Source organism: Cydia strobilella, chromosome 12, assembly GCF_947568885.1.
Source record: "Cydia strobilella chromosome 12, ilCydStro3.1, whole genome shotgun sequence".
NCBI classification, from domain to species: Eukaryota; Metazoa; Arthropoda; class Insecta; order Lepidoptera; family Tortricidae; genus Cydia; species Cydia strobilella.
The window spans coordinates 2,049,388-2,337,745 of record NC_086052.1 but is presented as its reverse complement, the minus strand read 5'-3'; the positions used below and the strand labels follow the sequence as shown (position 1 = coordinate 2,337,745).

Here is a 288,358-nt window from a genome sequence, read left to right as displayed (position 1 = left end):
TATATTAAAAAACGTCGTTCGATACACGTTCGGATATGTCATTCTTCACTCATCCCGAGTCTTATATCTCGGTACTCGTGAAGTAATGACATACTTTCCGCACTAGCATCGAAATGTACTATTTCCACAATACAATATTATTTGTTTGCACTTACAACGCAAAACCTAATAAACGATTGAAAATATGACTTTGAAAAAACATAATATTCAAATATACCATTATAGCTCCACTGAGAATGGATTTTTAAGGTTTCGTAACCAAAGGCTAAAAACGGGAACCTATTACTAAAACTCCGCTGTCTGTCTGTCTGTCACCGGCTGTATCTCATGAACCGTGATAGCTAGACAGTTGAAATTTTCACAGATGATGTATTTCTGTTGCCGCTATTAGCTATAACAACAAACACTAAAAACATAATAAAATTAATATTTAAGTGGGGATCACATACAACAAACGTGATTTTGCCGTTTTTGCGTAATGGTACGGAACCGTTCGTCCGCGAGTCCGACTCGCGCTTGGCCGGTTTTTTTGAAGTTCTACTCTCATGGTAAGTATTGTAAGTTTTTTAACTACTTTTGTGGATGGAGTCGCGTTTGGTGTAGTTGATTAATAAAATATTCTAACCTCGAGCTGACTAGTGATTATGACCTAATTCACCTATCAATGCCAAGTGCTTTGCGGACCTCTAAATTATTCACATGTCCATCATAGGGACAACATCATAGATTTATGTTTTTTGGCAGTTGAATTTGTAATGTAGTGAACGAGATATGGTTAACATTATATTGTTTTAAAATCGAACGTAACAAATGGAATGCAACTGTTCCAAACGTAAGGTTACCTACTTTTATTTCTTTTCTTCAATATTTTCACAAAACAGTGACTTAATCAAAGATATTTTTTACAATCTGCTCTCATTTATTTTCACTGGTCGTTTGTCGGGAGAGTGAGCGAATCGACGAACAGCATTGTTAGCGTAGTGTACGCAACCTGCTACTGTATGAGCAAGGCCTCCGCTGCAACTATTTAATTAGTGTTAGATTAAAAACTGTAATAGATGTCATAAGCTTTCGACGTAGCAGATCGAAATGTACTAGTCAGCAAACTTAGGTACTATGGGGTTGAAGGACCTGCGCTGTCACTTATGGCCGACTTACTGCGGAACAGGAGGCAGGTTGTGGTCGCCGACCACGATCGAATAAGATCTGACTCAGTGACCACTAACATGGGCGTAGCGCAAGGGTCCTCAGTCTCCAACATTCTCTTCTCCCTTCTACTGAACGACCTACCGGACGCCATTAGAACCGGTGAAACATTCATGTACGCCGATGATGTGGCCGTCGTTGTGAGCGCCCCGACGTACGACGATCTTGAGAGGAAGCTAAGTTTGACCGCGGCAACAGTATCCAACTGGTTCACAAATAATGGCCTGATCTTAAACATAAAGAAAACGCATCATATACATTTCGATCTCTCTGGGCGGCAGATTAGGAACTTGTTAGTGTCGATCAATGGCGACCTTATTAACCAAGTCACAAACGCAGCATTCTTAGGGTTTGAACTCGATAGAGGCCTGACTTGGAATCACCAAATCGACAAAGTATGCAACAAAGTAGCAACGGCATGCTTCCTATTAAAACGGCTGGCGCGAATTCTCCCAAGGGAAATCGTTCGATCATGCTACTTCGCGACCGTCCATGCGCACCTCCAATATGGAGTCGACTTGTGGGCAACGGCGGCCGGTTGGGAGAGGGTATTTCGACTCCAAAAACGCGCAATAAGAGCCATAGCGCGCGTACCCCAAACGGACTCGGCGAAACCCCACTTTAAATCATTAGGTATTTTAACATTGCCTTCACTTTTAATCCTGCAAATGGCAGTGACTACGCGAGAAGAGATAAATGCGACACCCGTGACCAATGATGTGGTTACGCGCAGGTACGCGACCCGCAGCGCTCGCTCTCGAAAGTTGCCCCTTATCTCACATAAACTCGCAAAATCGAGAAAACTTACGAACGTCATGGGTCGTAAGGTGCTCAACCACCTACCGGGTGACATTATTGCTGCACCAAGTGCGCCTATATTTAAGACTAAGCTCAAAAAATGGCTTCTCGAGCAGGCGTTTTACGACCATAGGGAGTTATTCTCTAATACATAGTGTAAGACGCTCTAATGATAATAATGCTATTTGTAATATATTTTATATTAAGGTTGACATGTAATTAAATATTACCAAATAAAATGAATATGAATATGAATAATATGAATATATTAAAGAAAAAGTGATGAAGCCCTCCAGTGGTGAAGGCCGGATTCGAACCGGCGTCTTTAGCTATCGCGGCTAACGGCGGCGGCGGCTAGTGTTAGATTATTTAATTTTAGTTTAGTTTAGAATAGTTAAATGTAATATAGATTAGCATGTATAAATTTAATGTAATGGGTTGATACCTAAATAAATAACATTTTATTTTATTTATTTATTTATTTATTATTACTTAGAAAATCACTGTCATCAAACAATCTTAGCTCACCACTTAATTTAATCAAATAAATTAAACCAACAACCCGCACTATAGGTGACCTCACACTAACTACCATTATTAACAGTTACATGATACAATATTTCACTAGACCCTCTCAAGGGTCCTCAGTGGGACTTGGACAAACTGGAGACTGTCAGAAAAGGGTTGAACTTAATTAAACAGTTACTTTGAAACTAGATTTAGGGTCAGATTCCGCTTTCACGTTTGCAATATTGAGCGCTTTGAATAATTGTTACGAATTCGTTTTAAATGCTTGGCATTCATCCTTTATTAAGTAATAAAGGATGAATGCCAAGCGTAATTTTTCTTCTAGTAATTTATGTCCTGAATTTTCGGAAGGTTGTACTCGTATTGGCATTTAAAGTATAAATTATATGTTATATACCTTTCAGATTCAGATTAATTATTTACAGTTACGTACACTGCTTTATCTACATCAATATTATAAGCTTCAATAAAACAAAGTAATTTTATACTTACAAACTCATTTAACGTCAAATGGCGGTAATGCAAGCTTTTTCGCGCGTGTCTCGCATCCGATGTTTTTTTTACTTCAGAGACAAACTAGAGTCGGGGGCCGACTGCCATATCGTTTGACATCAAGTAACATCCGAAACTTTACAAAATGGGGTAGGCAACTGTCAAAGGTTTGCAGAGATGGCGCCATATAGCTTGCCCCTTTTTCTACAAGATTTGGCATCCAGGGCATTCAAAATTTTTTACAAAATTCTAGGGATTGACAGGGCAAGCTTTGTTGGCGCCATCTGCTAAATATTTCGACCGGCCAACCCCATTGTTTGCAACTGACACTTCATTTAGAATAAACCGTCATCTCGACTGATATTAGAATAGAGGCCAAATCAAATTTCTTTGTTTCTTAGAGATGTTCTAAATTTGAATGTAATTAAGGTATCGGTTATCGATAACGTAAAGTTAAAATTACGATGCACCTACAGATACAGGTTTGTTAATATAGGCCGTTAGCTTATCGTTTCTGAATATACTTTAGGGAAGTTATGATATGAATGATGAAGATAAACAATATTAAGCTGCTGGCTTTTTAACTCCCACAGGTATCAAAGTCAAAGTCAATATAATCTTCATTCAAATAGGCCTAGCAACAAGCACTTTTAAATTGTCAAGTTTTAAATATTACCTTAATCTAAATATCAGAGCAATTTATTGATGCAATTATTATTATTCTTAAAAACATCCTTATGAAAACAAGCAACTAGTCCAACCTTAACTCTTTATAAATAATTTCCCATTTCCATATCGCCATCCAAGACCCCTCCTCATCAAAAGCCGACAGCGCATTCATTAGAAATTGCTCATAAAGTATGTTTTGTTACTTAAGAGGCACTCCGGGACTCACTGCAACGCCCGGGGCTTGCAAACTTGCTAGTTGAACGGAAAATTGATAAGAAGACAAGTCTACAATCTTAACGGAGTATTCATGAGGCAGCTATTGCTAGTGTTGTAGTTGAGTTGAGTTCTGTCGGAAACTCGAGACTGTTCTCTGAGATTTTTTGGACTAAGGCCGTATTCAGATTTGTTAATTATTTACATTATTATTCACAACGGCGGGACTTAATCGTGTAAAGCCTTATTAAATTTACTTGAAGCTTTGCATTGATATAAAATAAAATATTAAATATTATGTACTTTAGCGTGTAGTTGCGCTCTCTCGGAAGGGTTTCCACGGAAGACCAGCGTCGAGATCCGTAACTGGTATCTTGACATTAAGCTGAGTGGAGACCCTTTCAGTGACGCTTATTTATAATAAATTGTTCTGTTGTCTATGTAATACCTAAATTTAAGCGTTTTCTGAATAAATCTCTCCTATTCTATTTTAAACGTTCAAGTCAATAAACAAGACCAAGTGCGGGTAGTTCGAAAAACTCGCGCGCCTAGAAGACGCTGATGTTAACTTTAGCCAGTCTTCTCCGAGACTGCGAGGACAACGCCGTCCTCGAAACGTCGGAGGTAAATTTAAAACTTATTATACACGACACGACGAAGTCCCGCCGTTGTGATTAATAATGAGTTAAAATTGTGAAAGTTTAAATTTATTTACATTTATTTGGTTTAAATGTAAAAAAGTGGGTTATGTAAATACAAGCGTGATATTTTATAATTTTTATGATTCTAGCTGATTCAATTATTAATTTCTTTTAATTTTTTGATGTTGTATGAAAAATAACTATTTTAGTAATTTTATTACTATTGTAGTAGGTTGTTAGTAGTAGTAGCAGCAGGTAGAGCACGTTATAAAGGTGTCCACTGATTATCAGTCCGCCGGACGATATCGTCCTGTCAGTTAGAATAAACAAATTACAGCTGCAAACAACTGACAGGTCGATATCGTCCGGCGGACTGGTAATCAGTGGGCCCCTTAAGGCATATACGTACCGTTCGAATTCGTACACCATCATTATTGCTGCAGTAATGCGGTGCGACATTACTGCTGACTACATTGTTGGCGCAAATGTCAAAAATCCGGGCAACAACATCGATAAAAGTTTTGAATGATTCACGGTTAGTTTCACTAGACTTAGACAGGTAATCACGGTCTATATCCCGGTCAATATAAGTCTAACAACATCGATTCTGACGCAGAATGCAGCAGTAACGCTTGTGTAGTCTAAATCCGAACGATACCTTTAGTTTGACTATTTGTACGTTCCCGTAAGTACATAGTACATACATACTTTGTAAATTTTAAATAAAGCTCCGTAAAATCGAGACGAGTGTTTCATGTTCAGTCGTTAATCTAAAGATTCGAGTGTTCAACCCTAGCTGTTGCAGCAATATTTGCATTTTGGCTAGCTCCCTGGCATTATTTAAGATTGCGTAAAAATATTTCGTAAAGACAAAAGTTTTTTGAAATGTAAATCTGTCATGCTGATATTAGTTTTTTTGCGCGTGTAAATTGCGTGTTGTTTCTGTCTGCATTTATTTTGAGATGCAATTGTTTTTTTGTGCACTAGTGTACCTATACATTAATTTTTCAATCATTGATTGTAAAGGGGCCCCTGATTATCAGTCCGCCGGACGATATCGGCCTGTCAGTTAGAACAAAAATTTGACACTTCCGTACAACTGACAGGCCGATATCGTCCGGCGGACTGATAGTCAGTGGGCCCTCTAATAGTCAAAATATCTATCATGAGTGCACATCAAATAGACTCAAACCACATTTTCATTGAATTTCACAGACCATACGTAGATAGATACCTACCTAGCTCTCAGGTGTCTCAGGCATATTACGGTCCCGTGTCTGTCTCAGCCAAATTCATTACAGTTTCAAATCTCCTTACATTCTCAAGAGACACGACTAATTTCATTCGATATGTCTGCTCTCGTTTGCCGTGCGAGTAGCTTTAATTAAAACGAATTAGAGGACTCATTTAATAATAAAGCTTTGCTGAAACCACAAATTGGTAAAAAAACTTTTGTAACAATGGGCAGATTGTCTTAGTTGAAATTAGAGACGTAACTGATGCTTTGATAGCATGACTAAATTTTGTTTACTCCAACCGTAGCACTTTATTTTTAATAAATAACTTAAGTATACAAACAATAATTAAGTGTGATTTACAAAAAGCCATCAGTTTCCGCATCATCTATCATGTTATGTCTTGTTATATTAATATTGTCTTCGGTTACCGCGATAGTTACTCATGAAATAAAACTATGAAAACGGATTATATCGCGTATATTGAATTTATAATACATCCCGACGTTTCGAACCCTTTACAGCGTTCGTGGTCAACGGGTGACGTCGGGATGTATTATAAATTCAATATACGCGATATAATCCGTTTTCATAGTTTTATTTCTTGTTATATTGTTTTGTGATTTTTTGTACCTGTATTTTATTTACCTACATGTTAGAGTTTTGAATGATTCACGGTTAGTTTCACTCAACAAAAGGTAATGACGGTCTATATCCCGGTCAATATAAGTCTAGTACCTACTTGTTACTTGAATGTACAATATATTTTTCATTTCTCATGCTCTGAAAGTGGGTCGTTGTTGTTCTAAAAGGTGTGCAAACGCTATGTTTCTGTTCTAGAGCACTGCACTTTTTAAGTACGTTTTTTTCTTTTTACGATAAACAATGAAAATTATGGTTTTAAATAAATTTTTAACTTCATTTACTAACTGAATTATATTAACATAAGATTAAAATATACTACCTAAATACCTAATTAAATTAATATTAGTCATAAAAAAAAAAATTAACTAAATTCAAGCTAAATATAAAAAGAACAATAGATATAGAAAAATGTATACCGAAGTTATAAAAAGAACACCCAAAAACCTCCGCCTGCGGCATTGACCCCATAACGCTGGCCGCGTTACCTCTCTGTGTTGTCAGCGATATACGCTGGGAGAGGTAAGCGTCAGGTACTGTTTACAAACACCGACATTCACAAAGGGTGTAAAAGAAGCGGCATAGTTAAAATAATACCTAATAAGTAAAAAGGAGGCTTATAATATACAAATAAAACGCTTGCCGGGATGTCGCTGTCGACGGATACGTCTGGGAGGACATCATCATCATCATCATATTTTTCACTTGCGACTGCGAGTTACGCGCCATGGTTAAAGTCCAACGATTGCACAATTGTCACAAGTGCTTCAATTTTGGAGCACGTAGAACCTAACTATCTATAGCTTTAATATCATTGGTATGGAGCTCTATTGCTGACGAATCTCTAGTGCGAGTACTTACCTCTACTAGTATAAGGAAAGTTAGCTTTCCGTTCACCACAGTCCAGCACACACACACAGTGCACAATCGTGCAGTCCTTTTGGAATGTTTCCAATTAGCCACTCGGAACTAGAAGCTACGCCGAATGTTTTGAATGCACTTGAATGTTCACATTCAGGAGACTGAAGTTCTGTATAGTAATTAAATGTTGGTTGGTGAAATAAACCTGAGGTAAGTTTACTTTATTTATAATTAGACAAATGATATGTAAACGAAGTGGATATTAGACTTATATTGACCGGGATATGGACCGTGATTACCTTTTGTATTGTTTTTAAGCTCCTGATATTTCGACGCAGTTACATGCATCATGTTCACGGGTCACTGAAGATAGCGGGTGGGTGTCAAAGTTGTGTAGACCGCGCTCGGTCTACCCTCATTCTTGCGCGTCGGCTGTGTTCGCTTTCAACGTTACCACCAGTCGCATTTGCACTCGTTGTTCTGGTCGCATTTGCACTCGTTGGTCTGGTCGCGTTCACACTCGTTGGTCTGTCCAAGTACACTACACTCACAGTGTCATAGGATTTGACAGTTTAAATCCATCTTCACGATTGAAATTGAACAAGATGCATGTAACTGCGTCGACTATTAGTTGCGTGACTAGTGCAACCTAGCTGAAACGTCGGTAAAAAAGTAAAATTATATCGCGTTAAACCCGGTAATGACATTATGTGAGGTTTGATGTGTTGTGAGTACTAAGACAACGATATGTATGTCTATATTCTTATATCAATTTGATAATGAAAATGCATGAAAAAGTGCATTAAAGTTAGTTATTTTAAAACAAAACTGTATAAGGAAATCATAAAATCAAATATCAAATCATTTATTTGCTAGAATACAATACGTCTGAGCCCCTGCCTCGTCCATGTTCCGGAAACTTTCAGAACGCCCCTTAGGGTCGAATTCCCTTGGAATGGAAACAGTTTCCGGCCCCAAGGAATTACGGCGGGTCAAGGGAATGAATTTTGATTTTGGTTTTTCTATCTGTAGGCGGGTTATTGGCCCGGAGCAGTTTGCTTATGCAAACCTACCACGGATATACAGGTTAAAGTTTTAGACAGTGCATGTGAATATGTATTAACTGTTTATTGTACAGAACACACAAAGATAAATATGGCACAGAATAGGCAGTAAAGTCAACTAATCTCTATAAGGGATCTCTTCCAGTTAACCTTTTAGTAACTGAGAATTGATGAAGAACGGTAGACAAGGTAGCACTGAGTACAACCAACCAACCAAATTTTGTTCTGCATAATACCTACGTGCGATTTGAAAACTTACAAATCTTACAATAAAGATGTAATTACCTAAGGTAATCGATTTTTTTTGACTAATTTGAAATGAATTTTATAATCAATTCGAATTCGATTCGAAAAAAAAGAAACAATATCAGATTTTTTTTTAAGAATTCAAAATTTAATTTTTTAATTTATTTAATAACTTAGTTAAGAATTAGCTTTAAGTTTTTGGTTGGGGACTGAAAATCAGCGGTCTAGCTAAGTCTCAACCATTTTACTGCACAAATATTTGTAATTCTATCTGATTTTTGTTATTGTACTAGCAATTCATTGTTTTTTTTGTGTTGGTAAATAAATATCTTTTTATTTATTTATTTTATTTTATTGAGTCCAAAATCCTACGTTTCTTTTGCTTGTACCTAAAACAGAGCATCGACGCACGGACATTACAAATTGCGTTACATCACGCGACGTCTATTAAGATAAATTTCTATACAAGCTACCTCAGAGCGCTTGTATAAATTTGAATAGTGTAAGCAGGTACCGGTGTCGAAAATGTTCATGACATGGCAGATTTAGTGGAACGCGTTCCTGTGGTGCTATTCCAAGAGCAGAATGAGTCGGAAGACTCGGAAAGTACCGATCAAATGGTACACCAGCATTACTGCTGCAATATTGCAGCGCGACATCACTGCCGACTGTATTCCTGCCGCAAATATAAAAAATCCGGGCAGCATCATTAATTTTGACATTAGCGACAACTGCAATACTGCTACAATAATGTAGCTGACTACATTGCTGCAGGAAATGTCAAAAAGGTCGAAAGCATTTGCCGTAGATGTCAAATTTATTATAAATTTCTCGATAAAATTACCCTTTTGACGATTTCACCTAACCATATTTTAATTTGTGTTTTTTAAGTAGTCACACTACTATATAAATTATAAACTGAAAAAAGATATCATACACTAAAGAAAAAGTGACAAAGTCCACCGGTGGCCGAGGCGGGAATCGAACCCGCGTCTTCAGCTTAGGTATGTGGCTAACGTCCTGGGGCCCTATTCGAGATGCACAACTGTCAGTTTCGGCTTCAACATCAGTTCAACAGTGGAATGAATCATTTGTTCATCAACTGTGGAAAGTATCATTTGGTTGTACACCAAAACTCATTCATTGAAAAAATTATGCAACAAAAATCAACTTTGTTTCCTTACTACTATACGGTTTAAAATGGCTCTGAACTCTGCGTGGTTCGGTTTGGTTTCGTTGTCACCTAACTGTGGATTGCTAATGTCAAATTTACCTATTTGACAACACACGATTTCTTCCATTCAACTGAAGTTCAACACGAAACGTCACTTAACGCATGTCGAATACCGCTCCTGAACACTAGATCACTTGGCCACCCCGGCGCATATCTATTTCACAGTTTATAATTAGACCTGAATTAGATCTATGCTGTCATATCATCATTTTCGACACTGAGAAACATCCGTTGTCTGACAAAGGCTTCACCCAAGGAAACATTAATGACCAGCGGGTGCAGCATGGTTCCATTTTTATCGCCTGTCACTATGCCCGTCACTTTCGCAGTTACATACTTGCTAGAACGTGACAGGCATGGTGACAAAGCGATAAAAATGGGACCGTGCTAATCCCCCAGGCCTTGTGCTGTCTTCATTCAATGACATGCGCCACTTAATAACACACTTACACTTGTATGTAATGACATGATCTATTCTGTAATGCTTACGTATTTTTAATCAATAAATCAAATCAAAAATTGTTTCCAGTAATCTTGGTGGTGGCATTTTGATTTACTTGGCATGACTTTACAAAAATCTTTATTTTTCTTTTAGTAAATGTTGTTTGCTAATTCAACTCGTTCTGACCCTGTAAGATGGCAAATTACTTTGTTTTGTGTACTTACTTGCATAGGAAAATGAGTCAACCAACTTACTCCAGTAAAAGCCCCTTTTGCAATAGTTTATTTCGTTTTCGTCTTCCGGAAGACGAACTGCCGGTAGGCCTCCAATGAGATGGAGCGACGACCTGGTGAAGGTCGCGGGAATTCGGTAGTTGCGAGCGGCACAGGATCGGTCGGAGTGGCGAGCCTTGGGGGAGGCCTATGTCCAGCAGTAGACGTCTATCGGCTGACATGATGATGATGATGATGATGATTTAATAATCGATGTTAATATGTCGCTCTTATACTGGTTTATATATCGTTTCGACTCGCACGAGGGATGGTATTATGTACACGACCTGTTTCGCAGCCCCTGCGGATTACCGCTGGAAATCCTGACGACGTCTCGTGTTTGGGCTGCGGCAAATCTCTTCATATTGCCTATTTGGAAATACATGTTTTATACCAATTGAGTTTTTTGGGCTTTAATGCAGTACAATAATGTATGGATATGAAATATTTCTTCCACCGTAGCTATGTAACTAAGGAATATTAGATACGGACATGATGTGTAAAAGGCGACGAAAGTTCGACTAGAAGATTGTTAAACTAATTGGTTGTTCAAAAAACAATCTGTAAAATGTTGTCATTTGATAAGTTTTAAGCCATAATAAAATAAATATACCCAGCAAGAGATTCAGCAGTAGGTAAATGGGCGTTTTCTAAAAAAAACTGAAATCCTGATTCTTATAAATCTGGACTTTCTTGGGTTCATTCTACTCAGAATCATCAGCATTCTCCATGTTACCATGAAAAATGATGTCTCAAAATGTAAATTCCATTACGTCATGTTTTAGTGAGAAGAAATTTTTTTATGTGCGTGACGTAATGGAAACTAAAACTTCCATACAATTTTTGAGGATTTTTTTTGCATCAGGATACTAGTGGTTCTGAGTTGGAAAAACCAAAAAAGATCAGGGTCTGTGGGAATCAGGTTTTCAATATTTTTTACAATGCATGTGCTCGAAAAGTGCGTTTCCTACGGAGCCATATCATGCGGAAAGTACTACTTTTCCGCACTAGTGCTTTTTGTTTTCAATTTTTTTTTACAGTACATATGGTGCTACTTTCTCGCACTAGTGCGGAAAAGAGCACTTTTCCGCACTTGTGCTTTTTAATTTTTTTAATAATTAAACTTATTTGCCATGATATGTTTTTTTATTTACTCGCACAATGCATAGTAAAACATTGTATGATACACGTGCGTAAAGATGATTTCCGCACTTGTTGCATAAATAGCTATTTTTGGAAACGCTCAAATGGCAGTGATGTTAGCCTATTCTGTCTTAGAAAAGCGGACAGGCTATACGGTGGGGTCAAACTCTTTTTCATGATGCAACTTTCCTGTGGACAGCATAAAAACGCACTTTAAAGCTTAATTTTCGTACTTTATCCTTGAAGGCATGTTAAAACCTACTTTTTAAAAGTTGTAAATATGATGAGTCTTAGGAAAATGTACCCAGATCGTTAACTTCTGTAATGTCCAGAGAAAAGAATGTTTTTGATGCAAATTGCATCAGTACTCGTACCATGAGTCACTGACAGTGTCAGAACTGACATATATGCTAACGTCTACGAAAATTTACTTTCTTTAAATCTCGCTCGCACTTAGTAATATGCGAGTACGAGCGAGATGCATAAAAAGTAAGTTACATTCTCGATAGCATTTATGTCAGTGCCAAACTGGTGGTAGCCACATAGGTAATAAAGAAAGCTTCATGGGCCGACAACCTTTCTTTGAAATTTTAAAAATGGCAAAAAATACCGAATTCTTTTCTCACTGTATAAAATCAAAGTAACTTTGTACTTTACGAACGCCGTAAAATAATGTTGTTGTCGACAAATGTAGCAGGGTGCTATCAGTGCCGCCTGTAGGGTTGTCGTGAACCAACAATGAAGCCGTTTTATTTTTCATTGCGACCCGCGCAGCTGCTAAAATAACAGTAAGGGAACTTGTAGTCAGTCTCACCCGTTCGCTTCATGTTGGCCGTTATCTCCCTGCCCGCTTCCCCGCATCACCCCCTCGGACGCCTTATCCAATCGGCTACCACAGCTTTTATTATTTACATTTAATACAGCCACAAAAAGTATGTCGACTACTAGTAATTGGACCTGTGACGTTATCATGTACAAATGTAGTGCATAATTGTTTTCCTTCGTATTTTCTCGGAAACGTTCGTATTTGTCATGCTGCTACATTCACCGTCAGTACTTTTTGTACCGAGACTGACTGAAATAGCAAGACACATTCGTACGTTTTCGTGAAAATAATGGTCGCCGACGGCTAATTTCCTACATAAAATCGAGCAATTAAAAAAAAGGCCCGTAGATTGACAAACGTTGGCTCAACGTATAGGTACTAATTTATTGTGGAGTTTTGCATGCGGGATAGATTCGCGAAATCGTCTCTCGTTATTGTTTCTGTTTTACACGAAATCACCGGAGTACCCCAGGGAGCGTTATTGGTTACTGTATTTTACATCGCTGTGGTTTATTGTCGACCGCAGTAAATTTGCTTGTAAAAATTCCAACTCGTCTTGTTTATTGTTTCCGTTTTAATTATAAGCTCTCCGAATATTCACCTCCATAAAGCACCTGCAAAACACAGCACGGAGCCATTGTTATAAAAAACATATTTTTTTATAAACGACAGCGATTTGTGTAATTAAAAAGTTAAAAAAGTAATGTTTAAGGGTGATATTCTCAATTACGAAATATTTTTCTTACACACAGATTATCTTTATTTCAAAACCTTTAAATACACGATGGCTATAAATTGCACTAATTTTAATAAAGTAATAAATAAAGTAGTTAAAATTTGCATTGTAACGTAAATGTGGCAAAAATTCGTGCCTGCTAAAGTCCTGGAACTACGAGGAATCAGAAGCAGTTCTGAAACCTTCCCAAGAGATTTCTAACACTAACGTATTCATAGGATTAATTCTTCATTCTATGAAAATATTTTAATTTGTGTTTTTCAAAGTCCAAATATTCTTTATTCAAATAGGCCTAGTAACAAGCACTTTTAAATTTAAAGTAGACACACTACTATATTTAACCCTTAAATGCATAATGATGTATATATGCATCGTATATTTGATGGTCCGTGGCTCAATATGCAGCTATCCAAAATATTATTCCCTCAATCTATACAACATGACACATCTATTTCAATTTATTAAAAAGTTATACAAAAAATCATGCATTTAAGGGTTAAATAGACACACGACATACAGATAAGTAGAAATTTGAGGAACGAGAGAATAACGTTGAGGAAAATCGACGTCTTTTCTGTAGATATTACCTATACAAAAGTTTTAGAGATGTTTGTCTAAGAGTCTTTTCCTCATAAAAGTTTAAAGATGTAGGAGATTTTAAAATGACGATTAAGAAAAGGTCGAAAAGTAGGGTTTTATGTCCGTTTTTTTTTGATGTCCACGGGAAAGTCGCATAACCTTGGCTCATACTAAAAAAATATACTTAAAACATAAGATACAATACGACTAAAGTGATCAATTGCCTGTAATAAAATTTGCTAAAGCCGTCATATAAAACCTACCATGAATACCAAGTGGAAACAAAATATGTGGTAAAAACCAAAGAAACCTTAACGAAAAAAGTCGTTAAATTACAATAAAACCGGACAAGTGCGAGTCGGACTCGCCCACAGAGGGTTCCATAATTTTTAGTATTTGTTATTATAGCGGCAACAGAAATACATCATCTGTGAAAATTTCAACTGTCTAGCTATCACGGTTCATGAAATACAGTCTGGTAACAGACAGACAGACGGACAGTGGAGTCTTAGTAATAGGGTCCCGTTCTTACCCTTTGGGTACGGAACCCTAAAAAGGGGAGCTTCCTCGTAAAGCGCGTGAAGATAAAAACAATAATATCATGATGAAATAAAAAATGTTTACGATCCGGGGCCATAAATGCGATGAAGCAATTTTTCTTTAACCATGAGCTCGTGGCGAAAACGCATCGCTATTTTGTTACCGAATTCACGACGATTTGAAGACATCGTGACATTGTGAAAGTAGGATCACTATTCTTACTATTCTTACAGTTTGTTTTGAGAGTAGCAGGCCAATTCGAACGTGGGCGTTTTCTAAAATAAATATTGAAAACCTGATTCTTTCAAATCTGGAGTATCTGGACATTCTTGGGCTCATTCTGCTCAGAATCGACAGCATTCTTCATCCTGCCATTAAAAAAAGATGTCCCAAAATGGCCATTCCATTACGTCACGTTTTAGTGTGAAATTTTTTTTCACTTGTATGTGCCAGACGTAGTGGAAGCGGACTCACCTCTCGACAACCTCACAGCCGCGAAGTGTTTCCTCAATGTTGCACTGTGCGTGCGGCCGTTGCGGGTCCCACTAAATGAGTAGGCGAGTCACCTGTCTTACACAATTTTGAGACTGATTGTCACGGCAGGTGTCCGTTAGTCTCCTCCCTTAACCCATAATCTAGTCCATCCAACTTGCATATCAAAAACCTTTGACCTTAGATCCTATCGCAGCACAAAAGTGCTGCACTGCAATAGTCTTTGCACCATCTCCGGATGTATCATATTGTGCGCTCGGGGATGGTATCCGCCACGACGTGTATCCCGTATTTTTAGATTAATTTGTCTTAAAGGGCCTCTGTGCTATTGGCTTCGGCCCATCGCATGGCTCCCAAAGGTCCGGAACACCATTGTTCCGTGATGGGAAAGACATATAAATAGTAATTATTTGTTCATTAAAATTATAAATTAAATCTATAATAATTTTACTATGTTTGGCATTTCGAATATTTCATTAATGTCGTTAAAGGCGTTGTCAATTAGCCATTTTTTATTAAATATATTATCATTGTAATTGTAATTGTATTGTACAATACGGGACCTGTCCTGAAATAAATACTATTCATTCATTCATTCATTCATATAGTGGCTATTTATTAAGGAATAGCATTATAGATTTTTGGGCCTATAGCATAGGTCGTTTTGGTAGATTTGGTTAGTTAATCTGGATGTTTCGATTATACCTCTGTACCTGTTTCTACCTACGTAGTTAATCACTTGGTCTACAGCAAAGGCTAATAATGCTCGCATTGATTGCGAGAGCACCTCAAAGAACGGAATTTATGTCATACGCACTGTACTTCAATCATTACTCGATACTGACAATGAGGCCGATTCTAACTACAAAATCTTGTTAAAAGCGCTTCAGTCACCAGCTATCAACAGTGACATTAAAATTTGTGTTTAAAGAATATAAAGAAAAAAAAATGCTAAACAGGTTTAACTTAAGTTTAAAAAGTTCAAATCGCCCTTTGTGTTCAGTAGTGATGTGACAGTTGCCTAAGCAAGGAATTTTTTATTTGCTAAAATTGTAAATATATTATAAAGCAACTGTAAAAATGTATTTAGGTATTTATAGAAAATAAAAGTTATATCCTTTAGAAGTAGTATTAACAATTAAGGAAAGGAAAGCAGCATATTTTGGACATATATATAGAAACAATAAATACAATTTACTGAAATTAATAATTGAAGGAAAAATTGAAGGGAAGCGTGGTAGCGGTAAAAGGCGCACATCATGGACTGGAAATATAAGAGACTGGTTAAAAGTGAAGAGCATAAGATAGACTAATTCGCATGACTGAACATAGAGAGACATATAGACATATGATCGCCGACCTCCTGGACGGAGATGGCACGTGAAGAAGAAGAAGATACAGTAAAAACTTTTCTAAACTAGCAAGGACAATCAGACACTTTTTAATATAAGATACTCTTAAATTAAACTTTAACCTTCACGTACTTTACTCATAACATAAAAAGGTACAAATTTATTATTTTTACGTACTTTGAAAAATGTTTTTATATCACTTGTCACTTTTTTGCCGTCCCGCAAAACTCCGATTTATTACAATTGTATAAAGTGGCCCCGAGCGCAGTCTGACGAGGGGCAGCACAAAAACTGAACTCGTTTGTATTTCGCCATTCAAGAATAACCGCCAAAATGTTTTTTTTATGTTTCCGACGGCAGTTATATCACGCTCAAGTGTGGGGGTTCATGTTTTTATTACGCACCATATAAAAATCGGAATCGAAACTCGCAAGTCCGACCCCTTTGAGAGCTTTAATAGCAACAGTCGTTCAACAATCTATATTTGAATCAGTTCAGTTTTTAAAATGAAATGGCTTCGTTGGCTCGTTGGGTGGATGACGTTAGAAAAATCGCGGGGCACTTTTGGATGAGACTAGCCCAGGACCGGGATAAGTGGCGTACACGAAGAGAGGCCTATGCTCATCAGTGGGCGATTGAAGGCTAGAATGATGATGATGATGAAATGACTTCAGTCCATTGGGACAATTTAACCAGTGTCAAGGTATAAGGAGCTAATATAGACGAATATTGTACGGTTAGTACAAGACAGTGTACGGTTATTAGCTCTTGTAAAGCTATAGCAGGACTATACAAGTGCCACGTGGAGCTACTTGGCGTTGACGCCAGAACGGTAGATAAACTCGTATCTAGATTAATTCATCATTATCCGCACACTTCCACATTAGTTTACTGCATAGGCTATCAGTATTTGACTTTAAACAACGTTAATGAGCAAAAACAAAAATTTAATCACGACTAGATATCACCAAGTACAAGAGGTGGGAAGACGAACTCAAACTGACAGCAGCTGGTCCAAACTGGAGAAGAGTAGCGAATGATAGAAAGCAATGGAAGGAGTTAGAGGAGGCCTTTGCCAGGACACACTGAACTTAGAGACATATTATGACAAAAATAGAAAAAATGTAACAAAAATATATATGAAATATATTAATAACGGGTCACTCACGTGTATTAAGTCGAAAACGCTCGACATGTTTCACTCCGTACCGAGGAACGTCATCAGGAGCTAGCGTCGACGGTGACGGACCGGCGCAGACATCACCGCAGACATCAGTCTGCGCCGGTCCGTCACCGTCAACGCAAGCTCCTGATGACGCTCCTCGGTACGGAGTGAAACATGTCGAGCGTTTTCGACTTAAAACACGTGAGTGACCCGTTATTAATATATTTAATATGTCTGTGTCTCACGGAAGTTTTGTTATTAAAAATATATATGATAAGGAAAAGCAAAGCAAAAACTACTAAAGAAAGGAAGAAAAATTTGAGTTCAGGATAAAGGGCTTATATAGATAGATATGACCAAGATGGCGGTCGACAAGCAACTCTGTATATTTCTGTCGCTCAACTTCAAAGTCGCGTAAATCCATCCGATCCTCTCAGCAAATATATACCCTATTACCTTTTCTTAATACCATAATGGCATAATCTGACAGATGGATTTACCCGAGTCTGAAGTTAAGCGACTCATTTCTGGGTGAGAATTAATTGAAAATCCCTCGCAAATCAAAACTTTAATTAAACAACAAACAATACTAATATCAAAAAGTTTGTGGGCTCGTAACTTGAGGGCGATTAGCAGAACTAATAAATGGTTTTAGGAAGGTTTTTTGAAGGGTATCTTGTTTTCTACGAAACAATATCGGTTAGGCAAGTTCAGGTAAGGTCAATTAAAAGTAAATTCAATTAGAAACATAGTTTATTTTGCTCGGGACAACAGAAACAGTGTAAGGATTCCCTACAAGTGTTTCTATTGCCCCAGTGTTCCTCTTATCCCATCTAAGCTAACTTAAATTTCGAGTGACACCAACAATTTTGAGATTGGTCATGGATGTATAAACACACTAGCTTTTGCCCGCGACTTCGTCTGCATGGAATCAGTAACAGCAGCTAGAGTAAGTTTAGCGCCTGGAGAAAGTCTAATATAGTAAGTAATTAGCGCAACTTCATTCTGTGTAATTATTTTTAGATTTAGTTTTATGTTATGTTGTGCTAATAAATGCTTTTTCTTTCTTCTTTTTTCTTTTTAATCATTCAATTTGAGCATAATATGCACACAAATTATTTATTTATTTTAAACTTTATTGCACATAAAAAGTGTACAACAGGCGGACTTAATTATCAGGCAATTCATTAATTATCTCAATTCCACCCCGCTTTTCACCCTCTTAAGGGATGATATTTGGGATAAAAACACTCCTACGTCCTTCCCCGGAACTCAAACTATCTCTATGCCAAATTTCAACTAAATCGTTTAAGCGTGAAGAGGTAACACACAGACAGACACACAGGCAGATTTTGCATTTATAATATTAGAAACATCCCGACGTCTCGAAATCTTAACACCCGTTGACTACGAACACTGCAAAGCTTCGAAAGGTCGGGATGTATTTTAAATGTATCTCATTTCATTTCATTCAATGTAAGAATTGTAAGATGAGACTTACTTTAGTTTAGTTTAAACTTTTAGAGGATACCCCTAAATTTGTTATGTAGTAAATCTGTAGAGCGGTCACCACGATACAGGCCTAGCCTAGTGTGGGACCACTGAGCCTGTTGTGTAATTTTAAATTATTTCTTTTAATAAACAACTTTATTTTTTTATTCATTGTACCCTACATAACACGTTTCCATACTTTTTATTTTTATTTAATTTCAAAAATTTTGCTAAGTCTTGTCAACAAAGTAAAAAAAGCCTTCTTCCCATGCCGATAATAAGTTAGGTCTGTAGTAAATTTCACCGAGCTTCGAGCCGGAAGTAGGCACGTGACCGGAAATGAATTTCCCGGCCGCCAGCATCGATACTTTCCTTCATCAAAGAAATTTAATACCCAGCTATCATAATCGTAATGCCTGGCTTCGAACTTTTTACATTAACCTCGTTAGATAATTCTTTTGATGACCTGCCTAAAAATTGTAACCTAATACAGGTTTCTCATTTTAAGATCGAATATTAAGAGATTTTGAACAATTAATTAGTGGCTGATTTATCCTATTAATAATAATAATAAATAGCAGGGCAGCTTGTGGCGAGCTGTTGGGGAGTGACGACCCCACGGACCCGAGTGCTCCAGAGAGTGCGCGTGTCCTCGTCGGTCGGAGTGGACCCCAAGGGGACCCGCAGGACTCTCAGCTCTGGCTTGCCTTCATTGGCCGTCCAGAGGGGAGTCGTAAGAGCTATATGCTCCAGGGGTGGAAGTGAAAGATGCATAAGACGCGAGTTGGCACAGCCACTGGGTAGAAAGCGGTGCACACACCACTCGACACCCCTGAGCCGCTCACACCGGTGTTGCTCCTGGTCGTCTTCACGACGGCAGTTTCAGGGGCCCATCTAGTCAGCGGCAAGTCACCACCTGCCTCGATAACGTGTTTTAACATTGTTAAGGCAGGTGTCCGGAGTTCTTTACAATAGCCCAGTCTCATTGTCCACCCAAACTTCAATCCATAGACCGGTATACTGTTCACTTTTTCTGCAATAATCATCCCAATGCCTGCTGCCACCGGTTCATGGGTGTCTATTGTTGCGCCGGTGAACGGGTTCCAGCAGGCGTTCTACATGACATTAAAGCTCTCCAAGGGGCCTCTACGTGTTGGATCTATATCCCCACGCAAGCCTATCAAAAGACCGGGATTTATAGGCCCGTGATATCCAAGGAGATACAAATAATAATAATAATCATAAAAATCTTTATTTAAGACCATCGGGGATCATTGGGTTAGTAATTTTAATCTTTAATCTTATCTAAGTAATTATTAAATTTAAAATTAAATTTAATTAAGTAATTATTAAATTTAATAATAATTAAATTTAATCTTATCTAAGTGTTAGAACTATACCTATAGTACATACATAACTATCCTTAATAACTATAACTATACATTTATTTATTACTGCGTGCGTGTATCAAGCAGCAGTTATTCAGATACAGGCAATCTATTCTGTCTGCTAGCATTCTCAGAATGCTGTTGGAGCTGGCCCTCACTCTGCGCACAAGGGATGTAGCTCGCTTGCGCATGGTAATTCCTTAACCTTGGGTTTTGAGTTGGTTTTGTAAATAGCTTTAAATTTTACAACATAAATACACATTTCCAATGGTGCTGTTGCGTGCATTGTTCAGCAATATAATTCAATTTCAACAACAAAGTAATGCCGGTAATGAGTTCAGAGTGAAGAATTACAAACCAAGGCACAATAAAAGCTGAGTAAACATTGTAATTTATCGTGCTGTTATCACGAAGTTTCATTTCTCGTGAAATATCGGGTAATAAACCCCACTGTGATATGAATTTCCTGCGCAATTAATTTTAAACATGGAAAATGAAAAAAGTTATTTTATTGTGTGTGAGCAAAATTGGAGTTCTAAGCTTTGTGTACATTTTTCATAGTAAATTAATGGTGGATGATTTTTGTAGCTTGGTGCACTTACTTATTATTTATTTATTCTAAGCATATTTCTGTATTAATAAAGTACCTACGGCTTTTAGAAACCTGTTTGAAATGTAAGTCCGACTCACACTAGATAGGTTTTATTGTATTTATTAGCAACTGCCCGCGACTTCGTCTATGTGGGATGATGATGATAATGATTGGTGTCGTGACTTTTTTTACAAGCTTTTTATTACCTTGCAACGTACCTATGTATGTATGAGCGGGTCAAATGTTGTAAGTTAAATTTGACCGACTTCCCTACTTCCATTGAAGCTGAAAATTTGCATATGTAAGTCGGGTGACAATGCAATATTATGATACCATCGAGCTGATCTGATGATAGAGACAGGAGGTGGTCTATGGCTCGATGAGTCTTCACTGATGTGAGTATCACTGATCTCATAGAGACAATTCTAAAAACCCCAAACACAATTAGGTTTAGTTGTTTTATCACAGAGTTCCTATGGCCACCTCCTGTCTCCATCATCAGATCAGCTATGGTATCATTATATTGCATCGTCACTAGACTTACATAATATATGTATGCAAATTTTCACCTGTGGAATAAAAGTACAGTCAAAAGCTTCTAGCAAAAATGAGATTTTAGTCAAAAACTTATTTATGATATAGGACTATAGGAGGCAAACGAGCAGACGAATCTAGTTGCCCTCTGTAGTAGAGTTAGGTACTTCAGGGAAACTAAATGAGGGTAAAAACAGCCCTAGTGCAGCAGTAAGGTGCTCACTTTCACTGACAATCAACGAGTAACCGGGTTCCGCTAACGAACTGCCTAACTAGATAGTAACGATGTTAGAGTAGGTAACATGGGCAGAGGCGGAACTTCTTCAGACCAGAGGGCCTACCGCGAACCACGTTCGACGTGTTGCCTCTCTGTCGCACTTGTAAATCGTACGTAAGTGGGAGGGAGGCAACACGTTAAACGTGGTTCGCGGTAGGCCCCTCAGACTTGATATTTCGTGATGATCAAACCCTTATTGTTGCAATTCTTTGAAAATAAGGCATGGCAAAACTATTTACTGTAAGGAAACCTAACTTCACACCGTTGGTGCCCAAGTTCGCCCAAGTAAAATATTTAAATAATAGTTATACATACCTACTAAGAAATAGATATCCATTAAATTGACAAAAAATAGTTTATAAAATCTAGAATAACCTAACTTTGCCACTCGTACCCAACTTCCCCTAATATTTTTTTATTAAGTATCAAAAATATAATAAAATGTTTTCCTTTAGGGTACCTTAAAAGGACAACATTTATAACCTACCTATCAAAATTAACAATGTCGATCAAGTATCTATAATACATATAATTATACATATAAATATACACATAATTATACATTATATAATTATACAAGTATTTGTTTAAAATCGAACTTAAATAGCTATCAATTAGAGTTGTAAACTATAACTGCCATATAGGGCTGCGCATGCGGTAAGGGGTTAAGTAGATAAGTTTAAGTTTAAGATAAGTTTAAGTTACATATGAACTACCTGCCTAGCTTACACAAACGTAAAGGTGACTCGTCTGCCTACGCAAGATCTGTGAACAAACATTAATTTATTTGTTTCGTTTTACATATTTATACATTAAATTTGTTACAGGTGACTGACTCCTCTATACCTTTTAATCTCACGGCAGCGACGTCCCACCTTCCTAATTAGGCCACCAACGATTGTAAACGAACTTTTACACGCCCCGTGCAGTTTTATTGCAGCGTTTTCGGTAACGTTGTTGCTGAATAAGTTTTTAACTTCATTAGGCCGGAGTTTTAAGCTTCATTTTGGAATTTAACGGAGTGTGGCCAGTTACCTGCCTGGGAAGTGTATTGCGCTATGCTATTACTGTGTCTCATCATAGTTTTTACGAAAGCGACTGCCATTTGACCTGCCGACCCAGAAACTGGGGTCCCTTAGTTTGACATAATTATTGAAAGCCATAATGTAATGATTGTCATATTATCATTAGTCATAATTCTGAAACCGTTAACTTTCCAGGATTTTCCTCAGGTTATCCTATTGATAGGTTAGGTTAGGTTAGGTTTGTTTTATAGTAATCCTGAAAAATTACGCGTTTCTGAGAAAAACCAAATTATGACTAACGAAAATGTGGACAAACAATACATTATGACTTAAAACTATATGGGAAACAATAGAGACCCGGGGAAACTAGGCCTTGGGGGGCCATGCTAGTAACTGTGTCTATCTGTTTTTAACCCCCGAAGCAAAAAGAGGGGTGTTATATCTTTGATGCCAATGTCTGTCTATCTGTCACATAGTAGCTCTCCAACGGAGGGACCAATTTCGATGCGGTTTTTTTCGTGAAAGCGAGTTTTCTTGCAGTGGTTATTAGCTATGTTTGATAGAAATTGATCCAGCAGTTTGAAGAGTATCAGCTCTTTTCCAAAATTATGTAATTCTTTATTGGCATAAACTGGATTTTTTTGGAATATAGCGTATAATATAGCCAAAGAAACCTATACATATTATGTATAGGTTTCTTTGGTTATTTGGGCTTCAAAAAGTATAGTTTTGCAAGTTTTTTTTTTATACCACGTAGGTGGCTAACAAGCATACGTCCCGCCTGATGGTAAGCAGTGACCGTAGCCTATGGACGCCTGTAACACCAGAGATATTACACGCGCGTTGCCGACCCTTTAAAAACCTGTACACTCCTTTTTTTAAGAACCCCATACTGTAGCCCCTCGGGAAAATCTCGGCAGGGAGTAAAGGTACACGTCTTATACTATGCTCGAGATGCTACTACTTTGTATGTAACACTTCTACTCGCGCTAATTTCTTTGTAGGTATTACAATTTCTAGTAGGTAACGAAGTGTAATACCAGACAAAGATATGTGGCCGCCCTAGACCCGGGGCCTTGTAGTAACTACTAGCCGCCCCTTTCTGGGTCCTCTTAACACAAGGGTGCCAATCAGCACACCAAATAACTTACAAAACAATTGTTAATTCAATCGTCGTTTGTCTTTATACCGAGAGCCAATTACCGAGTTTTTCTCAACGGTTGCCGTTCGAGAACTGAATCGATGAATAATTTTACGTTGAAATGAGCCCAGATACAGCTTTTGTTAGGCACGGAATGTCTCCAATAGATTCTGCATTTCATCATCATTATAAAATTACAAGCTGTGCGCTCTTGTCGGTGATGCATTCTCCATGTATTTATTTCCTTAGCTTTTTCCTTGACAGCCTGATACGACACGGCGTTCACTTTCTCCTTCACTTGATATGTCCTTTTTGGCTTCCGTCTCTTCCTGTTTCCTTCGACTTTCCCTTCTATGATGGCGTTGATCAATTCACCATGTCGTAACAGGTGTCCCAACATTGGGATGCGGTGGCCTCCTTCTGTGATATAGTAATGTCGAGGAAGGAGGCAGCGGAGAGGGAGCGCGAGGAAAGTGCTGATGCACCCCCGAACCGGCGCAGACGGAGAGGAAGAAGACGCGTACAATTTGCAAATGCAAATGGCGTTCTCCCTCAGTAGGGCCAGCGGGTTGGGGACCCGCAGAATTTAAAAGGCTCTACGGGATATGGGGAAAGTCAAGCGTTTCTGACTCTCCCCTCCTTGGAGTGGGTGTCCTGGCATAAGTAGCCAGGACCGCTGGGGAGGCGTCGTGGTTAGAATGCTAGCGATCACATGGCGCCTCCCGTCAACGGCAGGTGACGGAAACGCCGCAGGGGATTTTATTTATTTCTCCTCTCTCTCTGACTAACAGAGGGAGCCTTGGGAGGAGCGAGCCCCACATACCACCCCCCAATGGGCTTCCCCATTGCCCGGGGGGCGAGATGCGTAAATGTAATCAGTAATCAGTAATCAGTGTGTTTATTGCTGTCATAGGTATACAAGTTGATACATTTATTGGTTCAGCTATGAAGCCCTGTAGGGCAATGCAATATAACTTAAATCTAACTTAATTACTATGGCTTAAAGCTATCCCTAATACATTGCTTATAATGACCATGCATAATATTATATTATATTATATACATTTTTCAAACGGTTACAAATATTTTTAACTTGCGATATCAAAACTACTATACTATACATGTTTTGTTACAAAGAAATGCAAATATTTAAAATGTCATATGTATTGCATGCTCAAATTACTTATACCTACTCTATTACAAATGTATATCATTGAGATATTCTTGAATAGTATAATATGCCTTAGAGGCTAAAAAGGCATACAATGCAGTTTTAAATTCTTTAATGTTTTCTAGTTTTAGGATGTTTAATGGTAACTTATTAAATATTCGGGGCGTCATACCAATTATGCTTTTAGACACATGCAAATGCATTTACCCCTGCGTCAAAAAAAAAAAAGGTGTCCCAACATGTTCGCTCTTTTATTTTTGATGGTTCTTAATAGGCACCACGTTTCTTGAACTCTATTTAAAACCTCTTAGGTTGCTTTTTCTGTCCAGCTTATTTTTCCAAATGCCGCTATTCTGAATTTATTTGAACAATAAAATGAAAAAATCCTCTTATTGCTCGTTTATTCTTGACTAACGGTTGTTACCACATAAGTTCACCAGGCTCTTCAATCCGCGTTAATTTTCTAACATCCGGGTAGACTTCTGGTGGTTATTTTTCATAACTTATTTTATTTAACATATTTCTATCCGTGGAAATATTGACCCACTAAAGCCTACGCTAGCGTTGTCAATGTTGTCATTGGAAGCACAGAAGAATGTTTTTGTACACATTACCTAATACAAAACTTGGAAAACATAATATGGGTTACAAAAAAAACCGTTGTTCTAAAATAGCACAAGAGTTACCTACCTATTTGGAAAGAAGGATTACTCATAATAATATGCTGCATTATTGAAACTTGTTTGTATTATTGTTAAGTAATTGATCAAGCGTTAGCGAGTATGTCCGCATATTTACAGGTCGCAATTCTCAACCGATCCTCGTGAAATTTTAAGAGCATATTTCGATGATTATACTTCTTATCAGTTTTAACTGTTTTAAATTATGCTCGCGAGGTCTACACCTCACAGAACCACTAATTTTAAAACTTAATTACCTATATTATGCGATGAAGTCCCGTATTTGTAAATAATCTTCTTTCTTCTTCTTCATTTCCTGTTACCCCCTGCTGGGGTGTACGGTCTTGGGCAGCTTGGGTAACCTCCTCCCACCCCATCCCCAATACACCCAGCTCTTGGTCCACAGAACGACGCCAAGTGGATTTAGGGCGACCATGTTTCCGCTTGCCGGGCATCTTCCAGGTCAGGGCCACTTTGGATAGGTGGGTGTCAGGTTTCCTGAGGATATGTCCAATCCAATGCCATTTCCGCGTCTGTATCTCCTTGTGTACGGGTGTTTGTCCGGTTATTCTCCATAAGTGAGCGTTTGTGATCCATTTGTAAATAATAATATGTAAAAATCGTGAAAGTTTTACTTGGTGTATTATCCTCCATCTAGAGGGTAACACTGATCGTATTGTTAGCCTAATTGAAACGTTGTATTGAAATGTTTATGACGCCGCCTTCATTGGAACCCTTACTCATCCGTCTTTGTTGGCCCAGATTTAGGAAATTAGGGAAAACATTTTTCATGGCCTACTTAGTGATGGGCCATGGAAATACCAAGTTAATGTTAAAATACATATAGTTATGCATATATAAGTAGGTAACTAATAATAGTAACAGACTTAGTTCACGAAATGTTGAAAAATCTGTAAAATTGGCAGTTTATCTTTGTTGAATTGCCTTAGATACATAGATATGCTAACTATTTATGAATCGGACCTGAAATTATATTTTTACCTGGAACAGTGACCTAACTTTTTATTGCAGGGCTTGCTTGACTGTTAAACACCAAGCTCGTTTCCTCACAGCAAAATACAAATAATAGGCGTTTTAGAAAAATCTACTACCCAGAACACCTTGCTTTTACTTACCGATACTGATTACTTGGGGTACCTCCAGCAAATTCTGTATATAAATTCTGGTCTCGAAAATTTTAGGCGTTCCCATCACTACCGCGGACGCACCTATTCAGAACGTTTTTCTTACGACAAAGGCGTTACGGTATCCCGAGAGAAATTAATGGGCGAGGCACATTAAGGTTAAGTGCTATTTTAGCTTATGTGACTTGACGGAAAGTTAAAAACTTACTGCCAACTTTTTTATTATTATAGCTGTCGGCAGGACCCCTGACAACCCAATTATTTTCTGTATTATATTATGTTGTGAAAGTTTGTTGGTCAGTTTCAAGGGGATAATTTATGGAGAAGTTTTCTTGAACTACTTATTTCCAGTATAATTATCGTTCTTTAAATACTACTATATAATTGTTCTTTAAACGTTGTTGTTGTGTTCTTTAAACGATAGTTTGATAACTTGATTTAAGTTTCAGGAGTAAATGAGGATAGTAAATGTATTCTGAGGAGGGTCTGAGGAAGCCTATGTCCAGCCGCGGGCCTAAGGCGGCGATGAGAGAAGATATGTTCTTCCTTTCTTTTCTTTACAATCAATGCTAATGGTAGATTCCCGCAGTTTTCTCATCTGCGCTCCGTGAAAATGCAGCCTGAGATGGTCTATCATCGTTAAAGACAGTTTTTTACAAACACTTAAGTGTGATGATGATGCATGATTTTAAAATCGATGTGCAACAATTATTTTTGTAGTCACCTACAGCAGAAATAATAGATTGGCTGACAAAACAAAGTATGTAAAAACAAGCAAAACCAAGAATGGCCAAAAATTATGTACAGTCAGCTGCAGAGAAAAGGTACCCCACGTCCATACTAATTTACAGAACTTTGTATGCAGGGGGGGGGTCTTTTCTCAGCAGCTGACTGTACATATGACATATGACGGATATTATTATAAATACCTATTCACACTCAAGTTCGCCTAATCGGCGTCCTAAAACAAAAGAGTCAAGTCAAGTGACAAAAGGACAGATTAGTCTTGCTTGCGCTTGAAAATTGCACAGCCCAAAACTTAAACATAAACCTCCTTTGATCCTCACACAATTTAATCCCACACACTCTTAACAAACTGGCTTGGTTAAGCACCGCCGTAACGAGCGTAACTTTTAATTACCAAACTTAAAACTCGACGGAGACACTCAGGAAACACCATTGCGAAATATTGCGCGCGAGAATTCCACTGTTCGCGTTTTTACCAAGAAAATAAAAGTGTTTTGAAGAATCGCAGGCAGAGATGGAGCAGAATAGATAATTGATAACTGGAATTTAAGTGACAATTGAAATTGATCTACTATAGGTAGGTACCTATTTTCTTGAACGTTTTAAACTCAGCGTATACTCATATCCAAAATTAGGAAATGTAAAATTACAGCAGTTTAAAAAAATTTTTGGCATATTCATGTAAAAAAGTGATTGAAGAAAGTGAGATTCTATAAAACACACGCCTGTGTCGAAACGTCGGTAAATAAAGGTAACAAAATAAATTCGCGATAGACCCGATTGTAAATGTGATTTAATATGTGTTCAAAACGCGAAAGTTTTAAATGCTATATAACGAAAATAAATCCGAATACTTATTATCAAATGAGTAATGGGTACTAGAAACATTAAACGTTACTCCAAAATCGGAAATCAGATAGGGATCTAAGTGGCATGAAGAGTGGTACAAACGTTTATGGGCATTTCAACCCCAACCGGACTCTTGATTTCTAAATATCGAATAAATAGGTCCATTCAGAAGTTTGAATGGATCTATTTATCCGCTAACCTTTTACACAACCCTACTCAAGATAATGAGTTTCATGTCAATGTGTTTTACCTACTGCTTTTAATGTCATCCGTATACTGTGGTTTCAAGCTTAAACTTCCCCTGAGTCTTGTGAAGCAGAAATTTTATTTACGCCTCAAACTTATTTTTAATTGGCTAGTTTTTATAAAACCTGGAGAAAGTGTATTTGGTTAAGATGTTTTGTGATGTCTTTTAAGAAAATACGTAATTAATATTTTAAAAGCGAAAGTAACTATGTCTGTTGGTCACGCTTAAACCGCTGAACCGATTCAGATGAAATAGTTTGAGGCCCGAGAAAAGACCTCCACCAAAATGAAGAAGCAGGAGCGACTCCTAGTTACGGGCGGTGGACTTAGGTGGAGAAATAACGCAGGAGTTTCCAAATTTTAACTTTTAATGAGTAGAAACTACATGGTAGATAAATATTATATGTACGTATGCGTTGCTGGTTGCTGGCTAGATGAAGAGTGAGGCGCGGGCCGCGCCCGCGCATCTGTTGCTGTCGCTGTGTGAGTATGTGTGTCTCATTCATGGCACACATACTCGAGGCGTTAACATATTGCCCCCCCAGGAACGAAGCTGTTATCCTTCTATTGACAGTGAGCATAGAAGATGAAGACGTGCCGTACAGTTCCAGTCATGGTGAGTACAGTAAATAGGCCATTCGGGAGACTCCATCAGTGCCGGGATTATGCAGTGCCCTATTATGTTTTATCAATGATCAATCATTCCACGCAGACGATGTTGCGGGCAGAAGCTGGTTAATACTTTATTAATACTTTGACTAGATAGACATTAAGTGGCTTTTAGATACGTTATACGTTTTATAATCATTCTTACGTCACAGGCCGCACGCCTTTGTATGGGCCGTTTTTACTAGCAGTGCGTCCTCCACAATTATTTTCGCATTTTCGAAGTTTCTAGGGCACAATAGATAGTAGTATTATTAAGCGGCGTATCCACTAGAGGCAGCCTCGGGTCGTTACATAATTACATTCATCAATTATATAATTTAATTTATTTATAATTTTTGCTGAGTGGGGATCCTGTTTAGCATATATAGTTTGTGTTGTATGTGTTTTTCAATGTATTTAATTGTCCAATGTTTATGTTATGATGCTAAATAAAAGTATTTTCTTTCTTTTCTTTCTTTCTTTCTTTCTTTCTTTCTTTCTTTCTTTCAATTTGGTTCTTTGTGCTTTCAATGTGTAATTTTATAAACTGGAGCTATACAAACTAATTACAGACCTAGACCTAGAGAGACCTAATTATACACCATATGCAAAGTTTCGTTACAATCCAAAAAGTTTTAAAATGAGAACAAATCTCCGTTTGTATGGGCAGGTGAAATACGGCCAAGGCCAAAAAAACTTAGTCTTAATTTTTACCCGTGTCTTATATCCCCACCTGACCCTACTGTAAGCATCCTGAATAAATGTATTTTCTTTATTTTCTTTCTTTCATTAGTTGTAATTCACTCTTTTCTCAACTACGCTGGATTAATTACAACCACTGCAGTGCTATTGGTTGATTCCCGCACTTCTCCTCCTATCTGCGCTTATCTCCGCCTCAGTGGAAAGGCAGCCTTAAGATGAACTCATTTTTCCAATAACCTGTGTGATAACATCATTACTTAAATTCACACAAGCTGTTAACTATTGTCCACAGGAGTGACAACTTTTGTATTAGAATCTATGTATATATGACCCGCTTTTATTTTATTACAAGTAACTAATACTATGGCCGCATGATAACTATTTTATTGCAGATAGATATTTCAAATAATGGGTACGACTAACCTAACCCAACAACCGCAATTCAGACCTAAAAATATTTTACCCGCAACCGTGTCGGATCAAATTGCATTAAAATGGCTACTTTTGGTAAAAGCTTTCACGGGTTGCATTAGTGTTGGACACAATTTGCCCCAACACAAAGCATTGCTCCAAATGTGTGTTCCAATACGCAGGAATTTGCTCCAACGTTGGTTCAAAACCGTTGTTCAAGAGGAAAATTCGGCTTGAACTGACAGTTGTGACACAGAACATAGAATCACTTTTGTGATAAATTAGAAAAACCTGCCAAGTGCGAGTCGCACTCGTGCACCGAGCCGGGCCACCGCGCTGAGTTTTGGATGAGCATAAAGAGCACATTTGCGCCTTATGTTTTACATGCCTTTGGGCCAGGTTGGTCACTTTCTTAGAAAGCCACTTTCGAGTTAGATCGCGTTCTGAGAACGTCACTTTTATTTATTATTTATTTATTTTAAACTTTATTGCACAAGAACAAGTACAAAAGGCGTACTTAATGCCTTGAGGCATTCTCTACCACTGGGCCAAACAGAAATTGTTAAGGTGGGTGCAGTGCGATGCGAAAAAAAATATATTCTAAATATAAATTCTAATACTAACGCCAATATACAAACTAGTAATATTTATATACTATAATACCTTTATAAACTACAGACTACTTTTGAGGTAGGTCACTTTATAAGGACGTCACTTTCTGAGTATCTATGTCAGTTTCGCTGTAGGTCACTTTGTGAGGACGTCACTTATTTAACATTGTACGATTTAAGACACTTTCTGAGGATGTCATTTTTGTAGCATTGTACAATTTAACTGTAGGTATTTATACATGTACAAGAACGATTACCAGATTTCAATAATTATGAGTGATGAAGTTTTGAATTCAAAGATGTTAATTTCGCACAGCTACACAGTTAAATCGTACAATATGCAAAAAAAGTGATATCCTCAGAACGTGACGCTCGTAGATTGACGCCCTTTCCTCGGAAAGTGACGTTCAAAGAAAATGCATCAGTGCCGCCGCTGTATCCATCAATTTCTTTGATTGAATCAGTGACGTTCCAGGACGCATTATTTCCGTGATTATGTTTATTTCGTTACTCATTTTATCAAGGAAATTGACAGATAAATACCTAACAACGACAGCGCAACAGTAATGCAGCTACACAACTGTATGTCAACACATACGAATGTCACCTTTAGACTTTAGGTACATATCTTATACAATCAATGAATCTTTGGTCTGATGCTTGTAAGTTGTAATAATTTTGGGTTATAAACAAGACTTGCTATACAACTAGTTGTCTTACAAAAATGCCGAATAGCACCACTGAAGTATGTGTCTCGAAGTTGGCATTCGCCGGCCGCGCAATAACAGTAAAATTTGCAACTTTATTCGCCGGAAAGGTACAAAGAATGGCGGCACGAATGTATTGTATGCGGACACTTTTACCCTGTGACCTAATTAATGTTGCCCTTTATTTATATCATATCGGTGGCAAGCAAGCATACGGCCCACCTGTTGGTAAGCAGTCACCGTAGCCTACTCCGTTTACTCCAGAGGTGTTACATCGCGTTACCGACCTTTTAAAAACTTGTAGACTCCTTTTTTGAAGAACCCCATACTGTAGACCCTCGGGAAAAACTCGGAAGGGAGTTCATTCCACAGCCGGAGCGTCCGCGGAAGGATATTCCTACTTTTATTTAAGGTAAACTTTGCAGAACGTACTGGAGTTCGTACCAGGGCTAGGACCTCCAGTTTTGTAGGCAGCGGCGGTAGCACAGTCGCATTTTTATTGCCTGTCACCTTGTGTGGCGTAAATCCAGTGGACTGTAATTGGTGGGTTGCTATATTAATCCATAATTAATCCAGAGGAATCTAGCTTGGCTTACCGGTATGGTTTTGAGTCTGCTGCTGGCAGAGGCCTTTGCTGGTGATGGCACTGATGGCTGCTTTCTGGCGGAACACTTTAATTAGGGTTTTTTTCACTGAATTTTATTTTGTATTCGTGCTGTTTATTCACGTTTTTAATGACACTGAAGTTGTCAGTAATTTGTTTCTGTAAACCTCTTTTGTGTCACCGGCCAGTAGCCGCGCTACTTCTAATTAGTTAATATAGCATTTAGGTGGAATACCTACCACGCCTACACATACATACATACACACACACATGCCTATCACGTTCTAACAAGTATTTAAGTGCGAAAGTGACGGGCATAGTGACAGGCGATAAAAATGGAACCATGCTGCCCGTGGTCACTACCAACTAGGCGGGAATGTAGGGAATGCAATCTCGATCTCACACTTTCGAGATCTCGCGAGATCTCGCACGTATTTTCGAGATTCAATCTCGTTGATAGGAAATCTCGATTTTTGCATTCTCAGTCGAGATCTTTCTTTCTTTCATTTATTTTTCAAAGACACATATACATAATCAATTTCAAAATTACTCGCCAAACTGCGTATGCAGTTTGTTGGTGAGAAAGCGCTCTTTTTTACAATTTTATGCACCTACTTAAGTTGCTATCTTACTATGCTTACCCTAAGTTTGATATTAAAGTTAGTCTTAGAAAAAATATACCTATATAATAAAGTATCCTTTTACAAATATCTCGATTAATAATATATTTCTGAGATCTCGAACGGGATTGAAAGATTGATCCCTGTGGATGACTTCTTTTTGACTGAAACAGATGTCATATATTAAAGAAAAAGTGACGAAGCCCTCCAGAAGTGAAGGCCAGATTCGAACCGGCGTCTTTAGCAATCCGGGCTAGTGCCTTGAACCCCTAGGCCACCTCGCCACGGCGGAACCGGTCCCAATTTCTTTGACCAACTCTAAAGGCGAGCAGTACGCGCTTGCACCTCCTATACGAATTCCTTACGGAATTACGATATAGCGAGAGAGTTTGGTGCTCCCATCTATACACAACTTTAAATTAATTATTTTTATTTTTATTTAATAAAATAATTTGATTTGTTCCCAAAGTTGTGTACTTTATTTTGAGTTCAGATTCATCTTTTTGACCTCAGATTCATGTTATTCAGACAGTGCTATTGTGTGCTGGCAGATATGTAGGAGATAGGTAACATTTGCGGCAGCAGTGTCAGCAGTAATGACGCACTGCAAAACTGCTGCTGTATGGCGTCCTTCGATTGTATGGCGGCGGCTAAGTTCGTGCGACTCATAAACGACTGTCAAGGAAATTAATTTCAGTACCATTTCGTACCTTGTCACAGTGAGGTCCCTAGCGACTTTCATATTGATTGTCAATGTGACAAGGTACACAATGGTAATTCTTTGACAGCACTATTTGAGATTATTCGCGTTTTGCACGAGTATACAGGTACTCAAAGAGATTTGCATCCAGCAGCGAAAGGGTTTGATTTTATTCATAAGAATGTAAATAACGGTCAGCCGGTCGCTGCCCTCGACTTATTTATTAATGCAATCTGAAATCCTTTTTACCCCATAAAATCCTGAGCGTGGATGAGGAGAGGAAAAGTGTAGTTTATTTATTCATTAATAATACATATAGAAACCGGATTTCAGATCCATGTGATGTGTTTAGTACGTTATATTTAGCTGGTTGTCCTGCAGGTATGAAATCAGATAATTAAAATAACTAGGTAACTTATAAATTATGTTTTTATTTGTGAAAATCATATTTGTATTAATTAAAGATTAATTTAAATTAACAAAATAATTTAAATAATTTAAAAAATAAAAATTGTAACTTTGTAACAAAAATGGTATTTGAAAGACTTTAAAACAATTTAACTAGGTATTCGTAATTTTTCTCAACGTTGATTGTTTTTGTATTGGTTTATCCAAGAATGATAGAAATTAACTCAAATACATACCTCTGATAATATATTTTCTTTATGTTCTTATAAAATGATTGTACTAATTTAAAACACATTAAAATACAAATATTTATTTAAATCCCTCATTTTTGTTGAAAAAGGGCTAACGAAAAGTAGAATGACCTATAATAATTAAGTGCCTATAGGTATTATTATATATAACATATTCTTTAGTTTTTCAAAACTACGATGAAATGTAGTAGTAGTAGTGAAAACCACGTGAAAACTTTATTAGACAAAACAAGTAGTTTGTTCGGAAAGATAAGTCGTATAATGTATTGGGCCCAAGCGGAACTCCTTTTCTAATAAGTGAAATTAGAAAAGGAGTTCCGCTTGTAATATTAATTTTCGTTTATTATGCAACACGGCCATGGTAGTCAAACTAAGATAATGAATGTACATGACAGCAAAAGACTTTAAAGATGTAGCTAACCGTAGCCCTAGAAACATAACTTAATACAAAACTAAAATAAAATAAACGTCCAAAACTTTCCAATTCCGCTTCGTTAAAATTTAACAACTTATTGTGTACCTACTTAGAACGTCAATGTGCTACTTACAAAGAATTCGTATTGAAGTTAACGTACAAATTAAAGAACTTTTTAGAATGTAAATGTCAGGGATTGACACAATGATTGTTGTATTTTAGCAGGAATACTGAACTAACTTTGTAAATATAAATATAACTTTGAAGAGAAATAAGTACCTATATGTAACATTAAGGGAGACAGTTCTATGTTGCTGGCGGAGCCACTAATCTTGCTTATGAAATGAGTGGCCACCATCTAGCAGAAAGTGAAAGTGGTGAGATAATTTAGAAAAATCTGCGAAACATTCCAAGAGCCAATTACCCTAAATACCCCATAATATTTTAAGCAAAATAAACTAAAATTCCCGTACACTTACAAAATTCCGGTAATATTTCCACGAGAATGTTTAGCGACGTAATTACTAAACAAATCCGAAGGTCTTAAACCGAAATCCTTCACGTTGCCTTAATTGGGGCTTAAAGAAATAATAACAAAATATAGAAATAAAATGGATTGGAAGCTAACAAGCGCTCCTATTCTTCTTGGTTTCGCGAGCTTGATCTCTGTTGCTTAACTGAACTAATGTATATTAAGACCTAAAGGTCCGTGACAACTATCTACCTGTAAACGCTCTAATAGGTATAATAGGGTTTTGACATCATCCGCCAGTCGGTAGTTGTGGGAGTAAATAACTATTTAGCAGATATAGCAGTTAAACTGCGCTATAGCAGTTAAACCAAGAAAGTGTATACTGGGATTTTTTTCAAGTCGTTGCTACACAAATATAAATTTGACAAGTTTTCATCTACTGCCAGCGCTGTGACCCTTCAAAATAGGCGCAACCAGTTTCTACAAAATATCACAGTGCCTTTTCCTACGAAGCTGGAAGTCCTGGTTTCAAATTGCGGTAAGGGCATTTTTCATGTGTATTTATCGTTTGGTATTTGTGACGTATTATGCTCTTCTATTATAAAAAGGTTTATATACGGTTTATATTCTTATTCTATGTATTATTTTGTTTAGAATCTTTTTACTGTAAGAAGATGAATACATAACCATAGTGATAGCAGTCTTCAAAACATCATCATCATACCAAGACCTATTATTGTTAATTTTCCCTGTAAATATACATGTGCTTCGTTTGAACAAGTGTTTCTGTGAATAGCGCAACCATAACATCTGGCGACCGTGACAGGACCGTATTGTTCATATATCTTATCACGGATATTTTTTCTTATGTAAACTATATCGGTGGACAACAAGATACAATCCGCTTAATGACTCAAGGGAACGTTGCCGACCATTTAAAAATGTGTAGGTACATTCATTTTTGAAGAACCCCGTACTAGTCCTCAAGAAATCTTCGACAGAAGTTCATCACAGCCGGAATATTCCATGCGCCAGTGACAACCGTCTGAGTTTTAAATAGGTTCTCCGAAATGTGACGCGGTTGATTGAGTATAAAACAGCCTTCCTGTCATCCTTTCACAGTACCTCCTTCCAGTCAAACTCACGTAAAAACTAAGTAGTTCTTCTCTTCTTCCTCGTTTCCTCATGAGTGAGAGCCACGACCACATGAGGTCGTTATTTTGTGCACCAAGGCTCTCCATTTTTCCTAATAATAGGTCCCTGGCAGACATTCAGGTCGGTGGATGTCCACTACCTCTAAACTAAAAGATTGGGTATACTTACTTTTGCACAATTTCCTGTCCTTAACGCAAAAGTTTGGGTTTAATTGTCATGCCAGCGTTTGACAAGCAACTAGAATATCTACCGTGAACAATGTCGAGAGACCATCTTTTGTGATTGACTCAAGAGTCGATATCGGGATCGCAGATTTATTTGAGCTCGGGACTAGACTATTAAATTTAATCTGTAATCATGTTAGACCTTTTGTACTTCCTTTACGTTTGTCATGTTAAATATGTGTAATGATTTTCAGCATTATTTCCCTGAATTTGCATTATTGAATGTCAATATCCAGAGAAAAACGGGGAAGTACTACGTTTGTATGGAGCATCAGTCGTCCCTTTTCGTCTCCGTCGTCGTTATTTTATGTTTATGTTACCGTAAACCCCCGTTTTCAGTGAAAACGCGTTATCCCTAGTTGTCCGTATCGCCTTGATGAAAACCCGTTTTTACTACTAGTTTTAGCTAGGATTATTCAGTCAAAACGAGTTTTCGCAAAGTGCCTACTTAAAACGAAATACATGTTATCTACAAAGGAAAAAATGACCAAGGCATCCAGTGCCCAGGGCTGGAATCAACCAGCGTCCTCCATTTACGCGAAAGATGCCTGAATCGCTCGGCCACCCGGGCTCGGTGGCATGGGTCGAAATTTCTAAGTATACCTATGCCATATGAGTAGTGTGACTACTGGTAAAAAAACAAATTAAAATATTTTTATAGGAAGTAATTTAATTTATTCTTAGAGTAAGTGCCTACTAGCTCTTCAGTACGGTAACATTTACGTTAAATTAATTTTAACCGCCTAAGAGCACCGTTCCGGTTGAAGATGTCGGATCCTAATTTACGCCATGTCACGACATTGCCGTTGTCTCAAACCTGACAACACAAGATACGTGTAATCGGCTACGTGGCCACGGCGAATATATTGCAGTATTTTACATTTGCGTTGTGGAGAAAATAAAAGCAACTACAACGCACGGCGTGGAGAATTGTTAACTATCATTTAATTATTGTGACACTATTTGAGAGCAGTCAAGTGTTTTAATAACTCACATATCATTTAATGTGAATAGTCCTCCATGTCATATCCGACAACGGCGACCTTTACAATTTTATTTTGCAAAGTAGTAAGTGAGTGAATAGTTGCGCTTCTGCAAACCCCTCTCGTTCCTAACTCCCTGGAAAGGCTGGCACCAGTGGACCGTGTGATCGATACGACTAATGGGAGTAAGGAATGCAGTAACTGATCAACGGCTTTTATTTAGATCTGTCAAAGTAGTCCCTTAGTCGGCTTTTACGACACCCAAGGAAGAGATAGGTTAGATTGGCGCTATTCTTCTCTTCCTCATGACGGTTGACACATTGATTGCCGGGAACGTGCTCGACGGGTTCTCTGTTCGTAGGCGCTTTCCTCTACAAAGCGGGATAACATAGGCAGTGAATGTTTCAAAATTCGAAGGTGCGGTTTTCGCGGTGGTACGCCACGGCCCACGGCCATGCACAGAGCGAAAATTAAAATCGAAGATTTTAGAATTAAACCCCATTTATGGATTTAAAGCAACTGAGCTACTACAACTTGTTTAATTAGGGAATTTAGGACCTAGGACTAAGTAATTAATGGTCTTTTACAACTAACTTTACGTTCCCAAATATCAACGCACTGTCTAATTTCATCACCGTGAACCCGTGAACCAATTCACGTAATTACCAAACGTGCCCCACTCCGAGGTGTTTACAAAGGGCTGTGCACGCGGGGGCACACATGACTTGGCGCGCATTGACGCGTGCCTAACAGAGTTCACAAACAACGTCCAAATCTGAAATGACGTAACCGACACACACGCACTACGTTTTACGCTATTATGTTTTCAAGGCAGTTAGGCCTGTGTGTTTCCATGGCATAATAATTATAGCAGGGAAGGCGACGATGCCAAATGTGTAGTAACTTACTACATCCAGCCTGCATCCAAAAATAGTCCAGAAACTGGTCCACAAGCTCAAAACATAAACAGAGGGCGGACACGCTATACATCAAAAATCACTTGATTTTCTATGTGTGAACGGCACGTCTGTACACGCGTCATGCGTCATAGTGTAAGTTGCTTAAAAATAGTACTGATCGGTCGGCAAACGGCCGTCAATCTGCTGTCGTGGGGCGAGGCAATTCGAGTCGGGGCGGGGCGGTACGTGGCATTTCTGTATGATAATACTATTACTTATTCTGTGACATAATCAAAGTATCAATACTCACTACTTACTACTAGTTACTCGAGCGTCGTAGAGGGACCTATTGCCCCTATTGGAATCGAGAGATTAGACCATAGGAAAAAAAATGTTATATAATATTTTCTTTTTTTAGCAAGCACGAAAGCGTACAGATTTTTTTTTATGTAAAAAAACCACTATGTGAAGTTACTCGTATTTATTAGGTACTCTATATTATACATTCCAGTAACGATTTCTCCCTTTTCTTTTCAATCGGCTGAACATGTGATGAACTAAGCCTGATAGATATACCTAGTTTTTGAGTTGTTTGTGTTTACACGTTGTATAAAAACCAGCGATTCTTGCAAAGAGCGTACACAGAGTTCCTTCGGGGTGTTCATCAATCATAATTTATTACCCACTGTTATCGCGCCCTGAATAATCGCTCATATCCGAAACACCTTTCTCGAGATCCGTCCACACTGGGGGAACGGAAATATTCTGTTAATTTTCTGGGACACGATGTATATACAGTCTGGCAAAAAAGAGTTGAAATTAAAAAGTGGCAACACTGTAGTGTCGTCCCGTTTTTCTTAGATCGATTTGAAAGGGACGACACTACAGTGTTGCCACTTTTTAATTTCAACTCTTTTTTGCCAGACTGTAGCTACGCATGTTAAGGTTGTCCTTAGTCGCTTGCAGTTAAATTAAAAACGTTCAGGATAACCCGCGTCTTTTCTGTAGACATTATTAAAAGTAACTAAGTTAAAGAAGTAAAAGTGTTCAATATGCCGATAAGAATAGAGTGTGAAATTTTAGCTTTAAACTTCGTTTATTTTATGATGCTCACAGGAAACCTTGACTCATAGTAAAAAAGTTTTTGAACAAGCTGTGAAAACTAAGTAAGATGATTTTTTAGGCAACATGTGGGCTAAAAAGGGGTTATGAGCACATATTAAATCACATTTACAATCGGGTCTATCGCGAATTTATTTTGTCACCTTTATTTACTGACGAACTTACTACTAAAAAGAATGTTTCCTTTAAGCAAAACTAAAACTAACTTGAGGTTTTAAGGCACTTTTTCTTCAGGGCCCATTCATTATTTTCACACTATATAACAAGCGATGGTCATCAAAACTTCCCAGTATAGACGCGGCCGGCCGTCCCCTCCGTAATGCAAGCAAAGGAAATTGGATTTTTCTTTATCCTCGCGTAACTTGATATTGTGTGAATTATGGAAATTGCCACGCTAAATTGTTGATTTATTACCGTCTCATATGATTTAGACGCCGAATTGTTCTATCTAAGAAATTGCTTGTTATTGTAGTTGTTATTGTAATAATAAATTAAGAGGCGTTTCAGTGTGGCGGGGGTGCTATATTACTTATGTATGATAGGTTCTTATAATAACGTTCAATTATTCATGTGTGAGGGAAGTCTATAAGTATGAATATAGATTTTATCTGGCCCCTGATAGTCATCGCAATCTGTCCTCCTTAGGGCCACTTGCACCATCCCACTAACCCGGGGTTAATCCGTTCAACCGTTAACCCAGTGTCAAATTCTACTAGTACGTTGGTAACTCCAGGTTTGACCAGTTAACCCCGGGTTAGTTGGATGGTGCAAGTGGCGCTTAGACTAACGGTCTTTACCAACAGGACACAAATCGACACGTACACTACCGCTCATAACTATTTAGGCACTCGTAATTTTTTTCATACAATTGTATACAAAATCGACTTTCAGAATTATACCACTAAGTCGCAGTCGGGTAAAGGATGACTCACGTTAGACCGGGCCGTGTCCGGGCCGGAGCTTCCGGCGCTTACTTTTCTATGACATGACAGGTGATCACGTGATGCTTTCCATAGAAAACGAAGCGCCGGAAGCTCCGGCCCGGACACGGCCCGGTCTAACGTGAGTCATCCTTAACAGTTTTTTGTGCAGTTTACTTTTTTAATTTAACAGACATATCGAGCTTCAAAATGATTGTGCAGAAATATTCGTGTACATTGCCTATTTACCAAATGGCAAGCGTAAAAAATCCTTAAATCGTTCGTGTAGGTACAAAATAGTTTTATTTTGTATGAACTGGTACATAAGGGTTTTTTAAATCGTTGCATAAAGTAAACTCGGAATTTTAAAGGATGTCTTTGGCAATAATTTGAGGCTTAATATATTTACCTACCTAAATAAAAATTCAATCCAACATGCAAGACCTCCCCCAACCGGCTTTCTCAGCGCGCGCGCAGCGAGCGACGCGGCGCGCGGCAGCGGCAGTACGCAATACACGGTCGTCGTGAACGCTGCTCGCACTATTAGTGCTAGAGAAAGGAGACCTAGGCTCTCCGAAACATGTCGCGCGATTGACTAAAACAAGTGAGTCTAAACCGTAAAATGATTTAATGTAGAGTAGAGTCCTTTGCCTGCGATCGAACATTATGATTTTGAAAATAATTTTTGTATACAATTGTACTGTGAAAATTGCGGGTGCCTAAATACTTTTGAGCGGTAGTGTACCTAAACCATTTATATATCCAGTTTGTAATTAGTTTTATATAATTATGCGAAGTTCTAGCACTAAGCTACAATTGTAGCTTAGTGCTAGAACTTCGCATGTTCTTTTGTTAGTCGAAAACTTGAAGTTTAATACCAAACTCGTCTTAACTAAACTTTAGTATCGAGCTCGGCAACCACTTTGGTGAATGTATTATTCTCGAACTAATTTCGCGTCCGATGAACTCAAATAAATACCTACTTCAAGAATTTTTATACCATTCGGTGTACAGCATATTATTCGTTCTTACAACTTCGTACTTACGTCCAACATATGATGGACGTTCTTGTCTACGTGACAGCGCGATAAAACGGTGTCCGTCACTCTCAATCCCGCGGTGTTAAAAAGTGACGGTTATTTTATCACGTTGATAAAGCCATCCATAATACGAATGCTGTTTTGATTCGGCCTTTTTATGTGTTGTTTCAAAAAATGAATGATGATGTGATTCTTAATGAAGCAAATTTTTTATGAGTTTAGCAAAGGGTTGAAATAAAAATTGGATTTAGGCTAGTCATTAAAAGACACATAACAATATATAAGAGTGGGAATTTATTATCGCAATATTGTAAGGCTACGAAGAGACTAAAGTAGAATGCATTATGAAGCAGTCCCTAAGATTACGAACTATGGGCTGTTGTTACTAGCAGGATGTATTATGTACGCGGCACCGCGATATAATACATTCGGTAGACACACTGAAAGAAAACGAACTAAACGCAAAACTTAAAGATGTCCTTCTGTTCTGCAGCAAAACAAGAAGATTTAAGGAGAATAGTCTGGGAATGCCGCGGGGACAGTAACCTGCTGCTCCAACTTCAGGGAACTGGGCTGAATGAAAGCGACACGTGACAGACCGCCTGATTCCGGCCGGGCGTCCCTACACTACATCTACATAGGCTGTTGTTTTTAGGGTTCCGTACCCAAAGGAAAAACGGGACCCTATTACTAAGACTCCGCTGTCCGTGTGTCGGTCTGTCTGTCACCAGGCTGTATCTCATGAACCGTGACAGCTAGACAGTTGAAATTTTCACAGATGATGTATTTCTATTGCCGCTACAACAACAAATACTAAAAAGTACGGAACCCTCGGTGGGCGAGTCCGACTCGCACTTATCCGGTTTTTTATTCATTGTTTACTTTGTGTGAAAGAGAAGGTATTCCACCACTAAACCCACCAAACTGTGGAATGAACTGTCGCCTGCGGTATTTCCGGACCGATACGACCTTCAAACCCTCAATAAAAGAGCCTACTCCCATCTTAAAGGCAGGCAACGCAACCCCTCTGGTGTTGCGAGTGTTCATGGGCGGCGGTAATCGCTTACCATCAGGTGATCCGTCTGCTCGTTTGCCAAAAAAATACCAATATACTTGTTAAAGTAAGATAAGACTATCATCATCATCATAATTTAAGAGCATGGCTCTTGTCGGTGGAGTATGCGCCAGTTTTCTCGGTCCTCGGCCAGGTTCTTTAGGTCCCTGTAAGACAAGAAGATAAGACGATATATTATATGAAGGGTACACGGAAAGAACATGTCTAGTCACTCTGACAACATTTTGAATTATCGCGGTTTGAAAGGAACGATGTGGGTAATTAACCATATTATTTTCGTGTATAGGTGTTTTTAAAGTGAGACAAAAAGGAGTTATATTTATAATTGCAGCAGTAACAGAAGTTGTAACTAATAGTTCATTAAGGACTACATTTTGAGATTTAAATCTTATTTTCCAAAAAAAGTGACTACATGTTCTTTCCGTGTACCCTTCATACACTGTCATATTTGTATTATTATTTATACACTAGAATCTCACAATAAAAACGAAAATGCTAATTTACCAAGCGTGTGTCCTAAGCACACTTCTGTACGGAGCGGAATCCTGGACTACTTACGCAAAACAAGAACGCCGGCTGAACACCTTTCACAGGCGCTGTCTGCGGAGCATACTTGGCATCACATGGAAGGATCGCGTGACAAACGAGTCTGTTCTAAGCGAGGCACAGCTCCCTAGTATCACAGCCATACTAAAGAAGAGACGACTGAGGTGGCTTGGGCATGTGCATCGTATGGAACGGACTCGTTTACCACGTCAAATCCTGCTAGAAGAGATTGCAGACGCAAAAGACCGGTCGGACGGCCAATGCTGCGCTTTAAAGATTGTGTCAAGCGTGATATGGTTGCCTTTAATATCCCATGCAACCAATGGCAGAAACTGGCCGAAGACCGACCCATGTGGCGTCGTGTTGTCCATGATGGCCAATCCAAGCACGACGATGCCTGGTTTACCTATTTGAAAGAAAAACGCTTGGGGCGCCACGAGCAGGCCTCCAACCCCACCTGGGGGAGCATACACCTGCCGCGTGTGTGGACGAGGGATCCTCTCCCGCATAGGGCTACACAGCCACGAACGCAAGTGTCGTTACCGGGATGCTGCTTAAAACATCTGGCACAGATGAAAAGGCCTATTATTATTATAGAATAGGAAACCAAACCGATTTAAAATATAATCAGACGTTCCTTATCTCAGGCTTTCTCCCTATTGCTGTATCTCTATGATCAATTTATGAACCTTGTTACAAAGGAAAGCGTTGGCGCGTACTTTATTATCAGATAGCAAACCGTGAACTATCATATTTCATAACGGCTCGACTGCTAAACATTTTCAAAGACACATACGCCCTTCTGGTTTACACAAGTATATCGCCACGGTCTTGTAGTGGGCGTACATATGGACGTGTCACGATATAATAAGGTGTAACTAGTAACTACTACCTAGTATTTTGTCGCTATAATAGCGGTTTTATATCGACTTGTCATTCAATTCATCTTCAATATCTGTGGACTGTTAAGGAGTGAATTATGCTGTTAGAATATACCTACGCAATTTTGTAGAATACAGAAGCGTCAACACCTTGTAGTTGCTTCTCAAAGACACCAATAAATATTATACCTGGTAGTAAGACGATGAACAGTTTTATCGTAAGTAAGTAGGTACTAACTCGGTCGGACTTTTAATCCAACTTTACTCGGTTATTTATTATGTGATACTATAAATAAAAAAAGAAGAAAAAACAATCTTAACTTAAATAATAATTTCATAGCTTTCGAATTTCGATATTGTAGGGTAACGTTTTTAAAATAAATAAAAATCAACAAAATTCGATCAAAATTGACACTTGGCGCGCATGATCTTTCCCGTTCTTTCTTGCGAAATGTGACAGAGACAGCGGCAAACCGATGGAACGGCCTTAATTTAATTTAAAGCCAGGTTTTTTTTTTTTAATCGTAATAAAACAAACGAAGGGGCATAATGGTCATCTCTATATCAAATTACATAAAAATATTTTCTGTACTGTTAATAATCAGAAATGAAAATAAGGTTTGGAAAAGTGGTCATGTGACTCCGTCTCCTTTCCTCTTAAAAGTGTTCCTAATCGTACGCAGAAACCACCTTGCTTATCCTGCGAACTCCGCGAACACAAACAGGAGCATATTAGACCTAATCTCATTGCAGTAAGGTTCACAATCAGTTGTGGACTGTAACCGAGTATATTTATTACAAAACACCTGACACGGGCACTAGACACCGCATTCCCGAGGGACCACTCGCTCCCGTTAATTATTAACTTGCCACTTTATGTTTAAACTTGCTCCGAAAGCGTGGGCGAGACGGAAACCTATGCTTTAATTTAATCAATATTATTAGTATTTCTATCCAAACCAAGCCAAGCCAAGCCAAACCAAGCCAAGTGGCGGGAAAGAGGGGAGGCGTTTGCCCAGCAGTCAAGTGGGACACACTAACAGGCTAATAAAAAACTGAACTGAATTCCATATACTATCCCTGCCTTGCTTATATCTGTACCAAGTGGCCGTGTTAGAATTTGGTGCAAAATAGTACAAATATTAAATTCTACACAAATTTTATATGATTTTAGGGATGAAGCCTCTTGGTACAACCTGTCTGGCCTAGTCCTAGCCTATGGTCCCGGGTTCAAATCCTGTTAAGGGCTTCGTGTGATGACCACGGATATTTAATTTTTTTCCTGAGGCATGGGTGTTTTCTAACTATGTATTTACGACGCTAAACGGCATAGACTAAACAATATAGGTATGATCAATCTGCCTGTCTCGTTCTTAGATCAAACTCACATCTTGAAGGCCTACGTTGCACCAGAAGTTGAAAACTCCCTGATATTAGGAATAGACTTCTGGAGAATTTTTGAATTGTTTCCTAAAAAACTAGATGCAGTAATTTTGCCTAGGGATGTCGACCAGTTAAACTCTCTGTCATTAGACCCTCAACCTACACACTTATGTGACTATGACCAGCTTTCGACTGATTAAAAGATTACAGCTGATCATATTACAGCTCAGTTTCGCAACATTTCATATGAAGAGCGTGGTCTAGGGCGCACTTCTCTAATTGCTGGGCGACTAGGTAGTATTTATAAATATTTATTTATTTCTTAGTACCCACAACACAAGCCTTAGGAATTGAGCTTACTGTGGGATTTAGTCAATTTATGTAATAATGTCCTATAATATTTATTTATTATTTATTTTTCTACTCTTCCTTAGGCAACTTAAAGGTACGGTTTTCTTTCATACTACACCAGCATTACTGCTGCAGTATTGCGGCAGCAGTAAAAATGCTGCGTAGGTATCTTTCGGCAATATAAGGATCTTTAATAACAAAACTTCCGTGAGACACACTGCCGTGTCAGACGTATCTCTGCTATCTTTAGATAGCAGAGATACGCCTAACCAGTGCAAAATGAAACTAGACACTATCCTTTATATAATACTTAAACAAAATTTCAAAAAATGTCTTTAGTTACTGAGACATTTCATGTTTTAAGATAGACGTTTTCGAATTTTTGGACATTGAGTTATGCGTATCTCTTCTAACTCAAGTTAGAATAATTATGCGTAACTCTTCGCAGTTTTTTTACGGCAAACTGGATATCTACTATTTCGAGTTATCATAGTTTCGCGTAACCACACGCAGGTAGTACGGCGATAGGCGGCTCGCGGTGAGGCGGGGGGCGGGGCGCGGAGGAAGCGGCTCGTCGCTCCTTGCCACGTGTATTTGTTTATTTGTGTCGTTTTCAAACAAAAGGTACCACATTGTCGCTTATCATAAGGACATTCTGACAGGTTTTTCGTATAAAGATACAAGCAATTTTCGTCCTTATGGTAAGCGACAATGTGGTACCTTTTGATTGAAAACGTCACATTTACATTTCATTACGTACGTAATATTGACCCGGTTAAGTTAGCGTTCCGGTGTTTTTTTATGTTGTTTGTTCAAAATATGATAAATTAGTCTTTGAAATGAGTTTTTTACGAAGTAAAGCCTTGTTACGAATGTGTAGTGATAGAAATGTGGTAGAAAACAAAGGTTGTGCGACTAATTATCTTAGCTAATTTCACTTTGTAATCATTGCTGAAAACCCTGTGAAAAACTAATCTATTTCGTTTTTTTTTAAATATTAAGATAACCTACATAGGTACTGAACTGTTTATCGTCGTCCGCTGTCTGTCATGAACTAGTCGTCAACTGGTCTTGTGATTGTCATGTCTAATTTTGAATTTAAATGTCGGTGGTTCCAAATGTTCCAATATTCCAAATATGTATGTCAGTCAGCCAGTCAGTCAGTCGGTCTATGTCAGGTCGCCACGGAGGTTAGAAGCCCCGACAGGTACCTACTTACCAAAATCTTAACGTAAATAAAAAATGACAAACAAAATTAATTGAAATAACTGACAATATAATATAAGTAATGCACGAGTACTATCTTGTTACATACTTATGTAGTAGTTTCTTTCTTCTGTAGAAGATAACTAATAAATGCATAAAAAGTAAGTAAAGTTATGAACATAATTTATAAAACATATTTTTTTACTCTTCTTTTCATTTTTATTACTAAAAGCAAGAAAAAGTTTCAAACAGTGTCAGTAGAGGCAAAATATTAGTTTAAACAAATATTTGGATCGCTGGAGTGTCTTATTTTGAAATACATAGAAACGTATAGTTAATGATTCTGATTCTGAATAATTTTTTTGGAGTAACTGACCTTAATATTTTTACTATATATCTTCTAATACCCACAATAAATTTACACCAAACCTGAACCAAAACCTGAGTTCCACTAGGTACAGCCGGGGTTCATCATCAGCTCTATCTTGGGTACTGCTCTCCCAAGTGCTCATCAAGGCGTGTCGGATGACCAAAACAGCGTTTGCCTACGTTGCACCAAACCTGAGTTCCACTAGGTACTACCAGGGTTCAGTATCAGCTTTATCTTGGGTACTGCTCTCCCAAGTGCTTATTAAGACGTGTTGGATGACCAAAACAGCGTGTGCCTATGTTACACCAAACCTGAGTTCCACTAGGTACAGCCGGGGTTCAGCATCAGCTCTATCTTGGGTACTGCTCTCCCAAGTGCTCATCAAGGCGTGTCGGATGACCAAAACAGCGTTTGCCTACGTTGCACCAAACCTAAGTTCCACTATTAGGTACAGCTCTCCCAAGTGCTCATCAAGGCTTGTCGGATGACCAAAAACGGCGTTTGCCTATGTTACACCAAACCTGAGTTCCAATAGGTTCAGCCGGGTTTCAGCATCAGCTCTATCTTGGGTACTGCTCTCCCAAGTGCTCATCAAGGCGTGTCGGATGACCAAAACAGCGTTTGCCTACGTTGCACCAAACCTGAGTTCCACTAGGTACAGCCAGGGTTCAGCATCAGCTCTATCTTAGGTACTGCTCTCCCAGTTGCTCATTAAGACGTGTTAGATGACCAAAATAGCGTGTGCCTATGTTACACCAAACCTGAGTTCCACTAGGTACAGCCGGGGTTCAGCATCAGCTCTATCTTGGGTACTGCTTTCCCAAGTGCTCATCAAGGCGTGTCGGATGACCAAAACAGCGTTTGTCTACGTTGCACTAAACCTGAGTTCCACTAGTTACAGCCAGGGTTCAGCATCAGCTTTATCTTGGGTACTGCTCCCCCAACTACTCATTAAGACGTGTTGGATGACCAAAACAGCGTGTGCCTATGTTTCACCAAACCTGAGTTCCACTAGGTACAGCCAGGGTTCAGCATCAGCTCAGATCTATGTATACTAAAACCTTCTCCAAAATGTAACAAACATTTTTCTGAATACCGCATCAAACTCGGTTCAGCCAAACGCGAGATAATCTCGGACAAACATACGGGTCAAACTGAGAACCTTTTTTTTAAGGCGGTTAAAAATTTTGGAGTAACTGACCTGCCGTTAATTCCGCCTTTTACACTTACTGGGATTAAATATTAAATAAAGTACATACAAACAAACACACACACACACACACACACACACACACACACACACACACACACACACACACACACACACACACACACACACACACACATACATACAGACAGACATACATACATACATACATACATACATACATACATACATACATGCATGCATGCATGCATACATACATACATACATACATACATACATACATACATACATACATACATACATACATACATACATACATACACACATACATACATACATACATACATACATACATACATACATACATACATACATACATGCAATGTATACAAACGCTATTAAACATAAGGCTCTTTCCACCATACGATTGATCTACTTTATAACCAATGATGTAAGGACTGATGGAAATCGGGCTCCTTGTATGTAATGTGAGTTAGCACAATATAAAATGGATTATCTTGTGTAGTCTGGTTACGCGTTTTACTAGGAGCACTAATACAACGAACTCTTACAACTTAAGATAAAAGAACTACGCGTGACCACCTCAATATTCCCCATGCCCTGGTTACACGTTTTACTAGAAGTTGATACAATGTAGTCTTCTAACTTTAGATAAACGAAAACCGCAATAAGCCCGCGAGCCGTGGCCACGCGAAATAGTATGAGCGCTCATACAACGAACTCGTCTAACTTTAAGTTAACATAGTTACGCGCAACCATGACCATATGACCCATGCTCCATTGTCATACGACAAGCTCCTCGAACGTTACAAACTCAAAACTCTGACTAGCAGACGTAACGCCCAGGACGCTGTTGCCTTGTTCAACTTATGTAGGGGTCATTATAACTGTCCAGAACTGCTAGATTGTATTGGTTTCCGTGCTCCTACCTATAGAACACGAACGAAAGCCCTGTTCGCGTTGCCTGCTGCATCGAACAACGCTGGAGTCCGTGCTCCGCTTCGCAGAATATGTCAAATGTACAATAACGACCTGGTCTCGGTTGACATTTTTAACGAAAATCGTGCAAATTTCAAACGTAAAGTAAACTTACTGTTATGAAGCATTATGTACCTACTTCCTTAAACTTTGTTTCATCATATTAACGAAATAATTTTGGCCCAATACAAACTTAGCCTTACATTCATCATAATAAATGTGTAGTTCTCAAATGTTATGTGATTGAATCTTGTCAGCACTGTAATTACTACTATAATCGTCAGTGTATCATTATTAGTTTAGTACCTATCTACTATACCTACCACACATGTTATAAGTACCTCAATCCGATGACAATGCCACTTATACACTCTTGATTTATAAATCTTAGTGGGAATTGTCTCAGGATGTAGGTTGCACCTATTAATGTAAAAACCATTCTCTTCGTTTTATATTATCTTCCTATGTCTGTTTTTTCCCCAATAAAGAAAAATAAAAGAAAAATAAAAATAAAAATAAAACCACCAAATGTATGAAACAGTGGTTACGCCAAACTATGTTTATGCGTTTATTTCAAAAACTATGTACTTTTACAAAAAAAAAGTAAAGAAATATTATTCTTCACGTCTATTGAAACACAAAACACATATTAAAAATGACTTAACTCAATAAACTCACGAAATATATGAGTTTATTAGTTTTCACGCTCACCAAAAACTTTAAAGTCGATTTACTCAAAACTATGTTTTTTGAGATAGCAGAGATACGTCTGACACGGCAGCACAGACATATTAAATATATTAATAACGGGTCACTCACGTGTTTTCTCACTCACGGTCCGTCACCGTCAACGCAAGCTCCTGATGACGCTCCTCGGTACGGAGTGAAACATGTCGAGCGTTTTCGACTTAAAACACGTGAGTGACCCGTTATTAATATATTTTTAATATAAGGATCAATAACTGTTTCTTCTTCAAAATATGTTTCATTTAAACTGTCCCTAGGATCTTACTAAATGTATCTTAATTGTTTATTTCAGATAAACAAATATAGGCACGAGTATTTCATCTCAGTCAACAACTCACAACAGGCACCTGAATGATATATGTAGTGTAAAAGTTAAGGGTAGAAGTGGAACGGACGGTTCCAGCAACAACATTAGTTAACTGTCATGGAACCCTTCTCGTATAGAGGGAACTACAACAGATAAGTAGATGTTTTGTGAATCACTACATAGTATAAAACAAAGTCGCTTCCTGTCTGTCTGTCCCTATGTATGCTTAAATCTTTAAAACTACGCGACGGATTTTGATGCGGTTATTTCTAATAGATTGACATCAGCATTGCACCCGTGCGAAGCCGGGGCGGGTCGCTAGTTTAAAATTTAAAACACTTAAAGTGGCAGTTAAGGAGACAGTTAAGGAGACAGTTAGCAACCTGAAGACATTGCTAGGCTTCGTAAAGGAGTAGGGGTGGTTAGAGTACTTTTTCACGCAAAATAGGTACAATGGTTGCCGAGTTGCCGAAAATGTCCAGCAAAAGTAAGTAACTAAATCACTAAAAACCCAGGAATACCTGACTTTACGAATCTATGAATAAGAAACTTGTGATGAAATGGGATCGATTTCTATAATCTCCCTTACGGTACGATGTATTTTGCGGCTTTTTTTTTCTACTTTGCAAAACAAAGATAAGTAAACACTGAAAAGGGAATATAAAGATACAAGCACCTACTGGATTTATCTCTAGGAAGCAATCTCTTCCGAATAGTCATAACAATGTGTAACAAAATAAAGACAAACAACAAAAAAATTCTAACCAACGTCTGAATTTGCCAACCTCCGTACAACCTGCAGCGTTTTACGTGGCGATGCTGACTGTTCAGATCTAGCAGCTCGAATTATTAAGATCGCTATCCCATTTGTGCCCAAAATTTTGGGCACAAATTCTCGAACTCATAATCTCTTGGCAGTCCCAACCACACGCACTGTAGCGCACAGAAATTATCCGGCCGTGCGAGCCCTATATAAAACTCTTGAACTCGCTTCTGTCATGGGCACCAAAAAGTGATATTTTTGCAACTCCCTGGGCAAATATATGTCTGACATGTCTGGCGTACTGTGAAACTCTGGATGTAGCTTGAAATTGTTTTTTTGTTTGTCATTTCTACATATATTTTATCTTTTATCATTCATTTGTATAGTGCATTAGTTTTTACTGTAAGGCTCTACAAATTTTGTATGTAACAATAAAAAAAAAACGTAATAAATTGTACATAATTACTCGCAGTGGTAAATTTTGTAACCTTGCAGTTCGTAAATTAACTTGTAAAGTTCAAGTTGAAAGTTTATCATCCGAACTATATTTGCCAAAAGATTGTTTCACATTTTCTATTTCAAAAAATTGGTAAAGAACTGTCGGGTCTACACTTTCTCATTTCACCGTCCACTTCACGGTCTTTGCCTTATCTCGCTCAAAATATGACTTTTGGAGCACAAACGGATGGTCCTGGGGGTGAAATCGTCTTTAAAAATACAAGTAGCTGAGTTATCAGCCTTTTGAAGTTGACACAGTGCCGCGAGAGGGGAAAATGTTATCCACTTTTCATAATAAGTACGGTGGATGTTCGAGCGTGTCCCTTTAAGGCCATTTAGGGACCGTCCCTATGCACGTATTTAATGAGTAAAACGACACTGCAATTAAAATTTAATAATGCTAACAGACTCGATGTTAATCGGTAGAAAATAGGAAACTGGGCTTTTACTGAGGGGTTGTTTAGTCAAGGACGACCAGGGCAATTGCAGCTACCAGTTAGGTACTCTAAAAATACAAGAAGTGAGTTCAGAGTTAGAGCCGCTTCATCACATATTTTCGCCAATCATCATCATCATCATCATGATGTTGTCCTGGCCGGTTTCGACAACGGCGACTGTTGTACTGATTAATGAGAGCGACGTTCGTGAGCTCTCAGGTGGCTGACATAACCGATTTTAGCAGCAAATGTACGGCCGCATTCACTGCAAGTCAGCACCCCTCCAACAAAATTGTATTTATTAAACATATTAATAACGGGTCACTCACGTATTTTAAGTCGAAAACGCTGTATGTTTAATATGTCTTGTCTCACGGAAGTTTTGTTATTAAAATTGTATTTAATGACCGCAGGTGGTTAGGCCTTTAACTCGTCGCTTCGCATCGAATTCCACTCGCCTCTGTTCTTCGAAGGCTTGCTCTTTTGTCCTCGCTGTATGTCTCCACTTCGACCGATCTTGTGCCGAAGACTTCCAGTGCGATGGCTCAATGTCACATCTCCGCATGTGGCGCTTAACATCACACACACACACACACACACACATAATACACCCATGCTGCACATCAGCATGCTGTAGCACATCTTTATAGCTCAAAGCGCAAATCATAAATCGCCAGTCATAAAAGGTAGTTTAACCATGGTATTTGCCCCATAGTTACAACACTTGCAACTGCCCCGGGTGGCCTTATTTAGTAGGCAAGTAGAAAGGAATTTCTGCACTAGCTTCAAATATAAATCTAATTTTGGTGGCATAATTCTAAAGTAATTCTGATAAGCCGGCTCACATTTCTACGCTATTTACAGAAATAATGTTTGCCTGAATATTTCTATCCAATTAAGATTTATGTGTCAGTGAGATTATCATGTCTTTGCCGTCTGCAAACTTTGCAGACATCGGTGTAGAAAACACAGCATTTAATGTGCGTGATCACGCACAGCTTAGTAAGGTTCATAACTTGGACTTTAATTTGAAAATCTAAATAACATTGTATTTTCTACTGCGGGCAAAATATATCTTTTCAAATAGGTTTATATAATGTACCTCTACTTAACTATAATTGCAAGCACTAGGGAGTACCTTCGCAAATCGCAGCGCATTGTAAGTACGTCTTTGAAGAAAAGACTTTTTGCAATAACTCAAAAACTGCTTTATTAATCATTTTCCCTATGGTTTTCGTTGAAAGTACTCTTTAAGCTTTTATTTTACGATTTTCTTCATATTTTTTTGGAGCCAAGGTTCAAAAGTTAGAGCGGGGACACATATTTGTTTTCTTTCGCAGGGACATATTCCGAAAATATTTACTTTATAAAAAAATGGTTTTAAAACACCTATCCAACGATACGGCACACCATTGGGTTAAAACGAAAAAACATTTTGTATGGGGGGGGGTACCCTAAAAAAAATTTTTTTTTTCTAGTTTTTGTTTTACCGTTCTGTCGCCATGCGATTTATTTACCCATGCTAAATTTCAGCTCTCTAGCCTTAGCGATCACAGAGCAAAGCGGCGGACGGACGGACAGACGGACATGACGGAACTACAGGGATTCCTAGTTGACTACGGAACCCTAAAAAACGTTCTTGGAAAAAATGCAAAAACATAACTCATAAAATTCGGTCAGGATCCTTATCATACACAGAAAAAGGGTCGTGATTGTCGATTTTTATACACGATGAATGTTCAGTAGTTAATAAATGATTTTTTTTAATCACTCTGCTAATCGGGCAGCATTATAATCTCGGTCACCCCAGCAACAATATTATTGTAAACTATTTCACGCACAGTACGACACGACAAGTGACGGACGCCTGCCACATAATCGTAAACAAAATCTCCCATATATCCCCCAAATATCCGCCTACAGCGAACAAGCGTCTTTTCCGACTGAATTATCGCCGAGCTGCCAATAAACGGTGCTAGTAACAGCTCGCTCGAACGCACTGGGAGTGCGGTGCGTAAGGAAGACTTATGACTATGACAACCCTCGTCAAGGCGCCCAAGGGCCTTATTTCCACCCGAAATTATACTTAACGCCTCATGTAAACCAGTATAACTGACCTGTCGGCCTAGCCAAGGTGACAATCGCTATCGCCACGATAACGAAACGCTTTGTCTCTCTATCGCTCGTCCATATTAGTGCGACAGTGACAGTTGCGTTTCGATCGCTACGGAGCGTAAGCGATTGGCGTGTTGGCTACGCGGTCTGGAGGCTAATTCGAACTTAAATTTGGCATCAAAATTATAATACTGCATTTCGTTTATACTTGTTCGTACATATGTATATTGGCTCGAGCGAGACGGAGACCCACGGGCACATGATAACATGACATCAAAATGTAAGTTGGAATTGGCACCATGTCCTGTAAGACCAAAGAAACCAGACGCAATGTAACCAATCTGACCATTACTTTACTGAGTTAATTGGGATAGCCACGATTATTTTGTCTGTCTAGATGAATTGGCTGCGATAATATGAGTTGGCCGACGAAAGCTGTTGATGCGTGATGTGCTAACTAGTACAAAGGATATCAACATTGGGACCGCCAAGTCTGGGCACGGAAGGGTCCTGGATTAACCTTAGGATATCTTCCCCCCATACAGCCGGAAGTATAGAGCCCAAGATCAAAAGAAATTGGACCGCCATTTTGTGAACAAGTTCATTCCTTTTTGACAGTTTAGTGACAGTGACGATTAATAATCTCCAAATTAAAAAGTTTAGAATCCCAAATAGGATTTCCGGTTCTTCAAAATGGCGAAGTCGTCTCGTAGGCCACCAAACGCAGGAAATACAGGGGAAATAATTCGTGTGTAAGCAAATTTTGGCATAGTTGTAGGGAATGGTATATTAAACAAGATACTAAAAGTACCCGGGGGTGGGGATGAAGCTAACGGGAAGGGGGGTGGAGGTGAAGCTAACAGGAAAGGGCGGGGGGGGGGGGGGGGTAAACGTCCCTTTTTATAGTTTTTCGTAAATAATTCTTAAAAGGTGGCACGTAGCAAAAAAACGTTCTATTACATAAGTAATCAACATAAAATTTTCTACAACAAAGGTACGTATTTACGTACTAGATTCGTTTGGTGGCCTATCAAGAATATTTGTTTTGTTTTTGTTCATTAACGTTGTTTAAAGTGTAGGTACTTATTATGCAGTGAACTAACGTGGAAGTGGGCTGCTTATGAAGAAATAGACTTAAAAATTGTTTAACTAACAACACCCGGCAATCCATCATGGCATTTTGTAGTCCAGCTACCACTTCACTAAAGGCAACTACCGAACAACGCAACTCAGTGAGCTTTACGGTAACACTTGACAATTGGCGAAAGCATCATTAATTTGAAGGAACCATTTTTTTAAATATTAGAATTCCAGATTTGTGGATATTCCTCATATCGTTACTGTATGCACTCCTAGTATGTATGTACCTTCAAAAAGGGCGCTCTTTACAAGTGAAGGATTGACTATGAAATTAAACAGCCAGTCACAAATAAAGCCAATACAAATCTCATTAGCGCGATGTAGAAATCGCCGCTCCCGGTACAGCGCCATCTAGCGTGATATTAAGTAAACATGTTTCTATGAAAGTACTACAAGGAAGTACGGACGCAAACAGTTACTTTGGCTGTATTTAGTTACAGGTCAACGTATAAAGGTTTGCCCGAGTAGATTTGCTAGGAGTGAAGGAAATAAGCTCCTGTCACTCGCGACCGGGTACACGGAAAACGTTTTACTACAAGCAGCATTTTATTGGTTTCAATTTCACCGTTGCCTTGCCACGGATAATACGGAAACATTTTTGGCTCCCGCATTCGATTAGTATATAGTTTGTTGAGGATTGTCGCATGATGACTCATCTCTTTCTATGATTGTTTTCGAGACCTTGGGTTTCTTCTCGTTCTTTATTTTTATTGCACTCTTCTTTTGATGTTACCTTTGATTGTAATATTTTTTCGGTTGTATAAAAGTGGTAACAGTCTGTGAAATTATCTTTAATATAACTTTATCGATAGATAAGAATAAAACATAAACCATGTGATAAATGTGGACTTAAATGGAGACACGAAAGCTCGTTCCTAAAATAATGGGTTCAGAAGTGATGACACGCGATGAATATTAAAATTAAACTTTTCAGTCAGGTCAAATACTTGCACTTATCATCACTACATAGTATAAAACAAAGTCGCTCTCCGCTGTCTGTATGTCTGGATTTTGATGTGGTTTTTTTAATAGATAGAGTGATTCCAGAGGAAGCATATGTATAATTTGTGAAGGCTTTATGTAAATTTGTTGAACTACCCGTGCAAAGCCCGGGGTCACTAGTTCATAATATTTTACAAACCTGAATTAGTCAATATGTTTTATTCCTTTCTTACAAATGCATAAGTCGAAATGACAGATTAAGACAAACGATTAACAGCTAAATGAGGCTACTAGCCTTTAGCGCTTTAGCGCGTTTAAATGAACAATGCTTAGTCTACTTACATATTCTGCTTCAGTATTTTTTTAACGAGTTGCCATCGTTGGATAAATAAAGTGTTTTAATCAGCGAATACTAGAATAAAATGTCCTACAATTTTGTTCTTAAAATTCAAGCGTCTTATAAACTGTTCGTGCAATATCCGTTATCAAAAGTGTAAAATGAAGCTATGGGCAGTAAAGTAACCGGCTAAGCCGCAGAATGGCCGGCCATTGAGCGGGAACTGGCAAAGTTCAGGCTCTTATCGATGCGACGGCTTCGGAGACTGATCATCCCACTTATACCTACTACGGAATGGTGGGCTTCTCTCATAGTGCCATAGATGAGTACTCTCATTTTAAAGTTCCTAACATCCGGCAGTGTAAAACTTGTGTTTATATACCAAATATTAAAATTACTGTTCGAGTACCCAATTTGTCATTACGGAAATATAATTCATTACAAAATTGGTACAAATGCAAGATATTAATGTCCAATAAAAGTGACATCTTAATTGGACGAGTACAAAAGCGAAGCTCCGTTTCAGCGTGGGCAGAAAAAATGTTCGGATGCTATCACCCACGCCACAGGTCGCATTTTCCAACCGATTCTCATGAAATTTTGTGAGCAGGTACGAGCGAGATGCATAGAAAGTAAGTTACGTTCTCAATACCGTTTATGTCAGTGCTAAACTGGTGGTAGCCACACTGTACCTACAGAATATCATGAAACTCACACTGCCGGTGAATCTAGCGTAGCGTAGGCAATTTATGAAATCTCATTTCATGCCGTGAGTGGGTTTTAAAGTTGCTCGCTCTGCGAGTACGGGAGCAAATGAAATGCTCATGTCGTCAGTCGTTTTTAGGGTTCCGTACACAAAGGGTACAATCGGGACCCTATTACTAAGACTCCACTGTCCGTCTGTCTGTCTGTCTATCCGTTTGTCTGTCACCGGGCTGAACCTCAAGAACCGTTACAGCTAGACAATGGAAATTTTCACAGATTATGTGTTTCTGTTGCCGCTACTTACATATGACAACAAATACAAAAAACGGAACCCTCGGTGGGCGAGTCCGACTCGCACTTGTCCGGTTTTATGTATTTTCTTATGGAGTACCTAAACACATACCATACCAACATTACAGTGGAAACGACCTGAGTATATCAAAAATACAATGTTGGTGTGTCTGTTATTAGATCTAGAGAGAGAAAGTTATTTATTTTTTTCTTCGTGTTTTTAACTCAAGCTACAATTCTTATTTTTTGGCTTCAGATACATTCTGCGCAGTTTTTATAAGTTAGAAAAAGTTGGTTAGCTGGTTAAAAACCTTTTAAGTTTTCTTCGAGTATAAAAGTTTTTAAAAGGTTCTTTATTTTCTGTTATATAAATGCTTGCCCGAAACTTTATTATTTTTACTCTTTTATTTTTACTTTGATGGTGTCGTTTTATGGCATATTAATGAATAAATATAGGTATATCGCTACTCGCCACCTTTATCCTACATTTTAATCCGAGTACCTATGTTGTATAACCTGGCCCGGTAGCATTTAAAGATTAGTTTTAATTTAAACTACTTATGTCAGGATTGCAGCAAGTGGAAATCCGTGGTCCCTGCCTACCCCTCCGGGAAATAGGCGTGATTATATGTATGTACTTATGTAATACAAATTAATCGCTACTTTTAGATCCTCCATAAATTAAGTAAATTTTTCATAAAATAAAAAAAAAGATCAGATAACGCCAAAAATAGATACGTGTCCACAAAATAGTTGTATAGTTTGAATTATCTCTGATTTTTTCGGGCTCGGGCCCTAATCTTGGTATTGATATTGTAAAAGGTATTGTGTCCTTTATGCAGTGGTTACACTGCTTACTGCTAATAGCCCCGATATGAGTAACGGGAACAAGCAATTTTAAAAAGGAAATTTACCATTTTATTTATATGGTTCAAATTCATAAAACAGCCCATTCGGAGATAATACGTTATGCTAAATCCAAAGGAAATACCACCCTGATTGTTCTCTGAATGAGTTGTCACATGAATTTTAACCTTAATACTATCACGATAGTTGCTTATTAAACGTCATGGTTGTTTTGGCACTTGCTGAAGACCGCTCTTAATAGTAACAAAGGCTTTTGTTTAACAGATTATGGCCCTAACCCGAAATAATTCATAATAATTCATTCAGTAATTCATTCATCTGAGATAATTCATACTACTTACTGAACTATAGGTGGTGTTACCTTAAATAGATCTAACAAATAGAGAGAGAATTATACTGAATAGCAGCTAGTCGCCAATCGTCTCACTTTGGTGAACTTTCTCGTCGGGCAAAGCAATTGTCTTGTCTCTCATTTCCATTTTGTGCTTGGAATAGCGCCGGTTATGCTGTAAAACGTCTGAATGGTAGCCATTGTTTTTATTTCCACGTCGAGTGCTCTTTATTTATTTTTATTCTAATTATTTCCAAACGTAGTAAAGTTACATCAAGTTCATTTGCGTGAGTTTGGAATAAGAAATATTCGCGTTTAATCTAAATTGGCAGTGGAAATGCTTAGGTTGTGGTAGCGATAAATAAATAAAACTAAATGCAGTTTAAATTTAAACTCGCTAAGCTCTTTGGAGAATATTTAATTGTGATTAATAAATTAATTACCACCTATTTTAGGTGCAACAAATTCATTGTCGTGCCATATTCTAATAATAATAGATCCAATAGTAATCTTATTGATTTAAACTAACGTGAATATCACTTATGACTCCGACACAAGAACGCATACAATACTTACATATAGGTATATAGTACGACATCAAATAGTAGAAATTAAATAAAATGTAACTAAAAAAATTACATACTGAATTGTTGCAATATTTAAGCACTTTACGTCAAAAATGTGACAGTTACGTAGGTAGTGGCGCCCTTAATAACTACAATTTCTTGCCGGATTATACTTTACGGTAGTGTTCAGTGGAACTATGTTGTAATATGCAATATTGTACCTGCTATTGTAACCTAATTTTTTTTTTTTTGCTAGCCTAATTTAGTGTCCCACTGCTGGGCAAAGGCCTCCCCTCGTTTCCTCCACTCGACCCTGTCGTTTGTAGTGTCCCGCCAATCCGGATAAAATGCGTCCAAGTCGTCCGGCCATCTCCTTTTCGGCCTGCCTGCACCCCGGCCAGCACCATCTATGGTGTTCCTAAATATTACTAGCAAAAAAAAACAAATACAAAATACAAATACAAATTATGGGTAATATCTTAGTTTGATGAAGTCAAGGTCAGATCAGTTATTTTAAATAAGGCAGCTAACCAACTAAAATTGATATTGATAATTAATAATTTTTTGACGACCGGTCTGGCCTAGTGGGTAGTGACCCTGCCTGCGAAGCCGATGGTCCTGGGTTCGAATCCCGGTAAGGTCATTTATTTGTGTAAGGAGCACAGATATTTGTTCCTGAGTCATGGGTGTTTTCTATGTATTTAAGTATTTATATATTATATATATCGTTGTCTGAGTACCCATAACACAAGCTTCCTTTAAAATCCTCCTCCTTCCAATTAAAATTAATAACACTTCTAATCCTTCAACTCAACTACGATGAAAATGGTGTAAATTCATCATTTAGAATCATGAACTTAACAACTGCGCTAAGTTGGAACTAAAGTGAACTAAGTTAGTGTGTACACGACCTTATAAGTCGGGGAAAGCTAGCAAATGAAGCCAAACTTCAGATCGTAACGAGCAGACTGTTTTACATAACAACTTCTTCATATGAATTTTAGTTGATATACTACTTGCTTATTAGTTTGTGTCAGTTCGTGTGTGAAAATTGGCTATGAAAAGTGTTGATACTTTAACAGACGATACTTTAAAGGTTCCGTATCTCAAACGGAAAAACCGGAATCCTTATAGGATCACTCGGGCGTCTGTCTGTCCGTCAGTCAGTGCTCTGAAACTACTGGACCAATTAAGTTGAAATTTGGTACACCGATATTTTTAAGTCTGTGACCTTAAGACGGACGTGTAATGTGTAAATCGGGCCTAACGCACGTAGGCGAACAACACGCGAACGCGAAGCGAAGCGATTGGTGCGGGGTGAATCAATCCTTTTATACCTATAGAAGTGTCCTACGTGGGCGATCTCGCTGCGTACGCGAACGCCGTGGACCCGCCGCGCCGCTTCGCTTCACGTTCGCGTGTTGTTCGCTTGTTATGTACTTAAACCTTTTGTTTTTAAACGAAGGAAAGCTGCCGTTTCTGGATGTCTTGGTTATGCGTAAACCTTGTGGGCGGATACAAACCACAGTGTATCGTAAACCAACACATACAGATCGATATCTGAGGGCAGATTCGCACCATCATCCGTGCCACTTATCTTCTGTGCCCAGAACACTGTTTAATCGGGCCTTGAACCTCTGTGATCCACAGTACTTGGACCATGAGCTGGGTCACGTGAGGCGGGTATTGGAATGCAATGGCTATAACTGGAGGCAGAGTTATCGTGTTGCGAACGCATCAGCGCGTCCCCGTTTAACTACGGCAGAGAGATTGCCCCTATACCTACCTTACATTAAGGGCGTGACGGATAAAATCGGACACTTATTACGCCGGAGATACTGCATTAAGACGATTTTCCGTCCTCATATGAAGCTAGGACAGGTGCTGCGTTCGCCAAAGGATAGGGAGCCTTTGAACAGTCCGGGTGTATACATGATTCCTTGCTCCTGTGGGAAAAACTACATAGGAGAGACGGGCCGAAACATTTCCACCAGATTGTCCGAGCACATACGTAGTATGAAGAACAGGGATAGCCGGGGTTCTGCGGTGACGGAACACGTGTTGGATTCGGATTCGACTCACTATATACGTTTCGATAAGGTAACTGTGCTGGCGAAAGAAAAGTTTGTGATTCAGCGAAAAGTACGGGAGGCTATCGAAATTGGTCGTCATCCGAATTTTAACCGTGATTGTGGTTGGTCAGTGCCTCCGAGCTGGAAAACTGTTTTGGGTACTACGTCGGTGGACAGTGTGGACGAACCATTAGCGAATGACGTAGTGAGTGTTGTGTGCAACCCATCATTTGACAATAATGCCGTAAACGAGGGTAGTTTCTCGCCCCCCCTGCCGCCACCGGCGCCCGCGCCGAGTCATCGGGCGCGGAGGGCTGCGGCCCGCAGTCTGCGCCGGTCCGTCACCGTCGACGCAAGCTCCTGATGACGCTCCTCGGTACGGAGTGAAACATGTCGAGCGTTTTCGACTTAAAACACGTGAGTGACCCGTCATTAATATATTTAAACCTTTTGTTTATAAATTACTAGTTAAAATATTTTAATTATTATTTTTTCAATGAAAACTACTATCGTATTTTTTTTAAGTTATAGGTACGTCAAATGCTAACAAAATCTGTTATATTTACCGACTTTTGTAGTGTGTCTATTTGAAATAAAACAAATTAAAATATTATCATAGAAAATAGTTTAATTTGTTCTTAGAGTGTCTGTCTTTTGTTTACATTTATTATCTTTTCTATTGAACTTTACTTATTTTTGAAGCAAAACTTCTTTAGGCGCGACTAGAGGGTAACTCGGTTTTTTTCTGACGGAAGTAACGCTCAGTAGTGACACACGCACAATAGGACACACGTCAAAGTGCCAAAATAGCGATAAAGGTTATCGTCAAAGAAGTTTTACTTCAATCGCGCGTAAAGATTACACGCACACACTTTTTTTTCTTCTACATATATCATTTTTAAGAACGAATTACTACCACGCTCGCGTGGTCGCGAGATCCAAAATATTAACATTAGATTAATAACAGAGTAAGCTCTTGAATGTTAAATTATTATTTACACAAACATGGGAATTGGAGCAAGAAAAATATACAGAGTAACACGTGCTTATTTCCGAAAGTATACAGGATTTCGAATCGACTTCATTGATTACTATTTGCTCGAATAAATGAGACGACAGAGTATCAGACATCAAAGCAAATACATATTATTGATAAAGTCTGAGGAGAATTTAGTATTGGCCCAAAAAACGGCTGAACCGGTATTTCAGTTAGGTATACTGAAGATAAACAAATCTCGATAATACGTAAATTTTATTTACTTATTATCTAAAATATTTTTTTTTATAGTCATAATTGGCACATTACGCGACTATGTCGAAAATTTAAAAGTCCATATGTACTGTAAAACGTTGTACTTCTAAACTCCCTTCGGTCGTGTTATAATTTATCGCCACGCGTTGCGAATTTCCTATTTTTCGCACTTGTAAGATACAAGTGCGAAAATTAGGAACGGCACTTTCTCTTCAGGGCCCATTATTTTTATCTACCCTGTATAATGTATGGTCAAAATCAAAATGTATCTAGAACCTCACACACCGTACAGTCCGTCTAAGCTAACTTTGCACTGACTTGACTATAACAAAGTGGAAGTGTCATTACAAACGGCATCTTTTTCATACAAATTTGACATTAATGTTCAGTAAGCTTCTCCAGTAGCATTGATACGTCATAATGACGTCAGCGACGTCATTATGACGTAATAATGCCGTCATTATGACGACGCTGACGTCATTTTGCTACCTGGGTTGGTCTTATTCTACCTAGTATACTCGTACCAATTTCAAGTTTAGCGCTATTGTTATACTTGTATTGTTAATGAACTAAGTTAGCCGTCTGAGCTGGTTATTTGATACAACTAGCAAACTGTCGTTAGCTCGGGGTGCACGTTGACACCAACTTTGTACAAGTAAACACTAGAATTAAACCTATCTAAGAGTTTTGAATGATTCACGGTTAGTTTCACTAGAATTATCGGGAGCTAAAAAACAATACAAAAGGTAATCACGGTCCATATCCCGGTCAATATGTCTAGTAAACTTACCTATTATATCTGATAAGTAGGTATACTGACAAGAGTAGCTATATGGTAAGTAGATTTTATATTTTAACCAATTAAATTTCTCAATTTCCATCAATGAGAGAAACGCTAGCGTTGTCCCGTTTGAAGCGCTTAATAAGAATGATTGGTGTTAAAAAAACCGGCCAAATACTAGTCGGACTCGCGCACTAAGGGTTTCGTACCATTACGCAAAAAACGGCAAAAAAATTACGTTTGTATGGGAGCCCCACTTAAATATTTATTCTATTTTATTTTTAGTATTTCTTGTTATAGCGGCGACAGAAATACATCATCTGTGAAAATTTCAACTGTCTAGCTATCACGGTTCATGAGATACAGCCTGGTGACAGACAAACAGACAGACAGATAGACAGACAGATAGATAGACAGACAGACAGACAGCGAAGTCTCAGTAATATATTCCCGTTTTTACCTTTTTGGTACGGAACCCTAAAAAAAAGAAAAGTGAAAAGTTCTACATTTAGTATGAAAAAGGTTTTCACCCGATTGTGGCTTCTCTAGAGCCTTACACTAGGATCGATTGGCAATAAGTAATAATTTATAAACTTTCTTTTACAGATTATTTGTGCATTTCTCTAAATCCGAAATAATCGTTAAATAAAAAGTTTGGAAAGGTCTTCTGAAGCCATTTTTACGTAGCATCATGCTATCAGGTGCCACATTAAAAATTTCCATCCTGTATTTATTTAATTTAAAGCCTGACCCGGAATATATGATCATTGTCAAGAGGGCGCTGTTAATTTCATGTATAGGGTGACAGTTCAGTATAGTATGAAAATATTAGTTCCAGTGAAATTCCGCAACATGGCGCGTGATCATATATTCCTGGTCAGGCTTTAGACAAAATTTTCCCAGAACATTTTTTTTCGTCTCAATTCCATCTAAACATTTCTTCCGCAGCCAAAAATAACCAGAACAGTTTCCAAAATAACACCTCTCAAAATTCACAGGGTGTTCTCTTTGTCGCGTCACGTAGCAACAATATGTACAGGGTGATATCACGGCTCGGCGAGCGCGGCTTACAATGAAAGGGGACGAATGTCCATACAAACCTAGTCCTCATTTTTCTCTCTAGATAAAGAAATAAAAAGAAAAAGATAGAGATTAAAGAAAATATTTCACGCTAGTTTTTTAATTATTATTTGAGCAAGCTTTTAAAAATTTGTATAGAATTTGTTTTTCGCACCTAACTTTTATAATAATATTTTTTTTAAAAAAACGTCAGTTTTGGTCAATATGCAATAAATTGTCTAGAAATGTGAAGTTTTCAACCAAAAGGTACCACATAGGCTATGGAGACTGCTTAACATCAGGCGGACCGTATGCTTGTTTGCCACCGACGTAGTATTATAAAAAAAAAAAAAAACATTGTCGCCTGTCGATAAGGTTGATTTCAAATTGAAGCTATATGGAAATAGCGCCTTTCTGACGACCGACAATAAGTACCCTTTTGGTCGAGAATGGCACAAATATTTTGCATAAAGTCAATATCCAGGAAGGAAAACGGGGACTGCGTTTGTATGAAGGGGCGGTCGTCCACTTTCCTCTTAAGGCTTGACTTTTGAATTGGGTTAAGAGGGAAAGGGTTAAGGTTTGAGCCCGGTGAATGCAACGCTCTGCTGGTGATGCATTGCAGATTGGTTACACCAATCAATGAGTACCCTTTACCCACAACTTTGGGAAGAAATCAAATTATTTTTATCAAATATTTTTTAAGTAGTCAAAGTGCTATATATAAGGTGGCTAAAAAATAAGTGCATTCCCATTGCCACGGAGGTTTTGGGATAATACTGAGCAACTTTTACTATGGGACCAACCACGAAATCGCGAAAAAAAAATTTACCCTCCCATAGACAATGAAAGGTATGACACAAACAATTTTTTTTCGCGATTTCGGGGTTGTCCCCATAGTAAAAGTAAAGTTGCTCAGTATAATCGCAAAACCTCCCTGGCAACGGGAATGCACCTATTTTTTTGCCACCCTGTATATACTAGTAGCAGTTTGACTACTCTTAAAAAACACGAATTAAAATATTTGGTAAAAATAATTTGATTTGTTCGAAAATTTGTCTGTGTCATACATTTTGGCTGGTTCATTTTCTATGGGAGGGTAATTTTTTTTTGCGATTTCGGGGTTGGCCCCATAGTAAAAGTTGCTCAGTATAATCCCAAAACCTCCCTGGCAACGGGAATGCACTTATTTTTTAGTCACCGTGTATATAGATTATAAATTCTCAATGTGATTATCAATTGGCCAGGCCCTCAGGAACCAAATATCTCTGTGACATCAGTTCGTAGTTTCTGCATATATATTTAGTGCACTTTAGCTAGTCCTACTAACCCCGTGTGCACTCCAGCCATTATTCCACGCGTTACCTCACTAGCCTTTCTTGGTATTCATGTCGCATACGTTTAAATCTGGCTATCGCCCGGTAATACCTACAGGTATTCGCAATTGTAACGTATTACTTTGTCGGAGGTCCAGTATGAGTTAGACCCCATATTAAACTAGTGACTGTGAGCTGTAAACCTCGCCGCTCGCGAACCCCCATGGTTCAGCCATTATGAAAAAAAAAACGAAAAACTATTGATGATGCTATTGATGTATTTTAGTTATTCGTAGACGTTAATATTGTAGTTTTCCGTTTTAAATATTATTGTACGTTCTGTAAGTTTGTCTATCTAATTCGAATTTTCCACTCATTTACTCTAAGGTTAGCTGGAAGAAATCCCTTATAGGGATAAGCTCGCCTTTGTACATAAATTTATATGAATTTCATGTTAACAATTTTTGTTTTGTACAATAAAGTGATTTACTACTACTACTACTAAAAACTGAATCGTTAAAAAAGTTTCTATATATAGTTATTGGCCCCTCAATAGTAATTGGTCTCTGATAACGATAATACTTCTATTGCGTTGTTTCTTTCTACCTTCTATGGAGGGGCCAATATTATATAGTCACCGTAAGTTCTATAGAAAAGACAGACAGACAGACAGACATAGTTATAAAAGTTCGCTTGGTCTATTGGATCTTGATAGAATAATCATGTCATAGTGCCTCACAGTCAAGCCCAAACGTTTTGAACATATGCTAGGATAAATTTGGCAGTGCCCGTATGATGTCTTCACATTCACCGTAACGTTAAGCCCTACGTGACCAGCCGGGCTAGCACATGATTGGCGCGAGAGTATCTCGCCGCGACATAGACTACCCGTCCCCCTTTAATTCATACAGTATCTAAAAGACGGGTATTCTATCTAGCGGCGAGATACTAACTAGTCCGGTAGGAATCCTACACTGTGCTGCTTTTCCCACGTCCGCTGTAGTCACAGTAACATAATGCAGTATGTGACTATTTCAAAGGCGCTTATCGCATTATGTATGGCATGGAGGTTTGAGTCCGCTCCACTCGGTTTGGGCAAACAGAAAGATAACTTGGTTGTGGTTAACTTCGCCCACTTTGATTCATACATTATTATTATATGGTGGGAATCGCATTTAATCTATATAGAAGCTTTATTATAACACATGTTAAAACTAAAACTTCTAAAGAAAGAGGAAAAAATATACAATTCTCCCCTAAAAGTTAGGTTCCAATTCCGATTTTAAGCTATATAAGTAATATAATATTACCGCGCTGTAACGCAACTAATTATTTGGCGAAATAATACGTCTCGCCGTAAATACTTCCAATAAAATAATGTCATTTTTCTTTCCTGAAAAACTAAAAATCCGGAAAAATTGATAGATATTGACATACATTCATACATACATATAATCACGCCTATTTCCCTGAGGGGTAGGCAGAGACAACGGATTTCCACATATATATGATATTGACATCCGATCATAATAAACGATTAGGTACTTACCGTAAAGCAAACAGATCCAAAAACTTTTGAATGTGGTCCAAAATTAACTATTATATATAAAATATTGTTCATGCATGAAGCTCATTATGAAAGATTTAATATACACCGCGCTTTTGCTTAAATATATCCACAATACCGATATACTTCTATTGCATCGGCTTACAGAGCGCAGACAGCTTTAAGCCGGCAATCAGCACTAATGGTCTTAATCCCTAGTAAATCTATCAGAGTGGAGCAAAAAGTTCACTGAGTGTTGGTGGAACTGCTTTATAGGGTTACCTTTTCCGATTTCTTGGTTACTCTTATAACTTTACTATAGGTATCTGGATCTTTTGTAGAGAGATCTGTTAAGCAAATGTGTCTGAGGAACAAATCGGTCAATTCATGATGGGTACGGGTTTTTATTGTATTTTTTTTAATCCGATAACCCGCAAGGCCGCAAATTCTTGGATTTCTTCCTTGGGTACGGGGTATGGGCACAGGGTTGGCAACTATCAAAGATTTTAATAGATGGCGCCAGCATAGGTTGTTCCTGTCTAGTTTTGTTCTAAGAGATTTGGCTTGGGCTAGCATCCACGTTATAAATTTCCAAAAAAAAAACAAGGTAAGGTACCAGAGTACCTACATAAAGGAAAGAATAAGTTTTCTGCCACCAAACTGCTACGCAGTTTGGCAGATAAGTAGCAACAATTAGTGTCCTTCTCTTTTTAATAATAAATAAATTGAAAAAAAAAAAACAATAGTTCTGCAGTGCTTCTTAAACGCAAAATCGATGTTGCTGCCCCGATTTTTGATATATTTGTAGCAGCAATGGAGTCGGCAGTAATGCTGGTGAATTCGAACGATACCATTATTGTTTATATTCCATCTTACAATAAGAAAGAGAAAGCGTACATTATAATAATTAAGTCACAACAACAGTAAAGCTTTACATGCAAGTCGTGCAAGTAATGTTACTTTAATCACTTTGACATTGGACTATTTTGGTCCTTCGCTCAAAGTCACTTTAGGGCGGGTTTACATGAACTATTGTATAATTTATTCAATGGGGTTGGCAACTGTCAAAGGTTTGCAGAGATGGTGCTATCACAGCTTGCCCCTTTTTCTATGAGATTTGGCTTATTCCATTAAAAAAACAAAAATTTGACACAATTCTAGGGATTGACGGGGCAAGCTATGCTGGCGCCATCTGCTAAATACTTCGACCGGCCAACCCCATTGTTTCACTTCTAGATGAGACTGGCTCAGGACCGGGATAAGTGGCGTACTCGAAGAGAGGCCTATGCTCAGCAGTGGGCGATAAAAGGCTGATATGATGATAATTATTAAGATATTTCTACAATGTTTAGAAAGGCAAAATATCTCTTTATTAACAACGAGTCACTCACGTATTTTAAGTCGAAAAACGCTCGACGTGTTTCACTCCGTACCGAGGTCGAATGTCATCAGGAGCTTGCGTTGATGGTGACGGACCGGCGCAGACTGCGGGCCGCAGCCCTCCGCGCCGGATGACCCGGCGCCCGCGCCGGTGGAGGCAGGGGGGGGGGGAGAAACTACCCACGTACGGTCTCGGTACGGAGTGAAACATGTCGAGCGTTTTTCGCCTTAAAATACGTGAGTGACCCGTTATTGATATACTCGTATTTAATGCAAAATATATTCATGAAAAACAAAAACAACATCGGTAGGTATTCAAACTTAATTACGTATTGTGGTGCATAGTTGCAGTATAAGTCTATACTTGTATTGTTTTACAGTAATTAAAGCAAATTATATACTAAAATCTTATTTTTTCATTCAGTCTAAACCCACCTTTAAGTACCGACTCTCAAACATTATATTTATCACATGTGAAACGAAAATTGCTCAATTATTATTCCAATTTGTAAAACTCGCATTCGTATTTCGTATCCATATCGTGTAATTTTCATTTAGATATTCACGCAAATTCAATTGTGGCATTTTATCATTCGCAACGTACCGCGAAAAATGTGTTCGGATTCATTTTAGAATGCGATACCTATGTCAAGATTTGCATTTCAAAGTGATAAATTTTCAGCGGACAATGACATTTTTTGGTCCATTGCTAACATGCTTAGTAACGAAATGGAAAGGTTGAAATGCCTACATGAATAAAATGTCCAAATAACGGGAACCCACCATTGCTCTTTTTACAATTCTGTAATTTGGTTTTAGTTTAAATACAAGAACTGTTGTCGATGAACCACATATTTAAATATAGTCGTTCGATTTTTAGCTGACCCCGAACGGCTAATCCTTTGTCTATTGTCTAAAAGCTGTCCTTTAGACAACACATTAAAACACTGTCTAGCAGGGTTAGAAAAGTCATTTACGTTATGAAGCTTATAAGGGGTGGGGCATCCCGAGATATTTTAAAGTTAGTATATTTTGCACTCTGCCAATCTATTATTCAGTATTGTATTGCGGCCTGGGGTGGCGCTGCCAAAACTGCAATGATAGAGGTTGAACGGGCGCAGCGAGCTGTACTGAAGGTAATGCTGAGGAAACCTTTCCGTTATCCCACCGACGAGTTGTACGGAGAATCATCAGTTCTCAGAGTTCGTCAACTTTTCGTAGTAAAAGCTGTTACTGAATCTCATCGAACTGCTGTAGCTTCAGTAGACCACGTAAGACGACGACAAAAACGTCTTAATCACCTGACTGTCTGTTGTCCTCGAGTTAATACTGCTTTCGCTAAACGCTTTCCATTCTTCCTACACCCTACAGTCTACAATAGGGTTTCTAAATTATGTAACTTTGATGACTTCTCTTGCTCTATCTTAAAATCGAAAACTAAGAAATGGCTTCTTTCTCAGTCTTACAATCAGACAGAAGAAATTATTCATACTTAGGTAGCGTATACACACACACACACACACACACACACACACACACACACACACACACACACACACACACACACACACACACACACACACACACACACACACACACACACACACACACACACACACACACACACACACACACACACACACACCACACACACACACACACCACGCCTAAAAAAAAAATATATATATCCCCTCACGCATGTCTCTCCTAAATGCTTTATTTTGATTGTATTTTTTTTTGTTTGCATAAATTTTCCTGCATGCACTTTTTTGTAGTTCAATTAATTTATAGTTCATATTTGATATCTCTCGTTCAATCAACGGCCATCATACTCAGTATTGTTAAAATTTCTCAGTAAATTGTATTTACCCGGTTCCCGAGATACAGGCTGCGCCTAGTTTGGGGCCGATGGATATTAGCTTAATTGTAAAATCTAATTTATTATTTTTTGTTCAACCTGTGATGTCAACTTGTAAAATATTTGGTAAATAAACGATTTGATTTGATTTGATTGTAAAACAAAAATGCACGTGCCACTACCTGGAAAAAAGGGTCGTTATAATTCTAATTGGCACCTGAACGCGGGCTAGTCCAGGTTCAGATTCTTTATTTTTATAAAATTAAAGTAAAATGTACACGTCCAAAGCTTAAAAAACCAGTGTAGCTGCGCTTTCCGATAACGCGCCTTTCTTACGCATCTCGATGACACATTTTTGACTGATTTATAGTTAAATATGCAGCTATTATAAAACAAGTAGCTAGAAAGGATGTAAAACTGATAATAAGACTTCCCTTCCCTTAAGCTTATTTAGTTTGTTCCCTTATCCCGGCTCTGAATGCATCCTATTGGGCCGTCGTGGAATTACTTAGACTTTATGGGACATAATTATGGGGGTCGGAAGGTTCGGAAATGTATAAATCACATCACCCCAGAACTAGGATAAAACAGCATTATGTTTATGTGAATTCACATGAAAACTTTATGGTTAGTTGGTTACAGCTTTCACACTATAAAAATAAGTGTTTTTAGACAAGTTACACTATATTCGGACATGTTTTAATTCATACTCGAAATTAAAAATCTCGATGTACATATTATGTTTATTTATTATATTATATAATAAAATGATTACTACTACCTACTAGTAGTAGGTACTACTACTACTATATTTGTATTTGATCGTCAAGGTCATATCAAAACCAGTTCAACACCTAAATAATTTGTTTAATTGGAATCGACCATCAGTTGCCTGAGCCTTCAAAAAGCTACAAGACTTTACAAGATTTAATAATATACGTACCTAAACACTCAAGTTCCTTTATACAAGTTAACAATTCAATCAACTTAACTAAGCATTATTAAAATATGGATAAGGCCAGTGTCGTCCGCGATTACGTGCCGGATGTTGTTTCCGAGCTGACGTCAATTTCCGGACGGAGCGCTCCGGAACTCCGGACGCGGGAAAAATCCACGCGATCCTGTAATGGAACTAGAGGCTGATTATGTTTTAACAATTTGATATGGTTTCCATCTTGTTTTGATACGACTTGATACCTTAATCTGATTGTGAAGCTGGCTGGTATAAACGCATTTTATTTCGTGTATTGGAACTTTATTGTCGGCATTAAAAGCCAATGGTTATTTCTTTGGGTATATTTGTGACCAATTTCTACGTTTCGTGCCTGCAATACGGTCACTTGAGCACCAAAATGTTTAATGGAAACTTAACTTTATTATTTTTAATTAAGATTGAATCTCTAATAATCATAAATTTTGAGATATGGCACAAAAACCTTTGGAGAACGACTAATTTCACTGGGCATTTCCATAACAACGCCGCATGGGCGTGTCAAGCAAAATCCAATTTCCTACTCAAATAAGGGTTGTATTCCATCACACATGCCTGGAGCACAATAAAGTCTTTTACGTCGAATATGTAGTAGGTACTCTGTGGCATTTCTTCATGTCAGTCACAGAATAAATTATAACCTTTTCATTGAAATTTCTTGACCTTGAAATTAAATAAGTGACAGCTGGAAAAGTTATTATTATTTATGATTACTGTTATTTTATATAAAATTATGCCGACTAGGAATTATGAATACTTTATTTACCTAAATATAAACCCATTTTTTTTAATATGAAACGTCCTTTTAAACGCCTTCGAAGGTAGGTAAGTATAATTGTATACAATAAAGTAAAAAGTCCAAGAAAATTAATAAAAACTCAACCTTCAGCCAAAGTTTCGCAAGCCTTATTAGAGTAAATGTTATCATTTAAAATAATTTGCTTAGCATTTCTAGAATAGGTATTAACTTTAATTGTGAAGCCAGGTGTTGTTTAGTGGTAAATCGTGACCTAAAGAGTAAGAGAGTACTAGAAAGTTGTATATTTGTAGCACGATATGCCAACCCACAACATTAACCTGATTTTTTTACAAATTATTATTATTTTATTTATTTGGGGCATCAACAGCGATGCAAGGTATACAAGAAACATATGTGGCTTTAGTCCAGGACATGTACCACAGGTCTGGTGTAGCGCGTACGTAAACAGTCTGGCCGGAGCAAGACGTTTGAAGTAAATGTTGGCGTACACCAAGGTTCAACGTTAAGCCCATGACTGTTCAACTTAGTAATGGACTATCTCACCAATGATATCCAAAATCCCTTGTCATGGTGTATTTTATACGCGGACGACATCGTACTCATTGAAAAAAGTGTACAATAACTGCAAACGACCCTAGAAGAGTGGAGACAGGCCCTGGAATGAAATGGATTTCGCATCAGCAGAAGTAAGACCGAGCATTTAGAATGCAAGTTTAATAGTGATACCACCAACTTCAACAGGATCTATATCGAAGCAGATCAACTTGAGATGAGTAGGAAACAGTTCAATAAAGTAACTTATAGTGTTTGTCAAGAAAATAAACCTACTGAATTTATATTTACCACTAAAAGTAAAGTAGGTACCTAACGTTTTTGCAAGTAGGTATTACTAATAAAATAAGATTTTATAACACACTTGTCTCGAGTGTTAGGTACACAATTTTTCAAAACATGTGTTTATGACAGGTATTTGTAACAATATTACACCTATCCTATCACTTCGAGAAAGAGGTCACTCGTCGAATCCGACTCGGTTGGGCAGCGTTCGGGCAGCTCCACAGTATCTTTTCGTCCAAATTGCCGCAGTGTCTTAAGTCAAAAGTCTTTGACCAGTGTGTGTTGCCAGTGATGACATACGGATCTGAGACGTGGGCGCTAACAATGGGCCTCATAAGATGGCTCAAGGTCACGCAAAGGGCAATGGAGAGAGCTATGCTCGGGGTTTCCCTGCGTGATAGTCAGAAATGATGATATCCGCAGTAGAACTAGGGTCACCGACATAGCTCGCAGAATTGCAAACCTTAAGTGGCAGTGGGCGGGGCACATTGCTCGCAGAACTGATGACCGGTGGGGCCGGAAGGTTCTGGAGTGGCGTCCGCGTACCGGAAGACGAACTGCCGGTAGGCCTCCAACAAGATGGAGCGACGACCTGGTGAAGGTCGCGGGAATTCGGTGGTTGCGAGCAGCACAGGATCGGTCGGAGTGGCGAGCCTTGGGGGAGGCCTATGTCCAGCAGTGGACGTCTATCGGCTGACATGATGATGATGATGATTACACCTATCCTATACCAATGTTTTTAAAACACCACGACAATATACACCGATAGCTATGTATTCAAACTCACAATTACGTCTATCGTTCACATACCTTTTTATGTAGAATCAGAGACCAATGAATAATAAAGTCTATCATAGTACATGCATCCATACAAGACAAGGTTCTTTTTTCAGTGACATTTGGAAGTTACTGTCAATTTGATAAAATGAGCTGCACACCTATTTCACCAACTTGAACATTTTCTGTACATTTCTAGGTTACCTTTATAATTTTGTACGCGAAACTTTTTATCAAGCACCTACCTCCTACCTACCTAAAGCCTGACCAGTAATATATGATCATTGTCAAGGGGGCGCTGTTTATTCTTATGTATAGGGTGACAGTTCAGTATAGTATGAAAAAATTAGTTCCAATAAAATTCCGCAACATGGCGCGTGATCATATATTCCTGGCGGTCTAGCATAAGTTGCGTTCTCGCGCGCGAGTCCATACTTGATGGCGGGCTAGATGTATGGAGTCGCGCGCGAGAACGCAACTTATGCTAGACCGCCTGGTCAGGCTTTACCTAACTATCAGCCACGGACGTCCACTGCTGCTGGACATAGGCCTCACCGGCCTCACCCATATACCGCCACAAGGAGCATCCCCTACGTGATCATCCGTCCATCTAGTTTGTGGGTGTCCGAGACTGCGCTTACCCATCCGTGGCCGCCACGCCAGGACTTTTCTGCCCCAGCGGCCATCGACTCTTCGGGCTATGTGGCCTGCCCATTGCCACTTCAACTGTGCAATAGGGGATATTTCTGCAATATTCTGCCACCAGAGTGCAGGACTAGCCTTTTTAGTAAACCATAGAGTAACTTATACATACTGTACCTTTAACAGGTTTTTGACAAGTTTTCAGAGATAATAAAATATGACATTGATGTATCAAGGCGGTTTGCTTACAGACTGAAGACCTACCGAGAAACGCGAATCCGAAAATTCGCTATCTGCCTCTTTATCGCTCGAATATGCAAGTGACAGAGAATATGTTAGATAAAGAATTTTTCTTGTTTCACGATAGACCCTCAGATTGTGGTAGAGGCGCCCTGGCGCCCTTTACGCAGTTTCGCGTAATATTCTACGCACTTTTATCTTCAACTGTGCACTTTTATCAAGTCTGTCTTTATTTCATACTCGTCTCTTAGTATCTCTTATCAATCCAAAAGCCATATAATTCTATTCTGAAGCTAATTAAAAACAATAGAAACCCGATACTACCACACGTGCGAGTTACGCTAGTAGGACCACGATAGTAGGTCGGATACGTGACTTATCTCTTAACGCAAGCATCGCTCAGCTATTGCGTATTCTAACTTACACAAACTCGTATCTACACCGCTACTTTCATGTTAAATACAGCTTTATATTGTAAAGGATAGGGTTTAAAGTTCAATAGCAGTGGAAGATAAATGTGAGCGTTGGAAAAGGAAATATTTTCCACTTCGATACATAAAGCATGATCGGCGAAATGCCGCGAACTTCGAGCGTAACTAAGCGGGATAAATAAGTCTGATACTAAAGCGAGACAGCTATATGTGTGCATAACGATGTCTCGCTCACTCACTGCATCAGTGTGATAATCGTAACATACGAAATACGAACCCCCCCTATTTAGATTACAAGTGTAATGGAGCGTGTGATTGTGCAATCGAAGTTGTGAAATCGGGTCACTATGGATTTATATCAAGTATAAAGCTACCCTTTTTTATTGTGTTTGAGTGTGGTACGTTTGATTAAATCTTCTCTTGTTCCCTACAGGGTAAGTTACCTTAAATGGCTCTATATTACGAAATCTGTACCGAATCCTGAAACTGGGGCGAAAAAAATCCCCAACATACATTTACTCTTTATTGCGAATCCAATAAAAGAAAACTACTGTATAAGTCACAAATTACAAATTTTGAACGCAGAGTTAAATTGTGTCGTCTTCAAGCAAAAGGTACCATTTTTGTCGCTTGCCATAACAGACTTGCCTTGACAGGTTATTCGTATAAAGATACTAGCAAATTTCGTCCTTATGGTAAGCGACAATGTGGTACCTTTTAAATGGTACTAAATTTTTCCTTTTTTTTATTGTGGGACGTACCACATTATTACAATCTATAAATTGTATATACAGATCACACCCCCGAACGCCGACGTTGAGGACGCCGTCCTCGAAACGTCGGAGGTGGGTTTAATACTTATTTTACGCGATTAAGTCCCGTCGTTGTAAATAATAATGTATATACAGATGTCAATCACAATCACAATGAAAAAATCAACGATGATCAAACTCTGGTCAACGTGGGACTCGAACCCACATCCTTGGATTGCCGGTCCAATGCGTTACCAATTGCGATCCAAGATGAAAGATATGCAAGATGATGGAAGAGGATGTGGGTTCGAGTCCCACGTTGACCAGAGTTTGATCATCGTTGATTTTTTCATTGTGATTGTGATTGACATCTGTATATACAATTTATAGATGGTACCTTTTACTTGAAAACGTCACAATTAATCGATTATAATTATTAATCATCTGGAGATCTAATTTAGTTGTTTACATTTACACATGCATGTATATTGTCAGAGAGCAAAACTTTTTTGTGTAAATTACCAAGCATTTTCATAAATAAACAATTATATTATATATATCATCATTATTAAGAATCATTGAGGTCATGGAGACTATATAAAGGAGCCAAATCTCTATGTATGAAAAGTGTCCATCAAAAAACAGTAATTAGGCGGCGCCACCATACACCGAAATACTACCAAAAACAACCTACGTAATTTGGTCGGGTTATTTGTTGCCTTATATGGTTCATGTTATACTCATGTCCCAGAGCCTAACTAGCGCCACCGGAGAGATTAGGAACTATTATTTAAGCTGAAAGCGGTCACTTTTGCAACAATTCTGCCATAAGAGATTGGCATCCTTTCTATACCATCCATAATTGAGGTGTTACAATGTTGTTTTAAAAAAACATCCTATGCGACTTAACGTCATACATCTGTCATCGGCACCAAAGTTTTGCTCTCTGTATATTGTACGCTTTTCCCCTAAAAATGACATCAAAGCCTGTCAGAATATGCATACCCAAACTGCAAAGTAATCAATTCCAGCAAGCCTGACGGTAGAGATTAGCCTAGTTCGCAAATAAAACGTCGTTCCGATCGTCCCCTTTTCCCCTGATCCCCTAAATATGCAGCGGGTCTATATTTCAAGGTGGTTTGATCATTCACAAAGGATCCTTAACGTACTTCTCAAGCGAAACCAACGTAGCTTTGTCCAGCGATGCAAAACATACTACTCGGTTTGATTTTGTCGGCGTCTATGTCGTGGCACAACAAGGTAACTAAGATTAGGAATGGGCATGCGGGTATCGTTGGAAACGAAAAGGCCGACGAACTCGCGCGAGCAGGGGCTAAGGGGAAGAACTACAGTCCTGAGCCGTTTTGTACGATTCCCAGAAGCCTAACGCGGCTCACCCTAAAGACCTACTGTCACTACAAAACCATTCAACTCTGTAGGGAAAAACCAGGTTTGAACCATTCCAAAGCGCTTATCAAGGCCTTCAGCAAAAAGGCGTCTTCGAGCGCCTTGGCGCTGCCTATGAACCAACTGCGCAACTTGGTCAGGGTGCTTACCGGGCACTGCGGCCTAAATAAGCACATGCACACTATGGGGAAACGTGACATGGGGCGGTGCAGACTCTGTATGGAGGCAGACGCCCCTGCCTAATGCGCACTCGTGACTTGATCCTGGGTGGACATATATTGCGCCCGGAGGAGTTAATGTCTCTCGAAACCAAAAAGATCCTGCAGCTGTTTGAAGTTGCAGGTTTGGATCGAGAGTTGTAGTAGGTGGCGATCACAATAGATCAGAGATGGTCGCAGTGATACATAGGCTCTGGAGCCTTACATAGCCCCTAGAAAAAGAAGAAGAAGAAGAAGATTAGGAATTAAATGTAGAATTGTTTTTATTTACTTGTATCCTCCGAGAGCAAATCAATTAATATCAAAAATTTGCTTAGTTTTTGTTAATGAACATTGTTAATCTACGGATGAGAACCGTCATATATGCCGCTATTCAGTTCGTTGATTATCCGTGGAGCAACCCGCCTATGCATCAAAATCCTTATGTACATACATACATATAATCACGCCTATTTCCCGGAGGGGTAGGCAGTATCCTGACATACCTCTTTCGCTTCCTTCCTCATACACGCTCGCCGGTTTAGGGTGCTCTTGACCTGGTCTTTCTTCAGGATTTCCCCGATCTGATAAGAGAAAGTCCGCCGAGATCTGCCCCTTCCAACTCCCGTTTCTACCTCTCCCTTATACACTCTCTTAGCTTATTTCACTCATTCTTTCCACGTGTCCAAACCATCTCAACATACCTTTCTCAATTTTTGTCACTACATCTTCGTTCAGTCCACACTTTTCCCTTATCCTTAAGTAATTCGCTTATTAATTTTGCTTTAAGTACACCAAACTCCTTCATCGTATACGTCATACTGCCTGTCTTGAAAACGAAAAATTCACTTACAAAAATTACATCAGTTCTAACAAACGCGTACAAATGTTTAGCGAACAGATCGACTGCAACGCCCCGATAAGAGCACATCCATCACACTTTGCGTTATAAACAACCTTCCATCTAAAAAAACCTTATGAGCCGAAACATTCGTTGATACTTAAGCCTTTTTGTAACTGAGCTTTAGAAGGGATCTGAGGGGTAATATTTCACGGTGTTCATAATTATTATTCAGTCGTTTGAGTCCTGTTCGATTTGATGTGTACCTAAGCGATAAAGAAAATAGAGCCATTTATTATTGTTGTGTCAAACATTTATTTTCTCTATTCGTCACTACCGAGGTTTGAATCCACGATTCATTGATTAGAGTTTAGTTCATATAAATTTGCCACTAACGCAAGTAGCAAGCAGCAAATGTATGAACTCGCAATAAAAACTAAGGGGGGTAAATTATTTTATTCGCTGTACAGTTAAAAAACAAGTTTTTGGAACGATAATCGTTTTTAATTGTTTAATTTTCTTTCCTAATCAGTTTTGGTTTATAAAATTAGTAATATTTCTTTTGTCAAAAATATTTTGATAAAATATTAATAATACTTAATTCGATTTGCCCATTTCATTTTCAAAAATGTGACGTCACTAGAGGGGGGGGTTGCCAAATGTGACCAAGTGTGACAGGGGGGGGGGGTAAAAAACCTCGAAATTCGTGTGACGTAATTAATGGATGAACCCTAATCAATGTGTAAACGGGCTCCAATGTGAAGGCCAACCTTAACCCTCATCCACACTTTCCCGTATTGGTCTTAACTGCTACTTTAGTTTGATTTCATTTGTCAAACGGTCACTTCAATGATTTTCACTACAAAACGGACATCTGTACATTACTGAGTAACATTAATTCAATCGGAAATCGTGTCAATTTAACACTTACTAAACTGAACACGGGCCTTTCCGAACCTCAACCAACATAATTATACACACAATGACATACTTATTCCGTTGACAAAGAGTTAAAAATCGCATGAATGATGTGTCACTAAAGTTGGTTGGTTTGTAAAAACCAACATTATAATACACACTATGACCTGCTTATTCCGTAAATATAAAGTTTAAAATCGCATGGATGGATTATTAAACAAGTTGGTTTGTAAAGTTAAGTAGTAGTTTATCATTCTTGGTGACAAATAGGGCGGATTTACATGGTTAGTTTCGGCGTACCTCAGGTGTTTAGGCACTCATAGGCAGGTGAAAGTGAATAAGTTCTCAATGAGTAGTGGCTTATTTAAAGTTGTACGATTTTGAGCTAACGTAGTTTAAATTACCAAAGATAGATATAACCGTAATAGATGGATACAGTCTAAGGAAAAAACGTGCCTCGAAAATCACGAAAATTTGATTCTCGATCAGATGGCGCCACTAGTTTTGGCCTACACTCGTATAGAGGGCGTTGACTGTTTCGTTTGTTATTTATAATTTTAACGCATACCAGTGAAAGAACATGGGTCAAAATCATATAAAAATAATTAATGCAATTAAAAAAATCATTTATCCATATTTAAATACATTTTATCGTATTTTTATAAATATTTATTTTTAGTTTTAAAGTGTGTCGACAGATGGCAGTGAATTTACTGGGGTTACAAAATTTACTATGACAGTACCGCTCTAGTATAAGTTACTCTATGAAATTACGTATATCAACAATAGGCTAGATGACATTCATGGGACCCATTTCATTACGGCAATAAGTCAGAAATGATAGTCAAAGTCCGACAGTCTTAAGTACTTCACTCGCGAAACGCTTCTAACAAAACGATAAGTGAACGACGTCAAGTTCACTGAGAGCCCATTTTGAATGTATGGACAAATTGAGGAAATTGCGTTATTGTCGGTGAAATATTGCGTTTATGTATGTAGTTGCAGTACAATATTTTTTTGGATAAAATGTAAGGAATCGAAAGATACCCTTACTTTTTTCCTTTTTGGAAGTTGAAAAATTACTTAATTTTTGGAACTTTCCTGTATTTTTGTATTATTTCCATATATTATTTTAATATCTACATTATTGTGGTAAATTGCTCATTTGCTATCTATGTTACTAGATTTTGTTATAAAATTCAACATGTGTTGAATTAGTTACTAATTACGTAGGTAGGGTCAAGGCGGGAACAGTGGCTCAACGCAAACAGTGACGCAAATATCGCTATACACTGTAACACCCTTACGTGTTAGAATAACCATTGGTCGTCCTTTTGAATTTGTTCGATTACTGAATTAAATATAACAGTATATCCCTATTGAGACATTTATTTTCGTATACTTCTGTTTCTCGGGATTCTCGGGATATACTGGCCCGTGAGAATATCTAATGAACGCCTATTAGATACCTGCCGCGAAACCTCGATCGGCCACCAGATCGCGTGCCGCAAATGGACCTGGATTGGTCACACTTTTAGAAGGGATCCTGACCACATACCTAGCAGGCCGTCCCAAACAATCCTGGCGGCGCTCAGTGGCATCTGATTTGACAGCAATCGGGCTGTCATAAATTCATAACCCGAGGCGAAGCACGTAGCCCAAAACAGAACGAAATGGCGGAAGAGGGAACATGAATTTAAGACAAGTCAGAACCACGCACAAAATATCATATGAGAGCTTGTGACAAATGTTTTGATATACATACGTATAATAGGTAAGTAACTAGTAGTTACCTACATATTTACTAATTACGTAGGTAGGGTCAAGGCGGGAACAGTGGCTCAACGCAAACAGTGATGCAAATATCGCTATACACTGTAACACCCTTACGTGTTAGAATAACCAATGCTCGTCCATTTGAATTTGTTCGATTACTGAATGTCTCTGCTGTATTAGCAGGGAAGCAAATAGCCTCTCTCATGTTGGAATTAGGTTGAGTGAGCCACTGTACCCGGCTATTTTTTACCGAATCACTGGTCCCTCTTTGACCCTACTGCATTTTGTATGTAGGTGCGTATTGATAGTTAAACCTACATCAAAACCTAGAATTTTTCCTGGTAAAAACTAGTGATTGACAAAATTAATCATCGATAAATGTCTTATTGTCATCAAATCTCATTACTATATACCTACCTACATCAAATCCATTTATTTATTGCGTCTCGCGCCGCTAATTACACCGGTACCCGAGAATTCCCATAACGCTATAAAATAGTTCTAGACTTAATCCTGTCTAGTCTAGTACACTCAAGAATCTCCAATTTGTCGTACACTCCATTACGAAGGATACATCAAAAGTTCAGGTACAAAGGCGCATTCCTGCTACATATTGCCACTAGACTTACTAGACTAGGGTTACCATGAGGATATTTGGAAATATGATACATTTGCAGAATGATAAATTTTATTAACCAAAAAAACAGGCATGCCATCAGATCCACAGCGCAGGCTTCGTCACATTACAAAAAGCTCATCCGCCTCAGAATAGCAGAATTGTAGACGAAATATACGTGTTTCATTTTCAATAGTCAAAATTATAGACAAACTAGCGACCCGCCCCAGATTCGCACGGGTTACACGAAACCTTAACAAATTACACAGCTAAATCTTTCTCAAGAATCACTGTTGACAGTGAAAACCGCATGAAAATCCGTTAAGTAGTTTTTGAGTTTATCGCGAACATACATACATACAGATAGACGGACAGAAGCGGCGGGAGACTTTGTTTTATAATATGTAATGATGTAGTGATAGTGATACACATCAAAATACCTTAAAGTACAAATTTGTGATTTCTTGGCTTTGACCTTGTAGTGTGTGTACTATGTCTCACCCCCACACGTAAGTAGCTGTAGTATATAATAGCATGTACGCGTTATTTTAACAGAATATATTCGTATTTAGACACCAACAGTTGTATCACTGACGCCACACCTTACATGGCGATCCTGCCAGTGCGGCCTTGCGCTGCACTGGCGGCGCTCCGCGTCTGCCAGAAACGTACAAGAACACATTTCGAGGCAATTAAGAGCAGTGCAAGTGAATAATAATTCGGCAGGACGATAAACAGTGAATTCAGAGAACTTATGATGAAATGACGGAACCTTGTGGCAAAAGGTGAAAACGGACACTTCCAATAATAAATATGTAATAAAAAAACAATGAAAAATATAATTAAGGGCCTATGAATACTCCTCGGACAGAGAAGTAAATAAAATAAAAGTGACTGTAAACGCGACACAAATAAGAATGACCTTATTAAAAATAAAAATTAGGATTTGTAATTTTCGTGACGATGGTTGCTGCTGGGCGTTGTTCGTGTCGGTGGATAAGGGCGTGTGGTCTGCAGCTACGGGTTCTCTAACTATAAATAACTCTGTACTCATTTGTCACCATGCCTGTCACGTTCTAACAATTATGTAAGTGCGATAGTGACGCATGACATGACAGGTGATAAAAATGCGACCATGATAGCGCTACTGATTAAAAATTCACAGGGCGATTTAAAAAAATAGAAGAATAATATCTGTGGAAAATAGTGTCTCTGGTAGACAATAAACTCAACAATTCCTGGAAACAGTGGAATGATTACTGCTCTGTAATATTTCATTTGTTTTTAAATGTTGCATGGAGCACCGTAAAATGGGGTGAGTTGGAGCAAAACTGACATTCAAACCTCGATAACTATTTATTTTTACATATGCAAACTGAATGGTGTATATAATAAGTGTTCCGGACGTTTGTATTTTAGCTCTTATTTTATTTTGGGTAGTTCCATTTCATAACTTTGACGATAAACAGGAAAAACCACCTCACCCCGTAGTCCCTCGTAATTGGGGTGAGATGGGTTTTCATACAATGGTGATTTTGGAAGATTGTTGGATTGTTTTTTTTATTATGAGTATTACTATAGCCCCATTTTAAATTGGAATACATTATTTTGGTAGCAGTAGCCCTAAATACCCACCTCACCCCCCTTTCAAACCTTCTCTCCCCATTCATAACCCAACTCTCCCCGCGAAACCTACTCACCCCATTTTACGGTATGATAAATGTCTTAACGAGACAAGAATAGGTAATCAAGAGCCTGTAGATACCTAACAAAAAAAACTGGCAACATAATAGAAGCACCGTTTACTTTCTAGCAAAAGGTACATCTTCTTCTTCTTGCTGTGCCATATCCTCAGCGGATGTCGGCGACCATCTTACGGAACTTGGTTCTATCCTGTGCTAGTCTAGACAAACTGGCAGTGTCATTAATATTGGGCCAGCTTTTAATGTTGTCTATCCAGGTTAGCTTTCTCCTTCCTCTGCTCCTTTTGCCGTCGTCGAAAAGGTACATACATACATTAGAAATGAGATGAAAAAATATATAAGCATCTTTGAAACATCAGTTTAATGCATGAATCATAACGAACAAAAATCGTGAAATTTGAAATCAATATATTATTAAATATCACGAAAATCCAGACGCCTGGTATCCCTACCTGAAGACAAGCAGGTTGAGAATCTCGAAAGCTTATGTGGCAAAAGGACATGTTATATAAGGAGATACCAGTAACATCCTACGTTTTGTATAGACGTACCCTTTTGAGCTTCGCAATATCTCGACAGACCTAATTTAATATTCCTAGATGAAAGTAGAATACTGATTTGGAATTATCGTTGTTATTAAGAGGATTCCTTTTTTACGTAACAAATAATCGCAATAAAATACAATATCAATCCACATAAGTTGCTAGTCATAGTGTCTACACACAAAAATAGTATCCAAAAAAACCCTCAAATAAGTCTTACCCATTCTAACAATTAAGCACCGAATTGTTGTTCCCTGCCTGACCCAAACGTTCCATTTTAAATATGTTAGCTGCGTTGCCACGCTGAATAGGTAAATATATTTGTTGGACCAGATAAGAGCCTGGCTTTTTTATAAGTAGGTATGTAATTTATTGAAAGTTTTTAGGGTTCCGTACCCAAAGGGTAAAAACGGGACCCTATTACTAAGACTCCGCTGTCCGTCTGTCTGTCACCAGGCTGTATCTCATCAACCGTGATAGCTAGACATAACATTTTCACGGATGATGTATTTCTGTTGCTGCTATAACAACAAATACTAAAAAGTACGGAACCCTCGGTGGGCGAGTCCGACTCGCACTTGGCCGGTTTTTTTTTCAATGTTATTGAGTATAGTTGTCTTATTTATTCTGGAAAAAATATAATTAATAAGTTCCTAATAGTCTTAAAATTTGCTAAGTATTTTTAAGAAAAGACTTTAAAGAGACTTGACAAAAGCCAACTCCCACATCACACCTGTTTATTTAGTAATACTGGGCCGATTTTAATGTCGTTTACGTGTAGCTGTACTCTCAAGGGTGACGTTTGTTTACAATTTATGTATTCCATTCCGTGTATGTACACCGTTATCCGTCGCAAGCAAGGTGCGATCTATAATGTAAAATTTATATGTAAGTAGAGAAAAGAGAGTTCGCCGCACATGCATATATTATGTTGTAATCCCTTTACCAACTTTAACCTCCCGGCCGAACTTCATAACAATCATAACTGTATTCGATCTTCAAAATTGTATTTATCTGAACGTTACTGATTTTTACGAATATTCGATACCTACTTAAGATTAGAATTGTGCCGCTCTCCGTTTAAATTTTGGTCCTCTAACATTTTGGTTTGGTCAGGCATCTGTCGCGTAAACGGGGGACGCTGGTTCGATTCCAGCCCCGGGCACTGGAGGTCTTGGTAATTTTTTCCTTTGTATTTATGATATTATATGTTCGGTTACTATTTATAAACCCTTAATAGTTAGTAGCGGGGTCTTCTGTCACAAGTATTTACAATACTTACAAGGAGATTCCAAGCATAACTAAATTGTAAATTGTGAAATGTTGTAATCAAAAATAAACAATTTTTTCATTTTTCATTTTCATTTCATTTTCATTTATTTCGTTTATATAACACAACACTTATCTGAAATCCGCATCAAAATCGGTTCAACCAAACGCGAGACAATCGCGAACAAACATACAGACGGGTCAAACTGAGAACCTCCTTTTTTTAAGGCGGTTAATGAAGCGATTAAAAAAAGGAACTGGAACTCTGCAACATAGGCACACGACGACGAGTCGTTTACTCTAAACAGTAGATGCCTATGGTTTACAAACCTGAGTTCCACTAGGTACAGTCAGTGTTCAGCATCAGCTCTATCTTGGGTACTGCTCTCCCAAGTGCTCATTAAGGCGTGTCGGATGACCAAAACAGCGTGTGTCTATGTTGCACCAAACCTGAGTTCCACTAGGTACAGCCAGAGTTCAGCATCAGCTCTATCTTGGGTACTGCTCTCCCAAGTGCTCATCAAGGCGTGTCGGACGACCCAAACAGCGTGTGTCTATGTTGCACCAAACCTGAATTCCACTAGGTACAGCCAGGGTTCAGCATCAGTTCTATCTTGGGTACTGCTCTCCCAAGTGCTCATCAAGACGTGTTGGATGACCAAAATAGCGTGTGCCTATGTTGCACCAAACCTGAGTTCCACTAGGTACAAGAGGAAACAACAAAAGATATTCTCCTAGACTGTAAACAGGTAGAAGTATACAAAAGAAAATACCTAGGGAGTCCGTGCACACTGAAGGAGGCAATTAGCAACCTGAAGACTTTGCTAGGTTTCGCGGAGGAGCTGGTTAGAGTAGCGCTACCTCGTCTCACGCAAAATAGGCACAGTGGATGTCGATTAGCGTAAAATGCCCAGCAAAACTAACTAACTACTAACTAGCATGGGAAAGATTCTCGAACGAGAACATTTCCCATACAAAACGTAGAACGTTTTCAAGAACGGCACAACTACTCAAGATATTGCCTAACAAACATGGAACATAAACATTATGTTACTTCTATTCAAAAACATCGCTTCGTTTTGGACGGTAGTCCGTTGCTTTTAATTTCTTCTTCCCAAGCTACGCTTTTAACATACCAAAATAGGTATAAAATAATGATAAAGTGTTGAAATTGTGAAAATAGCGCAATAAATTTTATAACGACAGGCTCGCATTCTCTTCATTTTGCTTAAGGCGCTCCGTAACGCCGATGACCTTCGATCTGAATCCCCTAGTTTTCTAAAGTTTTTTGAAGCTTATCATATTAACAGCAACGGCTTTAAGCATTATAGTACCACTTATTTACTTAAAAGTTCATTGTCTTCGATATATTTGGCATCAAAGTTGAACAATTTTAGGCCATTGGTTTTCTTTTAAACCTCTGATACGTTTTTCGAGACGTCAAAGACGAACCCAAATATGTAGACTTCGTATATGTAAGAATCCTTCACAGCAATCTAGTTACGAAAAAAGTGTTTATTTTTAGACAATGTAAAAAAAATCATAAAAATATAAGTATTTATTTCTTTCAAAATCCGGTAGACAAGAATGGAGATATTTAAAAGATTGAAGAACCGATAGCCGTTTGGCTTATAAATATTTCTATCTGTAGTGCAAATGTAGGAGATACGATTCAAAACTTGTCAAAAATGGATGAAAACCGCGGGTAGCCCCTTAATGAAGCATTCGTGATATTGGAAAAGGAATGTGAAAGGAATGCCTTCGCTCCTTGCGAAGATCCTAGCCAGAGCATTAAGACCTATCTTTACCTTTAGACATACTTTTTTTTTCAATCTAGTTTTTAATTCACTAACTGGTCGCCCAAGATACAGGCTATGCCTAGTTTGGGGACCCCTGTTCATACTGTTATAAATGTACCGCTGTATGCGCGAAACCTGGACCTCATGTATGTATGTATGTATGTAAACACTTTATTGTACATAAGACAGATTACAAACACAATAAAAGAACAAAAATATATACAATGTACAAAGGCGGACTTATCACTATAAGGGATCTCTTCCAGTCAACCTTTGAGCAATTGAGAATGAAACAATAAACATCATCATCATCATGTATACTCCATCTGCAAATTCCCATCTTTGTGTGTGCAAAATAAATATTTTTTTCATTTTTTTCACAGGTCAGACTGTCTGTTAGGGTCATAGACGTTTATGACCCTAAAAATAATTATCGAACCTGCTCACAAAATATCTCTTTGATTGGATAATTTGGCTAAGGAAACCCTCGACCCTGAACCGATGTCAAACTTCGGTCTTGTAGGAAGTTTCCTTTCTGTACGGTAGTACTATTATTTATTCTGTGGTCGTGGCAGGTGCATTTTTCGCCTAGTGACTAGTTTATCCCTGGCTTTATACCCGCTTTCTCGCCCCCGGTCAGTCCGCCACCAAGCAATGGAAATTCACACCTTTTCTTTTTCTTCCATCGCCAGAATAACAAAAAATTTAACATGGTGGAAAAACCAATAATACCGTATTCTTCTGGACTTCTGATTCCAGTGATTTAATTACACGTCAGTTCACGGCAATGGACGGAACGGGATTTATCTGAAAACTAATGAATAAGGATTTTTCTAATGAAATTCTGATCAGCAATTCATTCGATTGTGGTGAAGTTTTTCAGTTGAATTTGCTCGTGTTTATTCTAAGTTAAAATAAAGATAGGTAGTCGTAGGCAGAGTCGGACTAATCTAATTCTGCATGATGTTATGACAAAGTGTGGATATGTCAAAATAAATTTCTATGAAAGTATAGTATTTTAATGACACTCCCTCACTTTGTCCTGTTCAAGTCGGTGCAAAGAACTCTACTCACTTTTATGTAGAAAAGTCTCTACGTGGTTTTTGGTTATTGGCTAGCTCAATTTGGGAGTAAATCTAATTTAAGAGTCGCCGAGCTCGGCCAAATTTCACCTTCTCATACAAACGGAGTTTCGTTCTCACTTTAAAACTACGTGTTGGATTGTAATGAAACTTTACACATACAATGATATGAGGTATATCTAGGTCTGTAATTAGTTTTTATAGCTCCAACGTATAAAACAAACGAAATAGAGCAATAGCAAGTTGTGTATGAAAAACTTAAATTTCCTGTATTTTTTTAACTATGGTATCCCAATCCCATCAAAAACATTACATGTAAAAAGATGCCAGTCTCGCAACGCAATTCTTCTTCTACAAAAAAGTTTTGAGATGTAATGCGAAACCAAGTCGGTAATTTTAGTCAGTGCCAGGGGGTGTAAATACCGTATCAATATTAGATTAGATATCTTTATTGTTTAATACATTCGTGGGACCAGTTATACGCAGCAGGCATACAGCGCTCTGCGGGTACAGTACAACAACGCGTACAGGGTGGTATTCGGGCTGCCGCGACACTGTAGCGCATCGGGTATGTTCACGGAGGGACGGATCGATGGTTTCCACGCGATCATCAGGAAGCGGTGTAGCTCGCTGTTGAGGCGATGGCGCGCCAGCTCGAATACCATCCTCTGCACGTTGGCCGACCGGTGGGACTCACCGTGGCTGAAGCACTGGGTGCAGCTACATGCCCCATTATATAAAATTCTATTTTAATATTATGTTTGTACTAACCCTAGATTTAAGTATTAGTATGTATGTTACTAACACATTATGGACTTATGAAATAAAACTATGAAAACGGATTATATCGCGTATATTGAATTTATAATACATCCCGACGTTTCGAACTCTTTACAGCGTTCGTGGTCAACGGGTGACTGAGGAAAAATTACAAAATGCAAAAATACCCACATACTAAAATAATGAACAATCATAGACTACAAACTTTAAGGCTGGTTGTACATGCAAAATCGGTTCATAAGGCTAGTTATACACTATAATTATTTTTCAAGTAAAGATATATATATATACGCGATAAAAAACTATGCCGGCTCCAACCCTACACCTCCAATTCCTAATCCATACCATATTAATTCCAAATCCTACAATTTAGGAGGGAATTAAATCTTCTCGGGTCCGTGGTGTAGGGTTGGAGCCGGCATAGTTTTTTATCGCGTATATATATATATCTTTACTTGAAAAATAATTATAGTGTATAACTAGCCTTATGAACCGATTTTGCATGTACAACCAGCCTTAAAGTTTGTAGTCTATGATTGTTCATTATTTTAGTATGTGGGTATTTTTGCATTTTGTAATTTTTCCTCAGTCACCCGTTGACCACGAACGCTGTAAAGAGTTCGAAACGTCGGGATGTATTATAAATTCAATATACGCGATATAATCCGTTTTCATAGTTTTATTTCATGAGTAACTATCGCGGTAACCGAAGACAATATTACATTATGGACTTATTTGTTCGAAATAAATTATTATTGATTGATTGATTTGTTGTTATAGCGGCAACAGAAATACATCATCTGTGAAAATTTCAACTGTCTAGCTATCACGGTTCATGAGATACAGCCTGGTGACAGACAGACAGACAGACGGACAGACGGACAGCGGAGTCTTAGTAATAGGGTCCCGTTTTTACCCTTTGGGTACGGAACCCTAAAAAGCTCATATGTTGAAATTGCAACGTTATTTCCCTTTTCACTGGTAGAAAGAAAGATAAGAATCATCTTGCAGCAACACCTAATAATTCTATCAAATTACGCGTCAATCAGCACCAGACGGTCTTACCCTAATTGTAAGTATAATAAAAGTCATCAATATATAAAGCTTGTTTATTTAACGTCATGTTTTGCAAAATAGACAAATATACATTTGAAATCGTCATTTACTTAAAATTCCGCATCAACATTCAACAATAATACATTACATAGTACACCCTCGGTAATTAGACTAATTCGCCAAATTACACGTCATTAGGACTGTTATTCTCAAAGTTTGTTGAGCGCATCGCTTCAGGAAAACATGAGTATAATCTGTATAATATTTGATCTCTTGAGTTAGGCCGATCGCATGTCGGGCACTAATTTAATAAAAAGAAAGTAAATTATTATTGTTAGAAAAAGAACCAACCACAGGTCACTTTTCTTTATAAAATTTTTATATAGGTACGAATATATATGTTCTTACGACAGACATACTCTATTGCCTAGGTTGGTTGGACGATATCAGCCTGTCAGAACAAAAAATTGACAGTTCCGTACAGACAGGCCGATATCGTCCGGCGGACTGATAATCAGTGAGCCCCTTTAGAAAGAGACGACTATTGGTTACAATCCTTTAATAAAACGCAAAATAGGAACTAATATAAGTAATATAACTTATTCTTACTAGAAGACAACGCGACAGACATACTGTTGACAAAGTCACACTAACCTGGTTATTCAAATCCCTAACAGCATTTATACGTCATAATGACGTCAGCGACATCTTTATGACGTCATTATGACGTCGCTGACGTCTTTATGACGTCATTATGACGTCGCTGACGTCTTTATGACGTCATTATGACGTCGCTGACGTCACTGCTACCTGGGATGCGCTCAAAAAGCTACGAAAATAACATCCCTCCTCAAGTTCAAGTTACACTATTAGCCTAAAGGATAAAATAATCTCAATTTTACAAGATTAGGTTGATTTGGAAACAAAATACGAGAATACAGTGTACAGAATACAGTTCTACGAATCTAATTATTGTCGTGGGTTAATTTTGAAGGTTTGTTCCACAGGATGGGATTAGGCTGAGACGGGGACCTATTCAACAAGTTATAACGACATGTGGTGACATCTTTAATTTGTGTCGAAGTGCGGGCCTAGCCAAATAAGTCTAGATATCGGCGGCTCGTGGCATTTAGGTAGTACTAGTGATGAGACATCTCACATATTAACTGTGACATATTTTAACTTTTGAAAATTACATAATTGACAAGACATGTTTTTGATAGTGTTACCGAATAAATTACACTTAAATTTCATGTAACATCTCCGCTACTTCTGACCTCAAGTGGATTTTCACAGATAGAAGAAATAGAATAACTTGTAATAATTTAGAACAAATATTAATTGTATATCACAAATTCTGGATGAGATTGGCTTAGGACCGGGATAAGTGGCGTACTCGAGGAGAGGCCTATGCTCAGCAGTGGGCGATAGAACAATGATATGATGATGATGATGATGATATCACGACTGTCATATATTAAATGATGGAAAATATTTTTTCTAATTGGTTACCTTTGTTCGACTTGTAACTTACTCGAACTTACTTGTTACACGGTTACATCACTCAGAAACGTCAAACGCTGCCTAACGGCCCGGCCATGACATCGCGCGGCGGCGGCAGCGGCGAGCGGCGGCCATAGGTGAGAACGAAAAGTGCGATCGCTGTGTCTCGCTCCAACTTATGGCCGCCGCTCGCCGCTGCCGCCGCCGCGCGATGTCGTGGCCGGGCCGTTAATGCCACGAGCCACCGATGCCTACAAATAACACTCGCTCATAGAAAACGCCAATCGAAATGAAATAACGTATGGAGATGATCACGTGACTTTTCGTTCCAGCTGTCATCCAGATACTTTTTTTGGCGTTTGTCGATGTGCGATCATCTTGGCTAGGTCTCCTGCGGATAAACGGCTGTCTATCATTTGTCACCATACCTGTCACGCTCTAACAAGTACGTAAGTGCGAAAGTGACGCATGATATGTCAAGTGACAAAAACGCGACCATGACACCGGTACTGGTAATTTCAGTATTTTAACATTTTGAGCGCTATTTGTTATATGCAAAAATCTCGCGCTAATATCGTTGATACAGTTTAGTGAATAAAGTTACCGAGCTAAATTCTCATGCTAAGTGCTAAGTAAATTGTAAAAATTAAATAAAATAGAACTAAATGCAAAACATAGTGGCAACAGTTGACTTAATATTGATATAACAATCATATTTTTGTGAGATTTTTGTAAACCTGTTTTTTTCTAACGTTAAACGTGTTGGCCATAATTTCATGTTGGCGAATTGATGAATGATCTTCTAAAGTTACGGGTAATAACTTTATTATATGCAAAACTTGAGACGTCCTTGCGTCTAATGGTTCTTGGAAATTTTTCGATATCAGGACTTTTAAAAGTCGTAAAAAGTAAAAAAAAAATATGGCATTGTGAGACCGTCTAATATTATAATTTATATACTAACTATATTGTAAAAAGCTCTCAGAGCTGAGAGCGATACAAAATTCAGAAGCTATGCTATAGCCCCATAGACCCGTTCGTATAATTATATATGTGTTCAAAACGCGAAAGTTTAAAGAGCTATGCTATGTCATTAAATCAGTAATGTCACAAAACCGTTTCGGATAGGTCCCCCGCCGCCGTCGTGACGCTCATTTGTTTAGTAATTTGTAAAGTAATAGAGTCTCGTACAAACCCTTATCTTATCGCGCTCTAAATTGAATTTTAATTTCGTATTACGTATTCTTGTTCCGTCATTTTACAGTCTTATACCAAAAACAAGTAAAAAGTGCCCCTTGTGTAAGTTGAAGTAATTAAATGAAAATATTAACATTGAATGTCAACTTGTCTATACAAATAGACATCTAGTTTGGCAAGCCATTTCTGTCAGTAGAAGAAGGCGGCAAATTTAAAATAATGTAGGCATGTTTTTGCGTAGAAAATTTGAATTTCGTGTCTTTTTCTATTGACAATGTGTGCTTGCCAGAGTATATTATAATGCTCCTACATAGGTCAGACCTCCTAACATGACTAACGTTGTCGCGCGCGACTTCATACGTAAAGTCGCGCTCGACATTGTGCGACAACGCAAGTCATGAGGGGTCTGGGGCACTTTAGTTTTTGAGCTAGGTATATTTAAAAGTGAAGGTTCTTACATATATCGAAATGAGATATCATATAACATTTAAAACTATACTTAAAATAATATAAATAAATTAACTTAGTTTATAACATTAATAATTACACAATATATGACTAGCCCTCGTAAAGGAAAGGAAATGCACCATGATTGTTACTATTTTATATAAATATGGCACAATACATTTTTTGTCAAATTAAAAAAATGCAGAAGCGAGCGGTCTGTATGAGCTCTTTAACAATTGGAAACACTAATAAAAATTGAATATTTTGTCCGAGAATATTATTTTATATTTGGAAATTCGGAATACTGTGTGAGTGGCAATTGTGGAGGCAATGCCTTCCGTATTTTATGTAACCAAGAAATTATTATCAAAAAGTTTAAGGTGATATTAGTATGCCAAGGAAATATTTCCTTTACCTTAGTTGTTTTCTGATATTATACATTCGAAAAAACGACTATTTCGGACAAAATAACTTCGGAAAAAGTGCACTCCACAAACAAAATCAACTTACATAATAACCATTAACTTCTTGGTCTCGTCTATCATTAATGATATAAAAATATCCAATTCTCTTACTCTAACTATTAACAACCATAGCTACAACAAGCTGTTTTAACTAAACGGTAACTTTAAATGGACATTTTTCTGTTTGTACAATCCTAAATATACAATTTTTACAAGGAACGGGGCCACGAAACGGGCGCTCAGAGGATGCTTGACGCTGACGCCGACCGCCATACATTTGTCACGAGAAACCCCACACGTTTCTCGACGCAGCGACACCATTTTGCATAGCGCTGACTAAACGCCGACGCGCAAAAGACGCCAGTGTGGGGTCTCTGTGGGGCCACCCCACACAAGCGTCTCCCAAGCGTCTGCGTCTAATCAACTCTATGGATGTTGCTCGACGCAACGTTGGCACAACAGCGCAGCGACACCATTTTCCATAGCGCTGATTAATAGACGCTCAAAGGACGCCAGTGTGTCAACATATATACGAGTTCCGTGGAGTTAAAGTAAGGAACATGGTAGAACAGCAAAGTAACGTTCGAAAGGCGCTATCACAGAAAACTAAAGATCACGCGTCTTTCACTCTAAAAGCCCATTTATATTATCTGACACAAAAAGGTTTAAAAGGACTCTTTCCCCGATATCGTGTCAGTTGATGTAAAAGGGCTACACACATACAGGTGGTTTAGATCGCTTCTAATAGTTTGGACTCCAGCGTAATGACATAATATTGGTATTGCCGAGTGTTGTGACACACTTGACATAGATATCGATATACGCGTAATTGGATGTCAATGAGTTCACGATCGAACAAAGCTAGGTACCTACCCACTTATACCTGTGGTGTGATGTGTTCTGAATTCTGCTTGGATAATAATCTGGATTAGGAATCCCTCGCTGGAATTTCACTAGAAACCTCAATTCCATTTCCAGTGCTGTTAGCGAAAATTTTAAATTTATTTGTTCTTTGTGGAACTTGAACTAAACAGTTTTTTTCATCACTTTACTATTTAAATGCAGTAAGTAGGTAATTTTTCCATTACACATAAATTTAAGTTATACCTACCTATCACAACGGCGCAACATCAGTCATTCGTTCTGCGTAATATGTCAACCTCTGATAACCATATAAAATTAATGCAAAAATGTATGGGTAATCGAGAATGACCGTACTTAACTGACCATAATTATATAGACTTTAAAGAAATAAGGTTAACCTATAAAATTTCTGTTAACACTGACCGCCAAATACTTCAACTGACGCGCGCGGCTACAGCCTAATATCAACCTTCGTGCATTGCGACAAGGTTCAAGATGACGCGCCGCAAACGACAGGTGTAGCATTGGAAGGGTTAAAAGTATATTCGCCGGTAGATGCCACAAAATGATACTGAAAGCTCAAACCACTGAAGCGATCTTAAATAATAATACTGTTACTAATATCAGTCTCGAGCGTCTATAATGTGACAGCTCTTAAACGCGACCATTTTATACAACAAATCCATGCAGCAGCCAATTCATCGCAACCATTTTAATCGGTTGTCTTGTCAATTTATTTCAACCAGAAGGGCTAAGATGGCCAGGTCTTTATCATTTGTCACCACGCCGAGTGCGAATATGATGCATGACATGACCGGTGATAAAAACGCGACCATGATATCGCTGTTGATATCTAATGGATCTGTCATAAATGTCACCATTTCAAAACTATAGATTCGTGCCGGATTACTATAGATGGATGCGGCAAACTGGTAAACCATACATTTTGATACCAGTAGCAGAATCTGTCAGCCAGTTGGAGAACCAGTTGATACTATGTATTTGACAAAGACCGGTTACCAGGTTTAACGCGGGCATATGTATTTGGTAGCGATGCATCTCTCATACCGATAATTATGCATCATTGCGTTATACACTGCGCTAGCGACATCGCTAGCGTTTATTGGCTCGATAAATGACTTGGTAAGGTTTACCAATCCAGTTCTTAAACTAGTAAATACACTTTAAACGAAGTCTCTCCTACCGGAGCCGACGCTGCACTTTGCACTGACTACTGACACTTCTGAACCGTCCCTTCTTCGTCGGCAGAACTGGCAGAATTTTGATAGCTGTGGACAAAACAAAAGGGTCAACATTTTTTTAGTGTGAGTTAAGGTTATGTGACTTTAAGAACTATGGATAATAGAAGAGGAAAGATGCTTGGGCACCTGATACGACACGACGAATTTATCAAAAACATCATAGAAGGGAAAGTTGAAGCAAAGAGGAAGGAGGGAAGACCGAGGAGAAAGTACATGCATCAAATAAAGGAAAAACTCAACGTCGTGTCGTATCAGGTTGTCAAAGAGAAGGCAGAGGACCGCGAAACATGGAAATTGCTCCACCGACAAGAGACTTACTCTTAAATATATGATGATGATGATGACTTTCCTGGGGACCTCACAAAATAAATGACTTTTTTCCTAGTATAAAGTATAATTTCTGCACTTTATCCTTATCGGCACGGTTGTAAAATCTTCTACATCTTTAAATTTGTATGATGAAAGTTTTAGAAAAGTGTATCAAAATCGTTAACAATATAGCTCCTATATTACGTTTGTAGAATTATAATTCGTCTAGATGAATCTTCATTTAAAATATCATTCGAAATAAACCGAGCTATGCTGGCTTTATCTTTATCTTTATCTTAAGCTACGAGTATGCTGAGAATCGAATGCGTAATTATGTTAGAGCATAATAATACTAATTACCTAGTTGATAAGAGACAAGAGTAAGTTTTATTTCCATTTATTCAGTCCTATTATCATAAACTCTACTTATAAATGCACGCAATCATTTTATATTAACATATTATTACCAGTAATAAAAACCTAGAAATCAACTGAGCATCATAAAAATTTCCGAGAACTAAGAAACAATATGGATGAAGTAGGTATTAAATAAATAGTAAGGCCACGGACTTAATTGATAAACCACGTAAAGTTCAAGTTAATGTAGTTCTTCAATAATTACGCTATTCAGCAATTAAATTTCATGGCACTGCGAAGTCATTGCCATGATATTTTACAATCATTCGGCGTTATTGCAAATGAAAATTACCATATTTAAGAGCCAACAGGAGTGGTCATTTCTCCATACAAACGTACTCGACTGTTTCCTCCCTGGTTTTTGAAGCTAGAGGAATGATTTTTTCAACACAGATTAATATTGTCAATATCTGTGTCGGTGTGTTTTGCTTTTTTTGATATTTTTGTTTTTTAAGGCGCTAGAGCCCTTCAAACATGGCCAAAAATGGCCTCACTGACTATGCCGCAATGAGAGGCGTGGTATTCAAAACTGGTATCAATTAGCCAAAAAATCAAAACAGTCCGACACAGACAATTTCATAATCATTTAGATTTCCAAATTTGGTTACGATTGCTTAAGTTTTGGAGGAGGAAACAGTCGAGTACGATACCTCGATTTTTGAGATTTTTACGCAGGATTTTTCGCCTAAGCTGCAGTTGTCCTTATCGCACTAATTTTAGGGGCGGGGTCAAGTTTCTAAATACGTACACGGACAGAAAAGTGATGGGCAATAGTCGACATTGAAAGTCGATAATCTAGTGATGTGATAAGTTATCGATAAACCATAACAAAGTCGCGATTTGCCTCTTAGTAGGCGAAGTAAGTAAAGTGAGTATGCACTTTGGCCTCAGGGGATATCGTTTAACACTATTTATTATTCCTTGGTTCATACAAAGCTGAGCTGACGCACTAGCTACGAGATTAAGTCCTGACTACCCCCCAAAAAGGGAGGGGAAAAGTCGGCTTCTGCGGTCCAGTTTGCCTCTATTTCTACCTATCTCTTGATATGAGATCAAATTTGGTATAAATTTTGTGTAAATTAGGGACGAATAATTTATTTTAGAAATAATAGTTTCACATTTTCATACACAAATCTGAATATATACGAACGAAAAATTAAAACTATATATAATTTTTGGTCACAGATTTGCTCTTTAGAAGCAAATTGTGGTGATTTGCACTAAAAATTAATTACACAATTTAGTTTATTCATTCTTTATTTAGAAAAGTATCAGTTCTAAGTACGTATTATTATATTGCTTTATATTTTACAATTTTCACTATTATTCAAAAATTTATTTTAAACAAAGTATTAATTTTATTAAAACTTTTGTGACGTGATCTCATGAAAGCCACGAGGCGAAATACTTTTTACGCCAATTATTTTTTTTTTTTTTTAATTTACAACAAAGACGAAAGTTCGAAAAAAATGTGGTTACTTAATAATTGCCTAACTTGTTGAAAAAATTACTTTACATAATATCAATTTATAACCGTAGTATATTCCATGATATGTTTTAAATACACCATATTATTTCCTAATTTTTAAAAGAATATTTAATACCTTTAAAATAATATCTGTCTGTCTGTCTGTCAATCTGCCTGTCCGTCTGTCACCAGGCTGTATCTCGTGAACCGTGATAGCTAAAAAGTTGCAATATTTATTTACGGATGATGTATTTCTGTTGCCGCTATAACAACAAATACTAAAAACAGAATAAAATATTTTTTTAAGTGGGGCTCCCAAACAACAAACGGGATTTTTTGCCGTTTTTTGCGTAATGGTACGGAACCAACTCGCACTTGGCCGTTTTTTGTTAATAGCTTTGAACTTTTTTTATGTGGGAATAAACGCTTCGAATACATTTTTCTAGACATCATTCTGAATCCAATGAGGTATCATACGTATTTTTAGGAGTTAGTATCTCTATTAGTGGCAGCCGTACAAGCCCAATTTCAAAGAAAAACCGAAAATCGATGTACAGGTTAGCCGTTTGGCACACGCATACTAAGAGGTCAAAACAAAATTTTTGATCCGCAGTTTCTAAAAAAAATCCCTTAGGAGGGGTATGCTGAAACTTTTTTTTTGTATGAAAAAAAAAAAAACATATTTTTTTCCAAAAACCTATCGTGTGTGGTATCATACGAAAGGGCTTTTTGAGGCGATTCTAAAATTATACCACATTATTACATTTTAGCCATTTTTTTGTAAATTAAAACAAATAGAATTTTCAAAACACACCAAGTTTGGGGTCAAGTTAAAGGGTTAAGTAGAACTGTGTCACTTTGTATTGAAAAAAAAAAACTAAATAAATTTTTTATTGCTTTTTTGGGGTTACATATGAGGATATCACGTATCATTTGTACAAAAAAAATCTGCCATATCGTATCTGGAGGAGCCCAAACTTGGTATGTTTTGAAAATTCTTTTTCTTTCAATTTAAGAAAAAACCGGCCAAGTGCGAATCGGAATCGGGCGCCGAGGGTTCCGTACATTACACAATTTAAACAATGTATTTTTATGTGAAACGTGAGTGAAAGGTAAATAGCGGTTTACGATTTATAACGTATTAAAAAAAAACTACTAACTAGATCTCGTTCAAACCAGTTCTCGGTAAAAGTTGGCAAGGTAATGTACATCATATATTTTTTCAGTTTTATCATTCTCTTATTTTAGAAGTTAGAGGGGGGGGTTACACATTTTACCACTTTGGAAGTGTCTCTCGGTCTCGCGCAAACTATTCAGTTTAGAAAAAAAATATATGAGAAACCTCAATATCATTTTTGAAGACCTATCCATAGATACCACACACGTATGGGTTTGATGAAAAAAAAAATTTTTTTGGGTTTCAGTTCTAAGTATGGGGAACCCCTAAAATTTTTTTTTTCCTATTTTTGAGTGAAAATCTTAATGCGGTTCACAGAATACATCTACTTACCAAGTTTCAACAGTTCTTATAGTTTCGGAAAGAAGTGGCTGTGACATACGGACGGACGACAGACAGACAGACATGACGAATCCATAAGGGTTCCGTTTTTTGCCATTTGGCTACGGAACCCTAAAAATGGCTAAAATGCAATGATGTGGTATATTTTCAGAATCGCTTCAAAAAGCCCTTTCGTATGATAGATGAGAAGTATACGATAGGTTTAAAAAAAAGTTTTTTTTTATACAAAAAAAGGTTTCAGCACTCCCCTCCTAAGGGAATTTTTTTTAGGAACTGCGGGTCAAAATTTTTGTTTTGACTAGTATATACGTGTACCAAACGGCTAACCTGTACATCGATTTGCGGTTTTTTTATGCGAACAGCTTACACTATTTTTTCACCACCTTGAACCTTTTGTAGACTAGACTATTGTCCCAAAATATTGGGCGACGACCGGTCGTCTGGCCTAGGAGGTAGTGACCCTGCCTGTGAAGCCGATGGTCCTGGGTTCGATGATATGATATGATGAGCACAGATATTTGTTCCTGAGTCATGGGTGTTTTCTATTTGTATTTAAGTATTTATATATTATGTATATCGTTGTCTGAGTACCCATAACACAAGCCTCCTTGGGCTTACCGTGGGACTTAGTCAATCTGTGTAAGAATGTCCTATAATATTGATTTAATATTTATTATTATTTATTTATTTATTGGGTTTCATATTTATTCCGATCAGAATTAGGAGCTCTTCAATTTATACCTATTTTTATCAAAATCTGACACATAAATAAAAAAACGGACCATCAATAAAACTGTATAATTACATCAAAGTAAGAAATATCACATGTCACATGTTTCTTTATTATGATAATTTTATCTAACCTGAGGCTTTCTTTTTTTCTATTCAACGGAGCCGGAGAGCGGCAAATTTGTTATTCAAGACGCTTGCTCGAAAAGATCTTATTTCATGCAGGTGTACTGAAGGGAAAAGGCCTATATTGTTCCCGCGGGAGTTATAGCTTTCTTTTTTAATTAGGTATGTCACTAATTCATACGAACCAAGTAAGTTATAAGTAAAATACTTTGTTTAAAATCAAGGTATAAGGGAGTTTTACTTTTAAAATACTCACGACTATAATTTAATATTTTTGTTTATCATATTTAAAAATATTTAATTGGATTAATTTAACAGCCGTTATCTTGTATGTTTTTATACAACAATGTTTTCTTGTATGTCCATGTTATGTTATGTTTTTTTACTATTCTGTAACTCGAAATGTTAATTAGATTGCAGGTTGTAGAAGGATATTGAATTTAGTTACTAAAAACGCGAGCGGCGTGAGGCCGGCGAGGAGCGCAAATAACGTGCGCGTCGGTGTGCGTGCACCACACACACTGGGATAGTCCCTCGGTACGCGGTACCGCCCCCGTCAGCGCGACGACGATATTCTCTTTCAAATCTCAAAATTGAGTTTGGTCTCGGCTCCTGTTGGCTCTTAAGAGTACCCGGAAAGCTCGGCCGAATTTCACCTTCCCATACAAACGGAGTTTCGTTCTCATTTTAAAACTACGTGTTGGTGTAATGAAACTTTGCACATACAATGACATGAGGTATATCTAGGTCTGTAATATTTATTGGAACAAATTAAATAAAAATATAGTAACAAAACTTATAAACTAAACGTAACTAAAATATACTACCTATCCTAAACCTTAACTAAAATAAAAATTCACCCCTCGAATTGTAATTAGTTTATATATAACTTTATTATATAAAACAAACAAAATAGAGTAAAAACAAGTTTTGTATGAAAAACTTAAATTAAGCTTTGGCCCGCATTACACGGCGCGCCCTCGACCAGTGAAGACGTGTCGTTGATGCTCCGTGAAGACGGTCCTCGTAAATTGGACCGAAACATGTCGAGCTATTCGATTTAATAATACGTGAGTGACCCATTTTATAATAATTATTTTCTTTATTCTCGCCCTCTTTTATAAATTTATTGACTTTCCTCTAGTCTATTGTACGCAGTGCTATATCTGTCTACCGTTCTTCATCAATTCTCATCTACTCAAAGGTTAACTGGTAGAAATCCCTTAAAGGGATAAGTTCGCCTTTGTACTGCCTATTTCTGTGCCATATTTGTGTTCTATGTCTTTGTACAATAAAGAGTTTATACACACATACATACATAATTTAATATGTTTGAGTCTCACGGGAGTTTTATAGTTAAATCTTAAATTCGCTGTATATTTTTTACAATGGTATCTGAAGCTACATAAACTAATTACAGACAGATATACCGTATCCTATTGCAAGTACAAAGTTTCAGAGCAGTCTAGCTAGTTATTTAAAAATGAGAGCGTAACTACGTTTGCACGGAGAACCGAGCTTGCCGGGGACTTTTAATATGTTGATTATTGAGGTGTGATAATAATTACCATAAAGGTGACGTTCAGATGTCAACTGTATTTCTGCTGCGGAGTCGTTTTTGCCCCCGCTAAATGTTTTCCAAATACTTCCAATGATAAAATGAATGACGGAATGACCGACATAATATCGGCAGAAATGGGGCAACGGACAATATCAAGGAAATGTACAGTTATATTATGAGTCTTCTCAAATGATTTTTACGTCTAAGACTAATCTGTTAAACAAGAGCCGTTGTTTCTTTCGTGCGAGCGGTCGGCCATTGTGCGTTATTGTGTCTGACAATGGCACGCGCCGTAGCACGCGCTCAGACACAATGGCAGACAATGGCCGATCGCTCGCATAAAAGAAACAATATATCAAGGACAGCGGCGGCTGGTGATTCTATATTATGGGTGTTCACTATCACAGTAAAAAACTACACATTCAATTAACCGACACAAAATACGGTAATTGAACTCTCTTATAGAATTTCGCTATTACGAATATCTTGACGACCGATAAACGCTAACTGCAGTTCATTTTACAAATGGATTCTAGGTTGTGAATGTTGTTTTAAAATTTTATGGAAATATGTGCTAAATTGTTAACACATCGGTTTCGGTCCAAGCAAACTCACCGCACAGCCGTCGCCCGGCCCGCCCGCGCCCGCTCCAAACAAGACATATGTACTTAGGTAGGTAACACGATAAACTAAAACACCTAAGAAATAAAACTATGAAAACGGATTATATCGCGTATATTGAATTTATAATACATCCCGACGTTTCGAACTCTTTACAGCGTTCGTGGTCAACGGGTGACTGAGGAAAAATTACAAAATGCAAAAATACCCACATACTAAAATAATGAACAATCATAGACTACAAACTTTAAGGCTGGTTGTACATGCAAAATCGGTTCATAAGGCTTGTTATACACTATAATTATTTTTCAAGTAAAGATATATATATATACGCGATAAAAATAAACTATGCCGGCTCCAACCCTACACCACGGACCCGAGAAGATTTAATTCCCTCCTAAATTGTAGGAGGGTATCCCAATATGGGACCGGCAACAAACTCGGCGGGACACATCTTTTCAAAACATCAGAATGTCCAGCATCATCCAACACTACGGTCTCACAGTCTATGTCTCGCTTGCTCCTTTATCAGGTGGACTACAGGATCCCAAGCTGGTGGTAGAGAAAAGCCATCTTCCCTATTAAAGTTTGGATATTTCTTAATCTCAATGGCCTCGCGCAGCATTCTGGGTATGTAACGCTTCTCCTTGGCAAGAACCAGAGGCTTATCAAACTTGATTGAGTGATTGGCTTTATCCATGACATGCTCACAGACAGCAGACCTAGGTCGACGGTGCTTGACATCAGCTATGTGTTCCTTCACCCGAGTGGAAATGCTCCGTTTCGTCTGCCCGACATATGATAGGCCACACTCACAGTCCAGCCTGTACACTCCTGCAGTCTGTAGAGGGGTATTGCATTTTACAGGCCTCAGGAATTGTGACATCTTCTTCATTGGCTTGAAATATGTTTTTATAGAAGCACGCTTCAAGATGTCCTCGCTCCAACTCCATAGTAAATTTTATTTTGCTATGGATGGAATTTAGGTGATCCAAGAAAGTTGAAACACTACTTTTTGGAAGTATAGTAAAAGTGTCATCTACGTATCTTTTAAATATCTTCGGTCGCACAGGAGCCAATGAGAGTGCCCTCTCCTCGAAGTCCTCCATAAAGATGTCAGCGACTACTGGAGACACCGGAGACCCCATGGCCACGCCGTCGACTTGAAGATAGAATTCACCATTCCATAGCAAGTAGCCAGATGTAAGGCAATGTTCCAACAGCTTAGCATATTCCTCTGACATGTTCTGCTCACATAACCTCTTCTTGACAATTTCAATGCAGTCTTGTACCGGTAGGCTTGTAAATAGCGACTGGACGTCAAAACTGACCATGATCTCATCATCAGTCAATGTTAGGTCTTTAATATACGCGATATAATCCGTTTTCATAGTTTTATTTCATGAGTAACTATCGCGGTAACCGAAGACAATACTAAAACACCTAGTTACTTTTATCACAGCGACATAACACAACCACGGTGTTTTTGCATATTGATCTTATTTAATGACATATAAGTTTTTGTTTTTGACGAACATTGTTACGAAAGTTCAAGGTTTTCCTTTTATATTGAACTCGAGTCGATTTTGTAAACTTTTTTCACATTCTCCCGTTAAATTCATTCATTTTAAATACCTCACAACAAACAAATTATGTGCACTTACTGCTTAAACTCTTGGTTAATTATATATAATAAAAAAATGCCAAAATTCCATTCACGCGCGTACTTTAAAATTGACTACTAACTAAGGTCTGTTTACAAACAAGTGAGAATATGGCGCGCACAATGCGCGCGCTTTCGACGAGAGGGCGCAAGGTCAAACGGGCTACGGAGCGCCGCTCCAATTTTACCTCTTTCTTCATAGAAAATCTTCTGTTTCACGTGCGGAACTGTAGCGAAACTTCTCTTTCGCTCTCATTGAATTTCCTATTGATTTTATCTACTAAATCTTTTTCATAGGAGCGCAATCCAAAGCGCTCCGCTTCGCGCGTTACCTATGATTCCTATGAAATTATAGGAGTAGGCCGAGTAGTATAGGCCGTCTATAAACTTATAATGAATAAAGGTAATTATTTAATTGGTATTTTACTTTTGTACGATAGATCTTAAAGAGTAATATATTAATTAGGCACTATAATTTCATTATGATTATTTATGGGAGTGCACTGCACAAGCGCTCCTTAGAGGAAGCCGCGCCTGATCAAGGATATTTACAGATATAGTATGAATCTTCTCAAATGATTTTTACGTTTAAGACTCTAATCTGTTAAACAAAAGCCAGTGTTTCTTTTATGCGAGCGGTCGGCCATTGTGTGCCATTGTGTCTGACAATAGCTCGCGCCGTAGCACGCGCTCAGACACAATGGCACACAATGGCCGATCGCTCGCACACCGAAGATGCAGACTTTACAACGGCAGCAACGCGAGGCAGAGGTGTAGGGTTAGAACCGGCGTAACTTTATTTGACGTTTATAAGCGCATTGTAATATGCCTACTTAAATAATAAATTATATTTATCAACAACAACGCCGCAACAGTAATGCAGCTGCAGTTGACAACCTAACGTCACCTTAACAAGTTGATTATTGAAGTGTGATAAGCAATTATTAACAGAAGACGTCACAATTTGAATTCTTATGTCATGCTTGACACTTGTTCTTGCATTTAAATTCCGTAAACTGAGGTAGGTAATTATAGGTCTACAAATACCTTTGGTTTAAATTAACATAAGTGGTTTTGAATTAGTGTGTGTGTGATGTAGAAGTAGCACTAACAGATATGTATAATATATCTAGTTATCGGCCTATGTAAAAAAAAATACTAGTTTAATTTTAATAGAATCATCCCCCTTCAACTACTAGGGGTCTAAATTTTACAGCCAATACTATGTTATACTATGACGTTTAATGACTAGCGGCTCAAAAGACGCTAGTATGGGGTCTCTAACGCCAAACTAGACCTAAATTGAACAAGGTCTACCTTCACGTAGGAGCGCACAGGCTGCTGCAGCACGAACATGCCAAAAATGACGACGCCCTGGAGTGCGTTGATGATGTCGAACACCGACCAAACGGAGACGGAGCTGGACCCTGCCCCCGCCCACCAGGACACCACCTCCAGCACCCAGGATAGCCCCATGATGACGGAGAGCAGGCAACTCGTACGGAAGCTAGAAGAATACAAAGCTTTTAACGTTTCATATTGCACTCAGAATGTTGTTGGGGCTGCCCACATGGTGCAGTGCATCGCTCATGTTCGCCGAGGCCCGTGCGAAAGAAAATCGTCTAGATGATGGGCAGGCTTAGGGGCAGTACCAACAGCAATCTGGAGGTCATTGCAGAGAGACTTGAGAATCCTATACTGGCGCATTGGATTCGCCAAGTTATAGGCTTTCGTAAATTTAGAAAATAGGTTATGTATATATAGTTGTAGTATTATGTACAAAAATTAACATTAGTTCTTAAGTTATACTAACAACGTATGGATGTAAATCTGAAATAGATATTTTCAATTCAATTACGTGTGGTGGCAAAATTTGTAGGTTCAGCTCGGTAGTGCTGTTAGAGCAGAAAAAATAGTTTTCGAGAAAAACGCAAACACATCACAAAAATTTGTATTCAGTTCTTGTTAATAACGAGGCAGATTGAGCAGTTGGAGATAAAATAAAACTATGAAACAGGATTACATCGCGTATATTGAATTTATAATACATCCCGACATTTCGAACCCTTTACAGCGTTCGTGGTCAACGGGTGAGTAATCCGTTTTCATAGTTTTATTTCATGAGTAACTACCGCGGTAACCGAAGACAGTTGGATATATTTTAAAAAAATGTACTTGGAGTCATTACACGAAAAATGTGAAAAGAAGTAAGATTTTGCCGTCTTATTTTATATTTGTGATAAAACACATCCATTGTAAGATTTAAACCGGCCTAGTGCGAGTCGGACTCGCGCACTTCCAATCCAATACTTACTTACTACCTCCGGTGAACCAACGACCCAAAGTGAGTCCTTTTTTTACGTTGGGGAAATGCGTTTAAGCATGCCACCTGGTCCGGGGGAATCAGCCCAAGCCTGGCCTGGATCTGGCCTCCGACACCAGATCACGCCATGCCTTTCGGTCTTTCGATAGCTCCAATACTGATTTCATATTTACAACACACTACATTGTAAAATACTTACATTTTTCTATACTTTTTTAACCGCTGCGTGAACCCGCCGTTGTCTCTTGTGGGCGAGCGCTCCGGAACAGTTAATGGCTGTCCTAACACTGTGCCCAGGCGCACCCAGTCGTCCGTCGTACTGAAGTCCGAATGGGCCAAATCTAATGCTAAAGCAAAAAAGCATAATTTATTATCAAGGAAGTTCTTCCACGTGGTTTCATGTGGGTACTCAACCAATCCTGATATAGATGCATCTTCACCACTTCACCATTACCTTGAACCATCCGAACGTCGCATTAAAGCAAATACACCTTGCGGCCGCCCGGGGATCCTAGCTCCAAGGCAAAACCTTATTAAAACCTTGTGTGTGGTTGCCCCATTAAAAAATGTTGAGTATGGCTGAACTAATCCCTCAGTTGTTGAAAATCTGAATATAGTCCAAATGATTTTTACGTCTAAGAACCTAATTTGTTAAACAAAAGCCATTATTATTTTAGCGAGCGGTCGGCCATTGTGTGCCTATGTTAGGCACGCGCTCAGAAACAATGGCACACAATGGCCGACCGCTCGATTAAAAGAAACAATGGCTTTTGTTTAACAAATTAGGGTCTTAGACGTAAAAATCATTTATGAAGATATATACTACAATCGGGTACTTGATGATGATAGGTATATTAAAATAAAGAATTAAGAATTCACTCATCAAAAATAATTTGCTGTACCTGGTATTTTGCAACTAGCGTCTATAATGTACCTATGAACTATCCAATATTTCAAATTAAAAGGTGTGACTCCTGTGGACTTTAATTAACAACGTGTGCTCATAATAAAGGCATGTTTTAAAGCGTAACAGTTTTATCCCTACAAAACCAGGTGCCAAATGCCAATAGTAGTTTTATAAATACATTCATAAGTGCATCTTTGTCTCAGGTAACTTTGTAGAAAGCGTTACTAATGAAATAATAGCAGCAGAAAGTAGGTAGCTAAGCGGGTGAAGTGTTCAAAATGATCTTCGCACAATCTGACTCCCTTTAAGAGTCCACGGCAAGCTCGGTTCTCCATACAAACGTAATTACGCTCTCATTTTAAAACGACTAGCTAGATTGCTCTGAAACTTTGTACTTACAATAGGATAAGGTATCTAGGTCTGTAAAGTTTATGTAGCTTCGGATACAATAGTAAAAAAATACAGCGAATTTAAGTTTTTCCTACAAAACTTGTTTTTGCTCTATTTCGTTTGTTTTGTAAACTAATTACAGACTATACCTCATGTCATTGTATGTGCAAAGTTTCATTCCAATCCAACAGGTAGTTTTAAAATGGGAACGAGCTTACCGGGAACTCTTCACAAAAATGTTGCGCTTTCTGTAATATAAATACAGACATCTAAGCATTTGTTTACCATGCATAAAGATGCCGTTCGGATATCAACTGCAACTGCATTTCTGTTGCTACGGCAACGCTATATCTGTCAATTTCCTTGACTAATTCAGTAACGTTCGCCGCGATTATGACGTATTCGGTCATTCCGTCACTCATTTTATCAAGGAAATAGATTGACACAGTGACGGTAACACCGATGACGATCCGAACGACACTTTAATCGAACTTAAACTGTTGTGAATCACTAAAAAAACGAGTGATATTTTATGATACAGTTCAACCGTAAAATTAATTTGTAGTTTGGTTACCATTCGCTCCTATAATTTTGAGGTTTCCGGAAATGCCAATACCAAAAATGATAAGTAATTGTTAGTGATTATTACCACGAACTATTCGGTGTAAAATCAATGTTTACTTTTCCACATTATCGTGTTGTAGGTATAATGTTTGAAATACAATACTCGTAATGCTATTAGGGAAATCCCACGGCAAATGTTTTCTGTGTTAGTCATTCATAAATGAAGACGTAACTGTTTTATTAGTACTTTCGTCATATTTTTGAATATGTGATTATTATTGACGTACATGATGAAAGCACACGACTATTATTACGTGTTTGTTTATGTTTATAAGAATACACCTACTTGCCTTAGTCATAATAAAACAAACAAAACTTTTATCGCTTTATAACATGAAACTCAAATAGGCGTGGGCACGCTACGATAATAAAGAATGTTCGAGTGTTCCGGGGTTTGCACTAAAAGTGTTCTCTTCTTATGGTGGTAAGAGTGGAATCTTTGAGCGTTGCGAGGGTTTCAAGGGTTAAACAAACTTTGCTACGGAGTAAAACACAATTTTTTCAGCACAACAACGTGAGTAAAATACTATCTATTACATTACAGATCAAATTCAAATGAGCGCTATTTACTACTAATCATTACTTTAGCTATCATTATTTTTTGAAATCACTACTCAAAATTTGCATCAAATTCACCACGCTGAAAAATGAAACTTTCTCGTGAGTTTTTGAAGAATAATGAGAACCTTTACGAGCTGGTGTGATGAAAATATTAAGTTCCTCTGACTAGTATACACTACTAGTAAACGAACGAGGAAGTGCTGCAAATTGTTGGAGAGAAGAGAAACTAAGAACCATAGAGAATAGACGAGGCAAAATGATAGGTCACTTTAAGACACGACACTATCTTTAAAACTATATTAGAAGGCAAGATCGAAGCGAGAAGAGGAAGAGGAAAACCACGAGCAAGCTACAACCGACAACTGAAAGGAAAAGCAAATGTCGTGTCTTACAGGGACCTACCAGAACTTGGCCGAGGACCGCAAAAACTGGCGCATACCGCCAAGAGCCATGCTCTTAAGACGGTTCCCTGAGCCAGAAGGCGAAAAATCTCCTTATATGATCATGTTTTTCTAAGAGGCGTTGATATTCTTAGACGTGGAAAAAATATATGTAGTTCTTGACTATATTATCTTTAATAACATAGCTTCCGATACACAAATTATGATACTTCGCTCGATACAATTAATTCCCAAAGTAACCTCTAACTCGGACTTTTAATCAAACTTTACTCGGTTATTAATTATGTGATACTATAAACAAAAAAAGAAGAAAAAACTATTTTAACTTAAATAGTAATTTCATAGCTTTCTAATTTCGATATTGTAAGGTAACGTTTTTAAAATAAATAAAAATCGACAAAATTCGATCATAATTGACACTTGGCGCGCATTATCTTTCCCGTTCTTTCTTGCGAAATGTGACAGTGACAGCGGCAAACCGATGGAACGGCCTTAAAATTTGATGATGATGATGACTAGTTTAACTGAATATAAGAACTTACGCGTAACATCCTTCAGTTTGTCATAGTGTTTCGCGAACGCGCGCGACGTGCACACAAAGATGACGAGGTTGCTGAGCAAGATGGCCGCCACGGGCCCGTAGAAGTAAGGTAGGGCTGCTTGGTCCGCTGCAAACAAATCATAGGGTAAACGATGTGGATCCGCACGCCGCTCTGGTGTGTGAGCGAGTCAGCATGTAAGCCATGATGTTACGTTAGAATGCGTGGCATACACCCTGACCTGACCCTGGGTGGCATACATGTGACCATCGCATGCATGAGACTAATTTGTACTTGCAATTTGACATCAAAATGATGTAATTTTGTTATGTACCTACGGATAAATACAAGCGAGTGAATGATTACTAAATGACATCATTTAGATAACGTCAGATATTTACGGGCTAAATTTTTGACGTGATAACGTCTTATACTTTTCCAAGAAATTAAAATCATTTCTACTAATAAGACCATTTTATAATCTGAATGAATATTTTGATAACCTGACATTTTAATTGTAATATTTAAGGAATTTTTATTGAAATACAATTTAAAATTAAATAAATAACTACCTAAACATAGAGTATAAAAATTAAACTAACCTAAAACATTGTAATTAGATTATTTAGATTGTTATTTTAAGTTAGTCTAAGATTTTGCATGCCATATTGTGGTAGACCATACATGCATGTAACACTTAATAGCTACACTATGTACCTATAACATCCCAATGACATGTAACCATAACAACTGTGTATGTTCAAGCGAAATAAATAAATTGAAATTGAATTGAATATAAATTGATGAACACCGCGGTAGCATGCACGAAAAAGTGTCACGTTGTGGACATGGTAACGTGACGTGCCATTCTTAAATTATCGTCCGTAAACAGACTTTACAGACAACCATATATTTTTTGACAATATTGGCTGTTTTATGGAAACTCAGAAATCGCAAAATAAATGGTCTGTCTCATAAAAATTTCCAGATCAAATCTGTGAAAATGTGGAATTGTTCCAATAGCAAAAGTTTATCTCGCTAAGTTTACATATTGAAATAAAATAAAAGTGGTAGGTACTAAGTGACCTAGAAATTTCCAGTCCCAATACATTCTTTATAAAAATCGTCGCTCCCGTTACATCGCCATCTAACGTGATAATTGGTAAACCGTTTTATATTAAAGAAGTCATACTTACTTTTGAACTAGCAGCCCTTGACCCCGAAGTTGGAACGGTAGAACCACCGCGTAGACACAGTACCACATCACAAAAAATGTCAATACTTTTTAAAAAATAATTCCAAACCCTTAATCCCAATAAAAAATTCATTAGCGCGATGTAGAAATCGCCGCTCCCGTTACAGCGCCATCTAAACCAGTTTATATGAAAGATAAATACTTACTTTTGAACCAGCAGCCCTTGACCCCGAAGTTGGGCTTGAGATAAGTGCTGGGCACGGCCGGCGACAGCTCCATACTGATGGTAACCACCAATAAGATCACCGGTAGCACCACCGCGTACGCGCAGTACCACCCGAAGCGGCGTCGCATGCTTCTTCTGCTTACAGACGAGTTTAGGTATCGCCTGAAAGAGATCGCCATTTAAGAATACTGACATTTTTAAGTAGGGAACGGAAACAGTGGCTCAGCTCGAACAGTGACTCAGTCACCCAAATATCGCCTCTCTCGTGTTGAAATTCGGTTGAGTGAGCCACTGTACTCGGCCTATTCCTACCGAGCCACTGTTTCCTCCTTGACCCTAATCTACAAGCAATGAATAATAAAAAGGTCAGCGCAGCGCAGGTAATAAAAAGTCAGCGGCAGAAGTAGCTGGGTCTAAATTTTTTTTCGTTGTCTTGTTTTTTGTCCCCAAAAAATGTGACGGAGTGTAGCTTTTTGTATAAGATTAAATTTAATTTTTAATTTTGCTCGTGTAAAACATAATCTACAGCTAGGATATGCGATAGCACTCGACTTTTTTTATTTATTTGATAGAAGACGGAAATACAAGCGTGACAGAGGGGTTAGAAATAAGACAACGATTAAAATTTTAACACAGCTAACAGAGCCAGTTGTACAAAATATATTATTTTATTATCTTGACAATAAAGTTATGCTCAAATTAATTTAATTACCTCACCCCACTTAGCCAGCCTACTGGTTTAAGTATGACTCATACTAGAACGGTCCAGGTCCGGGCCGAGGCGTCTGATACATCGTTTTCTCTAGAAAGCATCACGTGATCACCGATCAGACATCATAGAAAACGAAATGTCGAATGCCTCTGCCAAAACCCGGACCGTTCTAGCTAGTGTGAGACATCTTTTAAGGTACTATTAAATTATTAACATATGTGGGTCAAAATTCTTTTCGTTGTCTTGTTTCTGACCACTCTGTCACGTTTCTATTTTTCTTTTACCAAATAAATGTAAAAAGTTGAGTGTATTGCACGTCTTTCTAGCTGTAGATTATGATTCTCTTGAAAAAGTTTAAAAACTAAATTTCACCCTATACAAAAAGCTCCACTCCGTTACATTTTTTGGGGACAAAAAACAAGACAAAATTATTTTCGTTATCGTGTTTCTGACTACTCTGTCACGTTTCTATTTTTCTTTTATCAAATAAATAAAAAAAGTTGACTGTATTGCATGTCTTTCTGCCTGTAGATTATGATTATCTTGAGAAAGTTTAAAAACTAAATTTCACCCCATACAAAAAACTCCACTCCGTCACGTTTTTTGAGGGGAAAAACAAGACAACTAAATGAATTTTAAACCACGTAATGATTACAATAACTTACCTAACATTTAGAAAAATATCGAAGCTCATAACGTTCAACCAGAAAAAACAGGACACGAACGAAAACTGGATGAGGTACGCTGAAACAAACAAATAACATTACCATCCCCAATAACAACAATGGTGAGAAAATACATTTGCCCAGCAGAGCAGTGAGACACGTAAAAAAAACAATGGGGCCTTTTCCAACTTACATTGTGACATCGCAATGATGTCTAAATGATGTCAGTCGCGCGTGCATTTCGCTCTTATTATCCGTACATGTATTGGCGCGACGAAACGCACGGGCGACTGACATCATCATCATCATGTCAGCCGATAGACGTCCACTGCTGGACATAGGCCTCCCCCAAGGCTCGCCACTCCGACCGATCCTGTGCCGCTCGCAACCACCGAATTTCCGCGACCTTCACCAGGTCGTCGCTCCATCTCGTTGGAGGCCTACCGGCAGTGGACTTGGACTGACATCATTTCGATTTTCATGTCACAATGTAAGTTTGAATTCGCCTCTATGTATTGAACATTTGTTACACGTGTCGATTAAAATTTCATATCGAGGCCGTAATATTATTCTACGTAGATTATGTATGAATTTATTTCCATTATATTCTGAACGGATGATTATTTCATTGGAGTAAATAAAGCCAGGTCATAAAAAATGGAATAGGTAAGTAAAATAATTAATAATTTTAAAGAGAAGACCTACAACGCTCGCGCGGGTTCGTACCTAGTGTAAATGTGGCAAGTGTGATGGGCACCTTTGCGCCTGATACAGCTCGCGGTAGCCTTGTTTTCCAATTATCTGATTCAATTCGGCTTATATGTATAAAAACTACTAAATTGAACTACTTTTATATTATACACATAGATTTAAGATTAGATCCTAAGTATGCATGTAATATTGGTATGCCCCCACGGGGTCCATGTGGAACTACCAAGAATTTGTAATACCTATAAAACCCTGTTGCAATAAATAAATTTGAAATATGAAATATATTAAATGATTTAGATATATTTAAGTTTTATTTTTATGATTGTATATCCTATTATCCTACCATTGATTTTACAAGTCTCTTTTTTTGCCTTTTTTTTATATTAGCCTATTTTGGAGTCCCACTACTGGGCAAAGGCCTCCCCTCGTTTTCTCCACTCGACCCTATCATCGCCATTTTCCCACCATTTGGGGTAGAATGCATCCAAGTCGTCCCGCCATCTCCTTTTTGGTCTGCCTGAACCCCGGCCTGCACCGTCTATGGTGCTCCGTGGGTCCCACTCAGTAACCATTTTGGCCCACCTTTCCGGGTGCATGCGACAGACATGTCCCGCCCAGTCCCACTTAAGCTTAGCGGTCTTGACGCCTACATCTGCAACTCTAGTTCTGGAGCGTAGTTCCGTGTTTCTGATTCGATCAGTTCTACGAACACCTAATATACTACGCTCCATAGCTCGCTGGAAAACCTTGAGTTTCGATTTTAGGGCCTCAGTTGATGACCAAGTTTGTGCACCGTAAGTTAGGATGGGCAGGATGCACATGTCAAGGAGTTTGCGCTTGAGACACAAGGGAAGGTCACCCTTCATTAGCGCTTTCATGGACCAGAAGCTCTTCCAGGCGTTCTCGATACGTCTATCGATTTCGATAGACCGCCTGTTCTCGAAGGATGCTATCTGGCCCAAGTAAACGTACTCGTCGACATATTGTATATCCTGCCCATCTACTACTATGCTATGTTTAGCTTGATTGGTTTTGCCTTACCAAAAAAAATTAAGAGGTAAAAGTGAAAAGTTTTACATTTCTCTGTGTATATATATTTGGAATAAAACGGTCTCGAAAGTACCTATAAATCAATATAGGATGGCTTCAGAACTTCCGACAATGAAGTTGCTCATTTACTTGGAAGTCTAATCTCAACAATGTCTAGGTTTCCCCTGGGTTGAAGAGTCAAACCAATGCCAACGTCACTAACTTTAATTAGGTATTCGCTCCAGAGTAAAACGGGTGAAGGCGATGAGGATGGAAATGAGAATAAATATCTGTTAACTTGCGTTAACAGCGCCATCTATGGGACACCCTCTATTCTGTATCGAACCCGAATGATGAATTATCTACTTAACGCACCCACCAGGTTACGTAGTTCAAGAGAAGGCCCATAGGTGAAGCTTTAATCAATAGGTTTAGGATAGTAATAAGAAAGATGTACTCGTCCACTTTTCCAATAGACGCCATTCGATATACACGCTGGCTTTTCTCTCCGACTCCGTCGATCTCCGCCCACGTAACGTACCATCAATATCCTTAGTTTTTTAGATAATTATGAAGTATATTCGCCACGAAAACCATGGTGATTGTGTTCGAGCCCGCTGGGTGGCAATTGAAGGCTTCCCAAACATGTGGAATGAGCGATTTGCCACTCAGTGATAATTATATTAATTATTTACCTACCCAAGACGGAAAACGCCTGACCATCCAGCTGCGTGGCCGCTGGGCAGAAAAAAAGTAATCCCAAACATATCTATAGAATGGCATGCCAGAGTTTTACTATGCATGTAACAACTCAGTAATAACAAAGAGGATATAATATTATAGAGCGGTACTGTCATAGTAAATTCACTGCCATCTATCGACACACTTTAAAACTAAAAATGAAGATTTATAAAAATACGATGAAATGTATTTAAATATGGATAAATGTTTTCTTTTATTTGCATTAATTATTTTTATTATTTTAACCCATGTTCTTTTACTGATAAGCGTTAAAATTGTCAAATAACAAACGAAACCGTCAACGCCCTCTATACGAGAGTAGGCCAAAGGTAGTAGCGACATCTGATCGAGAATCAAATTTTCGTGATTTTCGAGGCACGTTTTTTCCTTAGACTGTATCCATCTATTACGGAGTTATATCTATCTTTGGTAATAATATTATGTAATTTACCCATGATAGTACAGGCCAAGACAGGAAACGCATGGCCCGCCAGTTGCGTAGCCGCAAGACAGGAAAAGGCTATTGCCAGACATGTAGAATGGCATGCCAGAGCTTTGCCATGCGTGTCTCGCAGCTCGGTGATGAATGTGTACACGCACGCCGTTGCGAGCAGAAATGGCACGGAGATTAGTAAACCTGTGAACAAATCAGGAGTTATTGCTAAAAAGATTAAAATAAGCAGCAATGATTTATTATCAAGGTAAATAATTGTACCCACAGTTTTGCTCGAGGGTGTTTTGCTAGATTCGCTAGGTTTTTATTTTCTTCATTTCTCAAAACTTACGTTAATCACAACATATACATATAAAGTGGCTCGTCGAACGCTCGTTCTACACCTATGGGGAATTCGTTGCTCACAAGGTCAGTGCCTAGCATTGTAGTAAAAAAAAAAAAACCTTTATAATTATAATAAATTTAATATAATTTTTTGTGACATGTGAATTGACTTTTGTTTTCTTTTTTTTGTTTTTTGATATTTATTTCTAATTTCGACCATGATTTACTTTATTTAATTTTTTGTTTTTGTTACACCTAATTGTATATTTATTGTTTAGATATTAATTTTAAGTTTTATCTCGATTTATATTTTAACTGTATTGTAATTATAAGTTTTTGACATGTAAATTGGTTTTATGAATAAAATGATTATGATTATGATTATGATTATGATTACCTTATAGAATGGCCTTAACTTAAGAACCAGAAGAGTTTCTACACTTCGTCAAAGATAAAGATAAAGAAGAATATAAAGAAAGTTAAATTCAAGTAGGCATATTACAATGCGCTTATGAACGTCAAATAAAGCTACGCCGGCTCTAACCCTACACCTCTGCCTCGAGAAGATTTAAATTCCCCCTCAATTGGAGGAGGGTATTCCAATATGGGACCGGCAAATTGTAGGCAAGTTCAACGTAATTATAAAGCAACACCGGTTACCCGTCTGGTAAGTACCTACCGAATTAGTAGCTTTTAAGTCTAACCCTGAACAAAAACAAAACTTGACTTCGGTAGACTGCTTTCAAAAGAATTTTTCCATGTGGAAAGAAACTTCATTCATGTAAAACTTAAAGAAACTTTCTTTCTGCTCGTTAAAAGTATGAATTTGATATATATTCAACCCCCAAGTTGAAAATTTCCGGTTCAACGTCTGACGAAGTCGTCTCGAGAATATTATTTTTCGTTTTAGCACACTAATGTTGTTTAAAGTGTACCTAATTGTGAACTAGCGTGGAAGTGTGCTAATGAAGAATTAATCTTGAAACACGTTTAAGTATTATTTAGCTAACACCCAGCATTCCATCGTGGCTGTTTGTAAAGTCCATCTATCACTTTACTAAGCAACTACCGAACAACGTAATGTTCTTCGAATGCTTGGGTCTCTAATGTTTCTATTGATTCCCATAAAGTTTTAAGTCCTAATGTATTGTTTGTCCACATATTCGTTAGTCATAATTTGGTTTTTCTCAGAAACGCGTAACTTCAGGATTGCCATAAAACAAACCTAACCTAACCTATATATAGGATAACCTTAGGAAAATCCTGAAAAGTTAACGGTTTCAAAATTATAACTAATGAAAATCAGACAATCATTACATTATGACTTTCAATAATTATGTCAAACAAAGGGACCCCTCTTCGAGCACACTGTTAACATGGGTATATATTTTGTTACTGTTTACACAATCACTTAGAATCGCACTTAAACTATCAACGCAACTAAAAACGAAGCGATTAAAAATAATAGTGAGTAAAAACCGTACTGATAAATATTTTGAATCACTTAGAATTACGAAATATGTGTTACTTACACCAGCCAACAGTTGATTTTAGGATCAAAATTTCTTTATTATACTTACGAGTAAGTTCAGTTTTTTTTATTACTCAATGAGTTCGGATAATTATTTTTTTCAGTGTGGATGTAAATAGTCATAGCTAAATGCATAAATTCATTCGAAACAAATTAAAACAAGAGGAACTTACCTACGGCGTAAAGTATGAGTGTGGTAGAAGTCTTAGCCGTTTCCACCGGCTGAGAAAAGCACACCAAAGGTAACGTGACCCCCGCTGGATTGGACTCGTTGTAAAATGTCTCCATGCAGAAGTCTTTGGTGCTAAGTAGAGGCGGCTTGCTGAATGGGACGAAGAGAGAACCGTTGACGAGTAGGTAGAACTCGTCTTCGCTGATTTTGTCTGGTTCCAGTTTGTATCTGTAAAGGAAATTAAAATACAAATACAAATACAAATACAAATACAGATACAGATACAGATACAGATACAGATACAGATACAGATACAGATACAGATACAGATACAGATACAGATACAGATACAGATACAGATACAGATACAGATACAGATACAGATACAGATACAGATACAGATACAGATACAGATACAGATACAGATACAGATACAGATACAGATACATATACAGATACAGATACAGATACAGATACAGATACAGATACAGATACAGATACAGATACAGATACATATACAGATACAGATACAGATACAGATACAGATACAGATACAGATACAGATACACATACAGATACAAATACAAATACAAATGTTAAAGATATAGAACCTGTCTGTATACATAATAATTTTTTTCTTAGAGTTAGACAGACAATGACAGACTGTCTTCATTTTTAAATAAAATATATGTATGTATTAGCATTTGTATAATAATACATTTCTCTTAAAAAGGCCCACTGATTATCAGTCCGCCGGACGATATCTGCCGGTTAGTTGTTCGGAACTGTCAACTTTTTGTTCTAATCTAACTGGCAGGCTAGTATCGTCCGGCAGACTGATAATAAGTGTTTGATGGTTAGAGGTCAACAATAGCCGAAATAAAGTATATTATAGGGGTCACAATAAATGTATCAGCGATATTTACATGGCAAAATTATAAAGATACTTATAGGTTAATATATAGTAATGTATATCACAGTTTATAAAAAAAAACTGATCTGTCAGCACATCGCAGTTTTCCTTAACCACCAGGAAAATGAGCAACAAATTAAAAGCTAAATTTGAGAATGACGCTTATTATAGCATAAATCGTCTAAATATGGCGGTTTTATTGGCTTACTTCCTAAAAAGACTGTACACGATGAAACCCGGCCATGCATGATCTGGTAACGTATATATTTTTACCGAATACACACATTTTTATTCAAGCAGTTCTATTATTTTAATAATCTGTAATTATTATAATTTATAATAAAAATACAATCATATTACAATGTACGGGCTTCTGTGAGTTTTCGCCAAATATAATTATTCCATCATACCTTAAATTTATTGCCCAGCGTTTTTTGATAATCTTCACTCGCTTCGTACTACAAATTCACCATAGTTTGAACACCTTAGAACTATTTCAATCTGAACACAATCAAAAAGATGTTAGGTATTGTGAAAAGAGAATGTTATAAGGTATAATTTGGTTTATATTATTATATTTAAAAAAAAATTGTTTTAACTGCAAAATTTCGCAGACTCAAAAGACCGTGGACAAAAAATATAGCTACTGCTCAAAGTCACAGACAACCTAACTTTATATTAGGTTTCTAATTTTATTATATAGTTTGATTTACCACAAATTATTAAGGGAAAAGGGGATTTACCACATCATGCGTGGCCGGGTTTCATCGTGTAAAGTCTTTATTGTGAATATTGTTATATAACTCCGTGAGCTAATAATATTGCCATCGGGATATTTGGAAGTTTTCCCTCTTGGGATCAAATCAAGTATGCGAAGAAAAGTTTTGGGATTTTGGGAAGTTTCTAAAGCAATGTAGGTAATAAGGGTATTGATATGGATACATTTTGACAGTTTATGATGTGAATGATCGGGGGGGAAGTAAATGAGTAGCTAACTCGTATTACAAAATTCATCCTAAAATAAACATGCTACTTAACTAAGAACAACACGAGAATAAAGTGGTGGACAAAAAGATCATACAAGCTTTAGATTAGACTAGCGTATCGTAAAAATAGCGTATAGGTACTAAATTGCTAATTCAAGTAGAAAAAAAATTGACCCAAAGCCCAAAGACTTTACTTACAAAAAGTAACTACCGAAATCATTATAAGTTTGATATTCTTTCCTTTGTGGTTGGTGTTCTCTACCTCTAACCGTCTCTGACTAAGGCCCTAGAGGCCCTAATTTATCATTTTCTATAATATTATTGTTTTACTATCGTACACTGGCTGAAATTCAATTGTTTATAGCCTAAAATTATGATTTCGATCCCACTTCGACGTTGGCTAAATCATCGACAGTATTGATGGAGGCTTATTTCCCTAAGATTCAACCAAAAGTCACGAAATTTTGTATGAAGCACACATCGACCTACCTGTCGTAAGCGCAGGGGTTTCCCACGATGGTCTCAAACACGTTGCTGTCATAGCTCCAGATGTGAGACTCGTTGGCCTTGTGGAAGACTGGCTGGAACGTCAGGCTGCTCCGCGCGCAGACCGACCGAGCCGCGCCGTTTTGCATCGTGAACGTGAGGTTCTGACCACTGTCGCAGCATTTTGGCACGACTGGTAGCTGTTTCTTGATTTCTTCGTCTTGGTCCTGTGGGAGAAAAACGTTGGTGAGATTTTGTTCAACGTAAACTGGTAACGGCTTTCACTTTTAATTTTAACAAGTACCTACTACTTGTTAAAATTAAAAGTGAAAGCCGTTTTTCCAGGAAAATGTTGATTGATTTGAAAAGTTTCTGAGGCAATGCATTAACGTATTAAGGATGATGATGATGGGAATGATCGGAGGGAAGTAAATGGAATTTTCGGCAAATAAATAAATTTTGATTTGGTTTGATTATTTTCAAACATGTACCTATTCAATCTGTTTTCATTTTTTTAATTGTAACTAGATTTACAGGAATGTTTTGTTGGAAGAATCTATTAAGTTTGATTAGATAAAGTCTGTTCCGTTCATAACGTTTTAACGTAATTTGTAACAGTCATTTCATACCCATAACTAATTATGGCTGTATCGAGTTTGCATACCTAATTAACTGAAGTTTGTAATATTACCTTTGCCCGACTTGCTACGACTTTTTTTATCATACTGGTATTAGGTGAAGATCAATCGGTCCTCGCTAGGAGTACGGGCGGCCAATTGCCTTTAAGTTGTATTTGGTAATATGTATTTGTTTGAGGTTTTATATGGGGCAATTTCTATGAAAAGGGACCTTATTGTCGCGCACAGCATCGCGCGGCATTGTATTTATATCGGAGCATCGTTTACAATGGCGTAAGCACCATCGACAATAAGGTCCCTTTTTATAGAAAATACCACATATTAATAAGTGTTTACTATCTGCCATTGACCTGGTGGTCTAACATAGAGAGAGACCTCAAGAAAACCCAATTGCCAAAACCGACAATCCAGGACCGACGGGCCTGGCGCAGAAATGTGAGGAGACCCGACCCCAGATAACGGGAGCTGGGACGGACAAAGAAGAAGAAGAAGATCTGGGTGCTTACAATAGTTATTTGTTGAATGATTTTAAATTATCTATTATGCATTTAGCTATAACTATTCACATCCACACTAAAAAAATAATATCCGAATTCATTGAGTAATAAAAAAAACTGAACTTACTTGTAAGTATAAAAAAGAAATTTTGATCCTAAAATCAATTTTGCTGTTACAAAACGAGCTGTTGGCTAGTGTAACACGTATTTCGTAATTCTAAGTGATTGTGAACAAAAATATATTTTTATTGTTATACAAGAATTTCAGTGCAGAAAACGTACAGGTACAAACGTCATCAAGGGCACGTCACGTATCAGATAAAATATTAGAATGAGGCACGATATATGTTTATGATAAAGATATCGTACTATCATATTTATTCAGTCCCACCCAGCTTTATTGGTGATGCATGTAAAAAATATGACATGCCGAATTAGGTCACCAAATTACGTGACAAGGACAGTCAATTAGGGACGTCATTTAGACAATGATAAATCACACAAATCATCACGAAGGCCGATTCTATCATAACTATTTGATATGGTTTTCTTATTTTGATACGACCTTGACCACGGTCAACCACCAATCAACGACCACCAACGAGCACCAATCAGCGTTAGCTCACGCCACGACGACGACACGACTCGGTCGTATCAAATCAAGATGAAAACCATATCAAATTGCGAGCTGCAAACTTTATTGTTTCAATTAAAACTAGATTTTTACTTTTTGTGTTTTTATCTTGTACCTGTACTAAAATTTTAATATCCCATGCAATAAATGGCAGAAACTGGCCGAAAACCGACCCAATAAGCGGCGAAGTGTTGTTCATGATGGCCAGTCCGAGCACGACGATGCCTGGTTTACCTATTTGAAAGAGAAACGCTTGGGGCGCCACGAGCAGGCCTCCAACCCCCGCCCACCTGGGAGAGCATACACCTGCCGCGTGTGTGGACGAGGCATCCTCTCCCGCATAGGTGTCCCTCCGACTCCTGAAGATCCCTTCGACCTTCGCCCACGTGCTGTGATAACCTTTTTGTATTGTTTTCGAGCTGCATGAACTGAATGAACATGATGCATGTAACTGCGTCGAAAAATCGGGAGCTCAAAAACAAAAGGTAATCACGGTCCATATCCCGGTCAATATAAGACTTGTACCACTTTTTTGTGTTGCAATAAATGGTTTCTTATACTTATATTTATTCTTATTCTTATCAAATCGTTGAAACAGAAACGGCCTGCTTCTCAGAATTCAGCTCGAGTGTTCCTCTTGAACTTTGGCGTTCATAAAGAAATTGAACCGACGCAATATATTTAAATTGGTCACGTAAATAGGAGGACGTGCCTCGGTAAAGCTTGGCTACCTGGACGCTATCTAAACGTTTTTTGTTATGAAATAATTTCAAAGGCCAAATTATTATGGAGACGGAATATTAAACCTCGTTACGGATTAAATTGACGTGGTTTTACGTCTGAATAATTGTCTCAGTGATTTATGTAAAACAAGTATATTTAAAGGATCAACACGATTCGCCATTATGGTCATGGTCCGCGGTATTTCAAAAATGAGCGTACTCCCATCTCAAGGGCCGGCAAACAAAATGTTTTGGAGAGCCTAAAGCTGGCCATACACACTAGGGTACGCCTGTACAGTTCAACTGCACAGTCGAAGCTGGTTAGAAAACTGCGCAGTCGTTACATTTTACATTTAACAGAGTATTAGTTTACGAATGTAAAACTTTCATCTACGCTTAATTTGTTGAAGCACTACAATAGCTTCGATTTGTCGGTACCAAAATTTTATGAATATGTTACGATGACGATGAAGAGAATTTTGTAATTTAATGCACAAAATTTTTTGAGGATAGTAATCAATTAAAAATATAAACTACTGTATACATATTGCTACTGAATACTGATGATTGGGCACTATCATGTTAAATATTAATGATATTTTAGTAATAACACTGAAAAAATTATCACCTTTTTTCACTTGAATTAAAACATCAAGATTCAAGATTAATCTATTAACTAAAAAAGGAATATCTCAAGCGTCTACCTCTAGAATACTTGCCTACAAATTCGCTATAACACGGACTTATCTGAACACATTTATCTTCCAAGCAAAATTTCAGGTTACCACTCCTAATGTTGATTTCGTACCTTGAGCGCGCCTTGAAGATAAGGCGTAATTTACTACACACATGCCGATATCAGATAGTGGAGTTGATGGATAAATCTGAGGCGACGAAGAATTTCAGGCATATTCTAATCGCTTTCGAAGAACAGAGAAGTCGAATGCTTAAGCCAAGGGAACTTTGAGTTCAAGGAATCATGACAACTAGAGCAGTCAGCGAGTGTGCGGGTCTCCGGCAAGTTCGGTTCTCCATACAAACGTAGTTCCGCTCTCATTTTAAAACGACTAGCTAGATTGCTCTGAAACTTTGTATTTACAATAGGATAAGGTATATCTATGTCTCTAATTAGTTTACGTATCTTCAGATACCATAGTAAAAAAAATACAGCGAATTTAAGTGTTTCATACTAAACTTGTTTTTGCTCTATTTCGTTTGTTTTTTATAAACTATAAATTGGAACTATAAAAACTAATTTCAGACCTAGATATACCTCATGCACCTCATGTTATTGTATATGCAAAGTTTCATTACAATCTAACACGTAGTTTTAAAATGAGAGAGGAACTACGTTTATAATGGTAAGGTGCAATTCGGCCGAGTTTGCCGGGCACTCTTAAGAAACCTTCTGGCACAGATTAATAAATAGTTTGCTTCTGGCCGCTTATGTATGTAAATGCTTTTTCTGCAAAAACGCTAAGGAATTCTCGGTGTTGCACGTAACGTAACGTTGCAAATTTTTACTATTACTATTAAATAGGGGGTATTTACCATCAAGATTTGTTTTTTGGGCGGCTTCATGAGCTTTAAAAGTACTGCTGCAGAGATAGTTGACCCTCCCTGCATACAAATTACAAAGTAAACAGTATATACAGGGGAGTCCACTATCTCTGCAGCTGACTGTACATACCCACTTTATGAATTAATTATATTCATAGTGGGTAATTGGGTATGCATTTTCGCAGCTCACTACCTTAATGTGGTTTTATACTGGTTTACCGAAACATTCGCCTTCTCTCAAACAATATGTATTACTGGAAGCCACGGCCAGACCGGATTGTATAAAAGCAGCGGACGCAACGAAGTGTGGTGCACGGGCGGGATTCATCTATCAGCTTTTTCGATTACAGCCAACGAATGCGTGGATCGAGTCGTGCCAGCTATAAAGAATGTTAGTGGTGGTATGCGCATGAAATTGTAGATCAGTAAGAAACAATTTAAAAATCTAAATGGCAATGAATTAATTGAACTCGACCTTTAGGTATCTTAGGCGAAACAACGTGAAATATACGTTCCGTTTCAGCGTAACCACAGGATATGAACGGTTAGTTTCACTAGACTTATATCGACCGGGATATAGACCAACGATTGTGAACGCGACCGGACCAACAAATGTGAATGCGACCGTTGGTAACGTTGAAAGTGAACGCAGCCGACGCGCAAGAATGAGGGTAGACAGAGCGCTGTCTACACAACTTTGACACCCACCCGTGAACATGATGCATGTAACTGCGTCGAAATATCGGGAGCTCACAAATAATCCAAAAGGTAATCACGGTCTATATCCCGGTTAATATAAGTCCAATTTTAAGCAGTTATATTTTTAGGTAATAGGAAGCAAACGACACTACAAACGACAGGGTCGAGTGGAGGAAACGAGGGGAGGCCTTTGCCCACACTAAATTAGGCTAGTAAAAAAAAAAAAAAAAAAAAAAAAAAAAAAAAAAAAAAAAAAAAAAAAAAAAAAAAAAAAAAAAAAAAAAAAAAAAGGAAGCAAACGAGCAGACGAGCCGCAGTATAGAGATAGCATAGAGCATATAGTAGATGTATTATTTAGCGGAGAGAGGAGACAGTTTAGTAGTAATAAACGTCACGTCGAACAGACTGGTTGTTTCCTTTAAGGTAGCTCCGCCGTTAACCCCCACCTCACAATAATGCCACTGGTGTGCAATTTTTATATTCAAATTAAAGTCAAAGATCTTCCATAAGAAAAGACCGTCATTTACATCAGTTAGTAGAGCAGAAGAAATGAAACTCTTCCTATCTGGCTGTGTCGGATCGCAGTTCATACACAAATATCTTGCCCTACGACGGTCTTCTACAATAAGTTTTATTGACCGACACACACCGGCACACGAGTAGGTATTTTGCTATTGAGCTTGTATTTTCCCACGTCTATGAAGACACTCATAGAAATGAATGGATTACATCACACAAACAGTAGCATTTGCCTACTTAATGGCCCGTTTACCGCTACTTACGGAAAAAAGACGCCACGTTGCATCAATTGCGGCTTGTTTATTTTTTTTGTTAGAAATGTAAGACGTGCTTGTAAATAATCAGATGTGGCGCCACTGTTGCCACAGAACCTCGTATTAAATGCCGGCTCCCAGATTTTTTAAAGAGTATTGTTTAACTCGAGTTGTAGATGTAGGTGTCAAGAGCGCTAAGCTTAAAGGATGACTCATGTTAGACCGGGCCGTGTCCGGGCCGGAGCTTCCGGCGCTTATTTTTCTATGACATGACAGGTGATCACGTGATGCTTTCCATAGAAAACGAAGCGCCGGAAGCTCCGGCCCGGACACGACCCGGTCTAACGTGAGTCATCCTTAAGTGGGACTAGGCTGGAAATGTCTGCCGCGTGCACCCGGAAAGGTGGGCTAAAATAGTTACCAAGTATACCATAAATGGCTGGGATGCAGGCGGCCAGGCAGACCGAAAAAAATATTGATGGGAGTACAAATGCCCTGTCATTTGTACTCTCCCATGATCAAAAGTAGAGGAAACGAGGGGAGGCCTTTGTCCAGTGGGACTAAATTAGGCTAATAAAAAATGTTTAAAGAATGTTGGCTTTGAGAAGCAAAGAGTAGTTTTGAGAAGCAAAGAGTAGCTTTGAGAAGCAAAGAGTAGCTTTTGAGAAGCAATGATTAGCTTTGAGAAGCAAAGAGTAGCTTTCTCGAATCCACAAGCATTTGAGGGTTAAAATTTAGTAAAAGCGATACATATATTAAGGTTAATAATCCGGTAAAAGGAAAATATTTTTTTCGCTAAGGGCAGTGTAGCCATGCTTGTCAGGCTTTTTAAAATGAGAGCGTAACATCGATTGTAGGTAGGATTGCGGCTAAGTTAGTATGACTCTTAGCGCCACTTGCACCATCCCACTACCCCGGGGTTAACCAGTTAAACCGTTAACCCAGTGTCAAATTGTACTGGTAACCATGGTAACTCCAGGTTTAACCGGTTCGGGGATAATTAAATAATGTTTACATATGTGAACTTTTTCCATTCCACCATCCCAAGGCGAAATATTCACCTGATTCTACCCATTATACTTTTAAAGCCAATTGTACAATTCTTATCAGATTCACTCAAGTATCCTCGAATTTACGTCATACTCACCCGGACACGGGGAATCCCTCTCGACGTTTAAGTGTGATTTACCGGAATACCGGATCTAAAATCTCCAGCTTCCATTCCGATAAAAGATTGCGATCTGCGGAATCTGAGGTATTTAGTCATTTAGATAGTGTTGATAAGGACTTGATTCTTTTGTCTTTATTTGATTATTTCGACTCTTTATAAGAGACTCCGGAGGAATTCGAGTCGTGAGTTTTTTTTTATCATAAAATGTACCTCTAGTTTCCCCTTTGGGTTGGAAGGTCAAATGGCAGTGGCCACGTTAGAATCTAGTGATTGCATCAATCACGATGCAACCAGGAAAGCGCTAAAATGAGAGACAGAAAGAGTCTCAAAAACTGAATGCTCGGTTCTCCATACAAACGTAGTTCCGCAGCGCTCTCATTTCCAAACGACTAGCTAGATTGCTCTGAAACTTTGTACTTACAATAGGATAAGGTATATCTATGTCTATAATGACTTTATGTAGCTTCAGAAACCATAGTTAAATAAGTGTTCCGTTTGTCAAAACAAAGTTTTGCACGGAACACTAAAAATTACAGCTAATTTAAGTTTTTCATACAAAACTTGTTTTTGCTCTATTTTGTTTGATTTATAAACTGGAGCTATATAAACTAATTTCAGAACTAGATATACCTCATGTCATGTCATTGTATGTACAAAGTTTCATTACAATCCAACACGTAGTTTTAAAATGAGAGCGAAACTACATTTGTATGGGAAGGTGCAATTCGGCCGAGCTTGCCGGGGACTCTTAAGAGAACTCAAAAAATTCGAGTCATTTGTACTTAAAGACTTTAGCAACACTATTGACTGATACCGACTAGAATATTTCTTGGAATAAGGAGTGTTTCTACGCTGAAAGATAAGTAAAGTATTCCCTAACCTTATCGCTAGTGATTGTGGTTACTGACTGATCGATTTTCGAAACTTCTAGGAATCATAATCGTAATCGTTTTCAGAAAAAAATATGGCCATTCGTTTTTTTCCGAAAAACCATCAACTTTTGGGTTATTTACACTCAGAATCACGAGTACTATTTTATGAGTTATGAGACAAAGAAAAAAAAAGGGTCCCCAGTTTTACATACAAATTTTGGCTGTCAGTTTTGTAACGGTCGTAAAAATGCGTAGGTAACAAAACTGTAATTTTTGGGGACATATTTTTTTTCTTTTTAAATAGACAATCCTCGTGATTCTGAGTAGAAATAACACAAAAGTTGATGGATTTTTGAAAAAAAGTTAGGTACACTTTTAAGTGAAAATGCCCACAGAGACCAGAGATTAAATCATCATTCTAGCCTTCAGTCGCCCACTGCTGAGCATAGGCCTCTCTTCGTGTACGCCACTTATCCCGGAGAGACTTATCTTAGAGATTAAATAAAATGTATTATCAGTTATGATACCAGTATCTGCTAGGACGTATCCCGAAACAATTTATTTAGTGTAAGGGTAAGTAAGGAAAGATGTTTCTCAATAGGCTCCAGATACAACCAGGAATTGTTATTTACACCCGCACTTCCAGCGAGATATCGTAACTAAATATGATCGTGTCAGAGTATAAAGTTCCATTGATACCCAGCCTAGAGCACTCTTACTTGAAACGTGACTTTACACCAATATATATAGGGTAGCATTTCCCTATTCATCCCGATCCTAAAGTTGGTTAAGAAAAGTTGCGTTGGTGTTTTGCTAACAGGTAACATCGACTCAGTTTAACAATTTCGTATCTAGCTCAGTTACGTAAATGGAAAATCCGACCCTGTTTCCAGGCACATAAAATTGAATTTCAAGTAAAGGGAAAAGAAGGATAAGATGCTGAGAAAGATAGGGGCTATGAACAACAGAAATGCCCGTCACGTGCCGGAAATAAGGCCGGACTCATTGGTTGCTAGCTTACTAGAGTACGGGCGAGTTCTGTTCTCGGACGAACCATTTTAAGATGACCTTGAGATCTAGTGGTTCAGTCGCTCTTGATTTATAATGGAGTGACAGAGATGAAAGTTCACAATTTCGATTTTCTTTATATATAACTGTATATTATATATCTCGTTGTCTAGTTCCCACAACACAAGCCTTACTGAACTTATTGTGGGACTAGGTCGATCTCTTTAAAATTTCCCTATATTTATTTGTCGAAGTCTAGTCAAAGCTCCCACTTTGTCGCTAACCATAAGGACGAGATTTGCTTGTATTTTTATACGAATAACCTGTCAAAGCGTCTTTATTGCTTTGAAACACATTTATTTATTATTAATACTGATAAAAGCGAAATAGGCCTAGCGGTAAGAGCGTGCGACTTGCAATCCGGAGGTCGCGGGTTCAAACCACGGCTCGTACCAATGAGTTTTTCGGAACTTATGTACGAAATATTATTTGATATTTACCAGTCGCTTTTCGGTGAAGGAAAACGTCGTGGGGAAACCGGACTAATCCCAACAAGGCCTAGTTTCCCCTCTGGGTTGGAAGGTCAGATGACAGTCGCTTTCGTAAAAACTAGTGCCTTGGGATTAATTGTCAAGCGGATAGCGTGACGTTTGTTCGCGTTTGCGTTATGTCTATTATTGTATGGGATTAGGAACAGCGCGCCAAGCGGGACGTTTTGGCAACTCAAAATCCCATACAAAATGACAACACAAACGCGTACATCACGTCACACTATCGAATTAAATTTACACTAGAGGTAGTAGAAGTTCGAGAACCGCCCCCGCTAGGTAAGTGATTGGAACAAACCCCAAGGTCTGGAGGTAAACATCATTCCTAACTTGCGAAGATATAAGGTATCACAACTGAAAGGAAGTTATTTAAGCGTTTTCTGGTAACAGAATGTCAAACAATTATGAAACATCTCGGTTAAGAGCCCGGTTACGATTTTAGTCGCAAAAATGTAAAGTTGATAGATTTCTTCTGTGAAATTGTACACCTTTTGTTACCTAATTGAAATAACAAGTACTGGTTTCTATTAGCACGACTTCTTATCTCTAGGTTTATCAGATCATTTTTTTGAAAAAAGGCTGACTAAATTAGTAATGAATTTTTTTCTGATGGACGTTTAGGTAAACGCGTGTAAAGCACTGATTTTAATGCTCTTATTTGTAAATTTCGTAAAGTTTGGACTGCTAAAAATGGTAAATTTGTATTACACATATTCTGTACTCTAGGTTTATCAGATTACATTGTTGTTATATGACTTAAAGTTCGAGGAAATGAAAGTTAAACGAATTCAATTTTCTCCAGAAATGACCTCAAAACAAGTGACAATTTCTCCGAAAATCTACTTATTTTCGACGTAGATTGCATACTCAAATAATCTGCAATGTTTACTTAAACTGTTGCTGTACTTCATTTTATTTAAATTGCAACTTTTATTTTCTGACGATTTTTTTAAAACTTCCCCTTTTACTGGTATAACATCGGTGACACGCGCCCGCGGCCTCAGTCCCGCGCGGGAGCTGGTAGAGGCAGGACGTTTGTTAATCGGGTCCGCACGTTGCATCGACGACGACGAAGTTATTTATCATTGTGTGAGTCGCTCGCCGTGTAAAAAGTTATTTTTGTTTGCGTGTTTGGCTGTACTGTGTGCGTGTAAACTGCGACCAGAAACTTTAATCCTTGGGTTGTAAGTACTTGTTTATTAACCGCCTTCAAAAAAAAGGAGGTTCTCAGTTTGACCCGTATGTTTGTATGTATATGTATGTATGTATGTATGTTTGTTTGTTCGCGATTATCTCGCATTTGGCTGAACCGATTTTGATGCGGTTTTTAGAAAAGTGTTTGTTACATTCTGGAGAAGGTTTTAGTATACATAGAGCTGGGCTGATGCTGAACCCTGGCTGTACCTAGTGGAACGCAGGTTTAGTGCAACATAGGCACACGCTGTTTTGGTCTGTCTTGATGAGCAATTAGGAGAGCAGTACCCAAGATGGAGCTGATGCTGAACCCTGGCTGTACCTAGTGGAAATCAGGTTTCGTGCAACATAGGCACACGCTGTTTTGGTCTTCCGACACGTCTTGATGAGCACTTGGGAGAGCAGTACCCAAGATAGAGCTGATGCTGAACCCTGGCTGTACCTAATGGAACGCAGGTTTGGTGCAACATAGGCACACGCTGTTTTGGTCTTCCGACACGTCTTGATGAGCAATTAGGAGAGCAGTACCCAAGATGGAGCTGATGCTGAACCCTGGCTGTACCTAGTGGAAATCAGGTTTCGTGCAACATAGGCACACGCTGTTTTGGTTATTCGACACGTCTTGATGAGCAATTAGGAGAGCAGTACCCAAGATGGAGCTGATGCTGAACCCTGGCTGTACCTAGTGGAACGCAGGTTTGGTGCAACATAGGCACACGCTGTTTTGGTCTTCCGACACGTCTTGATGAGCAATTAGGAGAGCAGTACCCAAGATGGAGCTGATGCTGAACCCTGGCTGTACCTAGTGGAAATCAGGTTTCGTGCAACATAGGCACACGCTGTTTTGGTTATTCGACACGTCTTGATGAGCAATTAGGAGAGCAGTACCCAAGATGGAGCTGATGCTGAACCCTGGCTGTACCTAGTGGAACGCAGGTTTGGTGCAACATAGGCACACGCTGTTTTGGTCTTCTGACACGTCTTGATGAGCAAATGGGAGAGCAGTACCCAAGATAGAGCTGATGATGAACCCTGGCTGTACTTAGTGGAACTCAGGTTCATTTATTGTTATCAGAACTTCCACCCCCTTTTAACCCCCAGTACCTACTGCATGTTAAACGTGTGGTAGCTCTGGTCAGGTCTGCTTCATCTGGCAGCCCTCCTGGTGTTCCAGGTCTTGAAGAACTTAACCTGCCTACAGCATACTCTACCAATTTCAGATTAAAAGAGTTTTACCCCTGATCCGATGCGTCCAGCAGCACTCCAGGTGTTCCAGGTTTTGAGCTGTCTCCGTCATACACTACCCACAACACGTTGAGCGAGTGTTACCCACCCTTTGCCCTTGACCCTTTGCACTCAGCAGCACTCCAGGTGTTTCAGATCTGGAGCTTTCCCCATCATACACTACCAGCGGCACGTTGAGCGAGTGTTACCCGTTACCCCTGACCCTTTGTACCCAGCAGCACTCCAGGTGTTCCAGGTCTGGAGCTTTCCCTATCATACACTACCAGCAGCACGTTGAGCGAGTGTTACCCCTGACTCTTTGCACCCAGAAGCATTCCAGGTGTTCCAGGTCTTGAGCTGTATCCATCGTACACTACACACTACCAGCGGCATGTTGAGCGAGTGTTACCCCTGACCCTTTGCACCCAGCAGCACTTCAGGTGTTCCAGGTCTTGAGTTATCCCCATCAAACTCTACCAGCGGCACGTTGAGCGAGTGTTACCCCTGACCCTTTGCACCCAGAAGCACTCCAGGTGTTCCAGGTCTTGAGCAGTATTCATCGTACAACCAACAACACGTTGAGCGAGTGTTAGAAGAGTGGAGAAGAGAAGAGGATGATTTTGGAAATAAAAATTATTATACACCCTTCCCAACGATTAAGACTATCTCCATAATATCAAATTCCATCCAAATCGGTTTTATTGGATCCCATATTTCCATTACCCCCCCCCCCCCCCCCGTTTCTGGGGTAAAACCTATCCTATGTCCTTCCCCAGGACTCAAACTATGTCCATACCTCATTTCATCTTAATCGGTTCAGCGTTTAATTGATTCCCCATACAAATTTCCACCCCCTTAAAGGGTAAGTTCTTGAATAAAAAGTATTCTATGTCCTTCCCCGGGATTCAAACTATCTGTATACCAAATTTCAACAAAAGGCTAGTTTCCCCTCTGGGTTGGAACGTTGGAAAGTCAGATGGCAGTCGCTTTCGTAAAAACTAGTGCCTACGCCAATTCTTGGGATTAGTTGCCAAGCGGACCCCAGCAGACTTCCATGAGCCGTGGCAAAAAGGCTGGGATAACGCGAGTAAGATGATTATATATATATAAGATATTGCCTTAGTGCAAATCATTATCATCATGCTATATAATTTGTATGTATTCATAGGAAAATTGTTAAGAGTAATAAACGATTATATCAAATTTACCGAAAGTTTTATTTTAACCTAATTAAAGTTATAAAGTGACGCATAATGTTGCGAAAGTATCAATATTGTTTAGGCGGTCGCGTTATTTCAAGCAGCGGCCGGCGTTCGGTTACTGTGTAAAAGTCGTATCTTCGCGCGTTTTCAAATCGACTACGGGTTCTTAAGTTTTGATGGTAAATATAGCTCTATGAAGCCAAACTGAAGTTTGCAAAATACGCCCAAGAATATATAATATTATTATATACGTAACTGAATTAATTAACTCTATGAACGCCAAAAACCGTAAAGGCTTCGTAAGTTTTCGTGCTAATAGCGCTTAAATGCTTATGGCGAACGCTGTCAAACTATTACTTTCAATGCAAAGTTCATATTTTTAAATTATACCATATTGGCGTAAGCGTTACAATTTTCGATTACGACAAATTATCGTCAAAAAGGTTTAAAAACTATACTGATACTGCTATAACTAGCAATAAAAAGCTATGTAATGTTTTTAACTAAATTATAACCACTCGCTATTACGCTCGACATTTATTAGCTTGCTCCTAAAATTAACAATGAAACCAAAACCTAACTTTGCTCTCTTGTTGCAAAATAACTGTTTCAATAGTTACAGAGTTACAGTTCATTATTCACTGGCAAAATTGGCAAATGAGATTATTACTCTATCGCATTAATTGTAGAGATTAATTGGTTTCAGGGTACAATCGGATTAACTCCATTTTAAGGATAAAGCCGAATATTGAACTCACTAAACCGTTGAATAACCTTGAAAGAAATGCGCAAGAAATAATACAGATTCCTAATAAGTGTTTCAGATCTGGAAACTTTTAAATTACATTTTGAGCTGGCAGAAATGTAGGTAAATTTGGAATGAAAAAGTAAAATTTTACTGTGATTTTCAAGTGTTATTGTAATATTTTTTAAATAATTAGGCCCAACAAGACAATATAATAAGACCACATGTATAATAAGGGGCCCACTGACTATCAGTCCGCCGGACGATATAGGCCTGTCAGTTAGAACAAAAATTTGACAGTTTCGAACAACTGACAGGCCGATATCGTCCGGCGGACTGATAGTCAGTGGGCCCCTTTAAGACATTTGGTAGATTAATCTTTAAAGAACGCCTAAAGAACTAACGCCAAGAACGTTATTTATGATATTAATGCATTAAGTTTTCTTGTGTTTTGAATTTATATATCTAGTGAAGTAAAAACTGAAATTTTGGATGTAATTTGACACAAAAAGTTGATCAATACGAGTAAGCCATGGGGTTCCAAAAGTGAATCTTGCAAAATGGCTATATGGCAGAAAAACTACAAAAAACCTACAATTCAAAATGTGAAGGAACCCCACTAACTTGAATAGCTACTCAGTAACTCGGTATTAGGACTAAATCGTCGACAATGACTCGTCGCAAAATTACTGCTTAAAAGATACGGTCAACAAAAACGAAATGACAGATGCTTGCCAGATTTTCTCGGAAATCATAGTTCGAGGTGAAAAACAGTAACATTTTCAATGTAGACAGTCAACGACAGATGCTATTATTTTAATATAACATCCCTTCATCCACTTTCAAAGCACGTGCCATATTTCGCAACCCTAATATTAAGGGCTATTTTTCCATCGTCACATCCATGACACCGACACGGCACACCCATGACCAGTGTCATAGACCTCCACTATTCTCGTATAAAAAACAGTATTATAAGGAAAGTATTATTTGGGGGGAAAGCGCCCATATAGTTTTTAAGGAATGTAGCCGCAGGTTAGTAGAGTTGACGCGTGACCAGAGGGCGGGGTCATATCTCTGGGCACGCTGCCAATAGACGGTGATTTGAGGCAAATTTTCTATTCATAGTTTATTTTTAAGTTTAGTTTTTAATTTTAGTTTTTAATTTAGTTTGTCGCCCTTCAATAGCGCCTTCATGGACCAGAAGCTCTTCCAGGCGTTGTCAATACGTCTATTGCTCCAGAACTCGAGTTGTAGATGTAGGTGTCCAGACCGCTAAGCTTAAGTGGGACTGGGCTGGGCATGTCTGCCGCATGCACCCTGAAAGGTGGGCCAAAATGGTTACCGAGTGGGACCCACGGAACACCATAGATGGTGCTGGCCGGGGTGCAGGCAGGCCGAAAAGGAGATGGCGGAACGACTTAGACGCATTTTATCCGGATTGGCGGGACACTACAAACGACAGGGTCGAGTGGAGGAAACGAGGGGAGGCCTTTGCCCAGCAGTGGGACACTAAATTAGGCTAGTAAAAAAAAAAAATTAGTTTGTAATTTTGATTTTAATTCTTTTTAGAGATACCTACTAATAAACTTTGTAGCCATCAAGGCACTTCTTGTTGAAAAAAAATTTGATAAACTACACGTATAGTCTCAATAACCGTAACAACCGCGTATGATCATGGATCACATTATTCTGGTCGGTGTATAGTGTATGGTTTTTAGTAATAGCTTCAGGTAATAGAAAGTAAACATTGGTGCGATGGGCGCCGTGTGTTGTTTGAGATGGCAAAATGTTGACATTTACTTAACAGTGAGTTGGGAATTTGATGCTTATGAAAATTGTATGGTTCGTATTACATAGGTACAAGATTTTTATCAATACTTAAGGCGGTTCCTGGAGCCAGCGAAAGGCGAAATATTTCCTTATATGATCATATTTTTCTAAGAGACGTTGATATTTGTAGACGTGGAAAAAATATATGTAGTTCTTGATTATATTATCTTTAATTTATAAGCTTCCGATACACGAATTATGACACTTCGCTCGATACAATTAATTCCCAAAGTAACCCCCAACCAGGACTTTTAATCCAACTTTACTCGGTTATTTATTATATGACACTATATACAGCAAAAATAAGAAAGAACAATCTTAACTTAAATAGTAATTTTAGCGCTTTCGAATTTCGATATGGTAACGCAACATTGTTAAAATAAATAAAAATCGTCAAAATTGACACATGGCGCGCATGGCCTTTCCCGTTCTTTCTTGCGAAATGTGACAGTGATAGTGGCAAATAAGTCCATATTGGAAGAGCTACGCATAAAACGCCGGTTGTCAACAATATGCCAGGACCACTCATTTACTTCGGACACCTGTCACGTCGCTCCTCGGATAGCCTGGAGAATGTTATAATGACGGGTAAAGTTGAAGGCACCAGACCTCAGGGCCCTCCTACTAGATGGTGTGCTCAAATCACTGCACTTATGCAATTAAAACTGCACGAGGCCATGCGCTTGGCGAAGAATAGAAGCCTATGGAGGAACCTGATCTTCAACAGAAGGACATGATGTCACGATCCTCAGCATTGAGGGACCGACTGAAGAAGAAGTGGCAAACCGATCTAATAAATCTTATAATAAAAGGTCATTCGCCTCTTAAATCCCTCAACTTTTGGTAGGTAACCAATAGGCACAGCAATTATTCTAGTAGATATCATAAAATGCTATTAGTCGAATAGAAACATGGGCTTTCTAATAAAAATAATTCTATCCTCAGTCGTAATTAAATCGCATTTTTGGACACAATTTATACAAATAAGAAAAACCTACAAAGAGTACGCTATCTAGACACGCGGTAGCGTGTCAAGCTAAGTCCAAGCTAACAGAACTGGCCAGCAGCATCGTGTGTAATATTACATGAACCATTTGGAGCCACTTTTGACTCCCTCATAACTCAAAAACTATTTCACATAATTATGTCAAATTTGGCTTATTTAATATAACAGCCGAGTGACGCCTTTAACTTCATATTAAATCTCATCAATAGATGGAGACAGAATGCTCTTTAGTGGACAGATCTGTAAAAGAAACAGAACATAAATATTATTAATTAGAGACAGAGGCGTGATTTCTTTCGCACAACTAATGCTCGTGTTCTCCGATTGTGGTTAGTGCAAAGAGATTTAAATCTTAAATAAAATCGGATCCAAACTAAACAGCCATTTCAAAACGAGATTAAAGTCAACACGTGGGATCCCATACAGCAAACGTCAGACGGTTATCTGATATATCGCTTAGTGTTTCTGTAGGAGACAGTTCCGTACTTAACGATATTTATTTCGACACTAGGGGCTGTATTTTTGTACAAAGAATGCTCATATTAACTGGTTTGAGCTAAGGATGGGATGTTGCCGGGAATATTGTAGATTTTTGGTATCCATAATAAATATTAATATGACAAAAAAGGGGTTACTCAAAAGTTCTAACGTTTCCATGAGGTACGTAGAAATGTGGATCTAATCATTACGTACAATAATTGACATAATTATCTTACGTTCCTAAGAAGATTAAAACACCTACCAATTAAAAATTAGTCAAAGAGTACACATAAATCTATGGTGAATTAACTTTTTTTGTCACTCTTGTGGCATAATATTTACATGTAAATACCTAACAATAAAATCTTATTTTATGTTAATTACTAAAAAATATTTACGTAGGTATGTTGGTTTTAAAATATCTAAGTTTTTTTTATTAATATCTAAATTCAGCTATGGCATAATTATGTGAAGTTTTGTTATTAAAATCAGCTATGGCTTTTAAGGGACCCACTGATTATCAGTCTGCCGGAGGATATCAGCCTGTCAGTTGTTCGGAACTGTCAACTTTTTGTTCTAACTGACAGGCTGATATCGTCCGGCGGACTGATAATCAGTGGGCCCCTTGTTTGGACATCACTGTGGAATATCATAACATAATTCCCGGGTCCCTAGGAATGTTCCCACAGTCCATCACTATCCCAATCCCCGTAGAATGAATGTGGTGCCTACAGGCCCCGGGGCAATCTCTTTAAGTGGCGGGACCGGGACTTGGCCTTATCGGCTTTATTAGTTATTTATTCCACGAGGTCCCGCGAACGTCCTTCATGAAAATTGCATTGTTTGGTTTCGAGGTTAATGTACCGTGGAATTAATTGTGAGAATGTTCTAGGGTTCTAGGGACAAAATATTTCACTTGGCATTTTTCGTTAGTGGGATTGAAACGCAGATAAAAAAAATAGGTTATTTTTATCAGAGGATATAATAAGATAGCGCGGTACTGTCATAGTAAATTTTGTAACCACTGTAAATTCACTGCCATCTATCGACATACTTTTAAACTAAAAATGAAGATTTATAAAAATACGTTAAAATGTATTTAAATATGGATAAATGATTTTTTTATTTGCATTAATTATTTTTATATGATTTTGACCCATGTTCTTTCACTGATATGCGTTAAAATTATAAATAACAAACGAAACCGTAACGCCCTCTATACGAGAGTAGGCCAAAGCTAGTGGCGCCATCTGATCGAGAATCAAATTTTCGTGATTTTCGAGGCACGTTTTTTCCTTAGACTGTATCCATCCATGACGGAGTTATATCTATCTTTGTTTTTATCTATAATAATTGTTTAGATTACTCGCCATTCGTGTCGCTGCGTATGGACGATAATAATGACATACGAACACAACGACGAACTTATTCATATTCATATTCATATATTTATTCATAATAATTCGTATTACATGTCACAATATTATAAATTATTTACAAAATATGATTTGTATTGTAGCTAATGTAACATTTTACATAATAATATTAATAATATAAAAATTAGAATAAATTAAATCTATGATTAGGAACTTATTTTGTACTCCATAAACTCATTAAAGCTATAAAAAGTGTGCTCGATAAGCCATCGTTTCAGGTGCATTTTAAAGCTCGTTAATGACGACGCATTCGTGACATGACTCGGCAGTCGGTTGTACACAGTCGGCCCCATCACGTGGGTTAGTTTCACTGACTTGGCTAACCTATGCTTAACACCCAGGAGTCTGTGGGCATTCCGCAAGTTACGACCGTGGACGTCAGCTCCTCTCGCGTATCGAGTGCACAGTGGCAAAATAGCAAGTCCTCACCACATCCCTGGGCACCACCCTTGCCAGGCGTCGCAGTGCAAAGCAGGCACCCGCCAGTTTGTTACAAACTTTAGTAGTGTGTGCCTCCCACCGGAGGCCCCTATCAAGTTCAATGCCCAGGAATGCGGTGTTTTGGACCTGGCCTACTTTGACACTGTCCACAAGTACCACTAGATTCCTAGGATCCCTTCCTGCAAGATGGAAATGCAGGAAATGGGTCTTATTTAGATTAAGTACTAAGCCGTTTACACTGAAATACCGCGATACCTGACTAGAAACTTCATTTAGGCGCAGCTCGAGTTCATCTATATTAGGTGCGGATACTACAACAGCGACGTCATCAGCATACATATAAGCTTCTCCCGCTCCCCGCTTAAAAAGAACAAGTCATGGGCCAGGAAGGACCATATTGATTTGAGACCTGTAACCTTAACCTTTTACGTGTGTGGCGGTCAAGAATTGTAGGTTCAAACCTCGGTTGTGCTGTATAGATCAGAAAAAATCGTTCTCGAAAAAAATGTAAAAATATCACTAATAATTTGGTCATGGACGTATTTTTATCACTTGTCATGTCATGCGTCACTTTCCAAAATCTCCCTGGCAACGGGAATGCACTTATTTTTTAGCCACCCCGTATAATTTATGTGTGTGTTTTGTGAATTGTAATTGCATGTCACTAACCTTATTTCATTTTAAGTTTTGTTGTACTTACTAACACTATATGGATCAAAATGATTCGAATTAAATAAATAATTGAAATAAGTATCACCGTCAAGTGCTCATAATACAAGCCTTATTGAGCTTACTGTGTAGAATTGTCCTACAATATTTATTCATTTTATTTATTATAAATTATAATTACGTTTCCCAGCCCTAGCTATCACAATCCAATTCAAACCGTGATACATTTAATACGTTGTTATCGAACTCTTTAAAAGGCCGTCAGACGAGTAGAGCGTGTTTGTGTCTAATCTAGTATCGAGACGGTAGCGCGGAGGTGACACTCCGAGATAACGCCCACGGCTGTGACGGCTGACGGCCTTAAGGCGGTTACCTGAGCCAGAAGGCGAAAAATCGCCTTATATGATCATGTTTTTCTAAGAGGCGTTGATATTTGTAGACGTGAAAAAAATATATGTAGTTCTTGACTATATTATCTTTAACAACATAGCTTCCGATACACGAATTATGACACTTCGCTCGATACCATTAATTCCCAAAGTAACCTCTAACTCGGACTTTTAATCCTACTTTACTCGGTTATTTATTATGTGATACTATAAACAAAAAAAGAAGAAAAAACAATTTTAACTTAAATAGTAATTTCATAGCTTTGGAATTTCGATATTGTAAGGTAACGTTTTAAAATAAATAAAAATCGGCAAAATTCGATCAAAATTGACACTTGGCGCGTATGACCTTTCCCGTTCTTTCTTGCGAAATGTGACAGTGACAGCGGCAAACTGATGGAACGGCCTTAAGGTACCATTCCCATTCAGACTACACCTATTGATGATTTTATGAAAGAGATTATTTAAAATACTATTGTATTGACAACTATTGCACGATGATTATTTAAGAAATTGAAAACTTTAACCAATGTATTTTACCAATCATATTTAATTGTATATAACTGTCGTATTTCAAATGTACCTGTGTGACCTGTAAAATATTTTTTACCAATAATTAAACTGAACTGAACTGAACCAGCATTAGAGCTTCCGATCCGATATCGGAAATCGGAAGGAAGTAAAATGTAAGATATATGTGTTTCTCTGTATTTATTTATGCATTTAATAAATCATTATTACTAAAAAAAACCGGCCAAGTGCGAGTCGGACTCGCGCACCGAGGATTCCGTACTTTTTAGTATTTGTTGTTATAGCGGCAACAGAAATACATCATCTGTGAAAATTTCAACTGTTTAGCTATCACGGTTCATGAGAAGCCTGGTGACAGACAGACGGCCAGACGGATAGACGGACAGCGGAGTCTTAGTAATAGGGTCCCGTTTTTACCCTTTGGGTACGGAACCCTAAAAACCATAAGTAACGCAAAAAGGCGGACAATGCCAATGGCACTCTCCTGCAGCTGTTTTAATAATAGGCGCCTTCCGATATCCGATATCAGAAAGGCGCTTCCGATAAATTCAGCCATGTCGAAGCCCCCCGTCAGCTGTCGGACCTATATTTGTTTGTGTGCGTATGTGTAGGCATAATGTTTGTTGTAGTGTGCGTGACCGCTAAAGACGGCGCCCGGGCGCGCCCCCGCGGCCTGACTACGGGGATGTAGGATCCTACATCCGATATCGGATCGAACAATGTGATAACGCTCTTACTGCTGCAGTATTGCCACGATTGCGATTGCAGGACAAATGCACGATGTTTGAATGTCATCAGTTAGATATCATTCTAGTAGTTAGCCGCGACCACGACCAGTGAAACCTGTGTCACAAAATAGTAATATCATACAGAATGGCCACGTACCGCCCCGCCCCGCGACAGCAGATTGACGGCCGTTTGCCGGCCGCTCAGTTTAACTATTTTTAAGCAACTTACTCACACTATGACGCATGACGCGTGTACAGACGTGCCGTTCACACATAGAAACGCAAGTGATTTTTGATGTATAGCGTGTCCGCCCTGTGCCTGTGTCGAAACGTCGGTAAATAAAGGTAACAAAATAAATTCGCGATAAACCCGATTGTAAATGTGATTTAATATCATTCTAGTGTGCGTTCGAATTGGCCTGTAAGTTTTACAAATAATATTGTTTGTGTAATTTATTCATTGGGCAGAGAAACGCGAGGTTTTTGATGTTTATTCGAGCAATTTATTTAGGATTAGACTCGCGATTGGTGTTTGGGGTCAGCGACATGATAATAGGAATAACAAATATGAGGTTTTCATCAATTCTCTTCTCGGAATCTCGGAAAAATCGATCAATGTTTTTAAATATTAAATAATATAATATTTGCCCGGATGTTCTCCTCTGCAGGTGGCATTTTTCAAGCGATTCTCGTAAATTTTGTGACCAGGTTCAGTAGTAAGATGGAATTTTTCTCGTTTCGTTTTTTAGAAAAAAAATGGATTCTGAATATAAACGTAGTAGGTATTGACAGTTTGAGCGCCAGACTAAGTACCTTTATCAACAAGTTTGGGAACAAATCAAATTATTTTATTAAATATTTTGATTTGTGTTTTTTAAGTAGTCACACTACTATATATAAATTAAAAACTGTAATAGATGTCATATATTAAAGAAAAAGTAAAAAAAAAAAAACCACTGGAGGGCTTCGTCACTTTTTCTTTAATATATGACATCTATTACAGTATTTACCTTTATCAAGTTTTACCAAATTGCAATTATCCTCCTATTAACAACCTAAAAGCGTACAAGAATGCGCTCGATAATGGGAAACTCGTAACTCATATCAGATAAAAGATGATAATTATTTCAAGGCAATTATCAGAGTGAAATTACTAATAGCTATGTAATAACACAGTCGAGGTTATCTCGATGGGCTGGCCAATTTTGATAAGCAATTGCCAATTAGTTTAATTCATCCTTTTAAGGATGAAGCTCGGTTCTCCATACAAACGTAGTTACGCTCTCATTATAAAACAACTAGCTAGATTGCTCTGAAACTTTATGCTTACAATAGGATAAGGTATATCTAGGTCTGTCTGTAATTAGTTTATGTAGCTTCAGATACCATAGTTTAAAAAAAAAACAGCGAATTTAAGTTTTTCATACAAAACTTGTTTTTACTCTATTTTTTTTTGTTTTATAAACTGGAGCTATATAAACTAATTACAGACATAGATATACCTCATGTCATTGTATGTACAAAGTTTCATTACAATCCAACACGTAGTTTTAAAATGAGAGCGGAACTAAGTTTGTATGAAAAGGTGCAATTCGGACGAGCTTGCCGGGGACTCACCGACAACGCACCTGCCACCTCTCTGGTATTGCAAGTGTCTATTGCTTACCATCAAGCGATTTGTCTGCTCGTTTGTCTCCTAATATATTATAAAACAATGTACATTTAGGCGCAGTATTTACCCCTGCATATAAGTGTGTTTGCAGGGCGGGTGAACCTATCCATGCAAACAGGCATCTACATAATGCAGGGGTGCAGAATTTTTAATATATAAACAACCGTTTTTAATTCATATGCGGCTTTTTCTATTCGCTAAAACCACAGTAATAATCCGCAACAACGCTATCAGGATTATCCCAACAGGTTGCGCAACTTTGATAAGCGGAATGAGGCAATTTTAGTTCAAATGCTTGTTTGGATTAGCATGCATAGTTTGTTTGGTTATGTTTGGCTATGGGCTATGGGATTAAGCCGTAACGGCCGTATTTGCTAATCCAGCCAATTTGATGCGGTAAATTTTCACTTTTAGTAGCATTCAGTTGTTAATTGAATTTACCTTAAATGTTTATACAAATGTAAATTTCTAATCGAATGACATGTATAGTTTTTGTACTATTTTTATATTATAGTAGTAGTAGTAGTAAACTCTTTATTGTACAAATATACACATTAAAAATTACATGGTACAAATAATAAGATGTACAAAGGCGAACTAATCCCTTTGAGGGATCTCTTCCAGTTAACCTTTGAGTAGATGAGAGGAGAAAGTGAAAAGAGGGTGACAAATGTAGCAAAATGTACAACAAGGTACCAGAAAGATAAAGGATATAAATACATACAAAATTAATAGGATAAACATATAATATATTACACAAAAAGGAATGGGGAAAATACACTAAAAATTGGAAAGAAGTTGAAAAATATAAAGCAACATACAATACAAATATAGGCACATTAATCAATCAGAATAACCATAGCTTCTTTAACCTCTCCTTGAACGACGCAAGCGATAGTATTATTCCAAGCCTAACAACGTAATATGGCTAATACTGTACCAACATAAGGTGATTGTAATATTATTTCTAATGACAGTTATTGAAAGCTTTTTGGCGGAAGCATACTTTGAGCGTGTAGGGCTGATATATGTTATCTGTGACAACTTAGCCTTGCCTGTCAACTTGTAAAGAATTACCCATGGAGACTATATAAAGGAGCCAAATCTCTATATATGAAAAGTGTCCATCAAAAAACAGTAATTAGGCGGCGCCACCATACACCGAAATACTACCAAAAATAACCTACGTAATTTGGTCGGGTTATTTGTTGCCTTATATGGTTCATGTTATACTCATGTCCCAGAACCTAACTAGCGCCACCGGAGAGATTAGGAACTATTATTTAAAGCTGAAAGCGGTCACTTTTGCAACAATTCTGCCATAAGAGATTGCGATCCTTTCTATACCATCCATAGAATAACGGCTTAAATGAGAAAACCAGATTTGTAAAACTAATATTAATTAAAAACCTGTCAAGAAGAACATCGTCTTTATATTTGTAGGCAGCATACGAATCCCCAGAACGAGGCTCACAAGGTGGGATATCAGTTTGTAAAAACTGCGCAGTTTAGGTATATTTGGCCGGCGCACCGCCCGGGCAGGTGTATGGCAGTGGGCTGCCGCTCGCGCAAAATTGAAAATACGCAATGGTTTCGAAACCTAAATCGCGATCTAATCTGTATAAAAGATAATGTTCTGTTTACGGATGTCTGAATAAACGGAAGAACAAGGAAGCAGAAAAAACATTTTTTTTTAAATTCCGGACTATATTGACCGACATATTTTCAAAGGAATAAGTACTTCTGTGGCATACATACTTCCGTGAGAATCAGACATACTATCTCCGGCTAAAATTTTTATGTTTACGTTTGTAATTCCTACATATTTATCTTAAAAATAATAAATCAGTAGGTATAGGTACAAAAACTTGTCAAGTGACAACCCCGTGCCGACACTCGCAGCTCGATCATAAAACTGCGGCGCGCAAAGAAGATTCACGGTTCGTGCGCGGTTATAAGTTTCAATTTTGCTTGCAGGCGGCGAGTGTAGGTATAATTTTGTACCTAAATCTGGCTTTTGTGAAGGAGTGAATTTTCTGTACGGTAGTACTATTAGTTATTCTGTGACTGTACGTTGCGTTGTCGAGAGCGTTTTCACATTGTCCAATCCGATATCGGATGTCGGAAGTAAGTAAAATGTAAGATATATGTAATGTATAGGTATGTATGTAAAATTGGCTGTTTCATACATGCTAGCGGAGCAGATGTCGAAGTTGTCTGTGGGAGAGTAAAATTTTTACTATGGGATCAGTCTCAAAATCGTGAATTTTTGGTAGAGAAACAGCCAGTATACAAAAAATTAAGAAGTATTACTATTGGCAAAGATAGATATAACTCCGTTATAGGTGGATACAGTCTAAGGAAAAAACATGCCTCGAAAATCAAGAAAATTTGATTCTCAATCAGAGGGCGCTACTAGCTTTGGCCTACTGTCGTATAAATGGCGTTGACGGTTTCGTTTGTTATTTAACAATTTTAACGCATATCAGTGAAAGAACATGGGTCAAAATCATAAAAATAATTAATTTTACCGTATTTTTATAATCTTCATTTTTAGTTTTAAAGTGTGTCGACAGATGGCAGTGAATTTACTGGGTTTACAAAATTTACTATGACAGTACCGCTCTAGTATAAGTTACTCTATGCTATTGGCTATGTTATCTGTTGTAGAAATCGCGATTGTATCTTAAAACTAAGTAAATGGCTCCGCTATTTTGAAAAATTTCCAAATATACTGAATCGACCAAAAAAATACTATTTAATTATTGAACCTGCTCACAAAGATTCACAAAAATCCATCCGGACAACATCCCAAGCTGAAGCGGAGACTTTCGCTAACGCTCGGTCAATTATACGCATACCAAATAATTACAGCTAAACTACTAAGTATTAAGTACACAACTGGACTCATAAACACAGCTCAACCTCTCACCCGCCTTAAGGCGATCCTATTATAGCAAATGGCTAATTCAATATGATTTTGATTATTGTCTAGATTGCATTGCCTTAGCCCTGGGCACAGCATTCCTTATCTAGTATCTATACTATCTATTGCTAGGCACAGACATATAATCTAGTACCTTAAGACCACTGACGGCCCGGCCACGACATCGACAACGAAAGGTCCGATCGCTGTGTCTCGCTTCAACCTATGGCCGCCGCTCACCGCTGCCGCCGCCGCGCGATGTCGTGGCCGGGCCGTGAGTTATTATTACTATAGAGGCGACATACCATACAATGAAATCGCAATCACGACCTGTACCACGCGACCAAAACGTCGTAAGCGCCGCAAAAATTATGGCGCTTACGCGTTTAGGTCGCGAGATACACGCTCCGCTTCTATGGTTTGATGCCAAAACGGCAGCAACTCATGGCGCAAAATACTGGTTCTCTGTGTCGGTTCTATACGTTAGTCATAATAGTTCATCACGTCACGTTAGACCGGGCCGTGACCGGGCCAGAGCTTCCGGCGCTTCGTTTTCTATGGAAAGCACCACCTGATCACCTGTCATGTCATAGAAAAGTAAGCGCCGGAAGCTCCGGCCCGGACACGGCCTGGTCTAACGTGAGTCATCCTTTAGACCTCGCTTCCCTTGACTAAAACTTTATACATCAACTTGCTCTATAAAGCACATTCTATTAGATCACTTTTGACCAAATTCAACTGTTAGGTATGACATCATACTATCAGGCTAATTCGAACGTACGCTGACATTAGAATTATATTTCCAATCTTGGTATCAGTAGAATGTAGTGTCTAATGTAGATAGATATAAAATAATAATAATAATTCAGCTTCTATATACCGTTGGTTGAGGGCAGCGAATGACCGTTCGTTGTGGAGATCCTTGGGGAAGGCCTTTGTCCGTCAGTCAGCAGTGGACGTCTTTCTTGAAAAATAGTACTTAGAGTACGCCAAAAGTCCGCCAGATTTCTGTCGCGGGGCGAGGTAATTCGAGTCGGGGCGGGGAGGTGCGTGGCCGTTCTGTGATATAGTCCCCAATACCCTATTCTCTATCCTTTTTCTAGTCTATTGGGGTAAAGTAGTAATGAAGATATACCTACTTTTTTATTGTAATTTCTTTTCGGGTCTATCGCGAATTAATTTGCTTACCTTTATTTCCGGCAATATTGTTTATTAAAAAAATATTATTTAGCAAGTCTAAAACGCGAAAGTTTTAAATGTTATAATTTAGAAAATGTCTGTGGCTCGGACAGACTAGCCACGGGCCTACAGGCCGACCTAAATGGGAACGCCCACCTTATGTCTAGATTGATCCTAACAATCGGATTTGCTTAGATTGTAAACGTGATACGGGCTAATAAGGGCACTGAAAGAAATTCCTTAAAGAAAGGAAGATTAAATTTAATCTTATCAAAAAGGAAACAAATTACTACAATCAAATTTTTTTGCATATTTTTTTTCCTTCAAACAGTCTACACTTACCACATTACATCTATTAGTTAAAGTAAAAACCGGCCAAGTGCGAGTCGGACTCGCGCACGAAGGGTTCCGTACCATTACGCTAAAAACGGCATTTTTATTCTGTTTTTAGTATTTGTTATTGTTAAAGCGGCAACAGAAATACATCATCTGTGAAAATTTCAGCTGTCTTAGCTATCACGCTTCATGAGATACAGCCTCGTGACAGACGGACAGACGGACAGACAGACGGACGGACGGACAGAGGAGTCTTAGTAATTGGGTCCCGTACGAGTCGGACTCGCACACCGAGGGTTCCGTACTTTTTAGTATTTGTTGTTTGTTGTTATAGCGGCAACAGAAATACATCATCTGTGAAAATTTCAATTGTCTAGCTATCACCGTTCATGAGATACAGCCTCGTGACAGACGGACGGACAGCGGAGTCTTAGTAGGGTCCCGTTTTTACCCTTTGGGTACGGAACCCAAAAAAACGATAAAAATCTACAGATTGTCTTTATAAATGAAGCTTGCCTCGCCCTACGGGCCATCATACTTCCCCTCACCCTTACCAAGTTTAAAGAGTAAGCATTAACTATAAAGAAAAGAAAGAACAAAGGAATGCATTAAAGTTACCTACTTAAGAGGATCGCGTCGAGAAGTAGCTGTTTAAACGGCTACTTATCTCTGAAGAGGGTTCTGTAATGCAAAAAAGCTCATAAGTCTTTAATCCCTTTTCTGAACGATATCAAGGAATAATTCAATTTCCTGGCCAATAATTGCAGAGGGAACATAGACTAATATAGTTAAGACTCCGCATTAGGTCTTCTTCTTCTTCTTCCTCGCGTTATCCCGGCATTTTGCCACGACTCATGGGAACCTGGTGTCCGCTTCTCAAAAAATGACGTAGACACTAGTTTTTTTTTACGAAAGCGACTGCCATCTGACCTTTCAACCCAGAGCGAAACTAGGCCTTATTGGGATTATTCCGGTTTTCTTTCACCGAAAAGCAAGTGGTAAATATCAAATGATATTTCGTACATAAGTTCCGAAAGATTAATTGGTACGAGCCGGGATTTGAACCCCCGACCTCCGGATCGAAAGTCCCACGCTCTTGCCTAGCGGCCATCAGCGCTTTTTTTAAGTCTCCGCATTAGGTATGGAACGTTTATGAAGACGTAAAATAGTAGCGAGCCGCACTCCGTTGCAAAGCGGACGTTATTTGTTGGTATTTGTAATTTATTTTTCTGAATACCTACAGAACGCTAAAGAAAACTCCGAGCATACAAGATCTTTGTGTCCAAAGAACTCAATTTATATATATATATATATATTTTTTATGAAATAGGAGGCAAACGAGCAGACGGATCACCTGATGGTAAGCGATTACCGCCGCCCATGGACACCCGCAACACCAGAGGGGTTGTAAGTGCGTTGCCGGCCTTTAAGATGGGAATACGCTCTTTTCTTGAAGGTTTGACGGTCATATCGGTCCGGAAATACCGCAGGCGACAGTTCATTCCACAGTTTAGCTGTGCGAGGCAGGAAGTTTCTAGAGAAACGCACAGTTGAGGACTACCAACCATCTAAGTGGTGAGGATGGTAATCAATTTATATATATCGATTTTCCTAGTTTTAAGACAAAAAGAAGAGAAGAAGACAAGAAGAAGAGTTCCGAAGAAAGTTCCGTCTTGCCTACGAAGATTTTCGACGTATGGGAACTCATACATTTTACGACTCTTCTCTTTCCGTACAGACTTTATATACACTTTGTCATAAGTAAAATAAATTAAAAGGAAGTACGTAATAACGGTTTTTTTCTCATATCAAAATATATTTTTTATTATAAAAATGCAAGCATTTGACCGCAATCTCACCTGATGGTAAGTGCCGATGCAGTCTAAAAGATGTCTATTTACTCTCGATTTAAAAGATCCAAGTTATAGTGGACTGGGAATAGATTTGCAGGAAGTGATTCGTATAAAAGCGCCAATTACTAGAAACAGCGGGTCTAGATGTGTCATCTAGTAATAACAACAAGTGATCTGTGAGTGGGACCAACCCCGGTAAAGCTTAATGATTGATGAGTTACGGTATAAAAGAAATTTTGGATAGGACCTATTTATCCGATTAAAATTTTAATCTGGATCATTTGATATTTTTTCACCCTTCCCTCGATTAGCGTATTTCCATTGGGGTTGGATATTGGTGGGCTGTTTTAATGGGGTTTTAATTAATATTTTATTGTGTTTAAAATGTTAGAGCTCTCCTACTGGTTTGATAAGTAAAATGTCCTTTTTAGTAAGTTTTTCTTACAAACATTTATTCATTACTTTATAGCAAATTATAGTATGGCAAACATAGACAGAGAAAATCATAATATCTGTGTCTTACACCGCGGTACTAGCACCCAAAAGAAAAGGATGAGTATAGTTTTTTGTTTTTGTTTTTATTTACTGACAATTTGGTTTGACTAACTACAATAAACAAATTCACGCTCTTTTATTCGTCCGACAAGAAATTGTAGAAAATTATTGAGGGCGCCACTTCCTACGTAACTGTCACATTTTCGTAAAATGCTTAAACATGGCAACAATTTAGTAAGGATTTTTTCAGTGCCATTTTATTTAATTTCTACTACATATTTTATTAGTAGCGCTCCAATTCAAATTAATAAAACTGTATTTTTTACTAAATTTATTCAGTCAGGAAGACATCCAAGATTTCGACCAAGAGCGACAATCATAATTATCTTAATCCAATCTTGATTAAATAATGTGTCAATGTATCTCACTCGCACCAATATATATACGAGCGAGATGCACTGAAGTTTCCACAGGCTCAATTAAACGTCAAAGCAGTTTATCAAGAGGCGAGCTGAGACGGCATAATGCTGTGTTGACCGAGTACACATCAGATGGGGAATATAACCCTCTGGGACACAGATCACTCGCTCACTAGACTGAGCAAGGAGACTACTGTGTTTCTGGTTGCCCTGAAAACCACCGTCGTGACACTGTCAGGGCAAACGTGCCAAACCGATATTTTTAATCGTATCAGCTTTCATTCGAGCGGGGCGTCATGCTCGCACTAAAACGGACAACGGACAAGTCCGAGCGAAATGAATGCGCGAATGACAGCTAACTGATAATTCTAATGTGATTCAAATATCGTTTTGATGTCAGGTAGGTACATTCAAATTGGCCTGTGTGTGTCTCATGCTCAGTGGCAACTGGCATACTTTTGAAATGTTTTTGTTACCTATGTCAGGGCTGAGAAACTCATCGCTTCGGGCAAACTCGGCTCCGTTCGGCTCAGCATTGCTCCGAGCAATTATTAGGGTTGGCACAACTTGACGTCCCTTTGCGTGCTCGATTACTGTTAAGATAATGACCTGAATTTTGACCACCCTAAATAGCCGAAAGGGATAGTGCCATATATTAGAAAGGGACATCATGATCGCTGTCAAACTTCGGTTTTGTAGGAAGTTTCCTTTCTGTACGATTATTTATTCTGTACGTATGTAAAATGTAAACTGTCTTACACGATATAAATATTTTCATTTTTAATTAACTCACGCTCATCCCGTACTTGTGATAACCTATTCTTTTATTTAGCATAAAAATGCAAGTGCACATCTCAGTTATGTCCACAGTTACTACTGGGCGTATTATTTGATAATGACGGGACAACGCGTTTGTTTCTTTATGAGTGCTATGCCGCTCGGTGAATACTGTGATATATAATGTGACTGGGAGCTTTGATAAAAAAACTTCTTACCTAATAATGCGGGGTCTGCGTGAGGTAGTCAATGAGCTCTCGTCTGTGTTGTATATTTGCAAAAGCAACCCTATTTTCTTCAAACCAAAGATCATTATTGCTTATCTACAAATATGTGATGACTTGAGCTGGTGGAAATGAAATGAAATGCGTCGCTTAAGTGTCTCTCGGCGGCCGGTTATACCGTCTTTACCAAAGTCGTATCTCTATATGAGTTTTATAGCCACATACGTCTTTTTGGTTTTATGGTTAGTAGCAAATATTTGCGTTTTTATATTTGACACGCGGCAGTGTGGCTAGGAAAATTTGTATGAAAAGAAGTGTAGTATTTTAGTGAAAGTTAAAAAAACACATGCATTTTACTTTCCTCGTATTCGAAATGAAAAGTAGTGTGTTTAACTCGGGTGAAAGACATCATTTCAGCCTCTTAATATTGGCGCTCTTACTGCGTTCGAGCGCCAAACAACCTCGGCAGAAATGAGTGCCTTTCATCCCTTGGTTAACAATCTACTATTTCAAAATAGAGATAAATCTCTACAGTTCTTGTTCAAATAATTATCTACAGTCTAATTATATATCGCTTTTTGTTAGGTAAGCTATAAGAAAATAATAGATATTTTGACGCTGACTGGACAATCAGCAATTCAGCAGATATGATTAATGCGGCCAGTGTTCAAAATTATCTGCACTGACGTAATAATAATAAACATCGACGTAACGTGCGCAAAATCTACATTTTTCTGAACTTTTTTTTTATTTAAGCACGTACCTATATTTTTCAGACAAACTCAAGGTTCGAACCGCACTTGAAAATCACATGCTTTCGTTGTCAAATAGAGGGATGATGACATATGTTGAATTTTATAACCCAATCTGGTAACATAGATAGCAAATGAGCAATTTATAACAATAATGTAGATATTAAAATAATATATGGAAATAATACAAAAATACAGGACTTGAAAGATTCAAAATTTAAGTAACTTTTTAACTTCCAAAAAGGGTACCGTTCGATTCCTTACATTTTATCCAAAAAAAAGATTGTATGACAACTATATACATAAACGCAATATTTCACCGACAAAAGCACAATTTTCTTGTTTTGTCCATACACTCAAAGTGGGTTCTCAGTGACCTTGATGACGTCACGTTCATTTAACGTTTTGTTAGGAGCGTTTCGCGAGTGAAGTACGACTGTCGGGCTTTGACTATCATTTCTGACTTTTGTATTGCTTTAATGCAATACGTCTCATATAAACATTTGATCCTAAAAATAAACCTGATCGATTGATACCATTAATGAAAATTTATCATCGAACCTATTCTGTTCATATTACCTAGTATTTATTCTAAATATGGAGAAGTTTATTAATGATAAATCAATATCCACCTCAAATTGAGATCAGTTTCTTACGTTCGATTGTCGCACCTAGTCTACAAACAGATCATAAGAATGTTTGCTCAGGCCAGCAAACATCGGTCCATATTCAAACTAAGATTGCTTGAAGACAACCAGCGATTTGTAAACAATATTCAAGTACACAACTAAACATGTTTTAATGCCAACTAACTACCTAAATTTTGCTCTTAAATATGCATACATTTTAAAATGCAGAAGGTTAAGAAAACGGATTTAAACAAAGTCGTACCGTGAAATAAAACTATGAAAACGGATTATATCGCGTATATTGATATACGCGATATAATCCGTTTTCATAGTTTTATTTCATGAGTAACTATCGCGGTAACCGAAGACAATATTAAAGTCGTACCGCTTTTTAGGGTACCGTACCCAAAGGGTAAAAACAGGACCCTATTACTAAGACTCCGCTGTCCGTCTGTCCGTCTGTCTGTCTATCTGTCACCAGGCTGTATCTCATTAACCGTGATAGCTAGAGAGTTGAAATTTTCACAGATGATGTATTTCTGTTGCCGCTATAACAACAAATACTAAAAAGTACGGAACCCTCGGTGCGCGAGTCCGACTCGCACTTGGCCGGTTTTTTGGACAACAATACGGCTGCCATAAATTTAATGAGCAATCTTGAGGCCTTTCTTTAGGGACTTCAGCGATTTGAATCCCGAGTTTTTGACTTTCACTAGATAGAAAAAATAACATATTAATAGGTACAATAAAACACTTCCCAAAACACCTCATATCATAACACTAAACTTACAAGCGTTCTTGACGATATAGGCACGATCACGATAACTCACGATAGGGTTTTGGCGTTCAAATTGTTAACTAACACAGCTCTAATTTGTCTAAATAGATCACCCACTTACGTATCTAAAAACTTTAGCGTTAAAATAACTCAAAGCGTTGTAAAACGCGTTAAAATGTTTTGTAAAACCCGTGAGAACAAACAAGCGCTCCATTAGCGTTAATTGTGTAAGTCGCGTGTTCCTCTGTTCGGCCACACACGTACTTGAACAAGTTGAACACTTTACTTTCTTAGATAAATGTGTGGACACACTGGCGTGTAGAAACACGCGGGAATGATTTATGTTAGAATGGGGTCTCTATTATTGAAAGTCGAATTTAAACTGTTGTGAGACATACTAACATTAAGTCATTTTACGGTTTAGACTCACTTGTTTTAGTCACTCGCGCGACATGTACGCAATACACGGTCGTCGTGAACGCTGCTCGCACTATTAGTGCTTGAGAAAGGAGACCTAGGCTCTCCGAAACATGTCGCGCGAGTGACTAAAACAAGTGAGTCTAAACCGTAAAATTATTTAATTATTGAAAGTCATAATATAATTATTGTCATAATTTGGTTTTTCTCAGAAACGCGTAACTTTTCAGGATTGCCATAAAACAAACCTAACCTAACCTAACCTATATATAGGATAACCCGAGAAAAATCCTGAAGTTAACGGTTTCAGAATTATGACTAATGATAACACCTATGACAATCATTACATTTTATGACTTTCAATAATTATGTCAAACAAAGGGACCCCGATACAAGCGTGCTTGATATTGCAAATCTGCTTTAGAATACATTTGGTATTCATGTATTAACTTACAGCAGTTTAAAAAGGTATATTGTTAATAAAACATTTTTTGGTTAATTATAAATAAAATGTTTATACACAATAAATAAATAAATATAAATAAATAAATAAATAATATTATAGGGACATTCTTACACAAATTGGCTAAGTCCCACGGTAAGCTCAAGAAGGCTTGTGTTGTGGGTACTCAGACAACGATAAATATAATACCTATACAAATACTTAAATACATAGAAAACATCCATGACTCAGGAACAAATATCTGTGTTCATCATACAAATAAATGCCCTTACCGGGATTCGAACCCAGGACCATCGGCTTCACAGGCAGGGTCACTATCCACTAGGCCAGACCGGTCGTCAAATATAATACAATATAATGTTAAACTTCTTTAATTATGCTAATTCGGGTATTAAAAACTTCGTAGTTGCCGCTTATAAAAAACAAATGACTGCTACTTTGAGTAGATATGTCTGTTAAAATATAAAGGTAGTTTTACCTGATGTAAAAATAATGGATAGGTATTGAGTAAGTCGCGTGATGTTCTGTTTAGCCACACACGTACTTGCCCACTTTACTTTCTTAGATAAATGTCAGTGCCGCCCGTAGATAAATGTGTGGACACACCGGCGAGCAGAAACGTACGGAAAAGCAATATATAAAATCCTTGTCATGTTTAAATGTGAGAATTTGGTCACAGAAGTAAATAAGTTTATAAAGAAAAATATCATATCGTGATTACATTTGTGTTTTGCGGCGGTGCGACGGATGGACGGTGGATCGTTTTAACGATGGGTGGGAAGTAAAGGATGACTCACGTTAGACCGGGCCGTGACCGGGCTTCGTTTTCTATGGAAAGCATCACGTGATCACCTGTCATGTCATAGAAAAATAAGCGCCGGAAGCTCCGGCCCGGTCACGGCCCGGTCTAACGTGAGATCCTTTACTTCTGAGTCATCCTTAAGACTGTAATTTATTGACGGTTTAATTTAAAGAGTTAAAGATACTCTACTTATACAAAACTTGTTCTACTTAATAACAGTCACAAAAAAAGTTAATTTTTGCACGATGAGACCATGTTGAAGTTTTCCCAAATTATTGACGGTGGTGAGGCAACATTTTAGTAGGATCAAAGATAGATATAACTCCGTAATAGATGGATACAGTCTAAGGAAAAAACGTGCCTCGAAAATCAAGAAAATTTGATTCTCGTTCAGAGGGCGCTACTAGTTTTGGCCTACACTCGTATAGATGGCGCTGACGGTTTCGTTTGTTATTTAACAATTTTAACGCATATCAGTGAAAGAACATGGGTCAAAATCATAAAAATAATTAATGCAAATAAAAAAAATCATTTATCTATATTTAAATACATTATATCGTATTTTTATAAATCTTCATTTTTAGTTTTAAAGTGTGTCGACAGATGGCAGTGAATTTACTGGGGTTACAAAATTTACTATGACAGTACCGCTCTAGTATAAGTTACTCTATGGTAGGATCTGAAATAAACTCCTGCGCAACAATGAAAATGGTCAAACACATCACCTTTTGCGTCGCACAGTCGGGTAAGAAATAGGTATCCTGAGAACAAAAGTGGGATAATATATATGTTGTTTTGATGCAGCAAATGTCAACAAATTTTGTCACCTAGGTATAATGTTAGTTTAACTGTAGACTTAGACTGTGAAGTTATGTAAAGTTTACCTACCCCGCAAATAAGTAAGGTACCTATCACGTTATTTTAATTAAAACCCATAATACATACGTATGACATAATTCTATATCTTGATATTTCAGATTTCATACATTAAGTTAGAAATTTTGTTCTCTAGAGAGGGGGAGGGCTGCCCCCCTTGGCGATACCCTGTCCCTAAGGGAATGAAAAGAGAGTTGGATTTTTTAACAACTATCGATGCCAGTACTACTTACATACATAGAGTCTAAAGGGGCCCACTGACTATCAGTCCGCCGGACAATATCGGCCTGTCAGTTAGAACAAAAATTTGACAGTTCCGAACAACTGACAGGCCGATATCGTCCGGCGGACTGATAGTCAGTGGGCCCCTTAAAAGAGATCACTTAGTCAATTATGTAGCGCCAAGTATTTAAACAGGTGTATTATACTGCGACGTGCAAATTTGTTTGAGCGTACACAGGCCGGGGGTTGTTGGCTACTTGGCTGTACAACCAAAGGGGTAGAATAAAGAAGTTACCCTTCGTTACTGCAAATATTATGATTATCATCATCATCATCATCATATATTTAAGAGTAAGTTTCTTGTCGGTGGAGCAATTTCCATATGTTTCGCAGTCCTCTGCCTTCTCTTTGACAGCCTGACACGACGTTGAGTTTTTCCTTTTTATGAATATGGCGACCTAATTTATTTTGCAAGCTTTACATTGCAATTATAAAAGCTCGAAATTGGGAGCTTATTTGGAAATGGCACCATAGAAATAAAGACTTTCTATGGGGTTTTCAAATAAAATGAGCCGGTTTCATTGCTTTTAGGGTGGAACATGAATTTGAGCAATTTTGATTTAATTATTTACAGAGCGAAATGCATGCAGCCGGGCCGTGTAACCTTTTGACTTCTTTTTATAATATGTATGAATATTTAACTTTGCGCTTATTTTAGTTCGACTATAATGTTGTGATTGATTATGTTGTTTTTTAATCAAAAAAATTCCCATAGCAAATCTTCCCACTATATGGGTCTAGGGGACCCTAGCGACATCAACCATAAGAGCGTTACACTTCTTAAAAGACCACCGGAGTTCCATCCATGTCATATTGGAAATTCACCAGTTACGATGTGGTTGCTGCTGCTTTTTTTTTTATACCTGCGTATTACCCATTCTAAATTAATTTTATCGATTACTTTTTCAAATCGATAACCTCTACAGTTTGCATTCAAAAGTATCTACCACAGTCTCATTTTTCTACATTTAGAAAGTTGTTGATGTTAAGGTATTAGAGAATTGATATACAGGGTGGAAAGAATGAATGGGCCCTGAATGCTTAAAGGAAACATTCTTTAATTTTTGAAAATAAACAAAACTGAAGATTTCTATTTTTTTTGCTTGTCAAAAAATATTCTTGAATACTAAATATATTCGATTTTATGAATATTTTGTACGACAGACGAGTGTAAGGCCTAATGTTTCTTGGAGAAATGTTATCATTAACATTAACTGTATTGAATAATAGAATAAAATAGCGTTTTTTAAAAATATTTAGTCGGTTTGATTCCCGGCCATTCCTGGGTGAAACAAGCAAATTTCAAAAAAACTTTGAATGCAGTTTTGTTTCTTTTTAAAAATAAAAAATGTTTCCTTTGAGCAAAATGAGCTAACTTAAGGTTTTATGGCACTTTCCCTCCAGGGCCTATTCATTCTTTCCACACTGTACATATACTTTTGCTGCATAGTCGGATAGGTAACGCTACTTATTACTAAAGATATTCCAAGTACTCATTTTGATAAGTAGGTAACCTTACCTAATATCAAAGAGGATATAATAAGATAGAGCGGCACTGTCATAGTAAATTTTGTAACCACTGTAAATTCCCTGCCATCTATCGACATACATTAAAACTAAAAAGGAAGATTTATAAAAATACGTTAAAATGTATTTAAATATGGATAAATGATTTTTTATTTGCATTAATTATTTTTATATGATTTTGACCCATGTTCTTTCACTGATATGCGTTAAAATTATAAATAACAAACGAAACCGTCAACGCCCTCTATACGAGAGTTTCGAAAGCTAGTGGCGCCATCTGATCGAGAATCAAATTTTCGACATTTTCGAGGCACGTTTTTTCCTTAGACTGTATCCATCTATTACGGAGTTATATCTATCTTTGCTAATATTCATCACCTATCATTATATAATCACCGAAATGATAGTTGCAGTTTGCAGTATCAATTTATGAATAATTTACAACCGTTACGAATACATAATCCTACGCAAGCCCTTTATCTCACTTAAGGTTATACAACTGGTACAAAGTAACATGCGTAACATAACGCGTAATACTTAGGTGGTAGGTCTGGTGCAACAATTATGAATGTGAGGTTTACACCTACCGTACTTATATTTGACCCATGTGTGTTAACTTGTGTTAACAGCGCCATCTATGGGACACCCTCTATTCTGTATCGAACCCTCGATGACTTATCTACTTTACGAACACACCAGGGTACGTAGTTCAAGAGAAGACGCTTTAATCAATAGGTTTAGGATAGTAATAGGAAAGATGTACTCGTCCACTTTACCAATAGACGCCATTCGATATACACGCTGGTTTTTCTCTCCGACTCCTGACTCCTTCAATCTCCGCCCACGTGCCATCAATGTGTGTGTGGTGGCATGGAGAAATAAGTTACTTATTTCTCTGTAGTGTGGTGGTGGCCAAAAATCGTGGGTTAAAACCACAGTTGTGTTACTTGTGCTGTATAGAAAATTTTTCTCCAATAAAATGAAAAAAGATGACTAAAAATTCGTTCAGTATCCTTATCAGTCTATTTAAAATTAGAGAAATTATTAGCCAATTTGATGAATTTGTGTTTTTTTTTTCTTTATTATGTGATGTATGATTTTGTGGTGTAGTAATAGTTTTGTGTTTAATGATGGAATTGAACGTATGTAGTAGTTTGTTAGGTATAATAAAGTTATTTTATGAATCGTTACAGTGTCTATTCAAAAACTAAGTCTATGAAATATACCTTCTTAGTTAAGTAATTGTTATCATTTGATTTCAAAAATAAAGTTTTTTTTTTGTTTAACATGCACATTGCACAACCCATTTCTTGCATAATATAGCAGACAACAAAAGTAGGTACGGTTCCCTAATTTTCTACAATTGTACACAGATTCTAATGATGAGTCCTTAACTAGCACGATTAAAAAATCAACCTTGAACGACGGCGGTCAACGTGGGATTCGAACCCACAACGATTAACGCACACTAAATAGTATCTTGAAAATAGAATCGTGCTTTTAAAATATTGATTTTGTTACCACCTTATTAGCTCCAATAACCCGAAGGCATCTCGGAAAGCGCTAGTAAGTAGTAGTACTAACTCAGGAAATACTATATTAAAATGGAGGCAATTTATCGAACCAGCCCACGTAAACTGTATCGATCGACCCTCAGGCCTATAGGCTAACAATAATAATTTCTTGAGCTCACAGGTACCACACTTATCATTATCATACCATGTTTTCTATTCTTGCTGAGTTTCTGCCATGTAATGTAGGATTCTTTATTACCTGAAACAAAAGATAAATATCAGTGTGTAAGTTCCATAAATTAACGACAAAAAATAAGTAAAGAGTACAGACAGCATCAAATAAAAAGTGGACGAATATAGTTTAATTCAATAGAAAAAAACCGGACATGTTCAAGTCGGACTCGCCCACCGAGGGTTTCGTACTTTTTAGTATTTGTTGTTATAGCGGCAACAGAAATACATCATCTGTAAAAATTTCAACTGTCTAGCTATCACGGTTCATGAGATACAGCCTGGTGATAGACAGACAGACAGTGGAGTCTTATTAATAGGGTCCCGTTTGTACCCATTGCAGCTATAGCAGGAATGTACATAAATTAAAATAATTTATTGTTTATACAGGGTGGCTAAAAAATAAGTGCATTCCCGTTGCCAGGGAGGTTTTGGGATTATACTGAGCAACTTTTACTATGGGACCAACCCCGAAATAGCGAAAAAAATTTTGGCTGTTTCATTCATTTTGGCTGGTCCATTTTCTACGGGAGGGTAATTTTTTTTTCGCGATTTCGTGGTTGGTCCCATAGAAATAGTATTTTTCAAAATTGTAGAAAAAAGGTATTTTTAGGTTTACCTTGCAATAACAATTTATTGCAACGTATTCTCTGCTTACTTATTTAGTAAAATAACAATGATAGTTACTGACTATGAGTACAAAGATCTGTATTAGCTAGTTTTTTTTTGTATGCATACATAATTTACGTCGACTGTACCTCTGTACATAATTTATAATTTCCAAAAATAGTGTATACAACGAAAATGTTTACAATAATTTTATCGACGTACGGTAGGTGTGAACCCTACGATCGTAATTCAGAGATTAATAGCATTCGGACTCAATCTGTCCGGATTGACTGCATCCGGAACTGGTTCCCGATCATGACTGATGGCGGAATTAATTCGTGTACTTATAGTCTTATATTGGATCTACTTATATCGGATCCACTATTACTTAACGGATAATAATTATTATTATGACTTAGCTAGGTTAAATGCGTAGGGCTACTGATGTGCCGTCGAAAAGTTATCTAAATTGCGAAATTTCCATATGGAATCGAAATTTTTAATTTAAAAAATCGAAGTTTTCTTTGATTTCTGTTAAATTTTCCTAAAACTTCCGAGAATATTTCCTTTTTCGTAGTTTTCCGCAGCTAGCACATCTGGGTGCGTAGCCAACGTGCAATCGTTAACGCTCCTTAGCGAACGAAATGCAACTGTCACTGTCGCACTAGTGTAGAAGAGTGATAGAGAGAGATGCCAACGATACGCTACGGAGCGATAACGATTGGCACGTTGGCTACGCGCCCTGTAAGGCTAGAGGGCTAGACAGCAATTTCTTTAAGCGGCATTAGAACTTTCAAGATTTGTTTGTGATTTGATATTACTTCAAGTGTTTCACACATTATTGCGAGCGATTTACACTGGCTGGCGATTTGCGGAAGAGTTGAGAGCGAGGCGAGCCCGCAGTGAGTGATTGTTGTCGCGAAGAGTCGAATTTTCAATCAATTTACTCTTTTTTAGGGTTCCGTACCCAACGGGTAAAAACGGGACCCTATTACTAAGACTCCGCTGTCCGTCTGTCCGTCTGTCCGTCTGGCCGTCTGTCTGTCACCAGGCTGTATCTCATGAACCGTGATAGCTAGACAGTTGAAATTTTCACGGATGATGTATTTCTGTTGCCGACTTGCCGCTATAATAACAAATACTAAAAACAGAATTAAATTAATATTTAAGCGGGGCTCCCATACAACAAACGTGATTTTATAGCAGTTTTTTTGCGTTATAGTACGGAACTCTTCGTGCGCGAGTCCGACTCGCACTTGGCCGGTTTTTTATTCTAAATATCGCAGCGCGTAGCGAATTCGTCCGCAGCGGTCTCGCTGTGTAGGTACTTGGGTACTTGTCTCACTTTACTCTCGCAAATCGGCAATGTGATAAGGCTCTTAGGCAATAATAATTAAATGCATTAAAATAGCTAGTAGTTTTACCTACCTACTTTATTCGATAACCAATTTCATACCTACACATACCTAATATCATAATATATTATGTAACTTTATTCCATTACCGAAACAATCCAAAAGAAATTTCATTAACTAAACTACATATTATAGAAATAATACTAAACGTATAAAGTAAGATGAAATTTCTATTTCACTCAGTAACGACTTCTAATCCAAACTTTTCACCTTTTCTATTCACTTTAATTACTTAACTCAACCATTGTAAGAGCAACCTTAATACTATTTACAGCTGAATTCGTTCTTTCATTTAAACGTACTTTGTTTGTTAATAAAGGATTCTTGGTAGACTTTAACAAAATTGGGACAATCTTATACAGACCGATCTACTTAAGAGTCCCCGGCAAGCTCGGTTCTCCATACAAACGTATTACGCTCTTATTTTAAAACGACTAGCTAGATTGCTCTGAAACTTTGTACTTACAATAGGATAAGGTATGTCTAGGTCTGTAATTAGTTTATGTAGCTTCAGATACCAAAATAAAAAAATTAAGCGAATTTAAGTTTTTAATAAAAAACTTATTTTTGCTCTATTTTGTTCGTTTTATATACTAGTTATATTAACTAATTACAGACCTAGATATACATGCCATTTTATGTGCAAAGTTTCATTACAATACAATACGTAGTTTTAAAATGAGAGCGGAACTACGTTTGTATGGGAAGGTGCAATTCGGCCAAGCTTGCCGGGGACTATTGGGGAGTATGCAACCATTGCATGAGTTATAGTATGTGGTATAGTATGAGTTGCTCTGGACACTGGAGGATTTGGTCATTTTTTTCCTTCGTATATGACATTTATTTTCAGTTATAGTATGAATTATCTCAGGTGATTTTTTCGGGCTCGGGCCCTATCTTGGCCCTACATATTTGGGTTCGTCTTAGACGTCTCTAAAAATTTGTCTAAGGTTTTAATTTTAAACTAATTAACACAAAAGTTATGGCCAGAAAACCAGTTTTTTGGCCTAAAATTGTTCAACTTTGATGCTAAATATCTCGAAAACAATGAACTTTGAAGTAAATATGGGATACGATATTGCTAAAATCCGTTGCTGTTAATATGATACGTTACAAAAAACATTAGAAAACTAAGGTATTCAAATCGAAGGTCATTGGGGCATGGGATCCCCTTAAACAAAAGGTATTGTTTCCTTTATGCAGTGGTTACACTGCTTACTGCTAATAGCCCCGACATAAGTAACAGGAACAAGCCCGTTTAAAAAGCAAATTTACCATTATATTTATATGGTTCAAATTCATGAAGCAGCCCATTCGGAGATAACCCGTTTTGTTATCTCCAAAGAAGAGACCCCTGGTTGTTCCCTGAATGAGATGTCACATAAATTTGAACCTTAGGTACTACTATCACGAAAGTTGCTTTCTAAACGACATGGTTGCTTTGGCACGTGCTGTAGACCGCTCTTAAAAGAAACAAAGGCTTTTGTTTAACAGATTAGGGCCCTTGCCCGAAAAAATCATCTGAGGTAATTCATACTATACCAGTGAGTGGGTAACTAAATTATAAACTTAAGTATCCATACACCAATCACTTGTGTGCCTACTGAAGATTTTCCTCGACTTCGATGAAAATATTAGAACCAATTGTGAAACACTTCAAAATATATATTTTTCCCCTCACTAGCTCGGAAAGTTGTCGTTTATCCTTCAATACAAGCGGGGAAAAACGCGTTTTATCCACTAGTGGGGAAAGTAATTTGACCTTGGATGGAGCGTGTTTAAGTAGCTTGACAGATAACAAAACGTAAAACGCTCATGATAATGGTTCGTTCGATATTAATTATCATTAAATAAATGGTTTGAGAATCTAATAAAAAATACCAAATTTAGCTTTATTTAATGATTTTAAGTCATAAACCTTAAAATTCCATAAGAAACGTTTGTTTTTTTTATAATGATGTTAAATATAATTCTGAACGCACAAGTTGAGTCGATGCAATTTCAAAACGCATCGTTGACATTTCATACATCAGAAATGTCAACATTGTCAACAATTTTTTTACTTAAAACCTTTACTCACCGACTCGCGTAAAAATACACAACTTCCAGAGTTTTCTGTTATAATATCGTAAAGAAATGAGTGATTCCAGTGATGAAGATGATCTAACGCCTGTGGATGTTGCACTTTCCTCGCTATAGTGAGGTGAAAAGTTTTGTGTTACACACGGGCGCAAATGTATTTTACTTCTCGTGTGTTGAAACACTCGCTACGCTCAGGATTCTATTTTAGAACCACTCGCTTCGCTCGTGGTTCACCTATAGAATCCTTTCGCTTGCTCGTGTTTCAATTCTACACTCGCGGGTAAAATACAACTTTGCACCCTTGTATAACAAATAACTATTTTTATCGGCTCAACTGTACAAAAGCAAACCACTTCCTCTGAAGTCGAACAAAATGTTCTTCTACGTCGCTGTTACATCTACATTGTAGCACGAACCAAACTTTACCCCTTAACTATTCAAATAACATCAAACTCCCATTAACATCTCAACCGAAGCACTTAATTTTAGTACCGCAGTATCTACGGCCATCATTTCATCGGACGAACCAATTTATGTTCCACGAACCATTTGAACCTTAAGCTATTTACAAAACATTTACATGTATGCAATTCAACTTTTATATCTTGACCTCTAGTTTAATAAAAACTATACAATCAAGATGACGCAAATATTGGAATAACTGTTAAAGTGGTTAGTGAAACATATTGAAATAGCATAGATTCGCTACGCATTTGAGCGCGCATAGCTAAAAAAGTATAAGGCATAAAACTAAATGAACTACGCAGCTTGTTACACGTTGATTGTGTAAGTAATTTAGTCTGTGGCTTTATGACTCATTCGGCAAAAACTTTTCACGCTCGCATTTTTTGCTTAGTTCATGACAGTCGTGACAATCTATTTTTGAAAGAGCTCTAATACCGATTTAGTAAACGGAACTAACCGGTTAATTCGAACAACGTGATAATTAGTACATACGAGAACAATACGAGATCTAATAGATACGTTATAGTTTAGTTCTCAACTAGTTCGATTCGAGAAACCAATTGTCATTTCACGCTACAATTATTGTGACGTTTTGGGATATCCATTAGATATCCATTGGATGTCCAAATAATATCTTAAACAAATCTTAAAGAGATCGTTCAAGAGGACATTCGGAATCGCGGAAATGTCAAATTTGACATGACTTTCTTAAATATCTCGTCATCGTTTCTGTTTCATATCTAGTGGATATCTGGTTGATATCTAGATCATTGTTCGAATTGGCCCGTCAGTAGCACGAGTTCCGCTTTAAAGTTTATTGACTCTTTGTTAACTCATTCGATCATAAGAAATGGTCAAAATAATAAATAACATTCGAACATACTCCTAAGGAATTGCCGTGCAATTCTCGCTTCCTCTTCGCCCGAAATTTCAGATCTAACTTGTTTAACTGTACGCTTTTTGTGTTCCTATAGGATCTACTTTATCGCCTTATGGTACGCGACTTTGTGGTACCTTTTGATTGAAAACGTCTCAAATATTTTGTTACTGTTATGGAATCATTCCATTCAGTGTAGGTTTTTAGCCTTACGCAGCGTCTTTCTTAAGCGAACAACTCACGAACGCGAAGCGAAGCTGTGCAGGGGGCCCACGGCGTTCCTTTTTTTTTTTTTTTTTTTTTGTCGTTTTTGGACAAGTAAAATAAAAGTGTCTTAAAAACAATAAGAAGCATTCCACGAAATTGTCTACCAACGAACAACTCTCGTACAAACGCCACTTTTTAGAATTTTCGTAATTTACGGAATGCCTCATAATTATTTTAGTGATTTTATTCAAATATGGAAATGAGATAATGGGAACTATCTTTAAGCATCTACATTACATTTATTGACAATGTAATAACAAAATGACTTTATTATTATTATTTATTGAAAACAATGTAAGTTTACAGTTTAATACCAATTCACTTACATGCTAAGGAGTACAGATATGAGTAGGAACATGGAAACTAATTAAAACTAACCTCAACATAAATACTTATAAAAACATGCGCATAAAAATGTCAAAACAAATTCTAATTTCAAATTTACTTACACGCTAGGAAAAAAAAAAAAAAAACGGGTATTATATTAAACAATGTCAATAAAATATACAACATACAAAATAAAATGTCATGACAGTCAATTAAATTTATAAAAATTCAAATAACCAATAGGTTTTGTCCTACTTATAAAGACTTGGATGAGTAATGAGACTGATATATCATAAGTTATATTTGGCACAACTGCCTAGTTCTGATCAAGGAATCAATCTATCACTTACACTCAAGTTTGGTAATAATGTGTCAGTGCTAAGGATATAATTAAGGAGAACCTTTGATATATGAGTATTATATTATTACGTATTATATGATATATACACACATTTCGTGACGTAGTATGTACCTATGCGAATATGATATGATTGAACATGAATCGTCTATCGTGTCATGCGACAAGTTCACACTAAGGGGCCCACTGACTATCAGTCCGCCGGACGATATCGGCCTGTCAGTTGTTGGGAACTGTCAATTTTTTGTTCTAACTGACAGGCCGATATCGTCCGGCGGACTGATAGTCAGTGGGCCCCTTTAAATGTCAGAAAGTAACGTCCATGATGAGATCATGAAAGACGATAATTGTTCTTATTTAAGTATACGTAATGATAAGTAAAAAGTATATGACATAATGAATTTTAATGAAAACCTTCTTAACTTAAGGTCTATTCAAGTTTCACTTATTTATCTCATTTTAATATCATTAGAATAAAATAAATGTTAATATTTTTTACCTTATTTAGGGTTCCGTATTACGGTATTACTAAGACTACACTGTCCGTCCGTCTGTCTGTCTGTCTGTCCGTCTGTCTGTCACCAGGCTGTATCTCATGAACCGTGATAGCTACACAGTTGAAATTTTCACAGATGATGTATTTCTGTTGCCGCTATTGCAACAAATACTAAAAACAAAATAAAATAAATATATAAGTGGGGCTCCCATTCAACAAACGTGATTGTTTTGCCGTTTTTTGCGTAATGGTACGGAACCCTTCGTGCGCGAGTCCGACTCGCACTTGGCCGGTTTTTTTTATTGTGTGACGTTGTCACAGTTGCAATGGCTAACATTCGCATTGAATGACGGATGGTCAGCTAACGGAATTGGTAACGCGTTGGACCGGCAATCCAAAGATGTGGGTTCGAATCCCACGTTGGCCTTTTTTCATTGTGATTAACATCTGCGTATACAATTTGTAGATCATTAGAATATTTATATTTTTCCTGTTTTGCACATTTGTCCACATCATATTTGTAACTTTCGAATAGGCCTCCTGGCATTTATCCAAGCAAGGTCAGTATTTCTATTCAAAAATATATTATGAAAGCGCCATCCAAAACTCATTAAAGTAATAGCTTGTGTCATCAGCCGGGCTAGCAAATGATTGGCGCGAGAGTATCTCGCCGCGACATAGACTACCCGTCCCTCTTTAATTAATACAGTTAGTAAAAGACGGGTAGTCTATCACGCGGCGAGATACTGTCGCGCCAATCATGTGCTCGGCCTACAGACGTGACATTGTTACGCGGATTAGATATAAAGGAAAATTGAACAAATGGGCGTTTTCTAAAATAAATAAAAACCTGTTTCTCATAAATCCTGGTGTTATATTCAATCCTGATGATAAAAAACCGGCCAAGTGCGAGTCGGACTCGCGAACGAAGGGTTCCGTACCATTACGGAAAAAAAACAGCAAAAAAATCACGTTTATTGTATGGGAGCCCCATTTAAATATTTATATTATTTTGTTTTTAGTATTTGTTGTTATAGCGGCAACAGAAATACATCATCTGTGAAAAATTCAACTCTCTAGCTATCTCATGAACCGTGCATGTGATACAGCCTGGTGACAGACAGACAGACGGACAGACGGACGGACAGACGGACAGCGGAGTCTTAGTAATAGGGTCCTGTTTTTACCCTTTGGGTACGGAACCCTAAAAAGTCCCAAAATTTTTTATGAAAATTGTACATTCCACTACGTCACGCACATGCAAATGAAAAAAAAATTCACACTAAAACGTGACGTAATGGAATGGACATTTTGAGACATCTTTTTTTAATGGCAGGATGGAGAATGCTGTCGTTTTTGAGTATATTGAGCCCAGGAATGTCCAGATTTAAAAGAATCAGGTTTTCAATATTTATTTTAGAAAACGCCCAAATATGTACAAATTTTTTTTTTACCTCTAATTGACAACATTTTCATCTTAACCACTTAAATGGTTGGCAACTGTGCGTTCTTTAGAAACTTTCTGTCTCGCACAGCTAAACTTTCCAGAATAAACTGTCGCTCACGGACCGATACAACTTCAAATCTTCAAGAAAAGATTCTTATCACAGGCCGGACACGCTATACATCAAAAATCACTTGCGTTTCTATGTGTGAACGGCACGTCTGTACACGCGGCATGCGTCATTGTGTGTGTAAGTTGTAGCGATGGGCGAGTCGAGTTAGACAACTCGACTCGCCCATAGACATAGACTACCCGTCCCTCTTTAATTCATACAGTTAGTAAAAGACGGGTAGTCTATCACGCGGCGAGATACTGTCGCGCCAATCATGTGCTCGGCCTACAGACGTGACATTGTTACGCGGATTAGATATAAAGGAAAATTGAACAAATGGGCGTTTTCTAAAATAAATGAAAACCGGTTTCTCATAAATCCTGGTGTTATATTCAATCCTGATGATAAAAAACCGGCCAAGTGCGAGTCGGACTCGCGAACGAAGGGTTCCGTACCATTACGGAAAAAAATTGCAAAAAAATCACGTTTGTTGTATGGGAGCCCCATTTAAATATTTATATTATTTTGTTTTTAGTATTTGTTGTTATAGCGGCAACAGAAATACATCATCTGTGAAAAATTCAACTCTCTAGCTATCTCATGAACCGTGCATGTAATACAGCCTGGTGACAGACAGACAGACGGACAGACGGACGGACAGACGGACAGCGGAGTCTTAGTAATAGGGTCCTGTTTTTACCCTTTGGGTACGGAATCCTAAAAAGTCCCAATTTTTTTTATGAAAATTGTACATTCCACTACGTCACGCACATGCAAATGAAAAAATTTTTCACACTAAAACGTGACGTAATGGAATGGACATTTTGGGACATCTTTTTTTAATGGCAGGATGGAGAATGCTGTCGTTTTTGAGTATATTGAGCCCAGGAATGTCCAGATTTAAAAGAATCAGGTTTTCAATATTTATTTTAGAAAACGCCCAAATATGTACAAATTTTTTTTTTACCTCTAATTGACAACATTTTCATCTTAACCACTTAAATGGTTGGCAACTGTGCGTTCTTTAGAAACTTTCTGTCTCGCACAGCTAAACTTTCCAGAATAAACTGTCGCTCACGGACCGATACAACTTCAAATCTTCAAGAAAAGATTCTTATCACAGGCCGGACACGCTATACATCAAAAATCACTTGCGTTTCTATGTGTGAACGGCACGTCTGTACACGCGGCATGCGTCATTGTGTGTGTAAGTTGTAGCGATGGGCGAGTCGAGTTGTCTGATTCGAATGATTCGAATCACATTACAGGCGAGTCAATTCGAATCAAGTCTCCGTGCAATTCGAATCAACTCGACGTAGCGATTTCCACGCGCGAACAACGAACATTTGTTATCCGATCCGGTGAGTCGGCGATGCCGTTCGAATCGCCTTCTCGCCGAGCCGGGCCCGCTAGATGCGATTCGGATCGAATCAATTCACAAATGAAAACTTACCTACTTGCCTTACACTTACAACTGGCCAGCGTTAAGTGACTCCTCTGATCATATACATATTATGAAACGAGGTGTCAAACAACACTGGCTACTTGCTCACAGACGAGAGAAATTTTTTGTGAATTAATAGCGTACTATCTGTCGCCGTCGCCCCGTCGCTCTCGCTCCTAAGTACTACTAATGGGAGTGATAGTGATGGCGATAGGATAGGTACACGAATTTTGAAAATACTTGACTATAGTCGGAGAGTCCGAGTAAGGCGATTCTCTCATCTCATCCGTTATGCATTATTATACGTTTTTATGCAAATAAATGAATACATCGAAAAAAAAAACATTTAAATATCACTGCAATGGTTTACATTGGTGAAAGAGACAACACATCTGTATACGTCCGTCCCGCGAATTAAATTATAAAGCGGTAGAAAAAGCTAACTAAAATCAAGAAAAAGTATAATCAGTGAAAGTGAAGTGTGTAATAGTTAAGAAAACACAAAAACCCTGCCTCAATATGTAATATCAGTGCGAAAATTACTGTCTAAAGTGTTTCAACGGTTGCGACAATCTTAGAAATTAACAAACGCATAAACCAATCAACTGCATCCGCCTCGCCATTGGTGAATGGCTATATCTAACCTGCTCCCACTACAAGGAAAAGTAGCTACTGACCTCTTCCCACCTTCGCGCGGATTGGCTGAGCGCTTGCACAAGTACACAGGTAAACTACCAAAAAAACAAACGGCAAAATGAAGTGTTTGGTTTGCGATCTCCAAATTAAATACGAAAGCGAGAAGCTAACATGCACAGCATGCGGAAAGCATTGTCACCAATCCTGCATAAATATGACCTCTGCATTCTATATGGCCAATCACTTTCATCTAGATAAACACTGGCTATGTGAATTATGCCGCAACGTCACCAGGCGGCCTAAGAATGACAACACACCAATTAGGAATACAGTTCAACTAAATCTAAATGAAACTACAATGTCGATCGATGACTCAACACATAATCGCACAGATAACAGCCCCCCGAGGCCCCAGGGCCCCCAGGACCCTACGCAAACTCCACCTAACGTTTATTCCAGCACAGCAAATACAACAAGTTCCGTAACCCTAGACAGCATTAGTCAATTACTAGACTATAAACTTAAGGAGAACAATGAATCGATACTTAACGACCTAAAAATCACAGTTCAATTGGAGATAAACAGAACGATAGCTAACTTAAGAAATGACATAACAGCCCATACAGACAAGATAACCACGGAGCAAATCACAATAAAGAGCAGCATTACAAGTCTAGAAAATAAAATAAAGGCCCTAGAAGGGGAAAACACTAAACTTCAACACGAATTAAACCGCCTAAATGAAAAAACCACCCAAAAACAGCAAGAGACCTATGAAGACAACACGAAAATACTAGTTATACACGGTCTGCCCGAGTACCGGAACGAACACGAGAATGAACTTGAAAACCGGATAGTATATTTATTTCATGACATCCTAGGCGTTGAGCTTACTGGCTATATAGAAGATATTTCAAGAATAGGAAGAATTAGTAGGAACCCTAGACCGCTAAAGGCTGAATTAATAAGTAAGCGAATGGCCAAATATATCCTTAAAAACTCATGGCTCTTTAAAAATACCGGCATATCAATCTCCGAGTACCTAAACGAAAAGGCGCTTAAACAAAGGAAGCTATTACTATCAAATTTAAGACTAGCCCGACAAAGCGGCCATCACGCCGTTATCCGCGAGAATAACCTTATAGTGAACGGGAAGATTATCAATTTAGAACCACAACATAATGAACAGGACTACATACCGGAATCTGCATCAGTTCCTGAGTTTCCTGATACTAATACATCCACACTGCGATTCGACTCAACCACATCATCCACCAATACGTCCACCACTCCTAGTACCTCACACCTACAAGGCACTACGAGAGAGCACGAGCAAACTGGCAGCGGCGGCGGCGCCGGCGCATCAACTAATAACTCAACGAATAGGTTGACGACACCACAAAATAAGACTTTTTTTCTATAGCAACTATGTACAAAATACTACCACACATACCAAAAAACGGATCTTAAATACTGAATTTAAAATAATGTATCAAAACATGCAAAGTCTCTTTAACAAACGGACAATCTTAGACGCATTTTTGAGTGAGAACCCCAATAAATATAATGTACTATGTCTCACAGAGACGTGGTTGTCTAAAGAAAAGCAAGAATTAATTCACATTAACAATTACGTCATCGCGTCGTCGTTCAATAGGACTAACTACACGGGAGGTGGCTGTTGCATATTATTGCGTGATCAACTAGTGTTTACCGAACGTAAGGACATCGTGGACATGTCCATCGAATATGTTATTGAAATCTCAGCTATAGAATTAAGTAAACTAAACATTTTGATAATTGTTATTTACTGGAATAGTAGAGACCGAAATTTTCTTTAAACAGCTGTCACGAGTTTTAGATCTCGTATCAAAAAAAGACCGCGGCAAAAAAATTATAATTGGCGGCGACTTTAACTTAGATATAATGCAAAATACTAATCAATCTAGATGCTTTATCGATCAAATGCTAGAATACCATTTTACTCAGCATATTAAAGTCCCGACCCGAGTCACGAACACCACGTCCACGTGCCTAGACCTGATTTTTACGAACTTCACTGATATCACACTGAAAACTGATGTAAGCGACCTTGGATTTTCTGATCACAAAAGTACCGAAATTAGCATCGATGTACATATACAACATAGGTATAATAGTTCTCTCAAACTTAGTAAAAGACTATTTACTGAGGAAAACATACAAACTTTCAAAATAAAACTACAAGATATAGACTGGAACAGACTTATTAATTCGGACTTTGACATCAACCAAAACTATAAAACATTCAACGACACCCTAATAAATATTCTTAACAACTGCATTCCTATTAAACAAATCAAGGTCAACACACATACTAAAAAACCCTGGCTCACGAGGGGTATAAAAATCTCATGCCGAGCAAAAAGACATTTAAAAATCATAGTTACTCAAACAAAAAACGAGATACTAACTCGACACTATAAACAATATGAAAAGCTACTTAAAAGAGACATAACTTCATCTAAAAAAATACAATACACCAAAAAAATTCGAAAGTCCGACAACGTAGTAAAAGCCATGTGGCAACTAATAAAAGAGCGCACGAACAAAAATCAAATACGCACTCGACAAAACATAGAACTAGCGATCCATAATAAACTTACGTCCGATCCTAAAACTGTATCGAATAACTTCACCACATTTTTTGCGACCGTGGGCTCGGCCAGCGGCGGCAATCCACCGCGCGGCCGGCCTGTAATTCTACCCACCGTAAACACATTTTATTTGACCCCGGTATACCCCGAAGAAATTAAATCAATAATAATGAAACTTAAAAATAAAGTAAGTCATGGAATAGACGAGTTGCCACCAATTCTTTTCAAAAAATGTGTAGAAGAACTAACTTTTCCCTTATACCTTTTAATAAACCAATCCTTTAGCACAGGATCCTTCCCGGACCTTCTAAAAAAATCTTTAATCAAGCCAATACACAAAAAAGGATCCAAAACAGACCCTAATAATTACCGCCCAGTGGCTCTCTTGCCAACGACTTCCAAGATATTCGAATCCGCAATGAATAAACGCTTATACTCCTTTTGCGAAAAATATAGCATTTTTGACGACGCGCAAAACGGGTTCCGTAAAAACCGATCTACGACCTTAGCAGTATTCAAATACGTTCAAGATATATTGACTGCAATAAACGATAAAAAATACGCTATCGGAATACTGTTAGATATGTCCAAGGCCTACGACATGGTTCAACATGATATACTCTTAAATAAACTTTGGGGAATAGGGGTGAGGGGAATCACACACAAATGGTTTGCATCTTATCTAAAAAATAGAGAACAATACGTAGAAATTGAAAATGTCGACTTGACAACACGAGAAATTAAACGCGTTCGATCTGACGTACACAACATGATCCATTCCATCCCCCAGGGTGGAGTACTCGCATGCTTGTTATTTTTAATATATATTAACGACATTCCAAAACTTATAAAAAACGACTATTCTTGCGTTCTCTTCGCAGATGACATATCTCTCCTTACGTCATGCAAAGACAGTATGAGCATCAATAATGAAATAAACCTAACACTAACTCCATTGATAGAATGGATGGAAGACCACAACCTAAAATTAAACATATCCAAAACCAAAATCATTCAATTTAGGCCGCATCAAAAAAACCCTCTAGACTTAAAAGTAACGTTTAACGGCATGGACTTGGAATGCGTAGGGACAGCAACACTGTTAGGGTTTGATATTGACACTAATATGAATTGGAAAAAGCATATTGCCAAATTAAAAACAAAACTGTCATCTTTTATTTATGCATTGAAAGAGCTTAAGAGAACGACAGATTTCCAATCCGCGCTTACCGCATACTATGCCTATGCCTACTCATGGCTTAAGTATGGTATAATACTATGGGGAAATAGTACGGATGTGAAAGACCTATTTATACTTCAAAAAAAATGCATAAGAATTTTAGCTAATATTTACTGCCCAGAAAGCTGTTTACAATATTTTAGGGAATATAAACTTCTTACGCTGACCTCTTTATACATCTTGGAAATGAGTAAATTTGTTAGGGAAAACCCAAACCTGTTTACCTATATCCGAGATCAGCCGCGACGATATGAATCCCGATTTAAAAATAACCTGGCAACAATAACAGGCTCTAATTTAAAATTATACAGCTCAAGTCCGTACGCCATGGCAATAAAAGTATACAACAGAATAGATAACACTATAAAAGCAGAACAATGTAACAAAACATTCTTGACTACACTTAAAACTTACTTGATTGACAAATGCTACTACACTCTAGAAGATTTTTTTACAGATCCGTCTGATTAGTAACACCACTATTTTTGTGCACTAATTTTAAATTTTAAATTTGGATAATATTGTAGATAAGGTTAAATTGAATCAAATTATTGACATATTGCACTCTAATATTAATCCTATTTCTAAAACGTTTACATTCTTATTATTTTAATACTTATATATAGGTAATTTGACATCACTTAATAATAATTATTTGCCCGTTTATTTCTGTATTTAATACACTGACAATTATCTGATTCAATTCGGCTCATATGTATAGAAACTACTAAATTGACCTACTTTTATATTATACACATAGATTTAAGATTAGATCCTAAGTATGCATGTAATATTGCTATACCCCCACGGGGTCCATGTGGAACTACCAAGAATTTGTAATACCTATAAAACCATGGTTGCAATAAATAAATATGAAATAAATATGAAGATTTTGTTTGTTTGGACACTTTCTTTACTATGGCATAAACAAAAAAATATTTTCTAGGAATAAGAAATGCATCAATAACAAGAAACATTTTAAAAACGAAATAAAATATGGCCCAAAATGGGGAATTTCCTTTTTATCGTTTCTATTTTGATTCGTTTCTTATTACGGGGAAAAATAATGAAGAATTCATCAAAATGAACAAAAATGACATGTAAACTTTTCTCCGCGGATCACCATTGCACACATATTTTAATTTCAATATATACTTTTTGAGACACATATAAGAATCTCTATCTATATATTAACCACATGGAGCTACAATTTCTCAGTCCACACGTTATCTAACATACTTACTACACATAACATACGTAATCTTAGATTGAATCAATTAAGAGGTGAAGGTACGTAAAAATTAGTTATCGTTTCTTAGACTATGTCCTTGACCTTGTTAGGTCTGGCGATGTCCTTGAGTTAGACGAAAAAATATTGTTTATAAACAAACTCTTGATGACCGGCGAATGGGGAATGGAATCACTGGGATCTCTCTAGGTTATCTATGGTTTTTCTTTGACACTAGTTGAGTTTCGCGCGCTTTCTCATTGCGTTTTCAACTTTTCATTGTGTGTATATCAAGTTTTATTTTGAGTTTTGAAAGAAAGAAAAGAAAGAAAAAGCATTTATTAGCACAACATAACAAGACTAAAACTAGAAATAATTAAACAGAATGAGGTTGCGCTAAATGGTCCTTACTCAGCTTGGTGTCACGGTGTGAGCCAACATGGCACACTCTGCGACGCTGATTTTCAGTAAGGCCCAGTAGATGGACTAGTAAGTTTAGTATCCTTTAGTAGTAGTTTTGTATCCTTTAAAATGCCACCCGGTAATAGAAAAAGTGTAGTGGGAGTTTTTAAAAAAAAATTATTTGTAACTTGTGTTCATCTCAGTACAAAAATGCCGGAAGCAGTACAACTAATTTGATGAACCATCTTAAAAAGAAGCATATGGTCCAGTACGCAGAAATGGCCGGCATAAGTCGCTGTAACGAAATTCAAGCACCGGCATCAACAGCCGCCGCGGGCGTTGCGGCTGTCGCTCCCGCGGGCGTTGCAGATGTTAGAGTTGTCAACGAGCACTTGCCGCAGACGCCGCATATCGGAGACCGGAACGAAAACTAAGGAAAAAACGTGCCTCTAAAATCACGAAAATTTGATTCTCGATCAGATGGCGCCACTAGTTTTGGCCTACTCTCGTATAGAGGGCGTTGACGGTTTGGTTTGTTATTTATAATTTTAACGCATATCGATGAAAGAACATGGGTCAAAATCGTATAAAAATAATTAATGCAAATAAAAAAATCATATCCATATTTAAATACATTTTAACGTATTTTATAAATCTTCATTTTTAGTTTTAAAGTATGTCGATAGGAGGCAGTGAATTTACAGTGGTTACAAAATGTACTATAACAGTACCGCTCTATCTTATTATATCCTCTTTGCTATAACAGTACCGCTCTAGTATAAGTTACTCTATGATATGACTCGCCGTCTCGATTCGAGTTTGCTCATTGCCCATGCCCGGCTATCCAAAATTAAACCTTAAGTCAATATATAAAACCTTCCTTTTACTTAATCTGATATCTCTGTACCACTTGACTCGCCGTTACAACTCGAGTTAGCGGGCCTCATCCGTGCACGTTGGACCCGGTTGCCGTGTCGCTAAAGACGCGAATCACGATCCTTCGATCCTACGGCCGCCAACCAAACATTTTCGTCGAGTCGAATCAACTCGAGTTTCAACTCGAATCAGCAGACGAATCAATTCGAATCATTCGAATTGGAAAAAAGTGGACTCGTCCCATCGCTAGTAAGTTGCTTAAAAACAGTACTGAGCGGTCGGCAAAAGGTCGTCAATCTGCTGTCGCGGGGCGAGGTAATTGGAATCGGGGCGGGGCGGTGCGTGGCCGTTCTGTATGATAAAACTATTACTTATTCTCTCAAATGCCAACAACGCACTTGTAACCCCTCTGGTTGTGCAGGTGTCCATGGTCGACATTAATTTAATTTAAAAGTATAACGTGACTTGTGGTGTACGTACAACTTAAGTTTACAACCCTAGGCCAGTAATGTTACAAGAGATTTCATTGCAGCTAGGTATCTAACGCCTCCTACACGCTGCGCTTGAAACGTATTGTTTTGAAGCCTATTTTAAGGAGCTTATTGTCAGTAATTAATTAACTTTACTGGCTGAAATTCGTAAACACAACAGCGAGCCAACAAGTAATGCAGCTAATAGGCCCGATATCTCATTAGCTGAAGCCATATTAGCATGATTAAACAAGTCTGATTAACGCCATAATGTTCGCAAAATGTCTGTTATAAACCGAATAATCCTGTATAATGGATATATAGAGTGTATAAATGTAAAAAATACCCTTTAAATTTTACCGGTCAAAGACTTTTACAAAAAGGTAAATTCTGTGGAACCTCGCGCCTTTTCGTTGTCCAACGCGATTTTCAGAGCCACTAGAAAGAAAAAAACAACTGGCAACATTGCCGTCATCTGTCAGTCACTTCGTTTAGAGTATCCATACAGTAAATGGTACGTAACCCATGGTTACCTGAGGAGGGTGGGAGCCGCCTTATCTCGGACTAAATCCATACTAATATTATTAATGCGAAAGTCTGTCTGTCTGTCTGTCTGTCTGTGTGTTCCCTCTTCACGCTTTAACCGCTGAACCGATTTAGATGAAATTTGGCATAGAGATAGGTTGAGTCCCTGAGAAGGAAATAGGATAGTTTTTATCCCGAAAATCATCCCTTAAGAAAGTAAAAAGCGGGGTGGAATTGAGATAATTAACGAAGTGCCTGCAAATTTAGATTGCTATGAGATTTTTCCAGGCGCTATACTTACTTTAGCTGCTGTTACTAAGTCCGCGCAGACGAAGTCGCGGGCAAAAGCTAGTACTTCATATAATCAAGATTGAACTTCACTTCAGGTAAGTTGGTTTAATCTTATCATACTTTCGCACAATCAATTACTCACCCAAATAAAACACTACAGGATAGAATTGTATAGAACTTGTTCTTATAAGAACCTGTAGCCCTATACAATTCTATCCAAATATCGCTAAAACAGATTCTCAAATTGTCCTGCTCAAATGTAAACGTTTCCCATCTGAAGCGGAAATTGCCGTAATTTCAATGTATTCATGTTATTCTGAAACAATAGGTTAAAGCTCCAAATTAATCTGGACGGGTTCTTTGTCCGAGCTACAAAAGCGAGTATGATTAATTTGTCGCTAAAATCGTTTTGGAGCTATGCAAAGGTTAAACCCATTAAGAGATATTTGCTATGCTAGCACGCTTTTACTGGCTAGCCCAAAAATATGTTGACAAATATTTTTTAGTTTTTTTTGTACAAAATGGTAAACAATTGAAGTCTTAACTTCAATTATTTAACTAAAAAAAACAATTATTTTAAAATGTCCTTCTTTAGATTTGATACAAAACGCACAAATTTATGAAAATGATCATCAATATGCAACAGTAAAAAATCTGTGTCAGGGCATTTTCATTTAAAAGTGTACCATTTACTCTTTTTCGAAAATCCATCAATTATTGGATTCTTTCTACTCAGTATCACGAGGACTATCGATTTAGAAAGAAAAAAATCCACAAAAAAATGTCATTTTTGTAACGCATTTTCACATACATTTTGTATGGACCGTTACATAACTGACACCCAAAATTTGTATGAAAAACTGGGGACACTTTTTTCTTTCTCTCTTTACACAAATCGGGTCTTATTGTGTTACACAAATCGGGTCTTATTGTGTTACACAAATCGGGTCTTATTGTGTTACACAAACTATTGTGATATATTCGCTGTGCTAACACGCTTTTATATCGAAACTTGTATTTTTTTTTATACCACGTCGGTCGCAAACAAGCATACGGCCCGCCTGATGGTAAGCAATCACCGTAGCCTATGGACGCCTGCAACACCAGAGACATTACATGCGCGTTGCATAGTCACAAATTGTTGTTATATATTCGCTATGCTAGCAGGCTTTTAAATATTTATGGCTTGGATCATTAAGCAGTTAATGTCCTTTGCGCCAATTGAACCGATACTGACATGGCCACAACGCTTGGAGAGCGAAAACATGATCTTGAATGACGTTACGTTACACTTATACTCTATTCTTTTTTAAGATGACTCTCTTATAAATTGACCGATAACTATTTTCAAGGGATTAATCATATTAAAAGAGACACAGCATATATAGGGCACAAGTAAATAAACTTTTCTTAAATTTTTACGCTACATGCTACCTCCAGTTTGTAAGCTTTCGCTAATTGCAATCATTAAGAAGAAAAGAGCAACGTATCGAGGTTAGCGGTCTCCTTGGGAAACTAACTGATAACACTAATTTAAAATACAATTAGGAAAGTAAAAATATCGATTTTATCAATGTCGTTTGATCGTTGTCGGCATTCATTATCTTTCTTGACCGTAGTTACCGAAATATGCGCCAAGGAATTTGATATTAATTACCTTTTCACGGTGACAATATTGTGAAGTCATATTAAGTACATTGTGACAAGTTTCGAAGTGATACAGAAATCTAATACCTTGACGACCCTGACTGTACCTATCGTAATACCTTTCTTAATAACAGGGAAAAACTGTACATGCGGTCGTATTCGAACAATGCTTCTAAGAGATCACTGCGGTACGATAACGATCTTTCAGTTTCAAAGGTGACATATCTTCAACCAAAAAACGTCACTTTTGACGTTTTTCGACTTAAAATACGTGAGTGACCCGTTACTCATATATTTAATATGTCACTTTCGACACTGACACATCGGTATCGTACCGCAGTAGAATGATTTGAATGATTTATTTATTTGCATATAAATATTGGGTTACATATGTAGGTGTTGGGTACAATATTTTGAGTTTGTTTCACCAAGATTCTACCTATACAGGTGTACATGCACTGTATCGTGTATGTGTATAGAAGCATACTCTAAGAACAAATTAAATTACTTTCTTATGAAAAAATTTTAATTTGTGTTTTTTCAAGTAGTCACACTACTATTTATTTGGTAATTTTTTCCTTTGTATATGATATTCATTTCGTCATTAGAAGCATTGTTAAAAGTGAACTTTTTGGTTGAAGAAATGTCACCTTTGACACTGACAGATCGTTATCGTACCGCAGTGATCTCTTAGAAACATTGTTCGAATTAGGTGTTTGCCTGTCAGAAGACATAATTAAAGATAAGATAAAGATAAAAAATGTTTTATTGCACAGAACGGTACATATCACAAGTTACTGAAAAGAGTTGGTGCATAACTGACTTGACATTCTGAGGTTCCAGGAGTCCCCGCACTAGGCTAGGCCTGTATCGCGGGAGACCAGATGTACATGTACAATTGAAAAGCACTTACATATTTTGGTTTTTGACAGAGATTTGAGAAGAGCTGACGTTTGTTGGTAATACGATTTTGCGAACACCGAATGACACACGCTCCTATTACCTTAGTAACATAAGTTCAACGTAACATTTTATCAACTGGCATGACTAACATTAACAAATTGCAGCAATCACCGGCCGAAACAGTCATCCTTCACACAACTCTCATTAATCTCAACGTCGAACCAGTCGTCATCGTCTGAATCATTTCGCTAGGAAAAAAATATCACGATTGATATTGATTCGGCAATCGCAATTTTATTCATCTCGTTCTTTCAATATTATTTCAATATTAGTGCGAGCAATATATATATAATGTTTAATATACATACAAAAACCGGCCAAGGCGAGTAGGACTCGCGCACGAAGGGTTCCGTCCGTACCATTACGCAAAAAAATGGCAAAAAAATCACGTTTGTTGCATGGGAGCCCCACTTAAATATTTATTTTATTCTGTTTTTAGTATGTGTTATATCATCATCATTGATGAAAACAGAATAATTGTTATAGCGGCAACAGAAATACATCATCTGTGAAAATTTCAACTGTCTAGCTGTCTAGTTCATGAGATACAGCCTGGTGACAGACGGACGGACAGCGAAGTCTTAGTAGTAGTAGTAGTAGTAAAACTCTTTATTTTTTTTTTTTTTTTTATTATAAACTGATCGGCGATTGGCCCTAGTCACACCTGATGGAAAGTGAAGACAGGGCCTAAGATGGAGCTCACCGGTTCAGTAACAGCCTATTCACTCTTGTTTTAAAGAGACCGAGGTCATATTGATCAGGGAACAAAAATAAACATAAAACACGAGAAAAACGCATCATTTGTACAAAGGCGAACTTATCCCTTAAGGGATCTCTTCCAGTTAACCTTAGTAATAGGGTCCCGTTTAAAGTAGGGTAAAAACTTTTTACCCTTTGCGTACGGAACCCTAAAAACGCATTTTCAGAACTTGAGCTACTACCGAGCTACCTGATGTTTTGCAAAGAATAAAAATACTTTTAAAGTGCCACATTCAAAGCACAAAAATAAGATATTATAATTCCGAATGCCGGTCTTCTCAGAAGACGCCCTTGGGACGGAAACGAGGCATTACCGGTATCAGCATTCAGCACCGTACTGTAAAGTACGTTTCTGCACCAGTTTATCGGTAAATGCATCTACAATTGAGTACTCGTAATAAAATTGTTTGGTTAGGAAATGATACTAACTGACTGTAGGTATATACAGGGTGATCAATCCAAATGGGTCAGTAGGGAGAAGTCAGAAACTATGAGAGATAGCGACAACGTTCTTAGGAACCATGGCTTCGATTTTAGATTTAATAATAATGGCATTCAAAAAACTAATGGTCAAATTTCATAGCAAAATTTGGTCCTTATACTTTCAAGATCAATTATACAAACAAATACTACACGCGATTACCTTAAGAATATTGACCAGGTTCGATTCCCGGTTATGTATGAGAGTTTAAAAAAAATCCTTTCCTAAGAACAGATTTCGCTATCTCTCATACTTTCCGACTTCTCCATACTGACCCATTTAGTCTGATCGTCCTGTATAATTTGGAAAACCAATTTTGCCAATACTAGAAGAATTAAATAAAACCGGCCAAGTGCGAGTCGGAGTCGCGCACCGGGGGTTCCGTACTTTTTAGTATTTGTTGTTATAGCGAAAATTTCAACTGTCTAGCTATCACGGTTCATGGGATACAGCCTGGTGACAAACAGACAGACGGACAGACGGACAGCGGAGTCTTAGTAATAGGGTCCCGTTTTTACCCTTTGGGTACGGAACCCTAAAAACACCCGTCTTATTGGGGTTATAAAATGTAAACTAACCTAATCTCAATGCCCATTGTCTGTCATCAGACACATCGTCCACACGTGAGGTGAGACTCGAACCCACAGCTATTAAGGCCGTAACACACCGTCGCACCGCACCAAGGTCATTGTGCGACGCATCCATAAGTAATAGCGAGAAAGTGATATCTCTTTCTCGCTCTTACTTATGGTTGCGCCGCACAATGACCTTGGTGCGGTGCGATGGTGTGTTACGGCCATTATAGATTTCCGTTCCAACTTACTACCAATTACACCAGCTGACCGTCCGTCCTTCACATCGATTTCAGTTTACTTGTTACGTCACTAGCGACACACAATATGTATAATACCGTTGTTTAAAATTGATGTTGGTTGATGTGAATTACATACATTAAACTTGGCCTTCTGAAGGCTATTCTATTTTATGTAGGTTACATTTTGACCGTTAGTAGATCTTATCCCTTTACAATAAGGTTTAATGTTGGTACTTACGAAAAAAGGCCCGCATTTACAGAGAAAGTATATAGCTACAAATTTTTGGCCTTATAGTGTAGTAAAATACGTCCGTGACCTTCGTGAGTATTGCAAACATTAGACGGACGTCTATCAAGGTGTTTTTTGTGAAATGGTATTGAAACGATATTAATAAACTAGCTGTGCCCGCGGCTTCGCCTGCGTGGAATTCGGTCTGTGTCGGTAAGCGGCTAATTAACCCCTAATTTATCTCCCTGTCCCCTGGAGACAGAACTTAAAGTAAAGTTGATAGATGGATACGCTAGAGGACTGTAGTCCAGATAAAATATTTTATAATTAGGTACCTACCACCAAAGATAGATATAACTCCGTAATAGATGGATACAGTCTAAGGAAAAAACGTAACTCGAAAATCACGAAAATTTGATTCTCGATCAGATGTCGCTACTACCTTTTGCCTACTCTCGTATAGAGGGCGTTGACGGTTTCGTTTGTTATTATTTAACAATTTTAACGCATATCAGTGAAAGAACATGGGTCAAAATAATAAAAATAATTAATGCAAATAAAAAAGATCATTTATCCATATTTAAATACATTTGATCGTATTTTAATAAATCTTCATTTTTAGTTTTAAAGTGTGTCGATAGATGGCAGTGAATTTACTGTGGTTACAAAATTTACTATGACAGTACCGCTCTATAATATTATATCCTCTTTGCTACCACTAAATAAAATTACACTCCAAAATGAATATTTTTTTTGCCCTTATTCAAATTTTTGACGTGATTTAAACGGCATAGAGTAGTAGGTGTATATCGAACGATACAGTACCATTTTTGTATTTTTACGTCCTTGACTGTACCTATGCAAATCGGGTACACTACATAATTCCGAAAATTTTTATTCCTAATTTTAGAATGTCGAATTTTATCATTCCGATTTTTAAATGCTCGACCCATCAAAATTCCGACTGTCATAATTACGAATGATGAAAATCACGAAGATTTATATTTCCGAAAACCCAAAAAGCCGAATATTGTAAATTCCGAACTACATAATTCCGACTATAACAATTCCGAGGGTAGCAAACACCGAATTTAACATTTACGATTTTCAAAATCACGAATTCGGAATTGCCCTTATTCCGAATTAACGTGATTCCTATTTTAAATATCCCAATTTTTAAATTTCCACTTTTCTGGCAACAGTTCGTTTTCTTGGGGGTCGCAGTTCAAACCCAACCTAACCCACTTTTCTGGCAACAGTTCGTTTTCTTGGGGGTCGCAATTCTAACCTAACCTAACCCACTTCTGGCAACAGTTAGTTTTCTTGGGGGTCGCAGTTCTAACCTAACCTAACCCACTTCTTGCAACAGTTCGGGTTCGCAGGTTCGCAGTTCTGTCTAATTTATTTATGCCGAATTTTTATGCCAAAAATATTTTATGCCGAATTTAACATGATGCGGCACGACAGGTACCCGTAATAATTACTAAAACGTCGTCTTCATTTGAATATCACGGATTTCATTTTTCCGATCTTGTAAAAAACCGAATTTCTGAATACCGAATTATTTTATTGCCGATCGGACAATGATTTTTCGGAATTTAGGAATTCGAAAAAAAAAATATTTTCGGAAAAATGTAAAATCGGAACTTTAAGCTTTCTGTCAAGTGACAATCGGATTTTAAGTTTTCGGAAATAGCACATTCGTGATTTTATTCCATCGTGTTTTTAAAAATCGTAATTTTGATATTTCGGACTTATAAATAATCGGGATTATGAAAGTCGTGGTTATAAAAATCGGAAAAACGTATTTCGGAATATTTGGGTGTTCCCATCAAAATCATGTCATCCAAATCGGTCCTCCAGTCAAATCAGTCTAAGCATGACGCCGGCGGCGGGCAGCGTCTGCCCCTTTTTTTTGTTTTCGGAGTGGGAAATGCATCTGCCCCTACGACTTGTTTATGGTCATAGCGAAGCAGACGCTCACGGGGACCTGTAGGCGCTTGAAGCGGAACGGGAAGTTGCTCGGAATGAGGGGGATACGCGGGATGAACACGGCTTCTCCGGCGCCACACTCCGTCAGGATCTGCGCCTACATATGTATTACGTACGATGTATTTGGGATCACAATCGAACTCGCGCTGGCTTGCCGTTTCAGCCGAAAGCAAAGCGACCTGCCTGGCTAGAGCGCCACTGAGTCTCTTACCGTGGTTTTTCTTAGACTCCTGAGACCGTGCCCCTTGTGGCCGCAATACATTGCGAGACTTTCGCGAAAGATTCGATTTTTTTCGGGAAGGCATGGTAACGCGTTTAAGTGCCAAATCGTTTGACATTTACTGAAAAATGTTTTTTTTAAAGTACCCACCTTCGTGACCATTATTAAGAGGAAAGGGCACGGCCGCTTCTCCATGCAAACGCAGTCTCCATTTTTTTGGTTAAAAACTACCCTATGTTCTTCCACGGGACTCAAACTATCTCTATACCAAATTTTATCTAAATCGGTTTAGCGGTTTAAGCGTAAAGAGAAATTAAAAAATGTTTTTTCATATTTTTTGTGTTTTCACTCGGGAATATCATTTTGATATCATAAATGAATTCGGCATACCCGATTTATACAAAAACGATACCTAACTTGGCCTAGTAGCTAAAATGATATAGTTATCAAGATAAAGTTTTTAACCCCTTTTTCACCACCAGGGGGATGAATTTTTAAAACCGCTGAAAGTAATTTTCTTGCTTTTAATATAATAACGTTTTGCAAAGTTTTAAGTTCCTAGCTTAAAATAAAATTTGCACCCCAAGACAAACTTTCATCCCCTTTTCAACCCCCTGAGGGGTTAAATTTCCAAAAACGTCAAAATTAGTTTTTTTGTAATCGTCTATCATACCTTTCTAAGAAGTTTCAAAGCATTTGTAATGGATTCAAACTTTCAACCCCCTTTTAACCCTGTTAGGGGATGAATTCTTGAAAACGCTAAAATCACTTTTCCTGTTTTATAATAATATGCCCATTATACAAAGTTTCAAGTAACGCACTCAAAAAAAAATTGATCTCCATACAAACTTTCAACCTCTATTTCACCTCCTTAGGGGATGAATTTTCAAAAACGCTGAAATTAGTTTTCTTGTATTTCAATAATATATCTTCTTACGAAGTTTCAAATTGCTAGCTTAAAATAAATCTTGAACCCCATACAAACTTACATCCCCTTTTTAACCCCCTTAGGGGTAAAATTTCTCAAATTTTTATAGCCTATAACCTGGCCGTGGATTTTTTCGACAGATTAGTAAAGTTTGCATCAAAATCCGTTCAGCCGTTTTCATTAGTTGCGCGGTCAAATAAACAGACAAACAGATAAACAGACAAACAGATAAACAGACAAAAATTCTAAAAACTGTTGGAATGTGTTCTGTTATCGATTCTAAGTATCCCCAGCCAATTTTTTTTCGAATATCTTCCATGTACAGACTTTCGACCCTCTTCCGCTTTATTATATGTATAGATTATATTAATAAATTATTGCTTGAACCTAGGTATTTATTTTTACTCCACAAAACCTCGGTAGACAAGACAATTTTCAAACATTAATAATAATAAAATGCTTTATTGTGCACACTACATGAAAAAAGATACAGACATTGAGAAAAGATATAAATTGGTAGGTAACAACAGGCGGACTTATCGCTAAACAGCGATCTCTTCCAGCCAACCTTCAGATAGAGAGATGGCGAACGAAGCGGTAGTTATTGGGTGGTGCAAAATAAAGAAAACAATATAAATATAATATAATACATATACTACACATATATAGTTAAATTAGACTACATGTAAGTACACATTACACAACATTATGTAACATTTATCTTGTCTTACTACTTTGAAGGGAAAAATCGCATATTATTCGTTCGATTCCATTATAACTCGCTTAACGAAGCCAAACCAAGTATGGTATCCCACAACAAAATCCTTAGTCCTTTAATCATACTACAAAAAGGTCTTGTCGGCGACGTCACGCATATGGCAGATACAATACAATTATTTCTTTACTCTACTCCAGCGGTTCCTAACCTGGGGATAATTACCCCCGTGGGAGTAAAACTGGCATTTTACGGAGGTACCTCTCTATAAGAAAAAATATTAATGATTATGGAGGAGGGGTAAAATCGAGTTCCCTAGTTAGTCAAAGGGGTCACAGTACTAAAAAGGTTTGGATGGAACCACTGCTCGACTCTCTATTGCACACTACAATAAAATAAAACATTACAAAAGAAAACAGAAACACAAGCAGAGGTAAACAACAGGCGGTCTTATCGCTAAAAAACGATTTCTTGCAGACAATCTTTGGGTAGCGGAAATTAATAAATTTACAATGTCAGTAGGTGCTGCAAATGTAGTGAAAGAAACCTATTTCTAAATACACAGAAAACAGACACATTACCATGCAAATAAATAAACCGGCCAAGTGCGAGTCCGACTCGCGCACCGAGGGTTCCGTACTTTTTAGTATTTGTTGTTATAGCGGCAACAGAAATACATCATCTGTGAAAATTTCACGCTAGCTATCACGGTTCATGAGATACAGCCTAGTGACAGACAGACAGACGGACAGCGGAGTCTTAGTATTAGGGTCTTTGGGTACGGAACCCTAAAAATAAACAAAATAAAAATACATATACATATATACACATACATAAACATATGTACATAAATACATACACATATAACAGTGCCAGCCATAGAGATAGAGTAACCAGATTCGTCTTTCCAGCATGAAGGATGACTCACGCTTGAGTCACGCTAGACCGGGCCGGGCCCGGGCCGGGGCGTCCGGCATGTCATTTTCTATGACGGCTGATCGGTGATCACGTGGTGCTTTCTATAGAAAACGAAGCGCCGGAAGCTCCGGCCCGGCCCCGGCCCGGTCTAACGTGTCATCCTTTCGGAAGTGTTAAAAAATAGCGCCATGTACCCGACACCTTTCTGAAATGCCACATTGGATTGTTTAAGCCGATACAATCAGGGTTCGCAATGTGGGTTGTGACGTCACACCCGTGACAAGGGTTGTCATAGAGCTTAGGGTTGTTACATTTCAGGTTTGGAATTTTATTATTTATAATATACTTATATTTAATTTTTTTAAAGAGTCGGACTCGCACACAAAGGGTTCCGTACGATTACGCAAAAAAAGGCAAAAAATCACGTTTGTTGCATGGGAGCCCCATTTAAATATTTATTTTATTCCGTTTATAGTATTTGTTGTTATAGCGCCAAAAGAAATACATCATCTGTGAAAATTTCAACTGTCTAGCTATCACGGTTCATGAGATACAGCCTGGTGACAGACGGACAGACAGATAGACAGCGGAGTCTTAGTAATAGGGTCCCGTTTTACCCTTTGGGTACGGAACCCTAAAATAAGACGGGCATGACGGAGCTATAAGAAACCCGTTTTAGCCATATTTACTACGGAACCATAAAAATACGGATAGCGCTTCTAGTGTTTGATTTCACAGTACGAACACTACGAACTAAGGGTCAAGTGTTAGAAACGAGCTGACAGAATAGAGGAAACAAAACGCTTTATGAATGTAGGCTGTGACGTCATACTCTTGACATGGGTTTTCATCGGTTAGGGTTGGCACGGAGATGTAGAGAGTAGAGATGCAACGGATAATTGTTTGGCCGGATACCGAATGTTCGGCCTGACCATCGGCCGAATATTTGATATCCGGCAGCCGGATATTTGGCCGGATAAAAAATAAAATATAGGCCGGATACCGGATAGTCACCGAATATCCGGTGCATTTCTAGTTGGCACTTTCTGTTTAAAGTCGTCAAACGCATGATCGTCTGAAAGATTTATTGTAATGTAAACTATAAGACTAACTAAAGACATTCAGACATCTTAAAATATGATACCATTGAAGTGCAATTGAAAAAACTGATTTGTGACCAACTAAAGAACATTTTCACAATAAGAGTTAAAATAATTTTACTTATAAAATCAATGTAAGTCAATGACGTAGTAAATGTGACAGGGCCACAGTGGGTCAAGAATCAAATTTTCGATAGTACATTAAAAAGTATTGTATTGTATTGTATTGTAGTTCGGGCGATTTTCCGCAACTCGACGACTGGCGCCTATTTTGCGTGACATGGGGGTGGGCTAGTCCTGCCAGCCCAGCTCCTCGAGGAAACCTATCAAACCTTTGATGTTGAGTAGGACCTCGGGGAGGTCTCTCGGGGATCCGAGATGTTTTGCCCTGTATGGGGCCACTCCGCTGCACTCCAGCACCACGTGAGAGGCTGTTTCTTCTGTCTCCATGCATCCTCTGCATAGGGGACTGTCTGTGACACCTGTTATAAAAAGATGTTTGTTAAATAGTCCATGACCTGTTATGACACTGGTTACCATGCTCAGTCGGGTCTTTCCTAATTGAAGGAGCACCCTTGTGAGCTTTCCGTTGATGCCAGGCATGGCTTGTTTGGCCTGTCTGCATCCAGTCTGGTTTAGCCAATGTTCTGTGTGTAGTTTCCCTGTACGTGCCAGCAGCATTGAACGTACCTTGCTAAACGGTATCGGGAGGATCGGTTCTGGGCCAATCGCTCCCGCACTCGATCCTTGCCTGGCAAGCTCGTCCGCAGCATCGTTACCCCGGGATCCGCTGTGTCCTTTGATCCATTGTAGGGTGATCTTATTGTTATGACATACCTCCATTAGTCGTTCGTGGCATTCGTGTATAAGTTTGGATGTGACTATATGGCTTTTTAGAGCCATCAAGACTGCTCTACTGTCGGAGAGTATGCGGATGGAGGATCCTACTACCTTCCTTGCAGTAATGGCAGCCGCCGCGTTTATGATGCCCATGCACTCAGCCTGGAATACCGAGTTATGGGCTCCTAGCGGAGTGGTGATTGACATGTTCAGGTCTTCTGAGAAGGTTCCAGAGCCCGATCCGCTGTCTGTTTTGGACCCATCAGTGAAGATTCTGAGCTCCCGAGGATTGAGTCCTTCGTAATTGTCGTCCTCGTATAACTGTATTTTGTACCTTTTGTCGAAGATAGCTTGTTTATGAATCCGATCCGTGCCCGAATTGAGCACTGGAAATTCGTCATATACCTTATCCAGGCAAGTTGTGTGAAGAGCTCCTATGATGTTGGACCATATGTTAAGGGCTCGCAGCCTTACCGCTGAGAGACTGGCCTCTTGTTGTATGTGTAGGTGCAGCGGTGAAAGGCTTAACATGACCTCCATGGCTGCAGTCGGTGTGGACCTCGTACAGCCAGTGGTGGCCGCGCATGCGAGCCTTTGGAGTCTTTGTAGCTTGTCTCGTACGTTGCCTAGGTTTGTTCTTGGCCACCAAACCAGAGCACCGTAACAGAGTAAGGGGCGGATTATGGTCTTATAGAGCCAGAGAGTAATTTTTGGGTTGAGTCCCCACCTCTTACCAATCATCCTTCTGCATTGCCAAAAGACAACTCCCGCCTTGTCTATACGTTTGTTGATGTGATTGTTCCAGTTGAGTTTACTGTCGAGAGTTAGCCCTAAGTACTTAACTTCATCGGTCAGCTGTAGCTCGGTTTGGAAAAGTGTTGGTCTGGTAAAGTTGCCAAGCGCTCTTTTATTGGTGAACATTACCATTTCTGTTTTGGTGGGGTTGACTGATAGGTCGAATTCTCTACACCAGCGTTCTACAATCCGAAGAGCAGCCTGGGTGAGATCGCAGACTGTACTGGCAAATTTACCTGATATTAATATTGCCAGATCATCAGCGTAGCCTATTGTGTAGAAGTGTTTCTCGTTCAGTTTGGTTATAAGGTTGTTGACTACTAGGTTCCACAGCAGAGGTGACAGGACTCCCCCTTGAGGGCATCCTCGCACCGCCGCCACGGCCTGCGGTTCACCTGCATACCTTATAGTTCTTTTGTTTAGCATGTTCATAATCCACTTTGTTAGTCCGGGTTCCGCGCCGTGGCTATCCAAGGCATTCCCTATGCTGGTAAAGTGGGTCTTGTCGAAAGCGCCCTCGATGTCAATGAAGGTGCCAAGGCACAGTTCTTTGGCATGGATGGCTCTCTCAATGCGGCTGACGACCATGTGTAGTGCCGATTCTGTGGATTTACCTGAGCTGTACGCGTGCTGGTTGTTGTGCATCGGTGTGTTCTTTAGCGTTCGATCCCTCAAATCCCTGTCGCACAGTTTTTCCAGTGTTTTCAGCAGGAATGATGTGAGACTGATGGGCCTGAAGGATTTAGCCGCCGTGTAGTCATTCTTACCTGGTTTTGGTATGAATATCACGTTCACATCCCTCCATCTCCTGGGCACGTACCCCCAGGCTAGGCATGCTGCCATGATGCTGGTCAGGGTTTGCTGGATGGGCTCTAGACCCCACTGTAGGAGAGCAGGGAAGATCCCATCCGGACCAGCCGCCTTGAAGGGATGGAAACTGTTTATAGCCCACCTGAGTTTCTCAGCGGTGACGACTCTGTGCGCCATTTGCCAGTTGTTGTCTGCTGTACTGTATACCTCATCCTGCTGATCTTCATCGGCGAGACTTACGCATCCTGGAAAGTGAGTTTCCAGGAGAAGGCGTTGGGTCTCTACAGGGGAAGATGTGTACGTGCCATCGGGTTTCCGGAGTGAGCCCAATTGCGATGTGGTCTTGTACGCTAATGTTTTCCTTACACGGTTGGCGTGGTCTAGTGTTTCGATGCTGCTGCAGAAGTTCCTCCATGATAAGGATCTCCAGTACCGCAGTCTTTTTTTGTAATTGGCCTTGGCTTCATAGTAGTTGTCCCAGTCTACCTCGGCCATTGTGTTCATGGCCCTGTTGAAGAGTCTCCTGGTTTTCCGTCGGAGTCTCTCCAGTTCTGGACCCCACCACTTGTGTCCCGTTATGGCAGTCCTTGCCGGTGGTTTTAAGGGACACGCCTTGTGGTAGCTGTCTACGAGGGCATCGGTTAAGATGTTTACCTGCTGTTCTATTTCAGTCGGTTCCCGGAAGTCGTCCCTCGGAGGAAGCAGGTCGAGGCTTTCACCTAGGACCTTCCTGAAAGTGGCTCGGTCCGTTTTCCTGGGATTCCTTCGGGCGGTTGGTGTGTCACTAGATGCTAGTAGATTGAAGCGAATCCATCTATGGTCTGAGCAAGAGGCCTCCTGGGAGACGTGCCATCCCATGACTAGTTCACTGACCTCCTCCGAAGCCAGAGTCAGGTCAATAATCGTCCTGCATCGTTTGTTTACGAATGTTGGTTCGGCACCTACATTTAAAATGTTTAGATTAGTAGTCACAAGATATTCAACAAGTGTCTTACCTCTGTTGTTACTGGTCTCCATTCCCCACAGCGGGTGGTGTGCGTTGGAGTCGGCCCCGATGATTAATGCGAGGCCCGCTCTCTCGCAGTGGCTGACCAGTCGTTGTAGTTCGGCGGGCGGCGGCTCGTCCTCTCCGGGCATGTACGCCGAGGCAAGGACTAGGTCGCGACAGCCTGTTGGCAGTGGAACTTGTAGTTTAATCGCACACAGGTCTCTGGAACAGAACTCAGTGAGCGGTTGTGCAATGATATTGTTAGTGGTTAGGATACAAGCCCTAGGGACGGCGTGTACCGTGGAGTAATAGAGCTTACCTTTCGTGTCGGAGAGCCCGCGTATGTGACCGTTGCCCACCCATGGTTCTTGTAGGAGGGCAACGGCTGTTGGCAAACCTACCAGGCAGCGTCTCAGTTGGGCCGTAGCGGCCACGCTGTGCTGGAGGTTTGCTTGTAGGACACTAGCCGGTGTCCATGTTGTCGGTGGTGGGGTCTCCGTCTTGCATCTCCCCTCCCTCCTTCAACATGTCGGCCAGCCCCGTCTCTATCCAAGCCGACAGGTACTCACCGTCGGATGATGTCCCGGCTGGTTCGTCACCAGTGCCAAGGAGTTCATCCTCCGAGGGTTCGGCTGTCGTTGGCTTGGGCATCGATGGGGGGGCAACTTCCTCTCCGGAGGCAGATTTACTCTGACCGGGGGTGCCCGGGGCCTGTCGACTAGGGACCTGTGCTCCCGTTACCCTTAGGGTGGAGTCCTGCAGGGTGGGAGGCTGGTCCAGGTATTTGCCTCCGGGACCCCTGAACCTGAGGTAGACATTACCCACTCCACAGTTCAGGGATCTCCCCCTCTCCATAAAGGCGGGGACGAGGTCTTCGGGGATTGTGAAGGCGACAAACCACCCCTGGTCTTGCCGCAGTATCTCAATGATGGACCAAGTGCCGACCTTGGCCCATTCATTCTGGTACTTCAGTCCGTCAGCTGCCTGACGGACGTCTTCCCAGGACGAGTTGTTGATGTTGGGTATAAGGAGCCCGCACTTAACTCTCCTTGCCATCTCCGACTGGCGAACTGCCGTTAGGGAGATGTCTGGCAAGGTTAGGGACTGGATGCATCGCTGAGACCAGGCGGCCGAGTATTCGTCCTCTGCGAAGACCCTCAGCTGCCCCTCAGCGAAAACCGGTTTACCCTTGAATTTAGGTGGCCGGGCTCCCACGATGTTCTTCCTCGCCTCCACCACGATTGCTTGGTGCAACCCGCGGAGAATGGCGTGGGATGTTTCAGCGGAGATCTTACCCGACTTTGCGTCCGTGATGACGATCGTCAGGTCAGATGCCGCTGCTTGTGCGTACGACGCTTTCGGTTGGCTGGGGCTCACTAGTCGCTGCTTTTTGTTATCTCCTTGCGGGGAGAAGGACTCTTCTCGCGTCCTTTTAGCAGTGGCTCGTGCGAACTTGCCTGGCCGTCGTTTGGGTGGAACTGCAGTCGGAACAGCAGGGCTACTGGCCGACCTTCCTGCCTTAGGGGGTAGGATGGAACCTTTCCCCTTCGGCGGAGGCTTGCCAGCAGCATCCTGCTTGTTCGGCGCCGGTTCGGGTGCCGGCTTCTGAGAAGCCCGTGCTCCCTCCTCGGTTGCAGGGTTGTGTGTCTGTGTGTGTGTGTGTGTCTGTGTGGTGCCCAGTTGCTGCTCTCGTGCTAGCCGAGCCGCGCGCCTCTGGTTCTTATTTTTCTTCTTCTTCTTAGCCACCCCACCTTGACGTTGAACAGGGGGGGGTGGGTTGGAAGAGGAAGAAGTCCCGGCTCTGGCTGGGTGAGGCTTCCCACTAGTGGGTCGCTTCTTGGGCCTGCGGTCCACTACCTGCCAGTCCTGGAATGTGTTTGGGCCAGTCTGCTCCCCAGATGAACTAGGTTGCTGACCAGCCGGGTGGTTTGCTTGACGCACTGTCTCTGGGACAGCTTGTCTCGCATGTGTGGCTTCACCATTAGCGATTAAAAAGTATAAAAGAATTCAAGTTTATTCAAGTTTATTATTATCGGAGCATCGTTAATAATGGCGTAAGCGCCATCGACAATAAGGTCCCTTTTTATAGAAAATGCCACAAATAAAGGCAGGACTACTCCAATGGCACAAAATATATAATAGTACTAAGTACAGAAGATTCACTCCCCAACAAAACGCGTCTACTACGCGCAAGGCGGCGCAAGCGCGTGCAGGCGTCCGTTCCATAGCGGTGTGCGGCAATTAGTATGGCAAAACCTCAAAATTAAGGCGGCCGCAGGTACTTGTAGCTACGCGACGAAATCGCCGAGTGAGACACGCCTGCCAATGGCCGAACACAGTCATGACAGGGGTCGTCAACTCGTCATAGCGGCTTAGGGTTGTCACTTTTGGCAAATGAATCCGCGCTGGAAATTGGAGAATAGTGCGACTTAGAGTGGCTTGGAGAAATAATGGGGTTTTAAGGCTGTTGTTAATGGTTGGTTCTCTTTATGTTTTCGCTGTTGAATGGAATAGATGGGTGGATCAACTATTAATCGTTGCTATTTTGTCCCGTCAGCCTGGGGACAATAGTAGCATAGATCTTGGATGACAATTGTATCTTAGGCGATTATTTCTACTATAGAGGACCCTGGTCATACATACATATTATGTGTATGTAAACTTCAACATAACTTCAAATTATCGTATACTACTGTAAACATCAACTAAGTAGACACAGACAGATACCTGTGTAAAGTCGTTTCACCCAGTCTGTAGGTATATCTATACAGAATTGTACGGGCAGATAAATAAGCACGGTAAAAAAAGAAAAAATAAATAAAATTGCAATCAAATTAAACAGTGATAAAATGTGGTATTTTCTATAAAAGGGACCTTATTGTAGATGGCGCTTACGCCATTATTAACGATGCTCCGATATAAATACAATGCCGCGCGGCGCTGTGCGGCGTAAGCGCCATCGACAATAAGGTCCCTTTTCATAGAAAGTTACCCAAATAATAATAAGACAAATAGTGAGACGCCAAGGTCGACTGACAGCTAAAGTAAAGACTGACTGGGTAGCCAGAGCGGACCCCAGGCACCTTTAGTAATTCAACTAGGTCAGCGCTAAGATAGAGAAGGAATTATATTAGGGGGGCTAAAAGCAGTCATTAAGTCCCCGGCAAGCTCGGTTCTCCATACAAACGTGGTTACTTGGTTAGGCTCTTATTTTAAAACGACTAGCTAGATTGCTCTGAAACTTTGTACTTACAACAGGAGGTGTGTCTACTTATAGTATCGTAATTAGTTTATGTAGGTTCAGATATTTACCATAGCAAAATAATACAGCGAAATTATCATACAAAACTTGTTTTTGCTCTATTTCGTTTGTTTTATAAACTGGAGCTATATAAACGAATTACAGGACTAGATATACCTCCTATCATTGTATGTGCAGTTTCATTACAATCCAACACGTAGTTTTAAAATGAGACACATTACATACATACAATGACATGAGGTATATCTAGGTCTGAAATTAGTTTATATAGCTCCAGTTTGTAAAATAAACGAAATAGAGCAAAAACAAGTTTTGTATGAAAAACTTAAATTCGCTGTATTTTTTAACCATGATATCTGAAGCTACATAAACTAATTACAGACATAGATATACGTTATCCTATTATAAGCACAAAGTTTCAGAATAATCTAGCTAGTCGTTTTGAAATGATAGCGGAACTACGTTTGTATGGAGAACCGAGCTTGCCGGTCACCCTCAAACGCAAGCCCGTTTATGCCCCCCGTACATTTACTCATAAACTAATATGCTCGGCGTCTAATACCCCAGTGGCTAGATTTGCTATTCAGGCACAAACCAGGTAATTACATGTAATTTAGCTGCCTGGTATAATTAAATCCATTTATATTCCTTAGACCGTCACTTAGTAAACCTGACTATCATAAATTCGAATTACATAAAATGTAAATGTAATTATTTTACCTACGTTCCACCGTCTTGATTCCTCTTTCGTTACACAAATAACAGTTTTATTATTTATTTAGATATTCTACTTGCGGATAGGACTTTTTTTTATAACAAGACTTTTGTACTACTCTTTACACAATAAATAAAAAGTAACTGTATTATATGTATTAATGTTTTAATGTTTTATTAATGTTTTATTGTATTAATGTTTTATTCTTTAAACTTACCTGTCTAATTTTAAGATGTGTGTGTGTATTATTATTTCTAATATGTATTGTTGTGATCTGTTTTTTTTTAAATTGTATTTGCATGCATTTTTATGTGTTTGACGCAAATAAATAAATGAAATGAAATGAAATATAAGACTGTTTATCTAATTAACAGCTTAATGTTTGATCCCTTTACTGCATTGAAAATAAAACAAATAATACTTTAAGACTATGAAAATCAAAGTACCTATACATGATATAATTACGAAATATCCATTTTGGTGACAACCCTACGCGACTTAAGTAACGTAGTCGTCACGACTCCGGCATGGGATTTTTAGCTTGGCTCCTATTCCAATACCCTCGCCGCCTTAACCAAAATAATCTTGAACTCGCGATTCAAATAATCATAATTTATAAGGCATAGAGCATCAAAGGAACTCTGCTGGGAGTTTCTTTCACTGCGAGATGTCAGAACCCAATAGGACGAGCACATGATTGATGCGACAGTATCTCGCCGCGAGATAGACTACCCGTCTTCTACTAACTGTATGAATTAAAGGGGGACGGGTAGTCTATGTCGCGGCGAGATACTTTCGCGCCAATCATGTGCTAGCCCGGCTGGTGGTAAACGTTATAAGTAGTAGTAGTAGTAAACACTTTATTGCACAAAACAAGTACATAACACAGAGAGAATACAGTAAATGTGTACAAAGGCGAACTTATCCCCTTAAGGGATCTCTTACAGCTAACCTTTAAGTAACTGAGAGAGATACAGACGAAATGGTAGTCAAACTAAGACCTATAAGTAATGACCTAGCCCTTGGGGCAGAAAGCCTCTTAAAATATGGAGTTGGAACACTTGGAACAGGATGAACCAGGGACCAGGAAGAATAAGATAGACAATCTGGTAGGAAAAAAGTGTTGGTGAGTAGCGGCAAGAGCGTGTGTCTTTCAATACGAAGGTCTCGGGTTCAAAACCCCGTCTCGTACCAATGAGTTTTTCGGAACTTATGTATAAATTATTATACAATATATCATTTATATTTAGATGTCGCTTTTCGGTGAAGCAAAACATCATGAGGAAACCGAACTAATATCCCTATACTTTCCCCTATGGGTTGGAAGGTCACACGGCAGTCGCTTTAAAAAACTGGTGCCTACGCCAAATCTTGAGATTAGATGCCAAAGCGGAACCCAGGCTACCATGAGTCGTCGCAAAAAGCTGGAAAAATGATCTGGAGTCGAGGGCAGTGCACAATCATTCGTTACAAAGATATTATCTTTGGGGGAGGCCGATGTCCTGCAGCGGACATCTTTCGGATAGTAATGTTAATGGTCTTTAAGTGTTTTTTTTTTAAATTATATATGTATGTATTATTTATATTACTTCTATTTGTTTAGTTGCATGAGTTGTGTAAAATACTTACTTTGTTTTGTAATTACAACGTGATGTCGCACCGCCTACAAGTTATCTGCTTTGCCCGAAGGTTGACTGGTAGAGAATGCCTTGTAGCATTAAGTCCGCCTTTTGTACATTTGTATTTTCTTTTGTGCAATAAAGATTAAATAAAATTAATAAAGTGAGGTCACACTAAGGGCCTGTTTCACAATGTCCAAGTAAAGTCCTGAATAAGCTACTTGCCACTTATCTGACGAATAAAGTCATCGTTGGCGTTTCACAATCTCCAAATAAGCTTTATCTGCTGGATAAAGTGCTTTTTTTGTAGGAAATTTTATCTGGCAGTTAATTTATTTGTTAATTAGCTATCCAATACTTTACTTGGACAGTGTGAAACAGGCCCTAATTAAACTAGTTTTACACGACGAAGGCTTGGTAAGTCTCGAGAATAATTCTTAACTTGACACGGCCTATTTCCGAGAATTTGACATCTCATTCGCTTTGTTGCTTGGGAAAGATTGTTATCGGGAAGTTTTAGCACTCTACACTGTGAACTTCAAATGGTTATCCTTTAGGTTTTGACACTTTTGACGGCTGATTTCAATGCGATTTTGGGGTGATTTCAATTTTAGTTCTTAATTAAGGAGTGAGGACATTTTCATTATAATAAATAATAAACGGGCGGCCGAAACAAATGATTACGATTCATCACAAATTTTGGTCAGTTACATAATTTTTACAATTAATTTATTGGTCATCACTTACTCCCTGCTTTTTTCCACGGTTCATGGGAGCCTGGAGTCCGCTTGGGAAGTAATCCCAAGAATAGGCGTAGGCACTAGTTTTTACTTGAGCGACATCTGACCTTCCAACCGAGAGGGTAAAATAGGCCTTATTCATATTATATTCAATGACAATATTATGCACTGATGCCCTATTTTCCCACTACCTACCACAAATTAATATACCTACAATACAACCTCATCACAAATGAGTTACTCGAAACATCAAATAAATTGGAAACAATATTCTAATTTCAGCATAATTCTAAACATACTACTCATCGCGGTCTCTATTCTGCTTGACCAGAAGCAAAATGACGTATCTCCATATAAAATTTAATGTACATTCGTCGTTATGGATTAGATGGTAGTATTGAGATGTCACATGGTAATTTATTAGGGGCTTACCGTCCGTTATGAATTATAGCTCTATAAATTAGTAAATGGTAATGGCATTGAGCCTACTTATTTCCAATATCCAAATTAGGCCCATTCGGGCCTTTTAACACGATATGGGAAGATATAGGTGAATAATAGAATAGTGATATATGGAAAAGGTAAGAATGGTGATGATGTAGGTACAGGGTGGGCCTTAATAACGTGACTATCTTATCAAAAATCCCCATGTCCACATAAGTTGGGTATTGAGAGTTTTGTATTCACATTTTAAGTAATTTAGTAGGTGGGTGAGAGAATAAATTAAAACACGACCAAAGGAAGGAAGCGCTAGTCCACTTTCCTCTTAAACCTTGCGGTAAAATCTTTGTTTTCACGTTCACAAAACACAAGCCCTAACGAACAAATAATTGGCAAACGAGAAAAAACGAAGTGACTTAATTACGTCTCACAATTAATGGAATGTCATTTGCAAAAGCGGGAAAAGAATTAATAATAAAAAAGTTAATTTCCGTAATTTGGCATCTTCCTTTGGAAAGTCGAGCGTAATGGGTAACAGTCACGCTGGTTAGATATCTTTGCAAATATTGCATTAGTTTGTGGGGGATAAATTTAAGTTATTATTGTGTGTGTAAATACTTTTATGTTGATTAATTTTCACCAACCATTCATCTTTGTTAATTTTGTTTGCACCTAGTAAATTTTGCATCTAACTATATAATAGTACATTTCGATGCTAGTGCGGAAAGTATGTCATTACTTCACGAGTACCGAGATAGAGGGACGAGTGAAGAATGACATTTGCGCACGTGTATCGAACGACGTTTTCTAATACAGTTGCGAAAAAATAAGAAAAGCAACAAGTAAGGAATGGAATTCGAAACTTTTATATTATTAATTCTGTGACATCATTGACATTGACATTATGAAGAAGTGTTTTTCTAGCTTTTATTCGACTAGAATAGATTTAGTTATTATTATTGAACCCACTTCAATAAAAGTTTTTTTTTTCAAGTGCATGTTCTATAAGACAGAAACAATTGTAAATATTAAAACATTGTACTATTATTACCTAAATATCGTTATTTATGATTATTTGTGTATCGTATATTTATAAAAACAATATCGAATGTTGCCTTTGGAAACTTAAAACATTCTTGCAGTAAGAAAATACGCCTCTTCTTTGACAGGCGTTCCGTTCCATTCAGACAACTTATTAAGAATGGTTTTTCAACATTAAAAAGTAAACGTGTTATAATACTTATAATGATGAAGAGGTAAGTAATAAAATATGAAATATGCATATTTTTCGTATTCTTACATTAACAGTAGGTTTTTATGTTGATTACGACGTTTAAAGGAAACTAATATTAACACTCATCAATAAGTAGTCATGAATTGGAACAAGTTAAAATTTAAAAAAAAATTGGAAAAGTAAAAAGCACTAGTTCACGAAAACCAACATTCCGCACGCTAAACAGCCACGAAAAGTAGCACTTTTTGAGGAACTGTATTAAAAAGTATATATTTATACTTGCGTGCCACTGCCAATGTAAAACCATATATATTCACTTCAGTCCATACCTGTAACAATCAAAATATCACATTAACACATATTTTCACAATTAGAATTACGAGTACACAAATCTATTCAACAGTGTTTAGACATATTAAATTATTTTAAACCGGGTCACTCACGTATTATTAAGTCAAATAGCTCGACATGTAAATTGGACCGAAACATGTCGAGCTATTCGACTTAATAATACGTGAGTGACCCGGTTTAAAATAATTTAATATGTTTGAGTCTCACGGGAGTTTTATAGTTAAGTGTGTTTTACAGTTTAGACACAAATAAGTACATCTGATGCACAAAAGCCAAATATTTCATTTAGAATCATTTATTCATCAATTGTGCATTACAGGTAATGAATACAGGGGCCCTATTCGAGATGCACAACTGTCAGTTTCGGCTTCAACATCAGTTCAACAGTGGAATGAATCATTTGTTCATCAACTGTGGAAAGTATCATTTGGTTGTACACCAAAACTCATTCATTGAAAAAATTATGCAACAAAAATCAACTTTGTTTTCTTACTACTATACGGTTTAAAATGGCTCTGAACTCTGCGTGGTTCGGTTTGGTTTCGTTGTCACCTAACTGTGGATTGCTAATGTCAAATTTACCTATTTGACAACACACGATTTCTTCCATTCAACTGAAGTTCAACACGAAACGTCACTTAACGCATGTCGAATACCGCTCCGGTGTTATAAACAATTTGTTCTCTGTAATATGTCTTGCGACGTACAATGATTTTGGTTACCTAGCACATGCAATATTATTAGAAATGTCACTATATTTAAAATAAAAATAATCAATAAGTTGTAATAAAGTAAGTTACGAATAAAAAGACAGGTACATAAGTTGTAATTAATAATATCATATTTCATATTATCAATATTTGTTTGTTTTTTTTTATATATAGAGAGGGAATGCGTTACGCATAGCACCCAGGCGCAGGGACGGTTATGTGGGACTCCCATACAGGCTAATGGGACCCATGGTTTACCCACTAAACCCCCTCTGTTGCCGCCTTACTACTATAAGGCGAGGTCCCAGGAACGCCAAAGTACTCTTCCGCAACCTCGCCAGAATGTTTCTCTACCTAGCTCAAGTTACATTCGGAAATTACCGACCATCCCACTGTCCATTATGTCTGAACCTTATCGTGCAAGGAATCGAATCAGGCCGTTAGCGAGCCTGGCATTGTTTCACCAGACGTCTGGTCCCCTGGGGCAGCATTGTCTAGGGCCGCATTCCTATCGGAAGCAAATTGATCGACTACGAATTCCAGTCATAGACATATATACCTATAATATTACTTCATCATCTGTGAAAATTTCACAATTAGTGAATGAATGCAGAGGGAGGTACGAGGAGAGGAAAACCGAGGAAAAGGTGGATGGACTGTGTGAAAGATGATATGAAACTAACGCAAGTGAATGATGAGATGACGGGTGACAGAGAGGTATGGAAGAAAAAGACATGCTGCGCCGACCCCAAGTGAATGGGACAAGGGCAAGCGAATGATGATGATCTGTGAAAATTTCAACTGTCTAGCTATCACGGTTCATGAGAAACAGCCTGGTGACATACGGACAGACAGACAGACAGCGGAGTCTTAGGAATAGGGTCCGTTTTTACACTTTGAAATGAAATGAAAAATGCTTTATTGCCACAAAAAAGTAGGTACAGAATATAAACTAACCTAATTTAAATAAACTATTCTAATAATATTAAATATACCTTATAAATCACTTACTTTGGGTACGGAACCCTTAAAATGAAGTGTCGGACGCATCGGTCCTGACTGTTTAAATGTGAATCATCCTTTATTCTTGCTGATGCTGACATTGTCCACGTTAATAGTAACAACTGCTGCAGTCGCCATCTGAATGTCACCTTTATACGTAATCCGAAAGTTTATTCTGAATCGTCTCAGCGTTCGGCTTAGTAATCTATTGGAATAACATTTCTAGTTATAATAAAAATCGTATCTTCATAGGCAATTCAAGGCTTATAAGCTTTTTTGGTGCAGCATGTCCAAGACCGATCGGATAGTCAGGTCAGTTCAATGTGCATTGACAGGCGAAACCAATTATGGAGGTAGTCTTGTTACCCGAAAATGTGGATCGGAAAATGGTTGGTTCGATTGAATTATTTCACAATGGTCATAAAAAGGAAAAACATGATCAAACATAATATTTTTTCGATTTCATTTATATAAAAAACCGGACTTGGAGTCGGACTCGCCTACCGAGGGTTCCGTACTTTTTAGTATTTGTTGTCGTAGCGGCAACAGAAATACATCACCTGTGAAAATCTCAACTGTCTAGCTATCACGGTTCATGAGATACAGCCTGGTGACAGACAGACGGACAGATGGACAGACGGACAGCGGAGTCTTAGTAATGGGGTCCCGTTTTTACCCTTTGGGTACGGAACCCTAAAAATCAACAAAAATTCATCGAAGGGGGGATTGTGACGTCACCGTCTTCTTTTCTTTTTCGTCAGATTTTGATAAAATTTGGTGTTTGAAGTGGTCCTTCATTCTGGGCGGAATAAACACAAAATCCCAATTTATAACATAAAAAATGTATTTCTCCACTGAGTTACGAAAATTCCACACTATATAATTCAAAGGAAGATCTTGTAGGACGTACAGTAATATTGCGCTTATATTATACAGAACTCTATAGGTATATCCACCAAATAGCGAATTCTAATGAAATAAAAACTACAACAAAATAATAATTGGCGCAATTAACTTTATTATTACTGTCGCGAATACAATATAATAAGTGCTCTTACTAACCCTCACACTAACCCGGTAACATGGTGGTGGTATTTTGGCGGTAACCTCAAGTCAGCAGCTTCTCTTCGGCCAGCGTGTTCCAGTCTTCGCGTACGAGCTTCATCGGAAAATAGTCTACGCTCAACAATTACAAAATCGTTTTGACGTATCATGAACAGTAGCAATTACACTAATTAGTTAGTACGCAACCGTATTTTATTTATTTATTTTAAACTTTATTGCACAATATAACAAATAAAGTACAAATAGCAAAAGCATTCTCTACCAGTCAACCATCAGGCTAAACATAATCAGGGTAATGTTTTACATAAAACTTTATATAAGAAAATCGGCACGTATTGCAACCCGAAATGCTTAGATAAATATTAATTCGTGTGTAATATGCATAGGTGTCAAATCAAAAGTGCCTATAAATGTGACATTTTCAATCAAAAGGTTTGTCGTTTGTCAATAAGGCGCTATTTCCATACAGCTTCAATTTGATATCAACCTTATTGACAAGCGACAATGTGGTACCTTTTGGTTGAAAATGTCACAAATACGTACTTAATTTAAATACAAATATTAACCAACCACGATCGTATTCAAAGCACATTAACTTTCTTGTAAATGTAAATTTTGTTGTTATATATTCAACGACAACATACATGCCATATTTCTAATTACTTTCATCCTCTAGGAACCACGGGAATCATGAAATATTCATAAAACATAAGCCGAATGGTTCCATAAATACGCCGTCTTATACCGGCCTATTCTGTAATTCTGTATTACAAACTTGAAATGGTTTTCGTCTCATTTAGATACGATATTGAATTGTGTGAGCGAAATGCCTTACATGACCACTCCTGATTGAACTTATTTTTATCAAGCAGATGGCTCTGCGAGCAATACTACAAATTTATACAGGGTAGCTAAAAAATAAGTGGATTTCCGTTGCCAGGGAGGTTTTGGAATTATACCATAGAGTAACTTATACTAGAGCGGTACTGTCATAGTAAATTTTGTAACCCCAGTAAATTCACTGCCATCTGTCGACACACTTTAAAACTAAAAATGAAGATTTATAAAAATACGATAAAATGTATTTAAATATAGATAAATGATTTTTTTTATATTTGCATTAATTATTTTTATGATTTTGACCCATGTTCTTTCACTGATATGCGTTAAAATTGTTAAATAACAAACGAAACCGTCAACGCCATCTATACGACTGTAGGCCAAAACTAGTAGCGCCCTCTGAACGAGAATCAAATTTTCTTGATTTTTGAGGCACGTTTTTTCCTTAGACTGTATCTATCTATTACGAAGTTATATCTATCTTTGATTATACTAAGCAACTTTTACTATAGAACCAACCATGTTGTAATCGCGAAAAAAAATTTAGGTACACTCCCATAGAAAATGGACCAGCCGAAATGTATGAAACAGCCAAATTTTTTTTCGCGATTTCGGGATAACATAGTAAAAGTTGCTTAGTATAATCCCAAAACGTCCCTAGCAACGGGAAGCACTTATTTTTAGCCACTGTTTTTAGTACTAACGGAAAAAATATTTGCTTGAGTATGAGTTACATATTATTACTGGTGAATTTTCAATATAACTTGGGAGTTGTGACTCCGGTGCCGTTAATGTAGAATATTCTTACGGTAGATGTCACTATGCGTCTCCCTAAGAAAGACAATGGGAAGATCACGCTTCTGGTAAGCTTATAGTATACTCTTAGTAGCTCAGTTGGTTAAAGAGATCGGATCGGTGTTCCGAAAGGTCGCAAGTTCGAACTTCACCGCTTCGGAAAATTGAAAAATTCACTAATTTTTCATCTAACATAAATACTCCTGATTGCATTTCGCCTGCATCAAGTAGCGAGAGCCGCAGCGCTCACGGTCAAGGTCGTATCAAAACAAGATGAAAACCAAATCTTTAAATCAAAATCGGCTACCAAGAATATATTTTATACGTATTTATATAGTAAGGGCAACGTTCACAAGCGGTGTTCGTATTTGTGAGGCAAATTACCCACATTGCTAAGGCCTAATGCTGGAAAGATTATATTCTTCGTGTATTTTGTGAAAATTTTGCGCGGCGTGTGAAATTCGTTATTGCGTAGCTTTTAATGTAACATTTATTCTGTCTGAAAGCGGAGAGTGAGATGAATAAGGTTATTTTATTAGGTTTTATAAATATTTTTACTTATTGCATGAAGTTAACTTAACACAGAAAGAAAACGTCCAACGTCGGGATGTATTATAAATTCAATATACGCGATATAATCCGTTTTCATAGTTTTATTTCATTAACACAGAAAGCTTAATTATCAATATTTAAAAAAATATGTGCTTTTTTTCAATTAAAAGGGTACTTATTGTCGCTTGTCAGTAAGGCGCTATTTCCATATAGCTTCAATTAGAAATCAACCTTATCAACAAGCGACAATGTGGTACCTTTTGGTTGAAAACGTCACATATATAAGCATAGGTTTCGGCACCAGTATCACGTTAAATAAAAAACATTAAATCATAAAAAACATTCAGTATTATTTACCGATTAGCTTTTGCCTGCGGCTTTTGTTAACGATGATTGATTGATGAAAATCTTAAATCCTATACTATAAACTATACTAGTACTTCGTTCACACTTATTATTACACTTGCTATATTTACTGCCTGGCCACGACATTGCGCGACCTGCGGCAGCGGCGGCGGCCGGCGAGCGAAAAGCGAATGTTACAAAATAAAGCGAAAGACCAGGAGCGGTATTCGACATGCGTTAAGTGACGTTTCGTGTTGAACTTCAGTTGAATGGAAGAAATCGTGTGTTGTCAAATAGGTAAATTTGACATTAGCAATCCACAGTTAGGTGACAACGAAACCAAACCGAACCACGCAGAGTTCAGAGCCATTTTAAACCGTATAGTAGTAAGAAAACAAAGTTGATTTTTGTTGCATAATTTTTTCAATGAATGAGTTTTGGTGTACAACCAAATGATACTTTCCACAGTTGATGAACAAATGATTCATTCCACTGTTGAACTGATGTTGAAGCCGAAACTGACAGTTGTGCATCTCGAATAGGGCCCCAGCATAACTACATTAACGATATTACGCTAAATATTAAAAAGCCATTAATAATTCCTGTCCATAGCTTGAATGAAGCATTTAGGCCGTGAATTAAAAAGTTAATTACAGTGAGTGTAAAATGTTTTGACAGGCCATTGTGAATTTTCTGGACGTTCATAAATTTCGCTAGTGGAGCTTTTGAAATACATTCAATGTATAATGGTTATTCTACAGCTCAATTATGCTGTAAATTGTGTAAAAGCTAAAATTTATTATTGTGAATATATTCACAGTTTCAATTCACACTAATTGAATGAAATGAAAGTCTTGTTTAAAATTAGTGACAAAGCTTAATAATTTAGATTTAGGTACGCCGGCTGGGTAGGTGTAGACCTATAGGAATTATTACCTACGGAATTCTTTGCATTCCTCTATTGTTAAGGGTCCTAAAGGACGTATAAATGAAATCGCGGACTGTATAAAAATAGGCTGGTTTCGCCTTAATTACAACGAGAAACCCCGGCCAAACAATTATAAAAACTAATTCGATACTCGTTCGTTGACGGTGAAGTAGGTGAAGCCGAGTCTGTGCCGCGCGTATCGCGCGTCGCTCGCGGCCTGCCGCGATGGCGTCGCGTGCTGTCGGCCTCCGCGCGTGTCCTCCCGTGCGTATGTGATATTTTCTATAAAAAGGGACCTTATTGTCTATGGCACTTACGCCATTATAAACGATGCGCCGATATAAATACAATGCCGCGTGTCGCTGTGCGTCGTAAGCGCCATCGACAATAAGGTCCCTTTTCACAGAAAATTCCCCATATATTCAGTACCAAAGATGGATATAACTCCGTAATAGATGGATACAGTCTAAGAAAAAAACGTGCCTCGAAAATCACGAAAATTTGATTCTTGTTCAGATGGCGCCACTACCTTTGGCCTATTCTCGTATAGAGGGCGTTGACGGTTTCGTTTGTTATTTAACAATTTTAACGCATATCAGTGAAAGAACATGGGTCAAAATCATATAAAAATAATTAATGCAAATTAAGAAAAATCATTTATCCATATTTAAATACATTTTATTGTATTTAAAAAAAATTCATTTTTAGTTTTTAAGTGTGTCGATAGATGGCAGTGAATTTACGGATTTACTATGACAGTACCGCTCTATCCTATTATATCCTCTTGGCCAGTACTTAACAATCTTAAAACTTATATTGTCCGGGATATGGACCGTGATTACCTTTTGTCTTGTTTTCGAGCTCGCGATTTTTCCCATATCCCGGTCAATATAAGTCTAGTGAACCTTTAAAACTGATATTTTTAATTATTATAAACGTCTCATATACAATGTAGCTAAAAATCCGTGGGCAAAAAAATAGTAATATTTTTCTTACTTACACGTTTTTATTAATATTTGAAATTACAATCGTTTAACGCGAACAAATTACTTTAGATTACTCTCTCTTTGTATAATGCCATAAGATGTGAAAATAAGAAGTCTAAATTTAAATCTATGTTAAAAATATACTACCTCAATATTTTGTAGTAATTGTACTACTAAATATATAATTAAGTTAAGTACATATGTAACTAGAGACTGATTACCCCACAGTCAAACTCTTTATTGAGTTTTGCGGGGATATGATTATAGTAAGAATACTCTGTATTTTATTAAATAAATAATTTAAATATATATATATATATATATATAACGCAATCATTTGTTAAAAAAAATCAAAAAGATGCACAATAAAAAAAATTGTCAACATGATTTTAGGTCAAAAACATGTAGCAACTTTCTCGTAAAAACAGCTGCATAAAACCGACGACACGAAATTTAAATTTCATATGATCAACAAGTGACGAATAATATGAAAAGTAAAAACGAGAGCAAAAACGTTTCAGCATAGGGTGACCTTTCTTTACAAATCAGAAAGAAACAAGCCACTTGAAACCTTATTGTTAAGTGGCCAATTACTAAGTAGTGGCCAATAACTATAGCAGTCACCCTATTTTCCAGTAGCTTCAATACACATTTTCTCAAATACCGGAAAAGTTAACAAAACGAAACGTCAAACGAAAACACAGAGAGCGAAATGATAATTTATGCAAGCGACCTAATGACCCAGGCGTGCAATGTAGAGACAAGTTAAAATACAGATTGCATGTCTTTTTTATATTCTTTAAATTAGGGATATTACAATGCACTTATGAAAGTCAGACAGAAACTATTATACCAACCGTTCTAACCCGGTGTGGTGTAGACCACAGCCCCGAGAATATACCTGCGCAAGAAACTCGGCGGGATTTTTTTCAAATAATTATACGTAAAATCTTTATAATACGATTATCTTTACAACAACCTATTATAGATGTCGCTACTGAGAGGTCTTAGGTAAGTGCTTAAATAAAAATAGTTTTTTGTTTTATTTTAAGGTTACGTTACGTCTGTGTATGTTAAATTATATATTATATAGCATTAAAGTCTTAAAATTGTAGCTCTCTACTTCTAAATGTAGCGCATGACAGTGCTTAATGAAAAAAATACTCATCATTAGACATCTGTCTCACAATAAACTAAGTTGAGCATTAAAAAGCTTCAAACTTCAACATTTATTCAGCAAATGGGCCACAAGAGTGCAGCACTTGTACACGTCTGTATAATAATTCATCAACAATTATAATATACTACAACTACCAATTCAAACTAACGTATTACAATTACTTAGAGATGTATAAGGTCTCCTAATGTCGAATTACATAAAAAATACTATAATAATAATATTAAAAGAAACACAGATACACTGGAAAAAATACACGGCTTTCGAACAGCGACTTTCGCAGCCGTGTGAAAAGGTACATAAAAAAACTAAAATTATTTAGAGATGTAAACCGTGTAAATGTCTCTAGATGATGTTCGACAGATGATCGCCGCCGCGATCAATGATTCATGTTAATTCCGTTAATCAATAGTCCGTTAAGCAAACTTTGTACCGACTTGAATAGAACAAAGTGAGGAAGTATCATTATAAACCTCATATTTGCATAGTTGCCAGTGCCACACTTTGTCACAACTTGGTCCAACTCAAACATATTGGTTTTGGTCGCCTAAAGCTCAACTCGTAATACGCAACCCCATAACCGGTTAAGAGACTTCAAAAATTGTAAGTAACTTCCTTATTATTTATTAGTCTCTGATACAAAGAGAAAAATATTTCACTTTTAGACTGTTTCAGGTATCGCGCACGGTTACAATGAAAATTTAATAGTGAAAACTAGACTATTAAAAATGAAAACTGGACCGACAACAGCGGTCAACGGCTGTTTTTAAACGACGATGAAAACATATTCGTAAAGCGAACTGTTTGAATTTCCAAGTTTTTTTTTTATCTATTAAAACTGGAATAGTGGCGCAAAAAAATTGGGAACTTCTGTTCGTATATCAGATAAAATATTTCTCGTCTCTGATTGATAGGACATTTTATTTATATTATCTACCGATAATAAACACACGCTACCAAGTAGTATGATTCTTGATATATTACGATAATAGTTATTTTCGATACAAGTGCGGAAAAGAGGAAATTCGAAACGAGTGGCGATAAATTAAAACACGACCGCAGGGAGTGTTTTAAATCGAAACGAGTTGCGAATTACCTATTCGCACGTGTATCGAACAACGTTTTACAGTACATATGGCCCTTTAAACTTTCGACATATGCACGAAAAGTGCTCTTTTTCGCACTAGTGCGAGAAAGTAGCACCATATGTACTGTAAAATTATTAAATTAATTGTAAGAGATAGCAACAAAATCAATCAACAACAAAGATAACACAAAAACAATCTGTTTTGCCGTTCCCAGTACAAAGGTGCCCAAAATGCTTGTGCAGCACAAATCTTCAGATAACTTTAGTCCATATTATACAATTATAGCCGATTCAAATACGTAAATATATTTTTTAAATAATGTTTAGTACCTATTATAGATAGCATTAATACAAATATCAAAGCTCTAAAATAAATACAAGAAGTTGAATTCAAATAGTGTTAGTTTGCGGTATATAAAAACTCACAAATATCATAATAACCAACATAATATTGACCCATTTCTATTGTTACCCTGTACCAAAGAGGATATAATAAGATAGAGCGGTACTGTCATAGTAAATTTTGTAACCCCAGTAAATTCACTGCCATCTATCGACACACCTTAAAACTAAAAATGAAGATTAAAAAAATACGATAAAATGTAATTAACTTGGGAACAATTTGTTAAATAAACGTCAGGTGTATAGTAAATGTTTAGTAGAATTTATTAGCGAGTAGGAAGGATAACGGCTTTGAAATGGCGCTGCACGTTAGGAGGCTTTAAAATGTTTACATTTGTTTTTAATTGTCTAAATTATGTCAAAAGAGTATGTTCTCAATTTAGTGGTATGCTTTTTATTATTGTGTACAAGGCTTCACATAGCATTAACATATTTTATTAAATAATATCATCCGTACTACCAAAGATAGATATAACTCCGTAATAGATGGATACGTTACTCTATGGTACTACATATACAACACAAGCCTTATTGAGCTTACCGTGGAACTGTCAATTTGTGTAAGAATGTCCCTATATTATTTATTTATTATTTATATCATAGAGTAACTTATACTAGAGCGGTACTGTCATAGTAAATTTTGTAACCCCAGTAAATTCACTGCCATCTGTCGACACACTTTAAAACTAAAAATGAAGATTTATAAAAATACGATAGAATGTATTTAAATATGGATAAATGATTTTTTTTATTTGCATTAATTATTTTTATGATTTTGACCCATGTTCTTTCACTGATATGCGTTAAAATTGTTAAATAACAAACGAAACCGTCAACGCCATCTATACGACAGTAGGCCAAAGCTAGTAGCGCCCTCTGATCGAAAATCAAATTTTCTTGATTTTCGAGGCACGTTTTTTCCTTTCACTGTATCCATCTATTACGGAGTTAAATCTATCTTTGCCCAGTACATTTTTGCACCATTAACACCATTCAGCCCGACACGTCAGAATGACAGCGGAACCTTTCTTCCAGATATTGGCGCGTGCCTCTCGTGAGTTCTTCGAATATTGCGTGTTTGAGTAGAAATGGCTAACACGGTTAGAGATGTGGCCAAATTCGGGAATTATACCGATTTATTTATACAATGCTTAGAATTGTAAAGGATAAAAACCGCCCAAGTGTTCCGTACCATTACGGAAAAAAACAGCAAAAAAAATCACGTTTGATGTATGGGAGCCCCATTTAAATATTTATATTATTCTGTTTTTAGTATTTGTTGTTATAGCGGCAACAAAAATACATCATCTGTGAAAATTTCAACTGTCTAGCTATCACGGTTCATGAGATACAGCCTGGTGACAGACAGACAGACGGACAGACGGACAGACGGACAGCGGAGTCTTAGTAATAGGGTCCCGTTTTTACCCTTTGGGTACGGCTAAAAAGGAAATATTCGCTGTCAATAGGCAAGTCTTGGTAACTCTGGTGGTTGTGAGTTTGAATCTCACCCGGGACAATGTTTTTCCACGTTTCCTTTATTAAAGGGGCCCACAGACTATCAGTTCGCCGGACGATATCGGCCTGTCATTTGTTCGGAACTGTCAAATTTTTGTTCTACGTGACAGGCCGATATTGTCCGGCGGACTGATAGTCAGTGGGCCCTTTTATTAGCATTGTGGTATCATTTGCGGACGTTTCTGTTTATTAAAAAAATATTTATTTATTCGTTTAAGTAAATTACCCATCAGTCAAAGGTAAAAAGGAATGTTTGTGATTTAACCATGATTAAAAATTCTATGTTACACAAAAAAATTACAGGATAAAGGAGTAAAACACATTTACAGTACATATGGTGCTACTTTCTCGCACTAGTGCGTAAAAGAGCACTTTTCGTGCATATGTCGAAAGTTTAAATAGCCATATGTACTGTAAAACGTTGCACGATACAAATAGGTAATTCGCAATATGTATTGGTGAACGTTCGACATGAGAGAGTTTTGAGAGAAAAGATTTGTTGATTCGTCAAAGTAGGTACCTGTCACTCAAAGATTTGGCATAAAATTGAAACATCTATTATCACGATGAATATTTTTAAATGTTCAAAGGGTCTTTAAAAATTCAAGGATCGATCACTCCCATGGAAAATATAATAAAATAAAATAATTTCGTATAATTTCTTAAAATTTGATTTTACAAAAAAAAAAATAGTTTTCGAATAAGAAATCAATGCACCTAATCAATTGTTTCATTCAATCTTATTTCAAGACAAAAAACGGAATAATAAAAAAGAATATTGGAAAAATGGGACTCCCGAAGCACATCACTAACTCAAATCCCAAGCCCAACCCGGCAACTACTTGACATTGTTCGCTCTTTTCCACTCAAGTTCGAAAGGAAAGAAAGGGATAAAAGATTCAAAACGTGTCCCAATCGTGTGGGAATAACCAGGGCAGCCGATAAAGGCTATATAAGAATTCTATTCAACGCGTTCCGGATACCGAGCGGAGGTTCTATGCCATTGTGTGCGCCAGACGATGCATATTTTGCCTATTTCACGTTTGGAGGTGTTGAACGAACGTATAAATGTATAACGTAATAGTTAAGCTGCTTGTTCTGGCTGGGTTTGATGTGATATTCCTATTGTTTTATGCGAATTTGGGAGTGTAATTTAATAAGAAGTATGAACAGCTGGCATTGCAGTCGGTTGAATAAATAGATTAAGAGGATAGTTGGACGACCGTTTTTCCATACAAACGTAGGCCCAATTTTCCTTCCTATACATTGACATTATGGAAAATATTTTTACACAATTTATTATATTAACCATAGCTATTGTTTGACTTTATTAGATTTTTATTACTCTAAGAACAAATTAAATTATTTTCTATGAAAATATTTTAATTTGTGGTTTTTCAAGTAGACACACTACTATTTAAACAGGGCAGGGGGCGCCACAAGCCTTCGGGAATTGTCATATACTTGGAAATTTCGACCCATGCCATCGTGACCGGATAGCCGAGCGGTTCAGGCACCTGTCCGGTAAACGGGGTACGCTGGTTCGATTCCAGCTCTGGACACTGGAGGCTTTGGTCATTTTTTCCTTCGTATATGACATTTATTTCAGTTTATAGATTTTTATTATCTAATTATGTTATTTGTTATTATGTAACTGGATATTTCAGATTTTACGCAACACTACTTACGCATTAGTTGGAAAACATTAAACACCAAATATCAAAGACCGAAACAAGAACGTAGGTACGCAATAACCCGCAGAAAATCACTTAACAATAGCGCATATTGACAAAATGAAATTGCGTCAAGATGGGCCTACACGTGCTAACGCCGAATAAAATTTCATAGAAAGCTTGGCAAACAAAGCTTGATGGGCCCGGCCATTAGGGGCCATGCATAAATTGTTAGTTTAGTGACAACCCCGCTCGGCGACGGGTGGGTGTTTTTATATTTGTTGGGGTAAAGGTCGATTATAAAGATAGGTGTAATATTTTGATTTAATAGCCTTAAATTGTAAAATTTTGATTTGAAAGCCTGAAATTATTTAAAATACGGGTTGAAATAATTATAAGTAGGTACTATAAGTTTTTTTTACAACACTTGATTAGTACGTCGTGATTTCCACGACGACGTGACAGAAATGGTAATAAAATAAATTAAGCGTTTTGTTTTAGTTTATTTTTATTTTAAGGCCTTATATTGTTGGTTGTTTATACTACTTGTTCTTAGGTAAATAAAATTATAATATCGCAATGAAGCGTAGTTTTTTTCATGAATAAATTAACCATTTTAAACAGGGTTTCTTACCTTAAAAAATACGTTTTTACATGGGAATCAAATTAACACCTACAAAAGTCTCTACCTTTATTCATAAAGCTTAACAAGCTTCTGTAAAAAAAAAACCTAGTTCTATCGAACACAGCAAAAGTTAAAAATAAGATGACGTATGACGAACAATTTATCAACCGTTCATTAGATTTGACAGACGATGATGAATAAGGCCTTATTATTTTATCCGTATCCTATGGTTAACAAGCATACGGTAAATACGTAAACTACTGCCATAGAGCACCATCCATTTATCCCGATTTATCTGTCCACATTCACACAAACATTTTAATGAGGCGTGTACTTCGGGACAAACAATGTGATGCATTATTCAGAACAATAGTGAATACAAATGACACCTTTAATCTACATCTCATCCATTAAAATTTAAAGCCTGTTCACACGCCACACGCGTTTTGGGTACGTAGGTGAATTACCATATTGTAATTAATTACCGATGTTAGAATATGGTGTTTCTTCTGACATATTATAATAGGGTGTAACTATAATCGTTTTTGAGTGTGTTTATTATTATTTTAACTCGCATGCCCCAAGTTAATAGAATTGATGATATTACCTCGATTTATTGGCCTTATTTCTATATTTTAAGATTTTTATACAATACAAATACGAAAAAAAAGATAAGAATACTTTATGTAAAAATAAAGTACTTTATACATGTACTAACTACATGCTTTATGTTTCTGCAAATAATTTAGCGTGATTGTTTTTTTTATAACGATAGCATGACAAGAATTTAAATATAAATAACAGAAGTGTCAAAAAATAAATATAAATGTAAAAGAAATAGAAGAATGTCAAAAAACCGCAAAACTACTATGAAAATTATACAGTATTCCAATTTAATGCTCGACTGCGTATTTAATATACAGGGTGAAAAAATAATGGGCCCTGGAGGGAAAGTGCCTTAAACCCTTTTGTTTGCTCATTTTACTTAAAGGAAACATCTTTATTTTTTTAAAAGAAACATAATTGCATTCAAAGGCTTTTTATTTTATTTTTTCGACTGTCTAAAATATTGTACAGTACTAAATAATTTATTTTATGGATTATTTTGTACGACAGACGAGTGTAAGATCTAATATTTCTTGGAAAGATGTCAGTCATATCATTAACTGTATCGACGACTCGAAATAGCAAATGCTTATTATTTTGCATTTTTAGTCGGTTCGATTCCCGGGCGAGACAAGCTAATTTAAAAAAAATCTTTAAATGCAGTTTTGTTTCTTTTTAAAAATAAAATAATGTTTCCTTTAAGTAAAATGAGCTAACTTAAGTTTTAAGGCACTTTCCCTCCAGGGCCCATAATTTTTCTCCACACTTTATAGCGACAAAAAGCAGCCGCGAAGCCCGCGAAGCGCCCGCAGCTGCTTACATTTTTTTATCGTTCATTTGCTCGTGTGTGTAGCCTTTTTCCAGACTACCAGACAATTCATCCTTCATACAATTCGTGGGTTGTTGTGAGATAAATACATGTGGGTACAATACATTTAACAAATCGTTGATTCCTCGAATTATACCTAGAGTCTATAAAATATTTAGATATGTACGGTTTCACTCACTATTATTTTTTGTCGCTTTTGGCGACATGTTTCGGATTCATCGGGAATCCTTCCTCAGGCACGAGAGTCCGCGGCGGCTGTACTTCGTGCACTTTAAAATTTGTCTCACGATAGTTTAATTTCGATTATAGTCTATAATATAATAATGGTTTACTAATGTGTTGCAGAAAATTTTTTGACATATTTTTGTTTATGTATGTATTAGAATAAATAAATAAAAAGTTTACACCACTGTACCTCCTGAGCACCTGATGAGTTTCACTAATTTACTTATTAGGTACTACTTTTTTTAATTACTAAATTACCTAATAACCTTAATAATTACCTTAAGGCCTAACTAATTAAATTACGTAAAAAAATATATCTTTGATTTTTGGTTATGTATAAAATTGCTATACTAACACAAATTCTAAACACGATAAAAGTGCCCATACTGTTGATAAACTGGCACCTACTCAGATAAAAGAAATTTAGAAATTCATTGCATTACTAATAAATAACGCTATTATTTATTTTAATTACGAATTCGTCACGTGCACACTTTTGTTTTATCAATTCACTCAGGTGTAGTATTGCAACCAGATTACATTTCTGCTTAATTACAAAATGTAATTTCAAATATATTTGAAATTACATATTGTAATTTATTCCACAAATAATGCCAACAAACTTGTGAACATACATAAACAATAAACCATATATATATACATTCTACATCATTACATTAATCATCATTATATTAAAATTTATTACAATCATTTTCTACAATTTAATTGAAAAACCGGCCAAGTGCGAGTCGGACTCGCGCACGAAGGGTTCCGTACCATTACGGAAAAAAACAGCAAAAAATCACGTTAGTTGTATGGGAGCCCCATTTAAATATTTATATTATTCTGTTTTTAGTATTTGTTGTTATAGCGGCAACAGAAATACATCATCTGTGAAAATCTCAACTGTCTAGCTATCACGGTTCATCAGATACAGCCTGGTGACAGACGGACAGACGGACAGCGGAGTCTTAGTAATAGGGTCCCTTTACCCTTTGGGTACGGAACCGCAAAAAGCACAAATTATTAAATAAGTTGTCTCGATTTATATTAACAGAATTATTGTGTATTATTATTAGTTACTTTATTGTAACTTTAGTGTAACTTTATTATTATTAGTTACTTCCATAGTTTATAATAACGCATTTAAAACTACATATGTACACATTTTATAGGTATTCCAAATGTACGAGTACCTATAGCATACTTGTTAGTACAGTTAGTTACATTACACATATGATCGGTAACGTGTTTGTGGGCAAGTTTCCGACTGTCAACGGTAGGCGTCTTATCGCTCCGATAAATCGGCCTCTGATATATATATCGGGGATTAACATGATACGCGCTTTGATTTTGTGACTAGTGAAAAACGGTATAAGTCGCATACAAATTGTATGGAACTTTTACTTACTGTTTTTCATTAGAGCAAAATATTTGGTGTAACGGTATACTGGATTATTGGTTAATGTTGGTTTCATCATGTGTGAGATTAGATGAGCTTTAGTAATGTTAATAATTATAGAGATTGAGAATAAATTAATAATAATTTTATAGAATATTTTTTAAATACATGGTAGTGGTTGCAAGAATGCTGTGATTGCAAAATCAAATGATATTGTAAATTAGGATTTAAATTAAGTACAAAACAGAAATTTTGCTAATTTCTACATTATACTGAACGCTGTAATTATATTTAGTATTTCGATATACATAATTTTGTAATTGTATGTTGATATCCAGTAAGTTCGGTCTAACGAGAATCAATCGGAGTAAAAAGTTCGAAGGCCGTAGAAAAAAAAAGGTCTATTATTTGCACTTTTCCATATATATATATATATATATATACTAGCTTTTGCCCGCGACTTCGTCTGCGTGGACTTAGTAACCCCAGCTAGAGTAAGAATAGCGCCTGGACAAAGTCTTATAGCAATTATTCAATTTGAGCATATTATGCACACAAATTAGCAGACACTTCATTAATTATCTCAATTCCACCCCGCTTTTTACTTTCTTAAGGGATGATTTTCGGGATAAAAACTATCCTATGTCCTTCTCAGGGACTCAACCTATCTCTATGCCAAATTTCATCTAAATCGATTCAGCGGTTTAAGCGTGAAGAGGGAACACACAGACAGACAGACAGACACTTTCGCATTTATAATATTAGTATGGATATATATATACAGTCAATAAATTTGTTTTCTGTGCCAGTTTGTACCTTGTCACAGTGACAATAAACATGAAAGCCGCTAAATAAAAGGGATCTGATATTACTGGCACTGTGACAAAGTACGAAGACACACAAAAATCTAATTCCTTGAATGTTAACCTATATATAAAATGTGGTATTTTCTATAAAAAGGGACCTTATTGTCGATGGCGCTTACGCCATTATAAACGATGCTCTGATATAAATACAATGCCGCGCGACGTTGTGCGGCGTAAGCGCCATCGACAATAAGGTCCCTTTTAATAGAAAATGACCCAAATTGTTTCCCAACCATCTTACATTCATACAATAACATTAATTTGTACCATAAATCTAAACCATTTGTATTTTACCGACACATCGAAACCTGACTCTTCATTACCATTATCAATTATTGAAATGGAGTCATATCTTTACTACGGCACTAAATATTCCGAATTTGCATCTCACTTTAACCAGCCAGTTTAAATTAAGTCTTAGTTTCATTAAGATAAAGTTGAATTTGAAAGGCATATACAAATTAAACGCTATTTTATGATTTCAACTTGCGCCCACGCACAATCCGAGATCACAAGAACTTAATTAGTCTTTTCACAGACTCTGTGGATTGTTATTTATTATCAGACGCACAATCCAACTGATTGTATGATGACAACATACAAAGATAAATGCATTTAAATATTTTAAATGAGCTGGAAATAATTACTCTTATTTCAAAATAAATTGTACAGGAATAAATTGACTTAAATTTACATTTATGGTAGGTAGGGTAGGTACAGCATTCTTATCATTTCACTCACTATTCTGTTGGAATTTGGAGACAATTAAGTACCTACTTAGGAATAAATTGACTTAAATTTACATTTATGGTAGGTAGGGTAGGTACATCATTCTTATCATTTCACTCACTATTCTGTTGGAATTTGGAGACAATTAAGTACCTACTTATCTATAAATTATTCTCTGCTGTTAAATTATAAAGGCTAGATTTAATATCGCGGCTAAAAAGAGATCTTAAACGGTTTATGAGTAAAAAGATAATTAAGATAATTTATATCTAAATAAACTACGATAACTTTTAATGTTTATTTTTGTTCTTAAGATTATTACTCATGTAATAATAAATAATACTCTGTTTTTTGCTATTGGATTAAAATCTAATTAAAATTTAATATCGACGACAAGTACTTCAGAAAATAATATTCGTGGATCGTAAAATTGAACTATAACAATGTATACTGTGCTTAGTTTGGGGCTACGTCGATCGCCGGTCTGTGTAATATGGTCCCCAAAATATTTCATTGGGTTTTTCGGAACTTATGTACGAAATATCATTTTGATATTTACCACTAGCTTTTCGGTGAATGAAAGCATCGTGAGGAAACATCCAAAGGTGTATGTGAGGTCCCCAATTTGCATTGCCACTATAGCCCAAGCCCTCTCGTTCAAGAGAGGAAGCCTGTGCCCAGCAGTGGGTCGTATATAGGCTGAATTATTGAAGTAAAACTTCTTTAGGCGCGACTAGAGGGTGACTCAGTTTTTTTTCTGACGGAAGTAACGCTGTAGTGACACACGCACAATAGCACACGTCAAAGTGCCAATATAGCGATAAACGTCATCGTCAAATAAGTTTTACTTCAATCGCGCGTAAAGATTACACACATATATACACTTTTTTATTATATTATAACATAATTTAAAGCGCCATTTCGTGACCACCTTAAGACACTGTCTACCTAAAATCTTATTTATTTGATTTCGTTTATACCCGATGTCTAAAAGAGCAGACCACTAAATCTCCGTGATAAACGCGGCCGTTTCTGTCTCCACATGTTGTAAATCCTGCTTTAGTGAAACAAACTTACTTTTTCTTACCAGAGATAAGTCAATAATAGACTATCAATAAAACACAGTCATTACATTTAACCCATTCAAAATAAAAACAAAGTACAATTTAAACTTATGCTAAAAAAACAAAACCTAAACCTAAACCTTAAATATAAAAGACTTCCCCCAAATCAAAATCTTCTTAAACGGAAATATTACAAAAATGTAGATTTGAAATGAAAATGAAATGAAAATATTTATTTCACACATTTATGTCCATATTTTTGTCTACAAGACTATATTAGTAAATAATACTACAAAACTATATAAAAATAAACTCATACTGTACTCATACTGTAGATTTACTTCTTCAATCTACATTGTTGTTATATTTCCGTAACGTTCCTATATAAGTGGCTAAATATTAAGTCGCTAAATATTACGTCTCTCTGGCATACTCAAAAGGACAACCTATACATGCTTCAATTCACTTTATTTGCAAACCCTATGTTCATGCGAAAAGGTACCGAAGGTATGTGTTGTACATGACACCATGAATTTATGTTACCTCAGACATTTCTTTACTTGATCATGGTCTCTGGCAATACCAAGGAACGTTTAAATGGGCGTTTTCTAAAATAAATATTGAAAACCTGATTCTCACAGATCCTGGTGTATTTGGGTTCTTTCAACTCAGAATCACTAGCATATTATTCAATCCTGATGATTAAAAAAATGTCCCAAAAATTTGTATGAAAATTGTACATTCCACTACGTCACGCACATACAAGTGAAAAAAAAACACACTAACACGTGACGTAATGGAATGGAAATTTTGGGATATCTTTTTTTAATGGCAGGATGGAGAATGCCGACATTTCTGAGTAGAATGAGCCCAAGGATGTCTAGATTTGAAAGAATCAGGTTTTCAATACTTTATGAAATAAAACTATGGAAACGGATTATATCGCGTATATTGAATTTATAACATATCCCCACGTTTCGAACCCTTTACACCCGTTGACCACAAACGCTGTAAAGGGTTCGAAACGTCGGGATGTATTATAAATAAATACGCGATATAATCGCGAGTAACTATCGCGGTAACCGAAGACATTATTATTTCTCAATATTTATTTTAGAAAACGTCCAAATACCTATCAACTTTAAACCTCTTTACCATTCACCCTAGCTCATGCTAAAAAGTTGTACCAAAGGTAAATGTTGCACATACATGACACCTTGAATTTATGTCACAGACTTGCCTTCACTTGATCATAGATTGAAATAAATCAAGGATCATACTAGGTAAATAAACAATAAGGTATGCGATTTCGCATCTTATATTATGGACAAAAGCTCATCTTTTCCTTGAGCACTAAGTTTGTGAGCGCAATCTAAACGAGCCCTCAGTCTGCGGAGCTCGAAGATTGAGATCTTTATTACTAATGAAGGTTATTTAGAAACCCCACATTAAGTTGTTATGAAGTCCTGGTGTTCCCTTTTCTTGAAGATTATTCGACTCAGGGGCTCTTATCTCTTATGGTTTAAGTAAGGCGGTTCGCAAGAAGTTAACCTAACCCGCTCATTCTATAAAGATAAGCAAACCTTCGTTATAGGAGCATTCCATGAAAACAATAAGTTTTTCATCTAGTTTTTTTTAACAATTTTCTTTTATATGCAATGTCTTCGTGTAGGACAAACTATTGGCGTATTTTACATGCGAATCGCTTACGAAATATTTGCCTTAGTTCCGAATTACTTTGTCGATTTGCGTATTATAGTAACAGTAAATAAAACAATTTATTAAAAAACCAGCAGCTTTAAGATATAACACTATAAAAAGGCAAGCCAAAATAGAACCAGGCTCGGTAATATGCTATCTATACCATCTCATTGTACCATATTTTAAGCAAATAAAGAATATTTATTATTTTATTATTATTATTTATTTAAGTCAAAAAAATGGGTCCGAATGTCCCTTACGTAACGATGGAATGCTCCTATAATTTGTCTCTTTCTAACCAACATAAATGTCAAAATAGCAGATAGGGACAAACAATTATAAACGGCTTATTAAAGTTTATGAAGAACACCATGAGGTATTTAATAGTATTTATCTATGGGCCAATAATTGCCTGAAAATAAACATTTTTCATTTCAATTCACAAGTGTTCTAGGTAGAAAAATACACAATACTTTGGCATTTTAAAGGATGAGATTAAGCCACATTTCCCAACACACAACGTGTCCCTTCCCGAACTATGCTCTCCCGCACACTCCGCTGGCTCCACAGAAAACCAGCGCCGTTGACCACGCTAGTCGTGCCAGCTGCATTGCTGAGTGGAGACCATTTCGGCCTCACATCTCTATTTCTACTGTTTCGTTTATCTTTGTCTTGTATTTGCTATATATGTGTTGTATTGATGTGTTGTCTGAATAAATGATTTCTATTCTATTCTATTCTATTCTATTCTATTTCAAAAATAGTAAAAGTATTAGCTACACTGGTTAAATTTCCTGAGATGAATTCTCGTCTACACTCATAAGACGACGGTAATAATACCTTTGATAACTGATATTAAAGTGCACCGCTCCCTCGAACATTCTGTAGCATTTTACTTTAAACTGGTTCTGATAATGACTTCATCTGGCTAAGTATAAGTTTGCTAATCGGATATCGACGGTTGAACTTCACACAATATAGAGGCATGAAATGTCCATACACTTTGGAATTTAAACTAAGTGCGAAAGAGTAAAAGAGTGAGTAAGTAAAGCCCGTCTTGACAGCTATTTATCGTCTGAAGTCTCGACCTAACAAACCGCTCTAAACCTGACGCAAAGTGCTAGCTTCAATATAAAAGACATTGACGTAACTGGTGACCGAAGAGCTGGCGGCTTCCTCGCACAACGTATCAGCATTGCGATACAGCGAGGAAATGCCGCCAGCATCCTTGGTACAATTTTTTTTTTTTTTTAGTAAAAAAAGGCCTTCGTCGCTGAGCGATGATGCCGGCCTCATAAGAATTACATAATAATTATGATTAATGTCTACGCTTTAACAATTTGATTATTAAAAAAATCCTTGGTACAATGTTTCAAGGGCTCATTTTAGATTTAAGCTAGTTATTAATTTCGTTTACGTAGTACCACTGTATATATATTGTATGTAAATAAATGGATAAAAAAGACTTGAAAAATAACTGTTAACAAATTAACTAAAAAAACTTTTACGTCCGTTCAATATTAAACTAATTTATCTAATTGCCGAAACGCCATTAACGTCTCCATTAAATAACACTCTTCTTCCTCGCGTTATCCCGGCATTTTGCCACGGCTCATGGGAGCCTGCATGAGGTCCGCTTGACAACTAATCCTAAGAACTGACGTAGGCACTAGTTTTTACGAAAGCAACTGCCATCTGACCTTCCAACCCAGAGGGAAAACTAGGCCTTGTTAGGATTAGTCCGGTTTCCTCACGATGTTTTCCTTCACCGAAAAGCGGCTGGTAAATATGATATTTCGTACATAAGTTCCGAAAAACTCATTGGTACGACTCGTACCAATGAGTTTTTCGGAACTTATGTAACCCCGGCTCGTACCGTACGAGCCGGGGTTTGAACCCGCGACCTCCGGATTGAAAGTCGCACGCTCTTACCGCTAGGCCACCAGCGCTTCACACAATATAGGCATGAAATGTCCATACACTAGAATTTAAACTAAGTGCGCAAGAGTAAAAGAGTGAGTAAGTAAAGCCCGTCTTAGCAGATATTTATCGTCTGAAGTCTCGACCTAACAAACCGATCTAAACCTGACGCAAAGTGCTGGCTTCAATATAAAAGACGTTGACGTAACTGGTGACCGAAGAGCTGGCGGCTTCCTCGCACAACGTATCAGCATTGCGATACAGCGAGGAAATCCCGCCAGCATCCTTGGTACAATGCCTCAAGGGCACATTTTAGATTTAAGCTAGTTATTAATTTCGTTTACGTAGTACCACTGTATATATATTGTACAAAGAAAGATATAACTCCGTAATAGATGGATACAGTCTAAGGAAAAAACGTGCCTCGAAAATCAAGAAAATTTGATTCTCGTTCAGAGGGCGCTACTAGCTTTGGCCTACTGACGTATAGATGGCGTTGACGGTTTCGTTTGTTATTTAACAAGTTTAACGCATATCAGCGAAAGAACATGGGTCAAAATCATAAAAATAATTAATGCAAATAAAAAAAATCATTTATCCATATTTAAATACATTTTATCGTATTTTTATAAATCTTCATTTTTAGTTTTAAGGTGTGTCGATAGATGGCAGTGAATTTAATGGGGTTACAAAATTTACTATGACAGTACCGCTCTATCTTATTATATCCCCTTTGATATTGTATGTAAATAAATGGATAAAAAAAGACTTGGAAAATAACTGTTAACAAATTAACTAAAAAAACTTTTACGTCCGTTCAATATTAAACTCATTTATCTAATTGCCGAAACGCCATTAACGTCTCCATTAAATAACACTATAAATGTGAACGTCTATTTCTGTGTTGTACGTTATACAGTCAACAGCGGATCAGATCACGCGTCAAAAGTATCTAATTCTCTGATTAGCAAAGAGATATGTCTCTGTATGTCGAACATTTAGATTGTGAGAAATACTTTTGACTGCGAGTTGTAGAGATGTATCTCGTTGGCTACTAATTGCTATCGGAGGATAGGGTTTGAGTTTCGGAATGTGCTGGATTTCGATGACGTCAGGGCTATTAAATTAGTGTACACTTCGTAAGTCCGGAGTAAACTAGAAGCCGCATCGGTCGTTTGAAGCCCGCATGAGGACAAATAAGTTGCTTCTGGATAAAATCCAGAAAGCCTTTCTGCGGTTCTTATATAAAAAGATCGACGGGTATGACCCATCAAAGTTCTTGTTGGCGTTTTAGGGTTTAATTCCTTAGAGCAGTGGTTCCCAAAGTTGACTGGGCTCCGACCCACCTAATAAAAATTGCCAAATTCGGGCGGGGCCCACCTTTTGGCTATAAAATATTATTTTTAACGCTCAGATGCCCGAGTAGCTTCGGGGCAAACTCAATATTCGCTCGCGACCCACCAATGGGTCGCGACGCGACCCATAGTTTGGGAAATGCTTCCTTAGAGGTAAGGCGTAACTACGGGCTCTTGACTACTGTATGTAATTCTTGGGGGAACTCGGACTGCCCTGAACTGGCTGCACGGCTCGTACGCCTGTTTGTCCATCTATAGCTAAGGCCCAGTTTAATTTCCGATCACGAAGTCGTCACCTATTAGCTTTTTTTTTTTTTTTATGATGAATAGGCAGGCGTTTGACCACGATCCCACCTGATGGTAAGTGATGATGTGGTCTACGGTGGAGCACGCTTACCTATGAGATACCTATTAATTCTTGCCTTGAAGAGCTCCAAATTGTACTCATGCGGAAACACAGACTCGGGCAGGGCGTTCCACTCCTTGGCAGTTCGCATAAGAAATGTGGAAGCAAAACGCTTCGTGCGTATTTTTGGAATTCCTACCATGAAGCGATGCCGGAGTGCCGTTTGTCGTGTGGTCCGATGGTAAGAATAGGACGAAGGAATAAGGTTGTGCAGTTCCTCGGCACACTCTCCGAAATGTAAAAAAATGCTGTTCCTAAAATACGCACGTCCCATGGCAAATCACCCCTTGTCCGCGCTTTACAATATATCAACGCGCTCCTCGCATCAGCACCGGAATGCGATCTATTTGCAAGTAGTTGGATGGATCTGTGTAAAGAATGTATGAAGTTCTGTGAGGCGATAGATAAGCGTGAATCTTCTGTCTTGTATTAGTTTTACTTTCTTACATTTTTTGAATCAATAAAATAAAATAAAGTGTGTGCGTGTAATCTTTACGCGCGATTGAAGTAAAACTTCTTTGACGATGACGTTTATCGCTATGTTGGCACTTTGACGTGTGTCCTATTGTGCGTGTGTCACTACTGAGCGTTACTTCCGTCAGAAAAAAAATCTGAGTTACCCTCTAGTCGCGCCTAAAGAAGTTTTAATTTCAATAAAATTAATAAATCAATATTTGGAAAAGTATTCCAAGGTGGCAGATAATTTTGGCGTGTTATTTCATCCATATTGGATAGTGAATCTTTTTCTTTCTTCTTCTCAGTCGGATACTCTTGTCAGAGCAGGCGTGGTCATTGAGGTCGTTGTTCGGCTTTTTTCGTTGTTTCCCGCCATGCTTCTCTATTTATTGCATTCCGCACGCACAGATTTAAAGGTGACCCGGTGTGAGCTTTGACTTGGTCGGTCCATCGCATTGAAGGCCGCAATCTGGGTCTTGTGCCATATTTTTCTTTACCATAAAGATTTCAGTTCGCAGTCTTGTTGGTAGTCCCATAAAGTGGGATAGCTTTACGAGCGGTTCGTGCGCTTCCTGACTGCAAATTTGTGGACTTGTTTTTGGGATTTGTTAAAAACAAATCTGAGTTATTTTAGTACAAATTATTAGATGTATCAATTTGAATACTACATATTTTATTTGCTATTAAATCGTATGGCACTATTTACATATAAAAGTTTCACAAAACCTTAATATAAACAAAGATAGATATAACTCCGTAATAGATGGATACAGTCTAAGGAAAAAACGTGCCTCGAAAATCAAGAAAATTCTCGTTCAGAGGGCGCTACTAGTTTTAGCCTACAGTCGTATAGATGGCGTTGACGGTTTCGTTTGTTATTTAACAATTTTAACGCATATCAGTGAAAGAACATGGGTCAAAATCATAAAAATAATTAATGCAAATAAAAAAAATCATTTATCTATATTTAAATACATTCTATCGTATTTTTATAAATCTTCATTTTTAGTTTTAAAGTGTGTCGACAGATGGCAGTGAATTTACTGGGGTTACAAAATTTACTATGACAGTACCGCTCTAGTATAAGTTACTCTATGATATAAATAATAAATAAATAATATAGGGACATTCTTACACAAATTGACAGTTCCACGGTAAGCTCAATAAGGCTTGTGTTGTATATGTAGTACCATAGAGTAACGTATCCATCTATTACGGAGTTATATCTATCTTTGGTAGTACGGATGATATTATTTAATAAAATATGTTAATGCCTTGTGAAGCCTTGTACACAATAATAAAAAGCATACCACTAAATTGAGAACATACTCTTTTGACATAATTTAGACAATTAAAAACAAATGTAAACATTTTAAAGCCTCCTAACGTGCAGCGCCATTTCAAAGCCGTTATCCTTCCTACTCGCTAATAAATTCTACTAAACATTTACTATACACCTGACGTTTATTTAACAAATTGTTCCCAAGTTAATTACCTGAGCTTCATTGAGCCAAGCGAAATCAACAAGTACCTGATTTTACATTTATCGTTAAATTTACATTTATTTTAACGTTTAGATACTTGAAATTTAACGAGACGTTAAGACTTATTTTATTCGTAGCTGTCGACAAAATACTTGGCTATAAACTCGAACTTTGCTTTCATTTCGACCATAATTCTTAACAACGGGGCCGATTCTGCTTACACGATTTGATAGGGTGTTTTTGACGTGATAACGTCTTATAAATCGATGAACACCGGTAGCATGCACGAAAAAGTGTCACGTTGTGGACAGATCTCCATTGTGACGTTACGTCCTTTTCATCAATGTTTTCTTATGACGTTATCACGAAAAATTATCGTCCGTAAAACGACTTTACAGAAAACCATTCATTTTTGGTGGAATCGGACCAAGCTAACTCGTTATGGCATTTGCAATGACATAGTGTAGCGATTTCATCAGTTATAATAATAATAATAAAAAAAAAAAAAAAAAAAAAAAAAATGACGCTGTCAACGTCAGACGCGTTTTTTACAAAATTTTCCTTTTCTTTTTAATCAAATATGTTTTTACTGGCTTTTTCTACATTTTCCTTGTACATTCTTGTGGAAAAGTTACCTCTTCACATTTGCGACACTCGCAAAGGATACGTGACCGCAAAAATGTAACTACATATGTACAAAACTAGCCGACAAACAATGGTCGAATGATAAAGAGAGAAAATGATCACACGGAGTAAAACGCGTCCACAAGCGTCTACCACAACCAACGCACGTCCACCACCCTCGCCCGCCTCGTCCGTCTCCTCGCAATTGTCGTCGGGCGATGAATTCGCCACCGCGCCCGACACCAGCGAGTCGAGCGACGAGTGCGGGCCGCCGCCGCCGCCGCCGCCACGACCACCTGCGCGACGAGGGCGGCCACCGCTGCCGGCACGCTTGGGGCCTGCGGGACATCCTGCCCCGCCCACGGCTCCCGCTGCCGGTGGTGTAGTGCGTCGCATGCGATGGACTCAATCGATGAATGAGAACGTCATGCGCGCCTACTATGGGGTTACAGAGGGGGGAACCCGACTGTCCGCGTATCGTTCAAGGATGCTGCCTCTGTTTCAGGCACTTGAACCTACCATCACCGTATCGGAGCAGCGACTATCGGACCAGGTGCGTGTCATTCAACGGTTAAAGCGGTTGGATGACGCGACACTTGATCAGCTTCGCCAGGAGGCTCTCTCTGCTCGCGCGGACTCCACCTCGGTACGAGATCTGCCCGCCACATCGCCGGATCCGGTGCCCGCACCCGACCTGGCACCGGGGGCGCCGCGGGTTGATTTTAATACCGACGATGGGGACTGTGCGAGTGTGAGTACTTCTGCTAATGAGCAAGTGAGGAGGACTTTGGAAGAGGCGATTACGCAGTATCGCGCCACAACCATCTCTAGGCCACGACTACCACGTCTGCCTATGAATAGACGCAATCTAGCGCTAGTGGGAGCCCTAAACGCTTTACTAGAGCCACATTTACGGACTAGTAAAGATTTAGAAGATACGCACTCGATCATGTACTGCGGAGCCATCGCGGCGTGCCGTGTTGCTCGAGTCAAGTTACCGGACGCTGAACGTGCACCTAGGACCGCCGGAGGTGTCCCTGCATGGCAAGCGCGGATCGAGCGACGTATCAGCTCGTTTAGGACTCTCATTGCAAAGTTGATCTGCTTTAGGGGGGGCAACAATCGCCCCCGAGTAATGCGCTTTGTGAACCAGGCGTTCGCGGGGACGGATGTCAGGCCCCGCGACTACATGGCCAATGTCACAGAGCGCATCGACTTTCTAAAGCAGAAAGTCTATGCATGGGCAAACCGTATTCGCCGCTACAGAGAGCGTGTGGATCGATTCCAGCAGAATCGTCTCTTTCAAAGTGACCAAAGGAAGGTATACCGAAGGTGGGAGGAAGCCGATCCTCGTGTGTCCGACATGCGGTTGCCGGATGCTACTGCCATGACTGATTTCTGGCGTAGCATCTGGTCAGTGCCTGTTGAACACACGGAGGGCCGTTGGATAGACGTTGTCGAACGTGAGTGCGAGAACATCGAACCTATGGGTGCTATTACCATCAGCCCCGACGATGTAAGTTGTGCCATCCGTACGGCCCAGAACTGGAAAAGTCCTGGACCGGACGGATTGCACAACTTCTGGCTAAAATGGTTTCGATGCTCGCACGAACGGTTGGCAACGCAGTTCCAACAAGCCCTAGAGCTCGGTTCCCTCCCACCTTCCCTAACAACTGGTGTGACCTTCCTGCTCTACAAGTCCGGTAGTACCACGGAAGCGAAGAACTACAGACCCATCACGTGCTTGCCTACACTCTACAAGCTCCTTACATCCATTTTGAGAGCAAAAATCAACGCGCACATTGTCGCTAACAACATTTTGGCGTCCGCTCAAAATGGATGTAGGGTTGGGTCCCGTGGTACTAAAGAGCTCCTCCTCATAGACATGACCATATGCCAGCAAGTTCGGCGGAACAGGGGGGGCCTCTCGGCCGCCTGGATTGACTATAAGAAGGCCTATGATTCGGTGCCTCACTCATGGCTGAGAAGGGTATTGGAGCTGTATAAACTTGATGCAGCTTTAATATCCTTCCTAAGTGCGTGTATGAGGCAGTGGATCACAGTCCTTCGTCAACCAGGAGGTGGAGATGACCGCCCTGGCCCGCAGGACTTTATAAGGATCGAGCGAGGAATATTTCAGGGTGACAGTCTGAGTCCCCTGTGGTTCTGCCTAGCTCTGAATCCCCTCAGCACCCTGCTGAAGGATTCAGGGTTAGGTTGCCAGCTTCGGAGAGAGGGTGAAGTCATTTCTCACCTTCTGTACATGGATGACCTCAAGCTATTTGCGCCAAATAACCAAGACTTGATGGTGCTATTGAAAACCACAGAAGTTTTCAGTACCGCCATCAGAATGGAGTTTGGTGTCGATAAGTGTGCGGTTATGCATGTACAGCTGGGGGAGGTTGTAAATTCAACAAATTTACAACTTTCTGAGACAATGTCTTTCAGATCTATCTCTGAATCAGAAACCTATAAATACCTTGGTATGTCACAGTCGTTGGGTATTGAGGGCGAGGGTATTAGACGGTCGGTGAAGGAGCGCTTTTTCAGTCGGCTCACAAAAGTCCTTAACAGTCTTTTGTCAGGAGGCAATAAAGTGCGCGCCTTCAACGCCTGGGTAATGCCCATACTCATATACTCCTTTGGCATACTAAGGTGGACTCAGACCGAGCTGGACGCCCTGGATCGGAGGGTCCGTCTACTACTCACCACACACCGTATGCTACACCCACGCTCGTCAGTTATGAGATTGTACATCTCACGGAAGTGTGGAGGTCGAGGCTTCCTTAACGCCAAAGATCTCCACAACCGCGAGGTGTGCAATCTCAGGAATTATTTCCTTAACAACGAGTGTGGGATGCATCGTGATGTGGTGGCAGTGGACAGGCACTTCACGCCGCTCTCCTTGGCAAACGAGAACTGGCACAAACCTGTGGTACAAAGTGCTGCGGGCCGCAAGGCGGTATGGGAGAGTAAGGTGCTACACGGGCGGTTCTACAAGGCCCTCACGGGACCCGATGTAGACCTGCTCGCGTCGGTGAACTGGTTACGATTCGGGGACCTCTTCGGAGAAACCGAGGGTTTTGCCTGTGCAATTGCGGACGAAGTTATGATGACGAACAACTATCGGAAATATATCCTGAAGGACGGTACGGTCGACATTTGTCGGGCATGCCGCCGTCCCGGAGAGTCACTCAGGCATATCATTTCCGGTTGTTCTCATCTTGCTAACGGCGAGTACTTGCACAGACATAATCTCGTAGCCAGGATTATTCACCAGCAGCTTGCTCTTCTATACGGCCTTGTGGACTGCGAAGTACCGTACTACAAGTATTTACCTGTGCCAGTTCTCGAGAATGGTCGTGCCACGCTCTATTGGGATCGATCTATCATCACTGACAGGACTATTGTAGCCAATAAGCCTGACATTGTGATAATAGATCGATCGCAGCGCCGGGCCGTGCTCGTCGACATCACCATCCCCCATGATGAGAATCTCGTGAAAGCCGAGAAGGACAAGTCCAGTAAGTACCTAGACTTGGCTCACGAGATAACCGCCATGTGGGATGTTGATTCGACGATCATTGTCCCGATAGTCGTTTCAGCGAACGGTTTCATAGCGAAGAGTCTCGACCAACACCTTGAGAGACTCTCGCTAGGTGGTTGGATCAAGGGTCAGATGCAGAAGGCGGTTATCTTGGACACGGCGCGGATAGTCCGCCGGTTCCTCTCTCTGCGGCCCTGACCACCGGCAGCTTGGGCCTTGCCCCGCTGCCGGCGGTACCCTAGGTTAGGTTTTTTATAATGTGTTTATATATTTTTTGTAATGTTTTATAAGTGTTTTTGTATTTTACTTTTATATCCATATTATAAAAACCTAGCCTAAGATGAAAGATAAATAAAGAGAATAATAATAAATATTCTTTATTGCACCACAAAGAAACAAAATTTTTAAAACAGATTTACAATGTAAATAAAGGTAGCAACATGCGGTCTTATCGCTGTGAGCGATCTCTTCCAGACAACCTTAGGGTAGCAGGATATGAAGAACAAAAGTTTTTATAAACAGGTAGTGCACGAATTAATTAGAGGAACAGGAATTACACATACATTAATCAGACAGTACATATAGTAAATTTTAGATAAATAAATAAATAATATAACACAAATAAATATATAAATATATATACACATACATACACAATATATATACAGCAGCACATTAAGGAAGAGATAAGTAATGATTTTAAGGTAAGGTTTTAAAACTTTGAAGAGTTTTTGCGCACCTGATATCTAACGGCAGGCTGTTCCATAGCCGTACAGCTCGAAAAGTAAAAGAGTCATTGTAGAATTTCGTAGAGGATGGAGGGGGAATAAGTAGATATTTCCGTGAAGGCCTGACGGAGGAGAGATAAGAAAAACGCTCTTTAAGATATGGGGGAGTAGAGGGGTTGAGAAGAACGTTATAAAGAAGAGCTAGAATATGAGAATCTCGACGAAGACGTATAGGGAGCCACTTGAGTTGGGCACGGAAGTTGGAAATATGGTCAAATTTGCGTAGTCCAAATATAAATCTGACACAAACATTTTGCAAGCGCTCAAGTTTAATGAGCTGGTCCTCAGTAAGATCCAAATAACTGATGTCAGCGTAGTCTAATATAGGCAGAAGAAGTGATTGTGAAATTTTGGTGGCGAGTGGCAAGAAGTTACTTAGTCGGCGAAGTGAACCCATTGAAGCAAACATCTTCCTGCTTACCTCGCTAATCTGAGGTATCCAAGATAAAGTACGATCAGTTATGTCAAATTTCTACAAAAATATCACGTTTATAATGACACTCCCTAACTTCCTTCTGTTCAAGTCGGTGCAAAGTTAGCTTAGACGGACTCTCCGACCTTGACCTTTAGCACCAATCAGTGTTAGCGGCTCATGCTAATTGGTGCTAAGAAAATGCAATCAGCGGCCTTAGCACGGTAGCATTTTTATCGCCTGTCACCATGCCTGTCACGTTCTAACAAGTATGTAAGTGCGAAAGTGACAGGCATAGTGACAGGTGATAAAAATGCTACCGTGCTAAGCCCGCAGGAGTCGTTTTATAAGGCCTCTCGTTCGCACTTATTAATGCGCATGAGATGCCAGCGGCCTATACCACGCTTTCAATTGACACACGCTCGACTACGTCAGCTCAAACGCAGTGCATCTCGCTTGCACCAATGTCATTACGAAGGAGATGCATTGTGAGTTAGTTTACGTAGTCGCTAGCGAATATGTCAGTGTCAAACTCGTAGTAAGGATACTGACACAGACATTTTCCTGACCATTTCACTAACCTGGGGTTAACCTGTTAAATCGTCAGTCTCAACCAATGGTAACCATGGTAACTCCAGGCTTAACCGGTTAACCTCGGGTTGGTGGAATGGTGCAAATGGCGATTTGTTCCTGTCAGGTGACAATTGTCAACGTTGTGAAACAGGGGCCTGATGACACGACTCAACGTCGTGTCAAAATAAGATTCAAAAGTCAAAAGTCAAAAGCATTTATTTCTTCAACATAGGTAAGGTACATAAGTACAGGCCTCACACAAACACATTAAAACAATGTAAAATAACTGAATAATTTAATATTGTGATAATCTACTCTATTATGTATTATTGTGATAATGATGTGTATGCTGTGTGACGTGTAAGATTATTTAATAATGTTATCAATAAATTTCTCATTCTCATTCTCATTCTCACATAATCATTGTATCACTATGTCGTGCCGTGCGTAAGGCGTACAATTTTCCATTTATGAACTGTGGCTGCATGCTGAGCACAGTTACCATTACTTATCAAATTCATCTAACAAAAATTCACTAACACTATAAAATGCTTTGTCAATTAAAAAATTAAATAACCGAAAAAAATTAAGATTAAAACCGTATCAACCTTTTAAAACACAATCGGCCCCCGTGTAATAATTCTCGCTCAAGGAAATGTCGCCCATTCCTTACCGGTTCAAACATCTGCTTTTGAAACATTGGCAGTCGTCAAGCAAATAATTATCTTTCTTTTCCCCCTTAATCATAAAACGCGATGAGGCGATTATTTTAGCGAAAATCGATGTTTTCCTCCCCTAGGCCTAAAAGCACCTGGCGCGTTGATTCCTAATTCATAAACATTCCTTTATACTTTTCTAATATAACTTGAACTTAAGGTCCTTAAGAACATTGCGGTGTCAAGAGACCAACTTAACCTGCTTATGTTTAAGGTTGCCTCATAAATAATGCTCAAGTTATGATTAATTTTACAATGCTCCATGTGAGGATAATAATACACATATATGTGTCGTTTCCAAGCAAAAAATCCCACTTTGTCGCTTGCCATAAGGACTTTAACATGTTATTTTTATAAAGATACAAGCAAATCTCGTACCTATTAAATATATTAATAATAGGTCACCCACGACACCCACGTATTTTAAGTCGAAAAACTCGTCCTTATGGTAAGCGACAAAGTGGGACCTTTGACAGAATTAGAATTCGACACATATTTACGTTATTTCCGTTGATTGTAGCAAGGACACGGGAATAATAAAGAACATAAATAGATTATTTCCTTTTTCATTTCATCATCGTTTTAAACGACTTGACATCTTCTCTACGCTTACAATTGGCCTGGGTTAAAATTATTTTCGTTGTCTTTTTATAGTCCCCAAAAAATATGACAGAGTGGAGTATCTTGTATTAGATAAGGTTATTACTTAGACTTTACTGTCCGTCTGTCTGTCTGTCTGTCTGTCTGACTGACTGTCTGTCTGTCCGTCTGTCTGTTACCAGGCTGCATCTCATGAATCGTGATAGCTAGACAGTTGAAATTTTCACAGATGATGTATTTCTGTTGGCGCTTTAACAACAAATACTAAAAACAGAATAAAATAAATATTTAAGTGGGGCTCCCATACAACAAACGTGATTTTTTGCCGTTTTTGCGTATTTGTTTTTTTTTTATTTTTCCTATGTAAAATAATATCTATAGATAGAAAGGCATACACTTAACTTCTATATTTGGGAGAGTAGAAGGCACAAATAAAAACGTTACAGTGGCCAGAAAATGACAACAAAATTTCTATAGAAACGTAATTGTACTAAAGCCATTTTACCAACCAAATTGTTTCATTAAGCGTCATTTTCTGTTATTACCAAAGCTATTTCGTGATGGATTACTAATTATGACCAAATTATAATGGTACTTATAATAATTTAGTTAATAACATCGCTGGTGCTACCGATCATTCGTGTAATAGACAAATTAATAATGCGTAATAGTTAATAGAGAGACAATTAACTTAATCAAGTTCCTGTCAGTTTTAGGTTAGTTAATGAATCAAATAATCATACTGTATTACAGTAATAATTATACGTACAGTATGAAATACAGTAATTTAGTAAAATTTCTAACGCTTTGCGCGTAAAACTTGAATTTTCCTATTCGTCTTTTATGTTTTCGACTTGTTAAATAATAGTTATTTACGATACAAGTGCGGAAAAGAGGAAATTCGAAACGAGTGGCGATAAATTAAAACACGACCGCAGGGAGTGTTTTAAATCGACACTAGTTGCGAATTACCTATTCGCACGTGTATAGTACAACCTTTTACAGTATATATGGCCCTTTAAACTTTCGACATATGCACGAAAAGTGCTCTTTTACGCACTAGTGCGAGAAAGTAGCACCATATATACTGTAAAAGTTATTACTGTTACTGCTATCGGTTTTAACATAATTAACAAATTAAAATTGTTTCTTTTCTGCAGTTATGCAGTAAGGCGCCATTTATTTTAATAGGGATTTCAATTTACAAAAGATGATTTTGGTGGCTAATGAGTTATAAGCCCTTTTCGTAATTTATTTATATATTTATTACTCAAATAAGTAACACAGCATTACAGTAAAAACCAAGGCACAGTGAAACTACAAAATAAGAATACAAGGAAACAAAACAAAACTACAAATAAAAACCAAAGACAAATTAAACATTAGATTTGGACGACGACATAACTAACAGCGTGGCTCCGTTGCGTCGTCTGTCTTACGTATGGTACCTATGGTATGTTATGGACTTATGATAATGGGCTAAGCATGTCAGTAGGACGTTACATGTACCTACAACGTTTCTTCCAAACAGTACATTGTTACCTTGAAAACGAGACATAACAGCAACAGAAAATATTCCCCCTGAAGTTCTTTAAAAAGTAGTATGCTAAAATTTGGCACCGAACAAGGCAAACGGCCATTCCTTTTTCGGTCGCTCCACGTCATTCGTTAACGTAATGGCAAGAATGCCGAGCCTGAGCAGTTTTTAACAGAATTGCAGGCCGATTCGAACGTACACTGACATCAGAATGATATTTGAAATACCCAATCATGTTATTTATCTGTCCAATGATGATCCATATAGGCCCATATGGCATATCTCTTTATTATATCTCTATCACCTCTGTGGTTCATGTCATACCGCAGAGCCTACCTAGCGCCACCGGAGAGATTAGGAACTATTATTTAAAGCTGAAAGCTGGTCTCTTTTGCAACAGTTAGGCCATAAGAGATTTCACTCCTTTATATGTGGTATTTTCTATAAAAAGGGACCTTATTGTCGATGGCGCTTACGCCATTATAAACGATGCTCCGATATAAATACAATGCCGCGCGACGCTGTGCGGCGTTAGCGCCATCGACAATAAGGTCCCTTTTCATAGAAAATGCCCCATATATTCTCCATAGGCATAGTGATCATCATCATTCGATGCGTGAAGTATAAATGTCAATAACGAATAAATTGCACGATATTTGAATGACATCAGTCAAATGTCATTCTGATAACAGTGTACATTCGAATCGGCTTGTTGGCCGCGCAATGGCGGTTAATAATTTTAAATTGCAACACACGACACCATAGCATAATAATTTATTACGATAAGTTATTAAAACGCGATGAGTTGAGTTTTAATTAGCAGGCTTCGTTTATAGCATGCTTTTGTTATAATGGATATAAATTGTGGGTAAGTTTTTAAATTTAATAATACAGCACGAAATTGTAAATTTAATCTCGTATAGTGGAAGCAAAGATAGATATAACTCCGTAATAGATGGATACAGTATAAGGAAAAAACGTGCATCGAAAATCACGAAAATTTGATTCTTGATCAGATGGCGCCACTAGCTTTGGCCTACTCTCGTATAGAGGGCGTTGGCCTTCTCGTTTGTTATTTATAATTTTAACGCATACTCGTTAAAGAACATGGGTCAAAATCATATAAAAATAATTAATGCAAATAAAAAAATCATTTATCCATATTTAAATACATTTTAACGTATTTTTATAAATCTTCATTTTTATTTTTAAAGTATGTCGATAGATGGCAGTGAATTTACAGTGGTTACAAAATTTTCTATGACAGTACCGCTCTATCTTGTTATATACTCATTGGTGGAAGGTACGAAAGGTAAGTAATGCGTCTAGACGTGTCGGAAATATGACGTCTCGGCAAAAACCATCCATTTTATTTATTACTTTTATTGGAATCAAATTTATTAAATTGATACAAACTTTGTTTGTGCCGTTCACTCGACATCAGATAAGTATATTAAAGCGATGTTCACAAATATCTGAACAAATCCTCTATTAAGACCAGTCGACACGGGACAATTTTTCTCCCAATCCGATTAAACTGACAATTTCATCAGGTGGTGTCGACGCAAAAATTAAATTGAAGAATATTGGCTCGCCGATTGCACTATTAAATTGTGTACATGTGGATGCTAGATGATATTGATGCAAATTTTGAATTTTGGAGCAAATTAAGCACTTTGTACGGTAGCTCAAACAAAGCCCAATGATAGAGGTAGCCGGGTACCTAAGGGGTTTCGAAGACAAAATAAACTTTACTGCTCTAAGTACAATAATGTCAGTACACATGACGTATTTAATGGTTATCTGGAACAGATCGGTTTTTAGACCGCCTGTTCTCTGCCTCTATCGTTAATCACTTATTTTTTCTGCCACTGTTTCTTTTTTGAGGTGTGCAGTGTAAAGAGTACCGCCTGTTTTCTGCGGATGCCTCTATCGTTAATTACTTGTGTTTTTATCCACAAGTTAGCCATAGGGCCAAGCAGATTACTTATCATTCATATCGGTATTCAAACATCGAAATCTCAAAACTAACATGTCCCTCTATTAAGCCAGTAACGAGGTACTAACTACACACTTAACTGTTGGGAGACTATTATGTTGCAATAAGGTATAACTACTCGTACGAATGAGCGAATGTTTCGACCATAATACAGTCTGCATCATACGTGAATAAGACTACCGTTAAAAAATATACCGACTCCGAACATGTAGGAACCTAGTAGGAGTAAGTGCAGTACCTAAGTATGCACTTTTCTCAGGCCACAGAATAAACAAAACGCGTCTATTACGACATATATGACCGCTAGGTGGCGCAAGCGTGAACAGGCGTCCGTTCCGTAGCGGTGCGCGGGAACTACTGTGGCTAATAGACACCAAAATTGGTGTGGGCCGCATGTACTTGTAGCGACGCGACGAAATCGCAGAGTGAGCCACGCCTGCTCAGAGTGCTCAGGCACGATTGTTCCTTGGATCACGATCTAATACCCTAGCCACGAGATTAACTCTTGGCTAACCACAAAAAGGGAGCGGGGAAAGACGGCTCCGGAGGTCCAGTTTTACGCTCTACGCTACCTACTGTAGCACTCGTGGATTTTTGCACAAAAAATTTAAATTATATCGCAAGCAACACCGCAAAGAATTTTTGTGTTAAACCTTAGCTAATCTCGCGCTCTTACCACGTCATTGGTAGATACTTTGGCACGTTATTTTATCCGTTACTTTTGCTGCCGACTGTACAAACGGAGACGAGTCCATCAAGCCCATTAGTGCTCGGACAGTCGGGCGGGAAATTATTGATTTGCGCCTAATTTCCTCGTGATTGGCGATGCCTGCGGGCGGGGGGCGGGCCGCGGTCGCGCCAGGTGACTTTGATCACTTTACAACCTACGGTTTAAATTACTTATGTGTAGTTTTATATTTATGACGGTCTTTCAGTGACAGCTAGAATATAGAGGATGGCCCAAAAATTCTTACTGTCACGTCTGTTATAAAATTATAAATTAAAACTTTAATGACTTGACTTATGGTCCTATATCCCCTAGATGGGGCAGAGGGCAAAACTTCAATCATTTAACTAAAACGCATTATCTTCAAAATATTTTCAATCAATCAATCAAATGTTTTATTCGTGATAAACTTAAAACTAAAATTACATACAAAAGTATAACTAAAGCTATAGGAACTTATAAAATAGGTAGGAGTTGAAGTTTACCACGAAATGGTCTCGCCTCAGCATAATGCTGAACCGAAGGTCAGCGCTGATCTTCCGGCGGGACCATTTTGGGTCACGATCGATGATGATAATGATTTTCCTTTAGCTTTGTTACACAAACGCAAATATTTGTTTAAATTATGAACAAATTTTAATGCATCAATATCAGTACTTTTGGGCCAGCCTGTGAGTGCCTAAGTAAGTAAATGTGACGTTTTCAATCAAGAGGTACCACATTGTCGCTTACCATAAGGAAGAAAATTGCTTGTATGTTTATACAAAACTGTTAGAGCGTCCTTATGGCAATCGACAATGTGGTACCTTTTGCTTGAAAACGATACAAATGTTCTTTATTGTGCACCATAAAGTTAAATAAAAATACACAGAAAGCGAAATACAAGCTTAAGACTAGGTAACAACAGGCGGTCTTAAATACTGCCTAAATAAATGCTGTGTATGAGTTGTATGACTCTTAAAATTGACTGACTAAATTACTGAATAACTAGCTTTTGCCCGCGACTTCGTCTGCGTGGACTTAGTAACCCCAGCTAGAGTAAGAATATCGCCTGGAGAAAGTCTTATAAGTCTATTCAATTTGAGCATATTATGCACACAAATTAGCAACACTTCATTAATTATCTCAATTCCACCCCGCTTTTTACTTTCTTAAGGGATGATTTTCGGGATAAAACTATCCTATGTTCTTCTCAGGGACTCAACCTATCTCTATGCCAAATTTCATCTAAATCGATTCAGCGGTTTAAGCGTGAAGAGGGAACACACAGACAGACAGACAGACAGACTTTCGCATTTATAATATTAGTATGGATATGGATATGGATGGTGTGACCACCAGGCTGACTTCATGGTATTTTACACTAAGGTGTTGACCCTATAAGTGTTAAAATTCAAAAAACATCGATAAATTTCGCACTACGTTACTGTATAACTTAGGTATACATTGGTTTAAACTTAACGTACAGTTTACATAATAAACACTTGGAGTACCTATATTTATGTTAAACCCTTAAAAGTTACTAACTTAACAACGTAAACTACTAAATTGCCTAAATTGGGGTGACCATCAGATGTATTTTATGGTATTTTAAACTAAAGGTATAGGCGAGTAACGGCCCAAATTGTTTATATTGAGTGGAGGCGGTTCCCTGAGCCAGAAGGCGAAAAATCTCCTTACATGATCATGTTTTTCTAAGAGGCGTTGATATTCGTAGACGTGGAAAAAATATATGTATTTCTTGTTGGTGTAGTTTTAAAATGAGAATGAAACTCCGTTTGTACGGGAAGGTGAAATTCGGCCGAGCTTGCCGGGGACAATTAAGGGAATTTACGAGTAAAACAAATATAGTGAACAATCGCGTGACGTTTTTCGGTGTTACGGTTATGAGGCATGAAGGTTCTGGTGCTTCTATTTACCTTTTTAATATCATAACATATGTTAAGTTTGAGCAGTCAACATTAAATACTCTATTTAGGCAAGTATATCTAAATTTAACTACACTGAAAAAAAAGTATTATGTAAACTAAAATAAATAATAATAAATAAACTGTGTTAAAAAGTTACATACAGCAAAAACACGAAACATCTTATGCAATAATTGGGCAAAGATTTAATTGACAACAAAAAATAATTACACAAATAATTAATGTCGCAATTTGTTTAATAAACACCTCATCCTACCTGTACATCAAATCCATACTAATATTATAAATGCGAAAGTGTCTGTCTGTCGGCTACCTCTTCACGCTTAAACCGCTGAACCGATTTAGTTGAAATTTGGTATAGAGATAGTTTGATTCCCGGGGAAGGACATAGGATAGTGTTTATTCCGAAAATCATCTCTTAAGAGGGTGAAAAGCGGGGTGGAATCATGGTGGAATTGAGATATTTAATGAGTTGCCTTGTATAATTTGTATTATGCTCAAATTGAATGATTGCTATAAGACTTTCTCCAGGCGCTAAACTTACTCTAGCTGCTGTTACTTATTCCACGCAGACGAAGTCGCGGGCAAAAGCTAGTGTGTTTTTAAATGTAATGTGTTTGAGCAAGTCCTATAACTTCCACTAGTCTTACATAGATATCGACATTACGCATTACTATTGTAAACTAGTTATGGTCATCATAATTTAATTTAGCAACGTTAGTCATAGCAATACATATTCTTTCCTACCCGTGTCACGTACAGTCGAGTTCATAAATATGTATACATTTTTTCACCTTAATCCATTGCAATAAGGTGAAAAAATGTATACATATTTATGAACTCGACTGTACATTCAAAGGAATTATTTCATTATTATTGCGATAAGCCATAACATTTGTATATTTACAATATAACAGTAAGTAAAAGGCTAAAGATAGATTAATTATTATTATTCCAAGAACCTGTAATTAAAATCAATCAGAGTTCGAGGTAAATAAATCCTGTTGTCAGAAATCTGCGTTAAATTTCACCTTAGTTGTTGTTTTCAAACAATAAGATAATAACAACAAATTTATAAGCCCGAAATGTATAGCAGCACCCTTTATTTGGTTAAAATAAAACTAATAATAACTAACTAAAAAACCGGCCAAGTGCGAGTCGGACTCGCGCACTAAGGGTTCCGTACCATTACGCAAAAAACGGCAAAAAAATCACGTTTGCTGTTATAGCTTATTATTTATTTTATTCTGTTTTTTGTATTTGTTGTTATAGCGCCAACAGAAATACATTATCTGTGAAAATTTCAACTGTCTAGCTATCACGGTTCATGAGATACAGTCTGGTGGCAGACGGACAGATAGACAGACATGTCTGTTTGTCTGTCTATCTGTAACAGACAGACAGACAGCGGAGTCTTAGTAATAGGGTCCCGTTTTTACCCTTTGGGTACGGAACCCTAAAAAGTTGGCTTCTTGAGCATGCGTTCTAAAGTAATGACGAATTTAAAAAAAATTAGTAAATTATTTTATTTTATTAACCCATTTACAGTTAATAAATAAATTGTATCATGATTTGACCTGTTATAGTATTAGAAATAATTTATAATAAATACTATGAATATGAATAATATAATCCCATTCGCACCAGATGGCCGAGCCACCGAAGCCTTTGCGCCTTTGTCACACCAATGATGTTTGGTTCAGCAACTAATTGTTCAATTTCGGCGTTTTTGCGGATTCTCCAACTGCCATCGGGTCTCTGCGTTGGACCGAGGATTTTGCGGAGAATCTTCCTCCAAGACTGGCGAGAAACTGCACAGGACCGGGATCAGTGGCGAACTGTCGTGTTGGAGGCCAAGACACACTTTGGGTCGCTGCGCCAGAGGAGTAAGTAAGTATGAATAATATAATAACTCAGGCATCATTTTATTGACATATGATAAACTAGCTTGAGCCCAGGTAATCAAAGAATAAATGTGTATATTTTTTTTTTTATGTTCTTGTCGTCTATCTGTCTACGCTCACGGAACAAATATTAGAATTTTGAATTCTACCTCACTTCCTACCGACACCTTACTAACTTCCGTCATAGGTAAATAGGTCAAAATCAAACCGTAAAATTTGATCACCGACGTGACACGTAAAGGCAAATAAAAGCCTGTGAAAAACAGCCCATTCGAGTTGACCAAATTGTAAAGCAGCTACCATCAATCAAGTTTACGCGTTGGACGTCTTTACGACTCACAGATTACCTCATAATAGAACATGCATTATGTATCGTACATGAGGACTCGCACTCACCACAATCTATATAACCAGTTTAGCCATATTTCAGTAGCAGCGCGTTAAGCTGTCATTGAACAATCCGGAATAATTTAGCCCGCTTTTACGATAAGACAAGCCATTGGGAATCGAGTTCCATAAACGCATCGCCACTGACATTATTATGAAGTACGAGTATACAATCGCGAGTCGCACCTTTCAGCATTTATTATGTGAAGATGTTTAGCCGCATGCGAAACCATTTTTTACTATTCACAGAAATATTTTACATTGAGGCTTAATTTGTTCTAGAAACAGGAAGAAATATAGTTTTAATTTCTAAATATAGATCATAACTGTTTGAAACATAAAAGTTGTTGTAAAAGTTGCTGGGACGTCAGTTAGCCGCGACCACGACCAGTGAAACCTGTGTCGAAACGTCGGTAAATACAGGTAACAAAATAAATTCGCGATAGACCCGTTTGTAAATGTGATTTAATGTGTTCAAACCGCGAAAGTTTAAAATGTTATATAACATAAAAATAGTTATATAGTAGCCTTAAATCACGTTTGAATTCAAGGGAACGTTTGACGTAGCCATTGGCGTGAAAACTTAATTAGCGCGGCCGAACTCCATTTTATCACCACGTGAAATTACGAGGGACTATGCGCGGGATTGCAGTTATGCTAGATCTAGTGTGTCAAGTGATCATTACGGCCCAGCCATAAAGGCTTTAATAGTTGTATTCAATTATTCGTACCAGAAACCGCACTTTCAAGGCGGCTGACGTTTCAATTAGGCTTACACAAGCTACTTTGATGTGGAATGATTTGCCCATTTCAACAAGGGCGTTTTGAGGGAATAATATATTTGACTGCAAGTGCAAGCAATGGAATAAAGCGTTCCATGAAATTGTCTACGGTTGTCCCGTACAAACGCGAATTTTCTGAAGATTTGTTTCTGTTTCTGTGACAAATGTTCAGAAATATGCACACACAAATAACAGTCTGCTTTAAACGCCGAATAAATAAATTGTAATACATGAAATAAAATGCGTTTGTACGGGACAGCCCGTGGAATAATAAATAAATAATAAATAAATATTATAGGGACATTCTTACACAAATTGGCTGAGTCCCACGGTAAGCTCAAGAAAGGCTTGTGTTGTGGGTTACTCAGACAACGATATATATAATACTTATACAAATACTTAAATACATAGAAAACGTCCATGACTCAGGAGCAAATATCTGTGTTCATCACACAAATAAATGCCCTTACCGGGATTCGAACCCAGGACCATCGGCTTCACAGGCAGGGTCACTACCCACTAGGCCAGACCGGTCGTCAAAAATGCTCCATTGGGATTCGTAGGACTGATCAGGCATCACCCAGGCAATTCATTTCTTGGTTTGTTTGTTTGGTTACGCTTTTTGTATCTTGTAAAACGAAAGTGACGCATTGATGGATAGTGAGTTAGTAATTGTATTATATTTCTTTATTGCAGATAACAAGATCCATATTACATTAAAATCACGAGCACAATCAAAACAACAATAAATAGGTACATCCAAACAAATCTAAAAATTAAATTAAATTAAAATTAAATCAAATTAAATTAAATTAAATTAAAATTTCAGTCATTACACACACAACTCACATAAAAAGGCACATTACAAAAATTCAACACATACAAAATAAATATTAATAATGTCAACAAAATTCCGTCAGGTCAACTCACCACATGAAGGGTGTTCCAGTGTCTCGCTATGGGGGAGTCTAAACTGCTAGCGATCACGCCCAGTATGCTGTTGTTACTCTCGCGCACACGGCGCATGATGGAGGCGACCCGCTTCCGAATAATGGCATGGAAGCCGTCTACTCGCGCTTCCGCAAACATGCCCGAAGCGCTACAATACCTGGGCAATCCCAACAGCATCCTGAGCGTGTTGTTATATTGCACCCTTAAGGCACTGACTGCCCGCTGAGTATAGTTCACCCACAGGCAGCACGAATAAAAAGACTAATTAATGGCATCAAAGAATATGCTTGGGTAAATAAGTGGAACTGGGCAGGACATCCCCAGTCGCCTTTGTACCTCTATTTTTGTAATTTTTATGTAAACCTGTGTCTTTATTTCTTTCTTTTATTTATTTATTCATTTAAAACCTATTGCACAAATTTACACAAAAAGAGTACAAATGGCTTAATTAACGCCTTGAGGCGTTCTTTTGTTGTTGTTTTTGTTTTGTTGTGTTGTGTTGTGTACAATAAATTGATTACTACTGCTACTACAGCCCTGATGAGTGAAAGAACGGTGGGCACCGAAATAATCCCATATTGGGTAGAAAATCTGGACACACACACACACACACCAAAGGTTTTCGGAAGAATTTAATTTCGAAAGTTCAGCAGTGGGATGTGCGACTAAGCACTAAGAGGCATATTATTTACATTTAGATTTAACATTTACGTATTATTTGCACTAGATGTGCCTACCGCTTCGCTTGCATTGCATATAAATTGTCCATCTCAGGGGTTTGAGCTTTCTACATGTTAATTTTCATTAAGCTCTGTAGGTACAATAGTTTAACCTTAAATGGTAACAAGAAGACAAAGTAATTTTCGCATTCATAAAATTAGTAGGTACAGATTGTCAACACTCATAACAGTCTTTCGAAAGTAAGTTTGAATTTAAATTAAAACAAAAATCTACTTTGGTAAACCGCGAAATAATAACGATACGCGCTAGTCAGTTAGTGCTAACCTGTTGCATTTTTGTATGTAATTAATTTTCAACCTCTCACCGCAAAAATAAATAGGTACGCAAATAAATACACTAAACCACCACCAAAAGTACCTACAAAACTCGACACGTGTTTCGCGTCTCTACGAGGAATCATCAGATATTTTTGCGCCAGAACACGGTAAGTACGGTTACTTACTTACTCCGTTGGCTCAGCGACCCAAAATGAGACTTGGACTCCGACACAAGACAGCGCCAATTTTCTCGATCCTGTGCGACCTCTCGCCAATTGGTGACTTGAAGTTCGCGCAGATCCGCCTCCACCATGTCGCACCAGCGATACCACTGGGGCGTCCAATAGGACGTCTTCCTGCTGGGCGGCCCAGGTATGCTCTTTTCACGTTCTGATCCTCATCCATTCTCTCAAGATAGCTCAACCAACGGAATCTGTGGGCTTTAGTCTATCCTATGATGTTAGGTTCAGCCACCAGGTCTTCAATCTCATGGTTCCTAAGGACTGTCCAGCTTCCATCCGGTCTAATTTTGGGGCCCAGTATCTTACGGGGAATCTTCCTTAAGTAATTTTTATTATTTTTCGATGGTTGTTGTTAAGATTGTTATGTGTAGAGGGGCAAAACAATTTGAAAGAGAGAAAATAATAAGTAAGTAGTTCTTTGTTGAATTGCTCTTTATATTAAGTTTATCAAATGTAGAGCACTTTAATATAATTCAATTACTTATAATAGGCGACGTCAAAAAGAGCTAAAGAAAGTTTTCTAGATTTCTTTGCTAATTGAATTTACTTCAAGGTACCGATCCTAACTTGTAGTACGTGTTCCTACGTTCCTAGTAGGTAATATATTCCCAAATTCCCACTCAGGACACTTGCTGCACAGTAAAAAAAGGCCACGCACACAACAAGACGATTTTATACTGTGGCCCAAAAATAAGGTTTTTTTTTTAACTGCGGCATATTGTTGATATTAACAAGCGTTTGCGCGCGGTTGCAAATGTGTGTGTATTTTTTTATCACAGCTAAGAGAGACCCCACACTAGCGTACTTGACGCAACGTTGGCGCAACTGCGCAACGACGCCATTTTCCATAGCGCTGACTAATGGCCGCTGACGCCGACGCTCAAAAGACGCTAGTGTGACGTTTGACGTTTAATGACATTTTGTAAAAGACCAAAGTATTTTTGACCAAACCTGTATACCTAAAATTATCGGCGTCATTATTATTTAGAACTTTTATCTACAAAACAATATACTTAATTATCTTGGTACGCTTTTAAATACGTCTTACAATTAAGATTTTTTGCGCCAGATTGGGTTTGTCGTAAGTCGTAAATCAACTTAATGATCATTGATTGGTTAATGGCTTGTTTAGAATGCAAGACATTAACGTTACGGTTATAAACCTGTACACACTATCGGCTTATGTCATTGGAATAAAGTAAAAAAGTGTGTAGGTATCTGTTTATGACCAGATTACTAATAATTAAATATTTGGATTAAAAAGGACGCTTACAATTTTTTCGCGATTATAATTGCCGGCGTATTTTAATAATAGGTTCAGAATTAGATTTAGATTAAATATGGATCTGATCTCTATCGCATCGGTACGATAAAGATCTGTCTGATCGTACTGCAGCGATCTCTCAGAAGCATTGTTCGAATTGAGCCGTTAGACCTTAACTGTAGGTACCTTATAGTAATTGTATTGTGAACATGCGTCATTTAAGGGCAGTGGCAGTGTATAGACGTAAGGATTATAAAAACTCATTGTGTGGGCTGAATGCCACACCGCGGGATTCCGAACAAAAATCTTAATTTGGACATGACTGGACCTGACTTAAATGCCACAATCTTGTTCGATAAAGTAATTATATTGAGTGTTAAATATTGTATAAATTGTGTTTTAAATAAGATTGTCCGTGGAGATCACTGGTAAAGAATATTGTCTTCGGTTTCCGCGATAGTTACTCATGAAATAAAACTATGAAAACGGATTATATCGCGTATATTGACTGACGGTAGTCACCCGTTGACCACGAACGCTGTAAAGGGTTCGAAACGTCGGGATGTATTATAAATTCAATATACGCGATATAATCCGTTTTCATAGTTTTATTTCACTGGTAAAGACTTATGTTACGACAGTGACGTACCTAATTGAAAGATTAGTTGTACTGGAACAGTGACGTGAGCTATATAAATAAATATTTGCGTTCATTTCAATTCGCAAATATAAAATAAAGTATTAGTATTCTACAATAAGTTTTTGATAAAAATATCATTTTTGGTACAAGCTTTTATCGCTGACTGTACTTTTCTTTCCACAGGTAACTAATAATCATCGAGGCAATTTTAAATTTGATTCTCGCACAGATGGCGCTACCACCAATATTAACCATTGGCCTATTCTCGTTTAGATGGCAATGATGGCATTGACGGTTTCGTTTGATATTTAACAATTTTAACACATATGAGTGAAAAAACATCAAAAAATCATATAAAAATTATAAATACAAATAAAAAAAAATCATTTAACCATATATATACCATCATATACATCATCATCATCCATCATCCATCCATGATATACATTTATTTATTTAATCTTTATTGCACAAAAGAAAATACAAATGCACAAAAGGCGGACTTAATGCTACAAGGCATTCTCTACCAGTCAACCTTCGGGCAAAGCAGACAACTTGTAGGCGGTGCAACATCACGTTGTAATTACAAAACAAAGTAGGTATTTTACACAACTCATGCAACTAAACAAATACAAGTAATATAAATAATACATAGGTATAATACGTACATATATAATTAAAATATATATATACATATAAAGACACATATATACATATACAGATATATATATACATTCTATGATATGTTTATTTTTAGTTTTAATCGTGTGTCGATAGATGGCAGTAAATTTACTGTAACTACAAAATTTACTATGATACTACTAGGGTACTCCCTCTATCCTATAATATTCTATCCTAAAATAACTCAGTGAAATTGAGCACTCTTATTCTGCTATTGGCTCCAAAGAAAAACGTTCACATTAAGAAGGCAATTGAAGACAATGAAGGAGATTGGCAAGAAAGGATTGCAAATTCTTAGCTCATTTATTACGACTTGAACCGCTGAAAAAAACCGTTTTTTCCACATTTTACCGTCTCAAGCTCGTATCTGTCGCAATCCTTTGATGAAAATGTAAATTTTCTTACTTCGTGCATAAACATTCGGAATTTGTAAGATACGTTATACATACAGTATATTTGTAATCATAATATATTGGATAAACAGCCGAATCATTTTAAAATTTGAACCACTGCCATTACGCGTAGACAGTTTCAATGCTCTGCTGCGGAAAAAGATGGCATCGCTTCTGAACAGAATACGTGACAGCCCAAACAGCCTCTTGAACACAATAGCTGTAAGGAATGAGTGCTCAATAATGCAACACTTAATTAAAAATACGTTGTCATTAGTGAGGTACGAATACTAACATAGTTTTTAGGTTTAGTTTGTAGATTACTAACAAAAATGGATCTTGTTATCTAAATAAATAAACGTTTTATTATTATTATGGGACGATTATACCTACTTAACAACATTAAAAAACCGGCCAAGTGCGAGTCGGTCTCGCGCACCGAGGGTTCCGTACTTTTTAGTATTTGTTGTTATAGCGGCAACAGAAATACATCATCTGTGAAAATTTCAACTGTCTAGCTATCAGGGATCATGAGATACAGCCTGTGGTGACAGACAGACGGACAGCGGAGTCTTAGTAATAGGGTCCCGTTTTTACCTTTTGGGTACGGAACCCTAAAAAAGAACAGAAAGAGATGACAAGACCGGTTTGAAGGAACATTTTACCTTTCAATATTTTATTTTATTTTAAACTTTATTGCACAATAAAATATAAGTACAAATGGCGGATTTAATGCCTTAAGGTATTCTCTACCAGTCAACCATAGGGCAAAACAGAAATTCTCGAACTAATCAACTTTCGTTTCTGATACTGACAACCATTTAGTTTGAATCAGATTTTTATATGTTACATTACATGTGAATATCGTCTACATATATGCGTAAAATCCTTAGTCTAAAACAGACACGAATCACAGAAATGACCATTCTTTTCTACGAAATTCTATAAGTTATTGAGCATCTTGTCGATTGAAACACTCCAACATTCCAGTTGGCTGAAACGTAGTTAAAACACGAAATAGCTCCGTTGCATGGCTCCACACCGTAAGTAAAGGTTACCGTGGCCAGAGAATTCCTAGTTACTAACAGAACATTCGCCTTAAGTATGTTAACTAATATAAAGTCGGTCTAAGCTAACTCTACTATAACAAAAGTGAGTCATTATAAACGGCATATTTTCACAGAAATTTGGCATTAATGATGACATTGCCACACTTTGCCTTGAACATTCCAGTTAGCTGAAACGTAGTTAAAACATGAAACAGCTCGGTTGCATGGCTCCACACCATTAGTAAAGGTTACCGTGGCCACCCAAGTAACACAGCAAAGCATTATAACGACCGTCTTACAGCATTTCTGAATGCTTTTTGCATTATAAGGCTAGCCCTATATCAGCCCTATGGACGTCCATAGGGCCGATATAACTCTTGTTTGGGCACAAGCTTTACGGCTATGAATCCTAAAAAGGTTCACACAGTTGCCAATTAGCATTACAGGCACATTATATTAGCATTACTATGGTCAAGGAAATTGCCAGTCGCAATAAAGAAGCATTACTATGGTCAAGGAAATTGCCAGTCGCATTAAAGAAGCATTATTATGGTTAATGAAATTGCCAGCCGCACTTAAAAAGCATTATTATGGTTAAGGAAGTTACCAATTCCGTTACAGAAGCTTTATACTAGCCGTTTTGTTGATAATGTGAATGTTAATGGCATTACAAAGGCATTAAATAAGCATTAGAATGTAGTAAAAGCACTATTAAAGCTACTTAAATGTCAGCAAACAGATCTTAAATAAACCCTACATCATTGCAAAAACATCTTTAATACCAGTACAAAAAGTTATATTTGTAATTTCCATACTCTATCTTACTAATGGATGGACGAAATTATAAGAAAAGAAACTAAGTGAGTGACGCCATATTTTTGTCAACAGCAAGGAACATTTATAAAAACAAGGTAAGTTACTGACTCGTGTAATTTATGTTATGCATCAAATATTAGTGCGCAATAAAGTTTACTGTAAATGTCTATATATGTTTAATTGACTTTTTTTACGCGCCCTCGATACGTTGAGGATTTAATAAAAAGTGTAAGATAATGATATGTGTGGAATATCCAAAACAATTGTAAATTCCTACAAGAGGGCGAATCTCACATAACTAACATATTAAGCATTGGTATGGGGTATTAACTTAAGTGATATCACGGTTATATACGTATATATTACTTTATAAATAGGCCCGTAGAATCATGATTTTAGGTTATAAAATATGTACACAATGGCGTCGGTCCATAGCAGCCGGGTGAACCTTTAAAAATGCTAATTAATGCCCCCGGCAGTAAGACTACTTACACGTGAACAATTATCGAGCCGGAGGCCAGAGAGAAGACATTTGATTTAACATTGTAGTGCCATTGTCTATAAAGTAGTCCTTTATAGATTCACCGGTATACCAGTAGGATTAATGTAGACTGAAATAGTGCTATTGCTACCTAAGGCACTAAAAACAGCTTCAAGCGATATTGGCTGATTAATAAACCATTATTATGGTTCACGTTAATGCTTTAAAATGGCTGTTAGATGTAAAATAGAACTCAGGTGATCATTAAACATGCCAGCTCTATATGGATTAACGTTAATGCTATAATACTGCTGTTGGCATTTTTTTACTGCTTTATAATGTTATTGTAGAACCTAAGGCGCTAAAAACAGCTTCAAGCGATATTGGCTGTTTAATAAACCATTATTATGGTTCACGTTAATGCTTTAAAATGGCTGTTAGATGTAAAATAGAACTCAGGTGATCATTAAACATGCCAGCTCTATATGGATTAACGTTAATGCTATAATACTGCTGTTGGCATTTTTTTACTGCTTTATAATGTTATTGTAGAACCTAAGGCGCTAAAAACAGCTTCAAGCGATATTGGCTGATTAATAAACCATTATTATGGTTCACGTTAATGCTTTAAAATGGCTGTTAGATGTAAAATAGAACTCAGCCGGGCTATGATGCTCGACTGTATAAATGATATAGCTGTATAAATGATGATAAAACTGACATTTTATCCAGTTTTGACGTCTTATCCACTTTTGACAACGATTGCCGGTAAATGATATACTGCATAACATGGTCGTTGGATAATATGTCATTTGTCTAAATTTCCCCCTTAAAATTTGATGATAAGTGGATAAGTTAAATGATATATATGACACTTGTCCAGATTTATACATTTTTATACACGTTTGTCCACTTTGACAGCAATAGCCGGTAAATGGCTACGATTGTTGGATAATTAGACATATAGTCGATTTTTGACGGCTAGCCTTTGATTAATTTATCGTAGTGCTCACTGGGCACGATAAGTGGAAACACATGGACTTGAATACTAGAAGGGGATTTGCAATGAAATGAAATGAAAAGTATTTATTTGTCAGAATATGGTACATTGATGTGATCTTAAGTTAGAATTAATGCAAGTTCCATCATATTCTACCGTGAAGTTTGGTTTAAGGTCTTTTTGTGAGGATAGTACATCTTTCGTTTGTTCTGCTAAAATTAGCGAAAAAAACTTATGGAATATAAATTTTGAAATATACCAGTTTTTGGAGTTAAATATCAGTATGTTTTTTTTTTCAATATAATATATATAATTTGGATTCCATTTATTTACATATAATATTATCAATACATTATTTGTAGGGATGGCAAGATACCATTTCTTCTTGGCAGCTGCTGCTATTGAAGAAAAAGAGGAAAGAAAACTGCAACGACGGGCCATAAGGGATGCATGCAACCCATTCGATATGCCTAACAAGGAGTTTCGTCACATATATAGAGTGCGCAAAAAATTGGCACTCTATTTGTGTGGCGAACTCGACGCCGACCTTAAACCTCAACATGGCGATGGATTCTCGGCACATCTTAAAGTAAAGATATAATGTTGCACTGTTCCTCAAATCATTATTGTCACCTTTACCACCACCTTGATCTTAATACTTGTTTAATAATGACATACCAACTTACAACTCTTTATTTAGGTTCTAAAATCACTGCACCTATTAACTGACGGTAGTTACCAAAGGGGAACTGGACAAGACCATGGCTTGTCCATTGCTCAATCTACCGCCAGCAAGTACCTGGATCAATTTGTGACTGCGGTGAATAGAAGGTATGTCCATTGTGGTACTGAACACCACTGACGCAGGTGATAAGAACTATAATGATGTTCCTTTTATACGGCGTAATCACATACATAGTCAGTAACATTATATTTGTACATTTTTCCTAATACATACTTACGTAGAATTTCGAGGACTATGAAAAAAATAAGGCTTGAATGTGTATTTTTGAAAATTAAAGTGTTTCTAAATATTTCAATGCATATTCATATTCATATGTACCTAACTTTTGTTATTAAATGCAACTTCTTTAGGACTCTTCGAAGCTTGTACTTCCATATTTATGGAAGTATTATTCAATATTAGCTACGTGTAGCTAAGGTACCAAATCATAAAAGTGGTGGGTTGTTTACAGACTTAAGGACAAATGGATATCTCTTCCCAGGAGACGAGCGGTCCCGGCAATCCATCGCCAGAGGTTTACCCGGGTACCTGTCGAGTCGACCCTAGTATATAGTATCCATAATTTTTAGATGTAGGTTTTAAGTTTGTAAATTTCTGTATACTTTTTAATATAAATAAATACACATCATCATTCGCTTGCCCTTGTCCCATTCACTTGGGGTCGGCGCAGCATGCATATAAATAAATACACATATAGCTAATTAATTTTTTGGTATTTTTTTGTATTAATAGAAATAAATGTGGAACTTAAAGATGAAGTTCATAAGGTAAGTATGCATAAAGCTAATGAAAGTAATTAATATGTACTTTATATCAATTATAAATTATAAATAAAGAATGGGCTTGAAAAATTTGGTAGGTATATGCAACCTTCTCAATGTTACTTCATACAACCAAGTATTGTGTATACGCGAGTCAATGGCTAAAGAAACCGGTATAAGTAAGCTCTCCGATTACGCATAGGTTGTTACGAATCTCACGGTCACGTTATACTGGGGTTTCCGAGATGTCTACATGCTTGCGAGTAGCCTATCGTTGGGAATTAGGATTTTTCTTTTTTAGGGTTCCGTAGTCAACTAGGAACCCTTATAGTTTCGCCATGTCCGTTCGTCTGTCTGTCTGTCCGAGGCTTTGCTCCGTGATCGTTAGTGCTAGAAAGCTGAAATTTGGCATGGACATATACCTATATAAAATATAAATCAACCGAAAAAAATATATATTAGGTTTTTAAACAGTTTCTGACATTTCCTACGATAAATCGAGGATTGAAAACATTTTAACAAAAATACTGATGATCTTAGATTTTTCTCATGGGCTGTATTGTCATCGAATAATAAAAGTTATCGTACTATAATAGAAGTGGCCTACCGCGTGCGCGCGTGAGGGATAGAACATACGCAATGCGACAATATGATTGGTCGAGTAGCCCACCATAAACCATTCAAATTTACGATGGGTTAAAAAAAAAACCGGCCAAGTGCGAGTCGGACTCGCGTTCCAAGGGTTCCGTACATTACACAATTTAACAATTTAAACAATGTATTTTTTATGTGAAACGTGAGTGAAATGTCTTTAAAAAACCCGTAGGGGTAGGATCAAAAACTAAGTAATTAAGCCCGATTCACGCTTGACTGCACATTTCTAGTAGGTTTTCCTGTAATCTATAGGTAAAGATCTATTTTATCTATTTTCGAATTTTATACAGCACAACCCGAGGGTGATCCCACGATGTTTGACTACCACACCCATGAAAAGTTATAAGAGCGAAAGAGATAGAAATAGTAGATTTTTGCTTTTAGTGACAGTAAATCTCTACGAATGGGAAACGTGAATATTTCAAAAGTGGGTGTGTGTCTATGGACTGTGGTTACTCTTTTATGCATGGTGTCTGTGTGTCTATAGTTACATTTGATATTTTTTCGGAAGTAATCGCATAAAAAGAAAAAAATGTGTGCCTAACATTTGAACCCCCTTCTTCCTCACGTTATCCCGGCATTTTGCCACGGCTCCTGGGAGCCTGGGGTCCGCTTGACAAACTAATCCTAAGAATTGACGTAGGCACTAGTTTTTACGAAAGCGACTGCCATCTGACCTTCCAACCCAGAGGAGGAACTAGGCATTGTTAGAATCAGTCCGGTTTCCTCACGATGTTTTCCTTCACCGAAAAGCGACTCGTAAATATCAAATTATATTTCGTACATAAGTCTATCATTTGAACCGTGGGTTCAAAACAAAAAAAAATATCGTGAATGTAGAGCTGTAGAAAGACATTCAATGAAAAGTCGTTTTTGACTTATCGCTAAAACTTCCCTTCTTACCTACTCCCTTTTGCCTGTTATGTTGTTACTTACTAATAGGCTCCATTCAAGGCAGCCTATTGTGACGGACGGGTAACTACGGAGCCCTACAATGAGCATGGCCCGACATGCTCTATGCCTTTTTTTTAGATATTCAGCACTTGAACCTCTTATGGTCACGGAATTAATTTAGATATTGTCTATGTCACCTATTTTGTGTATTTTTTTACTAGCCTATACATATATAAGAGTGTTCCACTGCTCGGCAAAGGCCTTTCCTCTCACCGCTATTTAGTCCTATCCAAATTGTCCAATGCACACTCCCACTTCTTTTCTAAATAAGTGTCCTGCCATCTCTATTTTGGTCTTCCTCTGCTCCGAGGTCCATCCTGTGGGATCCAGTATGTGGCTAGTTCGTTAATTCGGCCAACGTGCCCTGCCCAGCCCCATTTAGCCCACTTATAGCTTTGCGACCTTCATGCCCACATCCACAATACCGGTTTTGGATCGCAGTGCGGTGTTTATATGTAATATGCTCGGTTGGTCGGTTCTACGAACATCCAGCATGCTGCGTTCCATTGCTCCCTGACAAACCTTGAGTCTGAACTTTTCAGTTTCAGTTTAAGACAAATGTTTATGAATAGGTAGGATAGACATTCCGACCAGTTTATACCAAATTGACCTGAATATCTATTCAGGTGCTGAATTTCTTAAAGAACAAGCGCACGTGTTGTTGCCTGGTGACAGACAGACGGACAGTAGATTCTTAGTAATAGAGTCCCGTTTTTACACTTTGGGTACGGAAACCTAAAAAGTAACCACGGAATCATATACGTGGACACACGTAGGGAACTTTTGAAATGTTTACGTTTCCCATTCGTAAAGAGTGTCCTAACAGCAAAATCCATCTATCTATATTTCTTTCGCTCATTACTTTTCATATGTATGTGGTGGTCGAAAATCGTGGGTTCACCCTCGGGTTGTGCTTTAGGTATGAATTTCGGTTAGGGTCCGATTCATACAGACAAGTGGTTAATAAGGATATTCGCTGACTTTGAATATGTTTGACGAGGATGTATTTTCAAAATGGCATAAAATCGTCAAATGAAGGAGTTTAATAATAAATAATACTTAGTTTTAAAGAGCATATTAACTATGTACTTAAATAAAACAAAATTGGGCGATATCGTGAGTATTTTTTGAGAAAAGTTATCTTAAAAAAGAAAAAAACGTTAAATGCTAAAAAATTTGCATCTTTGGTGACAGATTGCACAAAAACTATAAGTGATAGCACTGTGGTGTGTATAAGAGATTAATAGCAAATTTATTAAGGATTACTTCGTTCCTACACACTTTTTCTGTATCTTGAACGGTTTCCTTAAAAATTGAGAAAAACCAGGTTACGGGCCCGGGCCCGGTGGGGGGGGGGGGGGGTGACGCAGAGGGGGGAGGGATGGGGAGGGTTGATGAAAAATAACTTCGGTCCATAACGTACATATCCCAATTTAAAAAAGTCTTCCATTAATTATGCCGTAATTTTAGCTAATTTCCCTTACCTAATGATTGACGCGACAGTATCTCGCCGCGAGATAGACTACCCGTCTTTCTGTATAAATTAAAGGGGGTCGAGTATTTTATGTCGTGACGAGAAACTCTCGCGCCAAACATGTGCTAGCCCGGCTGTAATTAGTTTATGTAGCTTCAGATACCATAGTAAAAAAAATACAGCGAATATAAGTTTTTTTACAGAAAACTTGTTTTTGCTCTATTTCGTTTACGTTTACGAGAGCTATATAAACTAATTACAGACCTAGATATACCTCATGTTATCGAATATGCAAGGTTTCATTAAAATCCAACACTTAGTTTTAAAATGAGAACGAAACTCCGCTTGTATGGGAAGGTGAAATTCGGCCGAGCTTGCCCGGGACTCTTAAAAATGAAGATTACTGTTTACATGGCGGAACAAAAAGTATCATTCATAAGATTAACATATAGGATAGCTTTTACCCCTAAAAGCATCTGCTAATAGGATCAGAGTCACATAGAAAAGCTAGTTACTAAATAAAATACCTAATTCATGCATGTTTGAGAAAGATAGACGCATTTAAAATGGCATGGCGGTAAGAAATCCTGCTTCTTCTGATACAGATCGCACTGACCCTTAATGAAACAAGTTGGTCCAGGCTACAGCTATGTGTTTGTGAAGCTGGAGCTGGTGGTGTGATATTAAAGCGAACAGAGGCCTCGCCGGCGGGTTGCGGAGGCATAAGGTGGGGAACATCTTTGTGTTTACGAGTAATATGCGACTTAAGACCTCGGGACGTGAACACTCGCGACGAGTCAAGACAGTAAGGGGCACGACGACTCAGACAGAGAACTCATTGCATCTAACACCATAAAATAGTAACATAGTAAATGAGAAAAATAACAAACACAAACTACAGTATATAATTATGTATAACTAAACAATTCAAAATTAAGGGCCTGGCCACATGCACGCGGTGCGACGTCGCCGACGCAACGCGGCGCGTTTTGCGGTGCCGCCGCCGCAACGCAGAAATCTGCGGCGCCGCTCGCCGCAACGCAAAATCTGGCGGTGCGTCGTGCGATGCCGCGCGCGGTACCGCAAAACGGTGCGCGGCGCCGCCCGCCGCAACGCAAAATCTTGCGGTGCGCCGTGCGTCGCCGCGCGCGGTGTCGCAAAGCGTTGCGCGTCGCCGCGCGCGGTGCCGCCCGCCGCAACGCAAAAATTTGGCGATGCGACTTGCGGTGCCGCGTCCGTCGTCGCGGCACCGCATGCGGCGCCGCGCTGCATAAGCAGTAAAGAATTCGACTACCAGTGTTTGGCTGTTATTAAGAAGGCGCAGAAATAAGAAGCAATTGAAAAGAAAATTTTGGGTAAACCCATGTCTTCATGTCATGAATTGTTAGCGGAGTTCGGAACGCGCCCCTAACTGACAGGCCGGTTGTCATGAGCGCGAGCTGTCAAGATGGCTTGGCGCCGTATCCACGGAAGCGTCGGTCAAGCATTGTTGTGTATCGAGTTAAAATAAATCGTTTACTCAAGACCTAGTGCGTTTTGCTGTTAATAATTCAGAAGTGAGATATGAAACATGCATGCTCACAAAATATTTCCATCAAATAAATTGATTCGCGTACGAAATCGTAATATTGGAAGTAGCATCAAAGTACGCACTAAATGGACGCGTACGTATTTTGGTAAAATGCACTAAGTTTTGGGTCGCAAAGTGTTTGAAATATGTATTGTACAAATGCCTATTTAACAAAGAAGTAAAATGTTAGAAATCATACCATTTCGAAAAAGTACGTAAGTAATATTACCGCCTGCCGGTAAGTTATGCGCTCGAGGCGAGTCAACAACTCGATCACGATTGCCAGTGGTAAATGAAACATTATTAGTATTTAAAAACTATTTGGAAATGGTTTCTGCCAATCCTGAATGCAGGTATGTCGAATTGCTAAACCGACTGAACGTTTTGTGTGAGTATAAGTGCGTAATACCACTTATAACCTAACACGTAAAATGATATTGGAATTTGATCTTTAATGTATGGACATTATGTCCTATAAACAAATACATAACATGAATGTGCATTATATATCATTTGGTATGGTATTGACTGTTTTGGTGTGTTATTTGTATGGAACTTATACTTTATTATTGGATAACTGTATCCACAACATGCATTGTTATTGTAATACCACACTATGCTTAGTGTGGCTGTGGTGTGCTTGTGTTTAATTTCCAGAGCAGAAATGATCACTTCAACTCCGAGAATTGCATTTGATGGTACAACTAATCTGAAGTTACGGTCGGGCAAGACAAATTTATAGATTGTATATTGTATGGCCTAACATGGCCCATATGAAACAAAGTTACAATACAACAAAGTGGTTTGCTTATGATAGCTAAGCAGGTAATAAATACTGTGAGATACTTAAATTGAAAGGTGTAAGTATATTTGAATATGTTGTAGTGGATGGTTACCTGAACCTTCAAAGTGTGGTATTGGATTATGCACATAGTCTAGTTTGTGCCATTGAGAAAGTATATAAGCAATCAAAATAGGACATGATATGCTTGGACCCATGGGACATGACACATGACTTTTATTTCAAGTCATGAAACCAGTCTTGGCATCTTCAAACTTAAAATTCTTAAATGTAGTGTACAATAAATGTACTTGGTGTCTTGAAAAAATGCTGAATTTAATATTAATCATGATTGAGACAAGCAATCATTTGTATTGAGTGAATTTTTAGTTACCATTTAGGTAATATAAGGTGTAATATTGCTAATGTTCACCGGGGTCATATAAGATCATTCAGCTTAATGCCTATCAATGGGAAAAAGTATTGGAATAATATTTAAATTAATTTCAAATGATATTTAGTACATTCTCTTTATGGTAAGAAATGAGTGATGATTTATTATTAAGTACTTTTTAAGCAGTTTGGTAGCTTCTGTAGCACAGTGATTTTGCTGGTGTACCAACTGGTGTCTTTACCCTAGATTGAATGGTTAACTGTAATATTGTCATGATCTCATCTGAGTTTCAATTGATCTCTTGATCGGTATTTCTTGGTGACTAAATTAGTAATTTTATTAAATTGTCATTTATTTAAATGACTGATATGACGGAATTAGTAAAGATGCTAAAGTGGTAAAGCGTGTTGTGTGCCTGATGGTAAAGTGTGTTAAGTGGTCTTAAATATACTTACTCTTTATATGGTTTTTGAGTTGTGTGTCTGTGTGTGTTTACAGTATGTTCACAGATACTTATTATGATGTAACATTGGCTTGTGCAACTAATACAAATATGATGGTAATAGCTGGTTGGTTCACAAAGAAAAAGTAAAGACAGATTAGGTTTCAAATGAAATTTACAAGCTGAAAAGAATAAAGAATAATGTACAATAATTGCAACGGGGTATGTAAAATTGTGGAGATGAACTGAACATTATGTTCACAGATAGTAAATGTGATGGAATATTGACCTGCACAACTAATACAAGTGTGATGCTAATATATCCTATAGATGGTTGGTTTACACGAGAGGAAGTAAAAGGACAAAATTGACCACTACCGGGTCGGGTGTTGTTAACACATCTCAAATGACTTTTACTAGCATCGAGAAATGATAATATGCATAAGGGTTTTATTACAGTATTGGCTTATGCAACACAAGCATGGTGTTGACTGGTGGGTTATTGTTTAAAGTTCACACAAGATAAACTAAGGGCAAAGTTGACCACTACTTGTTAGAAGTTTGTAACATGTTAAATATGTTTGACTAATAGATAATAATGGTGAGATGTATACCTAAGGGTTTTAAGTCCTGAGCAATTAAATCAGGTGAGTGTTCGTTAGTCTGATTTTGACAAACAATTTACAAATCATGGTGATGTCTATTACTCTCACTAAAGTACAACCTTTACCTGAATTATGAGTAAGGGAGGTTAATGTTAATAATGTTTGGGAGTAATGAATGATGGTAATAAAACTGCAATGTTTTACATCATGGGTAGCATACACCACCAACATGAAAAAAAAAAAAAAATTATCTGCGATTCGTAAATTTCTTCAGAAAATATAAAAAATAAGAGTGTGTTTACTAAGTGTTCTAGCCCTGAGATTATGTGGCTAGAGTAACTGAGTTTAGGATTGACATGTTAGTCCAGTAAAATAATTAAATTGAAGTATGAATAAATGTTTTTGTACTTTGGGAGTTTCTTAAAATATGTTTATTTGGAAAGATGAGTAATAATTATATAATGGAACATGATTGAGTGGTATGCAACAACATAAAGCTGCATAAAGCGGTGTTACGTGGTTGCATGAACCAATTTACTGCCCTTAATATGTTTTCAGAGGGACATATGCAAGAGTGTCATGTGTTCGGCGTATTGCTGCTAGCGAGAAATGCTGACACGGCTGATGCGGCATAATGTGAAATGAGGCTACTCGGTGGCCTGAGCTCGAAGACATGATTGCAGTTGGCAATGAGATGAGTTGAACAGTAAGCCGTCAGCTTCAGACTCGCAAGAGGGTAAGCCTGTTTTCACAAGCCTCTGGGCGGTGATGCCTGTTGTCACGACGCTTCTTGCGGTGACGTATGTTTTCACACGCCGTTGGGCGGTGATGCCTGTAGTCACGACGCTTCTTGCGGTGACGCCTGGTTCAATGACGCCTGTGTGCGATAATGCTTGTTTTCACGACGCCTGTGTGCGGTGATGCCTGTAGTCACGACGCCTCTTGCGGTGACGCCTGTGTGCGATAATGCTTGTTTTCACGACGCCTGTGTGCGGTGATGTTTGTTTTCACGACGCCTGTGTGCGGTGATGCCTGTAGTCACGACGCTTCTTGCGGTGACGCCTGGTTCAATGACGCCTGTGTGCGATGATGCTTGTTTTCACGACGCCTGTGTGCGGTGATGCCTGTAGTCACGACGCCTCTTGCGGTGACGCCTGTGTGCGATAATGCTTGTTTTCACGACGCCTGTGTGCGGTGATGTTTGTTTCCACGACGCCTGTGTGCGGTGATGCCTGTAGTCACGACGCCTCTTGCGGTGACGCCTGTGTGCGATAATGCTTGTTTTCACGACGCCTGTGTGCGGTGATGCCTGTAGTCACGACGCCTCTTGCGGTGACGCCTGTGTGCGATAATGCTTGTTTTCACGACGCCTGTGTGCGGTGATGTTTGTTTCCACGACGCCTGTGTGCGGTGATGCCTGTAGTCACGACGCCTCTTGCGGTGACGCCTGTGTGCGATAATGCTTGTTTTCACGACGCCTGTGTGCGGTGATGTTTGTTTTCACGACGCTACATGCGGTGATGCCTGTTTTCACGACGCTTTATGCGGTGATGCCTGTTTTCACGACGCTTTATGCGGTGATGCCTGTTTTCACGACGCTTTATGCGGTGATGCCTGTTCTCACGACGCTACTGCGCTTTCGGGCGGAAATGTTCAGTGTCTACTCTGCGTGCAAGACTTGAGAGACGTGGACAACGGTGCTTTCCGCACTGGTGACGAAGTGACCAGGGAATGCTGCCATGGTGCGGTGATGATGTCTGCGAACTCCCTCACGCCTATGGCTAGGCTTGAGATGAACATCGAGGAATGGTAACAAAGTTGATGCTGGTAAGGCAAAATATAATATAAAGTACAAGCAAGGTTAGATGACCCATAATCATGTTAGAGTAATAATTAGCAAGGCTTAATGACTTAATTTGAGTTTTGATGAATACAACATTGATATTATTAGAAATCAGATCACTGTGGTCTTTTTATGATATATGAAATGTTTAAATGTTATGCAGTCTGTTTAGAAGGTGCAAATGTCGAAATTGTAATACCTAATGTTTTACCTTGTAGGTTGAACTACGAAAGACACAGTTTGTTTTGAAGGCATAGTGTTCCTTGTTGTACAACGGAACGTTTAAAGCATTAATATGTATTACAGAGTTGAAGAGGCTGGGATGCCAGGTTTTTATCATGTGCTGTATTGGAGGCGGCTATGGATGTGGAGCTGTGCGCTTGTTGTTCGGCCGAGGCCCAGCGAGCCGAGCGAGCACCGTCTCTTGTGCTGGTCCTGCGTGGAGCACGCATCATCTACAACACTGACGTCAGATGTGAGCCCGTTCCTTTTTCTCGTTAATAAAGCAGTGTGGTGCATACCTATTCTGTTTTGCGATCAGTTGATCACGCAAGTCGTGCATCATTTTAGAAGGATCTAAATTTAATAATGATATGATAAATTTGATTTAGTACCTGAACCTAATACCTGACATTTATTATTCAAAGTCTTGAAGTTGACTAAGGGAAGTTTCTAAAAGTATGTAAACTGTAAAAGTAAATTATAGAAGTCTGTTTTTATCGTGATAAAAGAAATAATATTATAGGTTATTACTTATTAGAGACTTTAATAGTTGATGTAGAAAGTTAGTGGAAAGGCTTTTGAAACAAAAACGGTTTGTACGGGCTACGCATTCAGATTGTTTGATTGGTTCACAGAGCTAGTGAGCTAACTACCGCTGCTGAGCTGTGAAGTCTGGTGGTGAAGTTCAGCGCGGCACGGGTGGAAGACACCTTCGAGGGCGAAGGTTATTTGGTCAGATGGCCGACTGTTAGCGGAGTTCGGAACGCGCCCCTAACTGACAGGCCGGTTGTCATGAGCGCGAGCTGTCAAGATGGCTTGGCGCCGTATCCACGGAAGCGTCGGTCAAGCATTGTTGTGTATCGAGTTAAAATAAATCGTTTACTCAAGACCTAGTGCGTTTTGCTGTTAATAGAATGAAGATGGATATCATTTCAAAAGAAAATACGAGGCATTGAAGATGGCTGAAAATAAATTTTATAACTATTTTCGAATGTCTGTGCCGTGTTTTGAAGAACTTTTAAGCAAAATATCGCCTCTAATTATTTTTATTCTTTAGACCATAATTATTAGGTAATTATAAATAGGTAAATATAAAAAAAAAAACATGTAAGTATATGTCTTTTTGCAAAATCAACATGATAAGATTGCCTTTGTTAGGTATATAAAATATGTTTATACTTGTGGCTAACTAAATCGACAACTTTTTTTTTAAATCATCATTTTTTATATACCTGCTAACATGACTATAATTAACTTTTTTTTTTTAATACATTTTTTTGTATAATTGTTTTACGAAAATCAAAAACTTCCATGAAATTACAGTGGAACCTCGATAAGGCGAATTCCTCGTTAACGCGAAATAAAATGCCAATGCCATTCCTTTTCCTTCATAGTCCAAAACCTCCATAACTCGAAATATTTAACCTCACAAGACGAAGTAACCAACTATTCCCTTCACGACTATAACTCGAAAAAGATATAAAGATTGTACCTTCTCCGTTTCTACTATTACGCCTCTTTAACACTAATAATTTTTCGTGCGTTTTACCTCTGTAACTCGAAACCTCTTTTAAACGAACAAAAACCCACAAGAACCTCTCTAAGTCGGTGTCCTCTACAGGAGGAATCCTCTTCGTTAGCACGTATTTTTTGGCATTTCCCATGAGATTCGTGCTATCGAGTTTCCACTATATAATTATAACTGTAATCGTTAGGTACAGAAAATCACAACTATGTAGTTTATAATTCTAAAAATAATACCACCACCATTTTACAAAAGCTTAAGTATAATTAAATAATTATACAAATTTATAATCACAATTAAGTCAACGTTCCATAAATAATAATATACTATAGATAGGTATATATTTTTTTTAAATCAACAATCGTTTATCTATAAATATGGTTCTAATGATTACTCACTAATTCACCAACTGTCATACAGGCTTAATATATCATAGAAAAAATCAACAACAATCACAAACAGCTTTACTTACAAGTCAACATTCCAAAAATGATTTACACGCCTTTAGAGATAATGACAATCAGATCGTGTTCTAAAATTCTAAACATAATACCGCCACCATTTTACAAAATAATATTTTTTTCTTTTCTTTAATACTTAATACGAAAGTGGAGGACCCGCGCGAAATCACCGTTTCATACAAACGTGTAGTCCTGATTTTCCTCTCTGGTTATTAACATTGTTGAAAATATTTTGACACAATTTGTTGTATAGCTATGCCCCTATGGTTCATATATATATACATCAAATTATGAAAAAATATTTTCCATAATGTTAATATCTAGAGAGGAAAATGGGGAGTACGTTTGTATGGATTAGCGGCCGACCCCTTTGCTCTTGAGTATATTTTAATAATTTTGCAAATCTGTAATTACAATTTGAATATATGTATATTATATAAATCAACTATCGCTTATATAAATATGGCTATAATGAATACTTGCTAATTCACCAACTTTCATACAGGCTTAATATAGGTATCTTAGAAAAAAATCAACAGTTTTCAATGTTTTCATATAGGTACAGTCGAGTTCGCAAACATTTTTACAAGTCAACATTCGAAAAATAATAATATTATATAGGTATATATCTTATAAAAATCAACAATCGTTTATATAAATATGGCTATAATAATTACTTACTAATTCACCAACTTTCATATTAGAAAAAATTTACAGTTTTCATATAGGTACAGTCGAGTCCACAAACATCTTTACAAGTCAACATCCAAAAATAATTTACACGCCTCTAAGACAATGACAATCAGGTTGTGGGGGTGGTAAGTTTGTGTAGTATAATACGTAGATTATATTATTTTACTACTACAACAAATCACCATTTTTATATAAACAACTAAGTTTTAATAAAATCAAATTTTAGTCAAAGTACGTACCTACTTTATTAGTATTATATAGGTATATGTGCTTCCTTTTTTTTTATTATGAAAAGTTAAATTCAGATTCATTTGTCTTGTTTGATTGATTGTCGCTTTCGTTGGTCACTGGTTCGACAGGTGTTTGTAAATAATTAGGACCTGATGATGATGGGACTGTTGGTGGATAATTATTAAATGTTTGTTGGGTTCTTTGGTAACCAGAATCGTATGCTGACGAGTGGGGTCTTGGGTAACCATCTTGGTAAGATGAGTGGACTTGGTAAGATCTTTGGTAACTATTTTGAGTTTAACTATGGTAACTATTTGGTGATGGTTGGTGGAGATCAGTAAGGGCCTGTAAGACGCGACTTTGATATATTAAAGTTTGATGATCGTCTAATTTGTTTAGCGACGGTAAAATAGATTTGAAAAACGACAGATGCCTATTTTCTGTCTCTTTTAAGGCCTGAAGTATGTCGGACCCAAATTGGTCGGTTGTTTTCCTTTTCCGAGAACAAGGCTGGTACCGAGATCTGCTTGTAGTTTCTTTTGTCTGGCCATCTTCGTCACTTTCTTGGTCCTCGACTATGCTCGAGTCAGTTAAATATGCAGCATTTTTTTTTTAAACATTAGTTGCTTGTAGAAATGGTATTCTTTTACTCTCGTCGCACCAGCGCCCGATTTATTTAAGCTTTCAAGCCTTTTTGAGTATCTTGTAAAATTATCGTTGACGAATAATTCTACTCAACGATACTCAAGGTACCAGCCTTGTTCTCGGAAAAGGAAAACGACCGACCAATTTGAGTCCGACATACTTCAGGCCTTAAAAGAGACAGAAAATAGGCATCTGTCGTTTTTCAAATCTATTTTACCGTCGCTAAACAAATTAGACGATCATCAAACTTTAATATATCAAAGTCGCGTCTTACAGGCCCTTACTGATCTCCACCAACCATCACCAAATAGTTACCATAGTTAAACTCAAAATAGTTACCAAAGATCTTACCAAGTCCACTCATCTTACCAAGATGGTTACCAAACACGATACGATTCTGGTTACCAAAGAACCCAACAAACATTTAATAATTATCCACCAACAGTCCCATCATCATCAGGTCCTAATTATTTACAAACACCTGTCGAACCAGTGACCAACGAAAGCGACAATCAATCAAACAAGACAAATGAATCTGAATTTAACTTTTCATAATAAAAAAAAAGGAAGCACATATACCTATATAATACTAATAAAGTAGGTACGTACTTTGACTAAAATTTGATTTTATTAAAACTTAGTTGTTTATATAAAAATGGTGATTTTTTGTAGTAGTAAAATAATATAATCTACGTATTATACTACACAAACTTACCACCCCCACAACCTGATTGTCATTGTCTTAGAGGCGTGTAAATTATTTTTGGATGTTGACTTGTAAAGATGTTTGTGGACTCGACTGTACCTATATGAAAACTGTAAATTTTTTCTAATATGAAAGTTGGTGAATTAGTAAGTAATTATTATAGCCATATTTATATAAACGATTGTTGATTTTTATAAGATATATACCTATATAATATTATTATTTTTCGAATGTTGACTTGTAAAAATGTTTGCGAACTCGACTGTACCTGTATGAAAACATTGAAAACTGTTGATTTTTTTCTAAGATACCTATATTAAGCCTGTATGAAAGTTGGTGAATTAGCAAGTATTCATTATAGCCATATTTATATAAGCGCTAGTTGATTTATATAATATACATATATTCAAATTGTAATTACAGATTTGCAAAATTATTAAAATATACTCAAGAGCAAAGGGGTCGGCCGCTAATCCATACAAACGTACTCCCCATTTTCCTCTCTAGATATTAACATTATGGAAAATATTTTTTCATAATTTGATGTATATATATATGAACCATAGGGGCATAGCTATACAACAAATTGTGTCAAAATATTTTCAACAATGTTAATAACCAGAGAGGAAAATCAGGACTACACGTTTGTATGAAACGGCGATTTCGCGCGGGTCCTCCACTTTCGTATTAAGTATTAAAAAAAAGAAAAAAATATTATTTTGTAAAATGGTGGCGGTATTATGTTTAGAATTTTAGAACACGATCTGATTGTCATTATCTCTAAAGGCGTGTAAATCATTTTTGGAATGTTGACTTGTAAGTAAAGCTGTTTGTGATTGTTGTTGATTTTTTCTATGATATATTAAGCCTGTATGACAGTTGGTGAATTAGTGAGTAATCATTAGAACCATATTTATAGATAAACGATTGTTGATTTAAAAAAAATATATACCTATCTATAGTATATTATTATTTATGGAACGTTGACTTAATTGTGATTATAAATTTGTATAATTATTTAATTATACTTAAGCTTTTGTAAAATGGTGGTGGTATTATTTTTAGAATTATAAACTACATAGTTGTGATTTTCTGTACCTAACGATTACAGTTATAATTATATAGTGGAACCTCGATAGCACGAATCTCATGGGAAATGCCAAAAAATACGTGCTAACGAAGAGGATTCCTCCTGTAGAGGACACCGACTTAGAGAGGTTCTTGTGGGTGTTTGTTCGTTTAAAAGAGGTTTCGAGTTACAGAGGTAAAACGCACGAAAAATTATTAGTGTTAAAGAGGCGTAATTGTAGAAACGGAGAAGGTACAATCTTTATATCTTTTTCGAGTTATAGTCGTGAAGGGAATAGTTGGTTACTTCGTCTTGTGAGGTTAAATATTTCGAGTTATGGAGGTTTTGGACTATGAAGGAAAGGGAATGGCATTGGCATTTTATTTCGCGTTAACGAGGAATTCGCCTTATCGAGGTTCCACTGTAATTTCATGGAAGTTTTTGATTTTCGTAAAACAATTATACAAAAAAATGTATTGAAAAAAAAAGTTAATTATAGTCATGTTAGCAGGTATAAAAAAAATTATGATTTTAAAAAAAAGTTGTCGATTTAGTTAGCCACAAGTATAAACATATTTTATATACCTAACAAAGGCAATCTTATCATGTTGATTTTGCAAAAAGACATATACCTACATGTTTTTTTTTATATTTACCTATTTATAATTACCTAATAATTATGGTCTAAAGAATAAAAATAATTAGAGGCGATATTTTGCTTAAAAGTTCTTCAAAAAACGGCACAGACATTCGAAAATAGTTATAAAATTTATTTTCAGTCATCTTCAATGCCTCGTATTTTCTTTTGAAATGATATCCATCTTCATTCATGACATGAAGACATGGGTTTACCCAAAATTTTCTTTTCAATTGCTTCTTATTTCTGCGCCTTCTTAATAACAGCCAAACACTGGTAGTCGAATTCTTTACTACTTATGCAGCGCGGCGCCGCATGCGGTGCCGCGACGACGGACGCGGCACCGCAAGTCGCATCGCCAAATTTTTGCGTTGCGGCGGGCGGCACCGCGCGCGGCGACGCGCAACGCTTTGCGACACCGCGCGCGGCGACGCACGACGCACCGCAAGATTTTGCGTTGCGGCGGGCGGCGCCGCGCACCGTTTTGCGGTACCGCGCGCGGCGTCGCACGACGCACCGCCAGATTTTGCGTTGCGGCGAGCGGCGCCGCAGATTTCTGCGTTGCGGCGGCGGCACCGCAAAACGCGCCGCGTTGCGTCGGCGACGTCGCACCGCGTACATGTGGCCAGGCCCTAACGTCTGGCACGATACTGCAGAGTCGATACTCTCTGCTGGTGTGGTGCACGGTGCACCGTCGCGACTAGCGGCGGCAGCGGGGACTTGGTCGGAGCCGGAGCGCTAGGCCTCAGACAGGGCGTCGAAACGAAAGGGGCCTTACGGCAGGCGAAAGCCGGCACTCCAATGGGTAGGCCTAGTTTTTTACAGGCGCCTTCGGGGACATCGGTAAACAATGAATTCGATAGGGTCGTAATCGTAACACAATTTCAAACCGTAGCACAAAATTCTTACATTGCATATTTCCATTTTAAAAGAACATTTTTACATGTATATTATATGATTAAAGTAGAATTTTACTACTGCTGTAATGCGACATGCTAAAGACGGTTAAATTTGAGGCGACGGTATAAAAGTTTTACTTTAATAAACGCCTTAAATAAACTCAATTAGAGTTAATTTTTCAAAAGCTTACACCATGGATAATTTTTAACTATCAATATCACATGTACATAGATAAGTGATAGGATGTCATTTAGCCAAATATTCATTAAAATACACTTTAAGTAAACTTGTTTAGAATTGATTTTTCAAAAGCTCAAACCATGGATAATTTATAACTGTCTATGTCATTTGTACATGGATAAGTGGTAGAATGTGATTTAACAATCTATTCTTTAAAATACACCTTAAGTCATCGAGCTTAAAATTGATTTTTCAAAACCTCATCGCTATCATTTGTCACTTATACGTTATCCTCGCGACTTTATACCGAATTAAATCACTTATCAGATATGCCGTCTTTTCACTTATACAATGATAAATGAAATGGTGACAAAGCATCATAGCCCGGCAGGTGATCATTAAACATGCCAGCTCTATATGGATTAACGTTAATGCTATAATACTGCTGTTGGCATTTTTGTACTGCTTTATAATGTTATTGTAGAACCTAAGGCGCTAAAAACAGCTAGAAGCTGTACAGCAAAATCGTGGTTTGCTGCACTAAAACTAATGGCCTTACAGTAGCATTTTAAAATGCCATTATCGAACCAGTATACAGTTTCAGGCACCATAATGGTTTCAAAATGCTGATATAAAGTGTTACGATGCTTCGTGAACTTATATAAGTGTTTATGCGCACCTTAAGTCCTATATAAGCTTACTATTTGTCTGTTAAAATGCTTCCTGTGTTACTTGGGCAGAGAATTCCTAGTTACTAACAGAACATTCGCCTTAAGGCGGTTCCCTGAGCCAGAAGGCGAAAAATCTCCTTATATGATCATGTTTTTCTAAGAGGCGTTGATATTCGTAGACGTGGAAAAAATATATGTAGTTCTTGACTATATTATCTTTAACAACATAGCTTCCGATACACGAATTATGACACTTCGCTCGATACAATTAATTCCCAAAGTAACCTCTAACTCGGACTTTTAATCCTACTTTACTCGGTTATTTATTATGTGATACTATAAACAAAAAAAGAAGAAAAAACAATCTTAACATAAATAGTAATTTCATAGCTTTAGAATTTCGATATTGTAAGGTAACGTTTTTAAAATAAATAAAAACCGACAAAATTCGATCAAAATTGACACTTGGCGCGTATGTTCTTTCCCGTTCTTTCTTGCGAAATGTGACAAAGACAGCGGCAAACCGATGGAACGGCCTTAAGTATTGTTACCAATATAAGGTCGGTCTAAGCTAACTTGACTATAACAAAGTGATATGTCATAAACGGCATATTTTCACAGAAAGGCCACACTTTGTCTTGAACATTCCAATTAGCTGAAACGTAGCTCCGTTGCATGGCTCTAGACCGTTAGCCGTGTAAAAGTTACCCTGGCCAGAACAGGACAATAACCGCGAAAATCGAAGTTCGCAAATTGCGGGCATTTTTCTCTGTCACTCTAATTACGCCTGCATTGGAGTAAAGGAGAAAGATCCCCGCAATTTGCGAATTGCGGTTTTCGCGGTAGCCCCTCAGGGCCCTACCGCGAACACCGTAGTTCGCAAATTGAGAGCATCTTTCTCTTTTACTCCCATTAAGGCGTAATTAGAGTGATAAAGAAAGATGCCCGCAATTTGCGTACTCCGGTTTACGCGGTTAATAGCCCAGATTCCTATTTCATTTTACGAACAGAGCACTTTTATCAGCCATTATAAACTGGAATAGATGTCGTATACGAAAGAAATGACTAAGACCTTCAGTGCCCAGAGGCGTACCATTATAATTTTACCGTTATTACCGTGGCCGGAAAATTCATATTTAACTACTCGTAACAGAGCATTCGCCTTATGTTAGCCATCATACACTGAAATAGATGTTTTATACGAAAACTAACGGGCCAATTCGAACAAACTGGATATCCACTAGGTATGAAACAGAAACGATAACGAGATATTTAAGAAAGTCATGTCCAATTTGATATTTCCAAAAAAGCGGACAAGTGCGAGTCGGACTCGCCCACCGAGGGTACCGTAATTTTTAGTACCTATTTTTTGTTATAGCGGCAACAGAAGAACATAATTTGTGAAAATTTCAACTGTCTAGCTATCAGGGTTCATGACATACAGCCTGGTGACAGACAGACGAACAGACAGACAGACGGGCAGTGGAGTCTTAGTAATAGGGTTTTTACCCTTTGGGTACGGAATCCTAAAAAAATTACTAGAGTCCATCTAAGCTAACTTTGCACCGAATTTAACAGAACAAATTGAGCGAGTGAAAGCTATATGAGATATGCATGTAAAAGACCACTTTTACTGTGACCTTCCCGAGCCCAGAATTCGTTCAGCAATAGGAACACAAAGGCAGGAAAGGTCAAGCGTCAATATAAAAGTACCTGCGCTCGTTCAATCGTTCTGCGAATTTATTAATATGCAGTGTGGGGGACTCGCGAGGGTTACTTGGCTTTTTTTCTGGAAATTGATGATATAAATGATAAAATACGCTCGGGTAACGAGATATTACAATTCCACGAACCGTGATGAATCGTATTTCATTTTATTATTTCAAACGTTTAGAATAATAGATGTCGACACGATAGCGGAAGTTAAAACAGTCTCTTTCACGAGACCGAGGAGTGTGGTGTATTTAAGTCCCCGGCAAGCTTGGTTCTCCATACAAACGTAGTTACGCTCTCATTTAAAAACGACTACCTAGATTGCTCTGAAACTTTGTACTTACAATAGGATAAGGTATATGCCTGTTATTAGTTTATGTAGCTTCAGATATCATAGTTAAAAAAATACAGCCAATTTAAGTTTTTCATACAAAACTTGTTTTTGCTCTATTTCATTTGTTTTATAAGCTGGAGCTATATAAACTAATTACAGACATAGATATACCTCATGTCATTGTATGTGCAAAGTTTTATTACAATCCAACACGTAGTTTTAAAATGAGAACGAACCTCCGTTTGTATGGGAAGGTGAAATTCGGCCGAGATATAACAGTGACTTCAGTGAGTGAATCCAGGCTGAATAGATGAGTAACAAAAATATTGATACTATCCCCTCCCCCCTTAGTGGGCATCCCCTCTCACTACTAAACTAAGTAACTAAGGTCCTCTTGTATCGGTTGAGTGTTCTGACCGCAACCAATCTTAAACTTGGACCGATGCCCGCGGTTAAATTAATTAACGATATAAAAGGGGCATAAAGGGATTTCGGTTCTAATCCGATCTTGATAATTCTGTTCACAGTGATCGTGAAAGAATTACAAACGGAGAACTTTAATACAGGCTGTCTAGTTAGGAAACCTATATGCGTTTATTTTCCACTTTTTTATTAGGTTGCCATTTTAGTAGATGATAATAGATCTTGGTAGTTAATTGAGAACCACTTAGTTCTTGACGTTCAATTGAGCACAAATTTGGTAGTGACAATAGTATGGTATATGTCTTTGATTATACACGGTGGCTAAAAAATAAGTGCATTCCCGTTGCCAGGGAGGTTTTGGGATTTTACTGAGCATCTTTTACTATGGGACCAACCCCGAAATCGCGAAAAAAAAATTTGGCTGAATTATACATTTTGGCTAGTCCATTTTCTATGGGAGGGTAAATTTTTTTCGCGATTTCGTGGTTGGTCCCATAGTAAAAGTTGCTCAGTATAATCCGAAAACCTCCCTGGCAAGAGGAATGCACTTATTTTTTAGCCAACCTGTATAGATCTAATCTGATAATGGAGAGCGAAAGTGATGAAGGGAACTGATAAAACAACGCAACATCAGAATTTACTACCTATTATCTATCTATTTATATCTATATATTATATTATATATATATATATATATTATATTATATATTATATATATATATATTATATTATATATTATATATATATATATTATATATTAGCTCGATTTTTTTTAGAATCGCCTCCATAAAATAAATGGCATCTCGTCGATTTTTAATTCCGTGCAAAAAAAATTATGCTTCATGATATCAAGACCGTCTTGTGTACGGTATACTTTGTTATAAGTCTGGTAGTTAAAATTAGGATAGAGTTCGGTACATGTAACGTGCCATTACCTACGACTCATTGTACGAGTATAATTATATATAACATTTTGACTTTTTCGAGTTCCTTAAAGCTATTGGCGTCATTCAATTTTAGTTGATTTGGCCTTCAGCAGCGATAACCGATAACGAGGCTTTCACGAGTGGCGCCCTACGATCGGTGTTGGATATATTATGTTCACAATGTTCACATCTATATAGCGTGGCTTGGACTGACAGATGAGCATCGCCAGATCGCCACCATTGTCGGCGTCGTACTGGAGCTACCCAACTTATCACTAGGCTTACGAGCCCCGATGCAAATTAGTGCGTCTAGTTCCACACAACAATTTTGTTTATTCTAATAAATTTTACACATGAAGATAGAATGACCCAGTAATACGAACCGTAATAGTAATGTTTAATCTAGTTTATTTTGATCGTATAATAAAATTGCATGAGGCTCTTATTGTTAAAAAAATGTACTTTTCAAAAACGTTCTCCAAATCATATTGTTCTCTCCTATAGCACTGCTGCATGCATGGACTCGAAACAAAATTGTCAGTACATTGGTAGAGCCGTGTTGTTTTCCCTAGTAATAGCCCTTTTCACGTCTGTGTTACCCGTCAAATAAAAAATAAAAAATCGTATTTTTTTTTTTTAGTACAAACGGTATTTCTTGTATTTGGATTTAGTTATTGGAGAATATTACCATATACAATTAAACTCCATTAGCATTAGCATTAAATGTTAGTCATTTTTAAACTTAAACATTATTTTTGTACAAACGCGAGAACCTCAAAAAATGTTCTGACTAGACGAAAACATGTGCATCGGGGCTCGTATATTGACCGGGATATAGACCGTGATTACCCCCCGGTCACAGATTATATAATAGTTCCCCCGGTCAATATAAGTCTAGTGAAACTAACCGTGAATCATTCAAAACTCTTACCCAAGTTATGTCTGTTTTCCGTGTTTTATTGTATGCTTTATTTGATATGATTGGTGTATTTAGTTTAACAGTAGAAACTTTTCTATTTGGTTCCAGAAATTTCTCGATCTTACACGTACAGGTTAAGATATCTATAGGTACATTAATTTCGCATGTTTATACAAATTATAAACGCATTAACATTATGACGAGAAAATTTCTAGAAGTTCATATTGAGATCTATCATCTAACATCATTTTAACTTTAACGCATCAATGGGAGATAAAAATTTCTTATGGATATTTAAGTGATATTTAACTCCGTCATAAATTAACAAAAACCGGCCAAGTGCGAGTCGGCCTCGCGCACGAAGGGTTCCGTACCATTACGGAAAAAAACAGTAAAAAAAATCACGTTTGTTGTATGGGAGCCCCATTTAAATATTTATATTATTCTGTTTTTAGTATTTTTTTGTTATAGCGGCAACAGAAATACATCATCTGTGAAAATTTCAACTGTCTAGCAATCACGGTTCATGAGATACAGCCTGGTGACAGACAGACAGACGGACGGACAGACGAAAAGCGGAGTCTTAGGGTCCCGTTTTTACCCTTTGGGTACGGAACCCTAAAAAAACCTAATTAAAATAAAATCAGCTGCAGCGGATAACACAACGCTATAAAAGTAGATAAAACCAAATAGTAGCACAGTTTCTACTATTTGGTTTTACAACTTGCGAAACTCTTGTAGTATCATATTAGTTAGACATGTAAGTATCATATTTTTCATATTTATTTCATATTTATTTATTTTGTATCAATCATACATTGTCAGTGTTACAATTAGGTACATAGGTATGGAAGATGGATGTCAAAACATAAATACATTATTACAAGGAAAAATACAAGATATATATATATGTATATATATATATATATATATATATATATTTATAGGTATATATTTGTGTTTATATGGATATGTTTTGTATTGTAGATTACAGGTTTTAATTATTTACGTTTGTAATAATTGAACCATAATTTACTTTCTGTTCATAGTGTTCGTTTGTCTATCTTGATCTGTTTATTGTTTCATCCTCAATTGCTCAAAGGTTGACTGGAAGAGATCCCTTATAGGGATAAGTCCGCCTTTGTACATTGTATATATTTATGTTCTGTTATTGTGTTTGTAATCTGTCTTATGTACAATAAAGTGTTTACATACATACATACATACATACAAGAATAAAATTTTAAGAATGTCATTAAACAAAATTAAAAGTAATAGTTAATCTAATAATTCAGCTGCAATCTAGCAATTTTTTTACAACTAACGCTATCTAATAGATAATGGCAGAAACATTTTATTTGTAATCTTACTTATTATCTTGCGATTCTAAACACAAACGTGATACTAGTTAACTAATTTGATGTACGTAATACCTACGTAATGTGTATATCAACGTGGCAGTTACAAATCATGGGCCCACGGGCCACAGCTGCGTAACCAACCTTCTACCTATAATCACTTCCGAGTTCCAAAAGATAACGCACAATCGCTTATTACACAGCATACGACGTAGGATGCCAGGCCTTTCACGAAAATTGCGATTCTAATGAGTGTTTTTTTTTTCTAAATGGGCCGATTGTTTATCTTGGTGCCGTATTTGGTTTTGTTAGATTTAGATACAATTTGACTGGTTTGATGAGCTCATTTTGATTTACGAAAATATCGTACATTTTCGTATGATTTTCGTTAAGAACTTGATGTATGATTGTTTAGGAACTACGGTGAAGCTGCGCGTGCATACTTGTATATTGAATGCAATAGGGAACTCTATCTATTCACTAAATTTTATCGAAATCTGAACCAAAAAAATGCCAATAAAAAAATCCGCCCATAAATGCACATTTTAGTGTCAATGTATTTAGGGATAAAAGTAACAATTACCAACTAGCAGTTAAATTGTCACGTCATAAAATGATGATTCTCATTACTTTTGTCGTGAAAGATGAACCTGCACATATTGCCTAAAACACCTTTTATCCGGTGGAAATATTTTACCGTTCCCATATCAATATTTTGACCTATAATATTTCATTCGCTTCTTTCTAGAAACTGATAATGCCAGTCTTTACTCCGAATTTGGTTACGTTACAATAATAATAACAACCATCCAACCGAGGTTACAGAGCGATAACTAAACGAAACCGAAAATGGAATCACTCTAAGTGTTATCGCGGAAAAAACATGTGTTTATCAATTGTACAACAACAAAACCGACGATATTCCTATCTCTAGATAACATAACAGCCAATCTCCGTTGAATATCTTCATTTCCGCATCCCAAGCGCTATCAAGATTATCCCACAAGAAAAAATATTTGTAAAAACAAAGCCTACTTTTATCAACGCATCGCTGGGGGGTGAATGAAAAGGTCCCTTGAATAGGCACGCCTGAGGCTATCAGTCCTGAATGGCTATTAACCACCTCGGGCGACGATAACTATGAAAGGGGTATTATACCCTGTTTGCTCCTCATTACCTGTTCCTGCCGGTAAGCCTGTGGTGTATCTGGCTCGGGACGTACATTCACGTAAGCACTGTCACTCACTGCACTGTCCAGAGACCACAAGTCTGGAGGCTCATCTCCTTCATACTCAATAACATTTAACGAAGTGTTCCCTTCATGAAATCGCCACGGGACTTTATTTTCTTGGAGTTCGCGCGGCCTTCGCCGCTTATGTCGCACTTTATGTCTGGTGAATCTTCCAACTTCCCCACCGTCCTCTTCAAGCATGGCTTTGTAGAGCGAATCCAAGTTGACTTTCAACTTTTTTCTTGCCGGCGCAGCGGTCACGGGCTCCCTAGTTAAACCCTCCGCATCCCATAGTTGTATTCGTAGTATGTTGTCGTGAGAGGGTAGGTGGGCGCACGCGAGCGCGAGGATCGCGGCGAGGCCGAACGCGCGCGCGGCGACCATCTCGTCCGGAAGGCGCGAGGCTACTGAGGCTCGGGCCGCTTTTCGCGCGCTTTCCCGATAACGCGCCGCGACATCAACGCGTTGCACTTGTCCGAGGACTAGATTCAGAATTCAAATATAGACAATTCAATTCAAATGTAATTCAAATACTCTTTAAATCCGAGACTTACTATTTGAACTTTAACTTAACATTTGAATGAAAATTCGACGAGATTCGATTTCAATCGTATGAACCTACTGGCTAACCAAATGTGTAAAAGTGAAATGTAGAGTAAAAAATCAAATTCATTCATGCATGATTGAAGTCATTGAAAAGCAATTTAACTATAAATTATCATTCACATTGGTCTCAGGCACGAACATTTAGTTTAGTTAATGTAAGAGAAAGAAGTTTCGAAATTATTATAATCATGGTTATATGTATAGATATTTCTTTAGGTATGTGTTTTCCTGAGTTTTGGATATTTTCTGCATATTTATGTTTTTTAATATGATTTATACATATTACCTATATATCGTATTCTGAAGGGTCTATGTGGATTTATGTAAGATTATCCAATAATATTTAACTTTTCACACGCTTACTCACATTAGCGCAACGCCTGAGAGCGACGCACTGATAACCATATTGAATCTGAATCGATTGTCGTCGCATGAATGCCCATATCGATATGTAATGTATTAATGATAATAATTGTACTTATTTCGCTATCTAATCTAATACGTGCTCTATCACTTACCATCGTCCAAACCTACTATCTTTCGTAAACCTTATATAGAAACCCATAAGGTTCATTTTTGATCAGTTAATTGTTACTGTGAGTAACATACTCGTAACATTGATAAATAAAACAACCTGTTGAACTAAATAAATTATATTTCCGATAAAATTATAACACAGTTGTGACAACTATAAAATTAACATTTGTACTCTTATCGAAATTAGTAACTAAAGTTGATACTTAAACTAGTTTTCGCAATCCTATACTTAATATTTCAACAATAAGATAACAAAATATAAACGCCACTTAATTGTAATAATTGAAATGATTCCGATTTATTAAAAAAAATCAACCACCTAATTATTTCTATTCGTTACATTTACACTTGATGGTATACGGACTTCACGGTCAAGGAATTTAATTTCCGTACTATTTCGTATATTTTACAGTGACAATAGTATGAGGTCTTTCATATTGATTGTCACTTTTTTTTTATGCAAATATGTGTCATTCTCAACCAAAAGGGTACTTATTGTCGGTCGTCAATAAGGCGCTATTTCCATATAGCTTCAATTTGAAATCAACCTTATCGACCACCGACAATGTGGTACCTTTTGGTTGAAAACGTCACATATAGTTATGCATCTCTTTTGTTTTCCTTCAGTGGCGTAGCTAGGAGTGGGCGCTCGCCAACGGCCTCGCACTTAATGGGGCCTCGCGGAAGCCAACCCTTTTTATAATCTTGGGAATATACATTGAAAGAAAAGGGCCTCGCAGATGCGACTTCGCTCAGGGTTAAATTACTTCACGCTTCGCCACTGTCTATAGGTACCAGTGTTGGCCGAACGTTAATTGCAATTAACCATTAACCAGTACGAATTGAACCGTAAACTGTAACCGTCCGTTACTGTACAATTTGTACTGGTTAATGGTTAATTGCAATTAACGTTCGGCCAACACTGATAGGTACTAAGGAAAGAAATGCAAATCAAATGTGACGTTTTCAACCAAAAGGTACCACATTGTCGGTGGTCGATAAGGTTGATTTCAAATTGAAGCTATATGGAAATAGCGCCTTATTGACAACCGACAATAACTACCCTTTTGGTTGAGAATGGCACAAATATTCGCACTAAAAAGGCGAAGTAATTCAGTGTTATGAATTCACAACTAAAAACGCAACCACACAACAATTTACCATTGGGTCAAAATTATTTTGGTTGTCTTGATTTATGTCCCCAAAAAATGTGACGGAGTGGATGTATGGGGTGAAATTTAGTTTTTAATTTTTCTCAAGAAAATTATAATCTATCTACAGCTAGAAATACATCAATAGCAGCATGACAGAGTGGTCAGAAACAAGACAAACAAAAAAGAAAACCCCTTTACCTAAACTTAAACTTGTTCTCAATGTTATTTTAACCATTTTTTCACTAACTTTTTACTATTTAATCATAAATAAACAACAATAGTTAACAGCAACATATAATTATTAGTTAATTAGTTCCAATGAATTCCCTTTTCTTTTAATGGAAACAGTATCATTGTTTGATAAAATATGAGAACCTGCAAAAGGTATGCTATCTGTGTCATAATAGATAATATTGAATGATAATATTTTTTCATGATTTAAATTTTATTTTTAATTCCCGTCATAGTACACGTTATACAGTTAGGCCTTAAAGGGGCCCACTGATTATCAGTCCGCCGGACAATATCGGACTGTCAGTAAAGGGGCCCACTGACTATCAGTTCGCCGGACGATATCGGCCTGTCAGTTAGAACAAAAATTTGACAGTTCCGAACAATTGACAGGCCGATATCGTCCGGCGGACTGATAGTCTGTGGGCCCCTTTAGAACAAAAATTTGACAGTTCCGAACAACTGACAGGCCGATATCGTCCGGCGGACTGGTAATGGGTGGGCCCTTTTATACACAAAATTTGAGTTCTAAACGGATTAACAATGAAACAATTGATTATTTTACCAAATCAACAATAAAAATACATTTACATTAATTTTAATTTTGAAATATTTATCAAAATACACAACTTCTACAAAAGGTCTCTTTTCACTATGTCTAACTTTACCTCTTAGGCCCACTTGCACCATTTCACTAACCCGGGTTAACCGGTTAAACCTGGAGTAACCATGGATACCAGTACAATTTGACACCGAGTTATCGGCTTAACCGGTTAACCCCGGGTTAGTGGGACGGTGCAAGTGGTCCTTAGTCTTCTTATAATACTTAGGCATTTATAAAAAGGTCTGTAAATGAACTAGGTATTCTATAAAAACCTGATTTTTATGAATTTCTAATCTAGAAAATGAAGTTTAGTTGGCGATACTGTTATGGCGTTTTTCATAAACACGTTAAAGCATCAATAATAGGGTGGGTCATTTTTACTTTATTTTATTTTATAATAGGGCACAGTTAAAAAAAAGGTTAACGGATTTTTATTTTATTTTTAGCTTAAATTTTACTGCCTCCGGATTTTAGTTAAAATGTAAGGACACTGTAAAAAAAGAGTTTCTTTTTGAGTACTTTTTTTTTAATCTATTGGCACTGAACTATTGCGATTTCGAGCCAATAATGGTATATATTTTTAGCTAAAGTTTTAATAAAGAGACAATACATAGATAGACTCCACATAGCATACAAAATGGAACAATATTTATATGAAAAGTTTGAAATGGATCCGGAGGCAGAAAATGAATTCCGATTATAAAATAATTTGGAATACTGTTTATTGGCATTATTTCGCAACTTTTTATAACTGTGCCCGAAGGATAACTAATACTTTTTTTTCTCCATACAAGAGTGACCCACCCTAATCAATAAGATATTAAGCGTTTGTCTTAATCTTTCATTTTGAATTATGTATTAGTAAGAAAGGGATAAAACAGGTAAATTAACTGAGGCTTGTAGTTTTATGAATAAGGGGGTTAGACTGTAAATGGTATAATGATAATATTTGTACATTAGTATTGCATGGATTTTGGCAAGAATCAATCGAGGTAACACATTTTGGGACTGGCAAAAATATACAAGGTGGGCTCGATACCCGACCAAAATTGACGACTAACAGCGAAAAGTTGACCACAAGAATAACAAACGTTAAGGTATTTAGTGTCAACTAATCAGGATGTAATGAGTTTACCTATAAATTTAACAAAAGATTATCGTTAATGATTGTATTCCATCGGCTTACAGTGCCAAAGTAAGTCAATATTTCCTACTAATGGACCAGCAGCCTAAACTTTTGAGGCCGAAACACAAATCAAGGCTTTTAAGCACTTAAAAGTTGAAAAGTTTTAACATCAGCGATAAAGTGTCACAATGACCCATTATAGCACTCGGCCAAAAAGTATTATAAACCTCGTACGCACATGGTTACTACACTGAAAAGAAGTGTGAAGTTCTTATCATATTTTTTCATTATTAACCGATCGTAAACGAAGGTCTACGTTTTAGCTTCGGCATTCTTTCGCATGTCCGGATGTTCTCCTCTGTAGTTCGCATTTTCTTAACCGATTTTCGTAAAATTTTGTGAGCGGGTTTCATAGTTAGATAAAAATTATTTATAGTTTAGTTTTTTGAAAAATATTGAATATGGTGGAAATTGGGCTAAAGGACTTAAGCGCCAGTAGGGTCCGTGGCAGAGTGGAGACAAATTTTTTTTTCGCGAAAGTTGCTCAATATGACCTCTAGATATATTCTCACCGTAAAATATTTCCAGGAATAAAAAGCATCCTGTACATGAATAGTACAAGAAACATAATAGTGAACATATTTTAGTGGAAGTGACATTAGATTGGTTGTGGTTTTTGATAGTTTTTCTTATTATCTGTAAGAAGTACTAAAGAAAAGGAAATGCAATTAAAATACTTGTCGATATTGTCAGAAATGTAACAAGAAATAGAGAAATCATTTTTTTTTAACATGCAGATACGTCTGCGAGCGATACTCCAAATTTTATATTAAATTTTATTTTTTCCATTTTTTCCTTTATTATAAAATTTGAAGAAATAGAGAGTAAATTAAACTAAGGGGACGGTTAACTTTTGGCATTCAATGAAACCTCATTGTCTGTTTCAAAATTATAAATAAAGAATACATTATCTAGCTCATTATTGTCGTAGTGAGCTATAAGTTTGAGCCCGTAATAATTAAAGTAAGATTTTTAAAGCGTAAGTATGATGGTATGATTAAAATACATTGTGGTCCCCATTAACTTCATAGACCAAATAAACCTATTTCGTTCTGATTATTCGGGGACACTGTATAAATAATAAAATAATGGCTAAGTTTTGTATCTTTTGTCATTCGTGACCAAATAAATGACAGCCGCATATTATTATGCAGGTATGTTAATAGTTATTTGTTATACAAGGGTGCAAAGTTGTATTTTACCCGCGAGTGTAGAATTGAAACAAGAGCAAGCGAAAGGAGTCTATAGTTAATAAATATAGAATCCAGAGCGTAGCGAGTGTTTCAACACACGAGAAGTAAAATACATTTGCACCCGTGTGTAACACAAAACTTTTCACCTCACTATAGCGAGGAAAGTGCAACATCCACAGGCGTTAGATCATCTTCACCACTGGAATAACTCATTTTTTACGATATTAAAACAGAAAACTCTGGAAGTTGTGTATTTTTACGCGAGTCGGTGAGAAAAGTTTTTAAGTTAAAAATTTGTTGACAAATGTTGACCTTTCTGACGTATGAAATGTCAACGATGCGTATTGAAATTGCATCGACTCAACTCGTGCGTTCAGAATTATATTTAACATCATTATAAAAAACAAACGTTTCTTATAGAATTTTAAGGTTATGACTTAAAATCATTAAATAAAGCTAAATTTGGTATTTTTTATTAAATTCTCAAACCATTTATTTAATGATAATTAATATCGAACGAACCATTATCATGAGCGTTTTACGTTTTGTCATCTGTCAAGCTACTTAAACACGCTCCATCCAAGGTCAAATTACTTTCCCCACTAGTGGATAAAACGCGTTTTCCCCGCTTGTTTTGAAGGATAAAAGACAACTTTCCGAGCTAGTGAGGGGAAAAAGATTTAAAGTGTTTTACTGTAATTATACTATTATTTTATGTTTAATATGGTATATAGGTATACTTGTCAGGAAAAGAAGACAGCTATAATTATAATTAAATACATACTTATGTTTGTGTAACAGTATTTACTTATCTATATAATATGGTCATATGCATTTAGGTATTCGTAGTACCTAAAGGATGCTATTATTACTTTTACAATACACATGGTGCTACTTTCTCGCACTAGTGCGTAAAAGAGCAGTTTTCGTGCATATGTCGAAAGTTTAAAGGGCCATATGTACTGTAAAACGTTGTACGATACACGTGCGAATAGGTAATTCGCAACTCGTGTCGATTTAAAATAGAGAAGTCCTAAATTCTTATTTTTCGCACTTGTGTAGTAATGTACTATTACTTACGAAGATAATCCATCCATACAAATAGTAACTAATGAACTAACCATTATAATGGTTACATTTTGCTAAACCGTGTATTATGCATACGTATTAAATATATGTATATTATGTATATAAACTATCTATATCACATTATTACATAAGTTTAGCCCAGCCAGGTACTTAATAATAGCAAAGATTTGATATAATCTTACTACATAGTCTAATAATAGTTATTTACGATACAAGTGCGGAAAAGAGGAAATTCGAAACGAGTGGCGATAACTTAAAACACAACCGCAGGGAGTGTTTTAAATCGACACGAGTTGCGAATTACCTATTCGCACGTGTATCGTACAACGTTTTACAGTACATATGGCCCTTTAAACTTTCGACATATGCACGAAAAGTGCTATTTGACGCACTAGTGCAAGAAAGTAGCACCATATGTACTGTAAAAACTTTGTATAGGAAGAAGATGGTGCGATACGGCACCATATATGAAAACTAAAATGTAAAACGTTAACTTTAGGGAAACAGAATTAACGTATAAGATACGGAGCCGTACAGCGCCATCTACTTGAGCAGTCATATTCGAAGCACGAATTGTAGACTTAACACATTTATAAATAATGAATGTGTGATAATAGATATGAAATGTCATATATTGAGAAGATTATTATTGCATAAAGCATGTATATTATTAAGGCCCACTTGCACCATTCCACTATCCCAGGGTTAACCAGTTAAACCTGGAGTTATCATGGTTAGCAGTACAATTTGACACTTGGTTAACGGTTTAAGGTGGGATGGTGCAAGTGGTCCTAAGTGATATATTTTGATATACAATCGCTAATAAAACTATAATAACAATTATATTTATTAATCGCACTTAAACTATCGTGAGACATATTTCAAAATATTTATCAGTACGGTTTTTACTCACTATTATTTTTAGTCGCTTTTGGCGACATGTTTCGGATTCTTTGGGAATCCATCCTCAGGCACGAGTGTCCGCGGCGGTTGTACGTCGTGCACTGCCACCGCCGCGGACACTCGTGCCTGAGGATGGATTCCCAAAGAATCCGAAACATGTCGCCAAAAGCGACTAAAAATAATAGTGAGTAAAAACCGTACTGATAAATATTTTTTTATATTTATTAAATATTTTAAACTGAACTACTGATATTTGACCACGCTAACTTTGCACAAACTTGGTACTTGGTAGTAAGAATAACCTATAACCTCTATACTTGACGTAGTACTTGGCATGAAAACAGCATGAACCGACTCTAACCTCATTCTAACTATATTTTTTACAAATAAATATGTCATGTACTTTTTCAACTTGAATACAATATTATTATTCACAACGACGGGACTTAATCGCGTAACATAAGTTTTAAATTTACCTCCGATTTAAAATTATTAATTAATTCATTCATTTATTCCAGGGACCGGCCCGCTATCCCTTATCGGGGTTTTATAAGGGTATTGCATAAGGCTTAACTCACCATACCCTTTGCCAGACGAAACCCTTTGTTTCGGTTTTAAAAACCCTTATATAAAGCTACCACATTTGAGTAATCGGTAGCCCAAATACCCTTACAAAACCCTTATCATCCGCTCACCAACACCTTGCATACTGCTTATAAGGGTTAGCCTTATAAAGGGCTTCCCTTTTAGCATATAAGCGTGCTAATTTAAGTCGTCTACCTTGTTCATAAAGCACATTACCTCGAATCCGAGCGATCGTCGGCGGCGACGACGGCGTTCTTTGACTAGGCAAGTATTTTCTTTCCTTTTCATACACTACCGTAGATATATACTAATCCTGTCTCTTTCACGCAAAGGGAAACCTTTATAAAAAGCGCTTAAAGATAAGGGTAACCCTTATTAAGAGCTAGCCTTATTTTTGGTTAGCTTTTCGGTAAGGGTTAGTCAAAGGTAAGGGTATGAATGGGCTTGCAGCTCAAAAGGGAAAGTCTTTCAATGTGTTAGCCGTATTTAAGTGTCGCCCATTGAAAGGGTTTTATCGCGGAAAGGGTTGTCCGGTCCCTGATTTATTCATATAATACAGTTACACAGTTACACATATACTATAAATGCGCCAAACTGGAGTAACCAGTTTGTTGGCGCGCCGCGCTCAACTCTTACATAATTAAATGTTTACATTTGTGACTTATTCTATTGTTAGTAGAAGAGAAGGAAAAGAAAGCATGAATTTATTTATGTGACGCGAAAACTTATGTTACGCGATCAAGTCCCGTCGTTGTGAATAATAATGAGTAAAAATCGTGAAAGTTTAAATCAGTGTTTTGAATACAATATTTACAGTTAAATACAATCTATATAAACCGACCCTCCTTTGGATTCTATTAGTTAAATATATTATACGCACTAAAATTTACTTAAATTGTATATATCAGATTCAAATTCAAAATTCAAATCATTTATTATAAAACAGAACAGATATAATAGAAATAAAACTATGAAAACGGATTATATCGCGTATATTGAATTTATAATCAGTCACCCGTTGACCACGAACGCTGTAAAGAGTTCGAAACGTCGGGATGTATTATAAATTCAATATACGCGATATAATCCGTTTTCATAGTTTTATTTCATGAGTAACTATCGCGGTAACCGAAGACAATATTAGATATAATAGAACATAAGCCTAAAACAAGGGCAGTAACCGCGCGAAAATTTGAAGTCCCCCGGGTTACAAACTATATTAGTGACAGAACTCTGACTTTTCCTAAGACTTCCGTATTTCCTGAATAGTATACCCGAGAACATTCGGCATGAGCCAAATAAGAAATAGTTCAAAAGCGCCTTAAAACTGTACCTACTGCAAACACTTAAGCACAGATTTAATATTATATCTGTGCTCTTAAGTGACAATTGCACATGAACAAGAGTGCACTTAAGTGACAATATTGCACATGAGCAAGAGTGCACTTAAGTGACAATATTGCACATGAGCAAGAGTGCACTTAAGTGACAATATTGCACATGAGCAAGAGTGCACTTAAGAGACAATTTCACATGAGCAAGAGTGCACATAAGCGACAATTGCACATGAGCAAGTACCTCTTAAGTGTTTAGATTTAATAATAATTTAAGATTAGTACCTATTTCAAAATATATAAATATGTAAACTCTTACCTGCAGGGAAACTGTAAATACAGTTTTGCAGGGACCTGTCTATTTATAGTCTCTGTACTGTGTATTAATAATAATGTAAAATAAAAAATTAAAACAAAAATCGTCTGTAGCAAAAATCGATGAAATTATTAATAATTATTAATTTTAAATACGCGCTTGTCTCTCATCTGGAGTTACAATGAACTTATAGACTTTGAAATAAAATTATGTAAACGGATTATATCGCGTATAATGAATTTAATATAACCCCGACGTTTCGATTGTTTCAAACCCCATACAGCGTTCGTGGTTATAGTTATTGTTTCATTATTTTTGTAATTTTGACAGAGCTGAATATATAGCTTACCAGTCTCCTGTTGACAACGAACGCTGTAAAGCGTTCGTAACGTCGGGAAGTATTTTAAATTGATTATACGCGATATAATCCGTTTAAATAGTTTTATTTCATGAGAAACTATCGCAGTAACCGAAGACAATATTTTGTAGACCTTGCATTTTAGTCTAATTTCGCTCGTAGATTAGGAATTAGAAAATTAGTACGCTTTAATACCCACCTTTTTTCTAATTAATCATTTTAATAATAATTCGCTACCTGCCTACTTAGATAAGTGTTAAGCATCTAGGTACTATAAATACAACTATGATGTACATTTGTTTCTAATTATTGTCTAGAAGCCATGGAATTAGCTTATTTACTTCTCATATTTACATTTACATAATTGGTACATTAATATATCTTTTAAGAACAAAAAAATATGTTTTTCTTTTGTTCTATGCTGCATGCCTCGTTTTAATAAACTTTTCTATTGGTACAGTACACACATAGCTGTTTTTTGTTGATCGGAGGTACCTTGCATAAGTACTTGTCTTGTTCACATTGCTGATTTTTAATCCTTATCCATTATTTGTGTTAAATATGTATTATGGGACCAACTTAATTTCCGGACCAATTTCCTCCCGCGTACGCTTCGGCTGTGGAATGAGCTCCCTGCCGAGGTTTTCCCGAGGGGCTACAGTATGGGGTTCTTCAAAAAAGGAGTGTACAGGTTTTTAAAGGGTCGGCAACGCGCGTGTAATATCTCTGGTGTTGCAGGCGTTCATAGGCTACGGTAACTGCTTACCATCAGGCGGGCCGTATGCTTGATTGCCACCGACGTGGTATAAAAAAAAAAAAAAAAAAAAAACTTCGAAGTCACGAAAAGAAATGTAACGTTTCATGTAATTAGACTAATGTCGATATTTATACAGGTAATTTTTTTTTTGCGATTTAAAAATCGATCAATATTCGTATTTATTCACCTCACGAAATATGGCTAAGGATTGAAAAAACATATTGTATAATGTATATCATTATGTATTTAATAGTCACTACAATATGGAAGTGTCATGTAAATTATAAGCGTTATCTATTACTTTTATACGGCCTTTTTAGCCTAGTCCATTAAGGGATTTTTTTATTGTAATGTAAAGGGGCCCACTGACTATCAGTCCGCCGGACGATATCGGCCTGTCAGTTAGAACAGAAATTTGACAGTTCCGAACAACTGACAGG

The 288,358-nt window shown here is 37.8% G+C and overlaps 3 protein-coding genes across 3 annotated transcripts; all 3 read right to left on the bottom strand.

The window, feature by feature from the left end:
• Positions 1-93,380: 93,380 nt before the first annotated feature.
• On the bottom strand, positions 93,381-277,553 carry LOC134745925 (G-protein coupled receptor Mth2-like). Its single transcript, XM_063680042.1, has 10 exons — positions 277,012-277,553; positions 120,303-120,526; positions 117,916-118,142; positions 115,885-116,070; positions 112,953-113,031; positions 111,556-111,737; positions 110,158-110,283; positions 106,932-107,079; positions 105,727-105,916; positions 93,381-96,023 (listed from the first exon to the last, which is right to left on the bottom strand). The coding sequence occupies exons 1-10, from the start codon at positions 277,447-277,449 to the stop codon at positions 95,919-95,921; spliced, it is 1,905 nt and encodes a 634-aa protein (XP_063536112.1). The 5' UTR covers positions 277,450-277,553; the 3' UTR covers positions 93,381-95,918.
• Positions 188,668-192,310, bottom strand: LOC134745899 (uncharacterized). The gene is made up of 2 exons (XM_063680007.1): positions 191,858-192,310; positions 188,668-188,899 (listed from the first exon to the last, which is right to left on the bottom strand). The coding sequence occupies exons 1-2, from the start codon at positions 191,997-191,999 to the stop codon at positions 188,709-188,711; spliced, it is 333 nt and encodes a 110-aa protein (XP_063536077.1). The 5' UTR covers positions 192,000-192,310; the 3' UTR covers positions 188,668-188,708.
• Positions 191,900-193,832, bottom strand: LOC134745807 (uncharacterized). The gene is made up of 3 exons (XM_063679897.1): positions 193,767-193,832; positions 192,170-193,716; positions 191,900-192,031 (listed from the first exon to the last, which is right to left on the bottom strand). The coding sequence occupies exons 1-2, from the start codon at positions 193,830-193,832 to the stop codon at positions 192,313-192,315; spliced, it is 1,470 nt and encodes a 489-aa protein (XP_063535967.1). The 3' UTR covers positions 191,900-192,031; positions 192,170-192,312.
• Positions 277,554-288,358: the final 10,805 nt, after the last annotated feature.

Coding starts and splice junctions, on each gene's coding strand:
- LOC134745899 (XM_063680007.1), bottom strand. CDS start 191,999: ATGCCCGGAGAGGACGAGCCGCCGCCCGCCGAACTACAACGACTGGTC. Junction 188,900..191,857: donor GGAGACCAGTAACAACAGAG/GTAAGACACTTG, acceptor TTTTTATAACAG/GTGTCACAGACAGTCCCCTA.
- LOC134745925 (XM_063680042.1), bottom strand. CDS start 277,449: ATGGTCGCCGCGCGCGCGTTCGGCCTCGCCGCGATCCTCGCGCTCGCG. Junction 120,527..277,011: donor AGGCTTACCGGCAGGAACAG/GTAATGAGGAGC, acceptor TTTCTCCCACAG/GACCAAGACGAAGAAATCAA. Junction 107,080..110,157: donor CAAACTGAAGGATGTTACGC/GTAAGTTCTTAT, acceptor TTTTTGCTTTAG/CATTAGATTTGGCCCATTCG.
- LOC134745807 (XM_063679897.1), bottom strand. CDS start 193,832: ATGGTGAAGCCACACATGCGAGACAAGCTGTCCCAGAGACAGTGCGTC. Junction 193,717..193,766: donor TCAAGCAAACCACCCGGCTG/GTCAGCAACCTA, acceptor AACACATTCCAG/GACTGGCAGGTAGTGGACCG.